The sequence below is a fragment of the Bubalus kerabau genome, chromosome 11 (assembly GCF_029407905.1).
Source record: "Bubalus kerabau isolate K-KA32 ecotype Philippines breed swamp buffalo chromosome 11, PCC_UOA_SB_1v2, whole genome shotgun sequence".
In the NCBI taxonomy this organism is placed as follows: Eukaryota; Metazoa; Chordata; class Mammalia; order Artiodactyla; family Bovidae; genus Bubalus; species Bubalus kerabau.
In genome coordinates, this window is record NC_073634.1 from 39,563,021 (window position 1) to 39,807,311 (window position 244,291).

A 244,291-nucleotide genomic window follows, 5' to 3' on the forward strand; every position below is an offset into this window, starting at 1 on the left:
AAAAATACCATTACAATTTATGTCAGTGAGTGTCCTGCCTATGTTTTCCTCTAGGGGTTTTGTCGTATCTGGTCTTACATTTTCTTTAATCCATTTCAAGTTTATTTTTGTGTGTAGTCTTAGAGAATGTTCTAATTTCATTCTTTTACAGACAGCTTTCTAATTTGTTGGAGAGACTGTCTTTTCTCCATTGTATATTCTTGCCTCCTTTGTCATAGATGAATTGACTACCAGTGCGTGGGTTTATTTCTAGGCTTTCTATCCTATTCCACCAATTCATGTGTATGTTTTTGTGCTAGTACCATATATTTTGGTTACTATAGCTTTGTAGTATAGTGTGAAGTCAGGGCATGTGTTTCCTCCAGCTCTGTTCTTCTTTCTCAAGATTTTTTTTGGCTACTTTGGGTCTTTTGTGTTTCTATACAAATTAAAAAAAATTCTGGTTCTGTGGAAAATGCCATTGGTAATTTGATAGAGATTGCATTGAACCTGTAGGTTGCCTTGGGTAGTATGGTCACTTTAGCAATATTGATTCATCCAATCCAAGAACATGGTACATCTTTCCATCTGTTTGTGTTGTCTTCAGTTTCTTTCTCTCATCAATGTCTTGCAGTTTTTGGAGTATAGGTCTTTTCCCTCCTTAGGTAGGTTTAATCCTAGGTATTTTATTCTTTAGATGTGATGGTAAATGGAATTGTTTCTTTCGTTTTTCTTTCTGATCTTTCATTATTAGTGTATAGGAATGCAAGAGATTTTTGTGTATTAATTTTGTATCTAGAAACTGTACTGAATTCATTGATGAGCTTTAGTAATTTTCTAGTAGCATCTTTAGGACCTATCTATGTTCTAAACCATCATGTCATCTGCAAACAATGACAGTTTTACTTCTTCTTTTCCAATTTGGATTCCTTTTATTTACTATTCTTCAATTGCCATGACAAGGACTTCCAGAAATATGTTGAATGAAAGTGGTGAGACTGGGCATTCTTGTCTTGTTCCAGATCTTAGAGGAAATACTTTCAGCTTTTCACTGTTAAGTATGATGTTAGCTGTGGGTTTGTCATAAATGGGCTTTATTATGTTGATATTCAGTTCAGTTCAGTCACTCAGTCATGTCCGACTCTTTGTGACCCTGTGGCCTGCAGCACGCCAGGCTTCCCTTTCCATCACCAAATCCTGGAGCTTGCGCAAACTCATGTCCATCGAGTTGGCGATGTCATGCAACCATCCTCTGTCGTCCCCTTCTCTTCCTGCCTTCAATCTTTCCCAGCATCAGGGTCTTCTCCAGTGAGTCAGTTCTTTGCATCAGGTGGCCAAAGAATTGAAGTTTCAGCCTCAACGTTGTCAATCCTTCCAATGAATAGTCAGGTCTGAATTCCTTTAGGATTGACTGGTTTGATCTCCTTGCAGTCCAAGGGACTCTCAAGAGTCTTCTCGAACACCACAGTTCAAAAGCATCAATTCTTCAGTGCTCAGCTTTCTTTATGGTCCAACTCTCACATCCATTCATGACCACTGGGAAAACCATAGCTTTGACTAGACAGACCTTTGTCGGCAAAGTAATGTCTCTGCTTTTTACTATGCTTCTATATTGAGGTATGTTCTCTATATATCCATTTTTCTGTAAATTTTCTTATCATAAATGGATGTTTAATTTTTATAAAAAGCTTTTCCTACATTTATTGAGGTGATCATATGGCTTTGTTCTTCAATTTGTTAATATGGTGTATCACCTTGATTGATTTGCAGATACTGAAAAATCCTTGTATCCCTGGAATAATTCCCATTTGATCATGGTGTATGACCCTTTTAGTATATTGTTGGAGTCAATTTGGTAGTATTTTGTTGAGGATTTTTGTATCTATGTTCATCAGTAATATTGGGCTGTAGTTTTCTTTTTGTGTGATATCTTTGTCTGGCTTAGGTATCAGTGTAGTGGTGGCCCCATAGAATAAGTTTGGAAGTGTTCCTTCCTCTGAAACATTTGGAATAGTTTGAGAAGAATAGATATTAACACTTCTCTGCATGTTTGATAGAATTCATCTCTGAAATCATCTGGTCCTGGACTTTTGTTTGTTGGAAATTTTTAAATTACTGATTCAGTTTCACTACTGATAATTTGCCTATTTATATTTTCTATTTATTCCTGATTCAGTCTTAGGAAACTATATCTTTTTATATCTTTTTAAGAATTTGTCCATTTCTTCTTGGTTGTCCATTTTATTGGCATATAGTGGCTCATAGTAGTCTTTTATGATCCTTTGTATTTCTGTGGTGTCAGTTGGAAGTTCTCCATTTTCATTTTTGATTTTATTGATTTGGCCCTCTCCCTTTTTCATGAGTCTGGCTAGAGGACTATCCATTTTGTTTATCTTTTCAAAGAAGCAACTATTAGTTTCATTGATCTTCTCTGCTTGTTTTTAAGTCTCTGTTTCATTTATGTCTGCTCCAATCTTTATAATTTCTTTCCTTCTATTAACTTTGGGCTTTGTTTTTTCTCTTCAGGTGTAATGTTAGGTTGTCTGTTTGAGATTTTTCTTGTTTCCTGAGGTAAACTCATATCCCTATAAACTTCCCTCTTAAAAAAAATTTTTTTTTGGCCTTGCTGCGTGGCTTGTGGGATCGTAGTTCCCCGACCAGGGATTCTGTCTGGGTACTCAGCAGTGAAAGTGTGGAGTCCTTAGCAGTGGACTGCCCAGGGATTCCTTATAAACTTCCCTCTTAGAACTGCTTTAGCTGTATCCCATAGGTTTGGATCATAATGTCTTCATTTTCATTAGTCTCTAGGTATTTTTTATTTTCATTTTTGATTTCTCCAGTAATCCTTCAGTTGTTTAGTAACATATTGTTTAGCCTCCATGACGCATATATCCTTTTATAGCAAAAATGCTTTCTTAATTAAATAAGATGCTTTGCCCCCAATAATCAAGTTTTAAACCTAATGTTCTACATTATTATGGCCTTTCATGTTTGCTCTGTGTACCTGAATCTTGATGAAATTCTCAGGTATTGACAAACCCCCAGCAAATTAGTTACAGGTTAACATTTCTCATCTTGTAGGCAAGACGTAGTGCTTCCCTGGTGGCTCAGATGGTAAAGAATCCTTCTGCAATAACTTCATAGGTAGGACTAATAAGTAATCACCATCTTCTCAGGGAATTACGGAGGGAACTAGAGACTTGCATGCTGTGTTGTCAAGGCAACAATTGCTTGTGACTTCCCAGCAACAGAATTTGTTCATACAGTTATTGAAACTAACACAAATGTTAGTCTCCTGCCACAAGCCAAGGGTCAGTTTGTGAATGATGTCTCTTTTGAGGACTAATCTATATATTATTTAGGATCATGAAGGTAAATAACAGAAGAGATTAAAAAGTACAGGAAATGGTTGCCTCTTTCTGTATAATATCTTTTTCATTTAAGTCTCCCTTGGTGCACATTTCATGGCCTGGGTTTAAACAGACACATTTCCAATTCTGGATCTCTCAGTTTGTCTTCTTTTTCTACCTTTAGGATATATCCAGATTCAAACTTAAGTGTAAACAGCTTACAATTTAATGGTTTAAAATCTGACTTCATCTCTCTCCATCCTGACAGTTTTCTACAGCTTCTGCATCACTTCCAAGGGCATCATTTGTTATTCCTTTCTCATCTTCCTCTAGTTGTTCAACAGACATTTATTGAATGCCTACCATATTTCAGTCATGGTTCTAGACTTTGGATCAGTAAGTAGTAGATGATTAAGCCCTCATCAACTCAGTGATTCTTTCTCCAGTGTTGCTTCAGTCTGCCTGCTTCGCTTTGTTTGCTTTTGCATCCCTTCCCTAAAACAGATTCACAGCCATTGAGTCATTGTCCAGGGAGAACATACAGAGTTTTGCATTCTTAGGCTATGGACAGAAAATCTTGGCAGTCCTCTTGAGGTCAGGCCCCACAGTCAGTCAGCACACATCCAGTTAACAGTACTGGGAAATGATGCGAAGTATCTGCTCAGCTGCTGATGGTGAGACAGGTGCATCATGCCCTGAACAACATTTGTATATTTCATTCGTTCATTTGACATCTTTTGATTAATCTACTGTTTCTAGGAACTGTGAACGTAATACAATGCACTGGACTCACAACTGAATGGTACAAAACCGTTTTGATTAAAAAAGTATTTCAGTCAACTATGTGTGTAAGGCAAATTAGTGAACATAATGTGATAAGAGTCTTAATAAAGGTATGGAAGAACTGCAGTGTGACCATGAGGCTAGAAGCAGCCCATTCTACCTATCAGGAAGGGTCAGAGATGGAATGAAGTGAATCTCCAAAGAGAAGTAGAGTCCACCAGGAGGACTGTGGGCCAAGAGGAAGAACAGGCAAAGGCATGAGGCGCATGAAGGGAGCCGGGCTTCCCAGGTGGCAAAATGGTTAAGAACCTGCCTACCGATGCAGGAGACACAGGAGGTGCAGATTTGATCCCTGGGTTGGGAAGATCCCCCAGAGAAGGGCACGGTAACCCATCTAGTTCTTGTCTGAAGAATCCCATGGACAGAGGAGCCTGGCTGGCTACAGTCCGTAGAGTTGCAAAGAATTGGACACGACTGAAGCAACTTGGCACGCACACATGAAGGGAGCCTGTCACCTTTGGGCAGCTACGAGCAACAAGTAGGTGCAGAGGGGAGTGGACAGGAGGTGAGTGAAGAAGGGGCCAAGTTGTGAAGAGCCTAAACATTAGAAGAGTTTTAATCAGTGAAAGGGCATACTTTTTAAAAGATGTGGTATAATGTGGGTGGGAGGACTATTGGGGAAACTGGAGAAAGGAAGAACAGTTGGGGGATTTTGTAATAGTCCAGGTGAGAAAGTCCACCTGAGCAAGGAAAGCGACTATTTCAGGGGGTTTGGGGGAGGTACAGAGAATAAGAGTGAATTTAGAAGCTATTTAGGGAGAGAATTTACAGAACTTGGTATATTTACAGGGTGAAGGAGGCAGAGAACCCAAAATGAACCTGGTTCCAGCATAGGAGCTGGACAGGACAAAGAACATGTTTATGAATGAAGAAGAAAGTCACTTTGGTTGTGAAGATGTTGAACTTGCTGTGCTGAGGATTAGTGAGTTAGAGCTGTCTTAGAAGAATGCGCAAGTATGTGAGATGTGAAGGAGAGAAGCCTAGGGAAAGGAACCACATCCCAGCAGGAATAATGGATGCCAATCATCAGAAGAGGATGAGATTTCAGCTTCATGGTGGGGCGGGGAAGAATATGTTTGGCATCCAGCTTATCCAGCAGAGCCTCTCTTTCTCACACACCCAGTTTTGATGGTAAGTGGACAGTGTAGCCAACCTAACCTGAGGAGGCTTGCTGACCATAGACTCAGACTCCTCAGGAATGGAGGTTAGGGTTCCCCATCCCCACCCCAGCTGAGCCACCTAGACCAGCAGATGTGCTAGCTGAGAGAAGGGAATCTGAAATTGGTAGTAGAGGAGGGAAGTAGTGAGTCTCAGATGTGGTTTTGAGAGCAGGTGCAGAGGCAAGGGTAGTAATTTGGCTCACCAACATACTTGTAAGGTTTTCCAAACAAAGGAACCAAACAGAAATTGGAGTGGGTTAAATCCAAATGTACATCAAGGCTGTATATTGTCACCCTGCTTATTTAACTTATATGCAGAGTACATCATGCGAAATGCTGGGCTGGATGAAGCACAAGCTGGACTCAAGATTGCCGGGAGAAATATCAATAACCTCAGATATGCAGATGACACCACCCTTATGGCAGAAAGTGAAGAAGAACTAAAGAGCCTCTTAATGAAAGTGAAAGAGGAGAGTGAAAAAGTTGGCTTAAAACTCAACATTCAGAAAACTAAGATCACGGCATCTGGTCCCGTCACTTCATGGCAAATAGATGGAGAAACAGTGGAAACGGTGTCAGACTTTATTTTGGGGGGCTCCAAAATCACTGCAGAGGGACTGTAGCCATGAAATTAAAGGACGCTTGCTCCTTGACAGAAAAGTTATGACCAACCTAGACAGCATATTGGAGAAGGCAATGGCACCCCACTCCAGTACTCTTGCCTGGCAAATCCCATGGACAGAGGAGCCTGGTGGGCCACAGTCCATGGGGTTGTTAGGAGTCAGACACGACTGAGCGACTTCACTTTCACTTTTCACTTTCATGCATTGGAGAAGAAAATGGCAACCCACTCCAGTGTTCTTGCCTGGAGAATCCCAGGGACGGGGGAGCCTGGTGGGCTGTGGTCTCTGGGGTCACACAGAGCCGGACACGACTGAAGTGACTTAGCAGCAGCAGCAGCAGACAGCATATTAAAAAGGAGAGACATTACTTGGCCAACAAAGGTCCATCTAGTCAAGGCTATGGTTTTTCCAGTAGTCATGTATGGATGTGAGAGTTGGACTATAAAGAAAGCTGAGTGGTGAAGAATTGATGCTTTTGAACTGTGGTGTTGGAGAACACTCTTGAGAGTCCCTTGGACTGCAAGGAGATCCAACCAGACCATCCTAAAGGAGATCAGTCCTGGGTGTTCATTGGAGGGACTGATATTGAAACTGAAACTCCAATACTTTGGCCACCTGATGCGAAGAACTAACTCATTTGAAAAGACCCTGATGTTGGGAAAGACTGAAGGCAGGAGGAGAAGGGGATGATGACAGAGGATGAGATGGTTGGATGGCATCACCGACTCTATGGACATGAGTTTGAGTAAGCTCTGGGATTTGGTGATGGACAGGGAAGCCTGGCGTGCTGCAGTGCATGGGGTCACAAAGAGGTGGACACGAAAGAGCGACTGAACTGAACTGAACTTCAAATGGGGTGGTTTGCTGTAAGAAGTAAGTGGATCCAAGCCATGTAGTGGGTGTGTACTCACATTCCCACACCAGGGCTGAGATGCTCATTCTCCACTGGTTATGGAAGTATTGGCTGCTGCCAACTTACCTCTGAGTCCTTTTTCTGGAATTGGGTCTCAGCTGAGGAGAGGTATCTTGTCTAATGTGATGTTCTCCAACTTTAATGACTGGTTGATGGTCAGTGATGGGATATGGAGGCCCAGCCCCCTTGTCTCAGTTCATGACAGCTATGAAGGACTTTCCCAGCTCCTGGGACAGGCTCAGGCTTCTGCTCAGCAGGTCAGCTCCTCTCGCAGCTCAGTCCTGCTGCTTTAACTCCTCCAGGGTTGTCCCTGGAGCCTCTGTCTCAGAGTCAGCGTCCTGGGGAACCTAACCCAAGACATGAAAGCCATTCAGATGGCTAACTCCTCCGCCTTGATAGGAGACAGCCAGCTGAGAATATCTAAAGGTGATAATGATCAATACATGGAGATGTAAGTGTATTCTCTAGAGTTACACAGATGACCACCAAAGGAGCTAAAAACGAAAATGATGAAAAATATTGCTCTTGTAAAATGACTGGGGATTGATGAGGTGGGAGACTTGCTTTTCCTCCCAAGATTTTCTGAACTACCTGATTTAATATCATTTGCTAAGAGTACTTGATTCAAATCAATTTTAACAAGAAAAAGACTGTTAGAAACCACTAACTATGGAGAGGTAGTGGAGTAACATTTGCATTTGGAGACTGTGATTTAGGCTTCAGACACCATCTCTGTGTCTCACTAATTTGATGTAGGTCATTGTTCTTTCAAAGCTCTAACTTTCTCAACTGGTAAGTGGAAATAATAATAATATTGAAATAAAAACCACTCAAGATTATTATATGAATGAAATATAAAACCATTTAGTAAAGCTATAAAGAGTCATATGAGAGAATAAAATACATGTTAAAGTTACTAGTGATGTACAAGAAAATACAAAACAGCAGTTAATTCTAGCTGTGGATGAAGAAGACCTCGTTAAAGCTGATCACTTGAAGCTAACCTGAAGAATAAAGGAGAATTCTGATAGGTAAAGATAGAGGAAGGAAAAGGAGGGAGATTTTATTTTATTTTTTAAAGTGATCTTTTTCCAATTGTTTTTATCAAAGTAATCCATAGGTATAATTAAACAACCACAAATCAAACTAATTTTTTATGTCTATGAACTATTGTCTCTTTCCCCTGACTGGAATGTGAGCTCCGCTAAAAGAGAAATTTTGATCTGTTCTGTTTATATCCCCCAAAGTGCCTAAACTGTGCCTCACACATTATAGGAACTCAATAAACATTCATTGAATAAATGAAAAATATAAAACAATCTTATCTGCACCACTGCTCCCCAAGCTCTATCTCACACCCCAGAGGCACCTGCTTTTTGTTTTTAATTAAACAGTCTATTATTTTTGAAAATTCCAAACATACATAAAGACAGAAACAATGGTACAGTGAACCCTGTGAACCCAGCGTTTACAATTATCACCTTTGGCCAATCTTGTTTCTCTCTATCCCTTTATGTTCTAAGGGTAAGAGGGATTGGCACTAAAGTATTTTAAAAGCAAATCTCAGACATCATGTTATTTTTTCCTGAAATACTCCACTATGCTTCTAACTACAAAAGACATTTTAAAATCTAACCTACATGCCATTATGATACCTAACAAAATTAACAGTTTCTTCTATCATCATTTTATATCCAGCTAATAATCCAATTTTTCTGTTTCAAAATTGTACCAATAGAGGTCCCAAATGAAGTCTCCACATTGAACTCAATTGTTGTGTCTCCTGTGAGACACACAATTTACTCACTTTTCCCCTACACCATTGATTTATTAGAGAATCTAGGTCAGTCGTCTAGTAGAATGTCCCATATTCTGGACCTGACTGATTGCTTCCTTGTGATGTCCTTTTAACTTGTTCTCCAGAGGTAACTACTTTTAGCAGTTTCTGTTTTTAGTTCTTTTTGTGATTACCTTGATATCTCTAAATGTGTTGTTTCTTGATATAGCTGTCACGCCTATATAGGGTACAAATGAGTTCACTTTTCCTGCCTCATCCTCTGCCAATTCCCTCCTCCCAACATAATTTTGTCACTGATCTCTGCCTCCTCTACCAGTCAACACTTAGATTTCAGATAATATCCTTTTAAAAAATTATTTATGTATTTATTGGCTGTATTGGGTCTTCCTTGCTGCTCAGGCTTTTCTCTAGCTGCGGTGAGCAGGGGTTACTCCATCACGGTGCAGGGGCTTCTCATTATGGTGGCTTCTCTTGTTGGGGAGCACAGGCTTTAGGGCACTTGGGCTTCAGTAGTTGTGACTTGAGGGCTCTAGAATTCGGACTCAGTAGTTGTAGCCCTCAGGCTTAGTCAAACCTGTGTCCTCTGCATTGGCAGGCAGATTCTTAACCACTGAAGTCCCAGATAATATCCTTGAACCTGTATTTGCTGTTCCTTCAACCAAGAGAGCATCTCCTGTTGAGGACAGTTGTGCTCAGATGTTCCCTGTTACCCGCTCTTCTCCCTTTTCACTTTTCAACCTCTGTTAGTTGCAAATTTAGTTTTAAGTTTTTCAAGTGTAATAATTTAGTCTTCTTTGATTTGTTTGTGTTTATTCTAAAATTGTAAAAAAATAGTATATGAACATTTATGTTATTGTGGCTTATCACATTTAGTTCACTGTAGAACCAACAATGGCACCCCACTCCAGTACTCTTGCCTGGAAAATCCCATGGACGGAGTAGCCTGATGGGCTGCAGTCCATGGGGTCGCTAAGAGTCGGACATGACTGAGAGACTTCTCTTTCACTTTTCACTTTTCACTTTCATCCATTGGAGAAGGAAGTGGCAACCCACTCCACTGTTCTTGCCTGGAGAATCCCAGGGACGGGGAGCCTGGTGGGCTGCCCTCTATGGGGTCGCACAGAGTCGGACACGGCTGAAGCGACTTAGCAGCAGCAGCAGCAGAACCAACAATTACCCTTTGGTTTCCTCTTTTTTTTTTTCCCTTTCTTTTTTTTAATATTGAATCTTAAAAAAAATTTTATTTTTAATTGAAGGATAATTGCTTTATAGTATTGCATTGGTTTCTACCAAACATCAACATGAAGCAGCCATAGGTTTACCCATGTCCTCTCCCACTTGAACATCCCTCCCTCTTCCCTCCCCACCCCACCCCTCTAGGTTGTTACTGAGCCCCAGTTTGAGTTCCCTGAGTTTGCTTCATACAGCAAATTCTCAGTGGCTATCTATTTTACATTGGTTTCCTCTTTATGAGGTAAATAAAAGAACCCTTCTTAGTCAAAGGAGAATGTCTTTAGTGTCACATTAAAATTTTTATCACTTTACCTGTTGTACAAAATCATACCACAGTTTAATTTGCTTTATATTTGGTCCATGCCAGGAATGATAATTGAAACTGTCATTTGAATTGATCTTTCCATCATCATGTGATTCATAAGGGACTATGGTTTTGAACAGTGATAGAGCAAAGTACCTAGACTTTAAAAAGTAATTCTCTTTGAGTGAGAAGTGGGACTGGAATGAGCAATTCAAACCCTATAATAGAAGGCCTTGAATACCATTGAATACCATGCTAGAAAGTGTGGACTTTGTAGGTCCTAGGAGGCTCTTTAGGGTTTTTAAGGAGTGCAAGGTATTTGGACTCAAGCTTTCTTGAAAGGAATTTCCCAAAGAGGGTGACCTGCCAGGGCGAGGTCCAGAGTCCCACTGGTTGTCCCCAGTGGCACCACGTCAGGGAGCTGTGTGATCAGAGGGCCCCTCAGGGCATCCAGAGACCCTGCAAATGTCTCATGAGAAAGCCAGCATTTGAACCCCTGAAGCTCATCCCTGGACCTAGGTAAAAAGCCCTGATCAACACCCTCATTCTCTTAGACTGCATATGAATTATTTATTTAGCATTTTGTGAAAACTGATTGATATTTGAATAGATTCCAGTTCCAGTTTTTTACTATAACAAACATTTCCATGACAATTGTTTTATTTATATTCTTTGCATCCTTGCCCGTTTTTTTCTCTTGGGAGAAATTTATAGTTGCAGAACTGCTGGATAAACCATGTGCATTCCTTCCTTTCCTGCCTTCCTTTCCTTTTCTCTTTCTTTCTTCTTTCATTTTTAAATTAATAGGCTATTTCTTAGAGTGGTTTTACATCAGTAGAAAAGAAAGTATAGAGAGCTTCCATACTCATCTCTGTGCCCACACAGCTTCTCCTATTACTGTCTTACATTGGTGTGGTACCTTTGTGATTACAATAAATGAAAGAATATTGATACATTATTATTAACAGAAATCCACAGCTTTTATCAGCGTCATTACTCTTTATATTGTACAGATCTATGGGTTTTAACAAATGTATGATCTCTTTTTTTTGCCATTAGAGCTTCATAGAGAATAGTTCCACTGCCCTAAAAATACCTTAGTTTATACCTAGTTATCCCTTTCTCCTTCCTCCGATGATGTGTAATTTTTAAGGTTTTCCAGATCTATAGTCAAATTACTGTACAAAATGTTTGTGTTCAAACACTAGCAGTGCATGAGAATCCCTATTTTGGCACATCATCAATAATATTGGTTATTGTTATTTTTGATTTTAGGGAAATTGATATCTCTCTTTTTTAGGACAAATACAAGTAAGATATCATTGTTAGGACTCTTGGCTACAATGATAGAGAATTTATACAAGCTGGCTTAAGCAAAATGTGAGATTAATGAACATCATTCATCAGGATGTTGACCTCAGGATTGACCTGATTAAGGAACCCAGTTGATGTCTAAGAATGAGCTATCCTCATTGGTTTTCTACTGAACACGGCTTTTTCTAAGGAGGGGGATATAGTTGCAGGCAGCTGCTTACATCATTTCAGTCTAGGAGGTCTGGAGGAAAGAGAAATCTTTGTTCTTTTTTATTTAGTTTTACATTAAGCAGAGCTTATTTGATCTCCTTTATGAAAATCTAACTTAAGTTGATGAAAGCAAAACATGTGAATATGTTGGCTCATGTAACTGAAAAGTCTAGAAAAGAGTGTTGCTTTCAGGAACAACAAGATCCACGGGCTCATACAATGCTATCAGGACTTATTGGTTACCTTTCATCCCACTCGTGTTTTGGGCTTCATTCTCAATAAACTTTATCTGCCTGTTGACAAAATGGTTCCTGGCAGCTCCAGACTTAAATGACTCAGAAGTCTCATGAGTCTCAAAGAGGGTATATAGTTATTCCCTGGTATCCAAGGAGAATTAGTTCCAAGACTCTGCAGATTACAAAATTGAGGCTTCTCAAGTCCCTCATATAAAATGGTGTCGTACTGGCATATAATTTATATATTTAAACTCCCCTCTCCCAATTTAGAGAGTAAATCATCTCTAGATTACATACAATATCTATTACAATGTAAATGCTATGTAAACAGTTGTCTGCATGCAGGAAATTTAAGTTTTGCTTTGTGGAACATCTTGCAATTTTTTTCCCCAAATATATTTAATTCAGTTGGTTGAATCCTCGGTGTCAAACTCAATTACTGACGACCAGCTGTGCCTCAGTTTTGATGTTTGCAGCAAAGGTTCTAAGGAAGACTTTGGTTGACCTGACTTGGATATTGCATTATCCCTAAGCCAATCATGGTGGCAGGGAGGATGAGAAAACTCTGATTAGTTAGGACTGGGTCAGGTACCACCCAGGCACAAAGATGGAGGGAGATGTTCGCCCCAGCAACAAAACCAGAATGACTCCCAGGAGAGGTGAAGGGTTTGTAAACAAAAGGAACAGACGTGTATTATAGGTGTCATCAGCCTCCCAGAACCACACAGTTGGAATCTGGGACAAAGATGTTTTATATCAAAAAGAGGGGAGAAGGATCACAGCACTGTTAATCAGCTATACCTCAATACAAAACAAAAAGGTTTTAAAAAATAAAATATACGTGGAAACAAAATAAGCAAAAAAAAAAAAGTAGAAGGGGAGAAGGAATACTGCATAGATTAAAAAGTGAAAAATATCCACCAGTCATCGTTTTAAATTTGTATTCGCTTATAAATATCACCTTATATATTTGTTGGCCATTTGTATTTGTTTTTTTTAATGAGCTTTCTGTCTATTTTGCTGTGAGGGCAGCATTTTATCTTATTGATTTGCAAGAATTCCTGACATACTGGTGTTAAACCTTCTCAGTTATACATGCTGTGAATCTTTTCCCCAGTTCAATCATTTATTTCTTAATTCTGGCATGTACCTTTTTAAAAAAAATTATGTATTTTATATTTGGCTGCTCTGGGTCTTTGTTGCTGCGCACGGGCTACCCCTGGTATACGGGCTTCTTGTGGTGGCTTCTCTTATTGTGGAGCATGGGCTCTGGAGCAGGGGCTCAGTAGTTGTGGCTCACCAGCTGCTTAGTTGCTCCAAAGCATGTGAGATCTTCCTGGACCAGAGACTGAACCCTCGGCCCCTGCATTGGCAGGTGGATTCTCAACCCCTGGACCGCCACAGAAGTCCCTGTCATGTATATTTTTACACAAGAAAACAATTTACAATTGCATTTGAATCCATTCAATTTGCTGTGCTTGTTACTAATCCTAATTCTCACACTAAACAGTTCTGTGTCTTACTCTGATTTAGCTTCTGTTGCCCAGTTTCCTCATCTGCAAAATGAGCAATAACTTTTCTTCCTTTACCTCTAACATTGTATGACTATCAAATAGCGTTAATTTATTTCAAAGTATAGATCTCAAGATAGTGGATACAAAATATTAGAGAACAATGCTCTGAGTCAATGCTGCCAGAGGATATTTAATGGTATCCCATAACAAGTGTCCAATAGAAAGTACAGCTTGAAGTTATTCCTCTTGCCTAATAGAGCAGAATAAACTCTCTTCCTTTTTCTGAGCCAGCCAGGACATGGAGCAGACAGAAGGAAATGCTTTCAGCTACAGAGAACACAGATGTCAGAGCCTGCAAGTTAGAGAGTTCCAGGGCTATAAGGCTAAGCTGAACAGACCAAAGCCAGCCCCAGCTTGAACAAGAAAGCAGGCAGCCAGTCTTTCCTGATGTAACTGTGGGGACAGCTTCTCTTGGTGGTAAAGACTTGGCACTTAAAATCATCATTGAACAGTTCCAGACATACAGATTGAGAAGTCTCTGCAAGTAGAATTAGGATTCTGACACAAGATACATCCTCACGCGTCTGCTCTATGACTAGAGTAGTTTGATACATGAAGAAGAGCAGCAGAGTCTTGGAAAACAGAATCAAGACTGGATAAGAATCTATGCCTTTGATCACAACGACCAAGGGTTTTCATAAATTCCTGAATGAGGAAGAACTGGAAATTATTATCACATTCCTCCACTATGTACCTTTGGTAGTTGATCACATATCTTTATTTTTTAATGTATTTTAAAAATTAATTAATGTATTTGACTGCATTGAGTCTTGATTGCATTATGTGGGATCTTTCGCTGGAACACACAGGCTTAGTTTCTCTGTAGCATGTGGGATCTTACTTCCTGGACCAGGGATTAAACCTGCGTCCCCTGCATTGCAAGGTGGATTCTTAGTCACTGGAGCACCAGGGAAGTCCCAGTTTTTATATTAATGTATAGTGAAATGTTGGAGAAGGAAATGGCAACCCACTCCAGTATTCTTGCCTGGGAAATCCCACGGACAGAGGAGCCTGGCAGGCTACAGTCCACAGCATTGCAAAAGAGTCAGGCATGACTTAGCGACTAAACAACAACAAATAGTGAAGTGCAGATATCTCAAAAGTTGAGCTTAATCATGCTTTGTAAGTTCTTTTGTCATCTTTGTATAGAACTTTCCCATATATTGTCATAGAGAGATTTCTGAAGTGGTTAGACTCTGGGGCCTGAGTGGCCAACCAGATAAGCATTTTGGTTTCCTGTGCAGACCACTGTTTTGGGCTTATTTTAGTTTGATTGTGCTTCACTTTTATGAAAATCACTTTGAAAAAGAAAAAGTATTACATAAACTTCATTTATCACAATCCCTTAGATCTATGGTTCACAACCCTGGCTAAATATTAGAACTGCCTGAGGGGTTTTAAAGACAATGCTGAAGTCTGCCCTAACCCACATTAATTAAATTAAAATCTCTGGAGATAGTAAAAAATGTTCCCCAAGTGATAATAACCTGCAGCTTGGCTAAAAGGGCTGATAGAGCCTTGCACAAAATGTGAGCTCTGAAAGTCAGAGATCTTTAGGTAAAATTTGCTTACACAATGTAACATGCCAAATGGAGGCGCAGAGAATAATTCAAGCATTCCCTTCCAAAACCACACAATTCTTTACATATTATCTAGTTGTTTCTGGAAGAATTTTATACTATTTAGGTATTTTTGAATGTTATTTTTTAAAATTTAGATATTCCACAGATGTTGAGATGACCTCAATTGGCAATGGGGCTGAAGAGAGGGCATTTTATAAATGGGGGGAGTTGATATGAAAATTGGATATATCCAATGGTGATTTTATACTTTTTTCTTCTTTTCCCCAAGTTTCTGTTAAATTTATAATAATGCTCCTTTACCCTCTCCCTCTCTCGGTTGTACTTACCTGGCAAAACTCCAACTCTAGACATATTTCTCTGAGCCTGCACCGGTATGTGTGAGAGCTTAAGTTTTGACTCCCTCAGAAGCAGACATTGAAACAAGGATTTGGGTTAAAGGAGTTAATTTGGGGAGTATAGATTATACTGGCTGAGAAATGGGAAGTGAAGGGAGAGAACACATCCAGCACAGGATGTACTGTTAAGCCAGCCACCTAAGTAGTTTCCATGGGGAAACAGTGCAAAACACACACCTCAGAACTGTCCTACTTTGGCTTCTATTCACCATTTCCTGAGAATCATTATTTGAAGCACTTTAGGCCTGTTGTGAGCCCAGCAGCAAGGATGGCTTTTGACAGTTCTGGAGTAAAGAATTCTTAAGCACAAGGCTAGAGACTTTGTTAGAAGTGGGCTAAGGCTCACTGGAAGTCCAAAGAGTAGGATGGCATTGTTGGGGGGCGGGAACCACACAACTGAGGAGATTGGCATCAACATAAGTTTGTGACATTTTCAATCTCAGATAAACATTTTGTGTAGCTGGTAATCCCATAATACTTTTGTCATAAACTCATGTAAAGTGAGTGAAGTGAAAATTGCTCAGTCATGTCCGACTCTTTGTGACCCCGTGGACTACACAGTCCATGGAATTCTCCAGGCCAGAATACTGGAGTGGGTAGTCTATCCCTTCTCCAGCAGATCTTCCGGACCCAGGAATCGAACCAGGGTGTCCTGCGTTGCAGGCAGATTCTTTACCAACTGAGCTATCAGGTAAGCTCATACTCCCACTTAAAAAAGAATCCATGTCTGATAACTGCTATATCTGGGTTACTTGTGGGTCTGTTTTTATTGCCTAGTTTTCTCTTACTTTTCTGTCTTTTAGTCCTATTTCCTGGTGATGAAATAAAATTTGTATTTTAAGGCAGGACAAGAAAGTTTAGACATAAAATTCTCTGTCTGTGTGGGCCTCCTCCCTCTCTCTCTAATGTGCAATGTGCATCTGAATTACACATTAACCAGACCTCCTCAAAGATGAGAGTGCCTGCCTGACCATAAAGATTCATTTATTTTCCCTTTCTTCGGACACTAGCAATGTCACTTCTTAAAAGATGAGTATTTTTCCCGAAGTCTGTGGGAGTCAGGTGGCTTTCTGTTCTCTTTGTTTGTATTTATCTGGACTATTTATCTTTGGTGAACTTTATGTAAAATGTCAGTATGCCATTTTGATGTTCTATCCTTTGTCTCAAAAATGTGGATGACTGTGCCTTCAACTTTAATAGGTAGAATAGTTCTCAGAACTTCTGAGAGTCTGTCCCATGGGTTATAATCCTCAGTTTGGCTTGAATAAAATTCTCTTTTTTATTCTCAACTTGATGGTTAATCAAATTTTCAACAAGACTGGTATTATTTTAAATTCCAATATATATCTATCTGAATCTGTCTCTCCCTGTTTCTCTGGTCTGGTTGATGCTGTCTTCCCCGAAAAAGATTAAACCTTCTTTTTGTCAGCAATTAGAGTGGAGCCAGATCATATTGATGCTCTCCAGGATTGAGATAATTTTAGGCTCTTACAGGCTTTGTGAGAGTTGGTCTATTTTTATTTGTCCTTTGTCTTGAGGAGTGTTCACAGAAAGCTGGAGCGCTATCAAGGCCCTTCTTCCTTGATAAACTATAATAATAAACTGTAATTTTTCTCTACCCAGTACCATGAAATTTCTGAAAGCTCTGTGCATCTTTAGTTTTTGGTTTCTTGCCATCTCACCATTGCACAGCCTGAGACCTGGTAAACATCCTAAGGGCAAAAGCCACATCAAATGTAGGGCTCACTTCTCAAATGCTGGTTGCCTACCTGACTGTATGGGTCTTGACTAGACTGCTGTTCCATGGCTCTATGGACATGGAACCATGGACTTGGAACCGTGGATATGGACACTGAACCATGTCCTCCTACCTGTTGCATGGTTCCTCCTTTACACCTTGAGCTGTAGAAGAACTTTCCTGCTCTTCTTCAGGCCTTTCTCACCAATAGTTGTGCTAATTTGTTGAGTCTGTGGGAGGATGTGACTCCAGGTCTTCCTGTTCTACTTGGCCTCTCCCCCTTCCCCCTCCACATTAAAAAAAATTAAATTATGTGCATTTTTTAGACATAATGCTATTGCACACTTAATAGAATACTGAATAGTGTCAACATAATTTCTATATACTCTGGCAAACCAAAAAACGTGTGTGACTCATTTTATTGTGCTATCCACCTTATAGCAAAAGTCTGGAGCCCACACTACCTCTGAGGTATGCCTGTAGTCTTCAGAGAAAGTGAAAGAAGACTTTTGTTTCAGGTGAGCTTGTATCAGACCAAATACCAGCTGAGGACAACTACCAAAACTGGATAAAAGCCAAACCAAACCAAAGATCCAGATATTTGAAGAATGGGACAGGAACTAGAGCATCCAGGACTTTATATGACAAGATCTTGGGAAAGAATGGAAATACACTGAAGTGAGCTGAACAGTTTACAGCGATGTTTCACACTTAGGGATGTTTTCCGACTTGCAGCATGAAACACAGCCAACCACATTTCCCTGGCTTCCCACTGTACTTGGAACAGAGACGAGCCTCTTCACCATGGCTTACATAGCCTGGCAAGCATTGTTTCTACTTGCCTGAGCTGACAGTCCTATTTAAGGCCATGTTCCCCTTTTTAATAATGCTTCAGCCATGCTAACCTTCTTTCAATTCTTCCTACGTGGAAAACTCAGGCCTTCTCCATCCTATTCCTTCTGCCTGGATTAAATTCTCCCACTTTCTTCCTGGCTGTTTCCTTAGACACTTTTCAGGTATCACTTCCTCAGAGAATTTCCCTGACAATCTCTCCATGCTCCGTGCAACCTCATCTCTAAGTTAGAGACCACCTTCTCCCCAGCACCCACACATAGCACCCAGTAAGCTCTTGAGAGATTTACTGAATGAGTGAATGAAAGACTGCTTGAAGGTAGTGTGGCATAGTGGAAGCAACTCTGAAGTTTACCTCAGAAGGTCAGATTCTAGATAGGGTCTCTTCCTGGGTAATCTCGGGCAATCCCTTCAGTGTTCTGAGGCTATTGCCTTGCCTCTCAAATAGAGATGGCACCTTGCCTATGGCACTCACAGAATCCTGTAAATATCAGATTGGAGTTGATATGTAAAAAGTCTTAGTAATGTAATGTAATAAGTGTAAAAAAATAATGTAAAAAGCTATGCAAATGTGAGTTAGTATACTATTCACTGATTCAGAAGGAAATCACATATATTCAGTGAGCAAAATATGTTTTAAATTATTGACACTTTACTATGTTCATCATCATTATCAACCTTTTTAAGATAAAGTTTTATAAATGGCAATGAAAAGTAAATAATTCTAGATGAAAATTTTTTATATTGCAAAACAATCACCATCTTATTTATGAAGATATCTCTGAAGCATGTGATTTTTAAAAAGGCTAATTTTTAAAGGATGCAGTTGATGAATATAGTGTCAGCCATAACACTGGGCTGGATGAAGTAGGAGTTCAACCAGCATTTACTGAATGAATTTTATTGTAATTTTTGCTTTTCCTGTGCCATCCATGGCGCTTCCTGGGTGGCAATAATGGTAAAAAACCTGCCTGCCAATGCAGGAGAAATAAGAGACACAGGTTTGATCCCTGGGTAGGGAAGATACCCTGGAGGAGGAAATGTCAACCCACTCGAGTACTCTTGCTTAGAAAAAGTCAAGATACTTTCATATTAGTGAACTGTTCAGTGAAGATCCCTAACAAAAGTTAAAATGTTTATTTAAGGATTTAGTGCGCACCTCAAATGATTCTAGAAGTATGACACTGAAATAAGAGAGAACTTAGGTGGTAATAACAGCACTCCTATTAGTACCATCCCCTGTTAGCACTCCATCTCTTCAAGAGATGGGAATGCCAGACCACCTTACCTGCCTCCTGAGAAATCCGAATGCAGGTCAAGAAGCAACAGTTAGAACTGGACATGGAACAACAGACTGATTCCAAATTGGGAAAGGAGAACGCCAAGGCTGTATATTGTCACCCTGCTTATTTAGCTTATATACAGAGTACATCATGAGAAATGCTGGACTGGATGAAGCACAAGCTGGAATCAAGATTGCCGAGAGAAATATCAATAACCTCAGCTATGCAGATGACACCACCTTTATGGCAGAAAGTGAAGAAGAACTAAATAGCCTCTTGATGAAAGTGAAAGAGGAGAGTGAAAAAGTTGGCTTAAAACTCAAGATTCAGAAAACTAGGATCATGGCATCAGGTCCCATCACTTCATGCAAATAGATGGGGAAACAATGGAAACAGTGAGAGACTTTATTTTTGGGGGCTCCAAAATCACTGCAGATGGTGACTGCAGCCAAGAAATTAAGACACTTGCTCCTTGGAAGAAAAGCTATGACCAACTCAGGCAGCATTTTAAAAAGCAGAGATATTATTTTGCCAGCAAAGGTCCATCTAGTGAAAGATATGGTTTTTCCAGTAGTCATGTATGGATGTGAGAGTTGGACTATAATGAAAGCTGAGCACCAAAGAATTATGCTTTTGAACTGTGGTGTTAGAGAAGACTCTTGAGAGTCTCTTGGACTGCAAGGAGATCCAACCAGTCAATCCTAAAGGAAATCAGTTCTGAATTGGAAGGACTGATGTTGAAGCTGAAACTCTAATACTTTGGCCACCTGATGTGAAGAACTGACTCATTAAAAAAGACCCTGATGCTGGGAAACGAAGGCAGGAGGAGAAGGGGACAACAGAAGATGAGATGGTTGGATGGCATCACTGACTCGATGGACATGAGTTTGAGTAAGCCTCAGGAGTTGGTGATGGACAGGGAAGCCTGGCATGCTGCAGTCCATGGAGTCACAAAGAGCTGGATACCTGAGCGACTGAGCAGAACTGAACAGCACTCCGGCAAGACTGGAATGGTAATCATATCCACCTGACCTGCATTGCCTTGGATAGTTGGTAGGGGGCAGCAACAGACCAGAAATTATGGTTAGTTTAACCAATCGGCATTGGAAGTGTTCTTTTTAATGTTGTCATTTCATTATTTTTTTCAGACTAAAACAGAATAGCTGCAAAGCAACTAGAAAATAAAAATAAATAAGCAGGATGAAACTAGTTTATAGACTCTAAGTTACCTAGCCTTTATACTATAATCTTTCAACAGCAATTTCTTTTTCAAAATTCTAGGCTTTATTACCATTCTTGGCTTGTTGTTTTTTTGTTTGTTTGTTTGTTTTGTTTTGTTTTTTAACTTACAATCTTTATTTATTCTCTTTGTAAGCACTGAAAATTTTAATGCTTCTTTATTGAGCAGGAGAGGGATGGCATATTTGAACTTGCATTCTGCTTAAACTTTGATCTACTCCTATTGTGAAGATTTTGCCCCTATACATCGCATTTGGTAAAGTTCACTCCAGTATTCTTGCCTGAAAAATCCCATGGACAGAGGAGGCTGATGGGCTACAGTCCATGGGGTCACAAAAGAGTCAGACACAACTTAGCGACTAAACAGCAACAGTTAAGTAGCTTATGGGATCATTGCAAGGACTACTGAAAGAATCTTTCAATCAGGGGTTCTCAACCTTAGCTTTGTGCCCCAAGCATCTGGGTTGTTTTTAGGAATGTAGATTCTGGAATCCATGGCAGACATATTGTATGAAAACCTCAGGAAGTGAAGTCACTCAGCCGTGTCCGACTCTTTGTGACCCCATGGACTGTAGCCTACCAGGCTCCTCTGTCCATGGGATTTTCCAGGTAAGAGTACTGGAGTGGGTTGCCATTTCCTTCTCCAGGAGATTTTCCCGACCTGCGGATGAAAACCTCAGGGCATGTGTAGAATTACTGAGGTCCCCTGGTGATTCTAATGTGTAACCAGGGTTGAGAACCACTTTGAGTCTGATGGTTTAGGATCTACTTCCCAGCAGAACTGGACCACCGTGGCGGGGGGTTGGGGGGTGGTCGTGGTGGGGCGGGGGGTGTGGGCAAATGATTCTTCTGCAGTTAGAAACCATGTACTGAATTGAGAAACTGCTGGCTCTAAAACTGTCTTTCCTGCCACCGTTAGGAAGCTGCCATGTTCTGCCACACCCAAGAAACTGCTACTCCAGAACTTGGTACGTGATACTAACCGGTCAAATGGATGTCCTGCACCCTCAGTGCCAAGAGGCTGCAGTCATGGTGACCTCAGTTAATGACACGGAAAAACTCAACTCCTCCAGTATGCTTATCACAGAACCAGCAGCAGAGGGCCTCAGTCTCGCTCACACCCACCTCCATATCTAGCATGGTCTGATCCTCTATCACAGAAAGTACCCTAATTGCAAGGATGTGACTTTAAACTGTCCAACTTTAGAGAATAGGAAAGCAAGCTAGAGATTGGGATGGATGCTGCATACACATCCTGTGATCTAGCAAAAGCATCATGAAATAGACGATTTGTTTTAAATACTGGAGAAGCCTTGATGTCACACTAGATCAGATCTGAGAGTAAATGTAATTTATACCTCTCAGGGAATGAACTTACGTGTGTGCATTTGTGTGTGTGTGTGTGTGTGTGTGTATGTGTGTGTGTGTGTGTGTGTGTGTGTGTGTGTGTGTACTCTAAGAAGGAATCTGAAGGGAAACGTACATGCGTGCGTACGTGCGTGTGTGTGCGCGCACACATTCTAAAGAGGACTCTTAAGGGCCGTCTTCCCCAGATAGGCTTCTTGCTTCCATAGGAAAACCTGAGTTTGGCTCAAGTCTGTAAGTCTGTGCCTGGGAGATATTAGGAGGGGAAGGGTCTGTGTTGCCTAATTTTTTCAATTAGTGTCTTTTCCTTTTTCCTCTTCCTTGTCTTTGGCGCTATAGCAGAGCCTAGGCACATTCTGTTTAAAACTTGCCTTTGCTATTTGTTGCCTTTGCAATGTGTCCAAGCAGCAGTTATCTCTGATTAGTCCCCTCTTTAGCTAATCTTAACTTTATCCTTCCGTTACTTGAGACCTCTAGATGCATATTTCATGTTTTCTAAAGCACACAGTGCTAAGCAAAATGATACTTTTCTATAGTTTCCTCACTTCTCCAATATGTTTTGCATTTTATATAACTTCTTCTTCTAGAAATAAACGGTTTCTGTAATACATTCTTTTCATTAATCGAGGTATGATTATATATTTAATTATCTATTTGTGCTTCTTTATCCAGTTAAGAAGGGCATCCCTGGTGGCTCAGTTGATAAAGAATCTGCCTGAAATGTGGGAGATATGGGTTTAATCCCTGGGTCATGAAAATCCCCTGAAGTAGGAAATGGCAACCCACTCTAGTATTCTTGCCTGGAGAATTCCATGGACAGAGGAGCCTGGTGGGCTACAGTCCATGGGGTCACAAAGAGTAAGAGGTGACTGAGTGACTAACACATCCAGTTAAGATCTGCTTTAATGCTTTGAAAATCAACTGTTTAATCCTTAGTGTGAGCATGACTTACATGCTCATCAAAAATTTAAATCATGTCCCATACACTGAAATACTTAAAAATATTTTTAAATCAATTATGCTGTTCATGCACTACAGTGAGAAATTATTTTGAAATGTTAATTATGTATATAACAAGATACTAAAATGAACTTTTGAAGAGTTAACTTTTTATTTTAGGACAGTTTTAAATTTCTAAAAGCATTCCAGCACAGAGAGTTCCCCTAATACCCTACACACAGTTTCCCATTATTAATGTCATACATTAGGGTGGTACATTTTTTTGTCACAGTTAATGAAGCAATATTGATGCCTTACTATTAACTAAAGTTCATCCTTTATTCAGCTTTCCTCAGTTTTTACCTAAAGTCCATTCTTCTGTTTCAGAACCCCATCCAGAATACACATTTAGTCATCATGTCTCCTGAGACTCCTGTTATTGTTTCTCAGGACATCTTTGTTTTTCTTGATCTTGACAGTTTTGAGGATTATTTGTCACATATTTTGCAGAATGAAAATGGATCCTTACCTTTTAATTTTTATTTTAAAACTTTACATAAAAATTTCAAACATAAAAAAATTAGAGAATAGTATAATAAATCCCCATGTACCCCTGACACAACTTCAGTAACTAGTACCAATTTACTAAGCTCATTCTATCTACTCTATGCTACGTCCAACCCTGAGGGTTTTAAAGCAAGTCCCAAATACAGTTTCATAGATACCTCTAACACTTACATACCTCTAACAGGGCCATTACAAAAAATATACCCATAACATAGTTAAATATAATTCTGTAATATTTAACAGTCAGCTTGTGCTCAAATTTCACCCAATGATCTCACAAATGTCTTAAACTTATACATTCAAATGAGGATCCAAAGTTTATATTGAATTCTGTTGATCTGAAAAAAGAGGATTTTTGTCTCAGTTTTATCTGAGACCTGAGACTTAAAACAATAGTTACACCCACTTTGAAAGTGAAAGTGAAGTCTCGTCCAACTCTTTACCAGGCTCCTCTGTCCATGGGATTTTTCCAGGCAATACTACTGGAGTGGATTGCCATTTCCTTCTCCAGGGGATCTTCCCAACCCAGGGATCAAACCCGGGTCTCCCACATTGTAGACAGACGCTTAACTGTCTGAGCCACCAGGGAAGTCCCACTTTATGAGGTGCTAAACTACCTCTGTTGTCCAAAAGGAGTGTTTAAAACTGATTTTAAGGTCCTGAGCCCAGCACCCTTCTCAGGCTCAAGAGGATTTTTTTGAGAAAAGTTTCAGGGAAGCTATGGTGTTTCGCTCTTTGCCCCTCTCACACCATGGGAGAGAAATGGGGTGTTTTCCCTTCACTGCATGCCTAGTGAGAGGGTCTTTAAAAGAACCACCTTGAGAGCTTGGCCTTTACTTCTTGAAGCTAGAATGGGCTGGCCAGACTTACGGAAAGTAAAGAGGCTGACTATGACCTGAATAATGCCTATCAAGTGAAGCAAAAAGAGATGGTTGAATTCAGAGCAAACTGTGACTTCTACCAATAGTAGGACAGAGATATCGGTTCAGTTCAGATGTTCAGTTGTGTCTGACTCTTTGCAAGCCCATGGACGGTAGCATGCCAGGCTTCCCTGTCCATCACCAACTCCTGGAGCTTACTGAAGCTCATATTCATTGAGTCGGTGATGCCATCCAACCATCTCATCCTCTGTCATCCCCTTCCCCTCCTACCTTCAATCTTTCCTGATATCAGGGTCTTTTCCAGTGAGTCAGTTCTTCGCATCAGGTAGCCAAAGTATTGGAGTTTCAGCTTCAGCATCAGTCCTTCCAATGAATATTCAAGACTGATTTCCTTTAGGATGGACTGGTTGTATCTCCTTGCAGTCCAAGGAACTCTCAAGAGTCTTCTCCAACACCACGGTTCAAAAGCATCAATTCTTCAGCGCTCAGCTTTCTTTATAGTCCAACTCTCACAGTAGGGCAGAGATATGAGTCCTTATAATTAGATATGATGGGAAGGAAGGTTCTGGTCTTGTGATCATTTTTAAAGAAATCCCTCCCATGCAGCCTTCTACCTGGGGGCTAGTCTGTCTCATAGGAAAGAGGATGGAGGTGCAGCATTCAATACAGAGCTAGGATAGGGGTGTGAGTGAATAACTAAAGTGCAGGCACTTGTCTATCAAGGGAACAAAACTCAGGAATTTCTCATGAAGAAAAGCTCTACCAGAGTCCCCCTACCAGAAAGGAGCTGCAAAAGAATTGATCAGTTTTGAATATTTACCATTCGTGGGGAACCCCAAGTATCAACACCTACCTGTTCCTTCCAGTTCTCTCCAGTTCTCATCTAGGAAGAAGTAAGGCGAGGGGAGGAATCAACCATGCCCGAGTCTCCTATTATCCCTGCATAAGCAGTCCCAACCTGGGAACAGAAAGCAGCTTTAAGGCAAAATGAACTCCTGAGTTTTGCATATCAAGTTGGACTATGATAAAAATGATCAAGTGATAAAGACCATCACCAAGAAAAAGAAATGCAAAAAGGCATTTAGTTGTCTGAAGAGGCCTTGCAAATAGCTGTGAAAAGAAGAGAAGCTAAAAGCAAAGGAGAAAAGGAAAGATATACCCATCTGAATGCAGAGTTCCAAAGAATAGCAAGGAGAGATAAGAAAGCCTTCCTTAGTGATCAATGCAAAGAAATAGAGGAAAACAATAGAATAGTAAAGACTAGAGATCTCTTCAAGAAAATTAGAGATACCAAGGGAACATTTCATGCAAAGATGGGTTCCACAAGGGAATCCTTCAAGAAGTTGAAGTTGAATGGTTCTATGAAGACCTACAAGACCTTTTAGAACTAACACCCCAAAAAGATGTCCTTTTCATTATAGGGGACTGGAATGCAAAAGTAGGAAGTCAAGAAATACCTGGAGTAACAGGCAAATTTGGCCTTGGAGTACAGAATGAAGCAGGGCAAAGGCTAATAGAGTTTTGCCAAGAGAACACACTGGTCAGAGCAAACACCTCTTCTAACAACACAAGAGACTCTACACATGGACATCACCAGATAGCCAACATCGAAATCAGATTGATTATGTTCTTTGCAGCCAAAGATGAAGGAGCTCTATACAGGCAGCAAAAACAAGACCAGGATCTGACTGTGGCTCAGATCATGAACTCCTTATTGCCAAATTCAGACTTAAACAAAGTAGGGGAAACCACTAGACCATTCAGGTATGACCTAAATCAAATCCCTAACGATATACAGTGGAAGTGACAAATAGATTCAAGGGATTAGATCTGATAGAGTGCCTGAAGAACTATGGATGGAGGTTCATGACACAGTACAGGAGGCAGGGATCAAGACCATCCCCAAGAAAAAAAAATGCAAAAGGCAAAATGATTGTCTGAGGAGGCCTTAAAATAGCTGAGAAAAGAAGAGAAATGAAAGGCAAAGGAGAAAAGGAAAGATATACCCATCTGAATGCAGAGTTCCAAAGAAAAGCAAGGAGATACAAGAAAGCCTTCCTCAGTGATCAATGCTAAGAAATAGAGGAAAACAGTAGAATGAGAAAGACTAGAGATCTCTTCAAGAAAATCAGAGATACCAAGGGAACAGTTCATGCAAAGATGGGCACAATAAAGGACAGAAATGGTATGAACCTAACAGAAGCAGAAGATATTAAGAAGAGGTGGCAAGAATACACAGAAGAACTATATAAAAAGATCTTCATGACCCAGATAATTACGATGGTGTGATCACTCACCTAGAACCACACATCCTGGAATGCGAGGTCAAGTGGGCTTTAGGAAGCATCACTATGAACAAAGCTAGTGAAGATGATGGAATTCCAGTTGACCTGTTTCCAATCTTAAAAGATGACACTGTGAAAGTACTGCACTCAATATGCCAGCAAATTTGGAAAACTCAGCAGTGGCCACAGGACTGGAAAAGGTCAGTTTTCATTCCAATCCCAAAGAAAGGCAATGCCAAAGAATGCTCAAACTACAACACAATTGCACTCATCTCACATGGTAGCAAAGTAATGCTCAAAATTCTCCAAGCCAGGCTTCAACAGTACATGAACCGTGAACTTCCAGATGTTCAAGCTGGATTTAGAAAAGGCAGAGGAACCAGAGGTCACATTGCCAACCTGCGCTGGATCATCGAAAAAGCAAGAGGATTCCAGAAAAACATCTACTGCTTTTTGACTATGCCAAAGCCTTTGACTGTGGGATCACAACAAACTGTGGAAAATTCTTCAAGAGATGGGAATACCAGACTACTTGACCTGCCTCCTGAGAAATCTTGCTGCAGGTCAAGAAGCAACAGTTAGAACTGGACATGGAACACTAGACTGGTTTCAAATAGGAAAAGGAGTACGTTAAGGCTGTATATTGTCACCCTGCTTATTTAACTTAGATGCAGAGTACATCATGAGAAACGCTGGGCTGGAAGAAGCACAAGCTGGAATCAAGATTGCAGAGAGAAATATCAATAACCTCAGCTATGCAGATGACACCACCTTTATGGCAGAAAGCGAAGAAGAACTAAATAGCCTCTTGATGAAAGTGAAAGAGGAGAGTGAAAAAGTTGGCTTAAAGCTCAACATTCAGAAAACTAAGATCATGGCATCTGGTCCCATCACTTCATGGCAAATAGATGGGGAAACAATGGAAACAGTGAGAGACTTTATTTTGGGGGGCTCCAAAATCACTGCAGATGGTGACTGCAGCCATGAAATTAAAGGGTGCTTCCTCCTTGGAAGAAAAGTTATGAACCTAGACAGCATATTAAAAAGCAGAGACATTACTTTGTCAACAAAGGTTTGTCTACTCAAAGCTTTGGTTTTTCCAATAGTCATGAATGGATGTGAGAGTTGGACTATAAAGCTGAGCACTGAAGAATTGATGCCTTTGAACTGTGGTGTTGAAGAAGACTCTTGAGAGTCCCTTGGACTGCGAGAAGATCCAACTATTCCATCCTAAAGGAAACCAGTCTTGAATATTCATTGGAAAGACTGATGCTGAAACTCCAGTATTTTGGCCATCTGATGCGAAGAACTCATTTGAAAAGACCCTGATGCTGGGAATGATTGAAGGAAGGAGGAGAAGGGGATGACAGAGGATGAGATGGTTTGATGGTATCACTGACTCAATGGACATGAGTCTGAGTAAACTCTGGGAGTTGTGATGGACAGGGAAGCCTGGTGTGCTACAGTCCATGGGATCGCAAGAGTCCGACACGACTGAGAGACTGAACTGAACTGAACTGATTCAATTGCAGCAGTTAATGATTTGTATCCTGTTAGATCCTGCTCTTTCAATGCTCAGTTCAGTTCATTTCAGTTACTCAGTCATGTCCGACTCTTTGTGTCCCCTTGGACCGCAGCACACCAGGCCTCCCTGTCTGTTACCAACTCCCGGAGATTACTCAAATTCATGTCCATTGAGTCGATGATGCCATCCAGCCGTCTCATCCTCTGTCATTCCCTTCTCCTCTCACCTTCAATCTTTCCCAGCATCAGGGTGTTTTCAAATGAGTCAGTTCTTCACATCAGGTGGCCAAAGTATAGGAGTTTCAGCTTCAGCATCAGTCCTTCCAATGAATATTCAGGACTGATTTCCTTTAGGATGGACTGGTTGGATCTCCTTGTAGTCCAAGGGACTTTCAAGAGTCTCTCCAACACCACAGTTCAAAAGCATCAATTCTTTGGTGCTCAGCTTTCTTTATAGTCCAACTCTCACATCCATACATGACTACTGGAAAATTACAAAAACATTTCAGGCTCCTCTGTCTTCCACTCTCTCCAGGAGTTTGCTCAAATTTATGTCCATTGAGTCAGTTAGTTTTATTTGGAATGCACTCTAGAGATGTTGAACATACGTCACTGAAAAGAATGACATGAGACCTATGTTGATTCTAGGGTCTGCATGGATAAAGTAATTTTCATCATCCCTGATATCAGTTATATCTCAATACCAAATTTCTGAGAAATCACTCTAGGAATCTCTCCACTGACTGTTCTGACAAATTATAGTCATTTACAGATGACACCTCCTCAGTTCAGATGTCATTTGGACCCAGAGACTGTATTGTCTGTTCCTGTTTCACAGGTTCTGCGACCTAGTCATTTTTTACATGCATATCACACAGGCAGGATTTTCCTTTTCTATGTATTACCTTAAACGTGAATCTACATCACACACAAATTAAAGGGTTCAAGAAGGGAATGCTATGACTAAGTTTTCAATTGAACTGAGAGTAACACAAAACCTAGTTATTCCAAAGCTATTGCTGAGGTTACAAAATTAAAACTTTTTACCTAATTTAATCATGTTTGTGAAGAGCTTGCTTACATTTGTTTGTATCAGAAGCCAAATAATCATATACTTACACAGTGTTGGCAATGACATGTTTCAGTTAGTACAGCCCTTTGAAAAATGATTTGGTAATGTGCATCAGGGAGAATACATGCTTGTACCTTCTGAATTGGTATTTTACATTTTACCCTAGATAATTTTTAAATATGGGGAAAAAAGCTGTGTGCAGGAATATTTCCTTCACAGTATTTTTTAGGTAGTGAAAAATTAGAGGCAGAGTATGTAACAACAGGCAAGTAGATGGTTATGCCTACTTAATAGAATCTCATGAAATTACTAAAATATTCATTGGAAAAACTATAATAGGGAAAAAGGAAGAATAAAAGTTGTATTTATACTATGATTTTTAACTACTTAAAACACAAATATAAGAGAATATACAAAAATGATAAAAGTTGTGTTAGGGTTATGGATTTTTTTTCCTTCTATTTTAAAATTTTTTTCTAATTATGCACAAATGTTTTATTGTTTAAAGTTAGCTTAAGCATTAGCAACATTTACTTAAAATTTTTATTCTTAGAATCACACATCATTGGCAATCCATGCTGAAATGGTACATAGTTTCTGTTTACTAATGTTCAGCTGTTGGCAGACACAATTTTTTAGCTAAGCAAATGTCAGTTGTTGCCATTGCACTTCTAAAATTACAATACAGCTACAAAATAATTGGCAGGGAAGGGTACTTTGGGGTAAACATGGAGAAAAGTAAAAGATGAAGGAAAATGTCCACCTTTCTAGTTAGCGACAAGATCAGTGATAGGAATAGGACCCAGTTTGAGATCTTACTTCTTAGAATGCAAAGTACTAGTGGTCAAGATAGCAAATAATTAGGATGAAATATGGTAAGTACTTGCATAGGCTACTGAACGGGCTAGGGGAAGATTTGGGAACTAGAGTAGGTAGTTTTTAAATCTATTTTATTCCCGATAAAATAGATCCAAGAGCAAAGGTTTTTTGTGTTTTTCAAAAGTCAGGGTGTGTTCAGAGAGCAGAATAATCCCAGTGTCTTTAAAATAGGCTACCTATAACCTGCAGGATTAAAGAATCAGCCTGCAAGGCAGTAGAGGCAGGTTCCATCCCTGAGTCGGGAAGATTGCCCTGGAGAAGGAAATGGCAACCCACTCCAGTATTCTTGCCTGGGAAATCCCATTGACTGAGGAGACTGGCGGGCTACAGTCCATGTGGTTGCAAGAGTCTGACATGACTTAGCAACTAAACAGCAATAAAACCTACAGGATGGGTCAGTTCAGTTCAGTCGCTCAGTCGTGTCCGACTCTGCGACCCCATGAATCGCAGCACGCCAGGCCTCCCTGTCCATCACCAACTCCAGGAGTTCCCTCAGACTCACGTCCATCGAGTCAGTGATGCCATCCAGCCATCTCATCCTCTGTCATCCCCTTCTCCTCCTGCCACCAATCCCTCCCAGCATCAGAGTTTTTTCTAATGAGTCAACTCTTCGCATGAGGTGGCCAAAGTATTGGAGTTTCAGCTTCAGCATCATTCCTTCCAAAGAAATCCCAGGGCTGATGTCCTTCAGAATGGACTGGTTGGATCTCCTTGCAGTCCAAGGGACTCTCAAGAGTCTCCTCCAACACCACAGTTCAAAAGCATCAATTCTTCGGCGCTCAAGCCTTCTTCACAGTCCAACTCTCACATCCATACATGACCACAGGAAAAACCATAGCCTTGACTAGACGAAACTTTGTTGGCAAAGGAATGTCTCTGCTTTTCAATATGCTATCTAGGTTGGTCATAACTTTTCTTCCAAGGAGTAAGCGTCTTTTAATTTCATGGCTGCAGTCACCATCTGCAGTGATTTTGGAGCCCCAAGAAATAAAGTCTGCCAGTTTCCACTGTTTCCCCATCTATTTAGAGGATGGGTAGAAGTAGGTAATAAGAGATTGAAAGTGAAAGTGAAGTTGCTCAGACTCTTTGCGACCCCATGGACATTAGGCTCCTCTGTCCATGAGATTGTCCAGGCAAGAGTACTGGAGTGGGTTGCCATTTCCTTCTCTGGGGAACTTCCAGACCCAGGGATTGAACCCAGGTCTCCCACATTGTAGACAGACGCTTTACCATCTGAGCCACCAGGGAAGTCCTAATAAGAGATTAGTGGATGCTGAAGTTGGTCAGTCACTAAGTCCTCTCTGACTTTTTTGTGAACCCATAAATTGTAGAACACAGGCTCCTCTGTCCTTCACTCTCTCCTGGGTTTGCTCAAATTCATGTCTACTGAATGGGACGGTTTTATTTGAAATGTACTGTAAAGACTTTGAAGATATGTCACTGAAAAGATGGACATGAGACTTACACTGATTCTAGGATCTGCATGGAATGAACTGAAAGGGAGATGAGAGGAAGAATAAGTTATGAGGATTCTGCAATAAACCATGATCTTCATTACATAAAATTACCTGGATTAGCACCTCCAGAATATATTTAACTTTAAAATGGTTTAACCACATTCTAACCAAGTTTTAGATCATTTCTGGTACTAATAGAATTAGCACATAATGTTGAACCAGGGTGCAGAAGATTGTTTTAACTCTGTGGCAGATTCAAAGTATTGAAACCAATAAAGATGTTGAAAACGCAAATTCTCAAAAGTAAAAGGATTTGTAATTCTAGAAGGCAGCAGATTATCAATAGCTGCATCCACATTCTTTGGAGTGGTGGGTTGCTTTAAGACATAACAGTCTCACCAAGAAGTAAAATTTTCTAAAGTATATACTGCTTTAACCTTCCAGGCAATTGGGGGTGTTGCTGAACAAACACCTTAAGAAAAAGCTATATCCGTTAACAGCAGACAAGATTTTTTGTTTGTTTAACACGTTTAGGTTTTTAAAGTTTCTTGTCCTAGAATATATCAGAATCCATTTAGAATATGGATTCAGGCCCAAAGCCTTTCTGACTTGAGAAGCAGATGCTGTTGCCACCCTAAGAACGGCTCAAAATCACTGTGGCAGTTACCTAAACGTTTAATAAAAATTTACTAACCAAGTACTCTGAAATAGTGGGCTAGCAGATCTTTCATTTCAGAAGCAATCATTTTAGGGTACCAAACTACCAACATCTGGGCCAAGCCTCCGGCTTTTGTTTACAAACACAGACGAAGGAGCGCCGCGGTCCATTAAGCCGCAGGGCCGCGGAGCGGGCGTCCCTCCCGGGAAGCGAGCCCGGTTCCCCCAGCAGGGAGGGGCAGGGAAAGGAGCCCTCCGACCGCCGCGGGCCCAGCGGCCTCTGTCTTCCAGGTATCCCCGGCTGCCCTCGCTCCCAGTCCCCGCCGTCTCATTTGCCACCTCCCAACGCGTGACCCCGGCGCGTCGCGTCCCGGGCCGGTGTCAGACGCGGGGTGCGCCAAGCGGTCCCATGTGCCCCCTCCCTCTCGCGGCCGCCGCAGTCACCGCGCCCCGAACCCCGCTCCGGCTCCTCGGCAGAGGGCTCGCCGCCGCCATGTCTACCGCCAGGCCACTCAAATCCGTGGACTACGAAGTGTTCGGGAGAGTGCAGGGTAGGGGACCACCCTACAGCGGGAGATCAAAGAGGTGTTGGGGAGGAAGACTAGAAAGCTGCGACAACCACAGCCCATCTTTAGAAACCCTTGCCCCGTGTGGCTGGGACTTCCGCCCGGCCATGACACAGCACAGCGGGCGGGAAGGAGACCAAGGGAGCATGCGCAGGAGAGCCGGGGTGGACGGGGGAGGAGAGCCGGAGACGCCTTAGGGAGAAAGGCCGGGAGAAGGAGGAACAGCCGGGCGCTGGTAGTGGGCCATCTAAGGGAGTGCGAGGGGTCCCGATCGAGAAGGCAAACTGAAGTGGGGGAGGAAAAGAGGAGGGTCCGTGAACTAGTGATCTCCGTTACTTGCCACTGAAACTACTGTGGTAAAATTGTTGCAGAATAGACTCCTAGATGGTGTTGGAGGCTTCCTTTTGTAGGGTGGTAATACTTTTGCCAGTGTAGCTCCTAAAAGAATTATTGTTATCTTCTTTTTGTTCCGTCATAAGTTTAAATCGTTGCAAAGGATGTAATGTCTGGCTTATTGTAACTATCATTATTTCTAAATTAAAATGTTAAAAATCACTAAAAATTTATCCAGTGGAATATAAATATGGTGGTGATTTAATATTTGTCATCATTCATTCAAAACAGAAAGTGTTCAGTTCAGTCACTCTCCCTGTTGGACTCGTTGGGATTCCATGGCCTGCAGCTTGCCAGACTTCCCTGTCTATCACCAACTCCTGGTGCGTGCTCAAACTCATGTCCATAGAGCCAGTGATGCCATCCAACCATCTCATCCTCTGTCATCCCCTTCTCCTCCTGCCTTCAGTCCTTCCAGCGTCAGAGTCTTTTCCAGTGAGTCAGTTCTTTGCATTAGATGGCCAAAGTATTGGAGTTTCAGCTTCAGCATCAGTCCTTACAATGAATAGTCAAGATTGATTTCCTTTAGGATGGACTGGTTGCATCTCCTTGCAGTCCAAGGGACTCTCGAGAGTCTTCTCTAACACCACAATTCAAAAGCATCAATTCTTTGGTGCTTAGTTTTATAGTCCAACTCTCACATCCATACATGACTACTGGAAAAACCATAGCTTTGATTAGACTAGCTTTGTTGACAAAGTAATGTCTCTGCTTTTTAATATGCTGTCTAGGTTGGTCATAGCTTTTCTTCCAAAGAGCAAGTGTCTTAATTTCATGGCTGCAGTCACCATCTGCAGTGATTCTGGAGCCCCCCAAAATAAAGTCTCTCACTGTTTCCATACATCTGCCATGAAGTAATGGGACTGGATGCCATGATCTTCGTTTTCTGAATGTTGAGTTTTAAGCCAACTTTTTCACTCTCACTTTCATCAAGAGTCTCTTTAGTTCTTCGCTTTCTGCCATAAGGGTGGTGTCATCTGCATATCTGAGGTTATTGATATTACTCCTGGCAATCTTGATTCCGTCTTGTACTTCATCCAGCCCAGCATTTTGCATGATACACTCTGCATATAAGTTAAATAAGCAAGGTGACAATGTACAGCCTTGATGTACTTCTTTCTCAATTTGGAACTAGCCTGTTGTTCCCAGTTCTAACTGTACCCACTTTTAACTGTTGCTTTTTGACCTGCATACAGATTTCTCAGGAGACAGGTAAGGTGGTCTGGTATTCCCATCTCGTTTAAGAATTTTCCACATTTTGTTGTGATCCACATAGTCAAAGGCTTCGGCATAGTCAGTAAAGCAGAAGTGGATGTTTTTCTGGAACTCTCTTGCCTTTTTGATGATCCAACAGATGTTGGCAATTTGATCTCTGGTTCCTCTACCTTTTCTAAATCCAATTTGAACATCTGGAAGTTTATGGTTCACATACTGTTGAAGTATGGTTTGGAGAATTTTGAGCATTACTTTGCTAGCATGAGTGCAATTGTGCAGTAGTTTGAACATTCTTTGGCATTGCCTTTCCTTGTGATTGGAATGAAAACTGACCTTTTCCAGTCCTGTGGCCACTGCTGAGTTTTCCAAATTTGCTGGTATATTGAGTGCAGCACTTTCACAGCATCGTCTTTGAGGATTTGAAATAGCTCAACTGGAATTCCATCACCTCCACTAACTTTGTTCGTAGTGATGCTTCCTTCCTAAGGCCCACTTGTCTTCGCATTCCAGGATGTCTGGCTCTAGGTGAGTGATCACACCATTGTGGTTAACTGGGTCATGAAAATATTTTTTGTATAGTTCTTCTGTGTATTCTTGCCACCTCTTCTTAATATCTTCTGCTTCTGTTAGGTTCATGCCATTTCTGTCCTTTATTGTGCCCATCTTTGCATGAAATGTTCCCTTGGTATCTCTGATTTTCTTGAAGAGATCTCTAGTCTTTGCCCATTCAGTTTTTTCCTCTATTTCTTAGCATTGATCACTGAGGAAGGCTTTCTTATCTCTCCTTACCATTCTTTGGAATTCTGCATTCAGATGGGTGTATCTTTCCTTTTCTTCTTTGCCTTTAGCTTCTCTTCTTTCCTCAGCTATTTGTAGGGCCTCCTCAGACAACCATTTTTGCCTTTTGCATTTCTTTTTCTTGGGGATAGTCTTGATCCCTGCCTCCTATACAATGTCAGGAACCTCTGTCCATAGTTCTTCAGGCACTCTGTCTATCAGATCTAATCCCTTAAATCTATTTGTCACTTACACTGTATAATCATAAGGGATGTGATAGAGGTCATACCTGAATGGTCTAGTGGTTTTCCCTACTTTCTTCAATTTCAGTCTGAATTTGGCAATAAGGAGTTCATGATCTGAGCCACAGTCAGCTCCCGGTCTTGTTTTTGCTACCTGTATAGAGCTTCTTCATCTTTGGCTGCAAAGAAATCAATCTGATTTCGGTATTGACCGTCTGGTGATGTCCATGTGTAGAGTCGTCTCTTGTGTTGTTGGAAGAGGGTGTTTGCTCTGACCAGTGTGTTCTCTTGGCAAAACTCTATTAGCCTTTGCCCTGCTTCATTTTGTACTCCGAGGCCAAAGTTACCTGTTATTCCAGGTAGTTCTTGACTTTTGTATTCCAGTCCACTATAATGAAAAGGCCATCTTTTTGGGATGTTAGTTCTACAAGATCTTGTAGGTCTTCATAGAACCGTTCAACTTCAGCTTCTTCAGCATTACTGGTTGGGCCATAGACTTGGATTACTGTTGACTTAGAAAAGAACAGAGATCATTTTGTTGTTTTTGAGATTGCACCCAAGTTTGCATCATACTTTTTTTCTGTTTGAATTTGATTTCCATTCAATTTCCCCCACAGAATTTTACCTGAGTGTTATGCTTGAGTGGTTCTGATTGGTGACCCACTGAACTTTTCTGCAGTATGTATATACATATATATGTGTGTATAATATATTTTCTTAATTTCCTTTGATCATAAAGCTCTATTCTTTTTTTTTAATTCTGGCTTAAGTTACTATTGTGACTCTTATTAGAATACATTTGATGAAAATAATATAAGTACATTTAAAAGTATGATAAACATTATTTAGAAGGTAAATTTATTTGGAAATTCATGTCTTCAGGAGAAAGCTGGGGGTGTTTTATGAAACCTTGATTAGAGGGTTAAATTATCTTTGTATTTTGGTACTTAGAGGTTTTTGCACCTTGGGGCAATGTACCTGAATAAGCTAAAGAATGGGTGAAAGTATGTCTTTTGTAAAGAAATAGGCCCTTTTTTCAAAGGGTAACTGGAAAGGGACATAAGAAAAGAAAATAAAGACAGATTACTGTTGTCTCCTCAAGGCAGGTCAGTTTTAGGGGAAAAAATATATATGGGAGTTGAAGATAAATAAATTGATTACTTAAAATTATTCATGCCTTGTACCCCTCATGCCTTACCATGTCTTTGGTGTACCCAGGGACATGGTAATCTGCACTGACAATGGACCCAAAGAGTCACTGAAGCACGTAAAATATGACATAAAATATGAAAATGCTGACAAAGGTCACTTGACAAAGTATTTTGTTTACTAGACAGTTATGGGCGTAGTTGAGTGTGTGTGTGCACACGCACGTGTATGACATTTACTGAGAGTGTTCCCTGTGCTGAGCATCCTACTGCATGTGGGCTTAGTCGTTTGTGTCTGACTCTGTGACCCTATGGACCATTGGCTGCCAGGCTCCTCTGTCCATTGGATTCTCCAGGCAAGAATACTGGAGTGAGTTGCCATGCCCTTCTCCAGAGGATCTTCCTGATCCAGGGATTGAACCTGAGTCTGTTACATCACCTACATTGGCAGGTGGGTTCTTTACCACTAGCACCACCTGGAAAGCCCCATACATAAACAGTCAGGTTTAAAAATCAGATTTAGTGCAATGACCTCTGTTGTTTACAGTGTATTAAGTGGAAGAAAGTTGTTTTTCAGTCATTAAGTTGTGAGAGTACATGCATACTATTGGCTTATCAAGGCCTAGTTTGTGGGACAAACCCATAGTCACATATTTGCACATCTATACACTGACATTTGCTGAGGATTTAGGGTGTGCCAAGCTCTGTACTCATTTAATCCTCAACCCTATGACCTCAAGCAGCTTCCTCATTTAGCAAATGGAGAAATTAAGACATAGTGAAATAACTCTTCCAGGTTACAGTGAGTTAAGTGGTGGCAGTGGGATTTGAACCGTGACCAGAGCCTGTGCTCTTAGTCACTATATCCTATTGCTCCTCCTCTCAATGCCCTTTCCATGTTTATTTTGCCTTCCTCCTAACCTACGCACTGAGCATGTATATGAACTGATGTAGGACATTTGGACCTGGACATCTAGATCATTCCAGATGACCCTAAGGATGTTTCTTTGGTCGTTTTGGCTCCAAGGACATTTGACCTGGTCGGTGAGCAGTCAGCTCACTCAGAACTGCAGTCTCTGACCCGCTCTGTTACTTGTTGGCAGTGGCACCAGCCTGTGTCCCTCTGTGTCTTACAGAACTGCTCACAATTTTCTAGTGGCTTACCTAAGAAATAAATACAAACCATTAGCTTTTTGTCTGAGTCATAATAATAGTGTAGAAATTATTGACAATAAATAATAAAAACTTAAAAAATGAATTTAATAATATAAAATGAAAAATAAAGAGATCTTTTAAAAGTGTAGCATAATAAAAATCTTAGTGAATACTGGCTTGTTAGAAATAATGGTTATGAAAGTAAATTTACCATGGAGGAAGATATAAGGACATGTAAAATGGACAAAATATAGACTGATAAATTGTCATTAAAATATTTAAATGAAACTATTATTAATGAAAATTCCCTAAATTATATAAAAATTAATATGGAAAAAATGGAAAATGACTGTCCTGTCCTGATAGAAAATTGATCAATGAATTAGCTTGATGGAGCTTATGACAGAAAATACCTTCTAGCCAAAAATTTGTGCTGTAATATTTATATTTAGAATGTTTGAATTTAAATCATCCTTGGTGACAAAATGGTGGTCAAAATGTTCCAGAAGTCAAAAATACTCTTCCTTGTTCTCAAATACACATACCCTAATTTGCAAACAGATTGCATTTCAAGAAATAGTTATAAGTTGGTTGTTTGAAACTCTGGAAAATTATTTATGGAAATAATATTACAAATAGTGGGTTTACTTCTCCGACCCTTCTGCAAAGTCCACACATAGAGCTGTAGCCTTGTTGACAGAAATAATCAAAAAGCAATCTATAATGGGAATTGGAAAGAGTTTTATTTCAGCCACACTAAGGACTATAGCCTGGGAGACAGTCCCTCAGATAATTCTGAGGAACTCCTCTGGAGAAGCATGATTTCCAGCACAGTTTTATATCTTATCAAAGCAAAGAACGTCTAACAAATTAGGGATTCATTCCTTCAAGATTTCAAAGAACTAGATTGGCATGTACACAGTGAGTCACTAACCTTAGCACCTGGGAAGAAAGTCTTATCATCAAAGGACCACCAGCACTGGTGTCCCAGAAAGGGAGGGATTTCATCTTTATTATTTTATTATTTTTTGACCACGCTGTGTGGCATGCAGGATCTTAGTTCCCCAACCATGGATGTAACCCATGCCCCTTGCAGTGGAAGTGCAGAGTCTTAACCACTTGATGGACAAGGAAGTCTCTTAATCTTTATTTTTAACATGAATATATTTTACTTCTTGGTAGTACACCCTTTTACTTAATAGTTAAAGCACATATACAGTGTTATGTTTGATAACCCACAAATAGACTGTTTTAGTTAGCATAGAAGTCAAGGTAACTCTTGGATGAGCCAGCATGACTTCCCCATACTTCAGTATGTGGGCATTTCTTCCATCAGGCTTCAGCTGCCCTCCATTGCCGAACTTCCATCCCTTCCCTTTTTTTAAAAAAAATAATTTTTTGTTGTTTTATAGCAGTTTTAGAATTATAGAAAAGTTAGAAAGATATTACAGAGAATTCTTGTATACTCCACATCCAGTTTCCCCTATGGTAAACTTCTTCCATTGTATGGTACCTTTGTCAGAACTGGTGAGCCAACATTGATATATTATTTTTAACTAAAGTCTGTTTTCTAAAGTCCTCTTGGGTTCAGCATTCATCTAGGCTATTACATTGCATTTAGTCATTTTGTCCTCTTAGTTTTCTTTCTGCTGTGATAGTGTCTCAGACTTGCCTTGTTTTCCATGACCTTGGTGGTTTGGAGGAGTGGTTTGAGGCTAGGTACCTTGTAGAATGCTCCCAAACTGGGATTTGACTAGTATTTTTGTTATAAGACCAAGGTTGTGGGTTATCAGGAGGAAGACCACAGAGGCAAAGTGCTTTTCTCTTCACACTGTATCAAATGTACACACTGTCCACATGACTTACCACTGTTGATGTTAAAACCTTGATCACCTGGCTGAGACAGTGTTTGTCCACTCTTAAGTTACTCTTTTTTTCCACCTCCCTTTCTGTCCTTTACTTTATTTACACATTCTCAAGAAGCTCCATGTTTTTTCCCGTCAACTTCTGCTGCACTGGGGGCTTTAGGATGAGGGACAGGGGAGTAGGGGACTGACCTGTGTTTTTAGAGCGTTCATCTCTATGGCATGGTTTATTATGTTCCTATACATAATTAGTTATTTAGAATAATATAATCTGTAACTTTGAATGAGGAATTGATTAAGCAGTGTATATAGATGCTTTACCAATGCTCAGGTGAATACTAACAACACTTGTAGAAGTGGATTGTGGCAATATGTTAGTTTACCTGTACATTAGAAATTCAACAGTTCATTTTGATGGTGTTGACTCAGATTAGAATGGGAGTACCTTCCTGGACTACAACAATAAATAGCAATTTTCTTTAAGATTTCTTAAAATGAAAATTGAGATGAATTACTGAATGGACAGGGAGGCCTGGCGTGCTGCGATTCATGGGGTCACAAAGAATCGGACACGACTGAGCGACTGATCTGACTGAATAGTTTGGTTAGAAACCACATGATTTAGGTGTACATGATTTTCCTATGTAGACAGGTAGGTGGAAAAGTTGGGTTTTAGTGGTTGAAAGTTTTAATACATTAAAGTCAAGAAATATGATTAATTATCGTTCTCATTTTTTTCCCTATAGCATTTCATTTGTAATTCTGTTCTATTTCTTGATTTTTATTTTTGTTCTATTTCTTGTTTTTTATTTCTCCAAATCCATTCTTTTTTCAACTATACTTATTTGTATACACATATCTGTGTCTCTCACTTGACAATAAGGTGGCTGCTGCTGCTGCTAAGTCGCCTCAGTTGTGTCCGACTCTGTGCGACCCCATAGACAGCAGCCCACCAGGCTCCCCCATCCCTGGGATTCTCCAGGCAAGAATACTTGAGTGGGTTGCCATTTCCTTCTCCAATGCATGCAAGCATGCTAAGTCGCCGCAGTCGTGTCCGACTCTATGCGACCCCATCGACAGCAGCCCACCAGGCTCCTCTGTCCCTGGGATTCTCCAGGCAAGAATACTGGAGTGGGTTGCCATTTCCTTCTCCGAGACAATAAGGATGGCATTTTAAAGGTCAAGCTAGCTTGTTTTTATATCCCCTACAGGCTGTGCTTCTGATATGGACTCCCATGTATCTCAAATTAAATTGAAGTGCTTGTGGATAGTTGGCTTAGAGAAGAAACAGTAGTATAATGGCTGTTTAGACTATTTGAAACATCCCATGGTGTGTAGCTCCAGGGGACAGATCCTAGATGGATGGTGAAAGGTGGAGGTGAGGCAGAATTTTATTCCATAGAAGGAGGACCTTTCTAACAGTTAAAGATGTTTAAAGTCATTACGGGCTACTTTGTAAGGTAATGACTGCATGGCTTCCTGCATTCAAAATTGACACACGCAGTCAAATCCCAGGATGAAGGGGGTACAGTTTAATATGAAAATTTGATTTTTCATGAAATGACGCTGATGTTTAAAATCCATCATATGGTTTATTTAAATACTAATGTTTCTTTGTGGATTGAAAGTATGATTTGCTTTGCAAATATTCACCTCAGAGTTCCTGCCTGACACATCTTTTCACAAAGCAAGGTCCAGTTGCAGCTGATTGAGCCTGGACTGAGTGGCATATTGTATTTGAGTCACTCATGACTGAAGCGGCTGATGTCTGTCCCAGTTTCTAGAGCAATGTGTCTGTAAAAATCCTGCATGTGTCACATCAGCTTCCCTTCTCTTTAGCAAGCAGGGTGGAAGCAGTGCAGAGAGGCCATGTAAGCTCATGGAAGCATCATCTCCAATACAAGCCCAGGCCTGAGAGTGCTCAGTTCCAGCCAATGCTGATCAACTGTGGCCACATTCACTTTTTTTCTATATGGACCTCCCTCTGTTACACAGTATACTTCAAACTAGGGATCAGGATTTTCAGAAAGACTCTGGGAAAATTCCAAGTGTATTATAGAGCTTTGAAGAGTTAGTTTCTGCATGGTTCACTGCTTCAGAAAGCTAATGGGCTGGAGGTCCTGATACATCTTGATACACATTCCTTCTAAGGCTTTAAAATAAGGGTTGTGGTTGAGGGGCCCAGTAAACAACACCACTTTTCATTATGTGAATTATTGACAAGTCCACTCCAGTATTCTTGGCCAGAGAGTCCCATGGACAGAGGAGCCTGGCGGGCTACAGTCCATAGGGTCGCATAGAGTCAGATGCTACTAAAACGACTTAGCACGCACACACACACACAAGACAATGAGTAAGGCAGAGTTTTGGGGATGTGGTCTCAGTCTTCAGGCAAGTGAACTTTATAATGATCTATACTGCAGAATTGAGCACAGCACCCCAGACTCCAGCAGGGCCTCATCTATGGGCAGAGCAGAAGGGGTGACTCCTTTGAGTATCTAGTTCCCAGAAAGAAAAGGAGGAAGCACCTGGCCTATGTATGCTTCTCCTTCCAAACTTACCCACTGGACTGCGTGTCCCCACCGAGGAGTCAGGAGCAGGTAAAGAGTGGCCAGGAGTGACACATGAATGGATATTTATCCTCATTAAAGGCACTATTACAAGGGCAAAGAAACTTTCTCCTCCAGAAATAAGCTGTAAAATCTACAGCACACGTGCATGCTCAGTAGGTCAGTCGTGTCTGACTCTTGGCAACCCCATGGTCTGTAGCCTGCCAGGCTCGTCTGTCCATAGAGTTTTCCAGGCAACAATACAGGAGTGGGTTGCCGTGCCCTCCTCCAAGGGATCCTCCCGACGCGGGGATTGAACCACATCTCTTGCATCTCCTGCTTTGGCAGGCAGATTCATTACCGCTGAGTCATCTGGGAAGCACTTGGCGCTATCATCACTATGTAATTTATTACATTTCCATCACCCCCCACCAAAGAATTCCTGCCCCACAGTTCCTTTCATTCCCTACTCCTCACCTGCCCCATCCCTCAGGGATGTCACAGCCAACGTCTCTGCGATTTCCTTGGGCTTTCCCTCATGGTTTCAAGATGGCTGTTATAGCTCCAGTCATTACGCTCACCATATAGTCAGGAGGAGAGGGTACAAAGATGGACCCCTGGCTGAGTCAGCCCTTGCCAATGAGCTTTCTTGAAAGCTTCAGCTGATGCCTCAGCTTATATCTCATGGGCCCCTCCTTGTAGAAGGAAGATTGGGAAATGCAGAAGAGCATGTTGTTGCCCCAAAGTAACATAAAAATTGTTAGAAAAGAAGGGGAAAGTGGGTTTTGTGTAAGCAACTAACAGTGTCTGCCACGGATATTCATATATTAATTACATTTAACAGCATAGTAATTACATTTGGTATTATTTTTCAAGTCTTGATGCAAAAGGGCATATTTCAGAAAGCCTTTGATCTCCATGGTCTCAGTCTCAAGACATTTCATTTATAACCAAGACAACTTGAATTTCTGTTAAGTACATATTGAATCACTGACTCAATGGACATGAGTCTGAGTGAACTCCGGGAGTTGGTGATGGACAGGAAGGCCTGGTGTGCTGCGATTCATGGGGTCGCAAAGAGTCGGACATGACTGAGTGACTGAACTGAACTGAACTGAACATATTGAATCTTTCATATATGATTTATCTCAGTCTTAAGTTTTTTCAGTTGAATCACTGCTTAAAGCACTGGGTAACACTTGTATTATCTACCCAATTTGTCAAGCAGTATGAACTTAGCCTACAATTCTCTTAAATGTAAAGGACAGTCCTTTAGTTCTGTTGTATTAGGATTTGCTTAATAAATGTGTTTGTGCCCTTACCATTCATGATTACAAATACAGTCACCATATCCTACTTTAGTCTCCTAGTCCCAAGGCCTCTTAAGTTCTATAAGACAACTAATTAGGACATTTCTTTTTTCAATTTTTATGGTCATTAAGCCGTTATTTATAAGCAACATACTCATATTACTATTTCTTGATTTGTCAACTTAAGCATTAGTTAGTGACTTTTTGCTACCCTTTATAGTATATAGTATATAAATACACAGACACATACACCAAACACTCTATATTATCCTTTAGATAAAGTAGTAAAGTTATACTAGAATCAACACAGAATTCTTATAATTTTTTTCCAGCATCAAGTGCAGTAAATTTATCATCATCACTTTGAAATGAAATTTAAATTCTAATCAATATAGTTGCATATATATTTGCGATGTTAATAATAAACTATTACAGGACAATAAAACATTTCACTTAAATATTTATCAGCTAGTTGTTCTATCGTTCAACAGCTATGTTGTTTTCAGAATACAACTATGTGCAAAGGTCTGGTCTAGATGTTGGGGACACAGTGGTGAATGAGACAGAGAAAATTTGGCCCAAATATAACTGACAGTGTAGACAGGAAATTTTGAAAAGTAAACAAATCCATAATAATACCATATGGTAATTGGTGTTATGCATATCCCAGAAACATATAGGGGTGCACTGCTGTTTTAGAGAAATTGGTTAGGGAATATTTCTCTGTGGAGATGACATTGGAGCAGAGACATGAACGATGAGAAGGAGCTAGTTATGAGGAGAGCAGAGGGAAGACCATTTCAGGCAGAGGGAACAGTAAATGCGAAGGCTCTGAGGCAGGAATACGCTTGGCATTTTGAGGGGCACAAAGAAAAATTTGGCTGGAATGGAATGAGCAAAGGAGAGTCCTAAGAGATGAGACAAAGATTAGAAAGGGACCTGGAGGCTGTGGTAACCAGACTATATTTGAGTGTAATGGGAAGCCACCAGAGAGTTTTAAGGTGTGGAAGCAGTGATTTCACTTAAGGAAAGAAAACCACTGTGGCTGCTTTATGGAGACTAGACTGTAGGAGGGCAGAGCTAGACGTAAAGAGACTAGTGTAGGGGGCCATTACTGTGGGTCAGTTGAGAGATTAGGATAACTAGGACTAGGCTGTAAAGACATTATTATCCATTTTTCTAGAAACAGTCAAAACAAACTTTTTTTTAGCAAATCTTAAACGAAATTTGAGGCTAGAAATAATTGGTAAAATGAGTGCAATGACATGATTTTGAATATTTGACCATGTATGGTATCCAAATAACCCATGTACTTGATTTTGGGACTTGGCACATGTTCTTCCGTTTGTAATGTTATTCCATTCTCATCATACTAAATTTTGCTCATCATCCAAGTCTCAACTCTAAGCATATTTTCAATAAGCCTTCCCTAAAATCACCCAAGGACTGTCATTTGTTTGTCCTGTGAACTCCCACTTGCATCCTGATTTATGCATTTTACAACTCATAATTGTTCTGTTTTATTTATTAAAAAATTTCCCCCATTTTTATTGAAATATAGTTGATAGTACTGTATACATTTTGGGGGCTTCCCAGGTGGCTCAGTGGTAAAGAATCTGCCTGCCAATGCAGGAGACAGAGTTTTGATCCCTGGGTCAGGAAGATCCCCTGGAGAAGGAAATGACAAAATTCTTACCTGGAAAATCCCATGGACAGAAGAGCCTGGCATGCTACAGTCCATGGAGCTGCAAAGAGTGGGACATGATTTAGAGACTAAACAACAACAACTGTATAAGTTTAAGGTATGCATCATAATGATGTGACATATACATCATGAAATTATTATCATAGTAAGTTTAGTAGTGAATACCCATCATCTCATATAGGTGCAAAATGAAATGATAAAGATTTTTTTTCCTTGTGATGTGAACTCTAAGGATTTACTCTATTCATGGCTTTCATATGTTAATTATACTTATCATGTTGTATATTATATCTCTAGTACTTAATGATTTTATAACTGAAATTTTGGATCTGTTGTGGTTTACATTTTAATTGCCGTTTTGTCTGTCTTGCCCACTAGACTGTAAGCTCCTAGATGCCAGGGACTATCTTATTTACTCATCTCATTCTCCACATTTAGAATTAGACAATTAATGAATATTTATTAAGTGGATAATTAGAATGTCTAATAGTGTGCCTGTTATGTGTTGCCGAATCCTTACATTATTTGTGTGAAAAGACTGTTTCATTAACAGACTAGAGTAGGTAATTTCCTTCACCTTGCACTGTGTTGGATACCTCTTAGAAAAATTCCTCAAACCCTGTCACCTTAAGAAAATGGCCTTTTTGTCATCTGTTTACAGATAGCTGGTGGAAAGGCTGCTGGGGATTCATAAATGTTGACAGGATGTCGCTCGTCACCAGGAGTGGGGTGGGGTGGGGTGGGGCTTGGGAATGGGCAGCCTGTTGTTACTCCCTTTCTGGCAGCTCCTGTGTTTCTGGCAGTAAGAGGTTAAGGGTGGAGCGAGCAACCTGAGTGATAGATTATGCCTGCTCTGCTCCAACACCAAGTCCAGTTAGAGTACAGCACAGGGATTTCTTGCCTTTTCTTTGTCTGTAGTTTCTTTCAAATAGTGTTGCATTGTGAAGTAGCTGAAGCAATGTTGATATGCAGGTATATGGTTTATTACCAACACGAATTTGAACAACATTAGTGGGGAGCGCATCAGATCTGCAGTACTCTGCAAGGTTGAAGTTTTCCCCTTTGTGATACAATTCCTTACCAGCAATATAAATCCTTTTCAAGCCTTTCCCAGACCTTCCTTTAAAGAGGAGCTAACCTCTTTTTACTTTCATGCGTTGGAGAAGGAAATGGCAACCCACTCCAGTGTTCTTGCCTGGAGAATCCCAAAGACGGGGAAGCCTGGTGGGCTGCCGTCTTTGGGGTCGCAGAGTCGGACACGACTGAAGTGACTTAGCAGCAGCAGCAGCAGCAACCTCTAAATTGTAGTGGGCAAAGGAATTACCTGGAGAGCATGTTAAAACTGGATTCTTGGATGCAAGCTGCAGAGTTTCTGTTTCTTTAGTTCTGGGGAGAAGCCTGAGAAAGTGATTTTTTTTTTTTATTTTTTTTATTTTTAAACTTTACAATATTGTATTAGTTTTGCCAAATATCAAAATGAATCCGCCACAGGTATACATGTGTTCCCCATCCTGAACCCTCCTCCCTCCTCCCTCCCCATACCCTCCCTTTGGGTCATCCCAGTGCACCAGCCCCAAGCATCCAGTGTCGTGCATCGAAGCTGGACTGGCAGCTCGTTTCATACATGATATTATACATGTTTCAATGCCATTCTCCCAAATCTTCCCACCCTCTCCCTCTCCCACAGAGTCCAAAAGACTGTTCTATACATCAGTGTCTCTTTTGCTGTCTCGTACACAGGGTTATTGTTACCATCTTTCTAAATTCCATATATATGCATTAGTATACTGTATTGGTGTTTTTCTTTCTGGCTTACTTCACTCTGTATAATAGGCTCCAGTTTCATCCACCTCATTAGAACTGATTCAAATGTATTCTTTTTAATGGCTGAGTAATACTCCATTGTGTATATGTGCCATAGCTTTCTTATCCATTCATCTGCTGATGGACATCTAGGTTGCTTCCCTGTCCTGGCTATTATAAACAGTGCTGCGATGAACACTGGGGTACACGTGTCTCTTTCCCTTCTGGTTTCCTCAGTGTGTATGCCCAGCAGTGGGATTGCTGGATCATAAGGCAGTTCTATTTCCAGTTTTCTAAGGAATCTCCACACTGTTCTCCATAGTGGCTGTACTAGTTTGCATTCCCACCAACAGTGTAAGAGGGTTCCCTTTTCTCCACACCCTCTCCAGCATTTATTGCTTGTAGACTTTTGGAATGCAGCCATTCTGACTGGCGTGAAATGGTACCTCATAGTGGTTTTGATTTGCATTTCTCTGATAATGAGTGATGTTGAGCATCTTTTCATGTGTTTGTTAGCCATCTGTATGTCTTCTTTGGCAAAATGCCTATTTAGTTCTTTGGCCCATTTTTTGATTGGGTCATTTATTTTTCTGGCGTTGAGCTGTAGGAGTTGCTTGTATATTTTTGAGATTAGTTGTTTGTCAGTTGCTTCATTTGCTATTATTTTCTCCCATTCTGAAGGCTGCCTTTTCACCTTGCTAATAGTTTCCTTTGATGTGCAGAAGCTTTTAAGTTTAATTAGGTCCCATTTGTTTATTTTTGCTTTTATTTCCAATATTCTGGGAGGTGGGTCATAGAGGATCCTGTTGTGATGTATGTCAGAGAGTGTTTTGCCTATGTTCTCCTCTAGGAGTTTTATAGTTTCTGGTCTTACATTGAGATCTTTAATCCATTTTGAGTTTATTTTTGTGTATGGTGTTAGAAAGTGTTCTAGTTTCATTCTTTTACAAGTGGTTGACCAGATTTCCCAGCACCACTTGTTAAAGAGATTGTCTTTAATCCATTGTATATTCTTGCCTCCTTTGTCAAAGATAAGGTGTCCATATGTGCGTGGATTTATCTCTGGGCTTTCTATTTTGTTCCATTGATCTATATTTCTGTCTTTGTGCCAGTACCATACTGTCTTGATAACTGTGGCTTTGTAGTAGAGCCTGAAGTCACGTAGATTGATTCCTCCAGTTCCATTCTTGTTTCTCAAGATAGCTTTGGCAAAGTGATTTTTCTAAAAATCCTCTCAGGTGATGGATGCTATTGCCTCTGGTTCTGGACCACTCTTTGAGTAGGAAAGAGCTGGACTGTGTTTCCAGTTTCTGTTTACTTTAGTTGCATGTGCTTTCTTTTCTTAGTGCTAACATTATTTGGGACTGTTCACTGTTGAGAAACTCAGAAGGGATATGCACAATATGCCTGGACCCAAACCTTCAACTCTGCTCATCAGCATCTTCTGGGATCCCCTCTCTCTCAGGATACAATGACTGCATGCTTCTCCACGGTTCTGCCTGTTTTGTTTCTTTTACATGGTCTGGTTGACCAGAAGTTTCTCCTGAGTTTTTTACCCATTCCTTTTAAATATATCTACTAACTTGTGTCTTTCCCTCCATCTATATAATAGATTGCCTTTCTGATTCTCCTTCAAATCAGTATTCTTCACTCATCATTCTTCCACATTTTATAGGTTTCTTTTAAAATCTTTTTTATAGCCCCATAAACATTTCATTTGTGATACTACTCAGTCTTTATTGCACCACTACTCTTTTCTTTCATATTCATCTGGTACCACAGTACACTCCCCTCAGGAAACAAATAATACTCCTTGTTATAAATCCGCTTATAAAACTATATACAATTATCTAAGCCACTGATCTCATCTTCTGTATCATTTTAACCAGCCTCAATTGCTGTTTGGAAAAGCAATGGACCTCTCTGAAATGGATTTGATCTATCCCCTGTGATTTACCAATATTTTTCCTAATTTTTAATAATTGAGGTATAATTTACACTCAGTAAGATTTACCCTTTTTAGTATACAGTTGAATGAATTTTCATAGATGAATAAGTCATGTAAGCACCATCAGCACAGCTGAGACATAAAACAGTCCAATCACCCCCGAAAGTTCCCTCGTGCTCCTTTCTGGCACCCCTCTTCTCCTCACTCCCGGCCCTTAGCAATCACAGATCAGTGTCTTGTCTCTGTAGTTTTGTCTTTTCCAGAATGTGGAATTAAAATAGAAATGTTTTATTACATGTAAACTTGAATTTAGTCCTTGCATTTAAAGAAATCATTCTAGGAGCTGAGGGTGGGTAAATTTTATGCCAGCATACTCAACTCTTCTTGTAGTAATTATTTTGTTTTATTTAGCACTTTAATAGAATGATATGCAGTTTGGCATTTCATTGTACTTTGGTTTCAGAACATTGTTCTTTTTCTCCAAAATAGTCTTCCTTTTCTCTTTTTGTTTTAAAAGGAAAGAATTTTTTTAAAAAGCACTTTCTGAAGGCATTCAGATATTAAAGGTTTTGTTTATTTCATTTACTTACTGTTTAATAAACTAGAAAGCTAAGTCAGGAAATATATAAGTTTTTTAAAGGTAGACAAACTAACATTTCTTTTCATCTTTCTTTCATACAGGTGTTTGCTTCAGAATGGTAAGTCAGTACAATCTGTTTATTATCTTCTGCTGTCTTTGCCTTCCCTCCACTGTTATTTCTAGTTACAGAGACAGAGCAGTTATCTATATACTTAGTTCTAATCTTGTCCTTGGCCACAAATGAAGAAATATTTGTATTTCTTTCAAATTACTGGCTGAGATTTTTATGAAGACTGTCTTTTAAAAGCAGTCTATTAAAAAATAGACTAGTTACAAACTAGCAGTCCATTACAGGCTTCCTAGTTTTTCATTAATATTTCTGTGAATTTCAAAAGTACCTCTCTGGGGGTGATCCAGTTAAACATTTTGGTTATATATGCTTAATGCTGAAGTGACTGAGCAAACACACACACATGTTTAATACAAATTGTGGGATCTTCCACTTGTCCTGGATGGAAGAATCTCTCCGAAAAAAGATACACATCTGGAAATGCAGAATGAAAAATGCCCATTGAATAAGGAAATGACTCCGAGGTGAAAGAAAGTGGTAGTCGCTCAGTTGTGTCCGACTCTTTGTGACCTCACACTTTGTGAGCCCACTAGGCTCCTTTGTCCGTGGAATTCTCCAGGCAAGAATACTGGAGTGGGTAGCCATTCCCTTCTTCAGGGGATCTTCCTGACCCAGGGGTAGAACCTGAGTCTCCCACTGGAGACTCTTTACTGTCTAAGCCACCAGGAAAGCCCCTAGGTTTTTAAAGTTAAAACCCCTTGTTGTCTTTTAAATATTTATTTTAAAATATCTACTTGTTTTAAAATACTTTAAGAATATCTATTTTTCCTAACCTCTGAGAGTTTGAACAGGTTGCCATAAGTTGAGTCTCTGTATTTTGAGATAGACCCTCCCCTAGAATTCAGATTGTTTCCTTTTTCATTATTCTCTGGGAAGACTTATTTTCAGAACCAGCCCTTAAGCAATCCTAGCTGTAATCATCTTGGTTTGTATTGCTTCATTTGGTTGGGCATACAAAAGGCACAGCTCTTGGTCACTCTGGCCTCCAAAGAGGAGAAAAACATGTTTCTAAAAAGTGCTAGTAGACTGGTTCCACAGAATTTTGTTGTGGTGTAGTTAAAGTAATTCAAAATCAGAATGTTTCTGGGTTTTCATGTGCCAGTAGCATAACTAAATTTGGAATTGGGAAAAAGAATTTTAAAAAAGAATGATTGGAGAAATACATTTACTCAGACAATTATAATATTTCTGGAAAGTACAGAGTCAAGAGAAAACGTTGGAATCTTCTCTTTCAGTACTTTGTATTGATTGTAACTAGATATTTTTCCTCAGTGATTGAGTATCTTGGAGTGATCATCATTTGGAACCCAGATTGACAGAGTAGCTTAGCATTAGGAGATTGTGAGGGCAATGCAATGGAGTTTTATGGATTCCAAAGGAATCATGGATATTGTTTTCTGAAATAATTCCCACCATCAGTTTATTTTCTCACAACGTGCTTGTCTTTACTGAATGTGGAATTTAGCAAAACAAGACAAAAACCATTTAAATGAAGGTTCTTGTAAATGTAGGTATTACCAGAGGTTAGCTACATAATTTTTGGCATAGACTATATTTTAGAAAAAAAATAATCAGCTTTTTTGTGACCATACATTTTTGAAAGTTAGGATCAAGTGTGACGCTGGACTTTGTCTCTCTTGTTTTCTCCTGAAACCAGTACACTGAAGATGAGGCTAGGAAAATTGGAGTGGTTGGCTGGGTGAAGAATACCAGCAAAGGCACTGTGACAGGCCAAGTGCAAGGCCCTGAAGAGAAAGTCAATTCCATGTAAGTAACGAGGCTAGTAACACACTCGTGTGATTTATGAACTTATTTCAGTGTTTGGTTGGACAGTAAGAATAGAATTGATGGACCAATTTTCGTTTGTAGACTATCACTAAACTAACATGTTTTGACGCAGACCAGCAAAGAAATTCTTACAGTTGAGAGTGGAATTTTTACTTTCAGGAATGGATTTCCCACTTGGCAGACCCTCAGAAAGGACTTTAGCATCATTCTCCAATCTGTGTGAACTGTGTTCTGTCAGTCTCCTGTCACCCAAGGGAGACATCCAGGGTCAAGTATTTCTCATCTTAAGTGGTTGTGACAGGAGCAGGAGCATAGTGCTTTCAGAATGGTTCTTGAAGTTCTTAAAGAACCTGCAAGGCAAAAAGGTTGCCATTTCCTTTGTATTATTTAATTATCTTATTTGTCTAATTGTAATTTTATTTGTACTGTCAATTAAAGTTATGTTTGATGAGCTGTATAGTTACTATAGTAAGAGTCCTTGGAGTGCAAAGGACATCAGATTCAGTCATAGAGGAAAAGTGTCTCGTGCACACAATGTCATTTTCAGAGACCTTATCTTTTCAGTTTCCTGATTTTCACTGCTCTTTGTAATATAGCTCCTATTTATTGAGCATTTGCAACATATTAGGTAATATGCTAAATACTTTACATGGGTTATCTCATTTAATCTACACAATAGATCTTATGAGATAGGTACTCATTAATACCCAATTTATTTTATTTTGTTGTTTGCAATTTATTTTTGTTTTCTTTACGTAGTATTTTCAGATTTCAAAAGCAATACTTTTTTGCTTGTTGTAGTAAATGAAGTAATAAAATGCGTAGAGGTATAAAAGCAAAGCTAGTAATTGCCCCCTCCCCTCTACTTCCCTCCTTTTTATGTAACTTGGGCCCTTGACTTTGTGAATCCTTTCTGAAGCTTTCTTTTTCACTTAAAATATTTAATTGTACATTTATAATTAGGGTTTTGCTTGTTTTTACTGAAATAGGAAGCTTTATGCATATTTTTCTGTTACTACTTTTTTTTTTTTTTTACTTTATGGACATTCAACAATCAGGAAATATATAACTACCAACTCCTTATTTTTTCCAATTTCTTTATATATAAGTACATATTTGCATTTGTCCTTAAACCATACCTTAACTTGAAGAGTGGGGTCCAAAGTTCAATTTGATAACGTGGGGTAATATTTAATGGAAAAAGTTATATTTTTCAGTAGTCACAAAATGCACAAATGAGAAGACTGTGATACTTACATTGTGTTATTGTTTTTTAGTCACTAAGTTGTGTCCAACTCTTTGTGACCATTTGTACTGTAGCCTGCCAGCCTCCTCTGTCCATGAGAGTTCCCAGGCAGGAATACTGGAGTGGGTTGCCATTTTCTTCTTCACGGGATCTTCCCAATCCAGGGATCGAACCCACCTCATTTGCAGACAGATTCTTTACCACTGACATGCAGAACTAATTTTTTTTTTAGTTCAATGAATGAGAAAATGCTAGATGACTGTGAAATAATTTGAGAATGGGGACCATGTGGAGGATGGACACTCACGCCAATCATGATGTACCCTAATCCATGTTGTAGCAAGTTTTCCGTTACCTTCCTTAATATCAATGTAATCATAGCATATATTCTGCCCATTTTTCCTTTTCAGCCCAAGAAACCCTTCTTCCTCACCACACTGTCAATCATCTCTGTTAGCAACTTGTGTGTTTCCTTCCATGTTTGTCTCCAAATTCACATTCACACAACACACGTGCATGCACACACACACACACACACATTCAGGTGCACATATGTTTTGGGGGTTTTGTTCAATGTTTACTGTTTAAAAATGGGATCATGGTGTATCCACCTCTATGCATCTCGCCTTTATCATTTAAAAATACACCCAGGAGAATCCCTCCAAGTCAAAGATATACCACTAAGTCATTCTTTTTGATGGCTGCTTAACATTCCACAGTATAAATGTTTCGTTATCTATTACCTTATAGTACAAACTCATTTTGTTACTTTTTATTTTTTTCTGCAGTAAGAACAATGCTGTAATAAACATATTATTTGTGATTTTGTTTTTGTGGGATCTATTTCCAGGAGTGTGATTTGTTGGTTGAAGTGTCAATGTACTTTTAATTTAAAAATATTTGCCCAACTGCTTTTCAACAGCTGTAAACAAAATTTTTTCTCTTTATCCTGTTGACTGTTGTTGCTCTCTCAATTTTCTTTTATCTGATTGGGTGTAGAGGAATGTATTTTTTTTTTTAACTGTAATTTGCACTTCTCTAATTGCTAGTTAGTTGGAGCATCTTCATGCAGTGTGGATTTGTTCTCATAGATTCCATTTTCGCATCTTTTACCAATTTTCCCACTGGATTGTTTGTCTCTTGCCAGTTTTTAAGAGCATTTTGTATATTGGTGATGACTATTAACTCATTATCTGTTATCTCTTTTTCAAGTATTTTCCCAAATCTATTATTTGCCTATTAGTTTTGTTTATAAAAGCTTTTGTCACATAAATTGTTTTTCATTTTTATAAACTCACATATGGCTGTCTTTTCTTTCTGGTTTAGAAAACAGATTGAAGTGTTTTTCCTAGCTTTCCTTTTAATTTTTTAATGCTGTATTTATTACAATAGGCATCTATTCCATCTGTAATTTGTTTTTTATTTATAAGAGTGAAGACTGTTTTCTACCAGCTGGCTTGCCAGTTGTGCCAGCACCATTTATTAAATAGTCACTCTTTGCCCATTGAATTGAAATACATTTTTCTCATTTATTAAAATCTCATATAAACTAGATTTTTTTCTGGGTGTTCTGTTCTGGTCCACTGATTGATATATCTCGATGTTGTGGTGGTTGTTCAGTCGCTCAGTCGTGTCTGATTCTTTGGGACCCCATGGACTGCACTACTCCAGGCTTCCCTATCCTTTGCTATCTCCCTGAGGTTGCTCAAACTCATGTCCATTGAGTCGATGATGCCATCCAACCATCTCATCCTCTGTCACTTCATTTCCCCTCTGCCCTCAATATTTCCCAGCATCAAGTTCTTTTCCAGTGAGTCAGCTCTTTGCATCAGATGACCAAGTATAGCTTGATGTATCTATTCTTATACTAATATTCCATATTGATTTAATTACAGGGACTTTATAGTATATTTTCTTTCATTATTCTTTTTCATTCTTTTTTTGCTTTCTTGGGCATTTATTTTCTCTCTAAACTTTTAGATGCCTTTATCCATTTAATTAGAATAGGTTTTTGTAAAAAAGACTTAGTTGTCTTAACAAATATTTTTTAAATAAAACTTTATTTTTAAAAACTGTTTTAGATTTACAGAAAAATTGTGAAGATAGTACAGAGGATTTCTGTGTACTCCTCACATTTTTCCCATTTACCTTTTATATTAGTATGATACCTATGTTACAATTAATGAGGCAGTACTTATGCACTGGTATTAAGTAGAGTCCATAGTTTATTCTAATTTCCTCAGCTTTTATAATACCTAATGTCTCTTTTCTCTTTTAGGAGCCCATATCTTACTTGCTTTTTAATTGCATTTTTTTATGATATTAAGAGAATTGATGTTAAATCTTTCCATCTAAGAATATGGATATCTACCTATGGCAGATTCATGTTGATGTTTGGCAGAAACCAACACAATGTTGTAGAGCAACTATCCTTTGGTTGAAAAGAAATAAATTAAAAAATAAATTTAATTATATATAAAAAAGAATATAGATATCTTTTCATACGCTCAGATTTTAAAATTTATCCTTCAGTGTGATTTTATGGTTGTCATCATATAGGTTTTATGCTTTTCTTACAGAGTTTATTCCTCTTTGTCTTAGTCAGTTTGGGCTGCTATAACAAAGCATCTAGACTGGGTGGTTTATAAACAACAGAAATTCTCAGAGTTGTGGAGGCTGGAAGTGCAAGATCAGGGTGTAGGCATGGTCGGGTTCTGGTGAGAGCGCTCTTCTGGGTTGCAGACAGTTGATTTCTCACTGTTGCCTTCCACTGGCACAAAGAAAGCTAGCTAACTCTCTGGCCTGTTCTTATCAGGACACTAATCTAATTTATTTGGGTTCTACTCTCATGACCTAATTACCTCTCAAAGGCCCCACCTCCAGATACTGTCACATTGGAAATGAAGTTATTAACCTCTGAATTGAGGAGGATACATTCAGTCTATAACAATATTGTATTGCTTTTTTCACTATTGTGCGTAGAATATTTTTCCCATTTTTGTTTCTGGGTGTTTATGCCAGAATATTAAAAGCCTAATGATGTTTGTAAATTTATTTTGTATCATAGAGTTACCTTATCAAATATTCTTGTTAATTTTACCAGATATGACTGTTTGTTGTTTTTTTTTTGTTTTTTTTTTTTTTTTGTAAACTACAGTCTATTGGATTTCCTAAGTATACAGTTCTGTAATTAGCAAAAATAGTGTATCATTTTTCCAGTGTTTATTTCATTTGCCAGACCTTCTCATGACAGTGTTAAATAATAATAGCCATAGCAAGCATTCCTGTCTGATTTCCTATTTTATTCAAAATGGTTTTCTTTTTTCACTAAGCATATTGATGTGTGCTGTTGATTTTTGGTAAATATACTTCATTACATTGACTTTCACTCTTGTATTCCTTGAATGAAGCTCTGGTTGGTCATATTGTTTATTGTCTTGAGTCATTCCTAAATACTGCTTCCCAATGTTTTATTTGGAAATTTTTCATCTGTAACTTAAAAAGTAATATTATAGTTTCCTTTTTTTGGTGTAGGGTGGTTACCGTATCAGGTTTTGGTGTTAAAAATTTTGCTGACTCATGAAATGTATTAAGTTTCCCTTTTCATTCATTCTAAGATAATTTAAATAATGCTGAATTACTGTTCTTAGGTTAGCTGAAATCACTCAGTCTTAGTTCCTTCTTAATAATAGGCCTTTCCAATCTATTGTAGTTGGTGTATTTGGGTTTGCCACTTGTTCCCAGATTCATTTATATCTTGCTAGAGAACTATCCAGTTGTTCTAGGGTTTCAAGTTTGTGGTCATAGATTTTATAATTTTAAAAATCTTTTTTGTATCTGTGTTTATATCTCCTTCGAAAATTCCCGATCTTGTAAAGTTTTATTCTCTCCTCATTTTTCTTTGGGCTTCCCTGATAGCTCAGTTGGTAAAGAATCCACCTGCAATGCAGGAGACCGCGGTTCGATTACTAGGTTGAGAAGATCCCTTGGAGAAGGGAAAAGCTACCCACTCCAGTATTCTCACCTAGAGAATTCCATGGAATGTATAGTCCATGGGTCACAAAGAGTCCAACACGACTGAGTGACTTTCACTTTCACTTTCATTTTTAATCAGTCTCAGAAGAAATTTATCTATTTTGTTGGTATATCTTAAAAAACAGTTTTTGAACTTATTAATCATTTCTACTTTTTTGGTTTTCCATTTCCTTAATTTCAACCTTTATCTTTATTATTAATTCCCTCTTTTTTACTTCTTTGTTGCTTGGCCTCTAAGTCTTCAACATGAGTGGCAGTTGCCTTTAGTTTTAGTCTTTTTAGGTTAATGATGGTGATTAGGCATTTCTGTAACCCACTCCAGTACTCTTGCCTGGAAAATCCCATGGACGGAGGAGCCTGGTAGGCTACAGTCATGGGGTCACAAAGAGTCGGACACAACTAAATGACTTCACTTCACTCACTTCACTCACTTCCTACTTTATCACTGGAGAAGGAAATGGCAACCCACTCCAGTGTGCTTGCCTGGGGAATCCCATGGACAGAGGAGCCTGGCAGGCCATGGTCTATGGGAACACAGAGAGTCGGACACGACTGAAGTGACTAAAGCACGCACGCAGGCATTTCTGTGGCGCTAGTGGTAAAGAACCCACCTGCCAATGCAGGAGACAAAAGAGATGCGGGTTTGATCCCTGGATCAGGAAGATCCCCTGGAGGAGGGTGTGGCAACCCACTCCAGTATTCTTGCCTGGAGAATCCCCATGGACAAAGAAGCCTGGCAGGCTTCTATAGGTTAGTAGAGTCATAGGGTTGCAGAGTTGGACACGACTGAAGCAACTTAGCATGCACCTAAACACATTGTGTTGTTCCATAGCTTTTGTTAAAAAGTGTTGTTTTCATTGTTTTCTGGATAGTTTGTAATTTCATGTTTTATTTTCTCTGAGAAAATATCCAATGACATTCAGTTTATGTGTTTTTTTTAAGTCTCCAGTGGTTATGTTTTTTAGTTGCCTTTTATTACATATGTCTATTGTTATTTGCTGAAGATCTGAGAATGGGGCCTAAAAGATCTGTACTTTAAAAAATTGTTAAACCGTTCTTATGACATGATTTATTTAGATCAGTTAGAATGGGTGATCCAGTTAGGATGCCGTAGGCTGCAGGAGATAGAATATCTGATTAAAAGTAGCTTAATGAAGGGGCTGATTTTGCTTACTTTCCAAAAAGACTGGGGCAGGTAGTAGTTCCACAGCTGGTTCAGTGGCTTCATTATGTTAGGGTTCTGGGGTCAGTTTCTCTGGGACCCTGCAAACTTTCTATCTCTTCTGCCTTCCTGCAAGTCCTTGGCATCCTCACAGGACCAATTCAAAGCAGAAGGCATGTGAGGCTTTTTCATCACGTGATGCTCTCTTCTCAGAGAGAATATTCTTAAAAGACCCTGGCACATTTCCCTACAGGTCCCACTGGACAGAGCAAGGTCTCAGGCCTGTGCCCTGGCTGCAAGTGGTGTTAGGGAAGTATCTAGCATCTTTATCTAGCTTCCCTGGTGGCTCAGGTGGTAAAGAGTCTGCCTGCAGTGCAGGAGACCAGGGTTCGATCCCTGGGTTAGGAAGATTCCCCTGGAGAAGGAAATGGCAACCCACTCCAGTATTCTTGCCGGGAAAATCCCATGGATGGAGAAGCCTGGTGGGCTGCAGTCCATGGGGTCACTAAGAGTCGGAAACCACTGAGCGACTTCACTTTCACTTTAGCATTTTTAGCTTTCCTTCTAAAAAGTAGGATTTGGTATCAAGAAGGAAGAGACAGCTTCCCTGGTGGTTCAGTGGTAAAGAATCCACCTGCCAATGCGGGAGACATGGGTTCAATCCCTAATCTGGAAATTTCTACATGCCTCTGAGCACCTAAGCCTGTGCACCACAGTTATTGAGCCTGTGCTCTAGAGCCCATGAGCCACAGCTACTGAAGCGCGTGTACCTAGAGCCTGTGCTCTGCAACGAGAGAAGCCACTGCAGTGAGAAGCCCTGCACTGCAATGAAGAGTAGCCTCTGCTCACCGCAACTAGAGACAAGCCGAGCATCAATGAAGACCCAATACAGCCAATAAATAAATAAATATTTTTTTTTTTTTAAGGGAGAGAGACAGGAATGGCTGTTAGGGAGATACCTAACAATGCTAGCTGTAAGAAAGACCCAAAAAGGTTTCATATCTATATGTCCGTCTATCTATGTGGCTAGCTAGTTATCCCTTTATTTGTGAATGTGTTGATTATATTATTCCATTCTTTGACAACTAAATCCATTTAATTGTGAAAAAGGTGTATTTTTTTTTTTTTTCCCCGCACCATGGGACTTGTGGGATTTTAGTTTCCTGACCAGGGATCAAACCCAGGCCCTTGGCAGTAAAAGTGTGGAGTCTTAATCACTGGATTGACAAGGAATTCCCATGAAAGAAGTGTATCAAACTCTTTCTGTATAACTATTTTCATCATTATCAGTGCAATTTAATTTTATTTTTTTGCTGTTGTGTTTGATACATACAGACTTATAACTTGTGTCATCTTCATAAACAGTGTCTTTTTCATTATGTATTGCTTGTCTTTATACATTTTAATACTTTTAATTTCTACCTTGCTACCCCGTCTTTTAAATTTACATTTCTTTTGTTTTTCTATGCTTACCTTTATATTTTTATCCTTTCTTGATGATTTTAAGGGTGCTTTTTATAAACAACATAGAGCTATGTTTAGTTGTTTAACACATTTTGAAAATTTTTCTCTTTGAGTGGTAGAATTCAGTCCTTCAAATTTAGTGTAATTGGTTATACACTAACTTGGTTTCTTTTATTTAGTGTAATAGTCAGAGAAGGCAGTGGCCACCCACTCCAGTACTCTTGCCTGGAAAATCCCATGGACGGAGGAGCCTGGTGGGCTGCAGTCCGTGGGGTCGCTAAGAGTCGGACACAACTGAGCGAGTTCACTTTCACTTTTCACTCTCATGCATTGGAGAAGGAAATGGCAACCCACTCCAGTGCTCTTGCCTGGAGAATCCCAGGGACGGGGGAGCCTGGGCTGCCGTCTCTGGGGTCGCACAGAGTCGGACACGACTGAAGCGACTTAGCAGCAGCAGCAGTGTAGTAGTAGTTTGTAGCGATTTTATTCTTCTGTATTACTTTACTGTCATTACTTTTAATCATCAATATGCTCGTGTGTTTTTTTTTAATAATGAACTATAACACATACAAGGGGCTTCCCAGGTAGCTCAGTTGGTAAAGAATCTGCCTGCAATGCAGGAGACCTGGGTTCAATCCCTGGGTTAGGAAGACCCCCTGGAGGAGGGCATGGCAACCCACTCCAGTATCCTTGGCTGGAGAATACCCATCAAAGAGGAGCCTGGGGGCTACTGTCCATGGGTTGCAAAAAAGGTGGACACAGCTGAGTGACTTTCACCTATAACACATACATAGAAAAATGCATAATATATAAATGTATGGGTTGAAAGATCTTCACGACCCAGATAATCACGATGGTGTGATCACTGACCTAGAGCCAGACATACTGGAATGTGAAGTCAAGTGGGCCTTAGAAAGCATCACTACGAACAAAGCTAGTGGAGATGATGGAATTCCAGTTGAGCTACTTCAAATCCTGAAAGAGGATGCTGTGAAAGTGCTGCACTCAATATGCCAGCAAATTTGGAAAACTCAGCAGTGGCCACAGGACTGGGAAAGGTCAGTTTTCATTCCAATCCCTAAGAAAGGCAATGCCAAGGAATGCTCAAACTACCGCACAATTGCACTCATCTCACATGCTAGTAAAGTAATGCTCAAAATTCTCCAAGCCAGGCTTCAGCAATATGTGAACCGTGAACTTCCTGATGTTCAAGCTGGTTTTAGAAAAGGCAGAGGAACCAGAGATCAAATTGCCAACATCCACTGGATCATGGAAAAAGCAAGAGAGTTCCAGAAAAACATCTATTTCTGCTTTATTGACTATGCCAAAGCCTTTGACTGTGTGGATCACAATAAACTGTGGAAAATTCTGAAAGAGATGGGAATACCAGACCACCTGACCTGCCTCTTGAGAAACCTGTATGCAGGTCAGGAAGCAACAGTTAGAACTGGACATGGCACAACAGACTGGTTCCAAATAGGAAAAGGAGTATGTCAAGGCTGTATATTGTCACCCTGTTTATTTAACTTATATGCAGAGTACATCATGGGAAACTCTGGGCTGGAAGAAGCACAAGCTGGAATCAAGATTGCTGGGAGAAATATCAATAACCTCATATATGCAGATGATACAACCCTTATGGCAGAAAGTGAAGAGGAACTCAAAAGCGTCTTGATGAAAGTGAAAATGGAGATTTAAAAAGGTTGGCTTATAGCTTAACATTCAAAAAACAAAGATCATGGCATCCAGTCCCATCACTTCATGGGAAATAGATGGGGAAACAGTGGAAACAGTCAGACTTTATTTTTCTGGGCTTCAAAAATCACTGCAGATGGTGATTGCAGCCATGATATTAAAAGACACTTACTCCTTGGAAGAAAAGTTATGACCAACCTAGATAGCATATTCAAAAGCAGAGACATTACTTTGCCAACTCTAGTCAAGGCTATGGTTTTTCCTGTGGTCATGTATGGATGTGAGAGTTGGACTGTGAAGAAGGCTGAGCGCTGGAGAATTGATGCTTTTGAACTGTGGTGTTGGAGAAGACTCTTGAGAGTCCCTTGGCCTGCAAGGAGAGCCAACCAGTCCATTCTAAAGGAGATCAGCCCTGGGCGTTCTTTGGAAGGAATGATGCTAAAGCTGAAATTCAGTACTTTGGCCACCTCATGCGAAGAGTTGACTCATTGGAAAAGACTCTGATGCTGGGAGGGATTGGGGGCAGGAGGAGAAGGGGACGACAAAGGATGAGATGGCTGGATGGCATCACTGATTCAATGGACGAGAGTCTGGGTGAACTCCGGGAGTTGGTGATGGACAGGGAGGCCTGGCGTGCTGCGATTCATGGGGTCGCAAAGAGTCGGACACGACTGAGCGACTGAACTGAATTGAACTGAACTGAAATCTCTTTTTCCTGTAGTATCACCTTGGATCAAGTGTCCGTGGGTCATATGCATGGGTCTGTTTCAGGATTCTTTATTCAGTTTCATTGGCCTATTTATCTATCTTTGCATCACTGCCTTGCCATATTAGTTTTTGTAGCTTTCTCCTAAGTCCTGGCATCTGGTAGACAAGTTATTCTAACTCACGCTTCATTAACTTTGTGTTGGCTATTTCAGTGCCTTTCATTACCATGTAAGTTTTAGATCAAGTTCCACAAAATAACTTGTTGACTGGGATTGCACTGAGTTTTTAGATAAATTTAGTTAGAATTTATGTCATAAATATGATAAATCTCTCATTTATTTTTTCTTTAATTCTCTCAATAGTATATGATAATTTTCTGCATAAAGGTCTTACATATTTCCCCCTGAGGTATTTGGTAGTTTTGATGCTATTATAAATGTGACCTTTTAAAGCATTTTTTATGTTTGTTGCTAAAATATAGAAATACAATTGAGTTTTGTGTATTACCTTATTTTCAGAGACTTTTCTAGACCTACTTGTTGACTGCAATAATTTACATGAAGATTCTTTGGAATTTTGTATATTTATCATCTGAGGATAATGAGAGTTTTATTTTTTACTTTCCTATTCTTTCACATTTTATTTCTTTTCCTTGCTCTCTAAACTGATTAGGGCTTTAAGTACAATATTGAGCAGAAGCAGGAGTGATTACTGGCATCTGTGTCTTGTTCCTGATATCACACTGTCAACATTTTACTTGTAAACAGTACACTTGATATAAGCTTTTTTGTAGGTACTACTTTTGTTGTTTAGTTGCTCAGTCATGTCTGACTCTTGCAACCCCATAGACTAAGTATATTTAAATATTAGTATACTGGAGCTTACCTGGTGGCTCAGAGTATAAAGAATCTGCCTGCAATGCAGGAGTCCCAGGTTCCATCCCGGGGTTGGAAAGATCCCCTGGAAAAGGAAATGGCTACCCACTCCAATATTCTTGCCTGGAGAATTTCATGGACAGAGGTGCTTGGCAGGCTACAGTCCCTGGGGTTGCAAAGAGTCGGGCATGACTGAGCAACTAAACTTATATATATATATGTGTGTGTATATATATATATATATATATATATATATGCACACACACATACACATATATATATATTATCTGGTAGAGATATAAATAAATATATATAAATAAATATATAAATATATATAGAGAGATATATATAAATATATATAAATATATTGACAAAAATATAAACTGATATATATATAAATTGACAGAATACTATATATACAAATGTATAGTATTTTTAGTCCATGTTGTCAATATTTGACATGTGCAAATTTAGACTTGTAGTCTCCTGGTGACTTAAGCCTTTTATCATTGTAGTGTTTCTATCTTTAATCATGTTTTTGCCTTAAAGTTACTTTGTGTGTGTGTGTGTTTGCCTGATATTAATAGAGTTATATGCGTTTAATTTCTAAATATATTTGCAAAGAATTTTTCCCATTGTTTTATTTTCAATGTTTCTTTCTCATTATGTTTTATATGTGTCCATTGTAAACAGCATATTGTTGAGTTTTGTTTCTTTATGTAGTCATATAACCTTTGTTTTTAAATTAGGCTATTTAGTCCATTTAAGCTTAATGGAATTACTGACATATTTAGAATTAAATTTGTATCTTACTATGTCCTTTCCACTTGCTTTATCAGTTCTGTGTTGTTTCCTCTTCCTAGCCTTCATTTGAATTGCCTGTTTTTTAATATTCTACTTTTTTTCTCTATTAGTTTAGAAGTTGTATATTCTATTTCTTTTACTAGTTCTTTCCCTGGAGATAGAACATACAACTATAACTTATCAAAATTTGATATTAATTTGTGTCTTTACTCTCTTTTCCAACTGTGCTAGATCTATAGAATCTTTTACGTCCATTTATCTTCCTGTTTATTTGGATGCTCTTGTGGTATATTTTAATTTTATATTGTAGATCTCATAAGACATTATTTTTAAAAGTCAGTATTTGGGGGATTTTTCCATATATTTGCCATTTTTGTTGCTCCTTTCCCTCCTAAATTCTCTGGGCATCTGTGTAGGAATATTTCCATTCCGCCAAAAGAAAGTTCTTTAGTATTTTCTTTAATTTAGGCCTACTGGTGATTCAAAACTGTTTTAGATTTTTTTTTGTCTCCATGTTTTTATATTTTACCTTCATTCTTGAAAAATATCTTTGCTGTGAGTAGAATTCTAACTTGCCATTTATTTTTTTCAGTTCCTTGTGGATGCCATGACAGTGTTTTGGCATCCATTGCTTTGTTTTGAGATTGGCTGATGGTTTTACACTTTCTTTCTTTTTTTACACTTTGTTTCAAGTTACGTAGCTGCATTTAAAACAGCAACAAGAGTAAACTTGCCAGTATGTGATTTGCAATAATAAATATAACATTAAGCCTGTCAATTGGTTTAAGTGATTTTCTCCAGTAATATTTAGTTCTCTGTGTACAGATGCAGAGAAGGCAGGAGGTAGGGTTCATTCCAGGTCTGGTTGTTGCCAGCTACAAAGACCAGAAATGAGAGAGCCAAGACTTAAGAGTATTTACAGGGTATGAATAGAATGATGAATCCTGGAATCTGGTTTGGACAGGAAGAGAAATGAACTGGGAGGAAACTGATGGGCAGTGAAAAATGATCGCCTTATTCAACGTTAGATCTAAGCTGTCAGTACTATTGTGTTGTGCAGAGCAATCCTAGAATCACTGGAGTCAACACATAAAGGACGGGGTGGAATTGCTGCCGTCATGCTCAGTAGCTAAGTCATGTCAAACTCTTTGAGACTCTGTGGACTGTAGCCCGCAAGGCTCCTCTGTCCATGGGATTTTCCAGGCAAGAATACTGGAATGGCTTGCTATTTCCTACTCCAGGGGATCTTTCCCATCCAGGGATCAAACCCATGTCTCCTGCATTGGCAGGCAGATTCTTTACCACTGTGCCACCTGGGACGCTCTCAAGGATGGAATGGGGGATGGGAAACATCCCTGACATTGCCTGACCCACTGTGAGTGATGGTCTAGTGTAGATGGGCCTTCATTGACATTTTCTTTTTGTGTCCAGTGGTCCCGTAACTGTATTTCATCTGAGCATTGCTAAGTGGAAATCCCTCCAGCTGTTTGAAAGATTATTGAACTTTTGCACGTTTTCTGTTGTCATGATTTTCTTTCTTTCTTTTGTTTTTACTCCTTTTTCTTATGGGATATTCAAATACATACAGGACAATGAACCAACCCTATGTGTCTGTTACCTAGTTTCAATAACGATATCTGACATTCTTATTTAACATATTCCTCCAAATTTTCTTTTGTTATTGTTAGAGTTTTTGATGCAGATTTCCTGCATCATGTTACATACTTGTAAGTTACATTGAACCATATAAAATAGCCAATGTTGGACAAAATTTGGAACTACAAAACGGAAATTTCATGTTGTTCAATCTAACACTTTACTGTTTTTCTCTAAAAGAAACTCCATATACCTATCAAACTATTTTTCTAACCCCCAGAGAAGATCTACCTCCAAATGTCCAAGTGCATCTTATAACCTATCAGTTATACTTTTCCCCAGAAGCTTGTCTTCCTCTCTTCCTAAACAGCAGTCATTCTGGTGTTTAGTGCCTTGCCTATTTCATAGAGTGGGTTTCTCTTTTCCTTAGTCACGTGTTTTCATTCCCTTTAGTCCCTTATTTTAGTGATTTAGTCCCTTATTTTGTTGAAACCTAATTCTCCATATGCTTCCCCCCAAAAGGTTCCTAAGAGACTGCCGGGATCCAGCCCCGGCTGATCCAGGGTATTCGAAGGAGAGACGGCATAGGCGAGGGTCAGGAAACAACTGCTTAATTAAACGTTAATTAGGGATATAAAGAATAATAGAATGAGGATAGCTCAGTAGGAAAATTCAGTGGAGAAAAGAGGCTGAAGTAGCTTGGTTTACGCGGGAGACCAATAAAACTTCAAGACAAGAAGTTTGCACCACTTACGTAGGCCTCAGGCGTCCCGAAGGAGAGGAGACACTGAGGCCTCCCCGGTCGGATCTTAGAAGCCCAGGCATAATTAGCAAGCATGGCGGGTTCCGTGCTCCAGATGGAGACTCAGCCAGAACTTGAGAGAGAGAGCGACATGGGGAGACCAAGTTTCAGTGAACAAGGCCCGCACTTTATTTTCCAAAGTAGTTTTTATACCTTAAGTTGTGCATAGAGGATAATGGGGGAAGGGGTGGAGTCATGCAAGGACAGCAATTCCTGGTCCTATTCGAAGCCAGGCTTTCAAACTTACCATATGCAAAAGTTCAAGTGAATTACATCATCTTCTGGCCCGGAGGCCTGTTAACATTTTAAGAAACTTATTTTTCTCTAAAGGTGATTATTCCAAAGTCAGGCACCAGCCTCCAAAAAAGCATTGGACAAAGCTGCATTTTACATTTCTATACACCCATTATATCAATCAATACACTGCCAAGGACACAGTAGGTAAGGAGTTTGGAGACTTAGCAGCAAACAGTTGCCCAACAGGTGAAAAACCCTTCACCAATACAATTTCTAATCAATCTTTTAACTACTCAAAGGAATCTGTGTTTAGGCAGTTTAGAACATCTCCTGCCTCTCACAGTTGGGAGGCTCTGAACAATCACTTGTGGCCGGAAAAACCTATTCAGGCAGGCTAGAGGATTTCCAAAGGAGTTTTTAGGTTGAAACACTGTCACACCCAGGAATTATTAACTGGAGCTGTAAGCTAATTCTTTTTTCAGAGAGAGGTAGTGGGGGACAGCCCCCCGTAAAGTCAGAGGTGTAGGTGAAAGCACAAAGCAGAAAGTAGGCAGACTCTGGTTTGGGGGGTAGATGCTCGAGAATTTCCAGGGGGACTCCTGAGGCTCGATCCCGCCTTTGCGTATGCCGAGCCTCCTTCCTCATGACCTTTGTCATGGGCGGAGTTCCTCACGCTGGCTCCCGGCAGTGATAGAATTCCAGTTGAACTATTCCAGATCCTGAAAGATGATGCTGTGGAAAGTGCTGCACTCAATATGCAATATGCACTCAATATGCAATATGCCGGCTCCCGGCAGAGACAAAAAGTTTTTGTCCTTGCCTGCCTTCATCTGCCCTCATACTCGGTTGCTGGAGTTATAAAATCTTATGCCCCAAATCATCTTCCATTCAGAACTATGAAGGCACAGTTCCGTGACTTCTTGTGTTGAGAGATTTGATGTCATTTTCATACAAAGGTTTGGGAGCCACACCTGTTTGTTCCTATCAGAAAACTTTTTAGATGTTCAATTTCATCCTCTTTTTCTGCATTTTCACAATCATCTACCTTCATGAATGTTTTAATTCCACTTTAGATGTTGGGCTCTTAGAGAAGAATTGTTTTCCTTTGACAATTTCTTTCTCCCTCACTATTTAAAAAAATTTTTTTTTGGCTTCACTGAGTCTTCGTTGTGGCATGCGGGCTTTCTTTAGTTGTGGGCTTCATTTGTTGCAGTATGCAGGCTTAATTGCCCCACAGCATGTGGGATCTTAGTTCCCTGATCAGGGATTGAACCCAAATCCCCTGCATTAGAAGGCGCATTTTTAACCACTTGACCTCAGGGGAAGTTCCTCTCTCTCACTTCATGGTTCTCGTCTTTTGAGATTTCTATGTGGCCCTGATCCTCTAATTTTTGACTTTTCTCACCTAGTCTCCAAACTTCATTTTCTGGGAAATTGTCTCAACTTCATCTTCTAAACTTCCATTAGTTTTGTTTGTTTCTGCTGCAATATTTTGATTGTTCTACCTCATAGTGCCTTGTTCTTGGGTTTTTTTTTTTTTTTTTTTTCATATTTCTCTGAGGAAAATGTGATTTTGCAGTTTTCTTCTGCTTTTTGCTTTGTTTTTGTTTTCTCTAAGTTTCTCTTTTTTTCCTTTCACCCCTCCTTGTCTTTTTTTTTCTGATTGTTTTGCTTCTCTCTTTCATATCCAGCCTTCCCCTACAATTATATTTCAGTGACTTTCTCATAAATATGAACAGACAGCCAAGAATAAACAGATTTTTAAGGAGATTTTCAAACATGTAATTGCAGACTTGTTGACTTGAGGAATGGTGGTGACCGATGGAGAGCTGACTTTTTGTTTGGGAGCTCCAAATGCTAAATCTTTAGGTCTTGTCTTCTGCAGTCCTTGTTGTTGTTGTTTAATCTCTAAGTCATGACTGGCTCTCAACCACCCCATGAACTGCAGCACACCAGGCTTCCCAGTCCTTCACTCAAGTCTCTCGGAGCTTGCTCAAACTCATGTCTGTTGAGTCAGTGATACCACGCAACCATTCATCCTCTGTCACTCCCTTCTTCTCCTGCCCTCAATCTTTCCCAGCATCAGGGTCTTTTCCAGTGAGTCAGCTCTTTGCATGAGGTGGCCAAAGTATTAGAGCTTCAACTTGAGCATCAGTCTTTCCAGTGAATATTTAGGACTAATTTCTTTTAGGATTGACCTGTTTGATCTCCTTGCAGTTCACGGGATTCTCAAGATCCTTCTCCAGCACTACAGTTTGAAAGCATCTGTTCTTTGGTGCTGAGCCTTTATGATCCAACTCTCATATCCATACATGACTACTGGAAAAATCCATAGCTTTGACTATATGGACCTTTGTTGGCAAAACAATGTCTCTGCTTTTTAATACACTGTCTAAGTTTGTCATCGCTTTTCTTCCAAGGAACAAACGTTTTTTAACTTCATGGCTGCAGTCACCATCTGCTGTGATTTTGGAACCCAAGAAAAGAAAATATGTCATGGTTTCCACTCTTCCACCACTTTTACATTTTCCATAAAACAATGCGACCAGATGCCATGATGTCAGTGTTATTGAATGTAAAGTATTAAGCCAGCCTTTTCACTCTCCTCTTTCACCTTCATCAAGAGGCTCTTTAGTTCCTCTTCACTTTCTGCCATTAAAGTGGTATCATCTGCATATCTAAGGTTGTTGATATTTCTCCCAGAAATCTTGATTCCAGCTTGTGAGTCATCCAGCCCAGCATTTCACATGATGTACCCTGCATATAAGTTAAATAAGCAGGATGACAATATATAGCCTTGATGTACTCCTTTCCCAATTTTGAACCAGTCTGTTGTTCCCTGTCTGGTTCTAACTGTTGCCTCTTGATCTGCATACAGGTTTCTCAGGAGGCAGGTAAGGAGTTCAGGTATTCCCACCTCTTGAAGAATTTTCCAGTTTGTTATGATCCACACAGTCAAAGGCTTTAATGTAGTCAGTGAAGCAGAGTAGATATTTTTCTGGAATTCTCTTGCTTTTTCTGTGATCCAGTGGATGTTGGCAATTTGATCTCTGATTCCTGCCTTTTCTAAATCCAGCCTATACATCTGGAAGTTCTTGATTCACCTACTGCTGAAGCCTAGCTTGAAGGATTCTGAGTATTGCCAGCATTTGAAATGAGTGCAATTGTGTGGTTGTTTAAACATTCTTTGGCTTTGCCCTTCTTTGGGATTGGAATGAAAACTGACCTTTTCTAGCCCTGTGGCCACTGCGGAGTTTTCCAAATTTGTTGGCATATTGAGTGAAGCACTTTGGTGCCTTGGTGCCTCCAAATCCCCAGTCTTCCATGGGTTCTATGAAGTAAGTCAACTTGTTTCCGTTGGTTTTGCTACCCAGGTGGCTCAGATAGTAAAGAATCTGACTGCAGTGCAGGAGACATTGGTTTGATTCCTGGGTTGGGAAAATTCTCTGGAGGAGGAAATGGCTACCCACTCCAGTATGCTTGCCTGGGAAATCCAGTGGACGGAAGAGCCCTGGTGGGCAACAGTCCATGGGGTCTCAAAGAGTCAGACACAACTGAGCAACTAACACACTGCAAACATTTGGGCTGTAACATCCTTTGTTTTTCTGTGCAGTTGCTCTTCCTCCTGGTTTGTTTGCTCTTTCTTCTAGTTTGTTTCCTCTTGCTTTCATTCTAGTATGTTGAAGTCTCTAATTCACATTACAGTTTTGTATCTAACAGGACTGTTTTCAGCAGTGGGTTGGTAGAAAACCATACTGAAAATGTTTGTAACATACAGGAGTTCATTTTTCTCAGTAACAAGTATGGAGGTAGATGATTACTGGCCTTGGTTCAATAGCTCAGTGATATGAAGGCTAGTGTCTCTGTGCTTCTCTTGGCCTTTCCCTGATGGTCAAAAAAATGAAAAAGTGAAGCTGCACATAATATCCACTATTAAGTCAGGAGGAAGGAAGGAAAGAATAAGGATTGTGCTGTTTCCTGAACTTCCCAAAACAGACTGGCTCCTATATGGTCCTATAGTTACTCCTTGCTGCAAAGAAGACTAAGAAATTGGTTTGACATGTTGATACTCTGAACAAATTGTTGTTCCAATTCATCCAGGAAGATGGGCAAGGGGATGGATACTAGGCAGTTAATGAATGATGTTGGTTACATATTTCATATTTTGGATGCTATCATTTGAATGGGGTTTCAGGTGAAAGGAAATGCCATGTTTAACTGCACTGTGAAGATTAAGTGAGAAAATCTGTATGGAGCGCTGAGCACAGCACATGGTACCTAATGAGTAATCAGCACACATTCATGAGATCACCCAGGGTGTTCCATCTTTGCTCGCGCTGTCTTAGTGGTGGTTGGACTGCCAGGTGGAAGTGCCACTAGGCTCTCAGATATGTGGGTCATCCCTGCAGAGAAACTGGGCTGGAGAAACAAGTTTGGTTGTCATCTGTATGTGGATAGTATTTGCAGTCTTGTACATGGATGGGATTACCCAGGGAGAGCTTTTGTGATGATAAAGCAAGCAGGAAGCAGACACCAGAGAGTTTAAATCAGACTTAACAAACATAAATTGTGATGTTGGTACAAATAAAAATATTTATACTTTAAACAATGAATTTACTCCTCTAGCATCTACTATGTGCAATATACTTTTTAAGGTACTGAATGATCAAAATATTAAAGTACAGTAAGTTACAGAAATGGGTGATAAAGTCAGACCAAATGTAGTGCATTTATAGCTGTATAAATATGAAATTATTTTTTCTAGTTATTAAAACATTTTTTAGAATGCTATGATAATAAGTCATGGAAATTAGAACTAAATTGTCTTTTAAAACATGGATATGTTTTCTTCCCAAGTTATTGAAATGTGAAATAAAACAAGGACCATCATTTAGAGGTTTATCCTGGCTCTGACTATAGCAACCATGTCCTGTTCTTGCTAACAGGCCAGAAACATCCAAGGACACACTGCAGATGTGTGTGTTTGTGTGTGTGTGTTTTCTTCCTCTTCTGTGTTTCATTTTCTCTGAAAAAATGATTGATGGTTTTCTTTTGTAAATTGCACTATGATTCCAATTGTAGAGGTAAGTTCTGCCAACATTTTTTGATGTGTAGGAACCATTTCGAATTCATCGCTTTATTAAGCCCACTTTTTTTGGTTTCAAAATGAAACAAAAAATACTTTCTATTTCTTGGTAATCATTTAAAATTAATATATAGAGTTATGACACTGGGCATTAACCTTTGGCCATATCTACACAAAATATATTTTTCTTAAAGACTAAATAGTAATTTTGTCGAAACAAAACCCCCAGGAAACTAAAAACATTTGTATTTGGAGACAGTGAGCCAAATTCTAAAATTAAAATTCCATCTTGATTACTGCATATTTTGAAAACCATATGTCATGTATCTCTACTCTGCACTTCAAAGGGTAATGGACTCGGGTATGTATACAACAGGATGATCAGTTGGTCACGTGGTCTGGAAAACTGGGTCATAATAGAAGGAATGCTTGACGGCATGGGGGTATTTAGACTGAAGAAAGTACTACTTGAGGGAATTGTGATCGTTTACTTCAAGTACTTGGAGGACTGATACAAGGCAAAGGATAGATGTTCTGTGTTGTTTCAGAAGGCAATATTTATTTATAGCAATGGGTGAATTTGCTTATTTCAGTCACCCCAGCAGAGAATTTTCCTCTGAAGGTGTCAAACATATCTAATGGAATTTTATCAGTAACTGGGAGGGATCTCTATCAGGCATTGGCATACTGTGGCCTTCTGGCCAGATCTGGTCTACTCTCTGTTTTATAAATAAAAGTTTATTGGGGGCACTGCTACTGCTAAGTCACTTCAGTCGTGTCCAACTCTGTGTGACCCCATAGATGGCAGCCCACCAGGGCCCCCCGTCCCTGGGATTCTCTAGGCAAGAATACTGGAGTGGGTTGCCATTTCCTTCTCCAATGCATGAAAGTGAAAAGTAAAGCGAAGTCGCTCAGTCGTGTCTGACTCTTCGCGACCCCATGGACTGCAGCCCACCAGGCTCCTCCGTCCGTGGGATTTTCCAGGCAAGAGTACTGGAGTGGGGTGCCATTGCCTTCTCCAGATTGGGGGCACAGCCATGTCCATTTGTTCCTGTTTTGTCTGCTGTTGTTTTTGTGCTACAAAGGCAGTGATGAGCATTTGCAACAGAGACTGGATGGACACAAGGTGTTTACTATCAGGTCTTTGACAGAAAGTGTTTCAGACTCCTGGTATAGAGAAGAGTCAAGGGTGTTATAGAAGATCTAACTCATTGGATAGTAAGGTAGTATGTGCTGTGAGTGTGTGTGCTCAGTCACTCAGTCGTGTCCAACTCTTTGCAACCCAGTGGACTGTAACTTGCCAGGCTTCTCTGGAATTTTCCTCCTCCTCCGTGGAATTTTCCAGGCAAGAATATTGGAGTGGATTGCCATTTCCTCCTCCAGGGGATCTTCCCAACCAAGGGCTCAAACCCAAGTCTCCTGCATCTCCTGCATTGGCAGGCAGATTCTTTACCACTGCACCACCTGGGAAGCATTAAGTTAGTGTAGGTGGCCTCAAAGACCCTGTCCAGCTAAGATTATATGGTTCAGTACAGAGCTGATAACATATATATACTTTAAATGTGTTTAGTGTGAGTCAGAAGTAGAATAGATGTATTTGTCGATATAATTGTATTTATTTTTTCACAAATAGCATTTGTATGGAATGTCAAATTATAACAGCCTTTTGCTCTGACAATGAAATGCCATTGTTTTAAATTTCCAGCGGTTACAGAAGTGGATGGGAATGAAGCAATGGATTTCATAAATCATTAGATAGTGTCAGATTCAAAGTTAATTAATATTTGTAAAAATAACTTTTCTCTGACAGACCATTAGTGGCATGAATTTCTGTTAACAGACTTGCTAGTTTTTCCTAACTTTATCATCTGAGAATCTCAAAATGCTTTGCTAGTATTTTTATACTTGATTCATTTAAATCCTTTTACAAACTGATAGTGTTATTAAGATGGAGAAGGCGATTGCACCCCACTCCAGTACTCTTGCCTGGAAAATCCCATGGGCAGAGGAGCCTGGTAGGCTGCAGTCCACGGGGTCGATAAGAGTTGGACACAACTGAGCGACTTCACTTTCATGCATTGGAAAAGGCAATGGCAACCCACTCCAGTGTTCTTGCCTGAAGAATCCCAGGGATGGTGGGCTGCCAGCTATGGGGTCGCACAGAGTCAGACACGACTGAAGCAACTTAGCAGCCCCAGCAGCAGCAGCAGCAGTGTTATTAAGAAAGTTCCATTAGATGTTCTATCTGTGTGTGTGTGTGTTTTTCATGACATGTTCTATGGCAATATGGAAGACAGACATTTTTCAGAAGAACAAAAATTCACTGAGAAGATGTAATTTTGGAAAAAAAATTTAATGTAACTTATTTGATATCAGTTACTCTGTTGGAAAACTAGAAACATGAAAAATATCTACAGTAGAGTGAGAGTTCTAATATCAGGTTTTAGACCTCAAATTCTAAGTCATTGCTTTTCTTCTGCAATATAAAATCTTTATTAAAAGTACTTAGATGCATGACTTTTGCTTTAAAGTTTACACTTTAAATATGTGAATTTAGTTCATCATATTTAATAAACGCACAATGCAACACATTTTTTAAAAATTAATGGACTTTACTTTTTAGAGCAGTTTTTGGTTTACAGAAAAATTGAACAGAAAGTAGAGAGAGTGCCTATATATCTCTCCCCAAGTCACTTCCTCTGTTATTAACATCTTGCATTACTGTGATACATTTGCTGCAATTGATGGCCAGTGTTGATACATTTTTATTAACTAAAGCCTATGGTTTACATTCCCTGTAGAAGGAAATGACAACCCACTCCAGTACTCTTGCCTGGAGAATCCCATGGACAGAGAAGTCTGGGGGGCTACAGTCCATGGGGGTCACAAAGAGTCAGACACGACTGAGTGCCTTAGCACACAGACCATTAAAATACTGCTCCCTGCTGCCCTCCCCGACCACAGTGTGTGCTTTGCCCTATATTTTTAAACTGTTTCCTAAACATGAGTGCGTTTTAAATTTAAACTTGGTGATTCACTTTCTATTATAGTCTATGAAGTATTTTTCAAATAAATACCGAGTCAAATAAGGACTCATGGATGAGAAAGTTTTGTTTGCCTTTGTAATTTGTAAGTAAACAATTGGACTGATTTTAAGTGAATCAAGTCAATTATAAAAATTAAGAAATTGAAATTAAATAAAGCCACTCCAAACCTGCTATTTAAAAACAAATATGGATAATATTTCAATGCCTAATAGAAGTATTTCTGTTTCTTTGGCTGGGGTGCTAACATCAAGCTCTTTGTGCTTTTAAAAAATACTTGAAAGTCAGGAAATTGTAGAGCTGACCGGCTCATTGAAGGTCACCTAATAGTTTAACAGCAATAAGTTCGAATGGGGCAAGCATCTCATCCAGTCATGTAAAGATGGCAGACTGGGTGGGTGGTAGGGTTAGACTGCAGAACTGGGCCTCAGAAACAGTCATAAATTAGCCCTCTTACTGGATTAAACAGTTACAATAGCCTCTCATGATAATTTTTTCATTCAGTGAATGTTTAGTGTCTTTCCATCTCCCTGCTGAGGGTACAAAATGGTTAAAGGTGTTGTGAAAAGTCCAAAGTGTCTGTCTGGGGGAAAGAGGGAAGCAGGTGAATTCAGCACAGGTTGGGAGATACAAGGGAGGAGCCTGGGACTGGAGAGCTGGGGTGGCCGGTGGAAGGTGCTCCCTCCTACCTTGAGGGGATGGGCCTGGGTTTGCCTCTCCGGCCTCATCGGCCGCTCTCCCTGTTACTGGCCTTTCAGTCCCCTCTCCATACCATGCTTTTCTTCTCTTAGGACTCTCAGACCCTCTCCCCTCTGCCTCCCTTACCTCCAAGCCTCGCTGATTACCCCCCACTCACGCTGTTATCCGCTCTCCGCTCTCCGCTCTCCCCCACCCTGTGCTCTGCGTCCTCACATCGCTAGCACAGCTGTTAGTAATTACTTACTTGCTATCCCCTATCTTCGCCCCCAGAAAATGCTTTCAGCTGTAGTGCGAGTTTAAAGCAAGTGGCTCCAACAGGTGAGGGGGTTTGTTCTTAGATATAAAGGGGCTTGGAGGTCAGTGGATGTTGCATTCTGTGTGCTGGTCCTCAGTGTCAGGGCCTGGGTCTGTGGGGTTTTCTTATCTTTTTCCCTCACGGTTGTAAAAGGACTGCTCCGACTTCCAGCACCGTGGCTGAAGGCTGGAGGGAGGGGATGGCCCTGGGTCAATTCCCTTTCATCTGGGAAGCAAACTTCGCACCTCCCTGCCACCCCTGCCTGCCCCCACCAGCCTGCAGTGCATTTCCGTGTGTGCAACATGGGCCATCTCTAGCTGAAACCAGCTTCCCAGCCATGGTAACCAAGGTGAGTGTTCTTTTATGAGAGGGTCAGTTTGGTGGGGCCACCTATTTAAAGTTCACAGAAAAGTTTACTATGCTCACAGGTCCTGGAGGCTAGGTAGGCATGCCTTGCACAGTCAAAGAGACAATGGCAGGGGAATCAGGAGGCAGCGAGGGGAAGGTTTAGGCCAGAGCCTTTGTTGGGGGTATCTGTAGGAAGGCAAGGCAGGGCGGGTGAAAAGTTTAGGGTTGGCTGTTGGAATCATTCTGGAGGGCTTTGGACTGTAGAGTTGTCCCTAGCTGCCTGGAATCTGGCCCTGGGACGTTTAAGTAAGTGCTTAGTTGCTCAGTCCTGTCTGACTCTCTGCAACCCCATAGACTGTAGCCCGCCAGGCTCCTCTGTCCATGGGATTTCCCAGGCAAGAATATTGTAGCGGGGTGCTATTTTCTACTCCAGGGAATCTTCCTGACCCAGGCATGGAACTCACATCTCTTGCATCTCGTTTGTGGCTAGGCGGGTTCTTTCCCACTAGCCACCTGAGAAGCCTGAGGGATATTTAAGAGAAAGGATTACTGCCTGTTGGGATGCGGGGCCCAATGGAGGGGGTAGGGCTCAGAGGGGTTAGTTTGCATTAAAGGCAAGCTCAGGGCTATGTCTAAGAATTGGCAAGCCTCCAGGAGGGGCAGCCTGTCTCCAGCCAGAAAGGTTTTATTAAGATGTCAAAAATCTCATAATATAGAGAAAATATACAGTGAGGGAGGGGGGTGGGTAATGGTGTGGGTTCACTGCTCAACAATGCCCACCACATCACAAGACTCCTGAAGGGAAGGGGTCTTCCTGTTCTTCCCGAATTCCCCAAGCCTAGCACAGGTCCTGGCACACAGAACAGACAGAATATGCATGTCGAAAAGAGGAAGTGGGATAAGGACATGCCAGGAGAAGGGAATACCAGGCACAAAGGCACTGAACCTTTGTGTGTGTTTGGATACAAGTGACTGGAGCGCAGGCAAATGTCAGGGACTATTGGAAACTGAGATTAGAAAGGAAGTTTGGGGTCAAATTGTGAAAATCCTGTATGTTGTGTTAGTTGGTCTTGTCTTCTTTCAGCACTGGGGAGTCATTGAAAAAGTTCAGTCAGGGAGCAGCACAGAATTTAGGGGTTAGGATATTAACTTGGTGGTGTAGGCTAAGAACTGGAGGTAGAGAGGCGGGAATCGGGGAGACTAATTAACAATATCATACTGTGGTTTGATAAAATAGAGGAATAATCTGGGGAGTTAGGGAAGTGTAGTTTTGAGGTAACCATGTAGAACAGATTCTCTAACTATGACTCTGGACTAGTAGTATCAGCATTACAGGGGGATTCTTTACCAGCTAAGCCACGAGGGAAGCCCGGAAACTTGTTAGAAATACAAAATTTTGGGCCGCCGCAGAATCAGAAGCCCTAGCCGCGGGGAGCGGGGGCTGGGGGGAGCTGTCAGTGAGTCCGGCAATCTGTGTTTTGACAAGACTACCATGTGACTCTGAAGTACTTGAAGCATAAGAACCACTAACTAGAGTAATAGGTTTGGGGGGTGCAATCGAGCAAGCTGATCCAAAGCAGCCTCTGTGCATATTAGAATCACCCAGGAGCTTTTTCAAAGGCGACTAGGTTAGGCCCTATAGTAGACAACTAAATTGGACTCTCTAGGGGTAGGACCCAGGCATCGATTTCTTGATATTCCCAGATACTTCCAAAGTGCAGTCAGGCTGAGAACCACTGATCTTGTTTAATCCTCAATGGTGAGAAAATTCAGAGCTGGAGGGTGAGCTGCTCAAGGTCACACAGCAAGTTCAGGTAAGAATCCATTTTTTAATCTTCTTTATGATGCTTTAAACATGATCCCAACTTTCAAATACTTTGCTTTAATACAATGGCTTCTAAATCACCCATAATAACAAATATTACTATCAAATTTTTAGAAGTAAGTAGTTTACAGCATTATTTGAAACTCAGTTCTCCTTTAATTAACAGTATTTCACATTTCAGAAAGTTATCCTTTTTGTAAAGATTTCATAAAAATAGTTATTTTCAACATCAACAAAAAAGACTATACATAAGATATGGGTGAATGGAGCTTTTCTATTTGTGTGCATTAAGTAATATTTTTTTTTCAACTCTAGGTGGAGCTCTTTGGTTTATACATACATACATTGTTTTATTTATAATTTTGAGACTCTTAAATAGGAACTGAGATTATTTTTAAAGTTTAAAAATTGGTAAGATGTTCTCAACATCGTTCTGCTGTCCTTTTCTGGTTTTAGAGTCACAGATGTAAAAAACTGACTTATGTTTCACTGCTTGACCAAAGAATCCAAATCCAGGCCTCAGAGTCATTTTCAAATGCATCTTAAATCTGTATTATTACCTCATAGTCCTTAACGAATGGGATCTGTTTCCTATGGCTTTTGTTTTTGATAAGGCTCAGTGTTGAAACAATTTCTGTAAGATGGGAAGACAGGCTTCCTTTTCTGAATTGTTAGTAGAGAAAAACCTAGAGGATAACACAGCTGTTGCTATAGTAATTTCTTCAACTATTTTTACCCCACTGTGTACAAAGGAACGTTTAACTGCTATCTTCCTGTAACACAAATGAAACGTTTTGCTGCCACTTCTTTTGCTCTTTTCTCTCTGCTATCTTAATATTCCCCCTTCTCCTGGGAGTGCAGTTGAAGCAGAATCCCCTGAATATGCAACATGTGATTTTTAGGTGAAGTGAGTCAGTGGTTGTGATTCCTGGACCAGCAGCATCACCACAGGCATCACCTGGAAGCTGGTTAGAAATGGAGATTCTGGGGTCCCATCCCAGACCTACTAAATGAGAAACCCTGGCAGTGGGGTCCGGCAAGTGCTGAACCATGCGTATAGACTATTTCGAAAGGACAGAAAGCCTATATTCTCGGGAGCCTACATAAAAAACTCCAGTGCAAACAGCTCTGCCCACTTGGGGCTTGTTCAAGGCTTTTTAAATCACCTAGGGTTTCTGTTAAAAAACAGGATTCTCATTCAGTAAGTTTGAGATAGAGCCTGATACTCTGCATTTCTAATCCACGCTCCCAAGTGAGATGGATTCTGTTTATCCATGGAGCACATTTTGAGTATGGAAGGTATCAACCATACTCATATACACGTATGAAAGTTACCTCTTATTTCTGAGTATGTTTATGGTTTAATATATCTAAAATCAATGAATATTTTCAGTCACAGTGGGAAGAGACAATTTCTGGAATACAGTGCTCGCTTGTCTAGTTTAAAGTGACTCACCCTTATTAAATGCGACAAGAGGGTATTGTTTGCCAGGTTCTGTCTCCGAGACCCTCTATTATAGCAGCAGCAGGAACACTTGAGGATTGAGTTATTTTTTTAGCTGAGAAATTTATTCATGGCATGATGAAGCCAGAAAGACTAGAAGTTTGTTTTAGACAAAGTTTCAGGCAAAAAGAAGTGGTTCACAAATGTTTGGAATAATTCATTGAGTGCTTCATATTTATTTAGGACCCCTCCCACGTGAAGCATTGTGCTAGGCACGTCGGGAAATTAAACATTCTTGGCATTGAGATTATAATCTACCTGAGGAAATAAAACCGTTGCCTATGAAATTTAATTACCTATACAGAGAGCATTCTGTTAAATGGTAGAGAAGTGTGGTAGACCCTCAAGAGATCAAAGGAGGTTAAAATTATGGAGTCTGATTTGGACTTTTGGGTGAGTAGAATTTGGATATTCAGAGCAGAGTGAAGAAGTGGAGGGGGAGCTTCATAAAAGACAGGGTGGTAGGACCAGGGTGCAACTTCCAGAAGTGAACCACATGGGAATGTGGAAATAGTTCAGACTACAGAGGATGAGATGGTTGGATGGCATCATCAACCCAGTGGACATGAGTTTGAGCAAACTCTGGGAGATAGTGAGGGATGGGGAAGCTTGGCATGCTGCAGCCCATGGGGTCGCAAAGAGTCGGACATGACGAGTGACTGAACACCACCACCACCATGGAGTTTAGACTTTCTGACTGGGAGAGATTTTAAAAGTGAGCCAGAGCCAGACTGGTAAGGATTTAACTGTGAGGCTTATGAGTTTACACATACTGGCCATTTTGCAAAATATTATCTTTCCCCAAATCCTTGGAACCCATGTAACGGTATTAAGAGTCTGAGCCACTCAAATTGTTGTAGAAAACACAATGTCTTAATAATGCCAAAACACACTCATGTGACCCTCTCTGCTGTGATGTTTGTGGCTTTACATTCCGGTTTAGACAGTCATCCAGTAAAATTAGAGCCTGGTCCAGTGGTGCCTCATTGTTGATGTTCTTCTCTGGGTACAGCCTCAATTATTGACGTGATATTTGGTTGCAGCCAAAGAGACCGAGGTGTGTATATTCCATGTGGCCATGGTGTTGCCTTAGAGCATCCAGATGGCTAAGTCTGTTTATGCATCTCTACATCTGTTGATGAATAGATTATTGCCTGTAGCCTGTAGGAAAGCACTCATTCATTCCATGAACACTGTGAAGTATCTGCTATGTCAGAGTGCTGGAAACTGTGGATATAAAGGTAATATAGTCTCTGCCTTCCACAACAATGGAAACTGAAGATTCTATAGCAGTTTGGCTTTTGTAGCCCCACTTGCCATGTCACTCCCACTCCTTCCCTACTTGCATGTTTACCACCCGAGTGCTCATGGGAACAGTGCCCATGGTAGCATCTTCTGACAAAACACAGATACAGCTCATAGGCAGGGAGGGCACCAGCCCCTCTTAATAAAGGAAAAACCCTATTTTGTTAATACCTCCAACAATTCCATTTGCTCTAGCTGCCACAAAAGCTAGATGGTATTCCTTAGGTCCCTTCTTCATCATTATATCTAGTGACCTGTGACCTTCTACTCTGACTCTTACTTAACATAAAAATATACCCAGTGTATCACCAATCATTTCTTTACTAGTCCTTGTTATATTTTTGAATCTTGATTCAGCTATGTAACACATTCATTATTCCCCACACATCAACTAAGAGACATGATAAATATCCTTTCTATATAATTGTCCAAATATGACAATATCAAACAGGACAGGGCTCAGTAGCATGAGTTAGAAACGTCCCACCTTGTTCACGTATATAGACATATTTGCAAAGATAGAATGTCTAAAAGAATTATATCATTATGAAAATTTTCAAATGCACGCAAAATTAAGGGAATAGCATAATGAACATCTATATCTAGATTTTTCAGTTGTAATATTTTTCCATATTTCTGTCACAAACAGATTTTTTACCTAGTTGGGACAAACCAGCTGTAAAAAATATTTGAGGTGCTGATAGGGGGCATTTGAATATAGCATGGGTATTAAAAACATTAAGGAATTAGTGCTAAATTTTTTAGGTCTAGTAGTAACATCATGCTTATGTAGGAAAATGTGTTTTAAAATTCAGTGTTCCGAATTATTTGGGTGAAAAGTGATGTCTGTAATCTTATAGTACATGAGATTGTTGTGAAAATCCAATGGGAAGAAAGTTGGGTAGACGATATTTAAAGAATCAGAATAACAGCTAAATGGTCTTTGTCAGTCTATGCTGATGCAATTGTTTTGAGAGTAGAATATTTCAATAAATTCTAAACAACAAGCCAACTTTTAAAAATTACCATGCAATGTGCAAAATAAGGATCCTCACCTGATCCTGGGCCCCCTGCCATCTGAGAGCCTCATTCCATCCCATTTCTCCACCACTGGTGTTACTATAACTTATAATAAAAACTGTGTCTATCTTTTGGTGTAGATTTCTCAAAAGCGTTTCGTCAAAATGTCCATATTCCTCTTTGCTCTATCAGAACATGCCCCAGGCGAAACCACGGAGTCAAATGTCCTACATCAGATTGTCCAATAAAGGATAAAAGCAACATGAATGATGACTTAGGAACCATGAAAAGCAGTTGGATATTACCAAAGGAATAGTTATTAACATAATTTTAGACACACTATTGGATAATATTTAGACAAGTATAGTAGAAGTCAACTATTGTTTTATATTGGCTGAGTTATTTAAAAATATGTATATGTTAATCATTGAATTAAATTAGGAGAAATTCAAGTTAATAAAGAGGAAGAGCTGTGAGAATGAATATAAAGTATCTCTTGGGAAAGTGTAAAGTGAGTAAGAAGAAGATACAGCTAGTGTAGAGTATGATTATTATAGATGAGATATTAATTCTATAGTCTGAGTGTCTATAATAACTTAGAAATAAAATTTTAAGTATTGTCATTTTCTGGATAGCTAAGGATGATAAAGGCAAAATTTGTATTGCATATGTTCACTTAAATCCCATATAAAATGATCAACCTGAGTGACCAACGTTAAGATAAGCCAAAGCTCTATTTTGGTGCCAATTTTCACTCCTTTAAACTTGTTGGGATTTGTGAAACTTGATTTTTCTGCATGAGGAGCCAAATAGGAATCTTACAGGAAAAAATCTCTTTTTTTTTTTACCTAAACCATTTTACATGGTATTCTTTCTCCAAAGTATTTTACTCTCATCCCTTTTTCTCTTGGAAGAAAACTGGAAGCTATTTAGCAGAAGTTAACCTTCCCCTGATGATGATTTCTGTCTATAATTTTAGCAATGAATCTTCTAAGGCCAATTAACATGTATAGCACCATTTGTGCCAACGCCAAATGGCTACTGTGTTCTTGTGTCCCTGAATATTATTCTTCTCTATTTTTTTGGGTAGGTCTGCCTGGTTTTTATCTGCTTCTGTGACTTGGAGCATGTCCATGACATCCTTCCAGCCCCCCAAACTCCTACTTGGATTTCTAATCTATGGGCTCTGTTGACATATATACAGATATGCTCCTCTTAATTTGGCCCCCACATTAGAATACTCACTAAACTTCAATCTGTAGGAATTTAAAACCAACTATGATCTATCAGATATACCCATGTTACCCTAGGCATTTTTGACAAATAGCACACAGAAAATATCCACAAAAAATTGTTAGATTTTTTCCTTAAATAAAATGTTTTTATATGTTAATTTTGTTTTTTTATAAAATAATATTGATACCTGCACATGCTGAAAAAGTCTACTAGTACTAAAATATTTTTTTTTGAAAAGGTAGGCACCCCACTCCAACCCATCCCTTCTTACTCCTCAATCACTGTTTTAGTGATTTCTTTGGGCATGCCTCCTGATTTCAAAATAATACTCTCAAACTGGTGTCTCTTAAATCATTAATATTAGGCATTATCTATTGACTTTCTATGATGATAGATGAAGATGTAACTCTTTTACTACTTACACCACACTCTGCTTCCTTCATTTCCCCAGTATGGTTGTACCTGACTTCTGGTTAAATGAATTAGCAGCCAGTTTTTATATTCTTAGAACTTTGTGTTCACCACTGAGTGAGGTAGTGTACTCCCCAAGAACATGGCACTTAGGAGGCTGCCTTTGCAGGTCCAGAACTGCTCATCTTCCTTTTAAGGTTCCAAGGAGCAATCTGGCTCCAATTGTTCATTTCTCCTTTCAGAATTTGATGATGATAATACTTGGTTGTCAATTCTATGTAGGAGGAAAACTTTTATTCCCAAATCCTGTAACACTTTTATTACAATATTTCATCAGAACAGACGCAGTCCCTTAGATGGTTGGAAACCTGTTCATTTCTCTGGTTAGATTGAAGATCAGGATTTGTGAATGTGCCTTCACAAAAAAGAGGGAATTTGAAAAAGAAAGGTTAGGATTCAGACAGGCAAAAGATAGGAGAAAATGCTTTAGACTCTTGGTCTCTTGACCTCTTTATCTGAAGCCCTGGAGCTTCTGGAATGGGACATAGTTAGGCAGTCAAATGTGGACAGAGGGTTCTCACTCATGGCTAAATTTTTATGGCTCCTCTTTTTCAGCTCAGTCCTAGGGCCTGAGCACAAGAGGCTAAGCACGTGACTTTTGAGGCTCCTGGGTTGATCACATATTCTCAGTTCCCTGCTGGTCTTCTTTCATGTCTGTTCTGTCCAGGCCCAAACATGCACCTTTTCATCTCATGCAACTACTTAGGACTTTAAAAATAAATACGAGCTCAATTTTCAATCACGTTTTTTCTCATACTGAAGACACTGAGTGGGATGAAATGGTATTACAGAAGAATGACTTTACAGTTGTCTCTTTACTAAGTTTTAATTTACTTTCATATTAAATAAATTCAGCTGCCAGGAAGTTATTCAGCAGACGATGGTGGCAGTTATGGTTATTTAAAAATTACAATGATTGCAAAATACATTATTAACCTGTTTGAGAGCGACCCTGGCAATTTCTTTGTTCATGGAGGTCAATTTTCTCTAATAAAAGACTCACAAACACAATTAACTGGAGAACTTAATTTTATTTCATGTAAGAGCTTTTTTTTTTTTTAACCTCAAATTAGTTATTCTAAAAAACTGGAAGTGGAAAATTTAATAATAGAGTAAGTAGATCTAAGCTTCTTTGGAAGTTGTACTTGTCAGTTCTATTTTTGGTTTCTTAGGAAACAAGTTAAAAACAGCTTTTTAAACCTTAATACATTTCTAATTACATTTCTTTCTCCCCTCTGGAGAGGCTTGTTTTTCTCTAAAAAAGTGCTGACTTCTTTACTTGTATCAATAGGAATATCAGTTTTAAAAAATTCATATTCTCTCCAACCATAGTCATTAAAAATACATATAAATGCTTGCAAAGAGAGAGCACAAAAGTCAGGTGCTTTATGTAAAGCTTTTGAAGTTGTTCAGAGTGATCCTGTGTTATGATTTGTGAACACATTTATAAGAAGTAAGGTTGAATTTCCTTCATTTCACCAGATCTTCAACCACACAACAGTGTGTACAACTTATGGCTGTAAACGAGTGTGGAGACACAGTAAGCTTCCTCACCTGGAGTAGGAGCAGTGTGAGGATGGGGGAAGGAAAGGGGGGAAATTGAGCTGCAGGAATGTCTCTAGCTCCTGTTCTAGTCTGTAGCTCCTGCACCTTGATGTTGAGAGGTTTCTATTACTTTGATTTCCTCTCCTCACTCACCTTGTTGCAGATGAAGAGTGGGAGGAGGGAGGGGAATTTCACAGTTGATTCGCTGCCTCTTCTGGGGCTGTGAACTGAGGGAAATGGTAGAATCTCTCAGCTTGTCTGCCCTTTTGACAGTTTTTTATGTTGACCAAGTGGTTATGAATGACTCTTCAGCTGTCGTCACCAACTTCCAGGGAGATTCTTATTGTTGCTGACAGTCTTTAGAAAGAAGAGGAGCACATACCACTCTTCTGTGGTCACTCTTCCCTTGTCGTCCACACACCTGCCCCATTTGCCCTTTTTTCCTTTCCCTAGTTCAAGCTTGAGGGGTCTTCGTGTTCACATGGCTGTCTTCTTGTCCTTCAGTTCCCCACTCAGACATCACTTCCTCAGAGAGGACTCAGTTGGGCTCCATCTCAGTGGACCTTGTGTCAGTCTCTATCACACCACTCTTATTTCCCATAACACTTCCTGCCTTTGGGTATTTCTGTGTTTGTCCTCCTCTCCCTCTGGAACCTGCACTCATAGGAGAATTGAGCCTATATCCTGACTTGTTCAACAATGTATCCCATCAGCAAACTTTTTCTGTAAAGAACTAGATAGCAAATAGTTTAGGTTTCATGGGCCTAATAGTCTCAGTCACTACCAAACTCTGTCACCGTCGTATAAAAGCAGCCATGGATGATATGTAAACTAATGAATGAAACTGTGTTCCAGTGAACTTTCTTCATGAATGCTGAAACCTGAATTTCACATAACTTACATGACCTGAACATTATTCTTTTCATTTTTTTCTAACCATTTTAGCACTTCAGAACTGTGCTTAGCTTGTGGGCTGTACAAAAACAGATAGCTGGCCAGATTTGACCTGTGGGCTATAGTTCATGAACTCCTGATTAAGAACACTGATTGGCTGGAACTTACCAACAGCTTATAATGAGTTAATTAATAGAATGAAAGAGAGGAATCATTACATGAAGAAGTCAATATGTGTACTCCTAAAAATAGAATGTGACAATATTCTTGAATCAGTAGATTGTTCCAGAAGGATAATAATATCCTCTTTTGATGTCCTCTGTATTCAGCCTGGTTAGTAGAGTGCATGTTGCAAAATGAGCCTAAGCCAATTTAGACACGCATGGCTTTTTTGGTGAAGAGTAAGAGCTGTAAAGGAGGCGGTGTGTTTAGCTACTCTCTCGCACACTTGCTACCAGGTAATAATAAAAGCAGGCTTCAGGCAAAGCTCAGGGACACAAAAGGTATTTATTAACTAAGTATTTATTAACAAATGGCTCAAAGCAGTTCATTCAGACTTTCTGTAAACTCAAAGGAATTCTGCTGCTCTGTGGGATTCTTTTAAGTGTTTACACTTCATCCTCCATGCAAAATCCACTAGAGAAAGACAGGGCAGCCATGCAGTCAGAATTCTCTCTGAAGCCAGTAGCTAGATATGGGACCAATTAAAGAATCAACCCCCTAATGTCTCTAATGGCACACATTGTAATTGCTAGATTCTTATGTTTGTACAAGGGTGATTGAGGGGTGTTTCCAAGTCATTTAAACCAATCCACATATTTTGGATACTTAAAAAATTAATTTACTTGGCTGTGCTAGGTTGTAGTTGCAGCATGCGAGATCTTCGGGGTCTTTTAGTTGTAGCATATGGGCTCTAGTTCCCTGACCAGGGATTGAACCTGGCCCCCTGCATTGGGAGCATAGAGTCTTAGCCACTGGACCACCAGGAAAGTCCTTTGAATACTTTTAATTTCACCAGTAATAATATATTTTGAACACATTGTGCTAATATGCCACTAATCCAAGAATAAAATCCTATTAATAAAATAGCATAATAGCAAAGTGTTATTCGTTGAATGGCAAAAAGATCTGTAGAAGCTGCCTCTGGAATGTTGCCTTTTTTATATAATGCCAACTGACCACTCTGAATCGTGATTCTTAATAGCAAGTTACCTGACCATTCCCAGCATTAAACGTTAAACTGACTGGCGTGTACTTGATATCACACTGATGACACTGAAGTATTGGGTTGAACTTTTCTCTAATTATAAGTACTTAAGTCAATTCACTCATTCACTCATTCATTCAACACATTCAGTTTTTTTTGAGCACTTAACTGTGTGCTCCAGGCACCAGGATATAGCTGGGAACAAGTGGAATAATTTACCTACTCTTATAGCACTGTCTCTCGAGAGTCAGATAATTAACAAATGAATAAATGAACAAGATAATCATGCAAACTGGTGGCACAGATGATAATCCACCTGCAATGTGGGAGATCTGGGTTCCATCCCTGGGTTGGGAAGATCCTCTGGAGAAGGAAATGGCTACCCACTCCAGTATTCTGGCCTGGAGAATTCCACGGACAGAGGAACCTGGCAGGCTACAGTCCATGGGCTCATAAGACTGAGTGACTTTCACTTCACTCACTAGAAGGAAATAAGATGCTGAAAATAAAAGCGGCAGAGCGCTTAACACTGGAAGGTAAGGGGTGAATATACACCTCATGTTGTGTGATATGGAAGGTAGCCTTCTGTAGTAGAGGGAGGGAGTAAATGTGAAGCTCAGCTCATACAAGTTCCTTAACCTCTATGAACACCAGCACAGACTGAGCATCAGTTCAGTTCAGTTCAGTTGCTCAGTCGTGTCCGCCTCTTTGCGACCCCATGAATTTCCAGGCCTCCCTGTCTGCTGGGAGCCGGCATATTGCATATTGAGTGAGGATCTGTAATAGCTCAACTGGAATTCTATCACTGCCGGGAGCCAGCGTGAGGCACTCCGCCCATGACAAAGGTCATGAGGAAGGAGGCTCGGCATACGCAAAGGCGGGATCGAGCCTCAGGAGTCCCCCTGGAAATTCTCGAGCATCTACCCCCAAAACCAGAGTCTGCCTACTTTCTGCTTTGTGCTTTCACCTACACCTCTGACTTTACGGGGGGCTGTCTCCCACTACCTCTCTCTGAAAAGAGAGTTAGCTTACAGCTCCAGTTAATAATTCCTGGGTGTGACAGTGTTTAACCTACAAACTCCTTTGGAAATCCTCTAGCCTGCCTGAATAGGTTTTTCCGGCCACATGTGATTGTTCAGAGCCTCCCAACTGTGAGAGGCAGGAGATGTTCTAAACTGCCTAAACACAGATTCCTTTGAGTAGTTAAGAGATTGATTAAAAATTGTATTGGTGAAGGGTTTTTCACTTGTTGGGCCAATGTTTGCTGCTAAGTCTCCATACTCCTTACCTACTGTGTCCTTGGCAGTGTATTGATTGATATAATGGGTGTATAGAAATGTAAAATACAGCTTTGTCCAATGCTTTTTGGAAGGCTGGCGCCTGACTTTGGAATAATCACCTTTAGAGAAAGATAAGTTTCTTAAAATGTTAACAGGCCTCCTGGCCAGAAGATGATGTCAATCACCTGAACTTTTGCATATGATAAGGAAGAAAGCCTGGCTTGCTGCATGGCTCTACCCCTTCCCCCATTATCCTCTATGCATAACTTAAGGTATAAAAACTACTTTGGAAAATAAAGTGCGGGCCTTGTTCACTGAAACTTGGTCTCCCCATGTCACTCTCTCTCCCAAATTCCAGCTGAGTGTCCATCTGGAGCGTGGATGTCCTCTGCGACCATTTATTTGCCTGGGCTTCTAAGACCCACTCGAGAAGGTGTCTAAGGTGGGGCACCTTCCGCTATTCGAGAGGGCGCCTGCGGCCTCCGTGGTCAGAGCTAACCTGGTGTCACGGGTTATATTGATTTTCCGCGTAAACCAAGCCACTCAGCTTCTTTTCTCCACTGAATTTTCCTACTGAGCTATCCTTATTTCAGCCGCTTTTCTCCACTGAATTTCCTCACTGAGCTATCCTCATTCTATTACTCTTTGTATCCTTAATTAAAGTGTAATTAAGCAGTTATTCCCTGACCCTCGCCTAGCCGTCTCTCCTTCGAATACCCTGGATCAGCCGGGGCTGGACCCCGGCAGGTGGCGCCCGAGACAGGGACTTCGAAGGTAAGCTCCCTGCAATTAGGGTCATCAGCCCTTTTTGCTCCCCGTTCTCGGAACAACTGGGTCATCAGCTCTCTTGTTCCCCCACGGAGCAGTTTGGGTCATCAGCTCTACTGCTCCCCCCTCGAAACAGTTTGGGTCATCAGCCTTCTGTTTCCCCCCCGGGACAATCTGGGTCATCAGCCCCTATTGTTCTTCCAATGTTCGGGACGGCTAGGACCCCACTCAAGGGTGCCGCGGACCCCCCTGTAAGATAGACAGGGCTGAGGAGTGGGAAGTGTTGAAAGTGTTGAAGACTTAGAGAAAACGGTTTCTAAAGTTAAAAGGCCAAAGAAAAGCCTGATCTTTTAAAAGCTAAAAGCTTTATTTTCTATTATACTTAATTTTCTGACATGGGTAACACTGAAACTAACAATGGCAACTCTTTATACAAGTAATCTTCAAACTGATAAAGAGGCTACTGTTAATTTAGATACTTGGGTGAAGGTAAAAAACAACTAAAAACTTATGCTATAAATATGATTAAAAATGTTCTGGACCCTCGTCATGAGGCTGTGGGATAGCCTATGGGAGAGGCTATAGCGGTAGATGGTAGTGGGTCTCCACCTTCTGCACAGATCATATTTTCTGCCATTGACAAAAAAAAAAAAAGGAGGGAGACTGTGCTCTACCTCCCGACAAAGGAGAGGGCTTACAGGACGCTGCGGCCGGGCGCCCTGGCGAGCCCCCTCCCCCTCTACACAAACCTTTAAAAATTTATCCAACAATTTCTGATTTAAGGACACTACCCTACCTCCGCTTGCACCTCCCAGGGCCTAGGAATTCCCCAGTTTACATCCAAAGCCTCCCAGACCTAAGGCTGAAAAAAAAAAAAAAAAAAAAAAAATTCTTTTAAACAAAGGAGCTTTTAAAAAATACACAATATACAGAGCCTGCTCCTTGCACAAAACCCCCTCAGGGGGGCCTCACCCAATCAAAAAAAAAAAAAAAAGTGAAAAAAAAAAAAAAAGAAAATAGAGAAAGATCTAGAAAAAGAGCTAAAGAGTGAAAAGGAGAGGAATGGAAAAGGAAAGAATCAGGGAACGCATCAAGATAAAAAAAAGAAGTTAAAAAAGGAGATACAGAGAAAAAGATAAAAAAAAAAAAAAAATTAAAGAAGAGAAGAGGGTAAAGAGAAAGAAACGAAGGAAAGAAGGGTAGCGAAAAAAGAAGGGTGAGAAAAAAGTGAGAAAGGCAGGAAGAGAGAGAGAAAGACAGTAAGAGACGCTGTGACCAGGTGCCCTGGCGAGCTCCCTCCCGCTCTGCACAAACCTTTAAAAAACAAAAAACTTATCCACCACTTTCTGATTTAAGGCCATCGCCGCCGCCTCCGTCTGCGCCTTCTAGGGCCCAAGAGTTCCCTGCTTTGCCCCCAAAGCCTCTCAAAGTGTTGCCTAAGCCTGAAAAAGATAAAAAGTTTTTTAAACAGTAGAGCTTTTAAAACAAGACTGCATACACAATATGCAGAGCGTGCTCCTTGGAAAAAACCCCCTCGGGGGGTCTCACCCAGGCTAAGAGAAAAACCGTAAGGGGATTTAACAACAATATTAACCCTTGACTAGCTGGTTACTCCAATTCCAATGGGAGTGGCTGGCCCCCTGCCTGAGGGCATTGTGAGACTTGTGCTAGGGCGTAGCTCGCTGTCTTAAAAAAAAAAAAAAAAAAAAAAAAGAAAAAAAAAAAAAAAAGAAAATTTCGGTGGTACATGGTGTAGTAGATTCTGATTATATTGAGAAATTAAAGTTTTGACCTCACCGCCTACTAAAACTGTACAAATTAATAAAGGTCAAAGAGTAACACAGTTTTTGCTTTTTACCTTAGTATCAGACAGGAAAAAAACTTGACTTCTCAGGCTAGGAGCCACAGAGTATTTAGATTTAGTGATCTAGCTTTTGGGGTACAGGAAATTACAGCTCCAAGGCCTTTAAAAGATCTTTTAATTCAAGAAAATAAAATGTCAGGGCTATTAGACACAAGAACAGACGTCTCTTAACATTTCTGGAAAAGACTGACCCAGTTCCTGGCCAACACATACTACTGAAAATGAGTTGGTGAGATTAAAAAAAGCGGAGTGGGAATGCTGTAGAGAAAAAGGTGAGGGAGAGTTTAAAACCTTGGAGTAGTGAGTTCCCCTGGAAGTATTCAAGCAAAGTTAGATGGTTACTTGTCATATAAAAAGCTATAGACCAGATTTAGTTTACAAAATGATAATTGGAAAAGCTTATAAAGATGTTGTGTAACACCTCTTTACTTGCTTCTCATATTTAGGTGCCAAAAGTTTTGAAAATTGATAATGCCCATTTGAAGATTGTTTACTAACTTTAAATGATTTCCAAAAATTATTAGGGGTTATTAGGGGACAGTAATTAGATACGCCCACATTTAAAACTGACTACTGCAGATTTAAAGCCTTTGATTACTTAAAAAGCAATCCTAATTCCAGTTCTAAGAAAAAGTTGACTAAATGAGACAGTCAGCTCTTGTTAAAGTAGATGAGACTTTAAATGATCAGTTAATTAAGATTAATATTACCAAAAGATGAGATTAAATTATTCTTGCCACAGAACATACACCTACAGAGTGCTTGTGACCAGTGACCCCAAGAAAAATAGTTTTATCTTTTCCCAGCTTGGTGACACAATTAATTATAAAAGGAGGAAATAAGAAGTGTAGAACTTTTTAGAAAACAAGTAGCAAATATAATAATTTCACTCAATAAGGATCAACTGCAAGTCTTTTACAAAATAGTGATGATTGGCAAGTTGCCCTGATAGATTTCAGGAGTCAAATTTTGTTTCATTTGCCCTCAAGCCCCCACAGTAGTTAAAAGTTCAAAAATGTTAGATTAGAAGTTTGAAGATACCTGTGGAACTTTTCAACCCTATGTAGTTCCTATGCTCCCCTTTACCCTATGGGGGAGGGACGTGCTGTCTCAAATAGGAGATATTCAGAGAAGGAGTTTTCTCAATTTCTTAGTCATCAACAGGCGGTACAATTAACAATACTTTATATGTTGTTATAAATACATAATATAAATATATTTGCCTAATTACAGTTTGCCTAGTTAGGTATGGGTATAAATAAAATATAATAAAGGTATACCTAATTCTATTTATAGATCTATACTTGATTAATTTGTATATAAATATGTATACTATATATGCATATTATATATATACTGTATAATTAAATATATATTGCAGTAATATAATGTGTGAGGGGCTGATATTAATTGGTATGGATTGATGTACTGTGATATATGTTCTATATACTGTATTATATATGTGTGACATGTATTATTGCAGTGCATTGGTTTGTGTTGGTTGGTATTAGCTGTGTACGTGTTGTATTGCTGTAGTATATATATTAATTAATATATTGATTATAACGATTAATTCAAGTATATTGATTTATATATATGTCAATAAGTTTATACTTGTTGCCATATATAAATACATATATAAATACATTTTACATTTAAGTATATCTGTATACTAAAATGAGATAAGGAGGTTATACATTTATTATTTAAATTTATACAGAGACCTGAACTAAACATTAGACCTAAATTAACATATCTTTAAATTCATGTTGTTAAAATGTAAATTTTAAAAATTAAAAAATTAAATTGACAACTACTTGACAATTCCTTTGCCATAAAACCCCCATAGGTGTAATTGGGGAAGCCAGACAAAAAATTGGTTTTCTGGCAAAACGGCCCCCTAGAGTGGGTCCATCTTCCCGCTCAAACTAAAAAAGTAGCGGCTTCTTATCCAGGATTGATAGCTACTTTGATATTAAAGGAAAAAAGCGGAACATTGAATTATTTGGTAAAGAGCCATCAGAAATTGTAATTCCATATAATAAAAAACAATTTGATGCTCTTCTAATGTTTGAAAATTGACAGATTGCTATAGGAAACTATTTTGGTCAAAATTTTTACATCGTTTACCTTCACATGTTTTGCTGAATTTTATATCCAGACATCCAGTTATTTTTCCTGTCAGATGTAAACAATCTCCTGTTCCAAATGTTCAAATAGTTTTTACTGATGGGTCAACAAATGGTAAAGCCTTCATAGTTACTAAAAATCACCAAAAAGTTTTAAAAACACAAAAAACTTCAGCTCAAAGAGCTGAACTAACAGCAGTCATAGAGGCTTTTGCTATGTTTACAGATGAGGAATTTAATCTTTACTCTGATTCTCAGTATGTGGTCAGGCTGATTCCACACATTGAAACTGCGGTTTTGCCTGAAAATAAAACTACCATATTTCATTTGTTAACTAAATTACAGCAACAAATTTGGAAAAGAAATAAAATATTTTTCATTAGACACATTCGGGCTCATTCCGGATTGCCTGGCCCTTTAAATGCCTTTAATGATTTGGCTGACTTGTTAACCAGAAATACAGTGGCTACTGTGATTGAGGAGGCCAGAGCCTCTCACTCACTTCATCATCAATACGCTACTGCCTTAAGATATCAATTCCAAATTCCCAGAGAGACTGCTCAAGAGATTGTGCGTTCTTGCTTACACTGCCCCACTGTTTATAATAGTCTACCTATGGGAGTTAATCCTCATGGTCTCAAACCTAACGTACTCTGGCAAATGGATGTAACTCATGTTTCTTCATTTGGAAAACTGTCCTTTGTTCATGTAACTGTAAATACCTTTTCTCACGTTATTATTGCAACTGCTCATACCGGAGAGGCAGTTAAAGATGTGATACAACATCTCTACTTGTTTTTCATATTTGGGCCTGCCAAAAGCTTTGAAAACTGACAGTGCTCCTGCTTACACTTCTAAGTCTTTTCAGAAATTTTGTATAAAGTTTCAAATTAAACATAATACAGACATCCCTTATTACCCACAGGGACAAGCCATTGTTGAAAGAGCACATCAAACATTAAAAATCCAAATTCAAAAACTAAAAGAAGGGGAGTTTAAGTATAGTTCTCCCCATCAAATCTTGCAACATGCTCTTTTCGTAATAAATATTTTAAATACTGATTTCAGCCAGAACTATTGCAATGCTTTGTCATTGGTGCCTGGAGCAATTAAATGCAAAACCATTAGTCAAATGGAAGGCCCTCTCAGGACAATGGAAGGGTCCTGACCCATTATTAACTAGCGGTCGAGGATGTGCTTATATTTTTCCACAGGATGCAGATTCTCCAATTTAGACAGGCTGATTCGCCATGTTGCAGACCCCCAGATATCCAGTTCCCCCATTGCTTCGATCACAAAAGAGGAGCCCGCCAGAAGGGGAGGCAAGATAAACATCGAGATCCCGGCGGGACCGACGGGGCTGCTGCAGCGCGAACTCCAACCAGAAAATAATTCTACTTATTCTGTTTTGGCTTGTCTACCCTCTCCTTATGTTTTTCTCTTTACCAACGATTCTGGAAAACTTAATGTACGTGTGACTTTAAACTGGTGGACCCAATGTAGTGACCTGTGAACAATGTATGCTCTCATCTTGTTTAAACCCTCAATATAATGTTTGCTCCTTTGTAGTGTTACAACGTCCACCTTATCTTATAATGTAACCACTTATTGATATAACTATAGTCTTGCTGTATTACAACAACTACAGGATTTAATGCGATCGTGACAGTTTGTGGGTCTACTTATTTTAGGAATATCAGCTTTAATAGCAGCTTTAGTAGCAGCAATATCATTGACTCAACAAGTGCATACTGCCCAATATGTTGATACCATGTCTAAAAATGTTTCACTAACTCTAGCAACACAGGAAGCTATAGATAGGAAATTAGAGATGAGAGTAGACGCCTTAGAAGAGGCAATAATGCATATTGGGACTGAGTTACAGACTTTAAAAGTGAAAATGGCTCTGTCTTGCCACGCTGATTACTGGTGGATATGCATGACATCTTTAAAGGTAAACGAGACAGATTATGAATGGGAAAAAATCAAAAATCATATCTCAGGTGTTTGGAACAGCTCTGACATTGGCCTGGACTTAGGGAAACTTCATAATCAAATACAGACCCTGAAACACTCTCGACTGGATTTTACCGCCGCTGGGGCAGCTAATGACTTTTTTCACACTTTCTCTAACTTCATTTCAGGAAAAAACATTCTGTCTAATATCCTTGGATACATTGCTGCTGGTGCTTTAATTTTGCTTCTCATATTCATTCTTCCTTGTATTGTCAGGATTCTTCGGCAGAACATTCAGAAGCTCGCGACTGAGCTGCATCTGGCTGTTTTAAGAAATAAAAAAGGGGGAGATGCTGGGAGCCGGCATATTGCATATTGAGTGAGGATCTGTAATAGCTCAACTGGAATTCTATCACTGCCGGGAGCCAGCGTGAGGCACTCCGCCCATGACAAAGGTCATGAGGAAGGAGGCTCGGCATACGCAAAGGCGGGATCGAGCCTCAGGAGTCCCCCTGGAAATTCTCGAGCATCTACCCCCAAAACCAGAGTCTGCCTACTTTCTGCTTTGTGCTTTCACCTACACCTCTGACTTTACGGGGGGCTGTCTCCCACTACCTCTCTCTGAAAAGAGAGTTAGCTTACAGCTCCAGTTAATAATTCCTGGGTGTGACAGTGTTTAACCTACAAACTCCTTTGGAAATCCTCTAGCCTGCCTGAATAGGTTTTTCCGGCCACATGTGATTGTTCAGAGCCTCCCAACTGTGAGAGGCAGGAGATGTTCTAAACTGCCTAAACACAGATTCCTTTGAGTAGTTAAGAGATTGATTAAAAATTGTATTGGTGAAGGGTTTTTCACTTGTTGGGCCAATGTTTGCTGCTAAGTCTCCATACTCCTTACCTACTGTGTCCTTGGCAGTGTATTGATTGATATAATGGGTGTATAGAAATGTAAAATACAGCTTTGTCCAATGCTTTTTGGAAGGCTGGCGCCTGACTTTGGAATAATCACCTTTAGAGAAAGATAAGTTTCTTAAAATGTTAACAGGCCTCCTGGCCAGAAGATGATGTCAATCACCTGAACTTTTGCATATGATAAGGAAGAAAGCCTGGCTTGCTGCATGGCTCTACCCCTTCCCCCATTATCCTCTATGCATAACTTAAGGTATAAAAACTACTTTGGAAAATAAAGTGCGGGCCTTGTTCACTGAAACTTGGTCTCCCCATGTCACTCTCTCTCCCAAATTCCAGCTGAGTGTCCATCTGGAGCGTGGATGTCCTCTGCGACCATTTATTTGCCTGGGCTTCTAAGACCCACTCGAGAAGGTGTCTAAGGTGGGGCACCTTCCGCTATTCGAGAGGGCGCCTGCGGCCTCCGTGGTCAGAGCTAACCTGGTGTCACGGGTTATATTGATTTTCCGCGTAAACCAAGCCACTCAGCTTCTTTTCTCCACTGAATTTTCCTACTGAGCTATCCTTATTTCAGCCGCTTTTCTCCACTGAATTTCCTCACTGAGCTATCCTTATTCTATTACTCTTTGAATCTTTGATGAATAAATAAATATAAATAGGTCGCCGACGCCGTCCCCGCTTCGAATACCCTGGATCAGCCGGGGCTGGACCCCGGCACCTGTCCATCACCAACTCCCAGAGTTTACTCAAACTCAAGTCCATCGAGTCAGTGATGCCATCCAGCCATCTCATCCTCTGTCGTCCCCTTCTCCTCCTGCCCCCAATCCCTCCCAGCATCAGAGTCTTTTCCAATGAGTCAACTCTTTGCATGAGGTGGTCAAAGTATTGGAGTTTCAGCTTCAGCATCAGTCCTTCCAATGAACACCCAGGACTGATCTCCTTATAATGGACTGGTTGGGTCTCCTTGCAGTCCAAGGGACTCTCAAGAGTCTTCTCCAACACCACAGTTCAAAAGCATCAATTCTTCGGCGCTCAGCCTTCTTCACAGTCCAACTCTCACATCCATACATGACTATTGGAAAAACCGTAGCCTTGACTAGACGGACCTTTGTTGGCAAAGTAATGTCTCTGCTTTTCAATATGCTATCTAGGTTGGTCATATCTTTTCTTCCACAGAGTAAGTGTCTTTTAATTTCATGGCTGCAGTCACCATCTGCAGTAATTTTGGAGCCCCAAAAAATAAAGTCTGACACTGTTTCCCCATCTATTTCCCATGAAGTGATGGGACCAGATGCCATGATCTTCATTTTCTGAATGTGGAGCTTGAGGCCAACTTTTTCACTCTCCTCTTTCACTTTCATCAGATTGAGCATAGATGATAATAATGCTCACTACTTGTAGTAACTGTGGAATTGAATTAGAGAAAATTCCTAGTTTGTAAGCATTACTTTCTACCAGGCCACAAATACACATTAGTATCCTTGTCTTAAAATTATATACATTAGTATTCTTGTCTTAAAATTATATATAACCTGAATTCTATGATGCCCATTATGCAATGATCAATTTAACTAATCAGATACTTACTGAGCACTTACTATGTGCCAGCCCTTGGTAATATACATAGTGAGTAAAGTGGACACCATCCTGCTTTGTCAGAGTTCACTTAGTGATCTTGTTTGGCTGTGACTCACAAGCCATTTCTTGCCATTGGTTTTTCTGACTAGTGGTAACAACTTTTCACCCCATTAGTAAGGACATTTTATGTTAAATTTTTGTTGTGAAATAAACATGTACAAAGTGCTTAAAATATAGGTCATAAATCTTAAAATCTGAGCCTTCTGTTACAAAGCCCCAGATGCTTTTGTTTGTTTGTTTGGCTGTTCTGGGTCTCAGTTGTTGCACGCAGGACTTCTGATATTCACTGCGGCATGCAAACTCTTGGTCGCAGCATGCAAACTCTTAGTTGTGGCATGTGGGATCTAGTTCCCTAACCAGGGATGAAACCTGGACCCCCTGCATTGGGAGTGCACAGTCTTAGCCACCGGACCACCAGGGAAGTCCCCCCAAACGCTTATTTATGTGCCTGTTAAAAAACTTCTACTATTCCTATACTAACAGTAACAAAAGAAGCAGAAAAATAGAATACGAGGCTTATGACCTCTGTTTGGTGTTTGGACAGCCTTTCTTTTGGATTGCTTTGGGTTTGGAGGAGTAGAGATTTAGTCATGCAAATTTACATGACTAGCAGTGACTCAGCTTAGAGCAGTTTGTTTATCCAGTTTGGGAGTTGTTTCTTTTTTCTTGGTTTATTATTTATATACAGTAGCAGTGCCCACAGACCCAGGATCCCCAAAACTTGGCAGGTGGACCTGGCCATAAAGTTCTGGAAAGACCCCACATGGAAAGAACAAAGAATATCTTTAAGAAAACATCATTAATGCTGAAACGCTAAAGGCAAATCCAGTTCGGGTTAGGAATAAGGTAGGGATATCACCGACACGATGGACATGAGTTTGAGTAGGTTCTGGGAGTTGGTGATGGACAGGGAAGCCGGGCGTGCTGCAGTCCATTGGGTCACAAAGTCAGACACGACTGAGCGACTGAACTGATTTGCCATCACCACCATTGAACCCTGCTTTGACAGTTTAAGGCAATATAATAAAAGCAAAATAAAATCTTGTAAAGCAGGAGACAGATTATCATTTGTATTTTATGACATTATCTACCTAGAAAACCAACAAAACCAACAGAAAAGCTGTTAGAAATAGTAAGAGAGTTTGATAAGAGGGACGCCATAAAATAAATTTGCAAAATTAAGTACCTACCTTAGGTTCCAATGTGATGGACTTAATTTTAACTGCCAGCATCTTTAAGAAATCACCCGTTTCCCACTCCATGAGCCCCCCAGCTTCCAGATACAGAGCACCAGCTGAGAAGCTCTTGATGTGATGGTGGCCCCACTTGGCTGAGTACCATGGTTCGTCTGGCAGATGAGCAGGTGGTCCAAGCAGGATTAATAACAAACACTGAGAGAAAGAAGCCCACTTTCTACTGGCCTGGGATATGACTGGACTGTCAGAAGACATCCTACCTTGACAATGTCATTTAATCCCTGGATCCACCCATGAATAGGCTACAAAAACTAAGGGTCAGGTCCTCCCCTAATTATTACAGGGTCTGGGTAAGAGTAAAAATGGGGGTCTAGAAACTCTATGTTTATATGTTGAATTTTATTCTTTTTTCTCAAGAATTTTTATTTGTGCTTATTTATTTGGCTGTGCCAGGTGTTAGTTGCATGCATAGCATCTTTGGTTGTGGCGAGGGAACTCTTGGTTGCGGCATGTGGGATCTAGTTTCCTGACTAGAGATCAAACCTGGGCTCCCTGCCCAGACCCGGGACTGGGAGTACCAGGACCTTAGCCACTGGACCACCAGGGAACGCTTATGTTGAGTTTTACAGTATAAACCTGGGCATTCTGAGGATGGGCCAGAATTTTAGGATAAGTGGTAATATAGAATAATGTCATAATTCATTCCTTAAAATTTATTTCCCTGCTTCCGTTTCAGCAAAATCACTGGTAGTATTATAATAAACTTATTCACTTAATTTTTGCTTTATTCACAGTAGTAATCTAAAATATTCAAAAATTTATAAAGAGATTTTAAAAATATACCTAATTTGAATATATTTCAGCAAAAATGTAAGTTAAAGTAATTGCAAAAATTTGAAAGACTATATGTTATAAAATATTTTACAAAATGCTGCTTATCTTCTAAAATCTTTAAAATGATGAACCACCATTATAATTAATACCAAATTTTAATAAAACTATGGCTGATGCAAGTTGATGTATGGCAGAAACCAATACAATATTGTAAAGTAGTTATCCTCCAATTAAAAATAAATTAAAAAATATTTTTGAAAACTACTTAAATTTGAAAATTTAAAATTTAATCCTTTGAAAATTTAATCTTGTATTTGATTTATAATGTTGTGTTTCAGGTGTATAGCACAGTGGTTCAGTTATACATATTCTTTAAAATTTTTTTTTCCATTATAGGTTATTACAAGATATTAAGTATAGTTCCCTTCTATACAGTAGGCCCTTGTTGTTATCTATTTTATATATTGTAGTATGTATCTATTAATCCCAAATTCCTAATTTATCCCTTCCCCCTTTTTCCCTTTGGTAACCATAAGTTTGTTTTCAATGAAACTATTCTTAATTAGGATCAGGGTCTGTCTCCAAGGTCACAGTGGTACAGTATTTTCAAATAATCATTTCTTGAGGACACAGGGCAAGAAATACAGAGAAACATTCCAGGGGCCTGAACAAGGTTAGTCATGAGAGTGAATGTTCAACATTACTGGTTGCATTTGCAGTACTAAAGTGCCATATCCTGAGTAGCAGAGGCTACTCTTTCATTCTGCAATAAATCTATTTGTCTTTTTGTATGTGGGGGCGCTATAGGATATGAGCCCGGGGCTGGGGGCCTTATGCAGAGGTCTAAGGGTGGCTCAGATGGTAAAGTGTCTGTCCACAATGTGGGAGACCTGGGTTCGATCCCTGGATTAGGAAGTTCCCTGGAGAAGGAAATGGCAACCCACTCCAGTACTCTTGCCTAGAAAATCCCATGGACGGAGGAGCCTGGTGTCTATGGGGTCGCAAAGAGTCGGACACGACTGAGCGACTTCACTTTCACTTTCACTTTTCAAGGGTAGTATTGCCTAAGATGTCCCAGTTATATAACCCAGTAAACTTTCTTTCCCACTTAAGCTAGTTTAAACTGAAAGGAAGGAAGGACACTAAACTAAAACTAAAAAAAGAAATAAGTCTCAAATCATACAATTAGGTACAAAATATAATAGAAAATAAGATCGTATTCATGATAGAACCCTAAAATGCTCAAGAATTTAATAGACTCGTGGAATAAATAGATACATGTATAAAATATGTATAAAGAATCCATTATTAAAATACATGATAGAAAGGCAGAAAACTTGATTAAATAGGGGAGATGCTATGTCTTTGGATTAAAAGATTCTAAAATACCAGTTCATTTTATAAAGATACCAGTTCATTTCAAATTAATTAATGCATTTAAAGAAATTCTAATTTTAATAAAAACTGTTGTCTTTTCAACACCATTCCATGCCAGATCTGTGGTTGCCCCTGATTAATCCAGGCAAATAATTTTAATCTTGTCCTTCTTAGTTGTGAATGGTTAAAAAAAAAAAATGGTGACAGAACACACAAAAAACAGTTTGCTAGTGGCTTCTAGTCTTCTGCTACATGCGAGTGAGGATACAATGCAGCCATCCTACACCAGGAGGAGACCTAGCTATGGGGTGAAGTTGAGATAGTGGACAGCAGAGCCGGAAAATGGGAGATGGAAATATGTGGGTTATTAATGACGTTGATGAGCCATTGTTTCAAGCAACCCTCATATTTGATCTACTTTTGGATTCAGCTGAAAGCCAGTCAATTTCATTTTTATTTAAGCCTCTTTGAGTTAACTTTTAGTCTTTTTGCAGCTTAGCACGTCTTAGCTAATACAGTAATCATCTCCCAGCAATGTTTCTTAGAGAAACAACAGAGTGTTTTAAAACTTATTTAGAAGAATAGAGAATTTAAAATAGTACAGTAATTTTAGCATTATAGTTCAAATACAGGCCAGGTAGGTCAATGAAATAGAACAGAAAGTTCAGAAACAGACCCTGATTTATGTAATTACTGTACGATCAAGACGGATTGTTTAGTAAACAATGTTGAGACCATTTGGAAACATAAGTTTTCCTCCCTCCTACCAAATAAATCCTATCCAGATTAAGAGTTCAGTGTCAAAGTGAAACCTTAAAGAACAGGAAGAAAATATAGATATCAAATCTTGGAGTTAGTGAGGGCTTTATAGATAAAGTTGAATAAAACGTGAAGGAAATGCAGAATGATTTTGAAGTATTTAAAAGTTTATATGCTAAGGGACAGCATAAACAAAATTTATGGTCAAAAGGTAAATTGTCAATATAGTTGCATTATATAGGTTGTAAATATATATAATAGATATTTGCATAAAACACAGCACCCCCAAATACAAATAGAAAAAAATAGCCAGGTAGTTCACAAAAAATAAAAGGCATTGATTAGCAAATATATGCAAAATGTTTCATATCCCTAGTAAAAAATTTAAAGAGAGGTTTTTTCAACCATCAAATTGGCAAAGATTAAATAGAATACCAGCACAATGTTGTGAATATTCTAAGTGCCACTGAATTGTTCACTTTAAAATTATTGCTGCTGCTGCTAAGTCACTTCAGTCGTGTCTGACTCTGTGCAACCCCATAGACTGCAGCCCACCAGGCTCCTCTGTCCCCGGGAATCTCCAGGCAAGAATACTGGAGTAGGTTGTGATTTCCTTCTCCAATGCACAAAAGTGAAAAGTGAAAGTGAAGTCCCTCAGTCGTGTCCGACTCTTAGCAACCCCATGGACTGCAGCCTACCAGGCTCCTCCATCCATGGGATTTTCCAGGCAAGAGTAAAATGATTGACTTTATGTGAAATTCAACTCAATTTTGAAAGAGGGGAGAAATAAAGAATGATAATATCTAGTATGGGAAGTATGTGGAGATATAGCCTTTCTCAGCCACTACAGTTTGCTTTGGTATAAATATTTCTGGAAGATAAACTAGAAGTATGTACCAAAAAAGACCTTGAAAGTGATCATACCTTTTCCTTTCAGTCTGTAATTCCACTTATAGGAATATACACCTAGGAAATAATTAGATGTGCTTGGATTTATGTATAAGCAAGTTATTTTTAATGGGGAAAATTCCAATTGTAGTGTTCAATCATAGAGGATTACATTATAGTATCTGTATAATGAAATATTGTTCACTCACTAAAAATCATATAACCAAATATTTTTGAGATACTACACCATGGGAGAAGGAAGACGAAGGGGCTATTTAAATTTCAAATTATTGCTCTTTAATCCATAGGGAATCATCTTAAAGTCAGCCTTTGTTTCTAATTTCCAAAAGCGCCTCTTTGTCTTAGGAGAAAAACGCAGCAGTCTGAGTGAATAGTTTTACTCTAAGCCAGAAAGTAGGCGAGCACTTGATCTAATGTAGGTGCTCTTCCCATCTGAGGGAAGGAGGAAGGAAGGAAGCCTTTCAGGTCGCGCTGGGTACAGAGAGGAACAGGGGTTCAGATGGGAGAGTCTATTGCCTTCTTATTAAAAACCTGGAAGCAGGACATGGAGTATCGGGAGCACAGGAATGGTACTGGACTTCCCTGATGCAGCCCAAATCCTGGGAATGCAGGGCTGGAGGGAGATGTTTGGGTGGCAGGCTTGAGACATGCCTTGGGGGGCCCACAACTTGAGCACACAAGGCTGGACAGGGCTGCCTACAGAAAAGCTGAGGGAATAAGTAACTTTCTAGAGACCCGAGGAAGGATGAGAAAGCCAAAGACCAGAAACAGCAGGCAAGGTCCAAGGCCTACATGTGCCCACCTAGTCCTGCAACCAGCTGCTTCACAGCAAGCAGTACTGCCTGGTGAGCCAGAGGGTCAAGGGGCATCTCAGTGGAGGCTGGTGAGGACCCACAGGGCCACCCTTGGACCAGAGGCTCTCCACCTCGGTCACCAGCACAGGACACACTCTGCCTTGCCGTCAGGTGCCATCTTGGGGGAAAAAGGAGTGGGAAGGGAGCTTTTTGGAAGAGAGAAACACAGTCCCAGTAGAGTTTGAGCCTTAAAATGATAGCATGTTTACCCAAAACACAGTCTTTAAAATATTTTGAAAATATTTAAATGCCTCTTTTTAAAATGTCACTTATTTTAAAAAGTAACATTTTCCATTCACCATTACTAGAGATGGGAGCTATAGAGCAAGAAACAGTCTGGCACAGAAACTCAATAAAGTTAAATATTTTTAGTTTGTATGTTTTGATCTGATTGAAATAATAGTTTAAAATGTTTAAGGAAACTGGAAGGTGTTCATTATATTTAAAAAGCAAGTGGTAGGGTACAATGGGATTTTAATTTTCTTAAATAGTATTTCCTATTATGTACATAAACATGTAAACATCAAAAAACCTGGAAAGATGTACCTCGAAATATTAACAGTATTTCTGGGTATAGAATTATTTTATGGTAATTTTCATATTTTTAAGATGAACTTTTTTCTCTTAAAATCAGGAAGAAATTGTTTAACAAAACAAAGTGTAGAGCCTTGTTGTTCACAAGTGTGCTCCGTGGACAGCAGCATCCGCATCACCTGGGAACATGTTAGAAGTGCAGATTCTCAGGCTCCACTCTGACTTCCTGAATCAGCATCTTCACTTTAACCTGTTCCCTAGCCAGTACTTCCTATACAAGCAATGCCAGCCCCTTTCTTAACAGTTGTTTGCTCAGGTCACAACCTTGGTCATCCATGACTCCTCTGTTTCTTTCTCTTCCCATCTCCTATCCATCACTAAATTCTCTTCTTTCAAAATAGATCCGTAATCTTCCCCCCACTTCAGTGATCATATAAGTCCGAACCACCACTTATCTTCTGGGATTATTGCAGAGCTGTCAGACTTGGCTCCTGCTTTTATCTATGTCCCGGGCTAACCTGATGGCTCAGACAGTACAGAATCCACCTGCAATGCGGGAGACCTGGGCTCCATCTCTGTGTTGGGAAGATCCCCTGGAGGAGGGCATGGCAACACACTCCAGTATTCTTGCCTGGAGAATCCCCATGGACAGAGAAGCCTGCGGGCGACAGTCCATGAGGTCACAAAACAGTCGGACACAACTGAGCGACTAAGCACAGCACAGCACAGTCAATATAGTCTCCTCTCTGCATAGCAGCCAAAGTGATCCTTACAAGGCACAAGTTGGGTCTTGATGCTCCTCTGCTCAAAATGGTTCAATGACTGGTCATCTCACTCAGAATAAGACCCAAAGTCCTTATGGTATACTTCAAGGTCCCACGTAAACTGGTCCCCTCCTCCACCGTACCAACCATCTCTCTGATCTGATGTGTTTCAGTCTCTCTTGTTACCCCCAACTCCAGCCACTCTGGGTTCTCCTCACTGTTTCTGGGGCATGCCAAACACATGCATTATCACCTTAGGGTCTTTGCCCCTGGTGTTCCTGAGAGGCAGAGTATAGTGACGATGGTTAAGAGAAAGATTTTGGAGTCAGACTCTCTGGGTTCCCAATTCAACCCTTCTATTTACTAGCTGTGTGACTTACACAAGTTACCTTAATTCTCTGAGCCTCAGTTTCCTTATCTGTAAAATAGGGATCATAATAGTACCTCTATGCAATTGTTAAGAGGATTAAATGAGTTTACCTGTGTAAAGCAGTTAGGATACTGACTGGCACAGGAGAAAATGCTTTATGACTATTAACCATCACTATTCCCATAGGTTTCCAAATGACTCACTACCTCCTTTTATTAGAATCTCTACTTGAATGTGCCCTAGTTGAAGATTTCTCTGAATACATTTCCTTCCATTCTGTCTCTGTGTCTTAACCGGCTTCATTTTTCTTCTTAGCACCAATCAATATCTGAACATGTTTGTTAATTTGTTTGATATTGATCTCTACCCACTAGAATGTAGGTTCCAAGGAGAGCTGGGAATTGTTCTGGCTAATAGTATCTGGCATGTGCAGTTAAAGACATAAGATCTTAAATTTGTCAAATCTTGTTAGTACTTGAAGATTCCCAAATTTAAATCCAAGAACTAATCCTTGGAGAAATGAGGCAAATTAGCATAAACACACAGAGCATATATAAATCAGTATACGGAAGCCAGCTATTCTTGTTTGGGAAAGAACATTTTTTCTTAACCCAAAAGTATGTTTTTCCTCTTAGAGTGTCAAACTATTTTTTCTTTAATTAAATGCTTTAGATAGGAGATTATAGTTTAAAATTTCCCCTAGTATTCCTGTTTTTATTGCTCTATTTTAAAATATCCTTGCTATCTCTATTTAATTAAAATATTTCTGAAATATAAAATGTTGTCAACTTATGGTGCTTCTCAAAATTTTAAAAATATTACTCCTCTGGTGAAATCCAAAAATCTGAGCATGGCTCCAAATAAAAATGTAGATAACATATCCAGTTTTATTGATATCAGGTTCTAACTCCAGCAAAAACCTGGGAAGTTGTGTTATTAATAAAAAACTCTTGCTGCCACTGTATTCATTGTATTTGCCTGTTATTTAAAAAAAATAGAGATTTAGAATATTTTTTTTTCTTTTTTTTTTTTTTAAATTTTATTTTATTTTTAAACTTTACATAACTGTATTAGATTTGCCAAATATTAAAATGAATCCGCCACAGGTATACATGTGTTCCCCATCCTGAACCCTCTTCCCTCCTCCCTCCCCATTCCATCCCTCTGGGTCGTCCCAGTGCACCAGCCCCAAGTATCCAGTATCGTGCTTCGAACCTGGACTGGCAACTCATTTCATACATGATATTTTACATGTTTCAATGCCATTCTCCCAAATCTTCCCACCCTCTCCCTCTCCCACAGAGTCCAAAAGACTGTTCTATACATTAGTGTCTCTTTTGCTGTCTCGTACACAGGGTTATTGTTACCATCTTTCTAAATTCCATATATATGCGTTAGTATACTGTATTGGTGTTTTTCTTTCTGGCTTACTTCACTCTGTATAATAGGCTCCAGTTTCATCCACCTCCTTAGAACTGATGCAAATGTATTCTTTTTAATGGCTGAATAATACTCCATTGTGTATATGTACCACAGCTTTCTTATCCATTCATCTGCTGATGGACATCTAGGTTGCTTCCATGTCCTGGCTATTATAAACAGTGCTGCGATGAACATTGGGGTACTCGTGTCTCTTTCCCTTCTGGTTTCCTCAGTGTGTATGCCCAGCAGTGGGATTGCTGGATCATAAGGCATGTCTATTTCCAGTTTTTTAAGGAATCTCCACACTGTTCTCCATAGTGGCTGTACTAGTTTGCATTCCCACCAACAGTGTAAGAGGATTCCCTTTTCTCCACACCCTCTCCAGCATTTATTACTTGTAGACTTTTGGATTGCAGCCATAGAATATTTTTTTTTAATGGAAGAAGAAATCTACGTTTCAATTACTAGGCCATATTATGAATAAAAGTATTAGAGATATGACTTAGGCATGAAAACAAAAAGCCTTTCCCATAACCTACACTTGGTTTCAGGTTGAAGGACTTGGTTTAAGTTTTAATCTATTGAGGTCTTTGCTGTCCTTTAAAGAAAATAAGGTCCACATTCCCCATTTATCAAATAATGCACATTTAAGCTTTATTATAACATAGAAGATAATTTTTGTTGTTGTTCAGTCGCAAAGTCATGTCCAGCTCTTTGCAACGCTGTGGACTGCAACATGCCAGGCTCCTCTGCCCTCCCCTGTCTCCTGGAGTTTGTGCAAACTCATGTCCATTGAGTCCGTGATGCTATCTAACCGTCTCATTCTCTGCCGCCCCTTCTCCTTTTGCCTTCAGTCTTTCCCAGCATCAGGGTTTTTTCCAATGAGTGGGCTCTTTGATTCAGGTGGCCAAAGTATTGGAGCTGTAGAAATAATAGGCACCATTTGCTGAATGCTTATGTATTTGTTAAAACATTAATACAGTTATTATCTCATTTAATTCCAAGTCTAACTCTCTAAAATGGTGGTTATTAAAGTTTAACTATTGAGGAAACTGAAGAGTAGGGAGGGTGAAGAAACTTTTGAGACAGGCATCACTTGTAGATTGTAGAACTGAAATGCACTCCCAGGGCTGACTCCACCATGAGTCTGAATCATGTACATAATTCCTGAACCTGGCACACGGTCACAATTAGTGCTCAAGGTAAAACAAAACTTTTCTTTCTGTTTGCTTTCTTTCAGGTGTGTTCTTGATTTGCTTAAAAGGTCAAATTTTCATTTAATAATTATGTGGATTTATACTAAGGATAAAAATCAACCTTATATTTTTTAACCTACTATATTGTCTGGAAGGTAGTCTGGAATGATCGACAACTATTATCACACAGAAAGCCCATTCTAGCAGAATAATGGCAGCAATTTATGTGTTTTGTAATTAGGATATTCTCTTTGTATTTGCAAATACAAAAATAATAATACAAAATACAATACAATAAAAATACAAAAGTAATAATATGTTAGAAAGTAGTTGACATTATGAATTGGGAGAAAATAGAAATATTGTGATTTATGGTTGACTTAATTTGTTTTAAATTATAGAGTAAAATAATTCATTCATTTGATTTTATTTGTACTTTGTTCAAAAAGATTTGAAAATCAGAGTTTTAAATAGGCATGAGATACATATATATATATATAATCCTTAAGACAGATTATCCTTCACCCCATCAGCATTTTCCTTGGGGAACACTGTATAACAGTGAAAAGACCCCAGCAGGGTGTCTGACAATTCAGCTCAATTCTGACACTATCTCCTGGGATAGAATCAGATTCCACAGTTAAAGGACTCAGTCCCTAGTTAGATATGAAAACTGTTTGGGTTAGGAATGAATTATCTTCTTCTTTTATACACCTTTACACCTAATTAAAATGCTATCCAGGCAGTAGGTAGTCATTTGACTGTGATGTTACTTAAAGTATAAATATTCAGTCAGTATCACTAGTGAAAACTCTAAAAGCTATTTTAGGTTTTTTTGCTTTCTGATAATGAATATTCAAGTGGAAGCCGGAGAAGAGAACCACATGCATTTGCTTATTTGGGGGACCTCAAACTAAATCAGACTAGAAACCTCAAAACTCAAAAGTGGCTAAGCTGTATAACTCTCTTGTTTTTAATTAAATTTTCAGGGGCAGGTTTTTATTTTCAAAAATAGTGTGTGCATCACTCTACAAGTTGGCAATTCTCTCCTGTTAGCTTTCTTAGTTCCTTTGGAATGTTGCTATTGTCAGTTCCTTCAGTGCTTCTAACAAACATCTTCTTTGACATTTAGTCATCTTTCATGTGGTTCATAGATTTTATTTCTTGAGTAAGTGTTAGGAATAGATTTAGCTGTATGTTACAGAAAACCCAAGTAATACTGGCTGAAAGAAAACACAGATTTGTTTTTCTCTTATGTAAGAGATGTCCTAAGGATACAGTTAAGGCTCACGTGGCAGTTCTCTAGTCACAAGGATCCAGACTTCATGCTCTGTGTCTCCTCATAGTTGCAGGGTGGCTTCCACAGCTCCAGCTTTAGCATCCATAGTCCAGGCAGCAAGACGAAAGAAGGGAGAGACCTGCTTCCTGACTGGGTCATCTCCCTTTAAAGCGATTTCTTAGGAGCTCCATTCAGTGACTTGTGCTTCATTAGTCACAGGAAAGGGTGGTAAATAAATGCTTTTAGCTGGGCATATTGCCATGTCAAGTAAAACTAGGGTTCTCTTACTGCAGAAAAGGGGCCGAATGTGTATATATGGGCCATCTAGAGACTTCTGCCATAACTTAATTCCCAAGGGAGCAGAGTCTGCAATCCAGGCTTGGGTGTGGACCATTTATCTGGGAGATGATCCCAGGAAGCAGAATAATAGAGAAAGGAGAGTGAAATAGGGAGACAAGAAAAGTCAGTGAAGGGTTGCTGTAGAGTTGGGGTCTGTTACCATAGGGCCAGGGGCACTGTGTCTCTGAGGACCCTCTGAAGAACCATGAAGAATGCATCTCCAGGACAGTTTCCCTCTCCCCATTCCCTAGGCTGGGGAGAAGCTGGGAGACTTCTCCACCGACTGTCCCATTGGTTTTCTCCAGGGGGATTAAACTCCCTTGCCTTTACTGATAAAAGTGGTGAACGGTGTTCATAAAGACCCAGCCACTTTTTCCGTGGGGAGTGTGTTAGTTTTCTATCCTCATGTAACAAATTACTACAAAATTAATAGCTTAAAATAACACTCGTTTATTAATTACTACAAAGTTAATTAATTACTGACTCATTAGAAAAGACCCTGATGCTGGGAAAGATTGAAGGCAGGAGGAGTGAGGATGCTAGAGGATGAGATGGTTGGATAGTATCACCGACTTGATGGACATGAGTTTGAGCAAGCTCTAGGTGTTGGCGATGGACAGGGAAGCCTGGCATGCTGCAGTCCATGGAGTCACAAAGAATTGGACATGACTAAGTGACTGAACTGAAGTGACTGACAAAATTAATGGTTTAAAACAACACCCATTTATTAATTGAGTGTTGCAGTCAGATGTTTGACATGGTGTTGAACTGTACCCCACAGGCCTTCAAGTCATGTCCTTGCCCAGCCTCAAGAGTGAATAAAGGGCCCAGAATCAGCAACAGAGACATCAGTGGTCTAATGGATGGGGGGAGTTTACATGTCTGAAGCAAGGTCCTAGAGCAATACCCAACCCTGTGTAGCAGATGGTGGGCAGGATGTGAGGTGAGGGGATTGGGAAAGGAATTGACATTATCAGGCTGGCTTATCAGTTACCAGGGAAACCAGAGGAGCACATCCCCTCACCACTCCTTTGATAAGCTATCATAGGAAAGTTCTCATCTACAGATTAGAACAATCATAGCTGGGGCTGGGACAAGTGTGTAGGCACTTACTGACTAGGCTCCATGGTTAAGAACGTAGGTCAGTCATGTGAGTAGGATGTAGGTGGAGCAGGGACTGGTCAAGTAGGAGATGTACAGAGAACAAGAGAACAGCCCTCTTGGGTGGCCTGATCATACACATGGCATTGCTGGATTCTCTGAATGGGGCAAAACAAAGCTGAAAACAAGATGTTGAATGGGCTGAGTTCTCATCTGAAGGCACTGATGAAAAACCCACCTCCAAGCACTTTTGAGTTGTTGGCAGAATTCAGTTTTCTGTGGTTGTAGGATTGGGGTTTCTGCTTCTGTGTGTGTCTATGTTAGTCGCTCAGTCGTGTCCAACTCTGCGGCCCCATGGACTGTAGACTGTCAGGCTCCTCTGTCCATGGAATTCTCCAGGCAAGAATACTGAAGTGGGTTGCTATTCCCTTTTCCAAGGGATCTTCCCAACCCAGGGATTGAACCCTGGTCTCCTGCACTGTAGACAGATTCTGCTTTGTAGACTGTCTGAGCCACCAGGGAAGCCCAGGTTTCTGCTTACATGCTGGCTGTTTTCTGGGGTTAACTCTCAACTCTCAGGAGCCTTGTGGCTCTCTCTGTCTTTAAGCCAGCAACTATGCATTGAATCCTGTTTTGTGCTTCAAATCTGATGTCCTCTTCTGCCATTTACAGAGAACAATTTAGTGGTTTTTAGTATATTTACAATATTGTACAACCATTATCTTTTTGTAGAATATTTTCATCACCCCATTAAGAATCCTTATATCCATTATATAAGTCACTCCCCCTTCTCTTGTACCCTCAACTTCTGACAGCTACTAACCTACTTTCTGTCTCGATGGATTTGCCTGTTCATATAAATGATATCTTACAATATGTGGTCCTTTGTGACTGACTTATTTTCCTTAGCATAATGTTTTCCAAGACTTATCCACGTTGTGGCATGTATGAATACTTCATTCTTTTTTGTGACTGAATAATATTCCATCATATGAATACACCACGTCTTGTTTACCCATTCATCACTTCTCGGACATTTAGATTGTTCTCACTTCTTGGCTATTATGAATAATGTTGTTATGACATTCATGACATAGTTTCATGTGGACATGTTTTTAGTTCTCTTAAAATTTCTGGGTCCTTTGGTAACTCTATGTTGAACTTTTTGAAGAGTAGTTTCCAAACTGGTTCCCAAAGTGACTGTACCATTTTACAAAGCAGTATGACAGCTTTCTCCACAACCTCACTAATGCTTATTACAGTCTTTTTAATTTTGGCACCCTAGTGAGCATGTGGTGATATCTCATTTGGTTTTGATTTGCTTTTCCCCAATGATTAATGATGTTGAACATTTTTCATGTGTTTATTAGCTATCTGTATATACTCTTAAGAGAAATTTCTGTCCAAATCTCTTGACTGTCTTTAAAACATTTAGGTTATTTGTCTCTTTAATTGTTGAGTTGTAAGAGTTCTTTCTTTTTTTTTTTTTTTACATCCTGCATATTAGACCCCTATCAGATATAGAATTTGCAAATATTTTCTCCCCTTCTATGGATTCCTTTTCTTGATGGTGTCTTTGTAGCACACTATTCTTTTATTTTGATGATGTTCATGTTTCTTTTGCTGCTCATGCTCTTGTTGTCACATATCAGAAATCTTGCTTAAGCTAAAGTCATGAAAATTTATACCTATTTTTTTCTAAGCATTTATATGTTGAGCTCTTATATTTAGGTCTTTGATTCACTTTGAGTTAATTTTTACATATGGTATATGGTTACGGATCCAACTTTATCCTTTTGCACTTAGGTATCCAGTTTTCCCAGCAACATTTGTTAAGGAGACTATTCTTTCCCCGCTGAATAATCTTGATACCCTTGTAGAAATTCAATTCACTGTGGGTACATAGACACATTTCTGAACCCTCAGTTCTAGTCTATTGATCCATAACTTGTTCATATGCCAGGACCACACAGTTTTGATTACTGGTTATAGTAAGTTTTGAAATTGGAAACTGAGACCTCCAACTTTAGTCTTCTTTTTGAAGATGTTTTTGGCTATTTGTAGTTCCTTGCAATTCTATATGAATTTTAAGACCAGGTTGTCCATTTGTGCAAAAAAATGAAGTTGAAATTCTAATGGGGATTTTACCAAAACTGTAGATCAGTTTGGGAGTATTGACATCTTAACAACATTAAGTCTTGAAATTCATAACCATAGGATTTCTTTTTATTTATTTAGGTCTTCTTTAATTTCTTTCAACAATGTTTTATAGTTTTTAGTGCATAGTGTTGCACTTCTTTTGTTAAATTTATCCCTAAGTATTTTATTCCTTTTGATTCTATTGTTAATAGGGTTGTTTTCTTAATTTTATTTTCAGGTTTTTTTAATGCCAAATATACAGAAATACAATTGGTTTTTGGATTTGATCTTGCATTGTGCAGCCTTGCTGAACCCATTATTGGTTCTGATAGTTTTTCAGTGGATTTCTTAGGATTGTCTATCTACAGAATCATGTCATCTGCACATAGAGATAGTTTTCCTTCTTCCTTTCCAATCTGAAAGTGAAAGTGACTGTCGCTCAGTCATGTCTGACTCTTTGCGACCTCGTGGACTATATAGTCCATGAAATTCTCTGGGCCAGAATACTGGAGTGGGTAGCCTTTCCTTTCTCCAGAGAATCTTCCCAACCCAGGGATTGAATCCAGGTCACGCATGTTGCAGGTGGATTCTTTACCAGCTGAGCCACAAGGAAAGCCCAAGAATACTGGAGTGAGTAGCCTATCCCTTCTCCAGCGGATCATCCTGACCCAGGAATTGAACTGGGGTCTCCTGCATTGCAGGCAGATTCTTCACCAACTGAGCTATCAATCTGGGTGTCTTATATTTCTGTTTCTTGCCTGATTGCCCTGACTAGAACCTGCAGTACAAGGTTGAGTAGAAGTAGTAGTTAGGGCAGATATCTCGTCTTAATCTTAGGGGGAACTCTTTCACCATTAAGAATAATGTTAGCTATGGGTTTCTTATAAACGTCTTTCAGAAGGTTGAAAAGACTCCTTTTTATTCCTATTTTGTTGAGTGGTTTTTAATCATGAAAGGGTTCTAGATTTTGTCCACTGGTTTTTCTGTGTCTGTTGAATTGGTCAGGTGTTTTGATTTTCCTTCTTTCTATTGATATAATGTATTGCATTGATTTTAGAAGTTGTACATATATATAATGGAATATTACCAGGCCTTAAAAAGGAATGCAGTTGACTCAGTTCTAATGAGGTGGATGAACCTAGATACAGAGTGAAGTAAATAAAAAAGAGAAAAGTAAATATCATATATTAATGCATGTATACAGCATCTAGAGAGATGGAAGTGCAGGGCAGTGCAGCAGCTGGTGCCCTTTATCTGCAGGGCAGCAGTGGAGATGCAGATGTAGAGAACAGACCTGTGGGCACCAGAGGGGAAGAAGAGGAACGAACTGAGAAAGAAGCACTGAAACGTATACATCACCATATGTAAAATTAGGTAGCCAGTGGAAATCTACTGTATGACACAGGGCACTCAAACCCAGTGCTCTGGAGAACCTAGAGGAGTGGGAAGGGGTGGGGGGTGGGAGAGAGGCTCAAGAAGGAGGGGACATACGTATACCTATGGCTAATTCATGTTGGTGTATGGCAGAAACCAACACAATATTGTAAAGCAATTATCCTCCAATTAAAAATAAATAAATTAAAAAATACATTGAACCTAGAGTACTCTGTTTTGTCTTTTTTAAAAAATTAATTATTTTTTAATTGAAGGATAATTGCTTTACAGAATTGTGTTGGTTTCTGCCAAACATCAACATGAATCAGCTTAGAGTACTCTTGCAATGCTTTTTCCTTAAAAAAAAAAAAAAGTGATTTGTTTTATGAATTTGCTTATAAGTCTGAAATTTTTTTCATTTGCGTTATAGATTATATCTTTCCTGGATATAGGGTTCTTGGAATACAGTCCTTTTTTCTTTAAAACCTATATACATCTCTCAGGTTCCTGAGTGGCTTATGAAAGATCCAGTGGCAGTCTATTTATTTTTACCTTTGTGGGTAGTCTTTTCTCGCTCTCTTTATGACTTGATTATTACTCTTAAACTACAAAAACTTCATCATAATTTGTCAATTATGTGTCTTCCCCTGCCCCAATTATAAATACCTGGCATTTGGTGAACTCCTTTGATCTGAAAATTCAATTCTTTCTTCAGCACAGAAGTTTTTCTATTTGATCATTGCTTCTGTTCTTTTTGCTTTTTCTGAATATTTGCATATTAGGCTTTCTGGATCTGTCTTGAATGCCTCATATTTTTACCAGTAATTTATATTTCTTTGTATTTTTTGCTTTATTATATAATAGTTCCTTTACTTCATTTTCCAGTTTACTAGTTTGGTTTTCATCACTAGCCATTTTTCTTCCTCTACTGGAATTTTAACCCCAGCTTTCATGTTTTTTTAAGCCCTTCCAAAATTTTTTATAGTTATTCTCTTTGGGTAGCCTCTTAAACATTCTTCTTACTCTGTTATTGTTTTTTGCATTGACTTGGCCTTGGTAGAAGGTGCGTGTTCTGTCCATTCTGGTTTCCCTAGTTTGAGCTGTTATGTAGTCTATTAGATGTCTATGAAGTTTCTTTGCTTCTTTAGGTCAAAGGAGTGTGTTCTTCCTAACACCTCCTGAGGTGTGGTGAAGTCTGTCAGGCCACAGTGGATACTGTCAATAACCCACAGGAACTGAGCTCAAAAACTGAAACACATTGGGGTGTAAAGAGGCTATTTTAGTCAAAGGCAAGATGAAGAACCAGGAGGAACTAGTCAGCATTGAAGAGGTAACACTAAAGAGAAGCATATAGGCCATGTGAGGGGCAGAAAACTCCATTCTTGACAGGGAGGACTGCTGTTTGTTCTTGTCCTGGCTGCTGCTGCTGCTAAGTCGCTTCAGTCGTGTCTGACTCTATGCGACCCCATAGACGGCAGCCCACCAGGCTCCCCCGTCCCTGGGATTCTCCAGGCAAGAACACTGGAGTGGGTTGCCATTTCCTTTTCCAATGCATTAAAGTGAAAAGTGAAAGTGAAGTCGCTCAGTCATGTCCAACTCTTCGTGACCCCATGGACTGCAGTCTACCAGGCTCCTCCGTCCGTGGGATTTTCCAGGCAAGAGTACCGGAGTGGGGTGCCATCGCCTTCTCCGAAATAATTATGAGTAATGTACTAATCAAGCAAATTCCCTTTTAGAAGATAATTTTCTAGATATTTATGGTCATATTCTCTTTAACTAATTCATGTATTTACTGTTCTAATTTACTTCTGTTCTCTAGTTCAAGTATCACATGGTAGCAGCAGTTTGTTGAATTTTACCTGGGACTGATGCATACTGTTGGGATAGAATAAAGCTGTTGTATTGTTGTAATGTAAGCTTACCTTTCATTTTTTTAAAAAAGTATTTATTTGGCTGTGCTAGGTCTTACTTAGTTGCAGCATGTGGAATCTCATTCCCTGACCCAGGGACAAACCTGGGTGCCCTGCACTAGGAGCTCTGAGTCTTAGCCACTGGACCATCAGGGAAGTCCCAGATGTAAGCTTACCTTTTGATGGGACATGCAAACCGTGCCCCCCACCATACCTCTCTTACACCTGACACTTCCCACATTTTTGTCAAATCCCCTCTCCTTGAAGACATTTGGCTTTTAAGTTTGGGACCTTGGCCTCAAGATGTCATTGTAATTGATTTGCTTGCAAATATTTTTCATAAACATTTATGATGGATAATGTTGTGAACTAGAGGCACATGTCATGAATTGCAGTTTAGATCTGTTATTTACCGTTATTGCTGGCTATGCTTAGAGAGTGACTTTGAATTGTTTTCCTACCCAATTAAAAAGTTTTCTTCCCCAAGACTTGTGATGTTTATAAAATGTTTATATCCCAAACATATTATTATATGTTTTCATCTAATTAAGTTGTCTGTCACTTTGCTAAAGGTATAATTAGTAAATTCTTCCTTTATTCTGTCTGGCTCAAAATGAACGTACTAAACGGCACTTTGAAAACAAGATAGTTTATCCTCTGTGCTTTGATAGACCTCAGACTCGTAGTTTTCACGAATGACATCCTTTGTTTATACCTGCTGCCTATTAGCATTATATAAATTCTCCGTAGTATTGGTGTGTCTTAGTTTCCTGAAACAGGTGTACCAATCCATTTACTTTAGTTCAATTGAATCCTCTTGTGATCTTTTCCACAATTGTAGAGTAAGTGAAATTCACTTACTCTGAAATGTAATTTGGAAATGCAAACTAAATGTTCCCCTGTAGGGGGTGCACTCTGTTTTAAACTCTTAGTATGTGTAATGAGAGCTATGCACTATAGAGGGAACATTCAGAGGCTTACTCCATATTAACACAGGTTATTCAAATGATTTGAAAATCTTGTATGTTTGATAGCCAGTGTTTTCCTCAAGTTATAAAATCTGCATAATGTTAGAGTAAATGCAATAAACTTACTTTTTATTATGGTTTTGGGCATTGCATTAATCAGGGTGCTCCAGAGAAGCAGAATCTATAGTATGTGTATGTGGTATACTAATATATGTATATACACACAATGCACACAGCATTCATGGGCATCCATATGTGTGTGTATATATGGAAAAAGAGAAAGAGGTTTATTATTGCGGGAGCTAGCAAATCTGAAATCTGTAGGGCAGGCAGGCTGACTGGCAATTCAGGTAAAATAGTTAAGTCACAGGCTGGAGGCAGAATTCCTTCTCTCAGAAACTTTAGTCTTTGTTCCTAACGTCTTCAACTGATTGAATGTGGTTCACCCACATTATGGAGAATAATCTGCTTTACTTAAAGTTAACTGATTATAAATATAAATCAAATCTTAAAAATCTCTACAGCAACGTCTAGTCAAGTGTTTAACCAAACAACTGAGCACCATAGTCTAGCCATGTTGACACATAAAATTAATTATCAGTAGCATCTTGCACACATTTTTGTCAGTGTAGGTATGAATCACAATTAAAGATAATAGTAGCTGGATTTTTGGAGTAGCTTGGACTCAAAATTTAGTACAACTCTCTAGTAATAAAGGTTCAAATGTATATTTTAGTACTCCAAAGTTGAGTGGGTGGGACATAAAACATACAAGCCATGCCATCCTTCTTTTTTTAAAAATTTTATTTTCTATTGGAGTTTAATTGACTTACAATATTGTGTTAGTTTCAGGTATACAACAAAATAATTCAGTTATACACATATCTACATCCATTCCCTTTTTCAGATTCTTTTCCCAAATACATTATTATAGAAGATTGAATAAAGTTCCCTGTGCTGTACAATATATCCTTGTTGATTATAAACCATCCTTCTTTTCAGTTTGGACTTTTTCCATAATATTTTTTGAGGTAATCTATAATAGTTTTATTTCAGTTTGTCCTTTGAAGCTTAGCTTTCAAGTTCTCTGTGTGCATTCAAAATTGGGCATTGTTGAACACATAATTAGAATAGTGGCCAAAATGTGGATTAGAGAAAGAAGGTTGAAAAACTTGTTATCCTGTGGAATTTCTGAAATCCTAAAATTGTTACAACACAAAATGTTCCAGGACCTCACACATATCCATAAAATGTATCTTCTGGGCTATGTTCCTCCTGTGGTTGGTGTATGCTTCCAACTCAGAGAGATGTCGAGCTTGCTTTTTGTTTGACCTTGCATGATTCAGTTAGAGGTCATCTAGTTGGATTCATCCTCTAATATTTTTGTTTGTTTATTTTTGTCTCTGAGTTTTTCTTCCTCTTACATAGTTCAATTCACTTAAAAATCTTTTTAGTTATTTTTTTCCCCTGTAGCCCTAGAGTGGAGCTCTCTGTCTCCTTTCTTCTTTCTCTTTCAGTTCTGATCCTGATATTAATAATATACTGTCCTTAATCTTGGACTTCTTATTTTCAACTTATATGACAGTCTTGTTTTCCCTGAGAATACTACAATGTTGTTATTAAATCCTAGAATGGTGAATGGAAGTTAAGCGTGTGTGTGTATCTTTTTAATTGTTGGAGCTTGATCTCGACATGACTTTTCATTTTTTGATGGAAAGCAGACTTTCCATTAGCTTGGAATCATGTGACTCCCAGGGTTGGGCAGGAAATTAGTTTTTGTCCAAAATAGCAGGATACAACAGAAGTGATTTTCTTAGCTCCAAAGCCGCCCTGCTGCAGAAACACAAATTGAAATAGTGGCTTAGTGATTGACTTAACTCATTAGGAAGCCTGCTGATAAGAATTTATGTTTAGACTTTGGAAGGGAAGAAGAGATTTTTTTTTCCCAGGTCTTGCAATAGATCCCAGTTACAGGGAACAGTAAAAATAAAAAAATGTGACTTTCATATAGTATTGAGCAATACTCGGTCTCATAAATAAAATTTTATAGGATTAGTCATTTGTAAGATTGTATCCTTATACCCTATTGTGATTGTATATGTTGATTATACTTTGATTTTTCCATTATTAGAGAAAAGTATTGAGGAAATGACAAAAACAAGTTTTGGGTTTATTTTTTAATTAATTTCTTTGGGCAAGCTCAGCTTTTTCAAGCTGTTTATTTTTGCAGATGTATTTCATCAGTTCTTAGCTAGGAATGTGTGCTGGCTTCCAGGTTAGTACCACCCAGGAATTAAAAAAAATCTGTTTTCTTAAAATATTTCTTTTTTTTTTGTGGCGGAGATAGGGAATTTTTTCATTTTTTCTGGCTAAGTAGATTTTTTAAATATATTTAAATAAGGTATTTTAAATACTGTCTTTGAATATACTGCTTTTTTCATTCCATATTGAAGATTTGACTTGTTTGGGGAATTTATTATTTCACAGTTAATGGTTTTTATGGAAAGGAGATAAAAGTTACTCATGTTTTTATTTTCTCTGGAAAATTTGAATGTACTGTTTGCATCATTTTAGAATTGTTTCTTATCATTCAGAGAGCCTGCTATAGAGGTTAGTCTCTAAGGATATCAATACTTGCTATTATATTGTGACTATATGTTCCATCAACAAAATTATCCTCTTCTTGTAGAGTATTTCTTACACAGCTAAAGTAACTGTATTAAGACAGGGTTCTGACACAGTTTGTTTAAACCAGACTGGAGTAAAAAGAGCTGAGAAAATGACCTTCATTTTGCAAACATTTATTAAGCCTTCCAGTTGTGACAGGCTCTGACGCCATCCTGTCTCTACAGAAATTGACAGTTTAGACAAAAATGACAGCAGCTATATTCAGTATAGTTACTGTTACAAAAGGGTTTCTTTTCCTGATGGTGTCCGTTTCTGGCCACCTCTAGATGGCCTGCCACTTTGAGCTTGGAAGTTGGGAAACAGAACAGATGCAAGGATGCAGAACAACTTCATTTGAAATAAAAAAGTAGAGAACCATGGTACTAAGCTGTTTTTCTCTTAAATCCTAGATAAAGCTAACCTATGTCATGAAGCAGAGTTCCTCAAGTTGAGGGACGTATCCTATCCTCTTGAAGAATAAAACTGCTGTGGACTTCTTGTATTGACTGAAACTATTACAGTATTACTTAAATTGCTCATTTTTCTTGTATTATGTTATTTAGTATGCACAGAGTATGTTACTTAGCGTGCACACATGTATTTTATGCTTATAACTTGTGCTAAATAAAATCAAAACAAATGTAGAAATTAAATATGACAACACCATTACAGTTCAGATGAACATTATAATTGAGTTTAAATCAACATGGGTTTAGTGAGATGCGTGACACTGCTTTGCTGAAGCAGTATTGATATAGAGAATTTTAGCAGAGAGATGTCACCCTAACTGTGGTTCCATGGTTCATCTGTTTTCTGTATTTGGGTTTTGATAATACTTACTCAGCAAATGCCTTTTACGTAGTATGTTATTCAAACAATATTAAAAGCTTTATGTCTCTGATTGGAACTTAGGCAAACCAAACCTCACCTTTGCCAATGAGTAGTCTTGAAACAGCACATTAAGATGTATCACTTGGCCACTGTGTAAAGCTTTATTACTTGGGAAAAAAGCTAGCCTAACTGATACGTTCATTAAGTTAGTATCTGATGCAACTATTGCTAAGGATCAGGGGTACAGAAACTCTTTTTGGAAAATGAAGACCATACTTATTTCTAGTAAATTGATGGGAGTTGGCACAGTCAGAGATGTTGCTGGTCTCTCCCACCTCTTTGCTTATATAAAGCCTTCTAGTTATAGCTTTCCTAGATGTTAATCAACCAACTCAGTTGCACATACAAACTACTGCATAAAAATTGTAAAGCAATACGCAGTTGCACAGGGTCATCCCAGAAAGGCAGACTATCCTTAAAACTTCTTTTTTTTTTTAATGGTCATAAAAATAAAAATTTTTTTTTAATATCATAAGACTTTAATAATAATATTCATAGACCTTAGTTTGAGAAATACTGCTATAGGGTACTCAGCAGTTCCTGATGGGGAGAACCAGATTTCTATCTGAGTATGCTGGTAAATAGGTTCTCAATTCTAGATCCACTATTAAAGTACAACATTACACTGCTATTTACATTTGATGTCCAGGACCAGACATGAAATACAAAGAATTTAGGTATGTCCTAGGTTTTGAAACAAGCCTAACTAGGGGAAGTTCTTGCTCTATGGAGGCTGTGAGCATCATGCTCTGCTTAGCTGAGGTGAAAGACTGACTATAAAGACTGTCTTTGATGTCTTCTATAACCAGACCAGGCTATGGGCAGTGCTGTTACTTCTGTTTGAGAATATAATTTTTATTTTACTCTGAAGACATGATGTTCAATTTCCAGGTTCTACTGGTTATATTTAATTCCTAGATATTATAAGTGACTCACTTACTAAAGAATAAATTTAACTCTAGGCTCACCAGTTTTTTTCCCCTACCCTTGACATCTACCATTTCTCTACATTACAGTGCTGTCTTTCTTCTACAACTTTAAAATTCATTATTTCTATCTCTAATTTATCAGAAGGGTAGAACAATCAGTGCTTGAAAATTTAGTCAGAGTAAACCTGTATCTCTCATGATGCCAGGAATTTTGTTTTAGTCCTTTTTTTTTCCTAATTTATTTTTAGCTAATTTATATATGGCAGGATTTCAATCAGGGGTGTTAACATGTTTACATTTGGTAAAGGGATGGTTGTAAGCTGCACCTACTGCCTGCTTTAGAACTTGGCACATAGTAGGTATTCACTGTAGGTGAATGAAGGGAAACACAAATGAAGAAATGAATGAATGAATGATGAATGAATTTGGTATTTGGGGTAGTAAGAGGGGGGATGGTGTAACCATGTTAGATTTTTAGCAGGGCATGTTTTAGATTGTTTTTCCATTTGAAGCTGGAGACTTTTTGTTGTTGTTGTTAACTGATCTTCATGTTACCTGAGCTTTTATTTATTTTTGGAGATGTTGAAATCTTGGAAAATTTGTTAATTCCTCTGGCTAATGACACTTAGGGAGAGCATGATCTCTGGATAACTGTAGTGGATGGATTGCCTTTCATATTAGAGGAAACAGTTGTCACAGATAATGCATCGAATTGCACATAGACTTTCTACTTTGTTTTGCTTTTTAATTTTAGTTTGAGTTCATCCATCATCCTGGAGCCTCAGATGTAATCTCTTTTTCCCTGGACTGCTGACTGAATTAATTTCTCTGTGCTTTACTGGTGCTGGAATAACCCAGTTATGATCATGTTAATAGTGGTTTGTCATTGTAGGCCTTTACTATCTACTTCCCTGCTCCCAGCATCAAAACAGGAGTGAAAACACTAAAAGAGTACACAGAAAATGGCTTTCTGACATGGCACACACAGCTTATTCCATATGACCCTGGTGATAAGTGTGAAACTGAGGAGCTCATGTGCTGCGTTCTTCATTAGTCAGTTCCCCCGTTGGGTTAGCAGATTTCCTTTTATACAATAGTTGTATAATTTGTGGCTGCACAGTAGTCAGATGCATTTGAAAAATCAAGTTTATTTCATTTTGATTAAATGAATAAATATATTCCTGTATAAAAATATTCAAAAACTTTATGTAAAGAGGAAAATTTAAGTCACCTGTTATCCTACCACCTAGAAATAACCACAGTTTAATAGAAACTATCTCTTTTTTATGTCTTGGCTATTTTCACCACGAAAAAATTTTAAAATACATTTTTTAAAATTATCTGGGTAATATAAATTTACTTCTAGAAAAATTAGATGATATAGGTTAAATAAAAAGAATACTCATTAATACCATCTAGAGATAGTTGATATTAAGATTTTGATATGTATTCTTCCAGAATTTTAACTACATAATAAAATATATAAATTTATGATGAGGTACACAATTTTTTATAAAACTGGAAGCATGCCATACATAATTAGGTATAATTATTTTGTAAATATCTTTGTGTCAGTAAATATATATATCCCTATCATCATTACTAATAGCTTATGACATGCCATTGTTTTGATTATAAAATAAATTTAACAAAGCTCAGATGATTAAAAATTAGGCCATTAAAAACTTGTTTGATAATTGCTTATGTTGGAGTTTGTACCATACATAATTCTTACATCTTTATGAATCCAGTCTGTCGGTTTCACTATGATTTCTGCCTTTAGGATCATGCTTAGTAATTCCTTCACAATACAAATATTTTAAAATTATTCAGGCCTGTGTTCTTTTAGTACTTTGGTATTTTCTATTTTAAAACTAAAACCCATATAGAATTTATCTTACATATTATGAGACAGGAATCTATTTATTTCTAAAACCTTTAAATAAGTTATGCCTCTGCCAGTTTTGTCATAAACAATGATCTGTATAAATAAATGGATCTGTTCCTAAGCCTTAAAGTTTTGTTTCATTGATTTATTCCATTCTTTTGCAAGATCCATACTGTTTTAATTATTGAGTGTTTATAGTATGCTTCAGTGGATGTCTGGTTGAGCCAAACCTCTTAAAATTTTTTGGCTAGTCTGACAGTTGGTCATCTTCCAGATCAACAAATGTGAGAATAATCTGTCAAGTTTCAATCATTTTTTGCAACTTGAATTTTTTTTCTTAAAATTGTGTTAAATGTAAAGATTAATTTGGAGAGATTGACATGTTTATATCTTCTCATCAAAAATATAAAATACAGTTTCTATAGTTGACAGTACTATATTCTACACTTGAAAGTTGCTAAGAGAGTATATCTTAAATGTTCTTACACAAAGCTACATGTTTTGCCATATGTAGTGAAAATCCAATTAAGTGTTGGTGATAGACAGGGAGGCCTGGCATGCTGCAATTCATGGGGTCGCAAAGAGTCGGACACAACTGAGCAACTGAACTGAACCCAACAGCTGTCTTTCTCAAGTAATGAGAAGGGTAGAGGTAGACAGTCTAGGGCTGTTACAGTGGTGTCATGAAGTCGTCAGTGATGCAGGGTTTTTTGGTCCTTAGATGTAGCTCTTGCCCTTGTGGTCACATGAGGCTCTTCCACCTCCAAGCCTCATATTCATGTTTATGTCCCTTTCTATCATGAACAGTATCTTCACTGGAGACCTCTATAAATAGAGGCCTTATTTCTTTAGCCAGCACTTGGGTCACATGGACATATTTCCATCTACCAGGGAGTTTGGAAGGTGAGTATTTTTAAATGGGTGCATTGCCATCCAAGGAAAAATAGTGTTCTATTCATAAGTAGAAAAAGGAGAATGAATCTTGGATGGGTCTGTGTCTTGGTTATGGAAGTTACACATAAAGCCATTATAATCTACAAAAGGATGGTAAGATACATGTGACAAGTTCAACAGTTTAAGGCTTCTAGGTGATAAATTACATATATACAATCAGGCAATAAAATGCTTTCAAAGGTTAGAAGTAGAAGAGCTCCCTGCAAGATGGAGGTAACTAGGAAATCTTTAATATAAGAGGTGGAACTTGAATGAAGTAAGTTCAGTTCAGTTCATTCAGCTGCTCAGTCGTGTCCGACTCTTTGCAACCCCATGAATCGCAGCACACCAGGCCTCCCTGTCCATCACCAACTCCCGGAGTTCACCCAAACTCATGTCCATCGAGTGGGTGATGCCATTCAGCCATCTCATCCTTTGTCGTCCCCTTCTCCTCCTGCCCCCAATCCCTCCCAGAATCAGAGTCTTTTCCAATGAGTCAGCTCTTCACATGAGTTGGCCAAAGTACTGGAGTTTCAGCTTCAGCATCAGTCCCTCTAAAGAACACCCAGGACTGATCTCCTTTAGAATGGACTGGTTGGATCTCCTTGAATGAAGTAAAAGATGGGTCAAATATTATACAGAAGTACTAGATGCCTGTTTTGCAAGTGAGGAATTATATACTTAAAATACTTTTGAATCACTAGACCAGCTTAGCAGGAGTAATGCTTATATACCAAGGGGCAATGGAAAATATGTTGGGACAACATAACGGAGGATTATGTGTGCCACCATGAGGAGCGTGGATTTGAGACTTGCTCATATCAGCTGATGGCAAGCCACTCCAGTACTCTTGCTTAGAAAATCCCATGGATGGAGGAGCCTGGTAGGCTGCAGTCCATGGGGTCGCTACGAGTCGAACGCAACTAAGCGACTTCACTTTCACACAATGGAGAAGCCAATGGCAACCCACTCCAGTGTTCTTGCCTGGAGAATCCCAGGGACGGCAGAGCCTGGTGGGCTGCCATCTATGGGGTCACACAGAGTCGGACACAACTGAAGCAACTTAGCAGCAGCAGCAACAGCATATCAGCCGATCTATTGGGGATTTCTGAAAAGAGGAATAATAAGGGAAAGTAGAATAGAAATGATAACATGTTAGAGTTTAAAAGAGTAATTCATAGATTAGTAAATTAGAAGTAATTAATATATAATGCCATACTTGCTATCCAGTAGTTGAGATAGCTCATAGCATTTTTTACCAAAGCAGTTGGTTCTAAGGAGGCTCCAATACCTAAAATGGACATTTAATACTGTTTCACTTGAAGCCCCGGATACAGAACAACGGAGCTCTAAAATTCAAATTTTCTGTTAAACTTATTTTTTTATATTGCCAAGAAATTCTTTGTTTCTGTTTTCTTCACATGGATTTGAAATATTATGTCAGAATATTTTATCATATTAATACCCAAGTGTAATCTTTCTTAATTAAAATCATTTCTCTAAGCCTGTGCTGAATAATTTATAAAATGTAGATTGAAAACAGATTGGCGCTCCTTTGGCTAAGTGTATTTTTGTTGTCTATTTCTTCATCCTAAAATTTTTAATTTGTTGAAAATGCTTAAACTTCAAAGCAATTAGGTTGACTCAATGTTTTATTTTCCTTTTAAAATCAATCTTAATACATTTTGCAAAGGTTTTTTTTTTTTTTTGAATAATTGAGGTGTGTTAGAGCTTTCCCTAGATATACTCATGGATTTTTTTAAATGACAGATATTAATTCTAAAAAATGACATGTATTTATTCAACTGTAAATCTCACAACATAGGAGGGTATGTTATCTTCTACTTTAATATCAATTACTTTTAATGGTTTGACATAGCAGTTTGAGTAAAAGACTGATTCAATTGAAACATAAAACATGCTTGAAATACTCCCTGTGTAATTATAAATGAACATCTGAAGCTTGAATTACCTCATTTATTTAGTAATTGAAATATCAAAAATTTTCATCATTAGTACCTCATCCCTTCAGAATCTCCTCCTTAATTACATAAGATCTTTCTTTTTAGAGCCCATAATATGAATTTAAATCCATGTAGAAGTACAGATATATCACTATAATGCAATTACACCCAACTACTTAAAATTTCAGTATTCATTATTGGATACTTTTTGACTGTTGTCCAGCTCCCATCCACTGATGTTGGGTTTGGCCTTGAGACTTGCTTTGGCCAATGGGATATTAGTGGATGTGACACAAACTTTTAAGTATGCTTTCATGATTGGGCTTTGGTTTTTCACACTGGTAATTTGTCATAAGAAGGGCTTTCCCCGGGGAATTGCTGTCCCTTCAGCCTGGTCCCAGAGTGAACACAGGTGGAATGAACCTGAGCCCAACCCACAGCCGGAAGCAGAGCCACCTAACCAAGCCCAGCCTGGACCAGCCTTATTCCAGTTAACACATAGACCCATGAGCATGAGAATAAACCAGCTTTTTGTTTGAGGTGCTTTATTCTGTAGGATTATTGTGGCAATAGCTGATATATACTGTCTATAAAAAAATATGTCCTTATCTTTTCATTAATAAAATGCATAATAATATATGATTAGATTATCGGTTGCCTGCTTTATTAGTTGCAAAGTAATAGCATATAATACTAATCAATTGGGAGTTTCTTGTGGTTAGTGGCTATTGCAAATTTTAAGTAAAATGCCTGATATGAAGCACTTTCCTTTTTACAGACTTGGTTGGTATTTTAGGTCATCACTAAAGGGAATGATTATAGGAGTGACAGCTAACATTTATTGTGGGCCTGGCCAGACATGTGCTTGACATTCATACCACATCTTCTTTCATAGCAAACCTGTCAATCAGTAAACACATATTTATTGAGCACTTATTATATGCCAAATGTTGCAAGGTGTATTGTCCTTTTTTTTAAAGTAAGGTATTACTCTTTTATTTATTTTTGAAAGAGTTTTAATTTTATTTTGTTTGGGTTTTTAAAATTTTTATTGAAATATAGTTGCTTTATGATGCTGTGTTTCTGCTGTATAGAAAGTGAATCAGCTGTAAATATACATATATCCCTTTGTTGGATTTCCTTCCCATTTAGGTCACCATAGAGCATTAAGTAGACTTTCCTGTGCTTTACAGTAGGTTCTCGTTAGTTAATCTATTTTATACATAGCCGTGTATATATGTCAATCCCAATCTCTCAATTCACTCACCTTCTATTCCCCACCTTGGTATCCATACTTTTGTTCTCTACATCTGTGTCTCTATATTTGCTTTGCAAATAAATTCATCTCTATTTTTCGATTCCACATAATAAGTAATATTATGCAAATTTCTCTTTCTGACTCATTTCACTCTGTATAACAGTCTCTAGGCATATCCACATCTCTGCATATGGCACCATTTCATTCCTTTTTGTGGCTGAGTAATATTCCAATGTATACATGTATCACATCTTCTTTATCCACTCCTCCACTGATGGACATCTAGGTTGCTTCCATGTCCTGCCTATTGTAAATAGTGCTGCAATGAACACTAGGGTGCATGTATCTTTTTGAATTATGGTTTTCTCTGGGCATATGCCCATGAGTAGTGTTGCTGGGTCATATGGCAGTTCTTTTATTCGTTTTTTTAAGGAACCTCCATACTGTTCTGCATAGTGGCTGTATCAATTTGCATTCCCACCTGCAGTACAAGAGGGTTCCTTTTCTTCACACCCTCTCCAGCATTTATTGTTTATAAATTGTTTGATGGTGGCCATTCTGTCTAGTGTGAGGTGATGCCTCATTGTAGTTTTGATTTGCACTTCTCTAATTATTAGTGATGTTGAGCATCTTTTCATGTGCCTCTTGGCCATCTGTATATCTTCTTTGGAGAAATGTCTGTTTAGGTATTCTGCCCATTTTTGATTGGGTTAGTTTTTTTTTTTTTTATATTGAACTGCAAGACCTATTTGTATATTTTGGAGATTAATCCTTTGTCAGTTGCTTTGTTTGCAAATATTTTCTCCCCATTCTGGGGGTTGTCTTTTTGTCTTATTTATGGTTTCCTTTGCTGTGCAAGAGTTTAATTTTAAGCTTAATTAGGCCCCATTTGTTTACATTTGTTCTTATTTTCATTACTCTAGGAGGTGGGTCAAAAGGGATCTTGCTGTGATTTATGTCAAAGGTTGTTCTGCCTTTGTGTTCCTCTTCAGGGTTTTATAGTGTCCAGCCTTACATTTAGGTCTTTAATATATTTTGAGTTTATTTTTTTATATGGTGTTAGGGAATGTTCTAATTTCATCCTTTACTTATAGCTGTCCAGTTTTTTCCAGCACCACTTATTGAAGAGACGGTCTTTTCTCCACTGTATATTCATTCCTCCTTTGTCATAGATTAGATGAGTATAGGTATGTAGGTTTATCGCTGGGCTTTCTATTCTCTTCCATTGATCTGTATTTCTGTTTTGTTCCAGTAGCATGCTGTCTTGATTACTATAGCTTTGTTGTATTGTCCAGCTCTTTTTCTTTTTCAAGATTGCTTTGGCTATTTGGAGTCTTTTGTGTTTCCATACAAATTGTAAAATTTTTTGCTCAAATCTAAAAATGCCATTGGTAAAGATTGCTTTGGGATAATATAATCATTTTCACAATATTGATTCTTCCAATACAAGAACATGGTATATTTCTCCATCTGTGTGGTCTTTGATTTTTTTCATCAGTATATTATAGTTTTGTGAGTACAGGTCTTTTGCCTCCTTAGGTAGGTTTATTCCTGGGTGTTTTATTCTTTTTGTTGCAGAGGTAAATGGGATTGTTTCTTTAATTTCTCTTTCTGATATTTTGTTGTTAGTGTTATGAATGCAAGAGATTTCTGTACCTAATTTTGTATCCTGCAACTTTACCAAATTCATTGATTAGCTCTAGTAGTTTTCTGGTAGCATCTTTAGAATTTTCTGTGCATTATATTATGTCATCTGCAAACAGTGACAGTTTTACTTCTTCTTTTCCAACTTGGATTCCTTTTCTTTTCCTTCTCTGATTGCAGTGGCTAGGACTTCCAAAACTGTGTTGAATAATAGTGGTGAGAGTGAGCATCCTTATCTTCTTCCTGATCTTAGAGGAAATGTTTTCATTTTTCACAATGTTTGCTCTGGTTTTGTCATACATGGCCTTGATTATGTGAGGTAGCTTCTCTTTATGCTTACCTTCTGGAGAGTTTTAATCATAAATAGGTGTTGGATTTTATCAAAAGCTTTTCTGCATCTATTGAGATGATCATATGGTTTTTATTCTTCAACTTGTTGATATGGTGTGTTACATTGATTGATTTGCTTATACTGAGGAATCCTTGGCATTCCTGGGATGAATCCCACTTACTATAGTGTTTGATCCTTTTCATGTGTCGTTGGATTCTGTTTTCTAATACTTTGTTAAGGACTTTGGTGTCTATGTTCATTAGTGATATTGGCCTGTAATTTTCTTTTTGTGTGGTATCTTGTTTTTGTGGTCTGGTTTTGGTATCAGGGTGATGGTGGCCTTGTAGAATGAGCTTGGGAGTGTTCTTCCCTCTGCAATGATTTTTGAAGAGTTGGAGAAGGATAAGTGTTAGCTGTTCTCTAAGTGTTTGATAGGATTCACCTGTGAAGCTCTCTGTTTCTGGACTTTTGTTTGTTGGAAGATTTTTAATCACCATTTGGATTTCATTACTTGAGATTGATATGTTCATATTTTCTATTTCTTCCTGGCTTAGTCTTGGAAGTTTGTACTATTCTCAGAATCTGTCCATTTCTTCTAGGTTGTCCATTTTATTGGCATATAGTTGCTTGTAGTAGTCTCTTATGATCCTTTGTATTTCTGTGGTGTCAGTTGTAACTTCTTTTTCATTTCTAATTTTACTGATTTGCGTCCTCTCCAAGTTTTTTTTTTCCTTGATGAGACTGGCTAAAGGTTCATCAATTTTGTTTATCTTTTCAAAGAATCGGCAGTTAGTTTCATTGATCTTTTTTTAAATTGGTTTTTTAGTCTCTATTTCATTCACTTCTGCTCTGACCTTTATAATTTCTTTCCTTACACTAACTCTGGGTTTTGCTTGTTGTTCTTTCTCTAGTTACTTTATATGTAAGATTCAGTTCAGTTCAGTCGCTCAGTCATGTCCGACTCTTTGCGACCCCATGAATCGCAGCACGCCAGGCCTCCCTGTCCATCACCAACTCCCGGAGTTCACTCAGACTCATGTCCATCGAGTCAGTGATGCCATCCAGCCATCTCATCCTCTGTTGTCCCCTTTTACTCCTGCCCTCAATCTCTCCCAGCATCAAAGTCTTTTCCAATGAGTCAACTCTTCGCATCAGGTGGCCAAAGTACTGGACTTTCAGCTTTAGCATCATTCCTTCCAAAGAAATCCCAGGGCTGATCTCCTTCAGAATGGACTGGTTGGCTCTCCTTGCAGTCCAAGGGACTCTCAAGAGTCTTCTCCAACACCACAGTTCAAAAGCATCAATTCTTCGGCGCTCAGCCTTCTTCACAGTCCAACTCTCACATCCATACATGACCACAGGAAAAACCATAGCCTTGACTAGATGGACCTTTGTTGGCAAAGTAATGTCTCTGCTTTTGAATATGCTATCTAGGTTGGTCATAACTTTTCTTCCAAGGAGTAAGCGTCTTTTAATTTCATGGCTGCAGTCACCATCTGCAGTGATTTTGGAGCCCAAAAAAATAAAGTTGGACACTGTTTCCATTGTTTCCCCATCTATTTTCCATGAAGTGATGAGACTGGATGCCATGATCTTCGTTTTCTGAATGTTAAGCTTTAAGCCAACTTTTTCACTCTCCACTTTCACTTTCATCAAGAGACTTTTTAGTTCCTCATCACTTTCTGCCCTAAGGGTGGTGTCATCTGCATATCTGAGGTTATTGATAAAAGCAAAATGGATATCTGGGGAGGCCTTACAAATAGCTGTGAAAAGAAGAGAAGCGAAAAGCAAAGGAGAAAAGGAAAGATATAAGCATCTGAATGCAGAGTTCCAAAGAATAGCAAGAAGAGATAAGAAAGCCTTCCTCAGTGATCAATGCAAAGAAATAGAGGAAAACAGCAGAATGGGAAAGACTAGAGATCTCTTCAAGAAAATTAGAGATACCAAGGGAACATTTCATACAAAGATGGGCTCAATAAAGGGCAGAAATGGTATGGACCTAACAGAAGCAGAAGATATTAAGAAGAGGTGGCAAGAATACACAGAAGAACTGTACCAAAAAGAGCTTCACAACCCAGATAATCGCAATGGTGTGATCAGTGACCTAGAGCCAGACATCCTGGAATGTGAAGTCAAGTGGGCCTTAGAAAGCATCACTACGAACAAAGCTAGTGGAGGTGATGGAATCCCAGTTGAGCTATTCCAAATCCTGAAAGATGATGCTATGAAAGTGCTGCACTCAATATGCCAGCAAATTTGGAAAACTCAGCAATGGCCACAGGACTGGAAAAGGTCAGTTTTCATTCCAATCCCTAAGAAAGGCAATGCCAAAGAATGCTCATACTACCACACAATTGCACTCATCTCACACACTAGTAAAGTAATGCTCAAAATTCTCCAAGCCAGACTTCAACAATACGTGAACCGTGAACTTCCAGATGTTCAAGCTGGTTTTAGAAGAGGAAGAGGAACCAGAGATCAAATTGCCAACATCCGCTGGATCATCGAAAAAGCAAGAGAGTTCCAAAAAAACATCTATTTCTGCTTTATTGACTATGCCAAAGCCTTTGACTGTGTGGATCACAATAAACTGTGGAAAATTCTGAAAGAGATGGGAATACCAGACCACCTGACCTGCCTCTTGAGAAATCTGTATGTAGGTCAGGAAGCAACAGTTAGAACTGGACATGGAACAACAGACTGGTTCCAAAGAGGAAAAGGAGTACGTTAAGGCTGTATATTGTCACCCTGCTTATTTAACTTATATGCAGAGTACATCATGAGAAACACTGGGCTGGAGGAAGCACAAGCTGGAATCAAGATTGCTGGGAGAAATATCAATATGTAAGATTAGGTTGCTTATTTGTGATTTTTCTTGTTTCTTGAGGAAGGATTGTGTTGCTATAAACTTTCCTCTTAGAAATGCTCTTGCTGCCTCCCACAGGTTCTAGTTCATCATGTTTTTGTTATTTGTTTCTAGATATTTTTTTATTTCCTCGACAATCCATTGGTTATTTAGTAGCATTACTGTTTAGCTTCCATGTGTTTGTGTTTTTTACAGTTTTTTTTTTGTAACTGATTTCGTTTTTTATTTTATTTGCTATAATTGATTTATAATCTCACAGAATTGTATTCAGAAAACAATTTCCATTTTCTTAAATTTACTGAGGCTTTATTTGTGACCCAAAGATGTGATCTGTCCTGGAGAAGGTTCCGTGTGCTCTTGAGAAGAGAGTGTATTCTGCTGCTTTTGGATGGAATGTCCTATAAATATCAATTCAGTCTGTCTGGTCCATTGTTTCATTTAAGGCTTTTGTTTCCTTATTAGTTTTCTGTCTGAATGTCCATTGGTGTAAGTGAAGTGTTAAAGTCCTTCACTATTATTGTTACTGTCAATTCCCCTTTTTATAGCTGTTAGCATTTGCCTGGTGTATTGAGGGGCTCCTATGTTGGGTGCATAAATATTTACAACTGTTACATCTTCTTCTTGGATTGATCCTTAATCATTATGTCCTTTCTTGTCTCTTGTAAGTCTTTATTTTGTAATGTCCTATTTTTTGTTGATCTGAGGCTCAGAAAAGTTAAGTGACTAGGTCAAGTCTCACAGCTAGGAAAGGGTGGAGCTAGGATTTGACTTGTCTGTCTGACTTGAGAGATGATATGATTATCATCACTGGGTTCTTCATGTTTCGAAGAGTAGAAGTGCAAGAAAAGATAGCATTTACAAACTGATTTACCTAATGTGTGCTGCTGCTGTGTCACTTCGGTTGTGTCCAACTCTGTGCGACCCCATAGACGGCAGCCCACCAGGCTTCCCCGTCCCTGGGATTCTCCAGGCAAGAATACTGGAGTGGGTTGCCATTTCCTTCTCCGATGCATGAAAGTGAAAAGTGAAGGTGAAGTCGCTTAGTTGTGTCCAACTCTAGCGACCCCATGAACTGCAGCCTACCAGGCTCCTCTGTCCATGGGATTTTCTAGGCAAAATTACTGGAGTGGGGTGCCATTGCCTTCTCCAACCTAATATGTATTGATGTGCAATTCCTAATAATCAGTTGCTGTATTATATCAGATATCACCTGGAAATTGCCTCAGTCTTTTCTCTATAATTAGCTTAGACCCAAGTGGTTTTATAGCTTTTGGAAGCCTGAAACTCTCCCCACGATATCTAATTCCCATGTCTTATACTCATATGGTCCCCCTTCTCTATTTATCTGGAGGCCACCTCCATTTGCCGTGTCAATCTGGGTGTAAAGCCATCCTTTCCAGTTTCTACAGCACATGCCTTCACTAAGCATTTGATGTCCTTTCCCTCTTAGCCTTGCCCCTTAATTGTAATGCCCTGCCTCCCTGCCCCATCCCCCTACCCCCAGATTCTTCTCCAATATTTTGTAGAATAGGTTTCCCTTCCCTTTGAAACCATGGTACTCCAGGTACCTGACAACTCGAGGAGTCACATCTCTCCCCCAAGCTAGAGTATTAGTGTGTGCCTTCCTTGTCTCTATCTCATTAAAAGCAAAAATGATGACATTCTCTTGGAAAAACAAAATTTGGAATTAGCCTGACAGCCCTCATTTAGCTCTGTTTTAACTTGAATTTCATTGACATTTCAACATCAACAATTTTGTTCAACTAACCTTAAATGGTGAGAACTGAAAACATCTAATACAAGAAAGAGCTATTTTTCTCAGATTAGGAATAAAATACTTTACATAACTAAGAAAAAGCCTATCTTTAGAATTTTACTTACTTCCTACCTCTTTCCAAAAATGTGATTTACAAAAATTACAGAATAATTCTGGATGTAAGCTTTTTCTGTGATTTTTTCCAGACCACTTTTCCTATTAGCTATTCAGAGCGAATTTCAGGAGTTTGAGAGCTTGGTTTGTTTATGAGCCCAGAATATAGATGCTGGTATAAATTTAAATAGTCTGAAGCACTTGGTTGTACAACCCTATGTTAGAAATGGTTGAAGAACTGCTTTCGGCTTCTATCCAGCCCAGACTGTCTTGTCTTACACCATGTGCCACTAAAGTTTTAATTCCTGTGAGAATTATTTTAAAGGGGAGAAAGCTGAAAACCCGCTGACCAAAAGAACTTTAATTCTCACTCATGTCTAATGTAATTTTAATTGGTTCATCTTTTATTTAGGAAGCAGTTTCCCTAGGAATTTGGTAGACGTTTGTTCCTTTAAGTCAAACCTTACTGAAGATACTGCCTTAGTGGTGTTTTGAGGAACTCATGTTTCCTTATATTCCGTTATAGTGGCGCTGTTTTTTATTTAGCAAATATTATTTTCTTTATTAAGCAAAGCATTGCATTAGAATGTGTTTCTAACATGTAAGCAGTCATAAGGGAGAGTCAGTGAAAGACGGGGCAGACCCCAAATGTGAGGCCTTTGGAAGTGGGATGTCTCAGGAGTCCACATACGAACACTGGGGTTAAGTTCTGTTACTGTTGCTGCTGCTGCTGCTAAGCCGCTTCAGTCGTGTCCGACTCTGTGCGACCCCATAGACGGCAGCCTACCAGGCTCCCCCGTCCCTGGGATTCTCCAGGCAAGAACACTGGAGTGGGTTGCCATTTCCTTCTCCAATGCATGAAAGTGAAAAGTGAAAGTGAAGTCGCTCAGTCATGTCTGACCCTCAGCGACCCCATGGACTGCAGCCCACCAGGCTCCTCCATCCATGGGATTTTCCAGGCAAGAGTACTGGAGTGGGGTGCCATTGTCTTCTCCGTCTGTTACTGTTAGTCTAGTCTTAATACTGAGGTTGCAAAAAAGAGCATTTTATCATTATGTGACCTTGACCAAACTCTTTAATTTTCCTAAACCTTTCATTCCTTATGTGTTAGTTGGGGACTATATCTGCCTTGGTGGTGGTGATTTAGTAACTAAGTCATGTCTGACTCTTTGCAACCCCATGGACTGTAGCCCATCAGGCTCCTCTGTCCATGAGATTTCCCAGGCAAGAATACTGGAGCAGGTTGCCATTTTCTTCTCCAGGGGATCTTCCTGATGCAAGGATAGAACTCGAGTCTCCTGCATTGCAGGCGGATTCTTTACCGCTGAGCTACCAGGGAAGCCTTACTTAACTCAGAATGTTGTTGTAAGGGTTGATAAAACACTGCATGTGAAAGTGCTTTGTAAAGAACCTATAGACATTAGTGATTGTGTTTGTGAGGCAAAAGTGTTGGCAGGATGGAGGAGGAGAAAGAAGGTCGCTCTTGAATGTATTCCTGCAGTGTGTTTGAAAAGGGATAGTCCTCAAATCCTCAGTGGTTGAAAGATGGCCAGGAAGGGGACTACCAGCCGGAGGCCCAGCCTTGACAGGGCTTGTTTACTGCCTTTGTGAAATCATTCCCAATCATTTCAGGTAATATTTGAGTATCTACCATGTGCTGGGCACCATGTTAGTTATTAGGGACACACACTTTGACAAGATAAAGTCCTTTGCCTTCCAAAACTTTGCAGTCCAGCTGTGGACAACACAGCTCTGCCTCTCTAGCTGGGCCAGGAGAAGGATGGGCAGAGTGTGACTGGAGCAGTAAAGAAGCTAGTTCTTGTGACTCCATCTTGCATGCTCTTTCCGTTATTAATCATTAATAATCTTGGAACATTTTAAATCACCATTTTGATTTCATTACTTGAGATTGATATGTTCATATTTTCTATTTCTTCCTGGTTCAAGAAACTTGTCCTCTTTTTTTAACAATTTGTCCATTTCTAATAGGTTGTCCATTTTATTGGCATATAGTTGCTTGTAGTAGTCTCTTATGATCCTTTGTATTTCTGTAGTGTCAGTTGTAACTTCTTTTTCATTTCTAATTTTACTGATTTGAGTCCTCTCCATTTTTTTTTTTTTCTTGATGAAACTGGCTAAAGGTTCATCACTTTCGTTTATCTTTTCAAAGAAGCAGCAGTTAGCTTCATTGATTTTTTAAAAAATTTATTTTTAGTCTCTATTTCATTTATTTTTGCTCTGACCTTTATAATTTCTTTCCTTACACTTTGGATTTTGCTTGTTGTTCTTTCTCTGGTTACTTTGTATGCAAGATTAGGTTGCTTATTTGAGATATTTCTTGTTTCTTGAGGTAGGATTGTGTTGCTATAAACTTTCCTCTTAGAAATGCTCTTGCTGCATCCCATAGGTTCGGGTCATCATGTTTTCATTATTTGTTTCTAGATATTTCCATTATTTATATGTTTAACTGTTTAAATCACACAGAAAAGAAAAAGTGTACGGGTGTTTAAACAGTCACAAACAACATCTTGCAGTAACACCTTTTTTCCTTTAATAGACGGGGAGTGACAGGACCACTGCTTCTGTACAGGGTTGTCCCCTTTCAGGTTTCTTAAATGCTCTTTTTAGGTTTCAGGGACATTGTCCTCACCATGAGGTACTACTCTTTTGCTCGTTTGTATTCTTGTTACAGGACACCAAGTCTTCCGGCATCATTTTAATTTCATATTTTGTATTCAAAAGTTAAATTGCTAGTGATCTTTTATCTCTGACAGTTTTTCAAGGAAACAAGTGGATACTCCATTATTCGAACAAGTGAGGATCCAGGGATATAGATTCCTCCCAATTAGTGGTAATCATTTTTGGCTCTGGAATGCTTTAAGGATTTTTCCTTACTTATTTCTTTCTTAGACAAATAATACAATAGAACATTTTCAGAGGCTAGCACAATGAGGGGGAGCATACTCCAGAAGATGCCAAGTAATACAGGGAAGCTAACCTCAGCTTAAAAACTCACTGCAGAAAATCTGGAGGCTGGGAAGGGGAGGGTGGGGAATCTGGTGTTGAATGAAGTTCTCCACTGTATCTAATTAATGTTTTATTCCAGTAGAGTGCCACTTTGGTGCCTACTTTAACTTAAATATTTAGAGAAAATACAGGAAAGTTTGTGAGAAAATGAAGTCTTGTCTAAACACACTGGTCTCAGTTGTTTGTATTTATGCAGAAACCCCAGTCAGTCCAGTGCGACCCATGTACTCAACATTACCATAAATTCACATGATGTCCTGGATGCTTTGGGAGATGGCAGCCAACTGCACATTCAGTAATCAAAACCAAAAATATTTTAATATACAAGTGAGTAAAAATGGATTCTCCTAGTTAAGTCTGGACCCATCATTTAAAGATGTTGAGCGCCTGGAATTTTTATGTGCCTTGGTGAGGCCACAGTTTCCTCTGACAGACAATCTGTTGTTATTACTGGCCGTAGGCAGTAATAAAGGGCAGAGTCAGGAAAGACAAAGAATTACAGTACAGAATTTTCAATAATGTGTTGATGTCAGGAAAAGAGTGGGGCTGTTTCTGATAAGGAAGAAGTGTTAATTTTAAACAGCTGTGAATGTACTTTCTGTGATCTCCTCCTGAAAAGTAACAGCGGGGTAATTCATGGGCTGCAGGTCACAAGATGAGTTTGAGTAATCGATCCCTAAGTGAAACCACAGAGAGGAGAAGTAAATACTGAAGGAGGTGACAGAGTTCAGCCCTGGGTTGGAACACAGAGTCTTTTACAATTCTGTGTTCCTGCCCCAGGTTTAGATTTGGCAGAGGCCACTTCCCTCCTCTAAGCCCTGCCACTCCCTTATAATGAATCAACACTTATCAGTAACTATGAGAGCACAGGATAAAAATTACTCCTACATTAGAGTTTCAGAAATGACCATTGAAAAGTATGCAGCATTCCTACTACCCTGGCTAACTCTTTGTAGCACACTCATTTTGATGCTTAAGGAAATGCAATACAATTTTTCTACACTGATTGAGAATTTTTATCAATCCATTTTGCTGGAAGAATGATAAACTGCCCATGTCTATGAAATTGGGTAAGAGCCTGTTATTTTGGTGAAGGCACATATATGTGAAGATCTATCTGCAAGCCATTAGGTACAAATACTGAATAAGGATTGAGTTGGAAGTTGATTGCTTCACAGTTTCAGATTGGACCGTTAGTATTAGGATACGTTCAGTTTTAAATCCAGCCTTAATACTTATGTGTGTTTAGAGTATCTGTTTTTCAAACAATGAGTAACAATCTCCTCCTCAACCCCCTAATCTGGGGCAGTTTAGCTTAGTACTAGATATTTAGGGACTGGGGTTTTTGTTTGATTCTTCTTTGGGAGTTTGGAGTAAATCCTTTTTTCTATCTCTTATTTCTCTTACTTGACTTATAGAATATGCACACTTATTCTGGCTCCCCTGTATCTGAAACTGTCACACATGTAACACTTTATGATACAGTTTTAAAATATCTGAAATAGTGATATTTTATGACTTTGTTAACCTAAGGTATTGTTATGTGCATGAATACTGGTACCAACATTGCGTAGAATAAGAACAGAATTGTGTAAATGGATGTTGTATCATTTAATCTTTATTCTTTTTCATATTTTATAAAAATTCCACAAATATTTGGGACTATGAAGTGAGATGCAGAGTTCCACACATGATTGTTTTCAAATTCCACCTCTGAGCTCAGAGCTAAAAATCTCCAGGACTGAGGATCTAAGTGGCCTTATAGGAATGGAACAGGCCAGTACTCAAAGCTGCCACCATTATGGTTTGATTTTTGCAAAACTTCCAAATCATCTTCTCAGAAAGCTAAAACCCCAGCTGCTCTTCAAGATAAGCCAGAGTGGCTATGAAAGTAGAATCTCATAGATAAAGAGAAATATGGACAGACTCAGACTGGTTGAACAATAGAACAGCCCCTTCCTCTTTTAAAGGAAAGGAAGATAGATAGAAGTAATGAATTTCAGTGCCTTATTATTTTCTTTAGGGAAAGAGATCACATTTACTATAAATCCAGTTCAGTTCAGTCGCTCAGTCGTGTCCGACTCTTTGTGACCCCATGAATCACAGCACGCCAGGCCTCCCTGTCCATCACCAACTCCTGGAGTTCACCCAAACTCATGTGCACCAAGTCGGTGATGCCATCCAGCCATCTCATCCTCTGTCGTCCCCTTCTCCTCCTGCTCCCAATCCCTCCCAGCATCAAAGTCTTTTCCAATGAGTCAACTCTTCGTGTCAGGTGGCCAAAGTATTGGAGTTTCAGCCTCAGCATCAGTGCTTCTGAAGAACACCCAGGACTGATATCCTTTAGAATGGACTGGTTGGATCTCCTTGCAGTCCAAGGGACTCTCAAGAGTCTTCTCCAACACCACAGTTCAAAAGCATCAATTCTTTGGCGCTCAGCTTTCTTCACAGTCCAACTCTCACATCCATACATGACCACTGGAAAAACCATAGCCTTGACTAGATGGACCTTTGTTGGCAAAATAATGTCTCTGCTTTTCAGTATGCTATCTAGGTTGGTCATAGCTTTCCTTCCAAGGAGTAAGTGTCTTTTAATTTCATGGCTGCAGTCACCATCTACAGTGAGTTTGGAGCCCCCAAAAATGAAGTCTGACACTGTTTCCACTGTTTCCCCATCTGTTTGCCATGAAGTGATGGGGCTGGATACCATGATCTTCATTTTCTGAATGTTGAGCTTCATCAAGAGGCTTTTTAGTTCCTCTTCACTTTCTGCCATAAGGGTGGTGTCATCTACATATCTGAGGTTATTGATATTTCTCCTGGAAATCTTGACTCCAGCTTGTGCTTCTTCCAGCCCAGCGTTTCTCATGATGTACTCTGCATATAAGTTAAATAAGCAGGGTGACAATATACAGCCTTGACATACTCTTTTTCTTATTTGGAACCAGTCTGTTGTTCCATGTCCTGTTCTAACTGTTGCTTCCTGACCTGCATATAGATTTCTCAAGAGGCAGGTCAGGTGGTCTGGTATTCCCATCTCTTTCAGAATTTTCCACAGTTTATTATGATCCACACAGTCAAAGGCTTTGCATAGTCAATAAAGCAGAAATAGATGTTTTTTTGGAACTCTCTTGCTTATTCAATGATCCAGTGAATGTTGGCAATTTGATCTCTGGTTCCTCTGCCTTTTCTAAAACCAGCTTGAACATCTGGAAGTTCACAGTTCACATATTGCTGAAGCCTGGCTTGGAGAATTTTGAGAATTACTTTACTAGCGTGTGAGATGAGTGCAATTGTGTGGTAGTTTGAGCATTCCTTGTCATTGCCTTTCTTAGGGATTGGAATGAAAACTGACCTTTTCCAGTCCTGTGGCCACTGCTGAGTTTTCCAAATTTGCTATAAATTAGGAAGGAGGAATTTACATAAAGTATAGAATAGGTCAGAAAATATTAGACATATAGGATCAGGCAGATCTTCAGCATTAACCAGGGACTAAAATAATAATACAGACTATAATTCTATAAATGGGTAGATAAGAACCATAATAATAGCAACAAGCTAATATTTAAAGAGTATTGCCCAGGTGGTTCAGCGGTAAAGAATCTGCCTGTAATACAGGAGATCTAGCTTTGATACCTGGGTCGGGAAAATTCCCTGAAGAAGGAAATGACAACCCACTCCAGTATTCTTGTCTGGGAAATCCCATGAACAGAGGAGCCTGGAGGGCTGCAGTCCATGGGGTAGCAAAGAGTCAGATATGACTTAATGACTAAACAACAACAATATTTAAAGAGTGCTCAATGTTTATTAGATACAGTAATATATATTATCTATTGGTTAGATATCCATGTGAAAGGCAGATGTTGTCTTTATCCCTATTGTGGAGATGAAGAAATCAAGGTATAAAGAGATTAAGAGTCTTATTCAAGGTCATTCATAGCTCTGCTAGCTTTTAGATCCAGGGAACCTGATTGCAGAAACCATGTCGTTAACCAGAATGCCATACTGCCTCCCATGAATCTGAGAGTCTAGACCATCCATAAGTGTTAATGGGGAGGGTTTGGTGCAGATTGGTGGAATATGGCCTTAACAGAGGTGAAGTTCTAGATTCTTTAGGAAGTGGCACAAATACCTTAAATATCAAGGTAATCCTAAAAAAAAGTTCATCCCAAAGGACTTTGGTATGGGAGTCTCCTGCTAAGTATTAGGGACCTGTAACCAAGAGATTAAGACTTTGCAGTGAGAAACCCAGCCACAGGAAACTGGGATGCAAGACAAGGACCCAATCATGGTGCACTGGAGTAAAAATCAGAGAAACAGTAATTCAGGGCAGAGGCAGGAAGATCTTGACAGAGGTTTTCTTATGATATCTCCCCTGCTGAGGGCTGGAGTTGGCCCCGGAGTCAGATGCATAACTTTGAGTCAGGTTAATTTAATAGATTCGGCTCAGACGGAAAGAAGCAGGGGCAGGGAGCCAGGTAGGCCATTACAAATTATCCCAACTGGGTTAGAGTTCCTGGCAATAGGCTAATTTTACTAATATTATTTCTCCACTACCGCAGCCCCTGCTTCTGTGGGAGATGGTGGGAGGTCATATAGCAATGACATTGAAATACTCAAGGACTGTGGAACAGGGAGATGAATTTTCATACCATAATTGAAAAATTCAATAGAATCCTTTCACATATGTCTTATGGCATAATCAAAGTTGTTACTCTTATTATTTTTTAAAAACCATAGTATATTTTGTAATTTGTTGATTGTAGATTTTGCTAAGCCATTTGGAAGATTATTAGGAAGAATAATTGAATATGAAATTGTTTAATTATTCATATTACTTGTGTCTGATGTTTATAATAACTATTGGAGGATATCTGTAATTTGAGGAGCTCTTGACTTGTATCCTTAGAAGACACAGTGAATATTCAGTTTGGAAAATCATTTATTTAAATAGTTCTCATTTGCTAGTCCTGTCTTTTATTCCATGGAGGAAAAAAATAAAAAGCAAGTAGTGTTTATCTGACTACCTCCATATTTTATAACAGCCCTAAAAACTATACAACTGTATATTCTTTCCAAAGGTTAAGATTTCCTAGATCTAGTTGTTCAGTTCAGTCCCTCAGTCATGTCCAACTCTGTGACCCCAAGGACTGCAGCACACCAGGCCTCCCTGTCCATCACCAGACCCTGGAGTTTACTCAAAGTCATGTCCATTCAGTGGGCGATACCATCCACCTATCTCATCCTCTGTCATCCCCTTCTCCTCCTGCCCTCAGTCTTTCCCAGCATCAGGGTCTTTTCAAATGAGTCAGCTCTTTGCATCAAGTGACCAAAGTATTGGAGCTTCAGTCCTTCCAATGAATATTCAGGACTGATTTCCTTTAGGATGGACTGGTTGGATCTCCTTGCAGTCCAAGGGACTCTCAAGAGTCTTCTCCAATGCCACAGTTCAAAAGCATCAATTCTTCAGCATTCAGCATTCTTTATAGTCCAATTGTCACATCCATACATGACTACTGGAAAAACCATAACCTTGACTAGATGGACGTTTGTTGGCAAACTAATGTCTCTGCTTTTTAATATGCTGTCTAGGTTCATAACTTTTCTTCCAAGGAGTAAGCATCTTTTAATTTCATGGCTGCAGTCACCATCTGCAGTGATTCTGGAGACCCAAAAAATAAAGTCTGCCTCTGTTTCCATTGTTTCCCCATCTATTTGCCATGAAGTGATAGGACCAGATGCCATGATCTTCGTTTTCTGAATGTTGAACTTATAAGCCAGATTTTTCACTCTTCTCTCACTTTCCTCAAGAGGCTCTTTAGTTCTTCTTCAGTTTCTGCCTTAAGGGTGGTGTCATCTGCATATCTGAGGTTATTGATATTTCCCCTGGAAATCTTGATTCTAGCTTGTGCTTCATCCAGTCTGGTGTTTCTCATGATGTACTCTGCATGTAAGTTAAATAAGCAGGGTGACAATATACAGCCTTGACATACTCCTTTTCCTATTTGGAACCAGTCTGTTGTTCCATGTCCAGTTCTAACTGTTGCTTCCTGATGACCTGCATAAGATTTCTCAAGAGTCAGGTCAGGTGGTCTGGTATTCCCATCTCTTTCAGAATTTTCCACAGTTTATTGTGATCCACACAGTCAAAGGCTTTGCATAGTCAATAAAGCAGAAATAGATGTTTTTCTGGAACTCTCTTGCTTTTTCGATGATCCAGTGGATGTTGGCAATTTGATCTCTGGTTCCTCTGCCTCTTCTAAAACCAGCTTGAACATCTGGAAGTTCACGGTTCACGTATTGCTAAAGCCTGGCTTGGAGAATTTTGAGCATTGCTTTAATAGCGTGTGAGATGAGTGCAGTTGTGCGGTAGTTTGAGCATTCTTTGGCATTGCCTTTCTTTGGGATTGGAATGAAAACTGACCTTTTCCAGTCCTGTGGCCATTGCTGAGTTTTCTAAATTTGCTGGCATATTGAGTGCAGCACTTTCACAGCATCATCTTTCAGGATTTGAAATAGCTCAACTGGAATTCCATCACCTCCACTAGCTTTGTTTGTAGTAATGCTTCCTGAGGCCCACTTGATTTCACATTCCAGGATGTCTGGCTCTAGGTGAGTGATCAAACCATCATGATTATCTGGGTTGTGAAGATCTTTTTTGTCCAATTCTTCTGTGTACTCTTGCCACCTCTTCTTAATATCTTCTGCTTCTGTTAGGTCCATACCATTTCTGTCCTTTATTGAGCCCATTTTTGCATGAAATGTTCCCTTGGTATCTCTGATTTTCTTGAAAAGATCTCTAGTCTTTCCCATTCTGTTGTTTTCCTCTATTTCTTTGCACTGATCACTGAGGAAGGCTTTCTTATCTCTCCTTGCTATTCTTTGAAACTCTGCATTCAAATGGGTATATCTTTCCTTTTCTCCTTTGCCTTTCACTTCTCTTTTCACAGCTATCTGTAAGGCCTCCTCAGACAGCCATTTTGCTTTTTTGCATTTCTTTTTCTTGGGGATGGTCTTGATCCCTATCTCTTGTACAGTGTCATGAACCTCCACCCATAGTTCATCTGGCACTCTATCAGATCTAGTCCTTAAATCTATTTCTCACTTCTACTGTATAATCATAAGGGATTTGATTTAAAATGGATTCCAGTCCATTTTAGTTTGCTGATTCCTGAAATGTCTATGTTCACTCTTGCCATCTCCTGTTTGACCACTTCCAATTTGCCTTGATTCATTTACCTGATTTAGGTCATACCTGAATCGTCTAGTGGTTTTCCCACTTTCTTCAATTTCAGTCTGAATTTGGCAGTAAGGAGTTCATGATCTGAGCCACAGTCAGCTCCCAGTCTTGTTTTTGCTGACTGTATAGAGCTTCTCCAGCTTTGGCTGCAAAGAATATAATCCATCTGATTTCAGTGTTGGCCATCTGGTGATGTCCATGTGTAGATTCTTCTCTTGTGTTGTTGGAAGAGGATGTTTGCTATGACCAGTGTGTTCTGTTGGCAAAACTCTATTAGCCTTTGCCCTGCTTCATTTTGTACTCCAAGGCCATATTTGCCTGTTACTCAGGTATTTCTTGACTTCCTACTTTTGCATTCCCGTCCCCTGTAATGAAAAGGACATCTTTTTTGGGTGTCAGTTCTAAAAGGTCTTGTAGGTCTTCATAAAATCATTCAGCTTCAGTTTCTATAGCATTACCGGTCAGGGCATAGACTTTGATTACCGTGATATTGAATGGTTTGCCTTGGAAACAAACAGAGATCATTCTGTCATTTTTAAGATTGTATCCAAGTACTGCATTTTGGACTCTTTTGTTGACTATGATGGCTACTCCATTTCTTCTAAGGGATTCTTGCCCACAGGAGTAGATACAAGGGTCATCTGAGTTAAGTTCACCCATTCCAGTCCATTTTAGTTCACTGATTCCTGAAATGTCGATGTTCACTCTTGCCATCTCCTGTTTGACCACTTCCAATTTGCCTTGATTCATTTACCTGACATTCCAGCTTCCTATACAGTATTGCTCCTAAAGCATCAGACCTTGCTTCCATCACCAGTCACGTCCACAACTGGGTCTTGTTTTTGCTTTGGCTCCATCTCTTCATTCTTTCTGGAGTTATTTCTCCACCCTTCTCCAGTAGCATATTGGGTACCTACTGACCTGGGGAGTTCATCTTTCAGTGCCCTTTTTGCCTTTTCATACTGTTCATGGGGTTCTCAAGGCAGGATTACTGAAGTGGTTTGTCATTCCCTTCTCTGGTGGACCACATTTTGTCAGAACTCTCCACCATGACCCATCTGTGTTGGGTGCCCCTACACAGCATGGCACATAGTTTCTTTGAGTTACACAAGGCTGTGGTCCATGTGATCAGACTGGTTAGTTTTCTGTGATTGTGGTTTTCAGTCTGTCTTCCCTCTGATGGAGAAGGATAAGAGGCTTATGGAAGCTTCCTGATGGGAGAGACTGACTGAAAGGGAAATGGTCTTGTTCTGATGTGTGGGGCCATGCTCAATAAATCTTTAATCCAATTTTCTGTTGATGGGTGGAGCTGTGTTCCCTCCCTACTATTTACCTGGGACCAAATTATGGTGGAGGTAATGAAGATAATGGTGACCTCCTTCAAAAAGTCCCATGCATGTACTACTGCACTCAGAGCCCCCAACCCTGCAGCAGGCCACCACTGACCCACGCCTCCGCTGGAGACTCCTGGACAATCACAGGCAAGTCTGGGTCAGTCTCTTGTGGGGTCACTGCCCCTTTCTCCTGGCTCCTGGTGCACAAGGTTCTGTTTGTGCCCTCCAAGAGTCTATTCCCCAGTCCTGTGTAGGTTCTGGTAGCTCTATGGAGGGGTTAATGGCAACCTCCTCCAAGAGGGCTGATGCCATACTCAGGGCTGCTGCACCCATAGCCCCTGTCCCTGCAGCAGTCCACTGCTGACCCGCACCTCCTCAGGAGACGCTCACAGTTCTGTCTCAGTCTCTGTGGGGTCTCTGGGTCCTGGTGTGCACAAGATTTGTTTGAGCCCTCTCAGTGTCTCTGGTGGGAATGGGGTTTGATTCTAAACGCGAATTCACCCCTCCTACCTTCTTGCCGGGGCTTCTCCTTTGCCCTTGGACATGGGGTATCTCCTCACAGCCGCTCCAGCGCATACCATCATACTGGGGTTTCTCTGACCTTGGATGTGGGGTATCTCCTCGCAGCCGCTCCAGCGCGTACCATCATACTGGGGTTTCTCTGACCTTGGACGTGGGGTATCTCCTCACAGCCGCTCCAGCACATACCATCATACTGGGGTTTCTCTGACCTTGGATGTGGGGTATCTCCTCACAGCCAGTCCGGCGAAGCGCAGCCACCGCTCCTGACCTTGGACATGGGGGATCTCTTCACGGCCACTAGTCACTCCAATGGCAGCCACACAGCCACTGCTCGCTGCTGCTAAGTCGCTTCAGTCGTGTCCGACTCTGTGCAACCCTAGAGACGGCAGCCCACCAGGTCCCCCGTCCCTGGGATTCTCCAGGCAAGAATACTGGAGTGGGTTGTCATTTCCTTCTCCAATGCATGAAAGAGAAAAGTGAAAGTGAAGTCACTCAGTCGTGTCCAACTCTTAGCGACCCCATGGACTGCAGCCTACCAGGCTCCTCTGTCCATGGGATTTTCTAGGCAAGAGTACTGGAGTGGGTTGCCATTGCCTTCTAAGTGCTGTTAAAAATTTTCTCCTGAATGTTTTAAGAACATGGTTTAGTTTTATTTGTGCTAGGAGGCTATTTTCTAGATGACTGGCATGATAGAGGGTTATTTCTATCCAGAAATACTTCTCTTGCTTAATCTGTGCACTTCTCATGGTCTGTCCAGTAAATAGGTTTGTTATGAAATGGGTCTGAGATGTATAAAAGAAAAAATGTTAAAACAGAATGCATCCAGGAAATGCAGTTACTTTCTATTAACGTAAATTTTCTAAATTGATATTGTTCATTTGCATTTTTTAGTCTTCTCTCACATTAGAGATTTGGCCTGAGATGGAGAATGAGCATGGGTTTGAGTTGGAACCTTGCTAAATGCAGGTATCACCATTTAAAGAGCTGCCAATTTAGTTCACCTCTGAGTTTGTTTTGTGATATGTCAGTTGCTGATCAGCTGGTAAAGAATCCACCTGGAATGCAGGAGACCCTGGTCTGATGCCTGGGTCAGGAAGATCCCCTAGAGAAGGGATAGGCTACCCACTACCTTATTCTGGGCTTCCTTGGTGGCTCAGCTGATAAAGAATCAGCCTGCAATGCGGGTGACCTGGGTTCAACCCCAGGGTTGGGAAGATCTCCTGGCGAAGGGAATGGCTACCCACTCCAGTATCCTGGCCTGGACTCCGTGGGGTCACACAGAGTCGGTCAAGTGAGCGACTTTCACTTTCTTTCAGTCTCTGGTAATACCTATCTAGAAGTGTCCTTATGAAAAAACAAATGTATATAAAATTGCACATTAGGCTTTCAGTAAAAGCTGTTACCACTCATTGGCACCAGAACTGTCCACTCAAAAGTGTCCACTCAAGACAGTTATATAATTTAAAATTATCAGAAAATGCTTTTGATATAAAAGACTGTTTCCTGCCTCCCTGGGCACTCCACACAGCCTGCTGCACCATTAGCTGTTGCTCTCTGCAGTTAATAATGAGTTTGGTATGCATCCAGTACTGTGCTGAGTGATTTGCATATATTATTTCACTTAATCATAACAGCAATCCTTTCAGATAATTTTTGGTCTCTGACTTTCTGCCTTGACTTTGGCCTATGTGTGTTTTCTTTTAAAATAAGTATTCTTTTGACTTTTATCTGCCTTATTCTATGCACATTTTGCATTAAGGACTTTTTGCAGCCAACTATAGGTTAGGAGGCTTTGGAATATAAACAGAGAATCAGAACTGATTTGGCTCAAAAAACAAAGGAATCTTTCTTTTTTCATACATATAACTGAGTAATTTTCCACTGGCCTCTATTTCTCTGGATTCTTTTTGCTCTGTCTTCCTTCATGGCTTCCCTCATTGTATTAGAAATGGCTGAAGCACTTCCTGACCTGATATCTTTACATTTTCCATGGAAATGGAGAACTCCTATTCTCCCAGACAAAATTCTTGACTTCTGTTGACTGGATCAATTTTGATACTGTGTTGCATTTGACATAATTACAGGCACTAGGGGTGTAGGAATGCATTGACTGGCTTATCCCTACCCTTCCTTCAATCAATCACTGGACAGAAGAATAATGTTAATCTACTTAGTTCAAACCCATGGAGGAGGGTGGTGGAGCAGGGGTAAAGTGGTGCTGGAAAGATGTCTTTATCTTGTTTCTAATCTCACATGGAAAGCTATCAACATTTTCATCTTCAGTTATGATACTATAGGTTGTTCTTTTTTTAATATTCTTTATTAGTTTAAGGAAATTGCCATTACAGTTGGCTAGAAGTTATTTTTTAAAATCATGAATGAAAGCTGACTTTTATTAATTTTTTTTCTAAATTTGTTGTGTTCTTGTGGATTCTTTATTGTCATTGTCATAAGTTACATTGATTTTAAAATAGCTTTGAAAAGTGAAAGTGAAGTCGCTTAGTCATGTCTGACTCTTTGTGACCCCATGGACTGTAGCCTACCAGGCTCCTCAGTCCATGGGATTTTCCAGAAAGAATACTGGAGTGGGTTGCCATTTCTTTCTCCAGGGGATCTTCCCGACCCAGGGATCGAACCTGGGTCTCCCACATTGTAGGCAGATGCTTTACCATTGGAGAGCAGACTGTAGTCTTCCCTGGTAGACCTGGGAAGTCTTTAGTAGGATTTTAATAGCTTTAGTGGGATATAATAACATATAATAAATTGTACATATTTGTAGTATATAGAATAGTTTGATCATTTTTCACACACACACACACACACACACACATATATATATACACACTTGTGAAATCATCTCTGAAGTAAAAATAATGAGCATATATGTCACTCCCCTCCAAAAGTTTTCTCATGTCCCTCTGTATTCCCTCTTCGGTCCTTGCCCCCTCACTCATTCCTCTATACAGGCTCCCAGGCAACTACTGATGTATCTTTGGTCACTGCAGATTACTGGTTGAATTTTGAATGTTCAACTAACTTTCCATTTCTAAAGTAAACCAAATGTAATCATTATGTATTAGCTCTTTTTCTTACGTATTTCTGTATTCATTTACCTTGCATCTGGCTTCTGTGTTTATAACTGAGATTGGCCCATAATTTTTTTCTTTATATAAACTAACGCCCTTGTCATACTTTGTATAACAGTTAAGCTGATTTCATAAAATGAGCTGGAGGATGTTTTTCATTCTCTTTTCTATTGTCTGGGAGAATTTGTCTAAGATACTATTTTTTCCTGAAGTATTTGGTTTGAATCAACCAGTGAAACCAACTAGGCCTACAGTTTTCATTGTGGGAAGGTTTTTAATTAACAATTTGATTTTCAAGTAGAGAACTGTTTACATTTTCTTTCTTATGCTGTCAGTTTTTTTAAGATGAATGTTTTCTGGCCCTTTTTAATTGAAATATAATGTACATACTGTAATGTGTATAATATTAAGCAAATGTACTATTTATTGATGTAAAGTTCATAATAGTCTTATATTTTAATATCTGAAGACTCTGTAATGATATTGTCTCTTTTATTCCTGATACTGATTATTTAAGCTTGCCTTCTTTATCTCATTATTCTCCATCAAGGTTTATAAACTTACTTGTCACTTCAGAGAAACATGTTTTATCTTTGTTGATCTTCTCTATTGTATATTTGTCTTCTATTTTATTTATTGCTGTTTTTATCTTTTTATTTCTATCCTCTTATTTTCTGTAGATATAAATTTTTTTGAACAACTTCTTTTTTTAGCTCATTGCCTTTTAGCTTTATTCTGTAATATATATATTTAGAGACACAAATTTTCATCTTGAAGTGGGATAAATGTGTCTCATAAATTTTCATGAACATTCACTTCAAAATATGTTTAATTTTCATTGTGATTTCTTCTTTGACTCATGGGTTATTAGGAGGTGTATTTCTTAGTTTACAAGCATTATAGATTTTTCTAAGAGTATTTTTGTTATTGACTTCTAGTCTAATTCCCAAGTAGTCAAAGAATTTACTTTGAATAAAAATAAATTGTGATTATCAGGTCACATATACAAATTGTGTTCTTCAAATCTTATGTATCCTTGTGAGTTATTTCTTCTGCTGCACCTCAAAAAGATATGCTAAAATCTATTTTTTAAATTTCTCTATTTTGTTTTGTCAATATTTGTTCAATATATAACCTTGGGCTTTATTATTAGATATATAAGAATCTAGAATTACTATTTTTTACTAAAGAACTTTTATCATTTTGAAATATACCAGAGGAGCCTGGTGGGCTGCTGTCTATGGGGTTGCACAGGGTCAGACATGACTGAAGCAACTTAGCAGCAGCAGTAATAGTTTTTGCCTTAAAGTCTTCTGTGCTTGATACAAATATGGTTTGTATACTATAGTTAATGCATTTTCTTTTTCTATATAAAGTCCCCTAATATATTATTATATACTTAAAATCCCCTAGTATATTATTATAACTATTGTTATATTCAGTTAAAATTCATTTATATTTGTCCACATTTGTCCTTTTTGTTGTTCTTCATTCCTTCCTGCATCTTTAGTATTTTCTTTAAAGTAGGTTAAAGAAGTTAACCTACTTTCTTTAGGTGATATTAGTCTAATATTCGTTCCTTTGAAATTAATTTTTTTCTCAGTTTTCTTCTATTATTATCTCTTTAATTTTCAACATTTTACTATAATGTGCTGCAGGGTGCTTTTCTTTTTATTTACCTTGTTTTAGGTTCAGAGAACTACTTGAATCTATGATTTTTGTCAATCTTGGGAAAGTCTCAGCCATTATTTTCTCAAATACTATTTTTTTCTCATTCTCTCTTCCCTCCCTTCTGGAGACTTTCTCACTCAATTTCTGGTCATACCTGAATGGATACCTGGTAACCTATTTGCCTCTCTCTATCTTGTTCACATACTTGTTTCTAACTACTTTGCTGGTTTTCTAACAAGCAAGCCTTGGGACTTTTGAATATATTGCTTCCTTAGCTTGGAAAGCTTTTCCAGACATGTCTGAGATTCATTCCTTTGCCTGAGTCAGGTCTCTGGTAAAATGTGGTCTTCTCAGAGAGGCTTTCCCTGATCATGTTTTCAAAGTTATTACTAGATTCTTCCTCTTCTGCCCACATTGTGCTCTAATCCTTTACCTGGTTTCAGTTTATTCACAGCACTTATTAAATATGACACATTATATATTTAATATGTATTTGTTTATTTTCTGTCTCCTTTCATTAGAAAATAACTCCATGAGAGAGGAGACTTTTTTGTTCCCAGCTATATTGCAATCCTTGGAATAGTATCTGAAGCAGAGTTAAATGCTCAATAAACAACTATGGAACAAATGAATGACTAATGGATGATGAATATAAGAAGATCGAGTTCTCTAATGATAGTGAAGAAAGCAGACAAGGAGAAATAAACTAAGCAAGTATTCTAACATATTTTGTTCTTTTGTGTGTGAAGATAATGTCATTGATCACATTTCTTTCTGTGATTCTCACTTAAAAGAGCAAAATGGAACATAAGCATGTTTGGAAATATTGCTTTTATTAGTTTGAATTAATTGGTGTCTCATCATTTAGTTTAGACATATGTTCCATAAATTTTTAAAGGCTTTTAATGAAAGAAAATTAAACCTACTACATTAGGCAGCTTGGACTGTCATAACAAAATATCATAGACTAGGTGGCTTAAACAACAGAGACTTATTTTCTCTAAGTTCTGGATTCTAGAAATCTAAGATCTGGGTGCCAGCATGGTCATGGTCTGGTGAGGATTGGCTTGCAGGTGGCTGCCTTCTTACTGTGTTCTCATGTGGCAGAGAGAGCAAGCTCTGGTGTCTCTTCCTTTTCCTGTAAGGGCACTAATCCCACCATTAGGGACCCAGCTCTTGATATCATACAACCTAATTATCTCGCAAAGGCCCTATGTCCAGATACCATCACAGTGAAGTTAGGGCTTCAACGTACAAATTTTGTAAGTGTTCATGCTGCTGCTGCTAAGTCGCTTCAGTCCTTCCGACTCCATAGACTGCAGCCCACCAGGCTCCCCCATCCCTGGGATTCTCCAGACAAGAACACTGGAGTGGGTTGTCATTGCCTTCTCCGGGAGTGTTCATAGCACCTACCAAATAATATGCATTATTTTCCAGTGAATTAATGAATAGGTACATTCAAAACTCTTCAAGTATTTGTCTTAGAGTGAAATTACAGCAAATGCACATAAAAAACTTAATTATTTTTGCAAAATATTGTGACTGCTTGTAAGTACAAAGGCTAAATTGGCCAGCACCTGGGTAATGCCTGGGCTACTACTTCATTTGTGGTTTGTCGAGGTATCTGTTTATTATGTAGCTATTTAGGGACTCACGTGAACACATCATTTTTTATAGGCCAAAAACCTAACTCTGATCTTCTACTTATCTTTTGTAAATTTATTTCCCTAAATAAATCACAAATCTACTTACCATGCCTAGACCTACACACCATATGCTGTCATTATAGCTACTTAGAATCGTAGTGTAGGTCAAAGCTCCTTGGCTGGAGAACTGACTCCTCTAATAGTAATGTTTTGGCCTCACTGGCACCTCCAGTATTTTTCTAGCCTGAGGTCGGCATGTCTTCCTGATGTTCACGGCCTATGCTGCTCTTCCAGGAATGTCTCAAGGGGATCCTGCCTGAGAGAAAGAAGCCACACTCTCACATTTGCTGCCTATAAAGAGAGCGAGCATGGCCTCTGGCTTGTGCTTTCAGTCAGTTTCAACACAGAAATGGAACCGACAGTTATCAACTCAGAACTTCCCCTACTGCCCATGTATTTTCTAGTCTAGAATAATGAGGTGAATAAATGCTTCGTGGCAAAGTTGAGGAGGAAAGCATCCAGCACCTGACTGCTCCTCTCATTCCTCACCTCTGAAGTAGGATTGTTAGCATCTGCTCTGATCTAGAGGAGTGTTTGGGGCTGTGCCATCTGTCCCTGTTAGAAGCACTGAGCTCATAATGACTAAGAAACCCCAGGGGGTTGTCTAAGCCACCAGGGTTAGAAAGGGACACAGCATTATCACAGCTGAGCTAAAATTTAATATGATTCTTACTTTACCACCCATGGTGACCTAAGAAGGTGGGATTGCAGACAAGCTCTAAATAGAGGAGCTTAGTCATGGCTCACCAGAAAGCCAAAAAGCTGTTTTCATGGTGGAAGAGGGAAGAATAAACTGGGAAATATTTCTAAATAGTCATATGTTTACATATGAACTTATTTTTAAAGTTCTCTTGTGAGAACTATGTACCTTAAAAATAAGTCCCAAATTCAAAGCATTTATATAAAAAATTGTACATTTACTCACCAATTAAAAATTACGAGCATTCCCCAGAAGAAAGTGTAACCCCAGTAGCCCAGGGGCTGAGAGTTCTGTCATTAGAGGTGGGAATTTCTTCTCAGAATGAAGATAAAATTGTATTCCTACCTGTGTGACCCCAGGATGGTTGAGAGGGGTCTGGGGTTATTGTAATGAAGGTGGGTAGGATTGAGCACACCCACAGAAGTGTGGAGGGTAGGGAGTGTGTTACCATATCTCAGTAGTGTATTTTTATAAGTTAAATTTTACATGAGGAATGAAGCCACAATCCTTGAACTAAGAGTGAAAAAGTAGATTATCAGTTTATTAATTTATGGTGGAAAACACACCTCATTCAGGAGTCAGCCTGCATGCATACCAAGATATGGCAAACAGAGACTCATACAAGAAAATTGCCTTTTCCCAAAAAGTAACACTTCAAAACTTTTGTAGCCTGGAGAAATCACTCCCTTGTCCACTGTTGAGATGTTTCTTTTTCTAAGAACTTGAAAAAGTTGTCTCTAATCAGAGCTCCTATAACACACTTAAAGACATAAATACTTTTCTCATTCTCTAACTTTTAGTTTTCCCATTTTTAGTGGACCTCAGCAATAAGGGGATGTCATTTCAGCATTCCCTCCTTCATCAATACCATAACAAGTAAAAATTCCCAAGACTGAGGCTTATAAGGGTGCAATTTATAGTTGTTATGGAGCATTGGGTTTCTCCAGAGAACATTCAAATTCATGCAGTCTTTTCTTGTTTTTTGGTTGTGCTACATGGCATGCAAGATCTTAGTTCCCTGACCAGGGATTAAACCTGTGCCGCCTGCCGTGGGAGCTTGGAGTTTTAACCTCTGGACCACCAGGGAAGTCTCACAATGGTTGCAATTAAGATGAGCATCTCTGTGAAATGAACAGCCCTTCCACAAATGGATTGAGGGACACAATGATTTAGGAGTCAGAAAGCTGAGGGCTAGACTAGGGATTTATTACCTAACAGCCTGACCTTGACTGTGTTTTTCTGACTTCAATGGCTTAAGCTGCGAAATGAGATCTCTTTTACCTTTGCCATGGAATCCAGATCTAGCAATTTATTTTAATAATTCTGGAAAGAAAACATTCAGGCTGAAGGGATGAGTTTGATTCTTATTGAAGTAAAGAGGTTTCACAACTTTTTGTTTTTCTTGGTAAAATCTTCACTTTATTTTGGTTCTTTTCTTTGCCTTTGGCTAGCCGGAGAACAAGTGGCCATAGACATAGTCCATGGATTATATTCTTTTCACCCTTGGAGCAAGGAGTCCCAAAGTGGAGCACTCTGCCTCCTCTGAGCAAATGCCTGCAAATGAAAGATTTTTAATTAAGTCAATTCAGTTATTATAAATTGAATTAATCTGTAATTTTGGCATATCATGGGAAACTATTTATGACTTATGCCAGCTGACCCTCATCCAAATTTCCATGGAAATAGCCAAGTATATACTTGGACTGTTCTAAAATTTCCAGCTGCTTTAAATGTGATATTGAACCTAAGAAACCTTCTATTAGTAAAATGTATTTGAAATGTGTTCTCAGGTGCTCAAGAGGTAGGCCTAGCTTGAAAAAAATTAACTGAAAATATTCCAGGTGCAATAACCCTGGGATTTCCCTCAAATTTCTTTAATTGAAACCTCTGATATTATTGTTGTTTCTACATGAAGTCACATGGGGGAAGATACTGCAAAAAGTTCTGCAGTTTTACATTTTTTCTTCTATGAGATAGAGACTTACATCAGGAGGAGTGGAAGTAGTTATATTCTCCTGAATGATCAAATAAAATTTCTGTTCAAGAGATAAATCATATAGTACCGATTTATTCATTGAATGTATTGCTGTTAGAAGTATGAAGCTATTTCAGATGAGCTAATAGTATATGAGAGAAGCTACCTGTGTATTTTTAACAGGCCCAACAGAAGTGCAGACACCATGACGACATTGCATGCTTGGTGAACATAATGGCTGGTTGGCCATATTCATAACATTTGAGTTAATCTGTGCAAACTCACACATACTACTGCAGAAATGACTTTTGCAGGGCAGTCATTGCAGTCTGCAGCAATTACAGCATAGTACCAAACAGGATGGAACCACCAGGTGTTGATAAGTAGAATACGTTTACAGAATTAGTCATCCTGAGGTGACCCGGCCCATCACTGATGTCCTTGAGACAGTTGCAAACTTGCTACTCATTTTACCCCAGTGGTGGTGTGATTATTGGTTTCTTCCATTAATATGGGAAATAGGATTGTATCTGATGTATACTTGGTGCTTTAGGTAAAGTATACATTCAGCTCTCAGTATTCAAGTGGGATTGGCTCCCTGTGGATACCAAAATCTGAGGATGCTCAAGGCACTTATATAAAATGGTGTAGTGTTTGCATATAATCTATGCACAATCTCCTGAATATTTTAGATCATCTCTACATTACCTGCAATACCTAATACAATGCAAATGCTATGTAAATTGTTGCTGGCACATGGCAAATTCAGGTTTTGCTTTTGGAACTTCCTGGAATTAAATATATATTTCAGTCTGCAGTTGGTTGAATCTTTGGATGTAGAACTGATGGATACGGATGGCCAACTGCATAATCTGAAGTTAACTTCCTTCTTTGGCAAATCTCTGAATCAGTAATTTGCAGCCCTTTCGTATACATCCTTTCTCACCATTCTAAAAATCTGCTTGTTATGAATTTATGCATTTCCAGTTTGTGATTTTTCTTTTGACTTTCTTATAGATTTTATCCTTACCATGTAGATTAAAAACTTTTTTCAAGTAGGTATATTTATCAATATTTTCCCTTTATGCCTCCAGATTTTACATAATAGAAAGATCTCCCCACTCCAAGTTAATAAAGAAGGTCTCCTTTGTTCTTATAGTATTTTTAGGATTTTATATTTTTAAAATTTAAATCTTTGCTCCTTTGGAATTTACCTGGTTGTGTAGCATGAGACATGAATCCAGCTTAATTTTATTACAAATGACTCTCCAGCTGTCTGAAGACAATTTTTTGAGTTGTTTTTCTTTTCTGCACTGATTTCAGATGCCGTATTTATCATATACCATATTCTGTATGCACTGGGGTCTATTTCTAGACTTCTTGTTCCATCCTATTAATTCACTTGTTTACTCTTGTATGTAGCTTTACATTAAAATGTGTAAACCCCTCATTTCTATTTATTTTGGGGCCTTTCCTTGCCATTTTTTAAAACTGTATTTTGATTTGCTTGTCTGTCCCTCACTCCTTTCTCAATTTTTGGCCTTCATATTGTAATTACAATAAATTTCTAAATTAGCTTAGGAAGGACAACTTGATGAGGTTGAGACATCCTATCTAAAAACTTGGTATGCTGTTCTCTTTGTCTCCTCCAGGAATGCTTTAAAATTGTATTTGTAAATCTTACATATTTCTTACATTTTTTTCCTTAGATATTTCATCTTTTACTGTTGCTATTGTAAATAGTCTTTCTCCATTTCACTTTTAAACTCATTGTTTGTTCATCTGAAATGTATTGATATCTATATATAGTAATTCTGTATCATGCTACCTTAACTAAATTTTCTTGTTTATAGTACTTTTCCAGTTGACTACATCAGATTTTCCATAATGATCACAAATTGTGATAAATTTTATTTCCTTTTCTGAATTTCTATACTTTTAGTTTCTCTCTCTTATTAACAATATTGTCTGTTAAATAATTGTGACAAGCGAACATCCTTCTTTGTTCCTGACTTTAGGGGAATGCCTTACTGTTGTCCCAGTAGTCATGATGATCACTTTAAGACCAGGGTATATTTTATCAAGATAAGAAAGTGTCCATCTAATTTCTTTATTAAATTTAAACCTATCTCTAAATAATAAAGCCTTGGTGCTGCTGCTAAGTCACTTCAGTCGTGTCCGACTCTATGCGACCCCATAGACAACAGCCCACCAGGCTCCCCCGTCCCTGAGATTCTCCAGGCAAGAACGCTGGAGTGGGTTGCCATTTCCTTCTGCAGCGCATGAAAGTGAAACGTGAAAGTGAAGTCTCTCAGTCGTGTCCAACTCTTAGCGACCCCATGGACTGCAGCCCACCAGGCTCCTCTGTCCATGGGATTTTCCAGGCAAGAGTACTGGAGTGGGGTGCCATTGAGGGGTGTGTATTTGCAGTCTCCCTAGCATGATAAGATCAAAGTTCTAAAAGGAAACTGAAGACTTTTTAGTCTACCTCACTCCTATCATGAGTAATAAACTGAATCATAGTAATAAATTTTAATGACTTCCTCCAGAAGTCACAAATTAGACTAGAAAACAAGCTGGAGCTAAAAATCATTTTATCTTAGGTCTCACACCAGTGTTCTTTTGGATACACAAAATTAACACTGAAAAATTTTTATAAATATTATTCTCCTCCGTTGTACATTTTGCTTGAGATTTTCCGGTTTATCCCTTTATTTCCATCATATTGTTGGGACCTCATATGTGCTTTGGCTCTGCATTCTTCCCCATTGCCAAGGAGCCAAGTTTATTAAGGATTTTTAGACAGTGACATAATCCCTTCCCTACTCAGAAGACCTCTGCTATTTGGTCTTCTTGGACAAAGTGTGTTGTCTTCCAAATACTTCTGGTTACTCCTGGAATTAAGGCTAAAAGCTTGTTGGAGCCACTTGAACACCTGAAAATATGCTTCAGCTGTGACAATGGCTTTAGCAAAGAGATGTGAACCAACAGATATGTCAAAAAATGCCACTGTGTCTTATATTCATTTTTAGGTGGTATTCATATTGCTGGGGAAATTAGGTCATAACATGTTTACAATCCTTAAAGGAAAAAACAATCAGAAGTATTGTACTTCTGATTTTGATGTGTCATAACTTTCATTAATAAACATCAAAATTAGTAAACATTTTATATGCTAAGAAAATTTGTATACAAATGGGAAAAATCATATCCATTTGGCAAATTATTTTCTACTGTAAAAAAGATATTAGTAGCATTTCTACCTGTGTATAGTTACTGGATTCTGGAGTCAGACTTGGGTTTGAATCCTGGCTTTAAATGAGTCCCATTTTCCTAATCTGCAAAATGGAATCAGGAATGCCTTGTAGAGTTTTATAAGGATTAAGAGAATAATGTACATGAAGTGCTTAGGAAAGTGAAACTATGATGTAGCCCTTAATGAATGAGAACTGTTATTAGTATAGCCAGTTGTTAAGGGCTATAATGGACATGGGCATTATGGAAAAACATAATGGACATGGACCAACAGACTGGTTCCAAATCGGGAAAGGAGTACATCAAGGCTGTAAATTGTCACCGTGCTTATTTAACTTATATGCAAAGTACATCATGAGAGATGCTGGGCTGGATGAAGCACAAGCTGGAATCAAGATTGCTGGGAGAAATATCAGTAACCTCAGATATGCAGATGACACCACCCTTATGGCAGAAAGTGAAGAAGAACTAAAGAGTCTCTTGATGAAAGTGAAAGAGGAGAGTGAAAAAGTTGGCTTAAAACTCAACATTCAGAAAACTAGGATCATGGCATCCAGTTCCATCACTTCATGGCAAATAGATGGGGAACAATGGAAACAGTGAGAGACTTTGTATTTTGGGGCTCCAAAATCACTGCAGATGGTGACTGCAGCCATGAAATTATTGCTCCTTGGAAGAAAAGCTATGACTAACCTAGACAGCATATTAAAAAGCAGGGACATTACTTTGCCTACAAAGGTCCATCTAATCAAAGCTGTGGTTTTTCCAGTAGTCATGTATGGATGTGAGAGTTGGACTATAAAGAAAGCTGAGCACCAAATAATTGATGCTTTTGAACTGTGGTGTTGGAGAAGGCTCTTGAGAGTACCTTGGACTGCAAGGAGATCTAACCAGTCCATCCTAAAGGAAATCAGTCCTGAATATTCATTGGAAGGGCTGATGCTGAAGCTGAAACTTCAATACTTTGGCCACCTGATGGAAAGAACTGACTCATTGGAAAAGACCCTGGTGCTGGGAAAGATTGAAGGTGGGAGGAGAAGGGGATGACAGAGGATGAGATGGTTGGATGGCATTACCGACTTGATAGACATGAGTTTGAGCAAGCTCTGGGAGTTGGTGATGGACAGGGAAGCCTGGCGTGCTGCAGTCCATGGGGTCACAAATAGTTGGACACAACTGAGTGACTGAAATGAACTGGACTGAAGGGCTATAATAAAGCCTGCTGTTTTTCTTTAAATTACATAAAATTACAGGTCATGGAACTAATATAACTATTTTGACTCAATTGATCTATAATTGCAGAACAGCTCAGTTATCAACATAACCTCCTTTCTGAGATTTAGAACTAAGACACTTGTGAGGATTTGACTGAAATCTGCCCTGGCTCTTGTTTCTTGGGAATTATATGGACAGGTATGGAAATTAACACTTAACCTAAAACATCAAGCCTAAAATTATGTTATCACCTTTTTAAAATTAAGTTTTCAGTAGCCAATTAATTTTTTCTCATTGTCCACTCAGTGGAATAAACTAGTACAAAAGACTAATATGATGCATACTCTACACATTAGAGCTAAAAAGGACTCAGGCATTTTTTGCTTACATAATCATTAAGTAATTTTGGAGTGCCTAATTTTTCCTAAACATATGTATCCTTAAGGATATATAGATGAAAAAATAAATTCCATACTGTGAAGAAGCTTATCATATGGTATCTAGGAAGGCACTTAAAAGCCACCTTCATATAATATATGCCTTCCTTAGTACCCCTAACCTTTTGGTGTGGGAAATAGTGCTCTTGCACAGTCCTGTGGAACCCTATGCTTGCCCTTATTTTAGTGTTTTATGCTGTACATTGTCTTCTATGCAATACTGTAGGCTACTTGAGGACAGGGGCCATGTATTACTCATCACAGAAAAAAAAAATAGCTAAACATGATCTTGACCCTTAAAATTGATAAAAAGGGCATATAAACTGCTACCACATATAAAGAACTAACAGATATAAACTTGTATGAAATAAATTCTATGGGAAGTAGGAGGTTTCAGAGGCTATTTAGGGGAGATGGCATTTGAATTGAATTCAGAAGGAATGGTTGGATTTCCAAACATAAGAAAGTGAGGAAGAGAATCCACGATGAGGGAACATCATGAGCAAAGGCACAGAGGCAGGACTGCATATGGGCTGCTTGAGGAACAGCACGGACTCCAATGTGAGTGGACTCTGGCAAGAATGTTGGGCAGGGGCTTGACTGGAACTGCCCTTGAATGCAGTAATAAGGTGTTAAGACTTTCTTCTGTAGGCAGTGGTGTTTTTGTCTTATAACTTTATTTCTGACTGTGCTGGGTCTGCGTTGCTGTGTGGGCTTTTCTCTAGTTGCCATGAGCATGGGCAACTCTCTAGTTGCAGTCCATGGCCTTACTGCAGTTGCTTGTCTGGTGGTGGAGCACAGGTTCTAGGGCACACAGGCTTCAGGAGTTGCGGCACTTGGGTTGTGGTTCCCAGGCTTTAGAGCACAGGCGCAATCACTGTGGTGCGTGGGCTTAGTTGCTCAGTGGTATGTGGGATCTTACAGATTAGGGATCTAACCCATGTCTCCTCCACAGTGGTGCAAAGATATTTGTGCAAAAGGGATTAGATCACTTTGTCAGTAGTGTGAATGATGGGAAGACAAAGATCAGATTCAAGAAGGGAAGCCTGGAGATTTCTAGTAATATAGACAAGAGATGTTGAAGTAAAAACAGAGAAAGGAAGAGAGCAATTCTGGAAACACTGTGCAAATGGACAGGTCAGACCCTGGTCTTGGACTGAGGGTTGGAGATTCCAATTTGAGTCCTTTTCTCAAAGGCGATGGCAGAAGCTCTGGAAGTGGCTAAGGTCACCTAGGGAGAGCAGAGATAAAGTAAGCTGGGGAGGCTACGGAACCTTGGGGAAGGCTTATATTTAAGGGTAAGTAAATCCAGATTTAGAAGAAAAGATATTTCAAACTTACTGAAAAGATGAGGAAAACTGTGTCTTCAGAATTAATTGGTTTGCCTAGTTTGGGGGCTTCCCAGGTGGCTTAGTGGTAAAGAACCCGCCTACCGATGCAGGGGACCCGGGTTCAATCCCTGGGTCAGGAAGCTCAGCTGGAGGAGGGCATAGCATCCCATTCCAGTATTCTTGCCTGGAGAGTCCCCATGGACAGAGGACATGGCTGAAGTGACTTAGCACTGGCACTTAGCACAGCACTAGTGTATGGCAGAGCCCTTTAGAACCCAGCTACCAGGTGTCCCGACTTACAACTCGTGCACTATTCGTTTAACACTCTAGACCCTAGTTTAATGCCAAACTGAAAAATCCAACCCACCGCCTCTTCCATCCTCATCTATTTTGGTAAGACAGACTAAACTTGAATTTTAGGATTCTGAAATTGAATCCTATGTCTCTTTTGCTTCCAGCTACCAATAGCAAAGAGAAAATTTTGCCATTGGAAAATTCAGGGCAAGCCATCCATGTGGATGCCATTTAAAATTAAAATGTGTGATATGAATTGATAGTTTGTAAAAAGTCTAATTAAATCTACCTTATGTTTCAAAGGCAGTTAGTTGATCTTATATATTATTACATGTTTTTATATCCTTCATGTTAAAAAATCTGCCATTTTAAGCTCTGAAGTATCCTTATTGTCCCAATATATCTTGTAATATACAGAAATGGAAAGATTTTGTTCATATAAGCCAAACTAAATGCTTTCTTTAGTTTTGCAGAAGATTTTGTTGCTATTAATATTGCTGTCTTCTATGGCATGTGCCAAAGGTATAGTTTGAAATTCTGTTTTTAACTCAGTGAAATATTTATATCTCAAATAAAGGGAGGGCTTAGAAGAAAGGATATGAAACTGATACAGACCATTTTAAGAAGCAAGTATATGAAGGGGCCAAGTCTCAGAAATAGCATCATCTTTGCTGAACAACAGAGTTAAGTAATATGTGAATTTTATCATTTATTTAGCTGGAAGAACCAAGCTTTGAAAATGAACTATCACAAGTCATGATTAATCAACTGTTTACAACTCAACTCTAATAAAAGTCAGTTGACAAAATGAGCAGGAGCAATATAAATACTAAAGGTTGATGTCTCATACCAAGATAAAAAATTTACCCCCAGGAAATGGATTTTAACCATTTGTGGTGTAGAAAATGATCTTATTAGAAATCTAATACATGGACTTATAGCCTACCCCCCCAAAATCTGAAACATACTTTTAAATTGGCCAATCATCTTCTCACATTAAAGTTCCAGAAAAATGGTGGTTTTTTTTTTTTTCTTTGCTTACTTTGGGTTTCTTTTCAATTTTTGTTTTTCTTAAGTAGGTATATTCTATTAAATATGCATATAGAAAAATACGTTTCACAAGTGCACAACTCAAAGAAGCACTGGAAATTGAATACACCCATGTATGTAGCATCCAGATCAAGACAGATATCTCCAGCCCTTCAGAATCTACCATCACACTCCCTTCCAGTCATTGGGATACCAGCCCTTCCATCCTCTGCAGCTGTTGGGGAGACAGTGATCATGGGTCTCTGATATTTCTGCCTATTTTGTGAGCAGAGATACTGCCTGCCTTTGTTCAGAGTATCTCTTCAAGCTTATTTAGATAGCCTTGAAAGACAACAGAGAATGTTTTTCTCTACAGGAAAGGGCAGTTTTGCTTAAGTCTTGAAAATATAGAAAAGTTGTATTTCTTACTATTGTCTTTTATTATACTGCTTGATGGGACTTCCCTGGTGGCTCAGATGGAAAGAATCTGCCTGCAATGTGGGAAATCCGGGTTCGATCCCTGGGTCAGGAAGATCCCCTGGAGAAAGGAATGGCTGTAGAATTCCATGGACAGAGGAGCCTGGTGGGCTACAGTCCAACGGGACCACAAACAGTTGGATGTGACTGAGTGACTAACACTTTCATACTGTTTAATGAATTAAAGATGTCTCCCTTCAGTGCAAAGGGTAGGCATGTTCACTCCCCGTTATGAAAGATTGTGGGGCCCTAAAGTCAGGTGCCTCTCCTGTGATGCCACCAGTATGTGTGCAGGTGTCACCTGGCTTTCTTCATATTGCAAAATTAGGAAGCAGGGTCAAGAAGTCTATTGACATAGACTTTTGAGTTGTAAGGTTCTTTGTCTATGACTCAGCATCCATTAACTAGGCAGACTAAAATAATAGTTTGTAAGCAGAATAAAATCTCAGACTCTTCACTGTTCTTTGTAGAATCACTATTTCAACTTTTACCACCATAGATTTGTTTTATCTGTTTTTAAAATTCATATATAAATGGAATTGTACAGCATGTACTCCTGTGTCTGGGGCTTTCCAGATGGCTTAAGTAAAGAAATCTAGTGGTAAAGAATCTATCTGCCAATGCAGGTAGGTATAAGAGACCCGGGTTCAATCCCTGGGTTGGGAAGATCCCCTGGAGGAGGGCATGGCAACCCACTCCAGTATTCTTGTCTGGAGAATCCCATGGACAGAGGAGCTTGGTGGGCTGCAGTCCATAAGGTCACAGATTTGGCCATGACTGAAGCAACTTGGCATCCATGCAGTCTTATATCTAGTTTCTTTCATCCAAGCTCATGTTTGTGAGATCCCTTTGTAATATTTCATATAAGCAAAGTTTTAAAATTTTCTCATAGCATTCCATCATGTGACTATTTTAAAACTTACTTTCTCTGCTGTTGATGGATTCTGGGGGCAGTTCCCTCTAATAGAACTGTGCTGTTATAAACACTTCCATGCATGTCTTTGTGAATATATATGTATGTATTTCTGTTGGGTATGTTCCCAGAGCTGGATCAGAGGGTGTGCATAGATGCTGCCAATCAATTTTCTAAAGTATTTGTACCAAGCTACTCTTCCAATAGCAGTGTTCATGCATTCTGATTTTTCTGTGTATTTTTCCACCCTTGCTATTTTCTATCTTTTTAGTTTATTTTTTTTATACTGACATGCTTTTATTTTACCAACATGCAAATAAAGAAAGAAAAATATGCCAGTGGTACACTTCCAGTTTTACAGAGAAACCTCCCAAGTATTTCTGCCATTCAGAGAGAGAGATACATCAATTATTAAGTTGTTACCAGGATAAATTGTGAAGACAGTCAGAGCCACAAATTTTTGTGTGTTATTTTTCCATAAAGACAATCATTTCCAAAGTCTTCAGAGTCTGGCAAGACCAAGTTATTCAATTTTACTTCTAAAGATACAGTTTTAACAGAAACAAGTTGAAAATCATCATGAATATTCACAAAAATTTCCATATTGTACAAGAAAGAGATTAGCATTCTTTCAAATGTTCTCAACTGAAAGCAAAAGAAAACCTATACAGCCGCATCTTCCCAGTAAACAGAAACAGAGAAAGTAATAGGGTTTTACTAAATACTAGTGAAATTAAGGACACAGTATTAATCTTCCACACAATTGCATTGTTTGAATTTCTTTAAAGAACCCATCTTTCAGCAACATAGTTAGCATTTCAACTACCTTCAGTTCTCCCATCCCAATCCTAAGAAAAATATTTCTCCTTCCATCACCACTGACAAGAGAAGATACCCTTCCTTGCAGGCTCTCAGTCAATCCAGTTTTCATTCTAGGCCCATATTTTCCCTGGGTCATTTCTGCCTCTGGGCGTCTGTTCAGTTTTCTTTCTTAGGGCGGGCAGTTGCCCCAGTCTCTTCAGTTCTCCCATCCATTCATTCCACATACATCTACCTTTCTTCCAACTGTCTGGGTATTGCTGGGATGGGTGAGGGCTGGGAAGACGGCAGAGAGGAGTAAGGGCTCTGGTAGTCTCCTTACAGGGCCATCCCTCTGCCTCTTGAAATAGTAAAGACCCAAGTTAAACCGGCTCCTTGTGGCGGTCGTTCTGGCTTGTCTCAGGTCAGATTTGGAGAGGGAAATGGCAGCCCACTCCAGTATTCTTGCCAGGAGAATCCCATGGACAGAGGAACCTGGCAGGCCATGGTCCATGGGGTAGCAGAGAGTCAGACACGACTGAAGCGACTACGCACACACACACGTTAAACCGCGAAGCCTGCTTCTGCAGATGTTTCTGAGCTACCACTTTTAATAAAGAGATGGGACAGATATAAGAAAGAGAGGGAGAAAGAGAAGAGGAACTGTGCCTGCCCTGGCACTGCTGGCTCTTCATCATGTTCAGGATGAAGAAGGGAGACAAGTGAAAGTATCTAACCTTTGTATGGCTTTACTGGTTGAGGCTGAGAAAACCTGATACTTGTCAAGGACACCATCATTATCCTTGCCATGTAAATGAGTCTAACTTATCCCCTCAACCACTTGCCTGACGGTAAAAGTAGGGTTCCTGAGTGATGGTGAGGAATTGAGTTCTTTTAGAGGAGAAATACTGGAGTGGGTAGCCGTTCCCTTCTCCAGGGGATCTTCCAAATCCAAGGATCAAACCCAGGTCTCCTGCATTGTAGGGGGATTCTTTACCATCTGAACCCCCAGCAAAGCCCAGAGAAGAAATAGAAAGGTCTTTTACATGCTGACAGGAAACCTGGGTCTACCACCAATTCTGAAGATTCTTGTTTACCAAAAACTACAAAGTGGACCTAACGAGGTCTAGAAAATGTTCATCCAGCAGGGGGCAGCCTAAGGGGGTGGGTGTTGCATCCAGTTGCAGGCAGCAATAGGTGATCAGAGAAGCAGGAAGAGCAATGGGGTTGCATAAATCAGAGACCAAGCAGCCCACTGCTGTTCTCTCTTGACTTTATTTAATGCCCAGCAGTTGTCCACAGGCCATGTGAAAAGCAGAATGAGTAAAACAGGCTCTTAAACATAGCTGAAAATCCAGGTGGTAGTAACTAGACCAGAAGCCTTGGGAACAGTGTCCAAGCAGTGCTGACAAAGGCAGAGAAATCTACATTTGTTTGACTTAGAAGAAGGTGAGCCACCATGGTACCGCATGTAGTATTAACACAGGACATCAAGAAGACCATGGGGAAGTGGAGCAGCATGGCCACGAAGGTCTCAGTCGTGAAAGCTAAGAGAACTGAATGTCCACGGAAGGTGTAGAAAGGTCAGCACAAAACCAGTAAAAGGCATACCCTTGCTGTAGCCAAGGCCCAGGTCGGGCAGGAGGTGGCAGGGGACCTGTGTGGGAGTATTCCCAAGAGCAAAGGTTAGCCAGATTGCAACCCAGGGGGCCTGGGGGTCTCCACTGGTTCCCTTATCTGGAGAAGTCTAGCTCTATGGGGCGCTTTATCCAATAGGTAGTATTGCAGTGCCTTTGGCCAGAGGTCCTCTTTGATAATCTCAGCAATCCTGTCAGACTCTGGAAGGCTGTTGTCTGAAAACCAGGCAAAAAAGCCACACATGAGGTCTTGGTTCCTATAAAGGAAGACCTGGGCTTCATGACCCGGGTGCCATATGATTGGAGTGGAAAGGGAGACCACTTGGCTGGAGGGTGTGACCTCATATCCCTTCACAAGCCACTTGTTTCTGAAGTATGGGTTTCTTCGAAAAAGGAACTTGAATTTATAGCCCATCCTAGGATGTCTGAGCTCCTTCACCTCCAAACTGGCTAAGTAGCTGAATATCTCTGCATCTCTACCTCTAATCAGGGCAGATAGCTGCGGGTGGTTCCGAAAGGCAGTGACCCAGAAGCCGGGGATGTGCCGAATGACGTGCTTCCTCCACTGGAGGTAGTGTTCACGCACGCGCCTGTACCTGCGCTCCACCCGGAGGAAGGCCGGGTCAGCCTGAGCGTCCCCAGCGTCCACTTCCAGCTGGTTGGAGTCCAGGGCCTTCAGGTGGGGACCCTCACTCCGGGTTGGGGGCCCTGCGTCGTCCTTTGCTTCCTTTACCCCTCTGTGTTCCTCCACTGCTTCCCTTTCCTCACCCACCTGCTTCTCCACTTCAACCTTCTCCTCCTGGTTCGCTGCTTCTGAGAAGATGGGGCCCCTTTCGGTCTTTGCTTCCGCAGCCTTCCGTCCAGCTGTCAGCTCAGACTCTGATCTCCTGGTGTCACAGGTTTCTAGGGCCTTCTCCCCACCAGTTTCACACTGAAAACCATTTTCCAGTCTGCCGTTGGCTGCCCCAGAGGCAGAGGTTGCTTCCCTGCCCTCCCTGGGTGGCCCGACCTCCTCTAGTCCCACTCGGGCCACTCCACGACTGTGAGCCCCAGCAATTGGGAGCTGGGGAGTAGGGCTGGAGTCCGCGGGGGCCTGGGCTGCGCCCCCCTCCTCCGGAAGCTGGAGCGGTGGGAGCGCAACAGTCTCCACGCTGCCCTCACTCACCTCCACCAGCACCTGGGTTTCCTCTAGAAGCTTCTGGCACTGCTGCGGTCCGGTTCTCCCAGGGCGTGGTCAGGAGTAGTGAAGGTATGGGCTTAGGGAGGAAGGATCCCTTGGCTCTAACAGGGACGCTCATGTAGGCCAGCCTGACCAGCTGTTTGTTGGCATCTGTTTTCCTCACAAAAGACTCATTCATGCAAACCAGTGGATTGCGCCACCCACCCTGCAGTCTCAGGAGACCCACCCTTCAGCTTCCCGATACTCACCCCTCAGTCTGTAGACACTCCGCCTCATCTAGTCTAGTTCTGTAGGTTTTGCCATCCTTTTTATTCTCATGTGTGATATTGTCACACAGTGGTTTTAATGTGCATGTACCTAATGTCTGAGGAATTGAGAATCTTTCACGTGGTTTTGATTTTACCATTTGGATATCCGCTTTGTGTTAAGTCTAAGAGTCTTTGCTCCACGTTTTCTATTGCGTATTTTGTATTTTTTGTGTTGTAGGGATCCATTGTACATGCTAGATACAAATCATTTTTCAGATCTGTATATTGCAAATATCTTTTCCCCTCTGAGTTGCTTTTTCACTATCTTGGAGAAGGAAATGGCAACCCACTCCAGTGTTCTTGCCTGGAGAATCCCAGGGACGGCAGAGCCTGGTGGGCTGCCGTCTATGGGGTCACACAGAGTTGGACATGACTGAAGTGACTTAGCAGCAGGAGCAGCAGCAACAGCAGTGATGTCTTTTAATGAACAAAAGTCTTTAATCATATATTGCAGTTTATCATTTTTCCCCTTTAGATCAGTGCTTTTTGTGCCCTGTTAAGAAATCTTGCCTTTCTATTATTGTTCTCATTTATATCTGCAGTCCATTTGGAGTTGCTTTTTGCCAATGGTGTGATAGGAAAGATTCATTTTTCCCCCATATGACTGTCTGAATGACCAAGCAGTATTTATTGAAGGGAACATCCTTTCCCCAGGCATAGGGTTTTAAATGTTTCCATTAAAAGTGACATATGTGATTGGTCAGAGCTAATCAGATGGCCTTGCCTAACTTTAAGGGGTCAGAGAAGTAAAACCTTCCCTGAGATTGCAAGGAGAAGGAAGCTGAAAATACTGGTGAGCACTGTATCACTCATCATAGACTCTAAGTTGAGTAGTGTATACAAGACCAGCAGAGTTAGGCCAAAGAAAGGAGAGAAAAGGTAATGATGAATATAAAAGGAGAAATTAATGAAAGACAATAAATAGTATCAACCAAAGATTAATAATAAAAGGAGAGAGAATAAACAATATTTGGAATGGAAAATACAGTCACAGTACTGATTTAAGGAAATATAAGAGAACATGTTGGACAGACTTACACTAGTACATTTTCAAACTTGGATGAAATATAAGAATTTATGGAAATATAACTCAACACTGAAATGCAGTGAAAAAACTAAATAGACATAGAAATAAACAGAATCAAGGGTTAAAAAAAAAAAAAAAACTTCCTACAAAATTAGCATGAGGCTAAATGGTTTGAGACAAATACTTCCTTAACCTTCAAGGAACACATTACTGTGTGCCTGTGGCATGCCTACTACTATTTTAGGCTCTTAGGATATATATTATTAAACAGAACAAAGATTTCTTCACTCTTGGAGTTTCTAGCAGAGGAAAAAACAATAATAAAAAAGTTAACTATTGTAAAGTAATTAGCCTCCAATTAAAATAAATACATTTAAATTAAAAAAAGTAAAACATATTAGAAAGTGATAAGTGCTATGGATAAAACAATACATAGTGTTGAGTAAGGGAATTGAGAGTTGTGGGGGTAGGGAATTGGGAGCAGACTGTGGTTTTGAAAGGGTAGTCAGACAAAAGGGCTTCCCAGGTGGCACAGTGGTAAAGAATCAGCCTGCCAGCGCAGGAGATGTGGGCTTAATCCCTGAGTCAGGAAGATCCCCTCGAGAAGAGAATGGCAACCTACTCCAGTATTCTTGCCTGGGAAATCCCATGGACAGAGGAGCCTGGCAGGCTACAGTCTCAGTTCAGTTCAGTCGCTCAGTCATGTCTGACTCTGTGACCCTGTGGACTGCAGCACACCAGGTTTCCCTGTCCACCACCAACTCCCGGAGCTTGCTCAAACTCATGTCCATTGAGTCAGTGTTGCCATCCAACCATCTCATCCTCTGTCGTCCCCTTCTCCTCCTGCCTTCAATTTTTCCCAGCATCAGGGTCTTTTCTAGTGAGTCAGTTCTTTGCATCAGGTGGCCAAAGGATTGGAGTTTCAGCTTCAGCATCAGACCTTCCAATGAATATTCAGGACTGATTTCCTTCAGGATGGACTGGTTGGATCTCCTTGCTGTCCAAGGGACTCTCAGGAGTCTTCTCCAACACCACAGTTCAAAAGCATCAATTCTTTGGCGCTCAGCTTTCTTTATAGTCCAATTCTCACATCCATACATGACCACTGGAAAAGCCATAGCCTTGACTAGACGGACCTTTGTTGGCAAAGTGATAGCTCTGCTTTTTAGTATGCTGTCTAGATTGGTCATAGTGTTTCTTTCAAGAAGCAAGCACCTTTTAATTTCATGGCTGCAGTGACCATCTGCAGTAATTTTGGATGCCACCCCCTCCTAAAAAAATAAAGTCTCTCACTCTTTCCATTGTTTCCCCATCTATTGGCCATGAAGTGATTGGACCAGATGCCATGATCTTAGTTTCTTGAATGTTCAGTTTTAAGCCAGCTTTTTTCACTCTCCTCTTTCACTTTCATCAAGAGGCTCTTTAGTTCTTCTTCACTTTCTGTCATAAGGGTGGTGTCATCTGCATATCTGAGTCTACAGTCTATGGGATCACAAAGAGTTGGATGTGATTGAGCACAGTCAGAGGAAACCTCACTGAAAAGATTTTGGCAAAGATTCAAAGAAGAAAGGATTTAGCTCAGTGGATATCCTGGAGAGGAGCATTCTAGGAAGAAAGGGGAGCTAAATAGAAGCCTTAGGACAGGAACATGCTTAGGGTGTTCAGGGAATAACCAGAAAGAGATCAATGTGACTGGAGCAGGGTGAATGAGAGAGGCCAGATCAAGCAGGATATTACATGATATTGTAAGAAGTTTGGTTTTAGTGATGTGGGAAACCACTATAGAATTTTGGGCAGAGGACTCAAAATTGGATGCATTTTGCATTTTGCATGGCTCCTGAGTGAAGAATAGACTGTGTGGGGACAATGATAGATACAGGGAGATGTTTTAGAAGGCTATCAAAGTAATCAAGGTGAAGGTGATAGTCCACAGTGGACTTGGGTAGCGGATAAAGTATGATGGTAAAGCCAGCATGATTTCATGGTGAACTGGATACAGGGTATAAGAGAAGGAAAGAAGTCAAGGATGAGTCCATGAATTTTGACCTGAGCAACTGATAGGATGAAGCTGCCAGATGCAGATATAAGGGATGTTATGATAGAAGAGACCTTTGCAGGAAAATCAGAAGTTGCTTTTGGACATGTTAAGTTTGAGATGACTTTGGATGAGAGTTGAGATAACAAGTGGGCATTATGAGACTGGAGCACAACAGAGGTCTAGGGTGGGGATACACACTTGGAAGTAATCAGCACAGATATTTAAAGCAATATTTAAAGCTGGATGAAATCACTAAGGATGTGAGTAGCAATAGACCAAGCCCTAGGGGCTCCAAAATTAGAAGGTCAGGAAGAAGGGGAAGAACCAGCAAAAGAGACTAAGGGGAGACCAGTGAAGGAGGAGAGAATCTGAAAACATGCAGTATGCCGAAAGCCAAATGTGTAAAAGAAAGTTCAACTGTGTGATGTGGTGCTGATGGGTCAAGTAAGATGAGAATTGACCAATGGGTTTTACAACAAAAGTGATGAAGGTCAGAATAGATTTTAAGGGGAATGGGAGGAAAGAAATTGGAGACAGTGAATATTGATATTCTTTTGAGGAATTTGCCCAAAAGGGAAATAAATGGAGTCATCACTTGACAAAAACTGTTTTGGAGGAGTGGTGGGGTGACAGCTTGGCTGTAATGGCTTTTTACATTTTTTAATTTATTTTTTGGCTGTGCTGGGTTTTCGCTGCTGTGTGGGCTTTTCTCTCATCGTGCTGAGCAAGGACTGCTCTCTGGTTGTGATGCGCAGACTTCTCATTGCAGTGGCTTCTCTTATTGTAGAGCACAGGCTCCCAGGTGCACGGGCTTCGGTAGTTGCGGCTCGTGGGCTCTAGAGCACAGGCTCGATAGTTGTGGCCCACAGGCTTAGTTGATCTGAGGCATGTGGGTCTGAATCCCTCCTTGGCCAGGGATTGAACCCACATCTCCTGCACTGGCAGGTGGATTCTTTACCACTGAGCCACCAGGGATGCCCTGTGATGTCTTTAAGAGAAAATCCAGAAGGGAGAAAGTGAAAATAGCAAGTATATATGACTCTTGAAGTTTTGCTCCAAAGAAATGGGATGATGGCTGGTGGAGAAAGTGGTTCCAAAAAAGGTTTTTAGAATAGGAGAAAAAGAAGTTTGTGTGCCTGCTGACTCAAAATTGGATGCATTTTGCATTGTGACAATGTGAGTGATTCAGCAGCGGGCAAAAATTAATGATGTAGGAGAGAGACAGGAGAATCATTGGAGGGATGTCCTTGAATAGGTGAGAGCAGATGGAATCTAGTGCCGAAGTAGAGGAGGAAAAGTCAGCCTTTAGTAGGAACATGACAAGGTCACTGTGGGAACCAGCAGGAAGGCAAAGTATGAGGGTGTAGATGCTGTTTGGTGGGTAGAAGTGATGATGGAATCGATGAAATTCTCTTCACATCGCTTCTGTGTACTCAGTAAAGGAGAAAGCAAGATTCAATTCAAGTGAGAGAGGGGATGAGGTAAGGGGCAGAAGGATTCTGGGAAGAGACAAGTAGGAAATACTTGTCTGGAGGATCGAAGAGTAACAGGACGATGACATGTGCTGTGATTGTCAAACAGCATTAAGATCATGAATTTGAATGAGGCACATCAGTGTAGTTGTGAATTTTTCTGCAACCACATTCAGTTTACAGGTGCAGCATGAAGAAGCAGAGCTGGATTTAGAACTGAAGCATGAAGGGCAAGAGAATGATTATAATCATGGATCTGAGAATCTAAGCTAGAGCAATAAAAGACATAGGAGTGGCGGCAGTGAAAAGGTGGCCTGATCAATGGATCACAATACCCAGGAAATCGAAGGGTCCCTGGGGTCAAGTACCAAAGGAAGCTACAAGGATGAGAGATAGTGGTCTCAGAGTGGACTGCAGGAGATGGTTAGGACTTAACTCCTCCATCCAATTAGGCCTCTAATGAGGCACCTTGAGGACAAGGTCATTGTAGGGGAGGACGTCAGTGAACCAAGAGGCCTGGGTGGGAAGGATCACCAATGTGCATACTGAAATCACCGAAAGAAATGAGAATAAGCCAGTAGCTAGAATCCTTGAGAAATGAGGGGGAATGACATGAGCAGCAAGCATGCACGGCATTAGGTGATCTAAACTGATGTCAGGAGATTTAAAGCTGGGTCTGTATTTTAAGATTAATTATCTAACATCACCACCTTTGGCTAAATTAGTTAGAAGGCAGGTACCTTTAGAATTTCATATTAACGTCACAGAGCCTATATTATATATATTTCCTTAAAGTGTTCAGAAGAAAGTCACATATATTAGCTGATCAAAAATAAGAAATGTGTATGTTTTTTTAATTGGAAAATTAGTAGTGATAACATTCTTTGAGTTCAGTGTGAAATGTTATTCTCTTTGGGGGTCTTTTATTTTTCTTGTGTCCTACAGTATGGACTAGAAACTGCTGAAAAGAACAAAATATGATTTTTATTTGGGGCTTGAAACACTCTGACTATAAAAATTTTTTTTAAGATGAGTAAAGAGAGCTAGTGGGCTTCCCTGGTGGCTCATAAAGAAGCTGCCTGCCAATGCAGGAGACACAGGTTCGATCCCTGAGTTGGGAAGATTCCCCTGTAGAAGGAAATGGCAACCCACTCCAGTATTCTTGCCTGAGAAATCCCGTGGACAGAGGAGCCTGGAGGGCTACAGTCCATAGGGTTGCAAAGAGTCGGACGTGACTGAGTGACTAAACAACAACAAAGAGAGCTGGGACAAAATCTCAACTAGAGACAGGAAGAAGAAAGGGCAGGGGGTGGAAAAGAGAAAGGATAGAAAAGAAGAAACATGAGTAAAGAAAGAAGGTGGCTTTTTGAGGGGAGTACAGTTTAGCTACAAATCTGCACATCATCGAATTGTGAAGTATTTAAATTTTCTGGGAAACAGAAACAGCATGATGTTTCCAAAAACTAAACTTAATATAAGATGAATGAAGAGAGCCTGTGAATTGTATAGTCTTATTTTTCTTTGACTCCTCAAATATTGTTGTTTGGTTCTTAGTTGTTTTGAAAGGAATCTCTTTCTTGACCTAAATTCTTTAAACAAGTGTGTTTGTTTAGTGACTTAACATACAGAAATATTGTTCTTCAGGCTAGGCCACCCAGTTTGGAAAGCCAAGGGCATCAGTGCATTATGTTAAAGACTCAAAAGAGCGTTGGTACACAAGAGAAGGAGATGTACACTTTGTTAATTTTCTCTGTTTCCCAGAGAAAGACCATTAAACTGTGTTTGCAAAGGACATGGTAAAAAAGAAGTTTTGAGTGATTAACCAAGTAGCTTTGTAGCTGCGGTCATCTCTGCTGCCTCTTAGAACTAGCATATAAATATAGAGAAGTAGGGAGAAAATATCTGAGTTAACAGGGTGTGGGTAATGATTTACCCTGGGAAAGTTAATCATTATGATTTAGTAGTTTTCTACCATTATAGCACTGACAGAAAGCAAATATACATTCCAGTGCCTAATGAAACTGTAAAGAGGCTGAGGTCTGTGTACGGTGGCGGGTGGAGCTAGATGGCAGGGGGAACCAAATCAGCCAGGGACACACAGAGCCATTTCAAAAATTTAAAATGTGAGTCAAAACACTATATAAAATGTTAATAATATCTAAATGTTAAACATACATAATCATTCTAGACTGAGATAAATTAAAAATAATGAAACTGATACTATAACAAATGAATGAAATTTAGTTAATCATGAAAATTGAAATAATTTTATTGGATCTTTTAAAAAATAGTGTGATTTTAAAGAGCAAAGTCCACTGACGGTGTCATCATTGCAATACAAGTGTAGTTTTGGGGTTGAAATTTCCAGCAGGTTTAAAAACTCAGACTCTATACTAGTTGCAGAATGGTGAACAGAGTTTTGCTCTAATTGCTGTTAGCGTTTTCTTCTTAGCTGTTATTTTAAAATAATTTCTCTTTTTTATTTTTTTCTTAAGAAACAGCGATATTTTTATGCTTTAGCATATTATATCCTCACTGCATCCTATGAACTAGATACTATTATTAACCTCATTTTACAGATAGGCAAACTGAGGCACAGAAATAACAAGTAATTCGCTCATAGACACATTGTTGTTGTTGTTCAGTCACTCAGTTGTGTCCAGCTCTTTGCGACCCCATGGACCGCAGCACACCAGGGTTCCCTATCCTTCACTATCTCCACAGTTTGCTCAGACTCATATTCATTGAGTTGGTGAAGCTGTCCAACCATCTTATCCTCTGTCGTCCCCTTCTCCTCCTGCCCTCAATCTTTCCCAGCATCAGGGTCTTTTCCAATGAGTCAGCTCTTCGCATCAGGTAGCCAAAGTACTGGAGTTTCAGCTTCAGCATCTGTCCTTCCAGTATTTTTATTCAGGGTTGATTTTCTTTAGGATTGACTGGTTTGATCTCCTTGCAGTCTAAGGGACTCTCAAGAGTCTTCTCCAGCACCACAGTTCGAAAGCATCAGTAGACATATAGTAAACTACAAAGTTGAGAAATGAACCCAGATAACCAGACTCTAAAGCTCTTTCTGTTAAACACTACAGGGTATACTCTGAACTTTTCTCAGCCTCAGTTTTCTCATCTATGAAATATGGTCAATAAGTCTTCTCTCTAGTGGTGGTTGTAACAATTATAATGTGGAGCTTGCGTAGGGAAGATGTTGGTGCTGCCTTTATCGGTTTCTGAATTGTTTAATTTCTTATAATGAGCATGAATTATTCATGTATTTTTTAATCAAGAAAAATATGTTAAGGCCTATCAGAGTGTCTGGCACAGAGAGACACCCAATAAAGTCATTATTATGTCTGAAAGCAAAGTCAGAGTTTCCATTTAACTCAATAGGGATTTGTCATCTCCAGAAGCTCAGGTTCAAAGGGAAGAAATAAGATAGGGGAACAGCTAGAGGAGAATTCAGGTTACGGGTTTTTACTTGCCAGTGAGTAGAGCTTGTACATCTTGAAGTAAGGACTGAGAACCAAGGGGAGGGACAGAGCGTTGGTTGAGGCAAGTGGGAATTAACGATGGAGCAAAGTCCCAAGGAATTTGGGGTGGGGGGTGTCCTTGGATGAATTAACTTATTTTGGAGAAGATTAACAGTGACCTGTTAGTTGATAGGCCCCATTTTCTTTTCTTTTTAATTAATTTTTATTGGAGTATAGTTGCTTTATTCCAAGGCCAAATTTGTCTGTTAAAGCAGAGACCTTACTTTGCCAACAAAGGTTCGTCTAGTCAAGGCTATGGTTTTTCCTGTGGTCGTGTATGGATGTGAGAGTTGGACTGTGAAGAAGGCTGAACGCCGAAGAATTGATGCTTTTGAACTGTGGTGTTGGAGAAGACTCTTGAGAGTCCCTTGGACTGCAAGGAGATCCAACCAGTCATTCTGAAGGAGATCAGCCCTGGGATTTCTTTGGAGGGAATGATGCTAAAGCTGAAAGTCCAGTACTTTGGCCACCTCATGCGAAGAGTTGACTCATTGGAAAAGACCCTGATGCTGGGAGGGATTGGGGGCAGGAGAAGGGGACGACAGAGGATGAGATAGCTGGATGGCATCGCTGACTCAATGGATGTGAGTCTCAGTGAACTCCGGGAGTTGGTGATGGACAGGGAGGCCTGGCATGCTGTGATTCATGGGGTCGCAAAGAGTCGAACACGACTGAGCGACTGATCTGATCTGATAGTTGCTTTATAATGTTGTGTTAGTTTCTATTGTACAGAAAAGAAGCCCCATTTTCTAAGGTAATAAAAATACCATTTTGGAAAATGAGAAGGGAATTTAAAAATAAATCTATGGTTTTCCTTATTTATCTACCTGGTTCTGGGGGCCATGAGAATAAGTTTTTTGAAGAGAACACATTAGTTTATTTTTCCATTTGTGGCTTGCAATGGTGGAATGATCGCTGGCAAAAGAATATCTTTTCAAGCAGCTTCCCTTGGTGTAGGTCAGGGGGCAGCAAGAGGAGTTATTTCTGCAGCTGGAAAAAAGGTTCAGAGCTGTCTTCCTGGAGTCGGCTCTCATTTCATAGTCTAAAATAGATGTGAAATACTGTGCTATTTGGGAATCAGGGCCTATTCATTCTAAGCACATCTGTTGGTAGCTGTTGAAATTCAAATAAAATCAAATAAAGTCCAAGTAATGTTCTTGCTATACTTATCAATTTCAAGGAGTGTTAAAAAACACATATACAGAAAACCTACACTCCAGTCACTGACAACTAAGACCCAACTTGGAAAGCTTTGGTTTTCTGCCAACCATAGCTACTTTGAACCTGCGCCACCACATTTTAATTCCTTTAAAATGCCCCTTCTTCCCTACTTGAACTTTTCAACTGAGATTCATTTTCATTGCAGAAGTTTAAATATGAACTGTATCAAATAGTTCGGTATTTTGATTCTGATGATTCCACAACCTTCAGTAGTGAAATGAGGTGGTTAGACTACTAAACTCATAAAGACAAGATTCAATGAATGCATTTTTCTCTGTCTTCTCTCTAATTTTAGTAAATAAAAAATTTCAGTTAAGTGCTGTGATTAAGGAAACTTGGTATCTCTATCAATTTATACATGACTCCAATCCGTAAGGGATTTAAGGCATCTTTAAAAAGGCAAACACAAGACAGAAAAATAAGGGAAATTCCTTTTTTCAATTAAGCCATGACTCTGATAACAAGATCTGACCTATCAAATGTATTGAAAGAAATAGAGTCATTTTAAGGTTGTGAGTTGTAGTTTTTTTAAAAAAAGTTAAAATTTTGATTAGTGTTTCAGGTACCGTATTTATATGTCTTTACATGGGAGTTTACAGTGTTCCAAGTAGGTATATCACCCAAGTACTACATGAATTATCTCCTTTAGTTTAGACCTCATAATTACCTTATGAAGTATTATTATTTCCATCTAACAGATAAAATAAATTTCCAAGGTTTACAAATAAGTAATTTGCCCAAAGTCACATAACTGAGTCAGGATTCAAATCCATGTCTGTTATTCTGAGTTATTAACTCAAAAAACTATGGAAAATTCTTCAAGAGATGGAACTACCAGATAACCTGACCTACCTCCAGAGAAATCTGTATGCAGGCCAAGAAGCAACAGTTAGAACTGGACATGGAACAACAGGCTGATTCCAAATCGGCAAAGGAGTACGTCAAGGCTGTATACTGTCACCCTGTTTATTTAACTTACATGCAGAGTACATCATGCAGAATGCTGGGCTGGATGAAGCATAAGCTGGAATCAAGATTGCTGGGAGAAATATCAATAACCTCAGATATGCAGATGACACCACCCTTATGGCAGAAAGTGAAGAAGAACTAAAAAGCCTCTTGATGAAACTGAAAGAGGAGAGTGAAAAAGTTGGCTTAAAGCTCAACATTCAGAAAACTAAGATCGTGGCATCTGGTCCAATCACTTCATGGCAAATAGATGGGGAAACAGTGGAAACAGTGTCAGACTTTATTTTTGGGGGCTCCAAAATCACTGCAGATGGTCACTGCAGCCATGAAATTAAAAGACACTTACTCCTTGGAAGGGAAGTTATGACTGACCTAGACAGCAAATTAAAAAGCAGAGACATTACTTTGCCAACAAAGGTCCATCTAGTCAAGGCTATGGTTTTTCTAGTAGTCATATATGTATGTGAGAGTTGGACTATAAAGAAAGCTGAGTGCCGAAGAATTGATGCTTTTAAACTGTGGCATTGGAGAAGACTCTTGAGAGTCCCTTGGACTGCAAGGAGATCCAACCAGTCGATCCTAAAGGAGATCAGTCCATTGGAAGGACTGATGCTGAAGCTGAAACTCCAATAGTTTGGCCAGCTGATGTGAAGAACTGACTCATTTGAAAAGACCCTGATTCTGGGAAAGATTGAAGGTGGGAGGAGAAGGGGACAACAGAGGATGAGATGGTTGGATGACATCACCAACTCAACGGACATGAGTTTGAGTAAACTCCGGGAGCTGGTGATGGACAGGGAAGCCTGGTGTGCTGCAGTCCATGGGGTTGCAAAGAGTCCGACATAACTGAGCGACTGAACTGAACTGAAATCTAAATTATGCCTTATACATGGGAGGCTGTGAAAGAGAAGATCAAGGACTATAAAAATAAATAGAAATATACTAGAAGTTACAAAAAGTAAATTCACATGAAAAAGGAGACATTTGTCCAAATTCAGGCAAAGTTTTAAAGCAAGTATTATGGTGAAAATACAGCATAAGGAAGACAAACAGTATCAACAGCACAGAACAAGGCTCCACAGACAAAGGTGTGGCAGAATCACACACTCGATTCTCAAGGTGTGTCCTCGTGTTCTCTAGTGCCTTTGGGAAACATGAGTGCTCTCTGTAGGGTTCTGGAGCAGTAGAAGATCCTTACTGTAGGAAGCTTAACTTACCATTTGACACTAATACTCCTAGTTTCTTCTAACTCTGTGCTTCCATCTGTATGTTGAAAAATACAACCAATGTTAGACTCTGTAATGTTTAATAATTAGTATTGTTCACCTATTAGTATAGGGGTTTCCTTATTCCTTCTCAATTTACAGAAAAATTATTACCCATGATTCCACTATTCTTTGTCAATAGTGATTTCCATTGTTGCCTTTTTTGATATGTATTGTAAAGCAGAATTATTATTTGACTCCTTCCACCATTAAATAATAACATTTTTAAGTTTTCATAATTACAATTCTAATGACTGTATAACGGTCTTATTGAATTGTTATTTATATTGGGCATTTTTTTTGTTTTTAGTATTTTGCTATTATAAATATCCAAGAAGTGATTAATGTATACAGTTTACTTGTATTTCTTCACAAGTGAATTGTATGTTTATATACTTTGACTATTTATCTCTTGAGGTTTTAACATTTTTGAAAATTTGAGTAAGTTCTTTATATATTATATATACTACTGTTTCTATCATGATCAATACAGATACTTCCAATTATATTTCTCTTCTTTTAATTTTGTTAGTTTTTTATGTTAGAACCATTGTTTTACTTGATGTTGTTGAGCTGTTTATTTTTTCCTTTGTGATTTTCTTTACTGCCCTAAGCTTTTCAAAGATACTATTCCTCTAAAGATTTCATTAATATTTTATTTTTTTCCTCATAGCTCTGCTAAGAATTAAAGCTAATATTTACTCTCTTTAATCCACTAGAGGCTTACTCTTGTAATGTGTTATAAGAGCTTATCTAAATCACTTTTTGTTTTATTTGTTTGCCAGTTACCCTGGCAATTATTAAAGCATAATTAGGCAATTATGAAATAGAATTAACAAGTGGTGCTGGGAAATCTGGTCAACCACTTGTAAAAGAATGAAACTAGAACACTTTCTAACACCATACACAAAAATAAACTCAAAATGGATTAAAGATCTAAACGTAAGACCAGAAACTATAAAACTCCTAGAGGAGAACATAGGCAAAACACTCTCTGACATACATCACAGCAGGATCCTCTATGACCCACCTCCCAGAATATTGGAAATAAAAGCAAATATAAACAAATGGGACCTAATTAACCTTAAAAGCTTCTGCACATCAAAGGAAACTATTAGCAAGGTGAAAAGACAGCCTTCAGAATGGGAGAAGATAATAGCAAATGAAGCAACTGACAAACAACTAATCTCGAGAATATACAAGCAACTCCTACAGCTCAACTCCAGAAAAATAAATGACCCAATCAAAAAGTGGGCCAAAGAACTAAATAGACATTTCTCCAAAGAAGACATACAGATGGCTAACAAACACATGAAAAGATGCTCAACATCACTCATTATCAGAGAAATGCAAATCAAAACCACTATGAGGTACCATTTCACACCAGTCAGAATGGCTGCGATCCAAAAGTCTACAACTAATAAATGCTGGAGAGGGTGTGGAGAAAAGGGAACCCTCTTACACTGTTGGTGGGAATGCAAACTAGTACAGCCACTATGGAGAACAGTGTGGAGATTCCTTAAAAAACTGGAAATAGAACTGCCTTATGATCCAGCAATCCCACTGCTGGGCATACACACTGAGGAAACCAGAAGGGAAAGAGACACGTGTACCCCAGTGTTCATCGCAGCACTGTTTTTAATAGCCAGGACATGGAAGCAACCTAGATGTCCATCAGCAGATGAATGGATAAGAAAGCTTTGGTACATATACACAATGGAGTATTACTCAGCCATGAAAAAGAATACATTTGAATCAGTTCTAATGAGGTGGATGAAACTGGAGCCTATTATACAGAGTGAAGTAAGCCAGAAAGAAAAACACCAATACAGTATACTAATGCATATATATGGAATTTAGAAAGATGGTAACAATAACCCTGTGTACAAGACAGCAAAAGAGACACTGATGTATAGAACAGTTTTATGGACTCTGTGAGAGAGGGAGAGGGTGGGAAGATTTGGGAGAATGGCATTGAAACATGTAAAATATCATGTATGAAATGAGTTGCCAGTCCAGGTTCGATGCACGATACTGGATGCTTGGGGCTGGTGCACTGGGACGACCCAGAGGGATGGACTGGGGAGGGAGGAGGGTTCAGGATGGGGAACACATGTATAACTGTGGCGGATTCATTTTGATATTTGGCAAAACTAATACAATTATGTAAAGTTTAAAAATAAAATAAAATTTAAAAAAAAAAGAAAAAAAAAGAAATAGAATTAGGCAATTATTAAATAAATATTATCTTTCTTAATTATGATAGTTATATGATACATTAAATTTATTTCTATATGTCCCACACTTCTTTACTTTAATCATTTAATTATTATACTTTGTTTTAGAATTTTCTAGGAACTAGATCAGCATCATAGCTTATGGCTTGTTAGTGCAGAATTTTAACATTTAACAAATAGTAAATTTTACTTGATAAAATGTGTTTGCCTATGATAATATATATCTCAATTTGCTCATCTTGTTTTATACATTCTAATATACCTTTATAGTTTTCTTTACATATGGCTCATAAGTCTTTAAATCTTCTTTATAAATTTCATAGGCAATTCTGTTAAATTTATTCATCCCATCTCTTTTTTTTTTGGAATGGAATTTATTTCCTTTTTATTATGTTATTGAACTGGCTGTTAAGTTATTGAACTTAAAGCATCTAATTATGGTAAATTCATTATAAACCTGATCACATTGATAAACTCATGGGATAATAAATTTAAACAGATTTCTTAGGACATCTATACATGTAGTGCTTTCTGCAAATAATGAGTTTTATCTCTCCCTTTAATGTATCATTCGAAAGTGAATAAGTTTCCTAAATAGCAGTTTCCATTTGTGTATTAAATGGCTGAGCATTAGGCTGAGAGAGAGACTTGAATCCTTCTATCAGACTTGAATCCTACTGTCAATTCCTCAACTAAGAGAGCCATCTAGCAAGCACCTTCTGTGGGTCAGGCACCATACTAGGCACTTTACATAGGCCATCTTGCCTTAGGCTTAGAATAGATATACTATTAAATATCATAGGTTAGGGAGCTGAAGTTGAGCAGGTATAGAAGGCTGGCCTGTGCTAGGCCCCCAAGAGCATTGAGAAATGGAATATGGAAGTGTCTTTCCAGGCAAGAGTACTGGAGTGGGGTGCCATTGCCTTCTCCGAACTATGGTATTCTGAGTGTGAAAGGCCATGGTTTGTGGTTCTGGAGTCCTTGACCTGGCAGGTTTTTCACTCTCTGTGGAGCCCTGGAAACGGAACTTCAGCCAAGGGCCTGAAGTTGGAGGCCCTTGGGAGGCCCTAGGGAGGCATGGAGAAGCTTCATCAGCTTGCTTTCATCCTTATATTGTACGTACACTTCACACTTCCTGCTTCCAGGTCACACAGTAAACGTGAGTGAAAGCAGTCCTGGAGGAAGTCTGTGTTCCTCTTCTCACCAGCCTTTCAACCCAGATCAGCCTTTTGAGGTCTGGCTCAGCTCACTAGATTTTTAGTAATTTGTCCAGTATCATCAGTGAGTAATGGATAAGTGACTTGCTCCATAGCCAGTGGTCTTGCCATTTTCCCAGTGATTCTATGCCAGGGGTGTGGCTTGGCCAGGTCATTTCACCATTCTGCCATAATTCCTTCATCTGTACAATGCAAAAGTCAGATAATGATCCAGTTCTGACAGGCAAACTGTTGTTGAATACATCTTTTACTCTTCTTCAAGACTGTAAATTCCTCAAGGACAGATTATATTTTGCATGTTCTTGAATCACTGTTATTACTTTGCACATGACAAATGCTCAATGAATATTTGTTGATGCAGAATGAATGCATTGATCAATCAACTGAAGACAAGGTCTTAATGCTCTTCTCACAGAAGTTCTTCAGTGCTAGAAGACAAGTTCCTGTAGGGTCATTTCACCCTGCAGTTGTGGAATTTTTTTTATAAAGATAGCATTTGTCATGAACCTCTTTATAAGAAGATGCTTAGCAGGGGTCAGCTTATCTTCATCTGAAAAGAACAACTGAGGTTAGGGAAGCAGAAAGCCTGGAAAGGATTCAGGTTGGGAACTGTGCTAAGTAGACTGTCCTCTGACAAAGCTGTTTTGGCTGTTTTTATCTTTGTGCTGCTGTCTAGCAACAATATGACAAAACTGTGACTATTCAAATGTAATCAAACTAGAGCCTGTCCAAAATCAATTTTGAATAAATGATGAACTATGCGGAGCAAATCTTAATATCTCTGGGCATGCAATAGAAAATTACCAAATATTATGTTCCTGTAATTTAAACACAGTGTTTCAAATGTACCCTTAAAAGATACAATTATATTACTTGCATATTAATTAATAGCATGTTCTCTTTTTATGCCAAAAAAAAAAATAAATTCCAAAGAAAGCTACCCAGCCTTCGGGAGGCATAGAATCTATGGATTTTGTAATTACTGATGTTAAACTTAAAATCTCATTGAAGTCATTAGTTAATATTTCTAAATCTTTATGTCTGAAAACTTCTGAGCAGATGTCCCAACAACTTTCTTGCCACCTCTCCATTCCCAGCCAAAGAGGGGAGGGAGAGGAGACCTATGCTGCCAAGTTACAAAGGTTATTTGTGGAAGAAAAACAGGAATTTGCAGTATGCACACGTGTCTGGCTTTGTCTCTTGAGCTTCACAAAGACCAGCATCATACTGAACTATAGAATTACTGTTGTCTGAGACTAAAAGAGAAATCTAGGGAAATGAAATATCTTTTTCAAAAATTACTGAAATGTCAAATTTTTTAAACTAAGCTTTTATATATTAATAAAAGGAAGCATATGGAGGGAAAAGCTATAAGGAGTCAGTTTTTTATGAGCCTCAGTATTGCTGGAAAAGAAACCATTACAGAGACCAGACCAGTTTCTCTAACACGGATACAAAGGAGAATGATGTCATCGTAGCAGCAGGCTTGTGCTACCACAGTAAAGATCATTGATGGTGCTTTCCATATCCTTTAACTAAATCAAAATACCTGCATTCAGTTGTAACCTGAGAAACAGGCAATAAAGTCACAAATGACTTTACTTTCTTTTTTTTTTTTTACATATTACACTTTGTAATAGTGTTTAGTTTTATTGTTCCAGAACAGCAAAAGGAAAACATCAAGTTAATTAAATTTTGGTAGTAACTTATTCATCATATGCATAATTTTTACATCATCAACAAGAAGAGGTACAGGGCTCAGTTATAGAAAATGCCATGGCAACCTGAACTGAGATGGTCCTGAACTCTCTAGACTTCTTTCAGGCTTCCTAATATTAAAGTTCTGTGCAAGGTAAGATATGAAAGAAGAAAAAAAAAACCTCCTCATCTAAGCACCTTGATCTGAATAAATATACTGATAAATTTTATCTCTGTGCTAGAACAGAGTGACTCCACCAGGCCTCAAGGATTTCCTGTTCCAAGTTCTAGAGTTGTTGTCTAGTTCCCCCTCCCGCCCTTTCTCCATTGGAATCCTGCCAGATGATACTGTACAAAAGTGATAAAGTCACTTCAAAAAATTTTAAGGAGGCTCATGACTGTGTATATATAACTGTGGGAAGGTTTATGAGTCACAAAATACTACAGACGGTAAAGAGTCTGCCTGCAACGCAGGAGATGCAGGAGACAGGGGTCAACTCCTGGGTCAGGAAGATGCCCTGGAGAAAGGAATGGCAATCAACTCCAGTATTCTTGCCTGGGAAATCCCATGCACAGAGGAACCTGGCAGAGCTACAGTCCATGGGGTTGCATAGAGTTGGACACGACTGAACGACGGACACACACAAAGTTTATTTTGACCTTGAGTTAAAAGGATCCAGCTCTATTGGCTGACTTGAATGGGGCTGCTCTTCTTTATTTACTCGAGGTAAATTTCAGATCAGCCCTTGAATTATGTGAGCTCAGCTATATTCTCTAAAAGAGAGCCAGGCCAATGTGAACCTGGATCCGAGTTTACTTATTCAGTAACATCTGGCTACTTGGATCTCATCATCTGTCATGTATCTCACCATGCCACTCCCAACCACAGGAAACTGAGGATCAGCTTTGTGGGACTGTGTGACAGAGGCGGCACTCTCATAAATATATTTCTAACAGATCTAAATTTTGTAAGGAAACTAATACCACTTGACTATTTTTAACTTCTGATTTTAGATCAGGAAAGAAAACCATTTTAAAAACATTTTCCCTAAAAATCTTGGAATAAGATAGGAAAAGGGACATCTTCTCGTGCTTTATTTTGGCAAGTGCTTCCTGAGGCTCTCCCCAGGAGAGGCTGACGGCTCTCAGAGTGTGGAGCAGCCATGTAGGGATTTAACAATAACAATCCTCTTTCTAAGGATACCAAGCTCTGGAAAATGACTGAGCAGATTTATAGAATCTAGTGTATTAAGTGAATTCCATTTAGGAGAATTTGGCATGTCAGCCTGTGCTGTTTTATAATGAACACCCAAGCCCTGCCTGGTTTGTCTAATAGAGTATTTATAAGGACAAAGTAAGTTCCAATTTAATGTAATTTCTTATTAATATTTAATCAAAGTAAAATGCAACTTTAAGCATATTACTAGCTATTTTCATTATAGCAGTTTACATAGCAGTTGCTATGGGTTCTGTATTTATATATATCATACATCTTTTTCTGGAAAAAAAATTGAAGCTGAAACTTAAATAGCTTACATGTTTGCTCTTTTTTATCCTTCATAGGAGAAATTTTTTTAAAGAAATTATAAATATCTAGGTATACTGTTTTTAGTATTTACTCTCTCTAATCTATCTTCTACAGGCAGCTTGAGTCTTCATTCAGAAATACAACTTGGTTCGCATCTTTACAGAAAAAATTCTACATCCTCAGCAAGCTGTACAAGACCCTCCACCATCTAGCCACAGCCTCGCTAATCCATTTTAATCTATAAGAATCTCCCACTTGTGTTGTATGAAAGGAGAGAAGGTTAGCACACTCTCCTAGACAAGAATGGAAGAGGCCCTTGGGCCTCACAGCATCCATATGGTTAAGGCATTGCCACCTACTTCGTGGCATTTAACAACCATGTTTAAAGAAAAAACAGTCTCCTACTCAAGATGTCTGGTGTCTCCATGTTGTTAGTTTGGGTACTTTAGCTACCATTTTCCTTTGTTAATAACACATCATAAATATGTTAGTCTAACAGTTTTTCAACATTATAAAACTTATTTACACACAGGGAGAAATCACTCCATATTACCATGTTGGAGTTAACATGGGTACTTCCGTGGTGGCTCAGATGGTAAAGAATCTGCCTGCAATGTAGGAGACCCAGGTTCAACCCCTGGGTGGGCAAGATCTCCAGAGAAGGGAATGGTTACCTAATCCAGTATGCTTGCCTGGACAATTCCATGGACACAGGAGCCTGGTAGGGCTGCATTCCATGGGATCGCAAAGAGGCAGATGTGACTGAGCGACTAACACACATCTTTACCTATAACACACCGTTAGAGAGACAACACCATTGGTAAGATATTGCATAGTAGTTAACTCTGGATGTCATTACTTCCCAAGAAGAGACATTGCCAATAAAATTTCAGCATTTGATCACAATTTATATTTTGATCTGTGTTCAGATTGTTCTTTCCCATAGGAAAGGGAAAAAAAGTTTTTATTCTCTTAGGCATTTTTCAAATACATTTGTAATCTTTTTATTAATTTAAAATTGATACATATCCATTGGAGAATTTTGAAAATAATTTGAAAACAAGCAGAGAGAAAAGAAAAACGGCCCATATGTCAGGAGATATCATTACCACTTTGTACATCTTTCAGATATTTTTCCATGTATATTTTCCTACAAAAGTGAGGTCATACTATACATCTTGTTTTGCAACTTACTTTTATAAAACAATTCCATATTACAAACATCTTTATCAAAAAAATTCATCTTAATAATTGTAACAGCTAATAGTCCTTCATATGGAAATACAGTCATGTACTTACATTCCTAATTATTGGACATTTAAATTGCTTGAACTATTTTCTTGTTACATACAATGAACATTCTTGAGGCAAAATCTTTATCTGTATTGCCAAATTCAGACTTAAATTGAAGAAAGTAGGGAAAACCACTACACCATTCAAGTATGACCTAAATCAAATCCTTTATGATTATACAGTGAAAGTGAGAAATAGATTTAAGGCCCTAGGTCTGACATATAGAGTGCCTGATGAACTATGGAATGAGGTTCGTGACATTGTACAGGAGACAGGGATCAAGACCATCCCCATGGAAAAGAAATGAAAAAAAAAAAAATGGCTGTCTGGGGAGGCCTTACAAATAGCTGTGAAAAGAAGAGAAGCGAAAAGCAAAGGAGAAAAGGAAAGATATAAACATCTGAATGCAGAGTTCCAAAGAATAGCAAGAAGAGATAAGAAAGCCTTCCTCAGCGATCAATGCAAAGAAATAGAGGAAAACAGCAGAATGGGAAAGACTAGAGATCTCGTCAAGAAAATCAGAGATACCAAGGGAACATTTCATGCAAAGATGGGCTCGATAAAGGACAGAAATGGTATGGACCTAACAGAAGCAGAAGATATTAAGAAGAGTTGGAAAGAATACACAGAAGAACTGTACAAAAAAGATCTTCATGACCCAGATAATCACAATGGTGTGATCACTGACCTAGAGCCAGACATCCTGGAATGTGAAGTCAAGTGGGCCTTAGAAAGCATCACTACGAACAAAGCTAGTGGAGGTGATAGAATTCCAGTTGAGCTATTCCAAATCCTGAAAGATGCTGTGAAAGTGCTGCACTCAATATGCCAACAAATTTGGAAAACTCAGCAGTGGCCACAGGACTGGAAAAGGTCAGTTTTCATTCCAATCCCAAAGAAAGGCAATGCCAAAGAATGCTCAAACTACCACACAATTGCACTCATCTCACACGCTAGTAAAGTAATGCTCAAAATTCTCCAAGCCAGGCTTCAGCAATATGTGAACCGTGAACTTCCTGATGTTGAAGCTGGTTTTAGAAAAGGCAGAGGAACCAGAGATCAAATTGCCAACATCCGCTGGATCATGGAAAAAGCAAGAGAGTTCCAGAAAAACATCTATTTCTGCTTTATTGACTATGCCAAAGCCTTTGACTGTGTGGATCACAATAAACTGTGGAAAATTCTGAAAGAGATGGAAATACCAGACCACCTGATCTGCCTCTTGAGAAACCTGTATGCAGGTCAGGAAGCAACAGTTAGAACTGGACATGGAACAACAGACTGGTTCCAAATAGGAAAAGGAGTACGTCAAAGCTGTATATTGTCACCCTGTTTATTTAACTTATATGCAGAGTACATCATGAGAAATGCTGGACTGGAAGAAACACAAGCTGGAATCAAGATTGCCGGGGGAAATATCAATAACCTCAGATATGCAGATGACACCACCCTTATGGCAGAAAGTGAAGAGGAACTCAAAAGCCTCTTGATGAAAGTGAAAGTGGAGAGTGAAAAAGTTGGCTTAAAGTTCAACATTCAGAAAACGAAGATCATGGCATCCAGTCCCATCACTTCATGGGAAATAGATGGGGAAACAGTGGAAACAGTGTCAGACTTTATTTTTCTGGGCCCCAAAATCACTGCAGATGGTGACTGCAGCCATGAAATTAAAAGACACTTACTCCTTGGAAGGAAAGTTATGACCAACCTAGATAGCATATTCAAAAGCAGAGACATTACTTTGCCAACAAAGGTTCGTCTGGTCGGGGCTATGGTTTTTCCTGTGGTTATGTATGGATGTGAGAATTGGACTGTGAAGAAGGCTGAGCGCCGAAGAATTGATGCTTTTGAACTGTGGTGTTGGAGAAGACTGTTGAGAGTCCCTTGGACTGCAAGGAGATCCAACCAGTCCATTCTGAAGGAGATCAGCCCTGGGATTTCTTTGGAAGGAATGATTCTAAAGCTGAAACTCCAGTACTTTGGCCACCTCATGCGAAGAGTTGACTCATTGGAAAAGACTCTGATGCTGGGAGGGATTGGGGGCAAGAGGAGAAGGGGATGACAGAGGATGAGATGGCTGGATGGCATCACTGACTCGATGGACGTGAGTCTGAGTGAACTCCAGGAGTTGGTGATGGACAGGGAGGCCTGGCGTGCTGCGATTCATGGGGTCGCAAAGAGTCGGTCTCGACTGAGCGACTGATCTGATCTGATCTGATATCCTCAATGATACTTTAGGATGAGAATCACTGAGTCACATTTTAAAAAGTAATTTTTATTACAGTATAGTTGATTTACAGTGCTAGTTTTTGCTGTACAGCAAAGTGAATCAGTTATACATATGTCATCATTTTTAAGATTCTTTTCCCATGTAGGTTATTATAAAGTACTGAGGAGAATAGGATGCCGCCCATCCTTGTTAGTTATCAGTATTATATATAGTAGTATGTATGTCAATACTATTCTCCCAGTTTATCCCTCCCCTTCCTTTTCTGCCTGGTAACTATAAGTATGTTTTCTACATCTGTGACTCTATTTCTGTTTTGTAAGTAAATTCTTTTGTACCTTTTTAAAAATTTTAGATTCCACAAATAAACGGTGTCACATATTGTCTTTACCTAACTTCACTTAGTATGACAATCTCTAGGTCCATCCATGTTAATGCAAATGGCATTATTTTGCCTCTTATTTATTTATTTCTGGCTGTGCTGGGTCTTTGTTGCTGCATGGGCTTTTTCTCTAGTTGTGGCGACTGGGGGCCACTCTCTAGTTGCAGTGGACGGGCTTCTCATTGCGATGGCTTCTCTTGTTGCAGAGCTCAGGCTCTAGGCAGGCAGTCTTCAGTAGCTGCAGTACCTGTGCCCAGTAGTTGCAGCTCCCGGGCTGTAGAGCACAGACTCAGTAGCTGTGGCACGTGGGCTTAGATTCTCCACAGTGTGTGGGATCTTCCTAGACTGAGGATCAAACCTGTGTCTCCTGCACTAGCAGGCGGATTCTTTACCACTGAGCCACCAGGGAAGCTCCATTTCATCCCTTTTTATGGCTGAGTAATATTCCATTGTATATATGTATGATATCTTCTTTATCCATTCCTCTGTCAATGGACATTTAGGTTGCGTCCATATCTTGCCTATTGCAAATAGTGCTGCAATGAAGAGTGGAGTGCACGTATCTTTTCAAATTATGGCCTTCTCTGGATATATGCCCAGGAGTGGGATTGCTGAGTCATATGGTAGTTCTGTATTTATTTTTTTAAGAAATTTCCATACTGTTCTCCATAATGGTTGTACCAATTTATGCTGTAAGGGGGTTTTCTCTTTTCTCCACACCCTCTCCAGCATCTATTGTTTGTAGATTTTTTGATGATGGCCATTCTGACCAGTGTGAGGCTGTCACATTTTATTTATCTAATTAGACAATACATGCTAGATGTAAAAAAATTCTAAAGGAACAATAGGATATTCAGTGAAAAATAAGCCTCCCTCTTGCTTTTCCTCTAGATATTCTTCTCCCTCCTGTGTGGTAGTACTTTTAGTAATCTTCATTTATTTTCACAGAAATATTTCATTCATTTATAAACTTTTACATCATCTAGTATGCATAGTAAGAGATTAGTAAAATGGTTTCAATAGTGAAATTTGTTTTATAATTTTATATATGCTAGATAATCATAGGCACAAAACCTTCTACAATAAGGTGACATTGAGTGATTTCAGTTCTGTGGTGGTGGTTTAGTTGCTAAGTGGTGACTGACTCTTGAAACGCCATGACTGTAGCCTGCCAGGCTTCTCAGTCCATGGAATTCTCCAGGCAAGAATACTGGAGTAGGTTGCCATTTCTTTCTCCAGGGGATTTTCTCAACCCAGGAATTGAACCCGGGTCTCCTGCATTGCAGGCAGATTCTTTACCAACTGAGTTAGAGCTCTATCAGTTAAGTTCAGTCGCTCAGTTGTGTCCAACTCTTTGCAACCCCATGAATCGCAGCACTCCAGGGCCTCCTTGTCCATCACCAACTCCCAGAGCCTATACAAACCCATGTCCATTGAGTTGGTGATGCCATCCAACCATCTCATCCTCTGTCATCCCCTTCTCCTCCTGCCCTCAATCTTTCCCAGCATCAGGGTCTTTTCCAATGAGTCAGCTCTTTGTATCAGATGGCCAAAGTATTGGAGTTTCAGTTTCAACATCAGTCCTTCCAAAGAACACCCAGGACTGATATCCTTCAGAATGGACTGGTTGGATCTCCTTGCAGTCCAAGGGACTCTCAAGAGTCTTCTCCAACACAACAGTTCAAAAGCATCAATTCTTCGGCACTCAGCTTTCTTCATAGTCCAACTCTCACATCCATACATGACCACTGGAAAAACCATAGCCTTGACTAGAAGAACCTTTGTTGGCAAAGTAATGTCTCTGCTTTTCAATATGCTGTCTAGGTTGGTCATAACTTTCCTTCCAAGGAGTAAGTGTCTTTTAATTTCATGGCTGCAGTCACCATCTGCAGTGATTTTGGAGCCCCAAAAAATAGTTAGCCACTGTTTCCACTGTTTCCCCATTGACTTGCCATGAAGTGACGGGACCGGATCCCATGATCTTCGTTTTCTGAATGTTGAGCTTTAAGCCAACTTTTTCACTCTCCTCTTTCACTTTCCTCAAGAGGCTCTTTAATTCTTCTTCAGTTTCCACCATAAGGGTGGTGTCATCTGCATATCTGAGGTTATTGATATTTCTCCTGGAAATCTTGATTCCAGCTTGTGCTTTCTCCAGCCCAGTGTTTCTCATGATGTACTCTGCATATAAGTTAAATAAGCAGGGTGAAAATATACAGCCTTGATGTACTCCTTTTCCTATTTGGAACCAGTCTGTTGTTCCATGTCCAGTTCCAACTGTTGATTCCTGACCTGCTTATAGATTTCTCAAGAGGCAGGTCAAGTGGTCTGGTATTCCCATCTCTTTCAGAATTTTCCAGTTTATTGTGATCCACACAGTCAAAGGCTTTGACATAGTCAATAAAGCAGAAATAGATATTTTTCTGGAACTCTCTTGCTTTTTCCATGATCCAGCAGATATTGGCAATTTGATCTCTGGTTCCTCTGTGTTTTCTAAATCCAGCTTGAACATATGGAAGTTCATAGTTCACATATTACTGAAGCCTGGCTTGGAGGATTTTGAGCTCTATATTATCACTTAATTTAGATTATACTTCCATATAACTTTTGTTGTTGTTGTTTAGTCGCTAAGTCATGTCCAACTCTTTGGGACCCTATGGACTGTAGCTCAACAGGCTTCTCTGTTCATGGGATTTCCCAGGCAAGAATACTGGAATTGGTTGCCATTTCCTTCTCCAAGGGATCTTCCCAACCCAGAGATAAAACCTGTGTATCCTGCATTGGCAGGTGCATTCTTTACTGCTGAGCCACCAAGGAAGCCTACTTTTATATAATATCATTTATCAACTACTGTTAATAGTTTTGTCTTCATTGGACATTCTTAAGACTTTAAAAAAATTTTTTTTATTGGAAAATTGCTTTGCAGAATTTTGTTGTTTTCTGTCAAACCTCAACATAAATCATCCATAGGTGTGTGTGTATATATATATATATATATATATATCCCCTTCCTTTTGAACCTCCCTCCCATCTCCCACCCCATCCCACCCCTCTAGGTTGATAAGAGCCCCTGTTTGAGTTTCCTGAGCCATACAGCAAATTCCCGTTGGCTATCTATTTTACATATGGCAATGTGAGTTTCCATGTTACTCTTTCCATACATCTCACCCTCTCCTCCCCTCACCCCATGTCCATAAGTCTATTCTCTATGTCTGTTTCTCCATTGCTGCCCTGTAAATAAATTCTTCAGTACCATTTTTCTAGATTCCATATATATGCATTTGAATACAATTATTTATCTTTCTCTTTCTGACTTACTTCACTCTGTATAACAGGTTCCAGTGTTCATCCACCTCATCAGAACTGACTCAAATGCATTCCTTTTTATGTCTGGGTAATATTCCATTGTGTATATGTACCACAACTTCTTTATCCATTCATCTGTTGATGGATATCTAGGTTGCTTCCATGTTCTAGCTATTGTAAATAGTGCTGCAATGAACAATGGGATACATGTGTCTTTTTCAATTTTGGTTTCCTCAGTGTATATGCCTAGGAGTGGGATTGCTGGGTCCTATGATAGTTTTATTCCTAGTTTTTAAAGGAATCTCCATACTGTCTTCCATATTGGCTGTATCAATTTACATTCCCACCAACAGTGCAAGAGCATTCCCTTTTCTCCACACCCTCTCCAGCATTTACTGTTTGTAGACTTTTCAATGATGGCCATTCTGACCAGTATAGTTTTGATTTGCATTTCTCTAATAATGAGCAATGTTGAGCATCTTTTCATGTGTTTGTTAGCCATCTGTATGTCCTCTTTGGAGAAATGTCTAACTCTTTTTCCCACTATTTGATTGGGTTGTTTGTTTTTCTGGCATTGAGTTATAGTAGCTGCTTGTATATTTTGGAAATTAATCCTTTGTCAGTTGTTTCATTTGCTATTATTTTCTCACATTCTGAGGGTTGTCTTTTCACCTTGCTTATAGTTTCCTTTGCTGTGCAAAAGCTTTTAAATTTAATCAGGTCCCACTTGTTTATTTTTGCTTTTATTTCCATTACTCTAGGAGGTGGGTCATAGAGGATATTGCTTTGATTTATGCCATCAAGTGTTCTGCCTATGTTTTCCTCTTAAGAGTTTTATAGTTTCTGGTCTTACGTTAGGTCTTTAATCCATTTTGAATTTATCTTTGTGTATGGTATTACGAACTGTTCTAATTTCATTCTTTTACATGTAGCTGTACAGTTTTCCCAGCACCATTTATTGAGGAGGCTGTCTTTGCTCCATTGTATATTCTTGCCTCCCTTGTCAAAAATAAGGTACCTATAGGTGCATGGGTTTATTTCTGGGCTTTCTATCCTTGTTCCATTGGTCTATATTTCTGTTTTGGTGCCAGTATCATACTGTCTTGATGACTGTAGCTTTGTAGTATAATCTGAAGTCAGAAAGGTTGATTCCTCCAGCTTCATTCTTCTTTCTCAGGACTGCTTTGGCGGTGTGGGGTCTTTTGTGTTTCCATATAAAATGTGATTTTTTTTGTTCTAGTTCTGTGAAAAATGACATAGGTAATTTGATAGGGATTGCACTGAATCTCTAGATTGCATTTGGTAGTATAGTCATTTTCACAATATTGATTCTTCCTACCCAGGAACATGGAATATCTCTCCATCTGTTTATGTTGTTTTTGATTTCTTTCATTAATGTCTTATAATTTTCTCTGTACAGTTCTTTTGTCTCCTTGGGTAAGTTTATTCCTAGATATTTAACTCTTTTTGTTGCAATGGTGAATGGGATTGATTCCTTAATTTCTCTTTCTGATTTTTCATTGTTAGTATATAGAAATGCAAGTGATTTCTGTGTATTGCATTTGTATCCTGCAACTTTGCTAAATTCACTGATTGGCTCTAGTAATTTTCTGATACTATCTTTAGGGTTTTCTATGTACAGTATCATGTCATCTGCAAACAGTGAGAGCTTTATTTCCAATCAGGATTCCTTTTATTTCATTTTCTTCTCTGATTGCTGTAGGTAGGACTTCCAGAACTATGTTGAATAATAATGGTGAAAGTGGACACCCTTGTCTTGTTCCTGATATTAGGGGTAATGCTTCAGTTTTTCACCACTGAGAATGTATGCCATAGACTTATCATATATGGCCTTTACTATGTTGAGGTAGGTTCCTTCTATGACCATGTTTTGAAGAGTTTTAATCACAAATGGGTGCTGAATTTTGTCAAAAGCTTCTTCTGCATCTATTAAGCTGATCATATGGTTTCTATCTTTCAATTTGTTAATATAGTGTATCACATTGATTAATTTGCATATATATAAGAATCCTTGCATTACTGGAATAAACCCAACTTGATCATGGTGTATGAGCTTTTTGATGTGTTGTTGAATTCTGTTTGCTAAAATATTGTTGAGGATTTTTGCATCTATGTTCATCAATGATATTGGCCTGTAGTTTTCTTTTTGTGTGTTGTCTTTGTCTGGTTTTGGTATCAGGGTGATGGTGGCCTTGTAAAATGAGTTTGATAGTGTTCCTTCCTCTGCAGTTTTTGAAGGAGTTTTAGGATAGGCTTTAGCTCTTCTCTAAATGTTTGGCAGAAGTCTCCTGTGAAGCCATCTGGTCCTGGATTTTTGTTTTTTGGGGAAATTTTTGATCATGTCTTCAATTGTGCTTGTAATTGGGTTACTCATAATTTCTATTTCTTCCTGGTTCAGTCATGGAAGATTGAACTTTTCTAAGAATATGTCCATTTCTTCCAGGTTATCCATTTTATTGCCATATAGTTGTTCATAATAGTCTCTTATAATCCTTTGTATTTGTGCATTGTCTGTTGTAACCTCTCCTTTTTCATTTCTAATTTGGTTGATTTGATTCTTCTCTCTTTTCTTGATGAGTCTGGCTAAAGGCTTCTCAATTTTGTTTATCTTCTCAAAGATAAACCAGCTTTTAGTTTCATTAATCTTTACTATTATTTCTTTGATTTCTTTTTCATTTATTTCTGCTCAGATATTTATGATTTATTTCCATCTACTAATTTTGGGGATTTTTGTTCTCTTTCTAGTTGTTTTAGGTGTAAAGTTAGATTGTCTATTCAATGTTTTTCTTGTTTCTTGAGGTAGGATTGTATTGCTATAAACTTCCCTGTTAGAACTGCTTTTGCTGCATCCCATAGGTTTTGAGTTGTGTTTTCATTGCCATTTGTTTCTAAAAATTTTTTATTTCCCTTTTGATTTCTTCAGTAGCCTGTTGGTTATTTATAAATGTATTGTTTAATTTCCATATGTTTATGTTTCTTACAGTTTTTTTCTTGTAATTGATATCTAGTCTCATAGCGTTGTGGTCAGAGAAGATGCACGATACAATTTCAATTTTCTTAAATTTACTGAAGTTTGATTTGTGACCCAAGATGTGGTCTATCCTGGAGAATGTTACATATGCACTTGAGAAGAAGGTGTATTTTTCTGCATTTGGATGGAATGTCCTGAAGATATCAATGAGATCCATCTCCTCTAATGTATCATTTAAGACTTGTGTTTCCTTATTAATTTTCTGTTTTGATGATCTGTCCATTGGTGTGAATGGGGTGTTAAAGTCTCCTACTATTATTGTGTTCCTCTCAATTTCTCCTTTTATTTCTGTTAGTGTTTTTCTTATGTATTGAGGTGCTCCTATGTTGGGTACATAGATATTTATAACTCTTATGTCTTCCTCTTAGATTGATCCCTTGATCATTATGCAGTGTCCTTCCTTATCTCTTATAATATTTTTTATTTTAAGGTTTACTTTGTCTGATATGAGGATTGCTACTCCAACTTTCTTTTGCTTGCCATTTGCATGGAATATATTTTTCCATCCTCTCACTTTCAGTCTATATGTGTCTTTAGGTCTGAAGTGGGTTTCTTGTAGACAGTATATATATGGGTCTTATTTTTGTATCCATTCAGCCAGTATGTGTCTTTCAGTTGGAGCATTTAATCCATTTACATTTAAAGTAATTATTGATATATATATATGTTCCTATTGCCATTTTCTTAATTGTTTGGGGTTGATTTTGTAGATCTTTTTTCTTCTCTTGTATTTCTTGACTATATAAGTCCCTTTTAACATTGTTGTAAAGCTGGTTTGGTGGTACTGAATTCTCTTAACTTTTGCTTGTCTGAAAAGCTTTTTATTTCTCCATCAATTTTGAATGAGATCCTTGCTGGGTGCTATAATCTTGGTTGTAGATTTTTCCCTTTCAATACTTTAAATATATCCTGTCATTGCCTTCTGGCCTGCAGAGTTTCTGCTGAAAGATCAGCTGTTAAGCATATGGGGTTTCCCTTGTTGCTTCTCCCTTGCTGCTTAAATATTCTTTCTTTGTGTTTAGTCTTTGTTAGTTTGATTAGTATGTGTCTTGGTGTGTTTCTCCTTGGGTTTATTCTGTATGGGACTCTATGCCTCTTGGGCTTGATTGACCATTTCCTTTTCCATGTTGGGAAAATTTTCAACTATAGTCTCTTCAAAAATTTTCTCATACCCTTTCTTTTTCTCTTCTTCTTTTGGGATCCCTATTATTCAAATGTTGGTGCATTTGATATTGTTCCAGAGGTCTCTGAGACTATCCTCAGTTCTTTTCATTCTTTTTACTTTATTCTGCTCTTCAGAAGTTGTTTCCACCATTTTATTTTCCAGCTCACTGATTTGTTCTTCTACTTCAGATATTCTGCTGTTGATTCCTTCTAGAGTATTTTTAATTTCTGTAATTGTGTTGTTTATCTCTGTATGTTTATTCTTTAATTCTTCTAGGACTTTGTTGATTGATTCTTGCATTTTCTCCTTTTTGTTTTCAAAGTTTTTGATAATCTTTACTATCATTTTTCTGAATTCTTTTTCAGGTAGTTTGTCTATTTCCTCTACATTTATTTGGACTTCTGTGTTTCTAGTTTGTTCCTTCATTTGTGTAGTATTTCTCTGCCTTTTCATTATTTTTTTTTATGTTATTGTGTTTGAGGTCCCCTTTTCCCAGGCTTCAAGGTTGAATTCTTTCTTCCTTTTGGTTTCTGCCTTCCTAAGGTTGGTCCAGTGGTTTGTGTAAGTTTCATATAGGGTGAGATTTGTGCTGAGTTTTTGTTTGTTTGTTTTTCCTCTGATGGGCAAGGCTGAGTGAGGTGCGGTAATCCTGTCTGCTGATGACTGGGTTTGTATTTTGTTTTGTTTGTTGTTTAGATGAGGCATCCTGCATGGGTGCTACTGGTGGTTGGGTGATGCCAGGTCTTGTATTCAAGTGGTTTCCTTTGTGTGAGTTCTCTATTTGATACCCCCTCAAGTTAGTTCTCTGGTAGTCTAGGGTCTTGGGGTCAGTGCTCCCACTCCAAAGGCTCAGTGCTTGGTCTCTGGTCAGGAACGAGGATTCCACAAATGGTTTGTTATGGCATTAAGTGAGATTAAAACAAATATCCAAAAACAAGAAGCCAAAGATGAACCCCAGACAAATGGCAGTTACAGAATCAGACAAATAATATTTAAAATAATGGAATATACACATATACATATATACCCATGAGCAAAGGGAAAACAGTCCAACAAAATAAAGTACAAAGTAGACTGACCCAGCAAACAAAGTAAATCAAAGATTATATTTACCAGTTAAGAACAAAACTAACTAAAGCATAATCTGGAAAACAAAACTAAAGCAAGGTGCCAAGTGGGGAATAAAGCAATGAAAAAAAAAAACTAAAAAATATGTTGAGAGGAAAGAAAAGAAAGAATAGATATGCAAATTTAAATAGAGGTAGATGAAGATTTATATATATTAAAGATTAACTGCAAGGGGAAAAGAACAATAGGAAAGGCAAACAAAGGAATAAATAGATAAATAGAATAAATGTAGAAAAAATATAATAGTTTTTTTAACAAATTAAATTTACAAAAAAAGACCAAAAAAATGGAAGAAAGAAAAAAGGAAAACAACACAGAACTGCAAAAGCCCAATGCAGAGGCAGAGGTTTACAGCAACAACAAAAAGTGTGACTGACTATACACACATTCATATACACCCATAAGCAAAATCAAAACAGTCCTGCAAAAATAGAGCACAATAGATCAACCGGTGAACAAAGGAAACCAAAAATTATATCTACCAGAACAAAACTAAAGCACAAACTGGAAAACAAAACTAAAGCAAGGTGCCAATTGGGGAATAAAGCAATGAAAATAAAGCTAACAAAATGTTGACAGGAAAAGAAAGAAAGAATAGATATGCAAATTTAAATAGAGGTAGAGGAAGATTCGGAGAAGGCAATGGCACCCCACTCCAGTACTCTTGCCTGGAAAATCCCATGGATGGAGGAGCCTGGTAGGCTGCAGTCCATGGGGTCGCAAATAGTTGGACACGACTGAGCTACTTCACTTTCACGTTTCACTTTCATGCATTGGAGAAGGAAATGGCAAGCCACTCCAGTGTTCTTGCCTGGAGAATCCCAGGGACGAGGGAGCCTGGTGGGCTGCCGTCTATGGGGTCGCACAGAGTCGGACACAACTGAAGCAACTTAGCAGCAGCAGCAGCAGAGGAAGATTTATATACATTAAAGATTAACTGCAAGGGGAAAAGAACCGTAGGAAAGGCAAACAAAGGAATAAATGTAGAAAAAGTACAATAGGTTTAACAAAATTATAAATTAAAATTATAAAAAAGAGAAAAGGAAAAAAAGAAATGGAAGAAAGAAAAAAGGAAAGAAAAAAAAAATCAGGAAAACTCCACAGAACTGCAAAAGCCCAACACAGAGGCAGAGGTTTATAACAACAAAAAAACGTGTGACTGTATACACAAATACACCCATAAGCAAAATCGAAACAGTCCAACAAAAATAAAGTACAATAGATTGACCTGGCAAACAAAGGAAACCAAAAATTATATCTATCAGAACAAAACTAACTAAAACACAAACTGGAAAACAAAACTGGAGCAAGGTGCAAAGTGGAGAATGAAATGAAGACAAAACTAACAAATACATTGAGAGGAAAGAAAAGAAAGAGAATAGATATGCAAAGTTAAATAGAGGTAGATAAAGAAGATTTATATACATTAAAGATTAACTGCAAAGGAAAATGCATAGTAGGAAAAACAAACAAAGGAATAAATGTAGAAAAAATAATAGGTTTAAAAAAGTAAAATTAAAAAAGAGAAATAAAAAGGAAAACTCCACAGAATTGCAAAGGCCCAATATAGAGGCAGAGGTTTATAACAGCAGTAAAAAATATGACAGAAAAAAAAAAAGAAAGCCCAAAAGCTTAATTAGATTTCATAGTGCCAATAAAACCAACAACTACAACAGGGCGGGGGGCGGGGGCGGGGGTAAGGGAAAAAAAATTCGAAAGAATCTACAGAGCAAGTCAAGACATAAGAATAATAAATGTTTTTCTTGAGTCACTGCTATCAGAGTCCTTTCCCTTGCTGGGAGTCACAGTCCACCTCACCTCCCTAGGATGCCCTCCAACACTGTGCTGATCTCTGGATCTGCTATGGGGCACCTCAGATTCTAATCTGGTCCTACTCCTGTGTGTTCTTGCCTCCAATGTCCACAGCTATCAAAACTAGTGTGTTTTCTTTTGTGGGAGCTCTCAGTGACCTTTTATATATTCCATAGACACAGAGTCTGCCTAGTTGATCATGTGGAAGATTTTGGATCTTCTTGCTTAGTCACACTGCCCCTGGGTTTCAATTGTGGTTTTATTTCCACCTCTGTATATGGGTCATCCACTGGGGTTTGCTTCTGAGGCTGCCCTGGAGGACTTGGGTTTGCCCCTGTGAGGGCCAGGTGTGGAGGTGGTGCAGCTGCTTGGGTCACAGGGGTTCTGGCAGCACCAGGTACTCAGGAGTTGGCGGCTAGGGCACCAGGAAATACAGTGCTCTAGAAGGAAACAGCCGGAGAAGGCGATGGCACCCCACTCCAGTACTCTTGCCTGGAAAATCCCATTGACAGAGGATCCTGGTAGGCTGCAGTCCATGGGGTCGCAAAGAGTCGGACACGATTGAGCGACTTCACTTTCACTTTTCACTTTCATGCATTGGAGAAGGAAATGGCAACCCACTCCAGTGTTCTTGCCTGGAGAATCCCAGGGATGGGGGAGCCTGGTGGACTGCCATCTATGGGGTCACACAGAGTCGGAGACCACTGAAGCGACTTAGCAGCAGCAGCAGCAGAAGGAAACAGCAACCAGTATTGGCCAATATGCTCCAGTATTCTTGCCTGGAGAACCCCTCTCCCTGACAAAGTTCCCTTGAAGGCCACAGTCTACAGGGTCGCAAAGAGTCTGACACTACTGAAGCGACCCTGCATACATAAATGTAAGACTTTTTGCCTGTGGCAGCTCTGCCCCAGTGAGAGCTGAGTGTGAAGGTGGTGCGGCTGCTTGGCTTACAGGGACCCTGGCGGCACCAGGTGTGCAGGGACCGGGACTGCTTCCACCACAGGAGTTCTGGCCCTATCAGTCTTTTTCTAGCCTCTTGTAGCTGGCGATCAGAACCCTCTTTGGCCAGTCTTTCTCCATAGCTCCACCCATTCAGGCAGTTACAGGGCTCCCTTGCCTGGGATTCCCTGGTGGCTCAGACGGTAAAGCGTCTGGCTGCAATGCGGGAGACCTGGGTTCAATCCCCGGGTCGGGAAGATCCCCTAGAAAAGGAAATGGCACCCCACTCCAGTACTCTTGCCTAGAAAATTCCATGGATGGAGGAGCCTGGTGGGCTACAGTCCATGGGGTCGCAAAGAGTCGGACATGACTGAGCAACTTTGCCTTGCCTTGTCTGGGGTCCTTCTCTGTTGTTCAGTGTCAGGCACATAGAGGGGGCCCCCCTGGCTGGAGTCCAACTCTGTAGATCTATGCGTCAGGCACTTAAAGGGGCACGCTGGGTGGGGTCCTCCTCTGTAGTTCAGTGCATCAGGCGTTTGATGGGCCAGCCTCTCTATAGTTCAGCTGCAGATGCTGGTGTGTGGGGGAGAGAGGCTATGGTGATGGCTCCACCCCCTACACCTGACTCAGCGGTATCACCCTGCTTCCATGGCTGCCCGGCTTTCTCCACAGGCATGTCCCACCACAGTCACCTCCCTCACCTTCCCTCGATCCATTTCTCTGGAGTCAACAGCAGCCCTCGCCCTGGAATTGCTCCACACTCCCCAAACTCCAGCTCCCAGCCACTGTGCCTTCCAGGGGACCCTCGTCCCTGTACAGGGTATGTATGGCTGCAACAAGGACCCTCTGATTCTCATTCCATTTAGGCTGCCCCAGATCAGCTGTTTCACTCTCAGCCTTAAATGTTTCTCCTCTGACTCAGACAATTGCCCCAGTGTGGGGATTAGACCCCTGCTTCAGTTCCCTGACCCACCAAGGGCAGGTCCAGTCCTACGAACACTCCTGTTTTTCCCCCTAGTTCCTTTGTCCTACTGAGTTTTGCGTGGTTCTGTATATTCTTTTCCTCTGGTCAGGTACTTCTGTCCGCTCTCAGCTGGTGTTCTGCATATACTTCTGTGTCTGAAGGTGTATTCCTGATGTATCCATGGAGAGAGATGTACTCCACGTCCACCTACTCCTCCACCATCTTGTTCTCTCAAGACTTTTTAATAGAAGGCTTCAAACCTACCCAAAAGTAGAATAATGAAGCTCCAAGTACCCACTTAGTATGTAGGCTTTTAATAAACAATGTCAAGTTTTTCTCTATGAAAGTTTACTGATATATGCTCCCATCTAGATGAGATTTATATTCATTTTTGTACAGATGAATTTTATAGCTGCTGCATCCAGTGTTATATGTCTCAATATATCTTTTAAAATAAGAGTAACTTGGTAGTTGGAGGAGAAAATGGCAACCCACTCCAGTATTCTTGCCGAGAGAATCCTGTGGACAGAGGAGCCTGGTGGGCTGCTATCTGTGGGGTCGCAGAGAGTCGGACACGACTGAAGCAACTTAGCAGCAGCAGCGACTTGGTGGTAGGGATGAAAAGTGATGGGAAAAATAAGGCATAGTAACTTTCGTTGCATAGGACAATAGTTTTAATCTAGCACAGGAATGCTGGTCAACTCAGTGTAGCTTCCAGGTTCAGTATGCTTGGAGGGATACTGAGAGCACATCCAGGATCTGTGTGGAAAAGTGCTAGGACTGATGAACAATGTCATCTACAGGGAAAGTGGGGAGAATTGTTGGCATTTGCGTTACGTGGTTTTTTGATTCTGCTTTTGCTTATAAGCACAGCAGCATGCTTTTGTAGGATTTTTTTGCTTAGTAGCCATAAAAACCCATTTGGTTTATTAAAAGGTGATGAGACATTTCTGTTTACCTATAGATTTCCCAATTCTTTGTGACCCCATGGACTGAAGCCTCCTAGGCTTCTCCGTTCATGGGGATTCCCTAATGCTTGCTATTAAATTGACAAATTTCCTTAAAAATATGATGCTCTTTTGAAAACAATTCCATGATGTTGGGATATATGTAAAAAGGATGTGCTGCACCATCATTAGGGGAGCGAGTGCAGGAGCTGTGGTAGAAGTAGGAAAGGATGGCAAGTGTCCAGGCATGCAGCATTACCTAGCTCCAAGCAGGAGCATGGATGTGTTGAAGTCTGTGGTATGGTTTGTGGTCATGGAACAGAGACGAAGCTAACTGACCCACACTGACTCAAACTCCAAACCTTAAATTTTAAATCCCATGTTCATCTTTACTGAGCTAACCAGTCAGCAACTAACCAACAACAAAAATAAATTAAAAAAACAATATAAAGTATGTCAGGTATTTGAGAACTGCCTTTTCATGAACCAATGGATTTAAGTCTGGAAGGCATCCTGGAGATCATTTAGACCAGGCATTGACAAACTACATCCCATGGGCCAAATACAGCCCACTGCCTGTTTTTGTAATTAAGAGTTGTACGTAATTACAGCCAGGTCCATCTGTTTACATATTGTCTGTGCCTGCTTTTGCACTACAAGAGCAGAGCTGAATAGTTATGACAGACTATACTGACCACAAATCCTGAAGCATTTACTATCTGGCCCTTTATAGAAGAAGTTTGCCAACCTCTGATTTAAACCAACCTTTTCATTTTAGAGATGTGGAGATTGGGAATGAAATAGGTTGAGTAACTTGAGAGAACAGCTGGCAGAACTCCTCAAATTCCCAATGTCAGGATCCAGAGCTGTCTTGATTTTGGTAAGAGGGAGCAGTTTTACATCTTCTGGAAGCCCCATTTATCTTCTTAGGGTATCACTCCCTCCTCCACTGCCTTTCAGGTTTACGATAATGAAGACAATGAAAACTCTCCTCAAACAACACCTCACACATTCCTCCGTCATTGCATTTATCATCCTGAATTGTAATCGTTTGCTTCTCCCACTAGACTGTGAGTCCACTGGGGGCAGGGATCATGCTGCATTTGTCTCTGTAGCCGGATCACACAACAGATATCTAATAACCATGTGCTCAGGGCTTTTCATTTTGTCACTTCATCTTCTTCCGTGGCTGTTTTAAGATAAACTTCAACTATTGTGAAGATAAATTGCAAACATTATGATCTGTAATTTTCTCTTCCTGACAAAGGACCACCACCCACCCCCCACCCCTCCGCACCCAATCACTGAGACCCATCAACTGGAGGTGTTCAGAGTGAAATACTATTGATAGAAGGCAAAAATCTCAAATATTTTTCAAATAAAGGCCCTAAACCTCAGAGCTGACCTTGACCTATATTCCTGACAAATGGAAAAGGGCCTGATGTAGACCAAAAGCAATAAGGATGGAAGAGATGAAAGACTGTTAGACTCAATGGAACATTATGGTCAACTGTGCATGGATGTTGAGCATCTAGAACTCTAGATTCTGTCAAAGTTCAGAATGAGGAAGATGAGCACACTGGATGAGAGAGGTATGGGTGGGAAGGGGATACAGGGCATAAGTGGAGGTGGGTGTGGTGCAATCAAGTGTGGAGACTAGACAGTGGATTATATGAATCTGGAGCTTTTGTGCTAAATCTAGGATGAACTCATTCAAAGAGTAGATGGAGATTAGGAGAGGAGAGGACTAAGAGCAGAAACCTAGAGATCACTAAGTAAGGACTGAACAAAGTAAGAGAAGGATCCCCTGGAGAGATAGAAGGAAGACAAAGATGATGTTCTAGAAGCCAAGATAGAGAGGATAAATGCCAACTGAAAATATTTTGAGGGGAAAAAAATATGCTTTGGATTTGGAGGTCTCTGATAACCCTTTGTCTATCCAACCAATCCATTCACACACAGCCAACTGGAAATATTTTGGAAGTAAAGGAAAACTTCTTATGTCAATCACTACAAGTATAAAGCTGGTAGGAAAGATGATTTGCTTTTATACAAATTTGCTCCACAAATACCTTTTCTAGAGTCTGTTTATCAATGAGGATTTATACCATTTAGCTCAGGCTTTTAATGAGTTCCAATAAAAACCTGCTTGTGCTATTCAGATGATACTCCTCTTGAAATGTATGATTTGTTATCATCTGATACTTTATGCTGGTTTGAGTCCTTTAGGCCTAAAATAAAAGTTTCTCAATGCATAAAATCATGTTCAAATGGGAGCTGTCTCAAGCTAGAATATCTAAAATATTTTTTAAATGTTAAAAAACAATGCTTAGTGTGTGTGTTTGTGTGTATTAGTCGCTCAATCGTGTCCAACTCTTTGCAACCCCATGGACTCGAGCCCGCCAGGCTCCTCTGTCCATGGAATGCTCCAGGCAAGATTACTGGAGTGGGTTGCCATTTCCTTCTCCACTTAGTGTATGGTAATAGTCAATAAGTATTTGTTGAATGAATGTGTAAATAAATGGTGTATTTTCCTATAATTCTTCACCTACATATTGTGGTAATTTTAAAACAAGTCCACAAATTCTTTGACATTCCTCTCACTAAAAGTGTGATCTCATTCCCCTCTACCCTGAAGAGAGACCGACCAGCTTTAGTGACTGGATTCTAATAGAATGCAGTGGAGCTTACCCTAGAGTCTTCCAAGTCTGGGTTCAGTTCAGTTCAGTTCAGTCAGTCGTGTCTGACTCTTTGCGACCCCATGAATTGCAGCACGCCAGGCCTCCCTGTCCATCACCAACTCCCGGAGTTCACCCAGACTCATGTCCATTGAGTCGGTGATGCCATCCAGCCATCTCATCCTCTGTCGTCCCCTTCTCCTCCTGCCCCCAATCCCTCCCAGCATCAGAGTCTTTTTCAATGAGTCAACTCTTCACGTGAGGTGGCCAAAGTACTGGAGTTTCAGCTTTAGCATCATTCCTTCCAAAGAACACCCAGGACTGATCTCTAGAATGGACTGGTTGGATCTCCTTGCAGTCCAGGGACTCGCAAGAGTCTTCTCCAAAACCACAGTTCAAAAGCATCAATTCTTCAGCACTCAGCTTTCTTCACAGTCCAACTCTCACATCCATACATGACTACTGGAAAAACCATAGCCTTGACTAGACGGACCTTTGTTGGCAAAGTAATGTCTCTGCTTTTGAATATGCTATCTAGGTTGGTCATAACTTTCCTTCCAAGGAGTAAGACTGGGTTAGAATAAACAATTCTCTTGCGCCTGGCTGGCTCGTTCTCTTGGACGCTGTGCCTTTGGACCCCTGAAGCTGACAGATGTTTAAGAAGTGTAGCTACCCTGAAGCACCATGCTGGGAAGGGCACAAAGGCGTGCAGAGAGATGCCTGAGGAGCCTCAGCTGTGCCAAACCCCAGGTGACTGAGTTCTCTCAGGATGCCACGCCACACCTGTGAGTGACTAAGCCATCCAGTTATCCCAGTCCTCAGGCTTTGAGCCGCCCTCTACAACAGGCATGGCAGAAATGAGTTCTCCCTGCTAAATTCCATCCACACTGTAGACTTGTAAGCAGGATATTCTTTTAAGTCTCTAGGCTTGAGGGTAGCAACTATACTAAAAAGTGCTGTGTATGCGACTCTTTGCAACCCTATTAACTATAGCCCACCAGGCTCCTTCTGTCTTTGGGATTATTCAGGCAAGAATACTAGAGTGGGTTGCCATTTCCTCCTCCAGGGGATCTTCCTGCACCTAGGGATCAAATCTGCGTCTCTTGTGTCTCCTGCACTGCACCAGTCTTTACTGCGGACCCATCGAGGAAGCCACTGTAGTAATGGGAACATTCCCTAATTAGAACATTGGCTATACATTGCCATGCGATTATTATTGGTTGATCACCATGGAGAATATTATGAGCCTTCAGTACATTCCTTTTCTGGCTAATTCTCTCTGTGGAGAGGACCTACAACTCCAGCAGCCACTGGCTAGAAAGGCCTTCACTTCCTTTACCCTTCTTAAATCTAGGAAATCTTTTGCCTTCCAAAATTGGAACAAATCACCTCTTTCTCCAAGCGAACTGCCTTAAGGTGGGGTTTGTAAACACGGGACAGTAAGTAGTAGATTTTTCTTGTCTCCACCATAGAAACAAGGACTTACTAGGATATGCTTCCGTATAGTCCAAGTGAAGAGAGAGTGTCCTCAGGAACAAAGGAACTGTAAAGAAAACCACAGTCTCATTAACCTGTGTGAGGCAATGAAGTATTAAGAGAAAAGCAGTGGGTGGTACAGAGTTGTTTCAAAGGTGATCAATATTTCCATTTCAGTGTTTTCTAGGGAAGACGGTTTCAACATATGTTTCCTAGGCCAAAATACACCTACACTGGAGAAAGAACAATCTATTGTAATTCTGTCTCATTAGTGTGCTTCCCCAAATGGAAAATTCTTGTATAGATAAGATATATTTGACAAATAGAGCACCCAATATAAATGAATACATGGTATTACACTTTTATAAATTGACCTATGAATTTGGTTACTATGCATTTGTTCCCCTGAACTTGATCATTTCAGAGAAAGCTTTTAAGATCAATTTCCTAGACCACTGAAGACCACTGGCGTCTCCACCAATGTAATGATGCCTCATAGGAGTCTACAGGAAGCTAGCTACTGTCTTTGATGTAAGTTTAGCTGTAGCAGGAAATAGTGTGTGAAGAGAAGAGGCTCCCAAACCTGAGTCCTCACCTGGCTGACTGCCAGAATAAATAGTGCTTTCTAGACCCAGTGTCAAGGAGTCTGGTTTCCTTCACAGCAGGACCCATCTTCTGGCTTCTAACTTCTGAGACCTCAGAAACTTTTAATGCTATTCAAATGCAAACATCCCACTCTGAGTTTGGATTTATATGCCTTCTTTGAATAGCCTCATCTAAAAGTCACTTGGAAAACTAAATATGACAGCTGCTTACTATGTACGTCACTTTCAGTTCAAAAGAAAGTGAAGTGTTAAGTCGCTCAGTTGTGTCTGACTCTTTGTGACCCCATGGACTATAGCCCACCAGGATTCACTGTCCATGGGATTCTCCAGGCAAGCATACTGGAGTGGGTTGCCATGGGATTCTCCAGGCAAGCATACTGGAGTGGGTTGCCATTTTCTACTCCAGGGCATCTTCCTGACCCAGGGATCGAACCTGGATCTCTCACATTTCAGGCAGATTTTTTTACCATCTGAGCCACCAGGGAAGCCCCTCAGTTCAAAAGAGAGAGATGTAATTAATTAAACTGCATTCTGATTCTAATACCAGACATTCTCTAATCTCCATCAGCCCCACTTTCCCGGGAGGTGGAGGACCGCAACGCCAGAATCCCCCTCCGCCCTCCCCTGCCCCCCACAGTCCCAATTTCAAGGCCGGGGTCAGGAGGGCAGCTGCAGAGAAGGCTGCCCTGTAGATACATGTTTTTATGACCTCAGAACGATGTGTGTCTCACTGTAATGGAAAACGTATCTAGCAAAGTCAGTTGTAAAGTAAAACTCTGTAAATAAATCTCCACACCCCCTTCCAATGATTTCCTTCATAAAAATCAAGGGAACAGCATCAAGAAGAAAAAGAAAAAAACATAACACAACCCTCACAGCTTTGTGTGTTTATATTAATACTTCACTTTGTTCCGAATACAACTCGAAGTGATTTGTAAGGCTATGTAAAACTGTAACAAGAGAGTGCACATTTACAAGTGAGAAAGGATAAAAAACAAGGGTGGGGACATAAAACAGAGCCAGCAACAAAGCTTTTAAAAATGTCTGAAATAATGGGCTCTGCGCTGGGTGGGTCACAGTTTGGCTCTAAACTATCAGCCTATCAGCCAATGGCATCGCCCCAACAACTCAATTTGCTTGTGAGCATTTTGGGGGAGTGGAGAGGTCAGGGTGAGGGTTGGGGGGGTGGAATACAGGCGAGTCTGGCCAACTCCCTTCTAATTTGGCTCCATGTAGGAGTAGATTTGAACACATCCGGAATAGAAAACATCCTAGACTGTGTGTCCTTAAAGCACTCCTCCTCGACTATTGTTCCGAGGCAAGATGCTTGTAAATATTGGAAGACACTGACTTCAGAGAAGAGGCAGGCTTGGCTTGCCAAGAACAGAACCTTAACATTGTGTGAAGCTGTTGTCTCTCTCTTCTTCTCCATAATCTGACAGCTCTAGAGACTGATCTGTTCTTGCCATCTTCATTTTTTCACTTCCCCCTCACTCCTAAATCCACTCTCATCAGGATTCTACACCACCACATGACTGAAGCTGATCTTGGAGAGGTCTGCAAGGTATCCTTCAGTTCATATCTCAGTTGGGTCTCAGGAGCACTTGGAAGTTGACATCTCTCTCCTTAAAAATAGTTTGTATACTTAGTTTTCCCAGTGTTGCAGGAAGTGGAACCCTTTCAGGGTCCAAGAGTGGGCTCTTGTCTAACACTTGGAAATGAACTGTCCGAGGAGACACGTGTGCTGACAAAGTAAAAGACTTTATTGGAAAGGGGCATCTGGGCAGAGAACAACAAGGTAAAGGAAGCCAGGAGTCCTGCTCAGCCACCTAGCTCAGGATTTATGGTAATGGAGTTAGTTTGCAGGTTGTCTCTGGCCAGTCATCTTGCTTGGCCCAGTATTGGTCTGACTCAGGGTCCTTCCTGGTGGCATCCACATATCTCAGCCAAGATGGGTTCTGGTGTGAAGGATTCTGGGAATTTGGTAGGATATATTATGGGTTGGCATGCTCCTCCACCACCATGTTCCTTATTGGGACCTCCTATCAGGAGACAGTTCATGCAAGTGGTTACCATCATGCCTGGCCAAGGCAGGAGGTTTCGGTCAACAGTTCCCTAAACTAACACCACAGTTCATGGTTATCTCCCTCTTCTTTGGTAACTCTTTCTACCTGTCCTCTATCTGCTTCTGACGGGCCACTTGGCCCGTCAAGGTTTTCCTTGGGATTCTGTTCTAGTGGTAAGAAGAACTCCGGGTCAGAGAGAGTTTACAAAACTGTTATCATACAGGACAAGGGAAACAAATATATATATTTCTAATCTTTTGTACCCCACAGTGTAGAGTTTCATGAAGTTCTTGTTAACTGAATATCAGCAGTGCCTGCATACTCACTCAGTTGTGTCCAGCTCTTTGTGATCCTGTAGACTGTAGCCCACCTGACTCCTCTGTCCATGGGATTTCCCAGGAACGAATACTGGAGTGGGTTGCCATGCCCTCCTCCAGAAGGATCCTCTCAACTCAGGGATCAAATCTGCGTTTCTTAAGTCCCCTGTATTGACAGGTGGACTCTTTACCGCTGAGCCCCCTGGAAAGCCTCGAGGACTACACTAATACAGAAACCACTAGCCACATGTAGCTGTTGAGCACTTTAATGTGGCATGTTTGAATTGAGATGAATTGTAAATGTAAAATAGATTTCAAAGACTTGACATAAAAGTATGTAAAATAGCTTGTTCATTTATTACTTATATAGATTATATCTCTTTATTTTGTATATATTGTACTACATAAAACATTGCTAAAATTAGTTTCACCTATTTTACTTTTAACGTGGATCCTAGAACATGTTTAATTATACATGAGGCTCACATTATGAAGCTGTTGGACAGTGCCACCTTGTATAATTTTAACAAGTTCTGCATCTATTAGCAAGTTACACTCAGCATTCCTGATTGTATGCATGAATATATACATGTATGTGTGTGTCTAAATTCTCCTTTGAATCAGAATCTTCCAGGTTCCCTCATTAATGTATTGAATAGAAATCTTTGACACGTCATATTGTATTTGCATGAGAATCACAGTTTTAACAGCTTATACTTTAGCAGCCGATTCTATGGAGTTGCTCCAACAGGCCCATTCAGATCTGTTCTTCTAGCCCTTCAGTGGTTTTGTAAGGAGTTAATTCCCTATATTAAACTCCATGTAAACTAGCTAACGTGGTTTTCATTACCTGACTGATACAATAGCTAGGTTATTAAGTGCTTCTGTTGTCGTTTGTTCTTTAGTTGCTGTCATATCCGATTCTTTTGTGACCCCATGGGTTGTAGCCCCGCCAGGGTTCGCTGTCCATGGGATTTTCCAAGTAAGAATACTGGAATGGGTTGCCATTTCCTTCTCCAGGGCATCTTCCCAACCTAGAGATCAAACCCACGTCTCCCACATTTCAGGTAGATTTTTTTACCAGTGAGTCACCAGGGGAGAGTATTCTCTAGATAGTCTTTCAAATGATTTACACAGATTCTCTAGTTTAACCTTCATAATGATTCTCTGAGGTAGGCTACATGCTCTCCTTTTCACAGATGAAGCACTGAGAGTTTAAGAAACCTACCCAGGATGACCAGCTGGGAAATGGTAGATGGATTCACATCCAAGCAGAATGATCCTAAAGTCCACTCCATCACCACTGTGCTCCAGCAATGATTTTCTTGCCACTAAATGAAACACATGAGCACACCTATTACTTTGTGGACCTGGAAACTGTGGTGTGGCAGAAAAACTGGAGGTTTCGATCATGCCTTCACTCTTGCCTTCTCTGCATCTAGGCCCTTGATTCAGCTGGCTGGTTCTCAGTGTCCTGGGCATAGCTCATATTGGGTAGTTCTTGCAGACTCTCCTCAAAATGAGGAGGTTGAGTGACATGCCATTTCCCATTGCAGCTGAAAAGCAGCTCCACCAAGAACATGAGTTTTCACTAGTGGAGCTGCACTGCAGTGTGTGCCTTGGAGGGTCACAGTTTGCCAAGCAGGCTGTCCATGGTCTTTAGCAAAGGCAGAGAACAATAACATAACTGCTCTTAAGGGCCTGCTGGGTGTCAGACATTGCCTTAGGCAATTTATATACATTCTCTTTAATCCTTTCACTAGCAGAGAAGTGGTATTATCCTATTTTAAAGATGAAGAATCTGGTCTCAGCTTAATTATGGATATCCTAGGATTCCCCTGATAATCACTGAACTCTTCACTAATACCTAACAGAAACTCTAGACATTATATCAAAATGCCTTCAAAATGCTTGTATTGATAATAAATATGTATTATTTGTCCACATGTAACTGAATAATGAAACTTGCTAAATAAGGAGAATAGCAAAAATATTATATGCTGTCTTTCCATTATTAATGTTAGTTTGAAAGCTTCAAATGAGCAGACAACTCAATATTTTCCAGCATGTATCACGTTAGCTTTTAATTCATGAGCTGTCTTTTCCTACTGTCTGCTTTCTTGCTATGGTCTACATTTTATACTGGTGCTGCAGAGATATGCGAAAGGATTATGCTGCCCCACTTTAGTCCTAGGAAATAGAACTGCTATGAATTATTAATAGTATTGGCTTTCTAATGCTTTATTGATCAATTCACCTCTTTGTTTCAGAGAAGGATATTTGTTAGATGGGATTTTTTCCCCCACCACCCCAGAAGCTTACTATGTTTTGCAGGAAACACTAACTGGCTTGAGTTGCAGAACAGATGGTCCTGTGTTGATCTCCACCTCTACCTGTGATGGAGTCTCCCTCCTGCCATGCCTCTGTACCCTTGCTCAGTGATAGGTTAATAGGGAAGTTTTCAAACGGTACTCTTCAGAGCTCTTAGGATTTCCCAGCGGTGCCTGAGGTGCAGTTGGTGGAAAAAAAGGCCTGGGGTGAGGGGCGGGGTTCTGCACCACCCACCCCCACCCCAACTGTTCCCTTGTTCAAAGAAGCACTCCACTCCTGCTATAAGCATTAAGCTTTGGGGCAAGATTATGTTGGGAAGATTCTTTTTTTTTTTAAAAAGAAGCATACATTTTTAAAATTAATACGGCACATAAATAGTAGGTGTCTACATACTTGGGATATAAAGAAAAATGTCTAAGGATCATCACAGTATGTATGAGCATACACAACCAGCTGTGCGCTGAATCTGACTAATGTGGTGGCATGTTACGTGACAGGTTTGCAGGATGGACTTGGCCCTCTTGTGGTGTCCAAATAGTAACTGACTTCACTCAGAGTTTGAGTGAAGTTCAGTGAACTGTGAGTGAAGTTCAGTGACTATGTTTATTCATATAGTGAGTAAACTCACAGTCATAAGAAATACAGTAAAATTTAGGGACTGGCAAAAATACATGGACAGATTGCACGAATAAACTTTGTTCACAGGCTTATATTCAGGTCAGTTCCTAGGTGGCTCAGATGGTAAAGTGTCTGCCCACAATGTGGGAGACCCGGGTTCGATCCCTGGGTTGGGAAGATCCCCTGGAGAAGGAAATGGCAACCCACTCCAGTGCTCTTGCCTGGAAAATTCTATGGACAGAGGAGCCTGGTAGGCTAGAGTCCATGGGGCTGCAAAGAGTTGGACACGACTGAGCAACTTCACTTTCATAAGCCTCTAACTTCCTTTAAGAGACTGAATATTGTCATTATTTGAGTTATTTCATAGGGGACGGCCACAGGCAAAATATTTATTCACTTTCTGTAATAAAAGCAACTATGTCTTTACCTTTCAAAGAGTTTTTAAAAAAATACACGAGGGTTTTGTTTTGTGTGAGATAAAAGTCAAAGCATTAACAGGTCATGCTCAGGGTTCCTTTCTGTGTGTGGAGTCCACAGACCCTAGGAATGCCCCTTCCTCTCATGCATGGAAGGTGCAGACCTGGGGAGGGCAGAAAGGTGACAGAGACTCAATTCATTCAGTAAATACATATTGAGGGCCCACTCTCATTGGGCATCCTGCTAGAGGGTGGGGATCCTCTCTTCCTAGAATTTGCATTCTAATGTGGAGGAGGCAGGTAGTGAATACATAAACATAAACATAGCAATTATAGAATGTGCTAATTCCCATGATGCTCACAACAGCATGGGAGTGGGGCCCTGTTTAGCTACAGACCATCAAAGAAAGGTCTCTGGCAGGGCAGACACCTAAGTGCATTTTAGAAGGCCACAGCTGGCCTCTTTGCTGGCTGCCAAGGCCATAAATATGTGGCACTTACTGTACTTGATGGCTAAGTGTGTGCCATTTGCACCCACAAATTAGAGACGAGGCTGTGGAAACCTGGAGGGGACTGAGAGTTGGCGACTCTGAACAGGAACAGAAAAACACAGCATTCTTAATTTATTAAACGAATAGATTTTTCCTTGGTCATTTAATATTTATCAGCATTGTGTTTTATTAATTTCTTTTTAATGCAAAGATGGCCTGCAGAACACTTAAATGTAATATGTACAAGATCATTGTCCTTTGCTATTTCATAAAAAATTGTTTTCACAACTGTGTATGGTTCTCATCAACCACATAAGAAAATGTATCCATAATAAAATTCCTTCTATTATTTCCTCATAATTGTTAAAGACAACATGATTTGGGGAAGAGAATTAAACTTCACAAAAATGAGTTTTATTTTCAAAATCTCTATATAAGGCATTTGTATTAGAGTGAAGAGAGAACATGGTTTTCAAGTAACATGACTTTTATCAATAGAATTTTCCAGTTTACATCCTTTCTTTCGTTTTGTTTTGTTTTTTAAAGCCTGCCAGTGAATCATGTTGCTTAAATAAAAATACCTGAAAGATATATGCACACAAAGCCAACTCAGATTTACAGCAGAAATAATAGACTTCAATATCTTTCAAGCAAGTATAACTCACCCAGACATCCAACCATCCATTCAGTATTTATGGAGTCTACAAAACTGATAGGTAAAATATGCTGGAATTAGAGCATGTATTAGTATATTATGATCTTGCTGGCCTCTTGGCTGGGTGCACTGTTCATAATTCAGTTTTTCTCTGCAGCAATTCTCTGAAAGGCATGTAAATAGCCAAAATATGGCTTAAAAAAAAAAAGTGAAAGTGTGAGTTGCTCAGTTGTGTCCAGCTCTTTACGACCCATGGGCTGTAGCCCACCAGGCTCCTCTGTCCATGGAATTCTCCAGGCAAGAATACTGCAGTGGGCTGCCATTCCCTTCTCCAGGGGATCTTCCCAACCAAGGGATTGAATCTGTGTCTCCTGCATTGCAGGTGGATTCTTTACCATCTGAGCCACCAAAATGTGGCTAGAGAGACTAAAATAAAGAGCAAGTTGAAATTATCCTGTCTATGTATTAAAAGTTGACTGAAAATACATGGGGTGGTTAACCTAGGCATTCCAAAGAAAAGGGAAAAACTATTATATCACCGAGGAAGTTCAGTAGGGTATCTGATTACAACATGAGAGATCACTAGTTTCTGTATGTACCAGTTTAAAAATATGATAATTAAAAAGCATCTTGTTCAAAACAGCAAAAAAACAGTACATATCTAAGTATAAACTTACCAAGAAATATACAGGGTATGAATTGAAGCAAACAAAATTTTAATGAGGAACATAAACACTTGAACAAAAGTAGACAAAACAGTTATTTTTTTATACAGGACTCTTGAAGTTTAATAATTTTTCAAAGTAATGCAAGAGCATCAGTCAAGAGAACATATTTTATAAAAGACATAATTTGGTTTAATTTACTATAATTGGTTTCCAAGTGTGTTTTTAAAAACAGTCTACAAAGATTTCTTTTTTGTCTTGCTTTATGAGAAATAAGGGCTTCCCTGATAGTTCAGTTGGCAAAGAATTTGCCTGCAATGCAGGAGACTCCAGTTTGATTCCTGGATTGGGAGGATCCTCTGGAGAAGGGAAAGTCTACCCACTCCAGTATTCTGGCCTAGAGAATTCAATGGGTCCATGGGGTCGCAAAGAGTCATCATAGATAACACTGTATCATGAAGATTTTGGGGGATTTCCTGGTGGCTCAGAGAGTAAAGAGTCTGTCTGCAATGTGGGAGACCTGAGTTGAGAAACATTGATCAGCAGATTGCATCTTTGAAAGGGGAGGTCAAGTCACTCAGTTCTTTGTGAGAAATAAATAAAAATTATTCAATTATTGAATTTGCTTGCTTTATTCATTTTTAATACTTCACCTTTATTCATAAATATTCATGAAAAGTAAAGTCAATATTGAATAATTTTAATACATATAACTTAAAAATTATTTTTCATTTTATATTAGACTATAGTTGATTAACAGTGTTAGTTTCAGGTATACAGCAAAGTGATTCAGTTATACACGTAAATGTATCTATTCTTTTTCAAATTCTTTCCCCATTTAGGTTATTACAGAATACTGAGCAGAGTTCCCTGTGCTATACAGTAAATCCTTGTTGGTTATCTATTTTGAATATAGCAGTGTTTATATGTCAGTCCCAAACTCCTTACTTATCCCTCCCTCCAACATTCCCCCTTTGGTAATCATAAATCATTCTATAAGTCTGTGAGTCTGTTTCTGTTTTGTAAATAAGTTCATTTGTATCTTTTTTTTTTTAGATTCCACATGTAAGCAATATCATATGATATCTGTTTTTCACTTAGAATAACAATCTCTAGGTCCATCCATGTTGCTGGAAATAGTATTATAGTAGATCCCCTACCTGGGCTTCCCTGGTGGCTCAACTGGTAAAGAATCCACCCACAATGTGGGAGACCTAGTGAAGGGAATGGCTACCCACTCCAGTACTCTGGCCTGGAGATTCCATGGACTCTACAGTCCACGGGGTCACAAAGAGTTGGACACAACTGAGGGACTTCACTTTCCCCTACCTATGAGTGAGTTCCATTCCAAGAGTGCATTTGTAAGTCCAACTTTTTCGAACAAATTCGAACAATTTGTTCGGAAGTCCAACAAAGACAGCCTAGGTACCCAACTAACACAATCGGCTATATAATGCTGTACTATAATTTTCACACAAATAATACATATAAAACACAAAAAATTTTTTAACTCTTAACAGTACAGCATCTTGAAAAATACAGTAATACGGTACAACAGCTGGCATCCAGAGGCTGGCATCAAGTGAACAGGCAAGAAGAGTTACTGATTGGAGGAGAGAAAGGAGGTGGGAGATGGTAGAGCTGAAGGGTCATCAGCACTAGAAGCTGGAGGGCAAGCTGCAGTGTCACTCACACCTGATGCTGATGGCACGGGTTCTGGTTCCTTGCTGGATTCAACTCTATATGTCCTCTTGAAGAAACAACCAGTGGTGTCTGGGTAGTAGCTCTTCTTTTCCTGCCATGGATGACATGAAAGCACTGGACTGTACCCTCAGTCTCTTTGATTCTTCAGTTACTTCTTCCTTGTGCCTCTTTGTCCTTTCTCTGGGCTTCCAATTCCATCAGGTCTTCATTAGGAAGCTCCTCGTGCGGCACAGCCAAAGTACTGTAAAGTACACAAAAGCACAACCACGTGTGGAGGATGCACACAGATGACATGGAATACCAGTCATCTGTCAGTGGACATTTAGGGCTTCTTGACATTTAGGGTGTCTTGGCTATTGTAGACAACACTGTGCAATGAACACAGGTGCATATATCCTTTCAAACCATTATTTTCTCTGATATACGCCCAAGAGAGGGATTGATGTGTCATATGGCTTCCCTGGTGGTTCAGATGGTAAAGAATCCGCCTACAATGTGGAAGACATGGGTTCGATCCCTGGATTGGGAAGATCCTCTGGAGGAGGGCATGGCAACCCACTCAAATATTCTTTCCTGGAGAATCCCATGGACAGAGGAGCCTGGTGGGCTACAGTCCATGGGGTCCCAAAGAGTCAGACATGACTGAGTGACTAAGCACAGCACGGTAGCTCTATCTTTACTTTTTTAAGGAACCTCCATACTATTCTCCATAGTCAGTCAGTCAGTTCAGTCGCTCAGTCGTGTCCAACTCTTTGCGACCCCATAAATCGCAGCACGCCAGGCCTCCCTGTCCATCACCAACTCCCGGAGTTCACTGAGACTCACGTCCATCGAGTCAGTGATGCCATCCAGCCATCTCATCCTCTGTTGTCCCCTTCTCCTCCTGCCCCCAACCCCTCCCAGCATCAGAGTCTTTTCTAATGAGTCAACTCTTCGCATGAGGTGGCCAAAGTACTGGAGTTTCAGCTTTAGCATCATTCCTTCCAATTTACATTCCCACCAACAGTACAGGAGGGTTCCCTTTTCTTTATACCCTTTTCTCCAGCATTTATTGTTTGTAGACATTTTGATGATGGCCATTCTGACTGGTATAAGATAATATCTCATTGTAATTTTGATTTGCCTTTCTCTAATAACTAGAAATGTTGAACATCTTTTCATATGCCTCTTGGCCATCTGTATGTCTTCTCTGGAGAAAATTTAGGTCTTCTGAGCATTTTTTTTTGTTGGGTTGTTTTTTTTCCTCCAAAGAATCAGCTTTTAGCTTCATTGATCTTTTCTGCTGTTTTGTCTCTATTTCACTTATTTCTGCTGATTTTTATGTTTTCTTTCCTTCTATCAACTTTGGGTTTTGTTTGTTCTTATTCCTCTAATTGCTTGAGATGTAAGGCTAGGTTGAGGAAAGAACCCCATTTTAAATATCTGCGTATGCATCCCAGTATCTAGAATATACCTTTCATGCAGTGTTATTTATTGAAATGAATTAATGGGTACTGTTGGACTATGTGGTTCCTTTTCACATTAAGGGGGATTGCAAAACTATGACATTCCAATCTCATCCTCACTAATTAGATAAAAATTTGTGACTGGTTATTTTTTGGCCAGAAAAACACCTCTGCCATTTACAGATCTGAACCACTCCTATCAAGGGCAAGAGCAGCACATAAAGAGCACATCTTTCCAAGGAACAGACGACTGGAACACTCCTAGGTGAGTAGGCAGGGCAGGCAACATGGATGGTGTGTGTGGAGCCATGGCATAGAGGGCCCCTTCACTTCTCTCTGTCTCATACACACAAACGCTGGTTCCAGCTCCTTTCTTATTCTCTCTTGAGTCCATTCAGATATGGCTTTCACTCCATGAAAACTGTTCTCGTCGAGGTCATCAGTGACCTGCATGTCGCTAAACACAACAGTCAACTCTCAGTGCTCACCTTACTTAACCTGCCAGAATCACTGCCCAGATTGATCTCTCCCTGCTCCCTGAGGGCTTCATTTGACTCCCAGGACACAGTTGCTCTCCCACTTTTCCTCCTGCCTCACTGGATTCTTTCTTTTCCTCTGCTGGTTCTTCTTCTTGAGCTCTTAACACTGGGATGCCCTATGGTATAGTTTGTAGGCCTCTTTCTTTTTCTATCTACATTCCTTTTCTTGGTGATCTCATCCATTCTTATGGCTTTCAGTGCTGTCTATCTGCAGACAAATTCAAATTTTATCTCTGCAGCCAGATTCAGGGTCCAGCTGCCTACTCAGCATCTTATTCAGATGTTTAATAGACATCTCAGATTTAACATTCTAAAACTGAACTTCTCACCTTTCCCCCCAATCTGCCCTTCTCACAGTCTCTCCATTTCAGTACATGGCAATCCTATTCTAGTAGCTTTTCAAACCAATAACCCAAGTGTCATCCTTCAGTCTTCTTTTTCTGGTACCCACATTCAGTGTGTCAGCAAATCTATTGACTATATACCTTCACAATCAATATATCCAGAATCTGATCCCTTGTCAACACTAACACGGCTCCTACTCTGAGCAAGTTACTTAACTCTTCTGTGTCTCTTTCCTTATCAATAACTTAATAGGGAAAATGGACTACAGCTTACAGAGTTAATGTGTGGGTTAAAGGAAACAGTAAAGAATTCAGCACAGTGCTGAGCAAACAGGCAGTGCTTCATTAATGTTAGCTTTTTATTGTTACTGGCCTTTCTGTTCTAGAGGATTCCAAGGAAATTTGGGAAAATTGAAGCCATCAGCCCTTTTCATAATAACTAAACTTTATTTTTTCAACACATGCAATTTTGATTTTTAAGATTTCAATTAAATGAGTTGAAGAAAAGAAAATGTGGTGATGGCTTATCTTCTGAAAAAGAAGTAAACATTCACCTTACCCAGAAAAACTGTCACAGTAAGAACCAAAAAGAGGGTCACAACAAACTGCTATTTGTAAAATAAATAAGATACAAGGATTTAATCTACAGTACAGGGAACATAGCCAATATTTTATAATAAACTTTAAATGGAGTTTAGTCTATAAAAATATTGAATCACTGTGTTGTACACTTGAAACTAATATTGTAAATCAACTATACTCCAATAGTAATTGAAGAGTTAAGTAGCATAAGGGCAAGCTTCCCTGGTGGCTCAGTGGTAAAGAATCCACCTGCCAATGCAGAAGACACAGGTTCAATCCCTGGTCCAGGAAGATCCCACATGCTGCGGAGCAACTAAGCTTGTGTGCTCCAGCTATTGAGCCTGTGCCCGAGAGCCACAGCTACTGAAGCCCGTGCATCCTAGAGCCCATCTCTGCAACAAGAGGAGCCAGCGCAGTGAGAAGCAAGCGCACCGCAACTAGAGAGTAGCCCCCTTCCCCTGCAGCTGGAAAAAAGCCCGCGCAGCAATGGAAACCCAGTACAACCAAAAAGATAAAAACACATAAATAGCATAGGGCAATTTGAATCACTGGAATTCGTCTCCAGCCTGTTAAGAGTAATTTTCAGCTAATCAGACAACTGTAGCTTAGGAAGTATTTTTAATTCAAGGTTATTGAGATTGGTACATACAATACTGCATAGCTATACACAGCACTAGTTTCACAGCCTCAAAGGCCTTTAGGGATATGAGGAAACTTACTGTTTCTACAACAACTGGGATAACAGCTATCAACTGTACCAAAATGCTTATTATTAACTTGCAGTCCCACTTAATTTTCATCCCAACTAATTATTAATAGGTAGAAAGATTCTTGAATATCCTTAAAATATCTAAGGTGTCAGCAATATTACAGCAATCTTATTTTATATGAAGCATCTCAGGTAAGTACCCAAATGTATAAGTTAGGCAAACAGTATCACTACTAAATTAAGAAAAAAGATTGTACTGTATAAGCAAAGGAAATTTCAGAACATTTGTCTCTTTAATGCAGTTACTTTGCTAATATGTGATATGAAATGGTTTTTGAATAGATGTTCGTCTAATTTTGTTCAAATATTTACAGAAAAATCACATTTATTTTTTATTCTTTCTCTCTCATCCTGCATATATAATCTACCATGTGCTGGGTAATAAGAAAAACCCATGGTGAATTGTTTTATTCTTTATAAAAAATATTTTTATGTTGTTGCATATAACAGCTAAGTAATAATGACCTTGGATATTTTAAAAGGAGGGAAATTACTCCACAATGAAATCATCAGGAGTTGACTATGCTTAATTGGTCATTAGCTCTTCTTTGCCCACATTTGATTATATGTTAAACTCTATGATATTTTGATATAAAATTTATACTGTATATATAATTATATATATATATATATGTATATGTGAGAGACAGAGGTTCCATCCCTGGGTTGGGAAGATCCCATGGAGGAGGGATGGCTACCCACTCCAGTATTCTTACTAGGAGAATTCCAAGGACAAAGGAGCCAAGTGGGCTACAGTCCATGGGGTCACAAAGAGTCAGACATGACTGAACAACTTTGAGAGAGATGTCATGTATATCTTTTATATTACATGCAAAACTTGCTTATTAAACATACACTCCCATTGTTTATGTGGGATCACAGTCATTGTGGGATCATTTCAGCTAGTCCATATACACTAAAATGCTAATTTTTATTTATTTATTTTTTGTAGGAAGTCCTGGCTGAGCAAGGTTGGAAGTCCTAGTTCTCGCATTGACCGCACGAACTTTTCCAATGAAAAAACCATCTCTAAACTTGAATACTCTAGTTTTAATATTCGATACTAATAGGAGCGAAATTAAAATTGTAATGCTTATACGGTACAATAGAATAGACTGTATTCTACGGTACAATAGAATAGACTGTATTCTTAAGTATGCATACTAGAGTGACAGTAGCAGAATAGGATAAAAAAAGAAACTTTTTGTTCCAAAAGCTGCAACATTATGTTACTAAAAATGGTTGCCAATGAAATAGTTTTACTCAACAATGTTTTTAACAAGCCAAATTTAGCATTCTAAAATTTTAAGTGTCATTACAAAATACTTAATATGAATATTTTGTTTAAACTTGTCTCATGGAATCTTTAATTCTAATGAATATTATGACATACATGTTATTTGGCTGGACATAAAATAATAAGTTAACCACTTAAAAATTATTTGGGGATATTATCTGAATTGAGTTCTGAAACCTCTGAATAATAATTTGTTGTTAAAGTTGAATACTTTGTTTAACAACAGCAAAATAACCAGTAGTTTGATATAAATGTATATGACGATCAGCATAGTCTTAAAATCAATAAAGAGTTAACTTTAAAAACTCTGGTTGAATGAGAACATGATTCAGTACTTCTATCGGAGCTGCTTAATGCTTTCTAGGAACCATAATCTTCTGTATGGTGAACAGAGGAGTGAAGAAAGGACAATGGTAGAATACGGCAAGCAGCAAGGTTTATATTTGCAACTACCCATAATGGATGCCCTATGAACCAGAAAAGGGACTGAGAGTCTAAATAAATCACACTGTTCCCCCAAATTTGGGGACTTCCCAGGTGGCACTGGTGGTAAAGAACCCGCCTGCCAATGCAGGAGACTTTAAGAAATGTGGGTTCAATCCCTGAATTGGGAAGATCCCCTGGAGGAGGGACAGCATGGCAACCCACTCCAGTATTCTTGCCTGGAGAGTCCCGTGGACAGAGGAGCCTGGTGGGCCACAGTCCATGGGGGTCACACAGAGTGGGACACCACTAAAGCAATTTAGCACAGCATATCACATCCCCGAAATTTGGCCTGTCATCTGGGGATTCTCACATACAGATGATAATTAAGCCACATAGTACTTTAAGGGAAAGTTTTATTTCTACGCCACAGAATTATACTCTGGAGAAATGGAGACCTTTAACTCAAATACTGGGGAATTTCAAATGTTATAGGTACAATATATACTTACATGGGGCCTTCCCTAGTGGCTCAGATGGTGAAGAATCCGCCTGCAGTGCAGGAAACCTGGTTCAATCCCTGGGTAAAGAAGATCCCCTGTAGAAGGGCATGGCTACCCACTCCAGTATTCTCGCTTGGAGAATCCCATAGACAGAGCAGCCTGACGGGCTACAGCCCATGGGGTCACAGAGTCTGACATGACTGAGCGATTAACACACATATTCACATATTTCTTCAGTGATTTCCAATTTTTTGTAACAATGGAATCCATTAAACCAATTTACATGGAATTTAATACATAAAGCAAGTGGAAAAGGGCAACCATTATGACTGAAAATGGGGTTCTGTGGAGCCCTGAACGCTTGGTCTCACTTTGCCTCCTGGATCTCGTCCCCTGCAATTGTCCAATAATTTCAAATGCCTTGGGAATGCAAGCTAGAAGCCATTCTTCTATCTATGGAGCAAAATTCTATTGCTACACTCCATGGCATAGAGAAAGACTTCAGGCCACTCTTCTCTATCTGCTGCAAGGAGATGAAGCATGGGCTGCCTTTGTTCACTCACAATGATTAATTTGATGATAATACCGATATCAAATGTACATAAGAGAACATGCCATTAGAGAATGACAAAGATTTTTTTAAACTTTCCAAATACCCTTAAAGGAATAAAGAGCTTTCCTATTGTTTTAATATCCTCATCATGTAGAGGAGACTCTGTTGTGTTATTCACTTGGGTTTTGCTCTATTTCGCTACTTCTGGTTCAAGGAAGGTAGACAAGTCATTGAGTTCCTTTGTCTCAAGAAGGGTTTTGGTGCCAGATCCCCTGAAGACAACTTTTCTTTCAAGATTTCATTTTAAAGGGGGCATTATGTTGTGAGTTGAGGAAAAAGACAAACACTACCCCTTTAGCAGGTAAAAGAGAAGCAGAAGTGCCAAAAGCAAAGGGGACAAGGAGATGGTCCAAGACTTCAAAGGCAATGGATGTCCCAAGAGATGGAGACCTTCCCCTTTCTCCCCAATAGCACCTCTGAGGGGATGCCAAAACAGAGAAGAGAATAGCTATGGTCCACGCAGAGAAGCTGGATGCAAGGTGCAGGGGCTCCCAGCCCTAGCAAGATTGCTAGCCCACAGATGCTGCAAGACATCCTGGCTACCAGTGAACATGGTGGCCTGGAGAGCAGTCATGGAACTGGTATGGACAAGAGACCAGAGAAGTCTTTCCTCAACGTTCTGTTTCCTTTAGACTCTTTATTACATGATCCTTTTGAGGATGAAAGATTCAACTTCCCACCTCCCAGCCAGAATGGGGCTTGAAGCAGGCTCAATTTGACTTAAAGTAAAACAGACATTTCTTACAGTCAAGTTGAAAATGAAATCTGTATCTCTTTACACACAGAAAGGCTAAATGCTTCTAGAAAAATGCAATCTCAGAAGTGACACCAATATGTCACTTTTTATTACCCTGATTTCCTCTGGTAGTTCCCTTCCCTGCTCTCTTCCTAAGAAAATCACACTCTGCTAGCACAATCTTCTGACTGCACAAAGTGAATCACATTAGTCAAGGCTGCTTAATGATTAATACAGAACTAAGTTCTATTACTGGATGAAAAATGTTGTAGATAATGATTAAAAATGGGTGGTTATGAGTGGATAGAAAGAGAAAAAAGGTAAAGCAATTTTAAAAATGTGTTATCAAGACCAGACAGCACATCCTAACAGTGAAGTTAATATGGCAAATTTCATACTGAACTTATGCAGGAACTTTTAAATTTACATATCATATTTTATCTTAATATGTTATATAATTTATCGTATTAAACATATTTTGTTTCATAACAAACCTTGATAGCTTTAATTTTTCCAAAATTGGGCATTTTTTTTTTTTTAAAAGGAAGAATAAAACAACTAAGCAAAAGATGAGTTTCTACTCCAGTGACTGTCACCTGGGAGTCTCTACACTCCACATGCCAATACCCTCCTCAAGAAGCAACACACTGGAATTAGGGGAATATGATTTGTTAAAGCAGGTAACTATGTTTTATATTTATATAAAAATGCCTTTTTAAAAAGCTAATCTGAAAAGTAAAGCTCTTGACTGTAAACTGAAAAGTGAAGTCGCTCAGTCCTGTCTGACTCTGCAACCCCATGGACTATACTGGCCATTGATTTCTCCAGGCCAGAATACTGGAGTGGTAGCCTTTCCCTTCTCCAGGGGATCTTCCCAACCCAAGGATCGAACCCAGGTCTCCCGCATTGCGGGCAGATTCTTTACCAGCTAAGCTACCAGGGAAGATGTGAAAGATGGATCCTTTAGCAAGTTGGGCACACAGAAGCAATAAGGGTGTGGTAGAAACAGGAGATTCTTCTATTAGGAAAGCTATTAGGCTTCTAAGCTTGAGAAAATGCAATTGAAGTTTCATCAAAGACTGGGAATCTCTCGGTAAAGGGGAATTCCTTGCAGCCTGAAGAAGGCTTGTGCTTCAAAAGTAGGCCCTTGTGGTAACAAAGAGCACTAAAAGGGGAAACTAAGCGATGGGTGTGGATATGGCAACAACCCTCAGTAGTTTGACTTTGCTGGAAGGTGGTCACCATTTTTACAATGAAACATTTTCAACTCTATCAAAGGGATCTTTCAGAAGCACATGTCTCTAAACTCATATAGACAAAAAACAATCCATTTTTAAAAATTATCTTGTATTTGGAAATATTTTTCATATAGTAGAGGACAAGATTTTCATGTCTGGAACTCATTTCGGGAACTGAAAATAGGCACCATGGTATGGTAGAGGGTATTCTGGTCTAGGAATCAGGAGACCTGCATTCTGGGCTCAGCCCACCCAGGGATTAACTGTGTGCCTAGGTGCCCTCAATCACAAAGTCAAGAAGTTGGACTGAACTGGGACTTCTCCCAGGATTCCCATTAAGACAGAGACCTCCCAGGAGGTAGAAGGAAAGCTACTGAAGGGGAATGAGGAAGCTGGACAGCTGAGAGCCCCAAGAAGAGCAGCCCTACTCTCCTTTCTTTCCTATATTAGGATTCTCCAGAAGACATAGTTTGAGATTAATTCTGCCTCAAACAAAGAAACAACAAAGACACCAAATCTAGTACCTTGGGTCTTTTCTAAATCTTTATAAGTGCTAAACTCAAATGCATTGCCCATTCTCTTGATCACTCTTGTCAAGTCAGTGTGGTAGATGTACTTGACCTGTAGACATTTTCACTATTGTGACAAGTGAGTACTAGAAATACATTTTTAATTTTCATAGTGGCCTTCCTAAAGGTCCAAAGTAGTTAAAATATTTCTGAAATTAATATTCTGTTGTCTTTTCTATTTTGATGTTGCTAAAATAAAAAAAGATGCAAGAGGAAATACAAAAATATAATTAGTGGCTTAATGTAATCCCAAAGAAAGGCAATGACAAAGAATGCTCAAACTACTGCACAACTGCACTCATCTCACATGCTAGTAAAGTAATGCTCAAAATTCTCAAAGCCAGGCTTCAGCAATACATGAACCGTGAACTTCCAGATGTTCAAGCTGGTTTTAGAAAAGGCAGAGGAACCAGAGATCAAATTGCCAACATTCACTGGATCATTGAAAAAGCAAGAGAGTTCCAAAAAAACATCTATTTCTGCTTTATTGACTATGCCAAAGCCTTTGACTGTGTGGATCACAATAAACTGTGGAAAATTTTGAAAGAGATGGGCATACCAGACCACCTGACCTGACTCTTGAGAAACCTATATGCAGGTCAGGAAGCAACAGTTAGAGCTGCACATGGAACAACAGATTGGTTCCAAATAGGAAAAGGAGTACGTCAAGGCTGTATCTTGTCACCCTGCTTATTTAACTTCTATGCAGAGTACATCATGAGAAACGCTGGGCTGGAAGAAGCACAAGCTGGAATCAAGATTGCCAGGAGAAATATCAATAATCTCAGATATGCAGATGACACCACCCTTATGGCAGAAAGTGAAAGGGAACTAAAAAGCCTCTTGATGAAAGTGAAAGAGGAGAGTGAAAAAGTTGGCTTAAAGCTCAATATTCAGAAAACGAATATCATGGCATCTGGTCCCATCACTTCATGGCAAATAGATGGGGAAACAATGGAAACAGTGTCAGACTTTACTTTTTTGGGCTCCAAAATCACTTCAGATGGTGACTGCAGCCATGAAATTAAAAGACGCTTACTCCTTGGAAGGAAAGTTATGACCAATCTAGATAGCATATTCAAAAGCAGAGACATTACTTTGACAACAAAGGTCCATCTAGTCAAGGCTATGGTTTTTCCAGTGGTCATGTATGGATGTGAGAGTTGGACTGTGAAGAAGGCTGACCACCGAAGAATTGATGCTTTTGAACTGTGGTGTTGGAGAAGACTCTTGAGAGTCCCTTGGACTGCAAAGAGATCCAACCAGTCCATTCTAAAGGAGATTAGTCCTGGGTGTTCGTTGGAAAGACTGATGCTGAGGCTGAAACTCCAATACTTTGGCCACCCATGCGAAGAGTTGACTCATTGGAAAAGACTCTGATGCTGGGAGGGGTTGGGGGCAGGAGGAGAAGGGGATGACAGAGGACGAGATGGCTGGATGGCATCACTGACTCGATGGACATGAGTTTGAGTGAACTCCGGGAGTTGGTGATGGACAGGGAGGCCTGGCGTGCAGAGATTCATGGGGTCGCAAAGAGTCGGACACGACTGAGGGACTGAACTGAACTGAAGAAACTTTATAAGGATATCTTGGAGATGTCAACCTAACACTTAGAATCATGTATAAAAGGTAATTTTCCTTTTCTTAACAGGTTCAAGTGGTCTTGAATAAAACCAAAGTCTGATAAAAATTTAAAATTTTAGCATTAAAAAGTCTAGTTACTCTGTGATCTCACTAGCAGATTTTTCTATAAGGTGGGTTCTTGCCCCTTCTAGAGAGCAAGACTTACAACTTCTCCTCTGCTGAAAGGAGGGTAAACATTCTTGGTTGAATGCCCAAGATACTTATTTCATCCTCAAACTACATTTTTCTTTCATTAGTTTTATTTTCCATATTGCCACCATGAACTATGCAAGAATCAGTGAATACAAGTTTCTAATTGTGGCATCTTTTTGTTTTTCCTTCTAGTTTTTTTTTTTTTTTTTTTTTTTAATACTAGAGGACACATAGAGAAGGAAAAGATGCATGAAATTCATCGTATTGGAAATGGAGTATCTGTTTCAAAACTATTCTAAAGAGCAGGATCAGAGTCAGTCATTCGATCATTTGCATTAAGGCTGAATTTCCACTGAATTCAGTGCATATGAATCTGGATTAAGAAGAATCATGCCTGCAATATTTAGCCAGGAAATTGGTATAAAGTGGTAGATGGTATGCACAATTATTTCCAAGCTGCAACATCTACACCAATCAGAAAAAGATGACACAGAAATCCTTCTGCTCAGGTATTATTTTCCAGGGTAGCAAAAAAAGAATGCACCCTTCTCTCATCCCAACCACTATTCCTTCTCCATTATTTAGGATAACAAAACTAAATCATAGCACACATAAGAGAGAAGGAACAGGTAGTAGCTAACTGGGTAGTCCCTTTACTTAAAGCAAGGAAGCCAAGGAAATGTAACCTTACAAGGGCTCCTTTTATTATTATTCAGACTTTATACATGATTTTATATACCCTGTATCTATGATGTATCTCATCATTTTTTTTTTTAATTTAAAGTCTCTGAAAAATCTCTTAGCAAAACAACAATAAAATACTGGGTTAGGGCAAATCAACCATTCTCAGGTTTTAGACCAAAGAGGGATTCACTCCATCTTCTGGCAAATGCCAGTGTATAACCAAACTCTTTTCATTCAAAGATGAATAAATGGGAAAAAAAGTCAGCCTTGAAATTCAAAAAAGCACTATAGCCAAAGTAAATGGAATAACAGCCTTTAGAGTCAGAGGAAGTACCTATCTCAGTGTTACTATAGGAAAAAATAAAATTTAAGGAAACATCTGCATATGTCCTCAATAGGGTAAAATGAATGTTGATCTTTGCAAGAGGAGCAGGGAGCCATTGGGGAGAATATGTTCAAATTAAAATAAAAGATATGGATTAAGGAAAATTAGTTGAATATAAGGGCTTCCCTGATAACTCAGTTGGTAAAGACTCTACCTGCAATGCAGGAGACCCCGGTTCAATTCCTGGGTCAGGAATCCGACCGCTGGAGAAGGGATAGGCTGCCCACTCCAGTATTCTTGGGCTTCCCTTGTGGCTCAGCTGGTCAAGAATCCACCTGCAATGCAGGAGACCTGGGTTTGATCCCTGGGTTGGGAAGATCCCCTGGAGAAGGGAAAAGCTACCCACTCCAGTACTCCAGCCTGAAGAATTCCAGGAACTGTATAGTCCATGGGGTGGCAAAGAGTTGGACACGACTGATCGGATATAAAAATTATATTCCGAAGACAGGCAGCAACACACATATACTCACACACTAAGCCATGAACAGACTATAGGAAACCTAAAAAGGAACAGGAGAATTGTAATACATCCTGGAATTAGTAACTGGCAAAGTTCAATAGTGATATAGACCTGTGTCTGTCAAACCTGGCTGCTTGTCAGAATTACTTAGGACTTCTATGGGTTTTGTCCCTGAATCTGCATGTTTAAAAATGTACCCGGGTGATTTTGATAAGCTGGCAGTTTTAGGAACCTCTGGTCCAGAGAATAAATCTAGAAAGTTCATCAGGAAAAGGAGATGAAAATGTGAAAAAGCAAATTATTAATATAGAAAAAAGAGAGCAGGTCAATGAGCCCATCAAAAAATCAGTGATAGAAATTCATGGGGGAAAAGCCAAAATAATTGAAACAAAAGGAAAAATCAGTTATGATAGAAGAAAACTTTCTTGGGTTATCATATATAACTATAAACTATACAGTATAAAGTTAAACTGTTAGGAACAACTTAGGTTTTATGCAAAATTTACTGAAAAGAGGCCCCATACATAAAGCCTGGGTAAAAAATTATTAAGAAAAACCCTCTAGCATTCACTTCAGAAAGGACCTATTTGCTGCCCAGTAACTGTTCTGCGTCTCTAATCCATTCACTCTCCCACCCTCCTAGACAACCTGTCCATACTTACTCCTTACTCACAGCCTTGGCTTTGATTTCTGTTTCCAGCAGAAGAGAACTTCCACAAGCTTCTACTACTTGACTGACCTACTTACCTACGCATTTACTTACCTACCCACGTTTGTGCCCAAGCACTTCTACTTTCCTTCCTGTTACCACAGGTGAACTGTCTGGACACCTGGACGCCATAACCTCAAGGATGCTGTCCCTGCCCTTCTCACTTTCACATCGTCAGTTTTTGTTTCCCACTGAATGAATCTTTCCCAGTAGTTGACGCACAGTGCTGTCATTTCTCCCTCTCTTGACTCTTGGAATTACAATCACATACCTCTTCCATTTACAGACAATCCCCCGGAAAATCAGTGTCTATACCTGCTGTAATCCAATCCTGCCATTCTTGAATCTGTTTCCACCATGTTCCCCCACCTGTCAACCAACATTCCTCATGACTTCATTTCAGAGTTTCTAAGTCCACTGGTCAGTTCTCCGTCTTCCTCTTTAACTATCAGCACTTGTTTTCACTTGGTTTCCTGGACATCACACACTGACTTGACTTTCCTTTTACCTCAGTATTCACACCCTTTCAGTCTTCTTTTGTGTGATTCTTCCTCATTTCTTCAATCTCTTAACTTTGGAGAATCTGAGAACTCAGGCCCTGGACATCTCCTCCTCTGAATCTGTACTTATCGTTTTGGCAATATCACCCAGTCTCATAAATTCAAGTATTATGTACCTGTGGACAACTACAAAACTGCCATGTCACATCCAGGCTTATTCTCTCAACTTAGGGTTCATCTAACCAAGAGCCTACTCGACATTTCCGACTGGACTTCTATTAGGCATTTCAAATTTTGATGTCCCAAACTGAGTTCCAAATTTACTTCTCCCGTAGACTTATTCCACCTTAGCCGATGGCTCCTCCTACAAACTCTACACCTTTGTAGATGGTGGCAACACTTTATTTTGAGATGCTTAAAGGTAAAAACTCAGGGCAAAAAAAAAAAAAAATCATTGGCTTCTTTCTGTTGTTGTCTTCAAATGTCCATCATCTACTTAAAAATAATCCAGCGGGAGGAAGGACGGGCCAGGAAGTGGATTGAGCTATAGGTAAAACAAGATGAAACATGAGTTGACAACCACTAAAATGGGTCATTGTTGTTCAGTCGCTAAGTCATGTCCGACTCTTTGCAATGCCGTGGGCTGCAGCACACCAAAATTGCCCGTCCTTCACCTTCGCCCGGAGTTCGCTCAAACTCATGTCCATTGAGTCAGTGATGCCATCCAACTATCTCATCCTCTGTCACTCCCTTCTCCGGCTTTCAATCTCTCCCAGCATCAGGGTCTTTTCCAATGAGTTGGCTCTTTACATCAGGTAGCCAAAATATTGGCGCTTCAGCTTCAGCATCAGTCCTTCCAATGAATATTCAGGACTGATTTCCTTTACGATTGACTGGTTTGATCTTACTACTGTCCAAGGGTCTCTCAAGAGTCTTCAGCACCACAGTTCAAAAGCATCAATTCTTCAGTGCTCAGCCTTTTTCATGGTCCAGCTCTCACATCTGTACATGAATACTGGAAAAACCATAGCCTTAACTATACGGACCTTTGTCGGCAAGGTGATGTCTCTGCTTTTTAACATGCTGTCTAGGTTTGTCATAGCTTTTCTTCCAAGGAGCAAGCATCTTTTCATTTCACGACTGCAGTCACCATCTGCACTGATTTTGAAGCCCAGAAAAATAAAATCTGTCACTGTTTCCATTTTTTTCCCTATCCATTTGCCATGAAGTGATGGAACCAGATGCCATGATCTTCATTTTTTGAATGCTGAGATTTAAACCAGCTTTTCCCTCTCTCCTCTTTCACCTTCATCAAAAGGCTCTTTAGTTCCTCTTTAGTGGGTCATAGGAGATCCTCAGACCATTCCCTCTCCTTTTGTTTACATATTCCATAGTAAAAAGTTTAACAATTTATGCTCAAATCCAAGTATCTCTAACTCTAAGGCAATACCCTTGATCTCAGTCACCATATAATAGCCTCTTCCTTGAACTTCCTGCTTCCACCTTTTCCCTTCTTCTGTCCAAACTCAACACAACACTGAGAGATACTATTAAAATGGAAATCAGATCATGTCACTTCTCAGCTCGAAACTCTCTGACAGTAATCTACTTTACTCTCAGTAAAAACCAAAATCATTCCTGGGCCCTAAACAATCCGGCCTCGCTGACCTTACCTCGTGCTACTCTCTCCCATGTTTCCTTGCTCTAGCCATACGGAATTCTGTGCTGTTCCTTGAACACCCAGGCACCCTCTGCCCCCAGGTCTTTCTACTTACTGTCTCCTCTGAACTGAATGTTCTTCTCCCAGACATCCACAGACGTCACTTCCTTCTGCTCTCTGGGTAAATGTCACTTTATCAGTGAATCTTTCCCTTCCCTTCCCTAAACTGTCAAATACTCACTCCCTGAACTCCTTATCTAATGCTCTTCTTTACTATCTTCACAGTGCTTTTTACCATCTAACTAATTACTATTCCATATTTTATTAATACTTATTTTCTTTCACCACAGTGTAAGTTACATTAAGGCAGGAATTTGTGTAAGTTTGTACCCTACTTTATCTCCTTATCTGCAGCATCTACAATAATGAATGGCCATAGTAAGCACTTAATAGTACTTGTTGAATTAAATATAGGAAAAGAAATATTCCTCCCAGGGCTTAAACTAAGATGACAGTTTTAAGACTGCATATTCACGATGTGTGTGTGTGTGCTCAGTCATGTCCGACTCTTTGCAACCCCATGGATTTAGTATGCCTAGCTCCTCTGTCCATGGGACTTTCCAAACAAGAATACTGGGGTGGGTTGCCACTTCCTACACCAGGGGATCTTCCTGATCCAGGGATTGAACTCCTATGTCTCCTGCACTGGCAGGCAGATTCTTTATCACTCATGCCACCATATATTCATGATAATATATAAAAAATAGGTCAAATTCCTTTATTAAAAGCCCTCACATAAGCCAAACATATGCCAATTGTAATAGACACATAGAATAAAGTGACAAAACCTATGGACTTAACCTTCCCTTGTAAACAACCAGAACACTGGACAAACTGTTGTCGGACAGTGGACAAGAGGCAGCATGTGACTGTGATCCTTGAGAAAAAGAGGAGCAAATGAAGTTAGTCCTAAAACTGCCACAATTTCTGCCTACAGGTGATTTCCAGACTGCAGGAGCAGAAAGAGGGAATTCAAACAGCACCTGGATGCCTTGCTAAAGAGCAGAGAGAGAGAGTATGGGGCTCAGGGAGGCGAGGTTACATGCAGCTAGCGGCTGCCATATTGGACAGTACAGCCCGAGATTGATGGGGGAAAATGGAAACAAATCCGCTGAAACTGGACAGTGGTTGACTCCAGCTTGTAAGATTTTGATTTATATATATGTCCATCAAGTTTTTCTAGAATAACTATGTATTCCTTTTATAATATGAAAACATCCATTTAAAAATGTAAGCATTAAATTCCTAATACCTAATTTGGACTGATAAGTGGTGATTTCACCAGAAAGTTTTTAGAATTAAACTCTAATACTTTAAAAACTGAATTAGCACGTAATCTCTAAAAGTAGTGTTTAATCTCTGGATAGAAATTTCTATACCAACAGAGTTTAGCAACGGAAATCTCTTTTTAATTAAAGGAGTTCAGTTTTAAGTTTTCACGTTAAAGTGAAATCAGTAGCTTCTTTAATAATATTTTGTTTGTTCTGTGATGGATCTCAATAGGATTATTTATAAGAAATACAGAAAAGATATTCTATCTCAGAGACATCATGGATTTCTTTGACAATATAAAAATCAAATAAATGTTGAAACTTCCAGTCATTTGTCTAATTGTATATCATAACTAAAAGGGGAAGAATTTGCACTTAGGTTGTATAAACTTTAATAAATACTTTCATAATCATAGAAAATAAATTAGTTTAATGGACCTAAATTGTGATGAATAAAATTAATATTTGATTTAATATTGGATGTTTTTAGAAAGTTGAGGGAATATACTATAAATTCTTCCAATCTGTCTATGACCTCCTTACATTTCCTTCTTCAAACCAATCTACTTCAATTTAGCAACAGTAAGACCTCTTAATGGGCCCCATTCATGCCTACAATATGCTGTCTGAATAATACATTTGAGACATCAGCATTCTGGTGTTTAGGCTGTAGCTTAACTCTGATTTTTAAAAGAATGTTAATGTCCCATTCATTTTATTGTTTCGCCCATTGTTTGAAAAGAGAGTGGGAAAAAACCCATTAACTTTTCTGAAATGTCAGCAAACGTGGATAACTAAATGATTAGAGCTGTCAATCCATGGCATATCACATGTCTTTAATTCAGTAATCTGTGTATATGTGGGCATTGTTGCCAGCCTGAGTTCAAACTCTTAACAGAAACAAGTCTAAGTTCTACACAGCACATCCCTCACTACTAAAAGTTTTGCTACATTAAAAAAATCTAACCATGCTAAAGACAAAGCTTGGGTGTATTAAATGGTATTTGTGTGACTAAATTTGAAAATAGCACTTTGAGATGTGACAAAAGACCATTTTAATGCAAATTATTTTTTTTCCCCAAACCATAACCTGAATTGTTTTTGAAATGCTGGTTGTGCCTGAGTAGCTCACAATTTCAATAGGAAACAAGATATTCACAAACACACATCTAGAGTGAAATTCTGAGGTAATTAGTAATGTTATAGTACTATAGTCTTTGTGGTGTAAATCCTAGAATTAAGGCCTGATGTTATGTGCTTCCTTGACATCTGATGAAATCAGGAGGGTCTCAAATAGCCAATAAATCTTAAGTTCTCTTTGCTAGTCTGCTCCCAGGAAAAGGGTCATGTAGAAAAACAACCCTCCTTACAAGTGACCAGATGCACTTCTTGCTTATCCCTGAGTAACAAGTTTCAGTTCCCTGCCAGCCTGCAAAATTATTCAAACCAGCCAGCCTCATCCTCCAGTGGAAACCAGGGGTGATATTCTTTTGACACTGAAGGCCTGCCTCCCACAGCCTCTGGTTGTCCACTCTGTTCCCATGCGGTCCTTCATGGCGTGATGTCCAGCGTATGTGGCTAATTAACTGCTGCCAGTCTCATGTGTCCTGTCCCGTGTCCAGGGTCGTGTGTTCAGCCGTCCCCATAACCCCAGGACAGCACTCTCTCCTTTGTCAACAACATGAATGGGAGGGGATTAGATCAGGCTATGTACCTCAGTGCTGTAAAAAGACCCATTTTGAGAAAAAGATCCTTACAATGCTGTCTAAAAGGGTTCTGCGAAGTAGGCTGTACTGGATGGAGAATGGTGTTGACAATTTGGTTTTGCATGTGGCTTTGGTCTCATTTCTGCAATTCTCTGCTGAAGGAGCATGCAGCCAAGAAACCACAGCCAAAGAGCAAACAAAATACTGATTTTATTAACTGGACAAGGACCTAAAAGTGGATTACAAGTAAAATCTGGATCACAGAAAATCATTTAGAGCAGGAAGCCAAAGTCAGCCCCCTTACTTCCAATGCCCTCTCCCTTGAATTCTGTGTCCTCTCCAGATAGCTGCATGGTCATGGATGACTGCTGCGTCAGGTCCATCCAGCTGCAGGTAGAAGACGGAGGGTTGTGGTGGCCAGGCCAGCTGAGACAGACCGTGTCTCGTTGGTCCAATTCCTGGAGACAGGAAGTACAAGAGAGGGCAGGGGCAGGCGCCACCCCGAGCATGGACCTTTAATCCAGTGAACCCGCCCTAAACTGTCCCGGTCAAGGTCCTGTCCTGACAGTCTGCTGAGCAAGTTTGTTCTCCAGGGCAATGAAAGCAGGTGGAGCGCGGGGTGCCAGAAATGCAGCAAGTTTCCTTCTAACCCACAGACAAAGGTGAAAATAAATTCCTTCTCCCCAAAGGAAGAGGAGTATAACCACATAACTACATCCACAAAACAGAGTAAAGCAGAAATGAAGATGGTTTGTGATAAAAGAATACACTATTTAGACCAAAGGATCAAAACTGTGGGGCTGTGAGGCACATGCAGCCAGTGCTAAGACAAAGATTCATTCCTCCTGAGAGTGTGAAGTCCGAAGCTAAGAGACAGCTGAAATAACACCCAGGGAAAAATATATGGTCTGATTAAAACAAAAAACCTTTCTTGCTCAATCAAACACAGAGGTCTCTTCTGCAAAATAAACAAAAACACTAATTCAAAAAGATACATGCACCCCAATGTTCAAGCAGCATTATTTACAATAGCCAAAATATGTAAGCAATCTAAAGTGTCCATCAATAGATGGATAACGTAGATGCTACACACACACACACACACACACACACATACCCCTCAACCATAAGAGAATGAAATTTTGCCATTTGCAATAACATGGATGAACCCGGAGGGTATTATGCTTAGTAAAATAAGTCAGACAGAGAAAGACAAATACTGTATGTTATTACTTAAACGTGTAATCAGAAAAATAAACTAGTGAGTATAACAACAAAGAAAATCAGACTCATAGCTATAGAGAACAAACCAGTGATGAACAGTGAGGACAGGGAAGTGGGGAGGGGAAAGATAGTGGCAGGAGGCTAAGAGGTACAAACCACTATGTATAAAATAAGTAAGCTACAAGCATATATTATACAACACAGGGAATATAACCAATGTTTTATAATAGCTATACATCAAATACAACCTTTAAAAATTGTGAATCACTATGTTGTACACCTAAAACTTATATAATATTTTATATCAACTATACCTCCAAAAATATGAAGGTCTTGGATACTCCAAGAGTCCAGCCTCTGATACCCATAACTAGGAGGATTACAGAAGCAGGGAGAAACCAGTGACTGGAAGAGAAAGAGCAGGGACTACATAAAACTTGTGGACTTTTTGGCTGCTTATTCAGGAGCATCTACTTAGAATCTGCCGGATGCCAAGCACTGTGCCTGGGGGTAGGTACACAGAGGGGAAGATGAGAGTTTCAACTCTGGAGGCGTTTATATCCTGATGGTAATGCTAATAGATAACTAGTGTCTGAGCACCAACCACGTGGCAGATAGTATATTACAGATGGTCTAATTTTAGTGTCACAAAAACACTATGAGGAAAGCAGGGGAGGGCCATTATTACCACTTTATTTTGAGGAAATTAAGATTCAGAAAAATAAAACTTACTCAAAGTCATGTTGCTAAGAGATGGTTCAATTCCAGGACACAGTATGTAACCACTGTGCTATATTCCTTCAAATACTGAATGAGAGGAAAGAGAATATTAAAAATAGGAAGTAGAATTTCAGTCCCACTTGTATTCAGTTCAGGGAAAAAAAAGTGTAATAAATCTACGTAAAAAAGTATAAAAAATTCTTAGAGAAGGTTAAAATAAAAAGTTTAAAGAGAGTCACCATAAGAAAAAAAAAATCACAAGTCTCACATTACTATATATGAAGAGAAAATGACAGGAAGAAAATAAAGTTTGGGATATAACCCCATGAAGTATATCCAAGATAAAATTACATAGCTTCTATATATTTTATTTTATGTAACCTCAACCATTCACTAGGGAAATAACATACTTAGAATCATTCTCTTTTCCCATAAGGGAGACTTTCTGTTCTCATCCAATCTAATTAACTCATATTCCAGTTAAAATAAACGTCTAAAGGTAATTATTTGGTCCTGTCTTTTGTACTATTCTGGCCTGTCTGTAGAGGGAGAAATATGAGTTTGGAGCAGATTACCTTGTGTATGAGCTTCTCAGCCCAATATTCTCACACAGATAAAATATAGCTTAAATAGAGGATTAATAGCAGGCTCAACAAACAAACAGAGCCTAAAATATAAACAAAAAGCAAAAGTTAAGCTGAGGCTGCTGCCAAAGAACATGCTGAGACAAACTGTACTTAACACACAGGGAGCTGCCTCATCCTTTGAAACTAACCCCAAGAGGGTGAGGTTAAGACCCCACTATGGAGAAGGCAATGGTAACCCACTCCAGTACTCTTGCCTGGAAAATCCCATGGGCAGAGGAGCCTGGTAGGCTGCAGTCCATGGGGTCGCTAAGAGTCAGACACGACTGAGCGACTTCACTTTCGCTTTTCACTTTCATGCATTGGAGAAGGAAATGGCAACCCACTCCAGTGTTCTTGCCTACAGAATCCCAGGGACGGGGAGCCTGGTGGGCTTCTGTCTATGGGGTCGCACAGAGTCGGACGCGACTGAAGCAACTTAGCAGCAGCAGCAGCAGCATGGCCCAACTGATGCACTTAATAAAGAAAAGCTCAGCAAAGGTCTTTCATGTATAAATGTGCCTTTAACCCTGTGGCAGCATGTAGGGTAGGTGTTAGTATCTGAGTGTACAGACAAAGGCACAGAGGCTCAGAAAGGTTACTCTTGACCAATCTTGGTTTCCAACAAGGAAGCCCAGGCCCTTGTTCATTGTGGTAATTCATTTCCTTCAACAACGGCTCAAAAGTCTTCCCTGCAGTCTCATGGGCTTGAGTAGCCATTATCCAAATATTAAGTAAAGACTGTGATATTTCCCATATCTATTCTCTACCTGGCAAACAAGTTTTTGCAAAGCTGCCTACTTTCTCTTAAAATACAGTGAAATTTCTTTTCCTGAATCTTACATCCCATTATTAAAGCCTCAGAGGTTGGCAGAGGAAGGAAGGAAGGAAGGAAAGGAGGAAAGGAAGGAAGAAAGAAAAGAAGCAGAGAGAAAGCTTAAATCAGATAAATAGGTAAATAGTTTGCTCCCAGGCTTACTATAAGAGGATAAAAACATGGTTAAGTTCCCAAACTCCTACAAATCTTATAAATACTGAAATAATTAAATACAGCTTGAAGCACATAATACCATTATAGTTACATAAGGGGAAAAGGATACGTTAGAATAATAGTTTAAGAGTGATGACTTGTGAAATGGTCATTTGCCATACCAACTTCCCCCAACCCCCATACCACTTTGAAAGGAATGATACAGGTCTAGGAGAAGGGAATGGCAATCCACTCCAGTATTCCTGCCTGGAGAATATTCTTGCCAGAGCAGCCTGGCAGGCTACAGTCCATGAGCTCACAAAGAGTCGGGCATGAATTTGCCTGTATAAACTGAACTGAAGGAGGTATTTGAGGTAAACTAAACTAACCCTTATTAATTAAAAAGTGTTTTTAAAGTGAGTTTCCTATTTACAACCTCAACTGTGATTTCTTTTAGGTATATCCTACCTTAATTTTTTTTAAAATGGAAGCTTTAAGTTAGCCCCTAACTCTTCACTTTTGGTACAGAAGGAAAGTAGTTTTTAATCTGTCATAGGTCCATATGATAGACCATCCATCCATATAAAAATGATTACTATTGTTTAGCAGTTCATTGGCATAGTCTGAAATTGTGGCACCACGTAAAGTCATGAGTTTACATGGAGTGGTGGTGATCTGTGATTGTGTGCTTATTCTTGGATTGTTATGGTCTGCTTTACCAACCATGGAACCGAAACATCAGCTCTAACTGCTGCACACTTGCCAGAACACACTGTGTATGGTGACATGTTACATGTTGATAGTGGAAACGTCCACTTTTCACTCCCCTTCCCCCACAACTGAGTGGTTATCATGGTCTCCTCCCCAAGCGCAGCTTCCTGTCTGGGAGGCTTCCACTTCTAAAACACTGGCCAATTTTTACCCTTCCCAGTTATTTTTACCTACTCTCATAATACCATAATGACATTAGGAAAACCTTTTTTAGAGTCTTATGTTCAATTTTTACTGCTGTGGTTTAAAGGAAGAGGTAGAGAAACTAGATGTAGAGGCAATGTAGTATAAAAAAGAGACTGATCTGAAACCAAATCCCAGCTGTATCATTGTCTAGCTGGGTAATCTTCCACAAGGGGTAAAGATGGGGAAGAGTGGTGGGAAATCATACTTACTGAGCACCCACTTTGTGCCAGATGCCTTATGCGTATCTTATTTAACATAACAATCCTACAAGAGAAAAGCTTTTATCCCTAATCTTTCAGGATCTTTTCTTATTCATTTATTTTTTAAAGATTAATAAGAGGCATATTCAAAATCTAAACCTCAAAGAATTTAAATAACTTACCCAGAATCATAGGGCTTTAATCACAGAGCTAGGATTTAAACTCAGGTCTACTAACTCTGAAGTTCAATAAATATTCATTCTTTACCCCAGGGAAAACACAGAGAATAGCAATTTGTATCATCCAAAGGATCAAAGATAGATTTTTTTTATGGGCAGGAGTTGAAGAATATTAAGTTGCTTAGCTTAATAAGTAGTTTTAAACATCATAAATCAACTATACTTCAGTTTTAAAAAACTTTTAAATTTAAAGGTGATTTTAATTACCATTTTTAAAATGTCAAGATTCTCTAAGGAATTTGTTGGGCAATTATAATTTGTATCCATAAAACACTTGAAAATGAAAGGTAATGTACAGTTTGTATTATATAACGAAGAATTTTTCTGGGGCAAGCTTGCTCATAGGGTGTATTGTATGCAAGGTACTTTTCTAGGTGCTGAGAATCTCAAATGAATAGACTAAAATCTCATGGTCCTATGAGAACAGGCTAGAATATACAAGGAGCTCAATATATATTGGATAGCTCAATAATTAGGTAAGATGTGGTAATAACATGCAAGGAAAATGACTGTATCGCTGGAAGTCTTCAAGTAGACAAAGGGAAATAGCCTTAAAAAGCAGCTAGATGAAAACAGAAAACCATCAAAATGACAGCTTAGACTAGTGATTTCTAACTTTTTGATAATGGTAACACCCAACCATGTTTCATTTTGCATTGTTCCTTCCTTAAGAGGTTCTATGTCGGGGGGTGTGTGTGGTGTGTGTGTGTGCATGTATGCATGTTCAGTCATGTCTAACTCTGTGATCCTGTGGACTGTAGCCTGCTGGGCTTCTCTGTCCATGGAGTTTTCCAGGCAAGAACACTGGAGTGAGGTGCCATTTCCTATTCCAGGGGATCATCTGGACCCAAGGATCGAACCTACGTCTCTTGCATCTCCCGCGTTGGCAAGCAGATTCTTTACACTGAGTCACCTGTGAAGTTGCCTATATGTCCACAACTATTCACAAATCTTAGCTACATGATCACTCTATTTAAAACAGTACCAAAATGGCCCTCTACTATTTTAGCCACCCAAGACTAGCCTTTCATTCATCCTTGGTTACAGTTTCTATATGAATGACCACAGTTGGATTATTTAAAAATGAATCTTGAGTTATGAAATTATAGAACCCTTCAAATTTATAAAATATAGTCTTCTTCCTTCAGTCAGGTGAATTACCTAACTATTGATTTCTAACAATGATTTTTGAGTAACCCAGGCTGTAATTGTTTTAGTTATTTCAAGAAATTTCATAAAATTAAGGTTTTAAATTATACATCTACATGAATAAATCCACACTCATGAATACATCCAGGGTCACTTATATTGGAGTGATCTATATGATTTATACTAGGCATCTTTACTTTTTAAGAGACACAACACTTCTTACTTGTTATATAATCAATTGACTTTGAACTTGGACCAGAGGGAAATTAACAGTCCCTTTCATATCTGGAGAAGGGAAAGGCTACCACTCCACTATTCTAGCCTGGAGAATTCCATGGACTGTATAGTCCATGGGGTCACAAAGAGTTGGACACAACTGAGCGCTTCACTTTATATCTGTAATTCATCCAAACTTATCCATCCTCAAAGATAAACAAAACTAACACTAACATTTCTCATTCCCATTGCCCTCAAATTAATTAATGTGTATTTTGGCTTAATAAAGGTCTTATAGTCTAAGGTAATGAAATAAAGACAATGTAATGCATGTACTTCATGAATTTTCTATCCTATTAACTATAAAAACAGGAAGAATACTAACAGCCAGTTTTTAATGTATGCTCCCTGGTGGCTCAGACAGTAAAGAACTGGCCTGCAATGCAGGAAACTTGGGTGGGGAAAATCCCCTGAAGAAGGGAACGGCAACCCACTCCAGTATTCTTGCCTGGAGAATCCCAAGGACAGAGGAACCTGGAGGGTTACAGTCTATGGGGTTGCAAATGGACACAATTGAGCAACTAACACTTTCGTATTTTTTTCACTTTGCTTATGAGGATAAGTTATCTGCATGTATTTTGTAATTTAATCCTTACAACAAATGTAAATGAGGCAAAAAAAAACCTACCTTTAAAACAATAAATAAAGTTAGAGATAGCTTTGTTTATTTGCAGTCTTCTTGAGATCCTCACCTGTATCCCATCACTGAAGAAAGAACTGAGAAGCAGCAGGAGCTTCCTGAGCCTCAGCTTTCCCATCAGGTTATACAACCGCACCTTCATTATTTTTGGCATTTTCCTATGGTTCGAAAAAAAGTGTTGACAATTTTCTGCATCTATAACATTTTGGATGAGCAATTTGCATCCTATTGTGTTTCCTCACATATGGTGCTCTAGCTCAAATAGCACTGGTATTTTTATCTCGCACAATTTAAGTATACCACTTTGAATTCTTCTTCGCTGACAAGTATCCAAATTACCTAACACAAATGAGAAAGCTCCACGTGTGTTCATTGATTTCAGACAAAAAATTTCCAACAGAATCCTGTATTTTACAGCTAGAATGGATCATAAGGACAATCTAATCTGACTATCTCTCGTTAGAAGTGATAATCTACAGCAGAGAGGTTTAAGTGTCTCTGCTAGGTCAGGTTAACTAGTTGATGGTAGAAAAAACTAATAGTACTTCAGTACTTTTTTCTACATAAAAATGTCAATAGTTATTATAAAAATCCATATTATTTTTCAGTGTCCTGCAGAGGATGTTTCAATAATAAATGATGAGCACATTTTTATAATATTGTATTATTATCAGTACTGAAATTGAAAATTTGTGACTATGAGTTATATAATATCATTGTGGTTCAGAATTTTTTCCTATATCCATAAATAGATTATGACTTCCTTGTTGGTTGGCAGAATACCTTTTTTTCTTTATATGCTGCTGCTGCTAAGTCACTTCAGTTGTGTCCGACTCTGTGTGACCCCATCGACGGCAGCCCACCAGGCTCCCTCGTCCCTGGGATTCTCCAGGCAAGAACACTGGAGTGGGTTGCCATTTCCTTCTCCAATGCATGAAAGTGAAAAGTGAAAGGGAAGTCTCTCAGTCGTGTCTGACTCTTAGCGACTCCATGGACTGCAGCCCACCAGGCTCCTCCGCCCATGGGATTTTCCAGGCAAGAGTACTGGAGTGGGGTGCCATTGCCTTCTCCAATATATGTATGTGTGTGTGTATATATATATACACACACAATTAAAGATAGTTGACTTACAATGTTTCAGGTTTACAGCAAGGTGATTCAGTTACATACATACACCTATATTATTTTCACATTATTTTCCATTATATGTTATTACAAGATACTGACTATAGTTCCCTGTGCTATATAGCAAAACTTTGTTGCTTGTTGCATATCTGTTTTTTTTAATTAGAAATCTAGCATTCTATTCGTACTAAGTTAAACAAGTAGAATCAAAATGTCATAGATTTTTTAGCTAGGCAAAAATTCATAAGTTTTCTAAAATATATATAGTAGGTTACATACACTATATATAGGTATACAAAGACCTATGCTTGATAAACTTGAGAAAGAACATAAAAAAAACAAAAAAAAACAAAAACAAAAAAAAGGCAAGAAGAGATGGAGAAACTGGAAAACATAGACTAAATGAAATGTAAGCACTGAATAGAAATAGAAAAAGTGAAACACACTAGATAAAAGGCACAATTTCTTTTTAAACAATCTTTTTTATACCCCTTAATAAACCTACACATACACGAACTACTTAACAGCTGGAAAGAGACTGACATAAATATATTTATATTTTAAACTAATACTATATGATTCAAAATAGAATCAAACAACTGTCATCCTGTATGAATGCAGGTGAGTATGTTGTTTGGAGAGACAGAAAGTTGAGAAAACTTTTTTTTCCTATCAAGCAATTGAGATTGTCCCT

At 39.4% G+C, this 244,291-nt stretch overlaps 2 protein-coding genes and 1 non-coding gene across 30 annotated transcripts; 2 read left to right on the forward strand and 1 right to left on the reverse strand.

The window, feature by feature from the left end:
• Positions 1 to 32,315: 32,315 nt before the first annotated feature.
• On the forward strand, positions 32,316 to 222,486 carry ACYP2 (acylphosphatase 2). 28 transcript variants are annotated; one of them, XM_055540084.1, is made up of 5 exons: positions 32,320 to 32,544; positions 49,611 to 49,627; positions 51,297 to 51,406; positions 151,042 to 151,234; positions 186,090 to 190,989. In XM_055540084.1, exon 5 carries the CDS (start codon positions 187,752 to 187,754, stop codon positions 189,324 to 189,326), a length of 1,575 nt encoding a protein of 524 aa, XP_055396059.1. In that variant the 5' UTR covers positions 32,320 to 32,544; positions 49,611 to 49,627; positions 51,297 to 51,406; positions 151,042 to 151,234; positions 186,090 to 187,751; the 3' UTR covers positions 189,327 to 190,989. The 28 variants fall into 28 exon arrangements, 22 of the variants coding, with proteins under 22 accessions (XP_055396060.1, XP_055396059.1, XP_055396069.1 ...); XM_055540099.1 differs by lacking the exons at positions 32,320 to 32,544; positions 151,042 to 151,234; positions 186,090 to 190,989 and adding exons at positions 32,553 to 32,804; positions 218,811 to 218,915; positions 221,837 to 222,486; XM_055540088.1 differs by lacking the exon at positions 32,320 to 32,544 and adding an exon at positions 32,793 to 32,804.
• On the reverse strand, positions 166,337 to 167,743 carry TSPYL6 (TSPY like 6). The gene is made up of 2 exons (XM_055539258.1): positions 167,694 to 167,743; positions 166,337 to 167,507 (listed from the first exon to the last, which is right to left on the reverse strand). The coding sequence occupies exons 1-2, from the start codon at positions 167,741 to 167,743 to the stop codon at positions 166,337 to 166,339; spliced, it is 1,221 nt and encodes a 406-aa protein (XP_055395233.1).
• LOC129623934 (U6atac minor spliceosomal RNA) lies at positions 186,229 to 186,356 on the forward strand. Its single transcript, XR_008700683.1, has one exon. It is a non-coding gene; the product is annotated as a U6atac minor spliceosomal RNA (small nuclear RNA).
• Positions 222,487 to 244,291: the final 21,805 nt, after the last annotated feature.

What these genes read in the sequence shown, in the direction of transcription:
- ACYP2 (XM_055540085.1), top strand. Translation starts at nt 187,752, where the DNA reads ATGGGAAAGACTAGAGATCTCGTCAAGAAAATCAGAGATACCAAGGGA.
- TSPYL6 (XM_055539258.1), bottom strand. Translation starts at nt 167,743, where the DNA reads ATGAGGCGGAGTGTCTACAGACTGAGGGGTGAGTATCGGGAAGCTGAA. An exon ending in GAGTATCGGGAAGCTGAAGG is followed by an intron (nt 167,508 to 167,693) that starts GTGGGTCTCCTG and finishes ACGCCCTGGGAG; the next exon opens with AACCGGACCGCAGCAGTGCC.